Here is a 288,358-nt window from a genome sequence, read left to right as displayed (position 1 = left end):
ACAACACAAGACAAATTCCAAACAAATGTAAGAACAAATAGTATATTTTGGAGTAAATAAAACAAAAAAGAATCAATTTAGAAAAATAGAGTATATTTTTAGAGATCAATTTGAACCCACTATTCTCACATGCTAAAAGGGTAAGTTAGGTAATATAGCTCACCAGTTCTTGATAGCCCTGTTTTAAATTCAATACCTAATTACCTACAGAAAGAGTATGTGATTTTCTGTCAAACAACTTCTCTATGTCTTCGCAGAAGGCAGAAAAGTTACATAGCAATAGCTTGTTTATTACCACTTGTAGGAAGTTCGCTCTGTATACACTATTTCAAAGTAAGGAATAGTATGCACAGAGTCCAAGGGTTCCCCTTAGAGGTAAGATAGTGGCAAAAAGAGATAATACTAATGCTCTATTTTGTGGTAGGGTGGTCGAGCAGTAGGCTTATCAAAGGAGTAGTGTTAAGCATTTGTTGTACACACACAGGCAATAAATGAGGAACACACACTCAAAGACAATTCCAGACCAATGGGTTTTTGTATAGAACAATATCTTTTCTTAGTTTATTTTAAGAACCACAGGTTCAAGATTTACATGTAATACTTTAAATGAAAGGTATTGCAGGTAGGTACTTTAGGAACTTTGAATAATCAAAATTGCATACACAGTTTTCAAATAAATCACATATAGCTATTTTAAAACTAGACAGTGCAATTTTCAACAGTTCCTGGGGGGAGTAAGAGTTAGTTAGCTTTTGCAGGTAAGTAAACCACCTATGGGGTTCAAGATTGGGTCCAACGTAGCCCACCGTTGGGGGTTCAGAGCAACCCCAAAGTTACCACACCAGTAGCTCAGGGCCGGTCAGGTGCAGAGGTCAAAGTGGTGCCCAAAACGCATAGGCTTCAATGGAGAAGGGGGTGCCCCGGTTCCAATCTGCTAGCAGGTAAGTACCCGCGTCTTCGGAGGGCAGACCAGGAGGGTTTTGTAGGGCACCGGGGGGGACACAAGTCAGCACAGAAAGTACACCCTCAGCAGCACGGGGGCGGCCGGGTGCAGTGTGCAAACAAGCGTCGGGTTAGCAATAGAAATCAATGGGAGACCAAGGGGTCTCTTCAGCGATGCAGGCAGGCAAGGGGGGGGGCTCCTCGGGGTAGCCACCACCTGGGCAAGGGAGAGGGCCTCCTGGGGGTCACTCCTGCACTGGAGTTCCGATCTCTCAGGTCCTGGGGGCTGCGGGTGCAGAGTCTTTACCAGGCGTTGGGATCTGGGAAACAGGCAGTCGCGGTCAGGGGGAGCCTCGGGATACCCTCTGCAGGCATCGCTGTGGGGGCTTAGGGGGGGCAACTCTGGCTACTCACAGTCTCGTAGTCGCCGGGGAGTCCTCCCTGAAGTGTTGTTTCTCCACAAGTCGAGCCGGGGGCATCGGGTGCAGAGTAGCAAGTCTCACGCTTCCGGCGGGAAACGAAGTTGTTTTAAAGTTGCTGCTTTGGAAACAAAGTTGCAGTCTTGGGTGAACAGAGCCGCTGTCCCCGGGAGTTCTTGGTCCTTCTAGAGCAGGGCAGTCCTCTGAGGATTCAGAGGTCGCTGGTCCCTGGGGAAATCGTCGCTGGAGCAGTGTCTTTAGAAGTGGGGAGACAGGCCAGTAGTAGATCTGGGGCCAAAGCAGTTGGTGTCTCCGTCTTCTCTGCAGGGTTTTTCAGCTTAGCAGTCCTCTTCTTCTTAGGTTGCAGGAATCTGAGTTCCTAGGTTCTGGGGAGCCCTTAAATACTAAATTTAAGGGCGTGTTTAGGTCTGGGGGGTTAGTAGCCAATGGCTACTAGCCCTGAGGGTGGGTACACCCTCTTTGTGCCCATGCTGAGGACTCCAGGTCATTTCCAAGCAAACAGTCTACTGGGATATTTGAGGAGACCATCACCTGTTTCAGGCCATTGACCCCTCCCCACTCTAAAGTTACCATAGCCATGGATGTACTTTAGTCTGATTGTCAGCGTTGGTGACTGGATAAGTTTGTCCAGCCAGGTATTGACCAGGGGAAACCAGTTTCTCTGTCACCATGGTGACACTGGCACCTGTATCCCTCAGGCCTTCTGCACTTGTCCCATTAATTAAGAGCTGCTGCCTGTATTTTTGCATGTTAGGAGGCCAGGCAGCCAGTGTGGCTAAATCCACCCCACCCTCAGAGACTAATGTAGCTTCAGTGTGACACCTGATTTGCTCTGGGCACACTGTTGATCCCACTTGGAGACTAGCCATTCCAGTGTTAGCTGGAGTGGAATTAGTAGTGGTACTTTTCTTGGGACAGGCCTTGTCTCCAGTTTGGTGTCCAGGCTGATTACAGCTACGACACCAGGCCTTTTTGGGATCAAAGTTTTTACCCTTGTACCCAAAATTGTTTTGTGAAGAGGCTCTGGGCCCACCCTCCTGTGCAGGTTTTTGGGGGCCTGTAGAAGACTCTTTACTATTTTTGTTTTTGGCTGTCTCACCACCTTTCCCCTGGGGAGGTTTTGTGACCCCTTTCTTTTGGTCACCCCCTGTGGAAGTCTTGGTCACCCTAGTCTTGACCCAATGGTCCGCCTTCTTTCCCAATTCTTGGGGAGAAATTGGTCCTAGGTCTACCAGATGCTGATGCAGTTTATCATTTGAACAATTACTTAATAGGTGTTCTTTCACAAATAAATTGTACAGCCCATCATAATCATTTACACCACTGCCTTGAATCCAACCATCCAGTGTTTTCACTGAGTAGTCCACAAAATCAACCCAGGTCTGGCTCGAGGTTTTTTGAGCCCCCCTGAATCTAATTCTATACTCCTCAGTGGAGAATCCAAAGCCCTCAATCAGGGTACCCTTCATGAGGTCATAAGATTCTGCATCTTTTCCAGAGAGTGTGAGGAGTCTATCCCTACACTTTCCAGTGAACATTTCCCAAAGGAGAGCACCCCAGTGAGATCTGTTTACTTTTCTGGTTGCACAAGCCCTCTCAAAAGCTGTGAACCATTTGGTGATGTCATCACCATTTTCATATTTAGTTACAATCCCTTTTGGGATTTTCAACATGTCAGGAGAATCTCTGACCCTATTTATGTTGCTGCCACCATGGATGGGACCAAAACCCATCTCTTGTCTTTCCCTTTCTATGGCTAGGAGCTGTCTCTCCAAAGCCAATCTTTTGGCCATCCTGGCTAACAGGAGGTCATCTTCACTGAGGCTCTCCTCAGTGATAACAGAGGTGCTGGGCCCTCCTGTGAGGGAAGCAGCATCTCTGACTATTATGGTTGGAGTCAGGGATTGAGGGTCCCTGATCTCCCTAATTAGGACTGGAAGGGGGGAATTCTCCTCCAAGTCACTATCTTCCCCCTCTGTGAGGTCATCCTCAGAGGGGTTGGCTTTTTCAAACTCTGCCAGCAGCTCCTGGAGCTGTTGTTTGGAGGGTCTTAAGCCAACTGGGATTTTCTTTATTTTGCAGAGAGACCTTAGCTCCCTCATCTTAAGATGGAGGTAAGGTGTGAGGTCGAGTTCCATCACATTCTCTTCTGCACCAGACATTATGTTTCTAGAAGTTGGAATACTTTTTAAGAATCTAAAACTATTTCTAGAACCTAATTCAAACTTTCACAAAGTTTTAAACTCTAAAAGAAATGCTAACAGGGACTAACACAGGGCCCTAGCAGGACTTTTAAAATTTTAGAAAAATAGCTCAAATTGCAAAAATCAATTTATAATGACAATTTTTGGAATTTAGTCGTGTGATCAGGTATTGGCTGAGTAGTCCAGCAAATGCAAAGTCTTGTACCCCACCGCTGATCCACCAATGTAGGAAGTTGGCTCTGTATGCACTATTTCAAAGTAAGGAATAGTATGCACAGAGCCCAAGGGCTCCCCTTAGAGGTAAGATAGTGGCAAAAAGAGATAATACTAATGCTCTATTTTGTGGTAGGGTGGTCGAGCAGTAGGCTTATCAAAGGAGTAGTGTTAAGCATTTGTTGTACACACACAGGCAATAAATGAGGAACACACACTCAAAGACAATTCCAGGCCAATAGGTTTTTGTATAGAACAAAATCTTTTCTTAGTTTATTTTAAGAACCACAGGTTCAAGGTTTACATGTAATACTTTAAATGAAAGGTATTGCAGGTAGGTACTTTGGGAACTTTGAATAATCAAAATAGCATACACAGTTTTCAAATAAATCACATATAGCTATTTTAAAACTAGACAGTGCAATTTTCAACAGTTCCTGGGGGGAGTAAGAGTTAGTTAGTTTTTGCAGGTAAGTAAACCACCTACGGGGTTCAAGTTTGGGTCCAAGGTAGCCCACCGTTGGGGGTTCAGAGCAACCCCAAAGTTACCACACCAGCAGCTCAGGGCCGGCCAGGTGCAGAGGTCAAAGTGGTGCCCAAAATGCATAGGCTTCAATGGCGAAGGGGGTGCCCCGGTTCCAATCTGCCAGCAGGTAAGTACCCGCTTCTTCGGAGGGCAGACCAAGGGGGGTTTTGTAGGGCACCGGGGGGGGCACAAGTCAGCACAGAAAGTACACCCTCAGCAGCACGGGGGCGGCCGGGTGCAGTGTGCAAACAAGCGTCGGGTTAGCAATAGAAATCAATGGGAGACCAAGGGGTCTCTTCAGCGATGCAGGCAGGCAAGGGGGGGGCTCCTCGGGGTAGCCACCACCGGGGCAAGGGAGAGGGCCTCCTGGGGGTCACTCCTGCACTGTAGTTCCGATCTCTCAGGTCCTGGGGGCTGCGGGTGCAGAGTCTTTACCAGGCGTCGGGATCTGGGAAACAGGCAGTCGCGGTCAGGGGGAGCCTCGGGATTCCCTCTGCAGGCATCGCTGTGGGGGCTCAGGGGGGGCAACTCTGGCTACTCACAGTCTCGTAGTCGCCGGGGAGTCCTCCCTGAAGTGTTGTTTCTCCACAAGTCGAGCCGGGGGCGTCGGGGTCAGAGTAGCAAGTCTCACGCTTCCGGCAGGAAACGCAGTTGTTTTAAAGTTGCTCCTTTGGAAACAAAGTTGCAGTCTTGGGTGAACAGAGCCGCTGTCCCCGGGAGTTCTTGGTCCTTCTAGAGCAGGGCAGTCCTCTGAGGATTCAGAGGTCGCTGGTCCCTGGGGAAAGCGTCACTGGAGCAGTGTCTTTAGAAGTGGGGAGACAGGCCGGTAGAGCTGGGGCCAAAGCAGTTGGTGTCTCCGTCTTCTCTGCAGGGTTTTTCAGCTTAGCAGTCCTCTTCTTCTTAGGTTGCAGGAATCTGAGTTCCTAGGTTCTGGGGAGCCCTTAAATACTAAATTTAAGGGCGTGTTTAGGTCTGGGGGGTTAGTAGCCAATGGCTACTAGCCCTGAGGGTGGGTACACCCTCTTTGTGCCTCCTCCCAAGGGGAGGGGGTCACATTCCTATCCCTATTGGGGGAATCCTCCATCTGCAAGATGGAGGATTTCTAAAAGTCAGAGTCACCTCAGCTCAGGACACCTTAGGGGCTGTCCTGACTGGCCAGTGACTCCTCCTTGTTATTCTCATTATCTCCCCCGGCCTTGCCGCCAAAAGTGGGGCTGTGGCCGGAGGGGGCGGGCAACTCCACTAGCTGGAGTGCCCTGTGGTGCTGTAACAAAGGGGGTGAGCCTTTGAGGCTCACCGCCAGGTGTTACAGTTCCTGCAGGGGGAGGTGTGAAGCACCTCCACCCAGTACAGGCTTTGTTACTAGTCACAGAGTGACAAAGGCTCTCTCCCCATGTGGCCAGCAACATGTCTCGAGTGTGGCAGGCTGCTAAAACCAGTCAGCCTACACGGGTAGTTGGTTAAGGTTTCAGGGGGCACCTCTAACGTGCCCTCTGGGGTGTATGTTACATTAAAATGTACACTGGCATCAGTGTGCATTTATTGTGCTGAGAAGTTTGATACCAAACTTCCCAGTTTTCAGTGTAGCCATTATGGTGCTGTGGAGTTCGTGTTTGACAGACTCCCAGACCATATACTCTTATGGCTACCATGCACTTACAATGTCTAAGGTTTTGCTTATACACTGTAGGGGCACAGTGCTCATGCACTTGTGCCCTCACCTATGGTATAGTGCACCCTGCCTTAGGGCTGTAAGGCCTGCTAGAGGGGTGACTTATCTATACTGCATAGGCAGTGTAAGGTTGGCATGGCACCCTGAGGGGAGTGCCATGTCGACTTACTTGTTTTGTCCTCACCAGCACACACAAGCTGGCAAGCAGTGTGTCTGTGCTGAGTGAGGGGTCCCCAGGGTGGCATAAGACATGCTGCAGCCCTTAGAGACCTTCCCTGGCATCAGGGCCCTTGGTACCAGGGGTACCAGTTACAAGGGACTTACCTGGATGCCAGGGTGTGCCAGTTGTGAAAACAAAAGTACAGGTTAGGGAAAGAACACTGGTGCTGGGGCCTGGTTAGCAGGCCTCAGCACACTTTCAAATCAAAACTTAGCATCAGCAAAGGCAAAAAGTCAGGGGGTAACCATGCCAAGGAGGCATTTCCTTACACCACTAATGGAATATTCCAATTGGGGGAACTCCCTCTTAAGTATGACAAAATAACGGCTGTTTTAGTTTGGTCACCTGAGAAAGTAATGGGTTTACACAGGAAATGCAATTTACACTGATTTAGTAACAATGCAGCCTTTTCGGATCGCAGAAAATTTCTCAAGAGGCACTAACTGAATTACAGGAATTAATTGTGGATATGAATGTGTATAGAACGTATGGCCTGATTTAGAGTTTGCAGCCGCGGCCCATCCTTTAGGGCGGAGGGGCCACGCCCCCCCCTACCTTTTGCCCATCATAAAGAGTGTCTGTCAGGCTGAGCAAAGGTCAGCCTGACAGACACTCTTCATGTTCAGATCAGGCAGCCAGGACCGAGACATGCGCGATTTGCGCTAGCTCCTGGCTGCCTGAGCTGAACTTTGCTGGGCTGAAGCGGTCACATCTCCTATGGGCGTGACCTCCTCAGCTCAGCAAAGGTGCCTCAAGGCTCTTCCACTCGGTGACGAGGTGAAGTGTCACCGAGTGACTTTGACCTGGGCGCTTCAGGTTTAAACCCTGAAGCGCCCAGGGCGAGTGTCAATCAGTGACACCTCGTCACAGAGTGGGGTGGGATCAGCAGTCTCACTGACCCCATCCCACTCTGTGACCAAGTTGGGATTGCTGCCTTCCCTCTCTGGCTGAAGGTAGCAGTCTCAACCCTCCTGGGACCTCCGAGCTGAAGGTAAGTGTGTGTGTGTGTGTTTTTTAAATGAATGTTTGGTGCGTGCGTGCATGTTTGAATGTTGATGAGTGTTGTGAATGGATGTGCGTGCGTGCATGTCTGAATGAATAAGTGTGAGTGTGCTTCCCGCCCGCCCCCTCCCTCCTAAAATTACCGGCCGCCACTGAGAGTTTGGCCGGAAGGGGTTACTCTCACAAACATGACGGATAGCCTGTTAGCCCTACTACAATTCCCTTACATCCTATGGCACTTGTAATATGGTGGATGGGATATCAGTCACGTTTGTGACTGAGTAACCTGTCCCCCAAACTCTAGATCATGCCCTTAGTCTCTTAGCAGGAGTAGCAAAGCCCAAGAATCTATATTTTTAGATTGTGACTGCAATGGCACTTGATCTGCATCTTTGTTTCTTGACAGCTATCTCTTATTTGACTGATATATTGTGTTTCAGTAGAAATGGGGAAGGGGAATGGGATAAGAGAGGAACCAAAGACACTTAATAACCTAACTTTGCTGTGACCTTCATCTGAACTTGGCGGTATGGGCCGCCATGCCAGCGATGGAAGGAAATCCCACCAGCCAGCATGGCGGCCCACACCGCCACATAATGAAGCCATGGAGGGCCGCCAAAGGTGGCCCTCACCCACCGTCAGGATGCCTCCGTCAGGCAGCCTGGTGGTGGATGGCATCATTATCCGACAGGGCAGTGCTGCTGCCCCTCGGATAATGATCCCTTTGCCTCCAGCCTTTTCCTGGCAGGTTTCCCCACCAGGGAAAAGCTGGGGGAAGGGGTGCACCAGGGCATGGGCAGGGGCCCCTGTGCAGTGCCCCATTCGCGCAGGTCACTGCCCGATTTACAGGCAGTGATCTGCGCGACGGGTGCAGCTGAACCCACCTTACAAAGGCATTGACGGCGGCTCCATGTGGAGCCACCGGCAATGTCCCGGCCAGGCATTCCTCTGGGCCGGCGGGCGGAAACAATGTTTCCACCCGCCGGCCCAGAGGAATGTTCATTATACGTGGACAGAAAGTTTATTACCCTTATAAGATACATTTTAATTAAAGTAAAAGGAGTTTGACTCAAAAAATATGAATGGATTCCTATGAATATTTCTTTGTATTCTGGTCAGACTATTGTTGATTCCAAAGATGATTACAAACAATGTCCAAGATGTTTCTTAACAAGTAAGTGGCTGCAAGAAAAATGTATCTCAAAAGCCTAACAAAGATGCTCTGGACCACGAAGGACTTATACTCAGCAACTAAAAAAACAGCAGCCAGCATTCACATGTCTTGTGAGAGTCCTGTGGCTTTGTGGGGCATGTAGTTTCCTTAACTGTACTCTGGTAGTTCGAGTAGTGTGTCTAGTGAAGATGCAAAGCCTCTCTACCCAAATAGCACTAACATTCCACATGCACAGCCAACCTTCTTCCCTCCTCTGAGTGAGTGCATCACCTGGCAGTTTGAAGTATAGCACTTGCGCGCTTGTCAAATGCAAAGAGGTGAATGCAGGCCACAGATCATGACACCACTAAACATTAGACCATCACAACAGCCAGGGGCCGTATTACAGAAAGTGCCTCAGGGGCACAACAGGCAGGCGCACCTGCTTTGTGCATCCCTGGGGCACTTTGGTATTACAGAAGAGGCCCCAACCTCCTATGTCGCCCCTTCTGTAATACTGATAGCGACGGCGCACATGCAGCACCAGCGCTATCTCAAGTGGGCAGTCCCTTCTTTGCCTTGGGGCGTGGACCCATTCAAATGAGGGAATCCATTTGCTCTCTGCCCATGTCATATTATGGATGTGGGCGAAAAAGTAAAGAAGATGTTGGGGGCTCACTGTCAGTGTGCTCCCCATTGGCAGCCCTCTGGGGCTGGGGAGGAATGGGGCTCCATGGACTTCCCCATACATCCCCTTCCAGGTGGGTGCAGTCAGTCACTCACTGCACCAGCCTGCAAAGCGATTTTTAATCCCTCCTCAACGTGCATGCGGGTTGACACCTGCACAGTGAAAGACGGAGGAGCTTTGAAGCAGCCACTCCATATTTCACTTGAATGCACTGCCCCTAGAGAGCAAAAATTTGCGGCTGCCCTGAGGGCAGCCCATTCTCTGTAACAGGCCACACTTTCCCAGCTTGTGCACAGTGCAAACAGGATAAGTACGCTCTTTTTGTAATAAGGACCCAAGTCTCCAAATGACAGAATCTTCTAACAAAACTTTTACCCACAGACCACAGGTTTCCTAAAACTAATTATGATATGATCTTCACAAAAGCAAATGACAGAAGAAACATCAACTCCTTAAGCACCAAAGCAACTAATAAAATATTTCTATAAATTTTAGGTTTCTTGTAAGCAGTGTTTAGTTTGTAAAATAATGTGTGCCAGAGTCCAAAACTGTGTTTATAATCCGGCAGGTGGAGCTGTGTTTATAATCCGGCAGGTGAAGCTGTGTTTATAATCCGGCAGGCGGAGCTCTTAAATGTCAGCAGCCAAATACCAAGGCTCCGCAGTCTTGAATTCACATCAGGCTTCTTTAATCCACTTCTAGACACTGCCTGCCCCTTCATCTCTCTCTTGCTGGTCCCTGTAGGCTCCCTTTGTGACTTTTTCCCATCGTTCTCTCCTCTTTCTTTCTCATTTGTGCGTTTTTCCCCCTCAGTCAATATCTGGTGAGGAAAAATGTGTCAGTCCCCCCGAGTCAGATTGCTGCCCAGTCTATGAGTATCAGTCAATGTCTCTGGATTGTGCTCAACATATTTAAATTTACTTTCTGCGCCACCTCTGTCACTTATCTGTGGCAGTATCATCGTCATCTCCCAAACTTAGTTGCAGTAGCTGTTCGCAAAATTAACTGCTCATTTTGGTGTGAAGGGCCACCCGTCCTGTAAAAGGAGGCCCCACTGTGGAGTTTTCATGGACCATCACTGTTCGCTCCCCCACCACTGTCACTCGAATCTGTCAGTGTCACTCATTGAAAGGAGTCCTTTTCATCACCCTAAAGTCACAGTCCTTGGTAAGACTGATGCTCGGCCTGTGTTGTTCACTTTTCCTGTCTGCATGGCCGGTCCTGAGTCGGATTGGCTGTGAAAGGGCACTGGGCGGAAAGAAAATTTGGTGTTTGTTGAGGGGGCAGTGAGTTTTTGGGGTGTGATGGCAAAAACTAGAAACTGTAAAATCATATTTTGGGGGGTGAAGACAGTATGTGGGAATTTAAGTGAGAAAGCACTTATAGGAAATAACACGATCAAAGCCCTCTCTCAGGCTAAAGGCTTAGGTGCGCTTTATAAGGCCACAGGGAGAAGGGATTTCTCGCTCTTGTTAGAGGTCTATTGAGCTAAGATTCCTGTCTCTTTGCTGTATGGCTTAGAATTGATCGACATATTCAAATGGAGTTTTTTAAAAGTGATGGAAGGTCGTGTTCTTAGAAGCCTAGCTTCAGTGCACACAACCTCCTCTGCAGGGGCCGTAAGGCTAAAATTTGGCCTGAGAAGTGCTTTTGCACAGGAATTTGCAGGGGTGGTGCGTTGGGTTGTGCACCTCGCAAAAAGCGATGAATGTTCCCTAAGGTCATCTATAAAGAAAGAAATCTTGGGTGGTCTAAAAGATAAATCATTAATCCAAAGAAATGTTGTTGTTGCAATTGAGATGTTGCAATTAGATCCCCTTTACTTTTTTTCGTTATCTACACAGCAATTAAAAGCTAGTTTAAAACAAGCTACGTGGTCCCTAAGTTTTAGTTTAGATAGGGAGGCATGTACCAAGAAAAGGGTCTGCCAAAATGTAACAGACTCTTGTATGGTAAATAAAGCGCAACCTTATATCTCCTGAAACTTACCACATGGATTGAGATGTTTTTGGTATCATTTGAGGCATGGTATGCTTCCACTAAATCCTTTGTTGGCTGAGTGGTATGGTACTTCGCCGACTTGCAATTTGTGCCAAAGCGGCACCCAAGACATCAATCATGTTCTCTTTCTATGTCCTGCTGTATTATCATGTTGGCGGAAGTGGTTGAGGCCCATTTGTCTGCAATTGTCTATTCTCTCTGCCCCAATGTTGTTAAATTCTCTCTATGGCCCTCCAAAAGAAATGTTTTGTTATGGAGTTTTTTACTTTTTTAAGTGTTTTTAAAGTTGTAATAAGGATGTACTAATGACGTTTTGGCATAGTAGAAATTGAGGATTCTAGGTGTCCTTATTCGATTCAATAAGTGTTTGTAATCGAGTAAGGCTTAGGCCGCTTCATTTTGCTTCCAGTTACGATAATAATTTTTACCTATTTTTTATGTACCAAAGTTTGGTCATACTGTGAACTTGATAAGATGCCTTATTATTGAACTCACTAGTGTTAGCCGGTAATTGGATAAGGCTTATGCCATTTTACTTTGTTAAGAGGCACAATAGTCACTTTACATATTTTCTATGTGCATTAGTTTGGTCATACTGTGAAATTGGTAAGATGTTTTTGTGAAACGGAGAAGATGAAATTGATAAGATGTCTCCTTTTATTATTGGATATTTTAAAGAGCTTTTTAGGATAAATATTGTGGCTATTTTATTGTACATTACATATGATAATTGCTTTCCTCTCTTGTAACTATATCTCCTTCGTAATTTTTATGTGAACCTTTTTGAAGTTCCGCAAAATAAATAAAAATAAACTTGACTTGTCTTTTGAATAGCGGTATAATCCCAAATTCACTAGGGCCCTGCACTGTATGAAACAATTGATAGGCTTTTTGCCTTATACACCTCCATCATCCATTTTAGGGGCTTTGTGCCTATATTTCAGGCAGACTTTACAAGTGACCTCACAGTCTTCTAAAAATTGGATGTCATAACACATTCCTACTCGCTCTACATGCATTTATCATCAAATAACACCGCTAGATAGGGAAATGTTGTATTTGGTATGATTTTGGAATTATTTACCCAATATGAACTATTTTGTTCGTATTTGCCCCATAAACCATTATATAGGTATTTGATTGATTGGACTCTAAGTCCTTCCTAAGTGCAGTAAATTGATCAAGCAATTTTTGCAGCCCAATAGCAGTCCAAGCAATAAGCACTGCATCGTCATGTACAGTAGCACGAGGATGGGGCAGATGCCAATGCAGAGAAAATACACATTTTACTTAACTAGGTACTCCTACAAACCATTCATATAGGGCATGAACAAGAAAGGTGCCAACACACAACACTGTCAAACTTTCCTATCAATTTTGAACTGTCTTTTTGTCTCACCATTTATGCCATATCTCAGACTTGCAGTTACCTCAGTGAGGAGCTGATTAAGGATGCACACTATGCCTATCATTTTATCCCAAGGTTTTGAGCAATTGACATAGTCAAAAGCTGAACTGAGGTCCATAAAGTCTAGGTAGATGCTCTCAACCTTGACTATTGAATATTTATTATCAATGAGGTAAAGATTTAGGGACAGTTCTACAGTGCTGAGGCCCAGTGGAAGCCATGTTGCAAGTCTGAGAGATTATTATTATCTTGCACCCATACTTCCAGTCGCTCTCGTAAAAACCTGTCCATAACTTTTGCGGCTGAGTTAATAAAAACAAATGGGATGGTAGAGCCTTTGGTTGCCTTTACTTCTCTTTTTGAAAATGGAGATAATCATGGCATGTGACTATGATTTCGAAGGGCTGATCTATCTAAACACATTAAAACATTAGTCTTTAAAGGGGCCCACAGTATGATGTTTTCCTTGAATTGGACTGCAGGAACCTTGTCATCTCCTTGGACTTTGTTTTAGGGCACTTATTTAATGCACCCACCACTTTGGTTAGCTAAACACCAAGCCCTTCAGAAGATCCCATTTCTTTATTGGCTGTGACCATGAGTTGTACACAGTGGCAGCTGGTGACATTTGAAAGTGGTGGGGCGTAAAAGTTGTGGATGAGTGTGATGTTGCGAGCGAAGTGAGCGAAACCAACAGACAAAAGGGGCTTTGGGTGGTTCTCCTCTGGGGAAATTTTGTAAAAAAGTAGCAAATGGTGCATTTTAAAGCACATTTGAGAAGGCAAGAAGGCTATAAAGCAATTGTCAATCTGTTGTCTTCACACATTTAAAAACATTAAAAACTGTCCCACATGCTTAGTACCTCACAGATTTCTTTATTTAATTATCTTTACAAATTGAATCAACTAATAAAATAAAAGGTCTACTTATGTCTGGTTTGTCTGACTAGATACAATGATGAGACAGCACGACATAAGCCTTAAGGTGCATCCTACAAGCCACTGGACGTCTGATCCAGGGACCAGAACCTGAAGAAATGTGATAAAATGGCCCCGATAATGAAATAACGCCATTAGCTCCCCTTGTTGGAACAATACATCATCAAACCAACTGCATCGTTTAGAAAGTTTGTGAGCAATGTAGTGGGTCAACAAAGCCATCATGACCAGCAGCAATGATTTTGCAACACATAGGGGTCTCTTCATGAGCAAGTGAAAGGGAAGTAGTTCAGTTCATTATTAATAACCTCCCTGTAATCCGGCCAACTGACAATATGATAAAGTGGACTACCTTGGGCTAGCAGGAACCCCCAGTGGGCCCTTCACAGCTCAGCAGCTTTGCCAAAATTAAATGTGTGTTTTCTTTGCAGTGCAAATCTTATGCACCTTCAAACAAACGTGGACTGTGCTAGAGAGATTTAAGCCCTCATTATAACTTTGGCCACCAAAGCCGTGGGCGCCACTATACCGCCAGTGCTGGAGGTATTAGTGGCTCCCTATTATGACATTTCTGCTGAGCCAGCGGAGGGAAACAGTGTTTCCATCCGCTGGCCCAGCAGAAAAGTCACATCAACATTGCAGCCGGCTCATAATAGAGCTGGCGGCAATGTTGATGTGCAGCGGGTGCAGCAGCACCCATCGCGCATTTCACTGCCCAAAATACGGGCAGTGAAATGTGCAATGGGGCTGTGCCTGGGGGCCCCTGCACTGCAAGTGCATGGGCTGTGCAGGGGCCCCCATGGGCACCCTGAGTCCCCCTTACCACCAGCCTTTCCATGGCGGTGTTTACCACCATGGACAGGCTGGCGGTTGGGGACTCATAATCCCCAGGGCAGCGCTGCAAGCAGCGGAAGCCTGGCAGTCAAGTGGAGAGGCCAGCGGTATGGCCGTGGCTAATGCACCATGGTCATAATACACTGGGGAACACCGCCAGCCTGTTGGCGGCGTTACCGCCAGGGTACCGCCGGCCACCAGGGTCATAATGAGGCCCTTAATTTCCACTTACATAATGCCATCATTATTTTTAGTTTATTATTGCTGCTAGCACAGTGTGGTGGTGCACATGAGCAATGCTGGTGCTCTCACATTTACAAGGAGCAGTGGACTCCTTATGTTTAGTGTCTAAGACCCCAAGGAGCCAGGAAGGCATTCCATTTTCATACGCAAGATTCTTGCTCAGCTCCTCCAGGTCTGCACACTTTCTTAATTCACAAGAAAGTGCTCATAATGACAAGCTCATATTTTCTTTAATTACAAGCCCTGATGTGTTTAATAGCACAAACTAATCTCCATCTGGACAGCTCGCTCCTTGAAAATCAATGGTTATACTCCAGAGGTGGGTGAGCCAGTAAAAGCTAGAGCCAGACTCAAGCCTGGTTTAGTTTGAGGTCCCATTGAAACCTTAAGCAAATACAAACCACACTTTCAAGTGGCTCAGTGCTTAATTTGTAAATAACAACGTGCCGGTTCCCAAAGCCGTCCTCTGAAGCACGCTGCTGCTGTATTTAAATGTTCGAGCACAGAAAACTGAGGCAGCTTAATCCTGAAGACATCTTAGGCCTCTTCAATCCATTTAAAGCCACTCCCTTCCCCTTCAGCTCATTCTTGCAGCTTTCTACTTTCTCTCTTTGTGACGCTTTTTTTGTTTTCTCTTCCTCCGTCTTTCCCAAATGTGTCTTTTGCTCGCTTTGCCGGCCCTCAAAAATAAGTGCTGGTGCTCAGCACCGGAAACAACAAGCATAAATTAAGCACTGAAGTGGCTTAATCTTCCTGCCACTCTCCGAATACCCAGGATGTGGTGTTATTGCCAGAGCTGCTGACTTTGGAATCGGGACATCAGGTTCGAGTCTCAGCATCAGCTCAGCAATTCTAGATAAATCGCTTGTTCTCCCTATAAAATGAATTTGATCGTTGGTAATGTGACTTGTGTACCTGTAAAGTGTTCCGATACCTTCGGGTCCAGTTTTCGCTGTATGAAACTGCACAAGGCGATAACATTAGAAATACAACTTTATGTCACATATGCAGGCATGAGCATTGGCCTGGCCTTTAAAGGTGCCGGCAGATCTGAAAGGCTAATCAGATGTGGTAAAGCCTGTTGAATGTCAGAAGTCAAATAAAGAGGCACTCCCTTTACCACTGAATGGATAGCACGAATTTATTCCACAAAACACCAATACGGTCTTCAAAATCAGACTTGCCATAGAATTGGAAAGGTGTCTTAATCTAATATCAGAAAAGAGACCAGTAGATGATAAAACATTCACCTAATGTGAAGAAGAGCCTGGTGCTCGACGTGATTAGGTTTCCAACTTGGATACATTTGCTTAGCAGCAGTAGTGAATTTGTGTGTGTTTTTAAGATGCAATGGGGCACTAGTGTGAGCGCTGTGAGGACACAAGTAACTCCACTGTATTGCATTTGCAATTTAGCGAGCGAAAAATTGAGCTAGCAGGCAGTTTGGCACTGATCTTTAGGACTTGCACAAAGCGAAACCAGAAAACCTGGATAAATTGGAGCTTCCCCACTCAAACTGTGTGATCTTATACAAATATGCTATTGCACTCGCCCAGAAAATAAGGCGGCGCCAAAAGCGGCTGCTGCAAACAAAGAGTGCTAGCTGCAGTTCACACGTTTTGCAGTTTATAAATGTTAATAGTGACAGAATATTGTACTCTGTTGAATATTTACATACACTTGCACCCTGAAGCATTTGCCACACACAAACACTGAGAGCACCCCACACAAACAGTCAAACAAGTGGCTGGGTGCTTACCTTGCACGGTCTCAGAGCTAGCGGTTTGTTAGGTTATAGACTTCAGTGGGGGTCTTGGGGAGGGCCCAGTTCTTTGTAAGTCCAGCACAGAGAATGTTGTTATGAAAAAAAGTAATAGCACCAAATACGATGAAGTACTTGCTACTACGCTCCACATATAAGAGGGACACCACGTGGAGGGGAAAATATTAATAAAGTAAACTCTGTCAGGCCTCGCCCTTGTATCAAGTGTCTTCTACTGCCTCAGCTCGTGTGCTATGCACCGGGCCTGGGGACAGTAAAGACTAGCAAGGGATAGAAAATGACAACGAAGCTCCTAAGGTTTTACATGCCTCATTTCTAATTCCTTTTTGTCCTCTGGCTAGGGCCCACTTGTAAGCTATCCAGCAGTCACAGACTTGTTCTTTGCTTCCTTTTTATGGGGTTTATAAGATCGTAGTTGTATTTGGAGCAGTGGAATCGAACCATATAGGTGACCTTGCCTTGCCGCTTCATGAGAGGACAAACTGCAGCCAGCCCCTTAGCATATTTGTAGTACAACCCCTCAGTGGCGGTTTCTACACGAGGGCGTCGGGGCTCCGCCCTCGTAAACATAACAAACAAAAAAAAAAGGTGAAAACAAACTCCCCTAACTCCCAGTCCCTCCCTAAAAGAAATGTACACACCTCTTTCTTGCTTGGGGCTGGGTCACGACGCACGTCATTTTAGACTGGCAGGATCAGGCCAGGCCCTCCCCTGACTGAGTCTATGCTTGCCGGGCGGATAAGCTCACAGCCTGAGGCCTGTGTGGTCATCAGCTCGGCAAAGACATAGCTCAGAGGACCAGTCTCCACCCCCTAATGACGTGGAAATAAACTTAGCCCCGGGCGCTTCAGGTTGAAGCCCTGTAGCGCTAGGGGCTTCACGTCAGTCAGGGTAGTGGAGGATGGTCACCCCACCCTTTCCCAATTTGTCACGGAGTATGGGTGTAGCCCTGTGACAAGTTGGGAAATGGTGGGCGGGGCTTCAGGAAGGCAGCGAAAATCGAGTCTGCGCACTGCGCAGATAATGCACTATTAGCAAACACGAGGTGTTTGCCAGGTGTAGTAAACGCTGTATCAATCCAATTACGATGCAATGGCCCCTTGTCTCTCATGCTCCTGGGACCTAGTTGAAAGGGTTCTTCCCCCCCTCCAGGAAGTAAGAAGAGCCAAGACACAGGAGTGCACCTGGAAAGCAATTGCTTTCCAGCCTGTTTATCTTTCCCAGGTAAGAAGTGAAAACGTCTATCTGACTTCAGATAAAGAGATGGCCGTAGGGAATAGGATGAGGTTGTTGACTTTTTCTGAAAGTTGCTTGAAAAGCGCTTCCTAAATTGCACATTCTAATCGAATCAATATAGATTCTATCATGAGCGTTGTGTAATATAGCTTATATTACCCCACTGACAGTCATTTCATGATCTACGAAAGGGTGAAATACTGTAAGGCGCCAGCAAAGTGTCAGAACTATTACTTACAGGATACGATGTAAATCACTGCAGTAACACCGTAGAATATGTGTGTTGGCATCCGTAATGGGAAGCTAGAGTACTCACTGCCTCGTTTCCTCTATTATGTTGCCTTTACCTATTTTACTCTTCTTTATGTTTGATGTTGTTGCTGCCTACTGTTCTGTTGCCTTCCTTTGTGTGGATGCAGAAAGACAGGCTAGCATAAGGAACGATGTAAGGTAGTCTGTCCCACCGTGCATCTAGCGTGTCCCACTAGCAAAAGGTGTGTAAAGGCCTTCAGTACACTGCATTTTTGCGATCACAAACCCTGTGATTCACAAAATGAAATGCCTGTGTGACATAAGTGAGTTGTGAAGTGGGAATTTTAAGGATAATATGGATCAGTTACGTCATAGTAGGAATGGTTCTGCAGGTTTGTCGGACTGACAGTTCTGTGGGGAGTTTGTGGACGTTTGCTGTGAACAGAGTACTTTAGAATTATCGGGAGAATTCACTTACCGTAATGTTCTATGTCTGCGATTTGAGATTGCAGGAGGCTGGGGGTGCAGTGAATGGGAATGCACAGGGAGGAGGGATTGCAGGACTAAAGCACTGGAGTCGAAGGATACCACAGAAGGCTGATGGTCCAGAGAGGGAGAGCATTGGGAGGAAAGGGAGCACACAAGCAGTGGAAAGATGCCAAAAGATAGCACAGGAGACTTCTGGTACTGCCCAGAGTCTGGGAGAGCGTGGGGATGGAGAGAGCTCACAAGCAATGTGTTAACTGGGGGAGCACAGGCAGCACAAGGGGCTGACTGGCTGGTTACGAGGAGGAGATAAGGGAGAGAACAAAAATAGAAGGGGCTGGCAGGAGGGAGGATAGAGGCTGGGGTTCCAGATGAGCCAGGGCAGAGAGAGATGGGCAGCCATGTCAGGCAAACTGACAGCTATGTGGTTATACCAAATTAGCAGCTACCTACATCAATATCATATGAAATCTCTTTATTGATGTAATAACTACACTTTCACAATTGCTTTATTAACCTTCTTGTCTTCTCAAATATGCTTGAAAAGGCACCATTTGCCCACTCTTTTTTTTCAAAATTTTCTCGAGGGGAGATTCCCCCCAAACCTCACATGACAGTCTGGCTCGCCCACTACGCTCGCTCACCACCGAGCACTCATCACGGACTTTTACGCCCCACCACTTTCAAATGTCACCAGCCGCCACTGCAACCCCTGATGATAACAACAGCTGGGCATCATAATCTAGACAAGCAAAAAACATTAGACGCTGTGTGAAATTATGTTATGGAGTAGTCTGGATTTGTCCACATGGTCCTAGCCCATGTTCCCTCAAAGCTGCGTGTCTGGGGGGGGGGGGCGCGCACTGTGTCGTTTTTTACCACGCATGTGGCTTAAGGAGTACGCAAAACAAAGGAATCTCCTGCTGACAGGAGAAGAGCTCTTGATGAGCTGTTAATGAAGGCAGTGTGAAGCGTGATATTTTTCCTTCTGACTGGATTGTTCAAAGCGTGACTCCCAGGCCCCACCACCATTCTTAGAGGAAAACAAACTAGCTCACTGTTATATTTTCATCTACTGTATATTGTATATTTGTAGTATGGTTTTCATTAGTTAAGATAATGTTATGGTTCATAGTTGTTTTGTTTCCCTTTAAACCCCTGGTAACTGCTCGGAATTTGGAATGTGCTGCAACACATTCCCTTTGGCATCCAAGACACCTGGTTCACTGATGCGGTGCTGCTCAAATAAATCTACTTGACTCTTTCTAAAGTTGTATTTTGCTTTGCCACATTGATGACGAGGATGGGATCAGGAGTGTACTTGTCATTGTCGTAACAGCACAGGAACGGGATAGCTTCTGGACTTTAATTAAAGAACTGCACCGCTCGGCATTATGTAAGTTTGAAATACTTATCAAATATATTAAGCTTGGACCCTCATTTGGAAGCGCATCAATTATCCCACCTGTGTGTGTCGTAATTGCGTTTAATGTGCTGTTTTTGGTGCCTGCATATACAGGATTATCCTGCCTGTAACACACACGATTTGAACACATAGGCCGTGAGCGCCAATGGCAATTGTTAAATTCACTATGGGGACTTGGGGGGAGCACAGGGCTTGCCCGTCTCCCCCCGGGTTTATCGGGCTGTGGTGGAACGTTCCACAGACTCGACTGGGGATAGGTTTTGGGGAGGTTACTGGGTGGTGACGTTGTGGGAGGTATAAAGGACAGGGGCTGGGTGTGGGCGGCCTCTTTGGCCGTTGTCACACCCAGTGGGCGTTTTAGTCTTCGTGCCAGGAGATTATTCTGTGAGTTTTTGTGATTTTAGAGGAGGGCCTTACTGTTTTTTGGGAGGAGTTAGTGTGTTTTTGGTAGCTTTTGTTGTGGGTAACATGGAACCTTATAGGGTAGTTCAGGCGCTTAAGGTGTTACATGATGAGGGTAGAGAGGATCTACTGAGGGAAGGAGTTTTGGAGCAAGCGTGGGTTGGGATTAAACGTCCTAAAAGACTGTCAGCTGAAGGTGTGTCAGCTGCAGTGGCGGCGTGTACTTCGCCAGTTAAGCACAGTAAAACATTTAAGTCAAAAAGCGTGGGGGGAAGGAAAGTGGCGCGCTCACCTCCGAGCGACGATGAGCCGCTTTCTGCGATGCCGTGTCCGGTTGCAGGTGTTGCGGGGAAGCGGTGAGGTGGTTGCCGTTTTCCCCCTAGGCAGGGAGCGTCGTTATCCAGGTGCGTGGCTGCTGGGGGCAGGGGGGCGGCCCCAACAGGTGCGGTGCGCATTCCTGGGCGCATGGGGGCGCGGGCCGTTTTCGCGCATGCACGATCGGCTCGGAAGCTCCAGAGGGCCCTACCGCCTGTAGAAACAGGCGGGGAACGCGAGAGCAGTTCATTAGAGGAAGGAGCCTTGGGAGGTGCGCCCAAAATGGCCGCCCCCTTGGTGTCTGATTGGTCCACGAACCAAGCTTTAGAGAAAAGGCAGTTAGGAACGGCCGGCAAGATGGCCGCGCCCATTTTAATCGAAGAAGATGAGGTGGTAGTTATGTCGGATGAGGAAGAAGGTGAATTGAGGTGTCAGGAAGGGGTTGGGGACCAGCTTTTTGGTGTTTTTGTTGGTAATGGAAGTGAAGGGGTAGGTAGAGTGAGGCAAAGTGTTCCTAGGGTGTTTAGTCCTATGGTACATAAGGTCCAGTCATGGCATTTTGACAATGAAGTGTTTAAGTTGGGTGAGCATGTTGAAATTGTGGACAGTAGTGGGCGTGTATTGAGGGGTAAGGTCTGTGGTGAGACTTCCGGGTCTGGGTCAGGGGACAGGGCAATTGTTCAGCTAGATTTCTTACAAGCAAATTTTGGTGAGGGACCCTCTGGGTGTGACACGCCTCCTGCTTCGGGCGGGCAGGGGGTGAAGGCGGTTTATCAGCCATCTGGGCGGATGGTTGGTGAGCGGAGCATACCGGTGAACGTCCGAGCGCCTTCAGCACACCGGCTGGAAGGGAGGGGGCGATCCGGAGCGGTCCGCCTGACTTCGAGGGATGCAGCTAGTGTTTGCGACGCTCAGCCATCTACTAGCCAGGGCGCTGGGGATGGTTGGGATGATTGGGACGACGATCTGCTTGATTATGATGAAGATTTGGAATTCCAAGTTCCTTCCAAGCAGCGTGATAGAATTCAGAGAGAAGAGCCTGGTGTGGTCCAGGGCGGCCAGGTGCCAGAGCGGTCACATGTAGTGTCGGCAAGCGGCTTTCCAAGAGGTGAGGAAGGGTTGGTGGGTTTTGTGGTACCACAGGGTGGGAGTTTTAGTCGTGGGGCTTCTGGATGTTCAAGGGTAACAAATGTTAAGGGTGATAATGAAATAAGTCGTAAGGTGGATGCTTCAATTCAAGCGAACGTGGTCACAGAGGTCGGTAAGTTGGAGGTAAGCGTTGGGTCTGAAGGGTCATCAAGTAAGGCGGAAGAGGGTGATGGAGCACAGGCGGGGTCTAAGCACATGGGTGGGGAGGACAGTGGGGGAAGCGTCAAGTCTAAAAGGTTACCATATATGGGAGTGTCGATGCCTTTGGGGGCTCATCTCACTCTGAGTTTGAAAGAGAAGATTTGGAAGGGTGAATTTGTGGACGTTTTTAAGTTGCTTCATCGGGAGGTTCAGGCGAAAGAAGGTTCAAAAGAAGGGGAATGGGAACTAGCTAGGAGACCTAGAGTTCCTACTACGATTGAGAACTGGACGTCAGCTTTTTTGATTTATGCCAGCATCTATTGTGAGAAGCATCAGGATTCTTGTGTGGCATTGATGAAGTATATGGATGTAGTGCGTAGGGCTCAAATGGATTTTGGTGGTTTTGGTTGGTTTAGGTATGATGAGGAGTTTAGGGCAAGGAAGGCTATTGACTCTTCTAAGATGTGGGGTGAAATTGATCAGGAATTGTGGATGCAATGGTTGAGGTCGGCGAGGAACGCACCCACAACTCATACGGCGAGTGGGCTACCTGTGCTGTATAAGCCCTTTCAGGTGCGTCCCACCCAATTTGGGGTGGGTTTCGGGCACCGAGGGCAGTTTCAGGCAAATGGGGCATGCTGGTCTTACAACAGTGGCACCTGTAATAGACAGCAGTGCAAGTTCAGGCATGATTGCTCCAACTGTGGGGGAAAGCACCCAGTTTTCCAGTGTCTCAGAGGTTTTCAGTGGACATGGCATGGGCCGCAGGCCAGAGGCGTTGATAGAGGTAGAGGTTCTTCACAACATGTTACGGGAAAAAGGGCCCTACGCCTATTAATTTTGAGACGGTTGCTTACTGGCTACAATTTTATACACTTGAGGAAGAGGCCAAGGTTTTGTTTAGTGGTTTTTTAGAAGGTTTTAGGTTGCGCTACCAGGGCCCGAGGTTGAGAAGATGGGCCAATAATTTGAGGTCAGCGAGGGAGCATCCTGAGGTGGTGAGAATGAAATTGAAGAAGGAGGTGGACTTGGGCAGGATTGTGGGCCCCTTTTTAGCCTGGCCTTTGGCGAATTTGACCATTTCTCCTTTGGGGGTGGTCCCCAAGAAGCAGGCGGGCGAGTTTAGATTGATACATCATTTGTCCTGGCCCGAGGGGCCCTCGGTTAATGATTTCATTGCACGAGAAGATTCAATGGTGCAGTATGCTTCAATAGATGAAGCTATTGCATTGGTTCGGAGGTGTGGTAGGGGCGCGGAGATGGCCAAATCTGATGTGGAGTCGGCGTTCAGGTTATTGCCAGTTCACCCGGATGATTTTTAATTGTTAGGCATGCAATTTGAGGATGCCATTTACGTTGACAGGATGCTGCCCATGGGGTGCTCGGTGTCATGCAGTTTGTTTGAGATGTTTAGCTCATTTTTAGAATGGGTTTTTGTGTTTCTCGGAGGTGCTGGTTTGGTGACCCACTACTTGGATGATTTTTTATTTATGGGTGCCGCCGGGTCGGGTGATTGCGGCATAGCTCTACATGATTTTGAGAGTTTGATGTTAATCTTGGGGGTTCCATTGGCGAGAGATAAAACTGAAGGGCCTGCGACTTGTCTCAGTTTTTTGGGCATCGAATTGGATTCTGAAAAAATGGAAGTGAGGCTGCCTCGAAATAAGGTGCAAAAATGGATTTCTTTGTTAGAGGATGCGATAAGGAGGCCTAAGTTGGAATTGCGGCAGGCGCAATCGTTACTGGGTCATTTAAACTTTGCCTGTAAAGTGGTCAGGGTTGGCAGGGCTTTCTGCCGTAGGCTTGGTTTCGCAATGCGGGGTGCATTTTTGCCGCACCATCATATTCGTCTGCGGGCGGGTATAAAGGAGGATTTGAAGATGTGGATTGAATTTCTGAAGGATTTTAATGGTGTGACGATGCTGGTGGATGACGAGGATTGGTTTTGGCAAATTCAGATTTTTTCCGATGCGTCTGGTGCTCATGGTTTTGGTCTGTTTTGGGATGGTCATTGGGCGGCGGAGGCATGGCCTGTGAGTTGGAAGCGGGCAAATTTTAGCATTGCATTTTTGGAATTATTTCCTTTGGTTGTAGCTTTGGCAGTTTGGGGTAGATTTCTGGCTAACAAAAAAGTGGTTTTCAATGTGGACAACCAGTCTGTAGTACACTTGGTGAATTATCAGAAGGCAAAGGATGTAAAGGTGCTTAAGTTGTTGAGGATATTTTTGCTGAATTGTTTGAAGTTCAACATTTTGTTCAAGGCTCGTCATGTGCCTGGTGTTAAGAATGACATAGCTGATGCGTTATCTCGATTTCAGTGGCAGAGATTCCGTGGTCTGACGCCGGGAGCGGACGTGTTGAAGACGCCTATTCCGCCAGAGTTATGGGCCCTAGGAGATTGAGGATTCTAGAGCTGGTTCAACAGTCGATAGCTCCGTCAACGAGAAGGGCGTATTGGCAAGCTTGGTTGGAGTTTTTGGATTCGGGTGCGGTAAGGCGTTCGGGAGGGGACGACATGCTTTATTTTAGGCAAGAAGATGCAGTGAATTTCGTAATGCAGCAGATTGAGAGTGGGTTTGCGGCAGTTACTATATCGGGTAAGTTATCGGGTGTTTCTTTTTACGGTAAGTATTTTTGGGGGTATGATCCTGTCGACGGGGAGTTATGTCGGAGGATTTTAGCGGGATGGGCTAGTGCGGGGGGGGGTGAGATGCGATTGTAGGCGTCCTATCACACTTAATCTGTTGAGGGCTTTATTGGGGGCTTTGGGGAGCATATGCTTTTCGGATTGGGAGGTAGGTTTATTTTCTCTCTGTATGTCATGGTTGTTTCATGGTGCTTTTCATGTTTCAGAGCTTCTAGGGGTGAAGGGCAAAGAGGGACTTGTTCACAGTAACGTTCAGGTAGGTGATGGGGGTGTGTCTATATGGTTACCTTTTTCCAAAATGGACCAGTTGGGGAGGGGTCAGGAGGTGTTTTTGAAGGCATTTTATTCTAATGATTGCCCGGTGCGCTGCTGGTTTTATTTTGCAGCATTGGGGTCGCATATATCCAGGTTTGTATTCGTTCATCAGGATGGGACACGTTTATTAGCTTCTCAGCTGTTAGCAGTACTGGGGATGGCATTGAGGAGATTGGGGTTGGATCCTGCTAACTTTGGTACACATTCATTTAGGATTGGGGCTGCTACGGAAGCACGGAATCAAGGTAAATCTGATCAGTTGATTAAACAAGTGGGTAGGTGGAGATCGGGCTGTTTTAAGAAGTATGTGCGTTCTTTTAAATAGTGTTTTATTTAGTGTTTTAGATTCTCGCTATTTTATGTCTATGATCCTATCTGCTTTACTTATTTTAATTCTCTTGCTGTTTGCTGTTTTGGTTTCCTTTTAATTTGGTTTTGCAGGTTGTAGAAGCGTCACTTAACATATTTTCTCTTGTAGGTTGTGTCGGGGGTCCTGACAAGGTGTGCGCCGTGTGGATTGTGGGACACTCATTTGTTCGATGGGCGGAGAAGCAAGCAGCATCAAGACATTTTGGGAGGCAACTGGGGTTAGATAGCTCAAGGATAAGGGTTAGTTGGGCAGGGAAGAGCGGAATGAGATGGGGAGAGTTACTATATGTTTTGGCCAAGAAAATGGAAAGGGGTATTTGCCCGGATTTATTGGTTTTGCATTTGGGGGAAAACGATTTGGTAGCTTTGTCAGGCATTGGATTGATAAAGGTCATGAAGATGGATCTATGCCGGATTAAGGAACACATAGTATGGACGTGTTTAATGCCGAGAAGAGTATGGAGGGGTGCTCATTCTTTTAAGGGCATAGAAAAGCAACGGCGTAAAATTAACAGGGAGATGAAAAGTTTTTGCCAAGCTCAAGGTTTTTCTGTTTTGTCTCATGAGGACATTGGGGTTTCTAATGTAGATCTGTTTCGCCAGGATGGGGTACATTTGACGTTTTTGGGTAATGAGCACTATTTACTGGACATGAGGTTGTTGATTGCCGAGTTATTGGGTGAACGTTTGTGGGACAGATAATAATTTGGGGTGGGGCAGGAAAACACCTTCGGGTTTTCCTGTGTGGCCTTTCGGGGGGGAAGGGGTAGTTCAGAAAGAGGAGAGGGTAGGGAATTTGCACTGGTCAAGGGTAATTGGAGAAGGTGAATGTAGGACAGATGGGTTAATGGGTTGGTTGGGTCAAGGTGGGGATGGGACAAAGGGTAGGGCGGTTGGGTCAGTTTAGAGGGAGGGGGAGGGGTTAGGTGATGGTTTTTGTATTAGTGAGGTTTGGGTAGTTTTGTGAGGCTATTAATGCCAAGGTTTTTTATTGCCAGACCTGTTCTATTAAAGCGGCCTTTTACCCCTTACAGTGAGTTTGTGGTCGTTTCATTTTCAGCCCGATGGGGACTTGGGGGGAGCACAGGGCTTGCACGTCTCCCCCCGGGTTTATCGGGCTGTGGTGGAACGTTCCACAGACTCGACTGGGGATTGGTTTTGGGGAGGTTACTGGGGGGTGACGTTGTGGGAGGTATAAAGGACAGGGGCTGGGTGTGGGCGGCCTCTTTGGCCGTTGTCACACCCAGTGGGCGTTTTAGTCTTCGTGCCCTCCCGCCCTCCCTTTAGTTTATTGCATTTTACCTAGGGCTTTTTGATGGGTCTAGTTTTGTTGGTATATTTTTACCATTGGTTTGGGTTTTTTTTTCACTCCTTTTCGGTACGCTTGTTATGGTATTTATGTTTTAACAGGGCAGGTCTAATTGAGTTTGTTTGTTTAGGCGGATAGGTTAATGGGCTGGATGGTACTAGTTAGTTTGGGGTAGAGGTTTGGTGGGGGGGGGGGTTTAATCATGTTATTGCCGCTGATAGTCAGGTCTGGTATGAATTGGGGCCCTATCAGAATGTGCTGTTTAGCCTTTCGGGGGGGAAGGGGTAGTTCAGAAATAGGAGAGGGTAGGGAATTTGCACTGGTCAAGGGTAATTTGAGAAGGTGAATGCAGGACAGATGGGTTAATGGGTTGGTTGGGTCAAGGTGGGGATGGGACAAAGGGTAGGGCGGTTGGGTCAGTTTAAAGGGAGGGGGAGGGGTTAGGTGATGGTTTTTGTATTAGTGAGGGTTGGGTAGTTTTGTGAGGCTATTAATGCCAAGGTTTTTTATTTCCAGACCTGTTATATTAAAGCAGCCTTTTACCCCTTGCAGTGAGTTTGTGGTCGTTTCATTTTCAGCCCGATTGTCCGTGCTCCACTTCTACATGCGCTCCTTAACTTACCTTCTGTTTCCTGTGACTGTCAGCGTGACCATTTCTCGGATGTCAGCGTGAACTCTCCTCTTGCGCCATCACCATCTTTTCATCTGGTGTGCTGGCAACAGCGAACCTCTACATTGTCACGCTGCGTTTCCTCGAAGTTCATTGGCTGGTTATACACACAGCTCATTGGATAGAGCACCCTAGAATCAGTAAGTTGGATGATTCTCTACCTTGAAGAGATTTCTACATAGGAACATCAGGGCTTCTTCTGCAACATGGAGATTTGTGACACCACAGCAGTACTGGTGTACATTGTGGTGATTCTACAAAAACAATGAGGACTTGCACTATTTATTTTGCAGGTTTTATTTTATTAGTTTATTATTTTGTTGTTGTTGCCCTTGAGTTATTTCATCACGTTGTAGCAAATAGTAGGGCTACTACATTTATATTTGTAAACATGCAATTTGATCCTCCAGTTAAATTTCTGCCAACCAAAGGGGAACCAGTAATGCCATGCGTGAGATGGAAAGAGGAATTTGTAAATTATATGAGTGCTATTGAGGGCCAACATATGAGTGCAGAGAGAAAAAAAATGTATTTTGCCACACTGTTTAGGATCATGTTAGAATTCATTTTGAATTGCTTCGTTTCTTTTACACGTGTAAGTTTGAGCTTTTGTTGTCTCTGAACGCACTGTCTATCACATATGTTATCTTATGTATATTTGTGTAGGTAAAATAAGCCTGGTTCCACGCCATGGGCTTGCAGCTGGTTTCTTTCCCTAACTGGGGCACTGTATTCATTATAATTGTGTGTTCAAATAACTAACTGACCTCGGCTGTGGTATTTTGGGGAGGGAAAGGCTGATATCTATACCTTTGAACAACGTAATCCTTTGAAGGGTCTCAAGAATGTGGGGAGTCAGGCAGCTGCAGAAGGGAGGCAAGGACAAGGCTGGGAATGGAACAAGTGTGTGGATACTGATTAACTCCTTAAAAATATCTGTATGACGTATATCATTAGTTACACATTTTATGTATCCTTTGATGTATGAGTATAAATATCACTGTTAAACGCTTTATGTCAGCACACTTTACTTCGGGCCTGGGATGCCAGTGGTAAACCTGTCCTCTTTGCTGCAGCAAAAATAAACAGACCTTTGGTCATTGATTTTTCACTCCGGCTCTCCGTGTCAAAACTCCTTTGTAAATGCATTTGTAAGTATCTGCAAATATGTGCATTTGACAATTTGGCGCCCGAATAGGGACCTTCCAGTGGATATCTTCAGTAGCTCTGTCACGAGACGTGCTGCCAGTGGGGGGACGCCGTTCCGGAGGTGTAGATTCCAGGGGCCCCTGCACAAAGACTTAGTTTCTGAAGCAGCTGCATCTTATCCACCGGGCAGGTTTCCCCCCGTTTTCTCATGATGTCCCAGCGAAGTCCCTGAAACATCGGTGTTTATCTTGACGGATTAGTCTGACACGGGCGGCCGGAGAGAAATCCAGGAAAAAGCAGATAGTCAGGTAAGACTGTTCCTCGCTGGCTATTTGTCTGCTTTAACTTGCATTTGAGAGAATAATTGTTTTTGGATAACTTATCATTTTTGGGAATGATTAGTTCTTGGTAAATTTGCATTTGTACAAGGTACCATTTGACAATTTGTATTACATGTGTTTTTCTTGTTTGAGTAATTTGCCCAGGCCTGGAGCAATTTGTAAGTTGGTAAATATTTGAAAAGGTTTTCTTTGGTGCACATTTGAAAAAGGGTTTTTTTTTTCGGTGCAGGTTGCATTTTGAAATTTGGTGCGTGTTGCATTTTGAAAAAATTAAAAGGTTAGATATGGGAAATAAGAAATGTTGGCAAGGGTTATGTCTTTGTTTTCGCCGAAATCATGTGCCACGTTTAGATAAAAAGCAACCCATTCCAAAAGAGGGAACACCAGGGTGGGACATGTTAAAGGATTATGGTTTAGAGAATAATTTGTATAATAGTATATGGCGCAAATATACTAGACATTGTCCTGACCTCCAGTGGCCGGAGGATGGGTCTTTTGATTTAAAGAAACTAACCTACCTACAGGAATGTTTGTTTCATAAAAAGGCTAGACAACATATGTTTGAAGTATACAGAAAATGGGAAATTGAGGCCACCAAAAGAAAAACGAAGTCAGATAAACTGTTAGAGAAGGAGAACCGGAGAACCATCATGCAGAAAGCCGCCCTGTACCACCATTCCCAAACCCAGAAAAGAATTGAGTCTGAAGATAGAGTCCATAGGGCCCAGGTGGAGGGAAGTTATGTATCAAAGCCAACAGAACCCAAACATGCATTAGAGGAAGATGAGGTAATGCTACAGCTATTAGATAATAGCCCTACTGCACCTCCACCTTACACACCCCCTGCAGTAGCCCAACCTATCATGGGGGCACAGCAACAGCAGCAAGGGCAAGGGCACAATTTGGGAAATCCAGGTGCACCACTACAGCAGCATGTGCCACAGCCACCACAGCCTCTAGCTCAAGCCACCCAAATAGCCCAAGTCCTAATCCCTCCGCCACCTGCCCCACCACTACCAGCCAACACTGCAAGGTTACCAATAATGTCCCCTGCCCCTAATACCCCAAATGGACAACGCCGACGGTGCACAGCCACTCACTCACTTTCACCCATATGGAGCACACATATGAAGTCGATTTCGCCCCCTGGTACCCGCTCCACTATTGGGGATTGGGAAAAACGGGTTATCAAGGATCAGTCAGATAACTGGATGTCACATCTTATTTACACCCACACCGATATTATGGACACAATACAACAGATGTCACATTTTGGACAGCAATTAGCACTGTTGTATATGATTGAAAAATTGGAGAGGGATTGGAAGTCTTGCATTACAGATTCTACCCCTCTCCCTTATGAACAAGAATTAAACCAATTATGGCGGGACAGTAGGGCTTGTATTCTTGATAGTAGCAGCATAAATGAGGGAGTACGCATTTGTGTCATAGCCAGGGAAGATGTTCTAAATAGATATGACAAGGGGTACCCAATGAGGGAAGTGCACCCTGATATGCCCACTGCAGCTGCAGTCGCAGCAGCAGCTGCCGCCGGACAACCAGCTCCCGTGCCGGTGGCCCAATTTGTTCATATACCATGGAAAAGGGAGGAGGTAATGGCTATAAAGAAAGACTTGCCAGACCCTCGAAAGAATCCAGCTGGATTCTATCGGGACCTTAGAACTGCCATTTCCACCACAACCATGACACTCAAAGACATTGACTATTTTTTTGGTGTTTTATTGGGTCCTGAAGTTTGGCATAAAATTAGAAGAGTAGATGATGCACCTACTTTGGGAAATACATGGGGGGGTTTAGAAGCACATGAAGCACAAAGGGCACCAGGAACCCTGCCGCATCAGGATATTTTAGATTTACCTAATCGGATATTGACTAAGTTAGAAACTGTTATACCTCTTCAGACTGTGGATTGGGGAAAGCTTGCCACTTATAAACAGAAAATAGGTGAAGATGTCCCAGATTATTTTACTCGAATTGAACAAGCGTTCATAGATTTTAGCGGTCAAGACCTCGCCACCGTAACAGGTGTCACACTATTTGTAGAACGCTTTGTTAATGGCCTTCTACCTGAAATATCACAAAAATTAAAAGCAACAGAGAGTTCGTGGATGACGAAGGGACAGGCAGAGATTTTGCAGATGGCGCAATACTATGAGAGCAGGTACAAGGAAGAATTAGAAAAGAATGAGAAGTCAGTAAAAGAATTGAAGAAAAAGGTATTATTACAGCAGGCATACCCTCAGCGGGATGCAACCCCTCAGCAAAGGGGTGGCCCACCAAGGGGACGGGGAAGGGGTCGAGGCCGAGGTACATCTGCACCACCCCAAGACCGCCGATTAAATATCAACCAATGTGCCTACTGTAAGCAGGATGGACATTGGCGTGATACTTGCCCATTACTGGAAGGAAGGCAAAGTATGTCACTTCATAGAGGGAACGCGGCAGGTAATGCACGAGGACGAGGAAGAGGTAGAACTGATCAGAATTCGCAGAATGAGAATCAGGTCCCGCGTAACACTAATATTTTTGACAATGCATTTGAACGACAATATTATGCTGATGATTTCTTTTCTGAATCCTACAATTATTAGGACAGCCACAGACAGGGCCAGGGGCGAGTAAGTATTCCTGTAGATCAAAATGGTCCCTACATTGATGTAAAAATCGAAGGAGAGGGCCATAAGTTTCTTCTAGATACTGGTGCCACCAGAACATCTATTGCACATTCTGCAGTCCCCGGGGCTCCCCTGTCTGGGCTTCATACCACATCAATTGGGATTTCTGGAATCCCCGTGGTGAGCCCCATCTCAACACCTATGAGAGTAACTGTAGGCCCATTTACAGTACACACGCCACTCTCTTTAACATCAGGTTGCAATGAAAACTTGTTTGCATTAGATTTGTTAAAGAAATTAAATGCAGTTATTCACTGTTCAATGGATGGTGTCTATGTAACTATGGATAGTGTTTCCCCAACTCGGTGCATGTTCTCACAGGAATACGACTTACCCCCAGAGCTACAGGAAATAGACCCTCGCTTATGGGCCAAAGGCAAGAATGATGTAGGCATTATGGATATCGACCCTATTGTAATAAAAATCAAACCAGGTGCCCGGTTACCTCGTGTTCCTCAATACAAATTACCTAAATCAAGCGAAAAAGGGCTCAAGGCAGTCATATCTGATCTTGTGCATGCAGGTGTCATAAAGGAAATAGTGAGCAGCCCATGTAACAGTCCAATCCTTCCTGTTGTAAAGAAACGAAATGATGCTAATAGATTAGTTGGTGAGCAATCATTTACTGATAACACAGTATATCGATTAGTTATTGATCTCCGAGAAATTAATAAAATAGTAATTCCCCAGTTTCCCGTGGTCCCAGACATGAATAGTCTTTTCACCATGATCCCACCCTCTGCGTGTTTTTTCACCGTAATCGATTTGAAGAATGCTTTCTTTAGCATTCCAATTGCCGAAGAATCTCAATATTTGTTTAGCTTTGCGATTTTTGGTAGATCATTCGCGATGACAAGAATTCCACAGGGCTTTGTTGAGTCCCCGAGCATATATAGTCAATGTCTTAAACGTCAATTAGACCAATTCAATCCACCTACAGGCTCTGCGTTGTTGCAGTACATTGATGATATTTTAATTGCCTCAGATTCCATGACACAATGTAAGACTGATACTGTTGCATTATTACATCATTTAGCACCTCTGGGCCATAAGGTGTCCCTTCCAAAATTGCAGTATTGTAGAGAGGAGGTCACCTATCTAGGACACCTCCTCTCTAAGGAGGGAAGGAGATTACATCCAGACAGAATTAAATTGGTTCATACAATGACTGCACCACGCACCCCTTCTGAAGTCCGAGCATTTTTGGGATTTACATCTTTTTGCAGACAGTGGATTCCAAATTTTTCACTTATAGCAAAACCATTGACTGCTCTGACACTTTCAGATGTGCCCTCTCCTGTACCTTGGACTGACAAATGTGAGGAGGCTTTTCAAGAATTAAAAAAGGCGATGTGCTCTGCTCCTGTATTGGGTAATCCGGATTACAGCAAACCATTTGTTTTATTTGTGCATGAAAAGCATGGCTGTACATTGTCTGTTTTGACACAGGCCCAAGGTGGGAGACAACGCCCTTGTGCATACTTCTCTTCCACCTTGGACACTGTGGCGCAAGCTTTGCCTACTTGTCTTAGAGGAGTGGCTTCTGCAGCAGCTGCGGTGAAACAAAGTGAAGGGTTTGTTGGTGGCAATCCGCTCACTGTGATGGTTCCTCATGCCGTTGATATTTTGTTAAACAAGACACAGACGCAGCACCTCACCAGTGCTCGTCTAACGGGTTACGAATTAACATTGTTCAGTCCAAATATTACTTTGAAGCGGTGCAATGTCTTGAACCCAGCTACGTTACTACCCCTCCCTCAGGACAATGTGGAATTTGATCATAATTGCATTTTTGCCACTGAGGAAGAAACTAAGGGACGGGTAGACTTGACAGACACTCCCCTATCTGACCCACAGGGAGAGCTGTTTGTAGATGGGTCTTGCTTCAAGTTACCAGATGGTACGACCACTGCAGCCTATGCCGTCACCACAGTCAAAACAGTGGTTGAATCTCATAGAATCCCGCAAAATTCGGCACAGGCTGCAGAATTAATTGCCCTCACCAGAGCTTGTGAAATAAGTGAACATCTTAGTGTTAACATCTACACTGATAGCCAATATGCGTTTGGAGTAGCTCATAATTTTGGGCGACTCTGGGCGAATAGAGGCTTTATCACGTCACATGGCACTACCATCCAGCATGGCAACTTGATTGTGACACTTTTGACTGCTCTCAGTCTGCCCCGTCAGGTCGCAATCATTAAGTGTAGTGCCCACAAAAAAATTACTGATGATATAGGACGAGGAAATGCTTTTGCAGATGCTACAGCGAAAGCAACAGCACGAGCACCATTTGACAATGCATATGTTGAGAGTAGCATCAAGGGAGAGCCCCAGTACGAAGTATTAGAAAATACCATGCAGTGTGTGAGAGATATTCAAGCAGAAGCAACAGCAGAGGAAAGGGAACAGTGGGAGAAGAACGGTAGACTAGACAGTGAGGGTTGTTACACAGATGACACAGACAGAAGAAGATGGATGTTACCTAATTGCTATGTACACGCTATGGTTACTATGGCCCACAGTCCTGCACACATCAGTGCCCAAGGCATCAAGACAACTTTGGACCATGTTTGGAGTAATCCTCTGATATCCAAAGCTGCTAATAACCTGGTTAAAAGTTGTATGGTGTGTGCAGTGCACAATGCAGGAAAAGGGACCCCTACGCCCCCTGGCCACTTTGCCCCTCCTGATCTCCCTTTTGAAGCTATACAGATGGATTTTATCCACATGGAACCGTGTAACAAACTGAAATACGTGTTAGTGGTAGTATGCATGTTTTCAAAATGGATAGAGGCCTACCCATTAAAAGACAATGGTGCTCTCTCTACCGCCAAAATATTACTAAAAGAATATTTTCCTAGATACGCCTTGCCACGATTAGTCTGGAGTGACAATGGCAGTCATTTTTCTAATGAGGTAATGGAGAAGGTCTGTACCGCCCTTAACATCAAACATCGATTTCATGCTGCAAATCACCCACAATCAGCGGGCCTTGTAGAAAGGTATAATTACACCTTGAAGAGCAAAATAGCTAAGATTTGTGCTGAGACCAACTTAAAATGGCCAGATGCTTTGCCCCTAGCATTAATGTCCATCAGGATGACTGCCAGTAGCAAGTCACGATTATCCCCCTATGAAGTTGTCATGGGGAGGCCAGCCAATATCTGGGGGGTACCACGACCAAAGAAGCTTTCTGAAGTGCAATATCCTTTGTTTGTAGATTACTGTAAACAATTGACTAAAGATTTGCGTTTGATCCACCAACAGGTCAAGGCCAGCCTACCGACTCCTCTTGAAGGCCCTGGTCACCCTTTTAAGCCAGGGGATTGGCTTATGACAAAGAATTTTCAAAGAACCAACAGTCTTCAGCCCAGGTGGCGGGGGCCAGCCCAGGTACTGCTTGCAACACAGACAGCGGTGAAAGTGGAAGGAAGGAAAAACTGGATACATGCTAGCCACTGTAAGCGTGCACCAATTCCACTACAGAGTACTCTAACAGCAGAATTACCATTGTCTCCTGATTACAGCGAAGTAGGGAGACAGGAAACACCTCCACAGGTTTCAAGTGCTACTTCTGCTCCTGCGGTGACACAGCAGCCCAGTGACGAAGAGTTGCTGTTTGAAGATCAACAAACTCATCGATACAACCTGCGTCCTCGCCCATCCAAATGAACAGAATTTTGAAGGTGCGTAAGGTGGTGACCCCTACGAAAAGCTACATTTACATCACCCTGATAGCTCCTAGCTTGGAATTGCAAACTGAGGTCTCTTCTGAATGGCCAAGGAATCCTTTGCTCAGCAGAATACGGCACGCCTGCCTTTGTGAAATACAGTTCCCCGCTTTCACCGCCACCGGCATTTCCGATGCCATTGATGTACCAGCATTAAAACGAGCTATCCTCACTGTTGTTACGCACACTTTGGGCGACGAGGTTGTAAATGACTGTGATGACTAAAATTCCAGCATGAACACGGGTGACTAGCCTGTGCAACGACACCAGAACATTGGTCAGAACAATTGTCTCAACGAGAACACAAGTATAGTGGGATGCAGCTTGTGCAACGCTATTCAATCAGTGGGTAAATGGAGTTAACAGTTCTGTGACTGGCGAGAAAGAAAAAAAAAAAACCAAGTACCAGTTCTACGGAAGCGGCCAGCCATTAGGGTTGGTGCGGTTTGTAGTCCCAGCGGTAAAAAAAAAAAGAAAGGTGCCCTTTTTCTGTTTAATACCCAAGCACATCACTAATCTGGTTGAAAATTGCTGGCCTCCGCCCTCATTTTGCTGAGACACTGAACGAAACTGACAAACTATACTGAAGACTAACTTTGAAGTATTGCGACTTACTCACTGGGAGTTGAGACTCACCAGGAGTTAAAACTTGAAAAGGAGAAGCTAAGGGACCTAGGATCAAGCCAACCTCTATTGTCCTGGACCAACCAGTGCAGCCTAACTGCTAGAGTGTAAAGCACGGCGGTGCTGAACCCTAGTGGGTGTGAACATTGAAGGAAAAATTTACTTATCTGTATCTATACGTATATGATTATTAGTATAGTGATATCAATATTTTGCATTTACATATTTGGTAATTGTGTGAGTATATTTTTGAACACGCGTAGGCGGTTGAGACGAGTAAAACGGTATCATAGAAAAGTTGTAGGACCAAGGAGAAGAGCACAATAAAATTATGAAGATATATCCATTTGGCAGGACAAATATCCCTCTAGAGAATAGGGAAGAGTGGCCTTATAACTATTTCTACAAAACCATAATGAAGTACCTAGTGACCCTTATGTTAATATGTATAATGTCCAGTGGTGTTGCATCATTGTTGCAAAATCCTACCTTACATCCATTGATAAAGGTTCATGGAAAATTAGCGGAGACATTAAGTCTCACTGACTGTTGGATTTGCCGGCACTTGTCTAGACACCCCGAGGATCCTATAGGCCTTTATGAAGTACCAGTATCACCAAGCGAATATGAAAGAGGGGAAGTGTGTCTTGTACCAAATACCACTTGGAGATGTGACCAACAAGAATATCAATGGTACCCTAGGTGTGCTGTGCTCCCTAATACCCAGGCAGAATACAAGCTCTCCCCGATGCCTGGAGAGAATGCCACACTTAAAATGTTTCCCATATGTTTTGGTACCTATTTTTATGGGCAAAACCCAGAGGCAAAATACATGGGAAAGATCCCTCCTGAACAGTGTGTTTACACTTTGTTATTTGATATAAAAACAGGGAATTGGGATCTTGAAGGAGAGGAGAAAATAGACAGAAATTGGACAGCGTTAATTAATGGGACTCATCAAAATTACACTGTGAATTATTGGAACCTGACTGTGGGAGAAAATGAGATTCTAGTAGATCCAGAAGGATTGTTATATGATCCCTCCAGAGAACAAGATAGAAATGGGAAAAATTCACCTGTAATATTGTCCCGGGTTTTCCTTGGCCCCCTCTGGACGGCTAGATGTTCATATGTTGCACCCTGGGCAAATGTATCATTGCTAAATACAATCTGGGAAGATTACAAATATTGCAATAATTCTGAGCATGACACCCCAGAGGGTGTAGGATTGCCTCGAATAAAATACAGCATTATAAATTCACAAATCCAGGGAGGCATGTACTTCGTATGTGGAAGAACTGCATATAAAGTACTGCCTCTAAACTGGGAAGGGATATGTTCACTGGCATATTTGGCACCCAACATTACTGTGATATCAAATATATCATCTTCCCAGCCCCTTAACATGGGGAGTTTTGCACATAGGTACAAACGAGGGACACCCATACTGGAGGAGCGAAAGAACTGGGTATTTCAAGTATTACATGTTCTTATTCCCGGATTTGGAATTTTCGATTTGCAACTGGCAATGATGAATATGTCAGCTGAATTAGCCATTGCATTTAATGCCACCAGAGAGGCCATAGGAAGTATACAGGTAGAGATAAACTCTGCAGCCCAATTGGCGATACAAAATCGGCTTGCCCTAGACTTGATTACAGTACAACAAGGAGGAGTATGTGTTTTAATCCAACATCAGTACCAGCAAAAGTGCTGTTATTTCGTCAACAAGTCATCAGAGATAGAATTGGATATTGGGAAAATAAAAGAAGCAGTACAGGTATTTGAAAAGGGGGGCCAATATGAAGGAGGCGATTGGAGTTTATCATGGTTATGGTCTTGGTTTGGGGGGTGGGGCTGGTTGTTTAAAGACATACTTTTTATAATAATAGCTATTGTATTAAGTTGTTTATTAGTGCAGTGCTTACCTGCTCTCTGTTCCTGTTTAAAATTGTGTAAACTTCCGCCAGTGAAAATACTAGAAACCAATCGAGCTATGATGCAGAGAGAAGAGATAACTTCCCTAATGGCTATTGACCCCACTGTCCTCACTGCAGATACTGGTTGCTCATACCCATCGGTTGTTTATGTCCCCATGAATGCAAATTTCAATGAAGTGGGAGTAAAATTCAACATATATGAGGAAATTTAGAACTATTCAAACGTTTATTATGTTCAGAAGAAAAAAAACTCAAAAAGGGTCGATTGTTAGAATTCATTTTGAATTGCTTCGTTTCTTTTACACGTGTAAGTTTGAGCTTTTGTTGTCTCTGAACGCACTGTCTATCACATATGTTATCTTATGTATATTTGTGTAGGTAAAATAAGCCTGGTTCCACGCCATGGGCTTGCAGCTGGTTTCTTTCCCTAACTGGGGCACTGTATTCATTATAATTGTGTGTTCAAATAACTAACTGACCTCGGCTGTGGTATTTTGGGGAGGGAAAGGCTGATATCTATACCTTTGAACAACGTAATCCTTTGAAGGGTCTCAAGAATGTGGGGAGTCAGGCAGCTGCAGAAGGGAGGCAAGGACAAGGCTGGGAATGGAACAAGTGTGTGGATACTGATTAACTCCTTAAAAATATCTGTATGACGTATATCATTAGTTACACATTTTATGTATCCTTTGATGTATGAGTATAAATATCACTGTTAAACGCTTTATGTCAGCACACTTTACTTCGGGCCTGGGATGCCAGTGGTAAACCTGTCCTCTTTGCTGCAGCAAAAATAAACAGACCTTTGGTCATTGATTTTTCACTCCGGCTCTCCGTGTCAAAACTCCTTTGTAAATGCATTTGTAAGTATCTGCAAATATGTGCATTTGACAATCAGAGGGGCAAGTTGTGTAGAACTTTACCTCAGGTACAGGAAGAAGACATTGATGTATAACAGTAAGCTCTTTTAAGAATGGAACTTAGATTCAAACCCACCACTAGTATTACATTAAATAGATTTCAATTCTACACCAGGTCACAGAAAGAAAATGAATCTTTTGATGAGTTTATTAGAGCATTAAGGGGACTTTCAAAGACATGTATTTTGGGCTTATGATGGATGTAATGATCATGGATCAGGTCACAGTTCATTTTAAGAACAAAAAAATACAAAAACAGTTCCGGGTAATGGAGATCCCAAACTACATGATGTGATTGCTGTTCAAAAGCTTTAGAGAAATGGATGTCTTCAGTGAACAAAACTACTGTTAGTAATGACGATGTATGCACAGTAAGTAATACTGATGCTAATGTATGCAGTGTGAACAATGCACGTTAAAATACAATAGGGAGTGAAAAAGTGACAGTATGTTATAGATGTGGTAGGACCAACCACATTGTCTCTTTTGCCCAGTGTCTTGCTGAATTTGTAGGATTGCAAAAAATGTGAACGTGTAGGGAACTTTGCCCATGTATGCAAGGATGTAAAGAAGAATACTAATGCTCCTAGAAAAAAAGTGTCTTGTGCAGGAGATGGTGGGGAGCAGGATACTAAATGTGAGTGTGGCTGGAGAGAAGGGTACAGTAAAGGAGTAGTACTGTCCATTAGAAATTTTAGTAGAAATTAGGAAGAAAAATAAATCCAATGTCCACGTATGTGCATTGTGAAAGTTTTAAATGTTAAATTGGAACTTACAGCAGATTCAGGTTCTCCATGGACCATCATCACTAGTAAGTGTTTCCTTGAATAAATCTCAGGAGTATTGGACATACACAATTTAAAGGCATCTGATATAATTGCAGAGAATTCTGAAGTGTCTACCTTTGATATTATTTGATATGTATCAGTTGAATTAGAGTTCAAAGGGAGAATGGCCCAGATCAAACTATATTTTGCTGAGAGAGGCGTTGATGTACTCTATTGGAAAAAAAGATGGAAGGTGTAACTCTTAATCCGAGAAGCAAATAGCCTGTTTGCTGGTAGTGGATAAATGTGATGAGGAAAGTATATGTAGCCAGTTTCCTAAAGTTTTTACAAATATGTGAAAATATGTTCACACATAATTAGAATGATAAAATGGGCTAAACAGGTAAAACAGAAATTGAGAAATGTTCCTATAAACGTCACACAAGAATTAAAAGTGATGTTGGATAACATGGCTAGAGATGGAATCATAGAAGAAATTGAGTCTTCAGAATGGGTATCTCCTAAAGTTTGGGTGTGAAAAAGTGACAAAACTTAGAAACTGTGTGCTGATTTGGGGCAATGAATGCAAATAACATGGTAGATTGTCATCCTTGCCCTAATATTAATGAAGTTGGATATATGCCAGAGGGAGCAACAGTCTTTTCCACATTGGATTTAAGATCTGCGTATCATCAGATAGAATTGAGCAAAGTACAAGCGCTATACTGCTTTTCTTCCGCAGCTGGGGCTGTTTCAGTTTGAGAGGATGCCTTTTGATCTTGCCTCAGCAGTGTCTGTTTTTCAAAGAGCAATGTACCACATATTTAAAGACATGCATTCATTTGTCAAATGTTGCCAGGATGACATTCTCATATATTCCAGGAATCATCAGGAACATTTGGTTCACCTTAGAGAAGAGTGCAAAAAAATGGAAGAATGTGGGTTGACTTTAAAATAAACTAAATGGAAATTTTTCAGAAGTACTGTGGAGTATTTGGGACATACATTGTCCAGTGAAGGGGTGGTACCAAAACGTCTCTTGTGGATGCCATTGTGAAAGCACTTGCACCTGACACAAAGCAGAAATTACTATCTTTTGCAAGAATGTGTGACTATTATAGTAAATGTATTAAGGATTTTGCAACAAACATGGAACCTCTAAGAGCATTGGCATGGAAAGATGCTCTTTTTAATCGAACTGCCAAACAGAAACAAGCATTTTAACAAGTCAAAAGTGACATATTGGAAGCACCCACATTGGAACGTTTGTGTATAGGAAAGAAATGTATATTTACAGTGGATGCCAGTATGTATGGTATGGGTGGTATGGGTGGTGTGTTATCCTGGGAGTGTGGATAAGAAGAATGAACTGTAGCATTTGCTTCGAGGACTCTGAATGACACTGAAAGGAGATATGCTGTAATAGAGAAACAATTACTAATGTACGTTTGGGCGATTGAGTACTTTCGCAACTATGTGTGGGGCTGTTATTTACTTTTGAGAACAGATCACAAACCTCTTGTACATATTTTATCTCCGGGTGTGTTTGGAAGGCTACCCAATGCTCGTATTGCGAAGCTGATGTCAAGATTGCAAGAGTACAATTTTAAAATTGAATATGTACCACAAAGAAACAATTTCACAGCAGACTGTCTGTCCAGATTGCCATGTAGCACGGAGCATTAGAATGAGGTGAAGGAAGAACTGGGCAGGATTGCCACAGTTAACGATGTTGTGAAAGAGGATGTTGAAGGAAATGATGAAGGATTGTGGATAGCGAGTAGAACCAAGGATAAGCTTTGGGAAAAAGTGAAAGAGTATTTTTTAGAAGGGTGGCTGAAGAAAGAGAAATTGAACCCTGACATTTTGGAAAGTATCTGATGAGCTGTAGCTGGAGGGAGAATTGCTGTTTAAGGATGGCAAGTGTGTCCCTCCAGCTAAAACGCAGCAAGTAATTCTTCAGTTAGCCCATAAGCAACATCTGGGTATGTCCTCCAAACATCAGGCCCAGACGTGGGTCCCGGGCTCACTATGCCACTGGATTCAAGCTAACCTGGCTGATGAAGGGTGATACCCTGAAACCGGTCCCTGGATGCTTGTTTCTGGTCCAGGGAGGACCTAGGCTGGCAGTTTGGGCTGGACTGTTCCCATGGAGAACAGGGTCAAGACTGATTTGCATATGGCTGTGTCCAAACTAGGGTGGCATGGTGAATAAAATAATTGATGGATTAACCCCAGATCCGTGATTGTGGGTGAATGTTTGATTGGTTCCGCATTCCGTCCATCATTTGTGTTTGTTTGCTTTTGTCGCCATAAGTGCGCTGGCTATGCCCAGATGTGGGTCCCAAGCTCATTATGCCACTGGATTCAAGGTAGCATGGATGATGAAGGGTGATACCCTGAAACCGTTCCCAGGATGCTTGTTTCCGATCCAGGGAGGACCTGGCCTGGCAGTTCGGATGGACTGTTGTCATGGGGAACAGGGTCAAGACTGATTTGCATATGGCTGTGTCCAAACTGGAGTGGCATGATGAGCAAAAGAATTGATGGATTAAACCCAGATCTGTGACTGGTGGTGAATGTTTGATTGGTTCCGCATTCCGTCCATCATTTGTGTTTGTTTGCTTTTGTCGCCATAAGTGCGCTGGCTATGCCCAGATGTGGGTCCCAAGCTCACTATGCCACTTGATTCAAGCTAGCCTGGCTGAAGGGTGATACCCTGAAACTGGTCAAAATGCTTGTTTCTGGTCCAGGGAGGACCTAGCCTGGCAGTTTGGGCTGGACTGTTCCCATGGGGAACAGGGTTAAGACTGATTTGCATATGGCTGTGTCCAAACTGGGGTGGCATGGTGAGCAAAAGAATGGATGGATTAAACCCACATCTGTGACTGGGGGTGAATGCTTGATTGGTTCTGCATTCCGTCCATCATTTGTGTTTGTTTGCTTTTGGACATTTCAGGGACATTTTATTCATTGCCGCAAGAGGCCCAGTTTGCTTTAGTGCTTGTGGATTGCCATTCAGAGTGGCAAAAGGTCAAGTTTGTTTTGCAGATGACTACTACAGTAGTGATTGAGTTTCTCAAAGAAATATTCATGAGGGAAAGGTACCCAGAAGTCTTAATCACTGATAATGGTGTTCAACTCAAGTCTGAGGAAATGGAAGATTTTCTCAAACACTGCAGGATCCAACATATTATGACAGCTCTATATGAACCCCAGGGAAATGGTCCGGTTGGAAGGTTTAATCATGTGCTGAAGGACTGGGTGTTTGAAGCGTGTACGTTTGGATGCGAATGGAAAAATATATTGAGGGAAAGTTGTGGATGTACCCAGAAACACCCCGTACTGTTGCTGAAGTTAGTCTGTTCAAACTGCTTAAAGGAAGAAATCCTGTGATGAGTTTGTGTCCATGGTGGTTCAGGAAGAGATGGGAAAAAGAAGTGCTTCAGCAGATGTATACCTAGTAGGCAGAAGAGTGGAAAGTAAGCAAAGTAAGATGAAGGAATGGTATGATGCCAAGTGGAAGGTCAAGAAACCAAGTTTCCAAGTGGGGGATTGAGTGAAAATCAGGCTACCAGGGATTGTGGAAAAAGGTTTGCTTAAGTATAGCAAGGTCTCGAAAGTGGTAAAGGTAAATACCAATAGTATGGTTACTCTGGATGGTGAAGTCTGGAACACCAGACATATACTAAAATGCAAAGAACATTGATTGGTGAATTGGATTTGAGGAACAAAGAGCCAAAAGTTGACAAGTCATTATGGCTTGAAGAGAGTACTACTAGGAAACAGTGGGCTGAAGATAACGTGTTGGTACCAAGGGAGGAGGCTGTGCTTTGTGAATCTGTGGCACCTAGAGTTAAGAGAGCAACCAGAATAAGATGTGTTCCTGAGAAGTATAAAGATTTTGCATCATAGTAATTTTTCTTTTCCTTTTCTTAAGGGGAAAATTGTGTTATATTTTCATCTACTGTCTGTTGTATATTTGTTATATAGTTTTCATTTGTTAAGATGGTGTTATGGTTCATTGTTGTTTTGCTTCCATTTAGATCCATGGTAACTGCTGTCTGGTAACTGCTTGAAATGTGGAATGTGCTGGGACACATTTCCTTTGGCTTCCAGGACAGCTGGTCCACTGATGCTGTGCTGCTCAAATCAATCTACTTAACTCTTTCTGGAGTCATAGTTAACTTTACCACACTCACTAGTTTAGAAACTGCAAAAACAGTCAATACGATTTACAGTCCTTACAATTTTGAAAATAAAGAACATGTTTGCACTGCTACTACATTTTTTATGATAAAAGCATACCAAGAAACAGGCTGTTTTCTCTGTGTGCTTACATTGGAAAGATGTTGCGACAGCAAAGGCCTAAACGTTCAAAGAAAATAGTGTTCTGTTCAACTTGATTTAAATTGGAAAGGTAGAGAATAACGAATTGAAAATAACTGCCATAAAATAATCTACTTCTCCGACATGCTGTTCACCACCTTTAGTATGGACATGTCCCTACTTACATTTTTTAAGATAAATTAAATGGACAAACTTTTTCAAGAATGTTGATACATTAATTTTGTCTCCATTTGAAAGCTGCACTCCTGTTCTTTTAAACACATGTGGGATTTGTCCCCATCATTAGTCTTAATAATTAGTTTCTGTCTGGATCTGACAAGAAAGCTGCATGGGTTATTACAAGCACTTTGTGAAAACAAATCTCATAAAACAAAAATACTCGATAGACACAGCAAGACCTGGATTGCTGAATGGGAGCAGAAGTGAATCCGAGTTGTAGTTAAAAAAAATAGACCCCAAAGGGAAAAATATAAAGTGACCAGAATTTGTGCACCACTGAGTTGGGAATAAGCATCTGTAAAATAGCACCGACAAACCCTAGGATGAATGTGTGTTTCACAAATACATGTATGATTCCTTATCTGGTACACATTTTCTCTTGTCAGTGGTCCCAAACATTGGCATACCTGTCTAATGTGCTTTAAATCTGCATTATTCCCACTTAGTAGTGCCATATGCTCATCACACTAGTTTCTCTGTTTCCCCTGCTTCCTACAGAATACCAAACTAGCTGCAGACAGCACAGAGTTATATTTCAGGAAGCCTGCATTTCAGAGTGGCATTGGTCTAGGAACAGGGTTCTGCACAGGATTAGAGTGATGATGCTAAAGGGGTGGTGGGTCCGCGCTGCACAAGTTATGATGCAAGAAGGGGAATGATTTCCAAGTACATCAGAAGACTGAAAATGAGAAGAGGATGGCCTAGCTTCAGCTTGGCTAATTCATAGCATCGCTGGAAAGAAGGTCCTTGAAGGAGTACTAAAGTGCTTCACACCACAACAACTGACAGACATGTGCAGCGCTTCTCCATAAAACACATTAGTAATGTAGATTTTCCTAGTAATCTATGAAGGAAAGTCTTAATTTTATTAAAGACACAGAGGCGAGTATTATGCATTCTTTTCTCACTTTATTAAAATAGCAGCAGTCAAAAATTACAGTTCCCAGAAGGCTTAGCAACAGGCTAGCCAATGGGAACAAAAACGTAGGCATATATCGAACCAATAGTATGACACCAAGGACCATAGAGTACCCCCTTGACTGCAAGCAGCCTTCTTTTCTTGAGTGAGCAGTTCAAACAGAGTCATGAAACAAAGGAAAAAATTGATCCAATAATAGCGAGGATAAAAGATAGAAAGTCTTGACAACAGGAAATAATCCAGGCGTAACTTGGAGGAGACCAAAAGTCTTGAGGGAAAAAGATCCAAGAACTCTGTGGTCCAGAACTGGAAGGAGAGGACGAAGAAAGTCTGGCATCATCCTGATGAAGAAGGCAATGCTAGAGTCGCTGGGAGGGAGAGAAAGATACATGTTAGTAGATATAGCGGTGGGATAATACTTGCCTCCGTGTCCCTACTAAAATTAAGACTTTCCTTCATAGATTACTAGGAAAATCTAAATTTTATGTCAAGACCTGAGGCTCCTATTATGCAAGTTTAAAGCATATCAATTACCAAAGAAGTTGCTGTTTTAACAGGTTTACAATAGAAAGTTCTAAAAACATTAATCATTAGACCAATCGGCCGACCTCAGAATGTCCTCTAAGCTGGAGCCTATTGAAAAAGCTTTAGAAGCCATGGCTCCCCTGGAAGAATGGGCCCCAAAGGTGGAAATATCTATGCCCGCTAAGGACATAACCCATTTGACCCAACGAGCTAACGTAGCCGAAGAGACTGGCTTCTGGGGTTTACGAAATGAAATTAGAAGTTGATGGAAGGAGGACATTCTGAGGTTAAGAGTTCTCTTTTCATATTCCTTTAGACAGAGACCCACACAGAGTTTTGGTTTGTCAGAGAAAAAAGGATAGAAAACTGAATGTTGGTTGGTTTTTGTGCGTTTCGAAATGTGAAATAAAACACCTCTAGGCATAAATTGGCGAGAGGAAACCTCTAAGGATTTAACATCAGACACACGTTTAATGGAGATCAGACACAAAAACATGGTTAGCTTAGCTGAAAGCATTTTTAGAGAAAGATCCGGATTGTCTGGCCATAAAAGGAACAAATTTAAAACTAGAGATACGTCCCGTAAATAAGTGTATTTGGAAGAAGGAGGCTTAGAAAGTTTTACTCCCTTCAAAAGGCGACAGACTAGAGGATGTTTACCGACAGGTTTGCGGTTAATATGTTGATGATGCATGGAGACAGCTGATCTATAGAGATTTATGGTTCTGTAAGACTTACCTGAACTGGCTTCGGCAGCTAAGAAGTTAATGATTAAGTTTATGTCTGTTGAAAAGGGATTGATACATTTTCCCACACACCATCCTGTCCAAAGAGACCAGGCTGATTTATAGGCTTTCTTTGTGCCGGGAGCCCAGGCATTATTAATGAGCTCTGAAGCTTCTGCTGAAATAAGAGTGGTTTGTTGGGACATCCTGAGACCCTCCAAGCTGAAAGAGTTAAGGAATTGTTGAGAATTAGATTGTGGGGAGATCCGGACAGATCAAAATCCGAGACGGGAAAACTGGGAGAAGGAGAGGAAAGTCTGTTGATGATTCGAGAAGAGGAGGAAACCAAACCTGGGACTGCCAGAAGGGAGTTACGATGACCAGAGAGGCTTTCTGTCGTCTGACTTGGGCTAAAACTCTGTTGATTAAAATAAATGGAGGGAAAGCATAGTTGAATGATTGGGACCAATCCTGAAGAAATGCATCTGTTGCCATCGCCAGCGGATCTGGGCACCAACTGAAGAAGAGAGGAAGTTGGGAATCGAGCAGAGAGGCAAAGAGATCTATACGGAAAGGACCCCATTTGTTCAGAAGCACTTGAAAAACAGACAGATGAAGTTTCCAATCGCTGGTATCCTTGAGATGACGGGAGTGCCAATCCGCTATGGAATTCTGGGAACCTGGAAGATACTCTGCAAGAAGTGAAAAATTGTGGGATAGACAGAACTCCCAAAGGCTTTTCGCTAGAAGAGCCAAAGGCTTTGATCTGGTCCCTCCAAGGTGATTTATGTACCGGACTGCAGATACGTTGTCCATACGAAGAAGGATAGAACACTGAGCTACGTTTTTTGTGAAACTTTTGATCGCAAAGGAACCTGCAATCATCTCTATACAGTTTATGTACAATTTGGACTCCTCTGTGGACCATGTACCGCCAGTTGATATTGGTCCACAGCGGGCGCCCCAGCCTGTGAGGCTTGCATCTGATTCTAACACAAGATCGGGCACAGAGGGGAAGATAGTTCTGCTGTTCCAGGCATCCAAATGGTATATCCACCATTGAATCTCTCGTTGAGATTCTGCGTCTAGAGTTATAAGGTCGGAAAAGGCGAGACCTTTGCGAAGGTGTAGGATATTTAGGCGTTGTAAGGCGCAGTAGTGTAGAGGACCTGGAAAAATGGCCTGAATCGAGGAAGAGAGAAGGCCTACCACTCTTGTAAGAGACCTGAGCAAAATTAGATCTTTCTGGAGCATGTGGGAGAGCTCTTCTTTGATCGAAGAAACCTTTGAAGGAGGAAGATGGAGAGTAGCTGTGGTGGAGTCTATTAGAAAACCTAAAAATTCTATTTGTTAAGTAGGAACCACCATGGACTTTTCCGGGTTTATGAGAAAACCGAGATCCGTAAGGAGAGATCTTGTAAGATGAAGGTGTGCATGATGAGAATATCGTCTAGATAAATTATGAGCCTGATACCTAGAGATCTGAGGTGAGCTACAACCGGTTTCAACAGCTTTGTGAAACACCAGGGAGCTGACGAAAGGCCGAAGGGAAGTGAGAAAAACTGATAGGTTTTTGAAAGCCATTGAAATTGTAAAAATTTCCTGTGAGATGGATGAATAGGAATAGTCAAATAGGCATCCTGAAGGTCTAGTCTTACTAGCCAGTCGTTTTGAAGTAAAATGTCTCTGAGATGAACTATAGTTTCCATTTTAAAATGTTGATAGATTACGAATTGGTTGAATGATTTGAGATTGATTACTGGTCTTAGTTTTTTGTTTTTCTTGTGGACAAGGAACAGAGAGCTCATGAATCCCGACGGTTGAGGAATGGAAGGTTGGATAGCGTTTTTCTCTAGGAGAGATTGGAATTCCGTGGTAATGAGGGAAGACATTAGAAGAGAAAATTTTGGAGGAGGAGGGAAAAAGGATTGAAAGGGAAGGGAGTATAGTTCGATGCGATAACCTTGAACTGTGTTTAGAACCCAAGGATCTGAAGTAATTAAACGCCATTTTGAAATGAAATATTTTAGACGCCCTCCCAGGGAAGGCCAGAACACAGGCTTACCTTGGGAATTATTGGCCCTGGAGTAACGTTGTCTAAGGTTGCGGAAACCTCTGGACCTCTGGGGATAGAATTGAGATTTGCAGTCTTGGACGTTGTAGGAAGAATTGAAGGAGCCTCTTGTGCCTTGGTTTCAGTAGGTGCGGCTGGTAAAGCGGCTCCTGCCTCTACCGGCCCGTGCAAAAACACGCAGGTTGAACACCTTCTACAAAGATTGTTGTGCTTTGTCAATAGAGGAGAAAGTCGTAACATAGCAACTAAGGTCCTTAATGAAGGAATCTCCAAAAAGCTTGCTGTCGGCTTGAATTCCGGGATCAAGGGAAGCAAGGTTAGCCAGTTTTGGGTCCAGTTTCAGGAGTAAGCCTTTTCTCCTCTCGTGAATAATAGCTGAATTGGTGTTTCCCAAAAGTCAAAATGCTCTTTGGATCCAGAGAGAGAGATCCGAAGGATTAATTGTTGAATCATCCAGTCTGGCTGTTTCAGCTAGGTCAAATATACGGGCAAGAGGACCCACCATGTCGAGAAGTTTGTCCTGACGAGTTGTCCAGGCTTTGTCAACCCCTTTACGGGGATCTTTACCAAATTTTGTAAAGAAGGTTATTAAAGATTGGTCTATGGAGAGGGTAGCAGTTATGTTGGATGATAAGGAAGGTCTAGGGCACTCGGATTTCAGTTTTGCACAATTTTGTTTTTCCAGAGGAAGACGCAGACGAGACAAAATATATTCCCCACATGAGAAGAAGGTAGCCATTCGGTGGAATTAGGGTGATGGATTAGAGTGGGGTCAAACATAGGGACTCCATCGGAATCCACAATGGCAGCGGAAACATCAGAAAGAGAGACTTTGAGACGTTTAGCAGGAAGAGGAGAGGAGGTCGAAAAACTGTCATCAGGTACATCGGAATGATATAAATCATCCATATCATCATCATCCGTGTCCAATATGTTAGAAATAACAATATTTTTTGGCGCGTCATCAGTGTTTTTTATTTAAATTTACATTTGGAATGAAGAGATTAGGAGGTGTTAGAAATTTTAGAGGTATTCCCCCTCCTTACAAGGAGGCCTGGTAGGAACCAAGTCCTCAATCTGTTGTGAGGGAACCTCACTAGTCATCTCAGCGCCTTTAGAAGAAATTTTCTTTAGAGACAGTTTGTGTTTTCTGCTTTATAGGCCAGAGAATTGGACACCATGTGTTTGACAGTATTTTCAATATTTTTAGACATTTTATCCATAGAAGCTTGTAAAGCTTGCTTAACAGAGGACTGAATAAAAATATTCAAATCTTGTTTAAAGACTTCCTCATCCTTATTCATTTCAGACATCACAGGAGAACTATCTGAATCCATGCAAACAAATGAGCTTGTGAGATGGTCAGGAAACAGTTAAAAATAACCAAGCACTCCAAGCAGAGAAAACGAGCAAAGGAAAACACTCCCCTCAGGGGTGGAGACAGAGGAGCAATGTCCAGTCAGGAAGCGGTAGGCGGAAGAAGGCCGCGCCCACTTGAGGAAACGTCGACAGCAGATGTGTGGATGAGGACGGAATCGGCAGTCGGCGAGCATCCGGGAGATGCGCTCGAAGAAATGAGGGGCCCAAAGGTAATCAAAGCGCTGAAATAAGCCGACCGAGCGAGCGCGAAAGACACGCTCGATACGGATAATAGCTAGCGGTGAGGTGAAGGGATGCGCGTCGGTTGGAAAACAACCGTTAGGGAGAGCGCGAGCGTCGGGGAAGACGCTAGAACTAGTGAACAAACGGGGGGGGCATCAGGGGAAGTTGCCGAAAAAAGGAACCTTGAATGTAATGAAAACAAAGCCAATTAACAGAAGCGCAGAATATACTACATAAAACCATATAGCAACGAATACAATATTGAAGAGAATGGAGTAAGAGTATACTTATCTTGCCTGCGAGCAGCAAGAAAAGAGGGCTGCTTGTAGTCAAGGGGGTACTCTATGGTCCTTGGTGTCATACTATTGATTCAGTATATGCCTACGTTTTTGTTCCCATTGGATAGCCTGTTGCTAAGCCTTTTGGGAACTGTAGTTCTTGACTGCTGCTATTTTAATACAGTGAGAAAAGAATGCATAATAGGAGCCTCCGGTCTTGACATAAAATTCAAAGCACCTATTTCTCACAGTACAATGTAGAAAAACACACATTTATAAAAGACAAGGAACACCAGTATTGATCACACGAGTGGGCAGTCCATTTGATTGACAGTCATTTTACCTTTGTATATGTTTCATTGCAAAGGGTAATGAGGTGTTAACACCACAAAGAGGATCAGAGGCGCACTGAGCCTGCCCTCTGACTTCATTCAAGCAGTCCTTAGAGCACGGCTTGGACTGTAATCACACATGCATTATAATTTCATACTATCTCTTTCTTTCTCTCATCATGCAAGGCAGTTATCATTCTGATGGGATCACACGTGCAACCCCCACATGACTCTCAGCGTTCGGTGCAGAACAGGGTGAAGTAGTCTGCAACTGGGGGGGGGGATAAAACAAATGTGCTGGAGCAGCTAGGAATTCATCAGGAATTCATCAGAAACTGAAAAAAACACCTTCAGTCTACTTTAGATTTTAAGCTGATCATAAGGTAACAAGAAAGGCTTTACAAAACACCCAAACAAATAAAAACAAAAATTGTTGTACCTGCTCCACATATTTACTGTGTGATGCCATGCACTGCTAATCAATTGTTATGAGGTGGGTAGTTCTTCAATTGCTGAGCTGGCAATACACTTTTTTTTTAACTGGGCAGCAGTCTCTCATAATAAATACTGCCTTAGTCCTGTTCTTTTTTCTCTCAACTGTTGTCTTTCCAGGTTTCCCCTTCTGAGGAGTATTTAGTTTTTTGCCCAGCCATGCCTCATAGTTCCAGCTGTCTCAGCTCTCGTTCCCTCACCGTCAATGCTACTTCCCTGGCACTGTTTCTTTCCTTACAATCTCATTTTCTTTGTGCAGCAGCCTCTCACAGTTAAGGCTTTCTTTTTTTTGAGTTCCCTTACTGCCCCCTTACTGCTTATAATATGAAGGACTCCCTATATTTTCATTTACTTAAAAAGGATTACATTATGTCTCTTAATTCCATTTCTCCTGCACCCATCTAAGTCTAACAAGGATGGGTAAAGGGGTGAGAGTGAATTCTTCTTGGCAGCACTCCTCCGTCTCTTACAGGTTGGGCTTTGAAGTGCCCGTTCTGTGTCTAATCCTCCCCAATGAATCTGTCTGGGTGCAAGGTGAGTTGTGAGCATCTGTGAGTACAGGGAGATGGGTGTGTCTGTATAACTGTAGGGTGAGAGTTTTTCCTGTGGGAGTACACATGAACAGTGTCCATGTTTGAGGGTAGGATGAGCAGTATACCTGTTTGAGTGTAGGGTGCAGCTTTTTGGGCAGAGGGTGAGGGGTGTTCCTTTGTGAATCTACAGTCAGTGCAGGGTTAGTGATGTCTCAGTGCATGCTGGTGGAGGTGAGAGTCAGTAGAACCTCGGGGTGACACGATTGGCTCTATAAGTACAGGGTGAGCTCTGTGAGTGTAGGGTCAGCAGTGTGCCTGTGTGAGAATGAGAGATGTTCAGTCTGGACAGAGTGAGCAGAGAGGATTCTGAGTCCAGCTTGAGGCAGGAGTTGGGCGTATGGCAGCGGTGGAGCCTGTGGACAGTGACGAAGAGGAGGCAGAGGATGAGAATGTGGACAACAGAACATCTATCATTCGACAGTACTTCCAGTGACACACAGGTAAGACACTGTAACTTCACCTTCCATTGCAGTTTTGTGTTGTAAATTTCCACTGGCAGGCTGCTGTTCCCACTACTATGGCCACTTACTGTACCCTTTGACATGTCTATTCACAGATATCTGTGCCCTATTCTGGCTCCTGGTGTATTGACTGCAGCACAATACAGGTCATACCTATGTATACATTACTATACAGTCTAATTGTAATGTCTACAGATTGTTAAATTAATACATACTTAAATCATTTGACATACTACATACTTGTTTTTTTTTCAAAGGGTGTTTATTTAATTGCTGAGAAGTAAATGGGGATGTGCAATGGGCATGGGTGATGGTGGAGGAGAGTCCAGGATGGAGTCCATTCTATTTGTATCACAGGTGCATTGTCCAAGGGGGCATAGGAAGTGGAGCAATGGCAGTTCAAGGTGGACAGGGTGACAAAGTGGGAAACTAGGGTGACAATCAGGAGAGTCTTATTTCCTGGCGGGGGTCTTGGCAATGTTCTCTGGCTTCTGCCTGGATTGCAGGGACAGTTTGCGGGGTGGTTCTCCTTTTGCAGGGGTAGGGGTACTGGTGGCCTGTTGTTCCTGTGGCATAGCCTCCTGTCCACTAGCGTCAGTGGAGGTGGAGGGCTGTTCATCGGTGTGGCTATTGTTAGGGGCCCGTTGGTGTGCCACTGCCTCCCTCATGGTGTTGGCCATCTCTGCCAGCACCCCAGCAATGGTGACCAGGGTGGTGTGGATGTCCCCTGGGGTCCTCCCTGATCCCCAGATACTGTTCCTCCTGCAGCCGCTGGGTCCCCTGCAACTTGTACAGTATCTGGCCCATCGTCTCCTGGGAATGGTGGTATGCTCTCAGGATGTTGGTGTGTGCCTTGTGGAGAGTCGGTTCCCTGGGCCTGTCCTCCCCCTGTCGCACAGCAGTCCTCCCAGTTTCCCTGTTTTTCTGTGCGTCTGTCCCCTGAACCATGTTCCCACTGGCCCCAGGTGCCTGATCGTCCTGCGTTTGTGGGGTGTCCTGGGGTCCCTGTAGTGGTGGACACACTGCTGATTGATGTGTCCTGGGGACAGAGGGATGGGCACGCTGGCTGGGTGCTGTGGTGGTGTTTCCTGAGGGGGAGGCTCTGTGATGGTATGGGACTGTGCCTGGGTAACCGACTGTCTGGAGGTCCCTGATGGGCCAGGTTGGTCATCCAGATCCAGGCGAGCAGAGCTGCTGTCATCACTGTGGACCTCTTCAGGGGCAGAGACTGGTTGTTGCTAGCACCTCCTCTTCGGTGACGTTGGGTGTGGGACCTGTGGGGATGTAAATGCAGTGTTATTGTTTCTGCGTGTGACATCTTGTGCATGGGTGTGTTGGCCTCTATGGTTGTGACTGCCCCGTCAGCTTTGCCTTGTGTGAGTAGTTATTTTGTGGGCTAGGTGACTCTCTCTCTATTGTGCATGCTGTGGTGATGGGTGTCCAGGCAGGGCTGTAAGTGGTGTCCATGTATAATTGTTGCATGCAGTGCTGGGTATTGGGATGGGTGGGTTGTGATGGTGGGGTGTATGTGAGGTAGTGAGGTGGTGGGGTGATGGGGGTGAGGGTAGGGGTGGGGGTATGTGTTGGCATGCAGGTAGGGGGGGTGATAGTAATAGAGAATTGAAATACCAGAGTCCAGTCCTCCTCCTACTCCTGCCAGGCCCTCAGGATGCAGTATTGTCAGGACTTGCTCCTCCCATGTTGTTAGTTGTGGGGAGAAGGTGGGGTCCACTGCCAGTCCTCTGTACAGCTATCTGGTGTCTTGCAACCATGGAACGCAACTTCCCCCGTAGGTCGTTCCACCTCTTCCTGTTGTCATCCCTTGTTCTGGGGTGCTGTCCCACGGCATTGACCCTGTCCATGATTCTCCGCCATAGCTCCATCTTCCTTGCAATGGATGTCTGCTGCACCTGTGATCTGAATAGCTGTGGCTCTACCCGGATGATTTCCCCCACCATGACCCTTAGCTCCTCCTCTGAGAACCTGGGGGGTCTTTGTTGTGCCATGGGTGTTGTGTGAGTGGTGTGTGTGAGGTGTGTGTGGGGTGATGTGTTGGGGTGTGTGCTGTGAGGTGCGTGGATGGTGAATGGGTGATGGTTTTCTGTGGCTCTGGTTCTGTGGGTGCTCTTGGTGTCTCTCTCTCTCTCTGTTGGCGATGGTTAGTAGTCGGAAAGGGTTGTGGGTAATGTGTGTGCGTGTTTTACAGTGTTGTGGGTGTGGTGTGTGTATGTGTGTCAGGTGTGTGTATTTTGAATTGTCCAATTTGGTGTTGTTTTGTATGTGTATTTTGAGCGCAGCGGTATGTACTGCCAATGGTTTACTGCGGTTGAATGTCCGCCGTGGCGATTCGTGGGTCATAATGTTGTGGGCGTAGTTCTGTTGGCGTAATGGTGTGGGTTTTGCTACCACCATTTTATCACTGACCTTTGGGCTAGCTGACTTGTGTTTGTGTCTGTATAGTGACGGGTCGTGGTATGTTGGCGGCAGTCGGCATGGGCGTAAGCGGGACTTACCGCCAATGTCATAATGAGGGCCTAAGTGATTTGCCCATGATCACAGGATGTTGCTCCGAGACTCAAACCTAGTTTCCCAGATCCATAGTTGCCAGCTCTGGCCGTAATACCACATCCTCTCCTCCTGTCCCGAACATCCGACTGCAAGGGCTCTTCACACTTTTTAAAAATGTTTCAAAACTATTACTTTGAAGAAGCACCTCTCAGTGCTGTGCCATAATGTGCCATATTAATATCAAAGGTTCCACATGTGAGAGAAATACACTCTTCGAGTATTCTATAAACACTATTACATTTTACTTGATGTGTGATGCATGATCTATTTGCAAACACTTTCAGAGCTTTCTGCGGGCTGTTGGCTTGTCCATCTCTACCCATGGTAACTACAGCTCCCCTTATTTACAGCCTCTGTCTCTGCAGTAAATGGTCTTAGCCAGGCCAATAAAGGTGCAGTTAACGGTGTACCGGACATATGATTCCCAACTGGGTATGGTAGTGTAAGCTAGATGACTAAAAGACATTAACAAAGCCAATAGCTCTTGCACCGCTGAGACATATTGGCTTCGCCAGTGCTTGCTAGGTCGAACCTGCAGGCAGCTTGCATGTGCTGTTGCTAGTCGTGGGTTCTGTTGGTGGGTAGAGAGGCGGCATAGGAGCTTTGTGGATTTGTGCTGTCTCATGCCAGAGTCATGGGATAATCACTTTTCATTTCCTTCTATCAAATTGTTAGACCTGGCAGCTTTTGGCGTGTCTCCCCTGTCTTTTTGCTTGCTGACCTCCTGTTTTTATAAGTTACAGGACTCTGCTTTTGCTGGTTTATTGTCTCTGCGCACTTTACCGCTGCTGATCAGTGCTAAACTGCAAGTGCTCCCTAGGTAAATTATACTGGTTTATCCATAATTGGCATATTTGATTTACTGGTAAGTCCCTAGTAAAGTGTACCAGAGGTGCCAAGGGCCTGTAAATCAAATGCTACTAGTGGGCCTGCAGCACTGATTGTGCCACACACAAAAGAAGCCCTGTAACCATGGCTCCGACCTGCCACTGCAGTGTCTGTACGTGCAGTTTTAAACTGCCAATTCGACCTGGAAAGTGTACCTACTTGCCAGGCCCAAACCTTCCATTTTGGTACATGTAAGGCACCACCAACGTAGGCCCTAGGTAGCCCCACAGGCATGGTGCAGTGTATTTAAAAGGTAGGACATGTACTGGTGTGTTTTACATGCCCTAACAGTGAAATACTTCCAAATTTGGGTTTCACTGTTGCAAGGCCTATCTCCCTCATAGGTTAACATGGGGGCTGCTTTTAAATAACTTTAAAGCGCAAATTCCCTTTGGGGGCAGATAGAAACATGGAGTTTGGGGTCTCTAAACTCACAATTTAAAAAAACATCTTTTAGTGAAGTTGGTTTTTAGATTGAGAGTTTGAAAATGCAACTTTTAGAAAGTAGGCATGTTCTTGCTTAAACCATTCTGTGACTCTGCCTGTTTGTGGATTCCCCGTCTGGATCAGCTTGACAGTTGGGATGTTCACACCTCTCCTCTAGACAGTGACACAAAGGGAGCTGGGGTGTGGCCTGCATATCTTGATGAGCCATCTGACCTGAAGTGGAGGGAGGAGTGGTCACTTACACCTGAAAGTGCTGCACCTGCCCTCACACAGTACAGTCTCCAACCCCCTGGTGTGTGTCTGGGGCCTGGCCTGGACAAGGAAGGATCTTGCAAACACTTGAAACTTTGCTTTGAAGTTTGCCAACTTCAAAGGCAGAACGGGGTATAAGAAGAAGACCCAAAACCCCAGACTTTTAGAATCTTTCTGGAATCAAGAGGAACCTCTGCCCAGGAGAAGAGCTGAAGGAGGGGTACTGTCCCTTTGCTGTGTTACTTTGCTGGACTGGCCTGCAGTTGCAGCTTCTGCCTGAAAAGAGTGCGAAGGGTGAACTTTGCTATGTGTCCTGCTTGAGAAAGTTCTCCAATGGGCTTGGATTAGAGCTTGGCTCCTGTTGGAACTCTCAGGGACACCAAAGACTTCAGTTTCCTCGACCTGCAGCACTGGGAATTGTGTGTTTTGTGCTGTTCAAGAGGCAAAACCAATGCGACTCTGCCAACGATGCCGCTGGCCTGCACCAAGACCTGCCGATGCCACACAGAGCCACACTGCCCCGCTTCGCACCGCGACCCTGATCTCATTGATGCCGTCATTGGACGATTTCACCGAGCCACTGCGAACTGTGGGATACACACTTTGGCATCGCCTGCTCACACCAGAGCCTGGGCATCCCCGACGACGACACACCTGCTGACACTGGCGCCGCTGCCTGCACTGTAGCCTCTGGACACCACTCATGAGGTACATGAAGCACAGTTCCATCCAGCACTGCAGCCCGGTCCGCCGAAGCCAGCATCATCAACTCCGGTTTCGTCACCAGGCATCCTGCCCACACTGTGGCCTGTGGACACCGCTTGTGAGGGTCACGAAGCACTGTCCTGTCCCGCATCGCTGACTTGGGCCTACCGATGACAGCGCTTCAGCAACGACGCTGCCTGCACCGTGACCTGGTGACACCGCACGTTGCACCGCCCTGCTTCACACCGCAGCCCTGGTCTCACCGACACCGCTGGACGCCATCACCGAGCCGCTGCCTGCACTGTGACATGTGGGCACCGCACGTCGCATCGTCCCACTTTGCCCCGCAGCCCCGACGCCATCCACGGCAGAGCTCCTGACTTCATCAGCCCGGAGTTCGATACGCAACGTGTGTGCCTTCAAGGGCCCGACGACCCATGCACCGACTCCGCAACCGACACCGTGAAGCCATCGACGCCGCTCTCTGGAGCTCACTGCGAGGATCACGACACCCTCCAAATCCAAGGTACTGTTTACGGGTCTTCCTGACATCCTAGCTTGCCTGCGACGCCGCAGCCGGCCTGAACTGTTGGTTTTGTTGATCACAACAGCGTGATAGCCCCAGGTGGAGCTATTGACTTCAAGTAACTGTATTTTTGATTAAATCTTGCAGGATACCTATATCTATTACTGTATTGTGGATTTTTATCATATTTGGTCTTGTCTTATCTAGATAAATATTGGCTAATTTGTAGTGTTTTCATTTATTACTGTGTGTTATGTGCAAATGCTTTACACATTGCTTCTGAGATAAGCCTGAATGCTCGTGCCAAGCTACCAAGGGGGTGAGCTGGGGTTATCTGAGCAGGTATTTCCCTTATCCTGACTAGAGTGAGGGTCCCTACTTGGACAGGGTTCAAACCGACTGCCAACTAGAGACCCCATTTTTAACACAAACTAACTGTTTTTTAAATAAAAAAGGGGAAATAAATAATTCTGAAGAAGTAACTTCTAGTCTTGGTGAGGTGTCAGTTAATAATGCCTATCTGAGATTTGGTTGAGAAGCTATGTTCAGTAGTTTTTTCCTGGCAAAATGAAACAATCATTACCAAATCCAATATGCAAAATCTACTGGCTTTGTCAATGTTTCAGCCATTTTGTACAGCAGTCTAAATACAGTGCAGCATGGCTAAAAGTAAAACAAAATGTACTGTGACATGGTCAACACTGGTTGCTTTAAAGCACTTTTTTCATACTTTCAACCATGCTGCACAGCATCCACAAATATGTAAAACATGGCAAAGAAAACATTGAAAACATTGAAAAGCAAAATAGTTGAGCTGTTTGGCTTTTCACTGTTTTTCCAGCCATGTTGAACAGCTGCCTGGCTGCTGAGCAGTATAGTTGAAAGTAATTTAAAAAATCACTATGACACAGCCAATTATTGACTTCAGCACAGCACTTTTTTATTTACACTTTTAGACATGCTGCACTGCATGTAGACTACTGTGCAACATGGCTAAAACATTGACAAAACCAAATGACCTCATACAGGGTTGCCACCTTTTGTCCCTTTGTTATTATTTTAAAGTCTGCCAAGGCCCCAACATGCTATTATTAGGCTTTAAACAAAATCGTAAGTATTCATTTCTAACATGACTTTTCTGCCTTTGTTTGTTTTAATTATTAGTCACGCATTGTAAACATAGCTCTAGAACACATTTAAAAGTGATTTCTGTTTATATTTGCTGTTTGAGGTGTGTACAGATAAGGGCTAAAAATACTGGCTTTAGGGGATTTTGCTTATTTCTGTACGGCCAGGACACTGAAATACAGGTGGTGAAGTAGGAAACCAGGCAGGTGGCAACCCTATTATCCAGGCCTTCCAACTAAAACAGAAATGTCACAGTGTGTGGTACAGGTTGAGCCTTGGATGGTGCGGAGCCTCGTGCTAAGAAGTACCTATGATACTATAAGCAACATGATTGACCTGTAAACCCAAATAAGACCTGGGTAAAATATTGTATCAAACAACGTCTCATAGGGTATCAGTAGTACAATAATTACAGAAAACTTAGGACCAGACATATCAAACATTTTTGTGATGGCAAAAATGCATTTTTGCTTGTATCAAATCCAATTTGCGATTCGGTATCTTGTTACCGAATAGCAAATGGGATTTGTGACTACATACTGATTTGGTATTAGGAAGGGGCGTGCCAAGGGCGTCTCTTCCTAATACTGAATCACACAGGTATGTAGGATTGTTTTGTGACTGTGAATGCGATCGCAAAACAATCACAGTTACCACCAATTTCAAACTGGTGGTAACCCATTCGCAAGGGGGAAGGGGTACCCAGGGGACCCCTTCCCCTTTGTGAATGTATGCGTAAACATGTTTTAAGAGCAGGCTCTTAAAAAATGAAAAAAAAAAACATTTTTTTTCATTTTTAAATGCAGCTAGTTTTCCTTTAAGGAAAACGGGCTGCATTAAAAAAAAAAAAAAAAAAAAAAAAGAGATAGCTTTATTTAAAAGCAATCAAAGACATGGTGGTCTGCTGAGCCCAGCAGGCCACCATCCCTGTCATTGTAGCCATTCGCAATGGGTTGCAAATTGCAACCTACTTCATGAATATTAATGAGATAGGTCCATTTGCGAGCCCTTGCGAATCACTATATGAAACTCCTGGAGTTTCATACATTCCAAAAGCGATTACTTAATTGCGATTTGCAAAAAATCACAATTTGGTAATCGCTATTGGTAAAAATGATACATCTGGCCCTTAATTTCTTACAAGAAACAATATGGCACGGAGATGTCAAGAAATATATATATAATTTGCACAAGGTATAAACAAGATTTCTTTAAAAGCAGCGCAGGACATAAGTCAGAAATGTGTTCTTAATTGCAGAGTGAATACATAGTGCTAGTGAAAAGACAAAAAAGACGGCGCAATCTGAAACACAGAAAAAGAGGTTAAACAGCTATCTGGCAATGTTTAATAGTTCATATGCAAGGAATAAAACAGTTCTTTGATTTTTGTAATTATCACTGCACAGTAAATGTCTGAATATCTGATTTTTGTTATGGTGTTTCGACCTTTATTGACTTGAGGTCATCATCAGGACAAGACAAACACAATAGATAGCGTTACTGCCTGAGAAGTGAACAGAACAAGGTTTCAACCAAGAGTATAAGTAAAACAGACATTTAAAGTGTTGGATTACAGTGCCATATTGTCAGTACCAGGAGAATTACCGGTAAACATGCAGGATATAAACAGAGAAGGCAGGAGGAAATGAATCAGGATGTGAAACTAGCATTAGGTGGCCCATAAACAAAGTGAAAGTATGACAAAGGAAATAAACAGTCACGGTTGGAGACTAGAGGCCTGTTAAAAGCCAAACAAAAAAGCAAGCCAGTAATAAAGGAGACTCGCAGGTCAAGTTCATGATTCCACAGGACAATAATAGGAGCCTCTGGTCTTGACATAAAATGTAGATTTTCCTAGTAACTTATGAAGGAAAGTCTTAATTTCATTAAAGACACGGAGGCGAGTATTATGCAATAGTCTTTTCTTTATTTTAATAGCAGCTCCAGTCAAGATCAACTACAAATCCCATAAGGCAAACAACGAGGAGCCAATGGGAAAATAAAAGTAGTACGTAGTAATGCACCAATCACAGCCGTATCCATGTAATAATACCCATCTTGACTGAAAACAGCCCTCTTTTCTTGTGCGAAACTCAATGAGAAGTAAACAACGGTATAATAACACAACAAATACAAAACGCCAAACAGAGCGATAAAACTTCTTGTAAATAGAACAAAAGTCTCTGGAGGAAGACCAGCAGGTTTTGACGATCTGTCCCTTGACAGTCCTTGAAAGGAAACACCGGAGAGGACACCGTACATAAAGAATCTCTATGAAGAGGTTTGCTGTGCTGAAGTAGAAGCTAAAAGGGAGGGTAACAAAATCACAGAGTTAGAATTTGTAGCGGCGGGATAATACTCGCCTCTGTGTCTTTAATAAAATTAAGACTTTCCTTCATAAGTTACTAGGAAAATCTACATTTTATGACAAGACTGGAGGCTCCTATTATGCAATTTTAAAGCAAATCAATCACATTTAAAGAGGCATGTTGAATTGGTTTACAAATAAAATACTTTAAAGACATTGTCATTAGACCAGTCAGCCGACCTGAGAATATCCTCTAAACGAGAACCGGCCCAAAAAGCTTTGGACGCCATGGCTCCTCTAGCTGAATGCGCTCCGAAAGCAGAGGTAAAGACATAATCCAGTGGACCCAGCGGGCCAAAGTAGGAGAAGACACAGGATTGTAAGGTTTCCTAAAGGAGATTAACAATTGGGTAGGTGAGGAGTTTCTCAGATCAGCTGTCCTTTGTTCATAAACTTTTAAACATTGACCCACAAAGAGTTTGGGATGATGGGGAAAAAGGGGGAAAAAACTGAAGAGAGGTTAGTTTTTGTACGTCTCAACACATTAAACAGAACTCCCGAGGGGGTAAATTAGCGAGCGGTAACATCCAGAGCTCTAACATCAGATAACCGTTTGAAAGACACTAAACATAAGAGCATAGCCAGCATAGATGACAACTGCTTTAAAGATAACAAAGAATTGTCAGGCCAAGAAACAAACAATTTTAGCACTGCATGAACATCCCATAAAGAACTGTATTTAGGTTTTGGCGGATTAGAAAATTTTACTCCCTTTAACAGACGGCAGACCAACAGGTGTTCACCAATAGGCTTTCCTTGAAAGTAATCGTGAGCAGAAGAAATCGCCGACCTATATAAATTAATAGTACGGAAGGACTTACCCTTACTGGCTTCCGCCGCCAGAAAGTTGACCATCAAAGACACATCCGCTGTAAAGGGATCAACTTGTCTTCCCAAACACCAGCAACACCAGAGAGACCAAGCTGATCTATAAGCCTTCTTTGTCCCAGGAGCTGCAGCCCGGTCAATGAAGGTTGCAGCTTCTGCCGAAATAGAAACGCTAGATCGGGATTCCCCGAAATTTTCCAAGCCGATAAGATCAGGGACTCTTGAAGAATTAGACTGTGACGCAGGCCTTGGGGATTGGTGAGAAGGTCTGGAAAGGAGTGTATCAGAATCAGGGTTTCGATTGACAGTTCCAGGAGGGAAGGGAACCACACCTGGGAGTGCCAGTAAGGGACTATGAGGACTATAGAAGCTCGTTGACGTCTGACTTGTGCCAGTACTCTGGGAATCAAGGTAAAAGGAGGAAAGGCGTAATTCAGGGAAGACGACCAATCCTGAGTAAACGCATCGAAGGCTAGAGCAAGAGGGTCCGGATGCCAGCTGAAAAATCGTGGAAGTTGAGCGTTTAGACGTGATGCAAAGAGATCTATATGGAAGGGTCCCCACTTGTGTAGCAGGACGTTGAACACCTGTAGGTTGAGCACCCAGTAGCTGGAATCCCGAAAAAAACAGGAGTACCAGTCCGCTACTACATTGAGGTTGCCCAGAAGATATTTGGCTTGAACAGAGATTTTGTTTTGAAGACAGAACTCCCATAACCCTTTCGCTATTCCGCTAAAGGTTTGGATTTTGTGCCTCCTAGCCGATTGATGTAGCGCACCGATGAAATGTTCACCATTCTGAGCAGAACCGAACAAGAAGTCTTGTCTCTTGCGAGGATCCTGATTGCAAAGGAGCCGGCAAGCATCTCTAAACAGTTTATGTGCAATTTTGACTCCTCTAGAGAACATGAGCCTCCAGTCGAGATTGCACCACACCGGGCTCCCCAACCCGATAGACTTGCATCTGACTCTAATACAAGATCTGGGGCTGATGCAAAGATAGTCCTGCCGTTCCAGGCGTCTAAATGGTCTATCCACCACTGGAGTTCTGCACGTGAATCTTGGTCTAGAGCTATAACATCTGAATAAGCTAGACCCTTTTGGATATGATGAATTTTTAGCCTTCGTAACGCACGATAATGCAGAGGACCCGGAAAGATCGCTTGAATTGAGGAAGAAAGCCGACCCACAATCCTTGCTAAAGATCTGAGGGATATACAAGAACTGTGAAGGATCAGAAGAATTTCGGACTTTATGGATTGATCTTTGATGATGGTAGAAGGAGAGTAGCTGATACGGAATCTACCAAAAAACTTAGAAACTCGATTTGTTGAACCGGATCCAAGGAAGATTTTTCGTAATTTACGATAAAACCCAGATCCTCCAACAGAGTGCAAGCAAGGCGAACCTGAGACAGTAGCAAGCTGCGACTCTGACTCATGATCAAAATGTCGTCTAAGTAAATCACCAGACGGATGCCTCGAGCTCTGAGAAAAGCCGCCACTGGCTTCATTAGTTTCGTGAAGCACTACGGGGTGGATGAAAGTCCGAAGGGAAGAGAAGTGAAACGAAAGTACTGACCTGCCCAGTGGAATTGAAGAAACTTCTGTGAGGTGGGATGAATGGGGACCGAAAGGTAAACATCCTGAAGGTCCAATCTCCTTGTAGTAAAGTATTCCTGAGATGAAGAATGGTCTCCATCTTGAAATGACGATATAGAACAAACTGATTGAACTGTTTCAGATTGATGACTGGACGCATCTTTTTGTTCTTTTTCTGAACTAGAAAACGGAGTTGAGGAAACCTGAAGAATCTAGTGAACAAGGAATAATCGCCTGTTTTTGCAAAAGAGACTGGACTTCTAACTAAATTAAATTTGTCATTTGAAGCGAAAAATTGAGGAGGAGGAAAATTCTCTTGAAAAGGTTCTGAAAAGAGTTCTATAACATAACCTTGTACTGTATTTAAAACCCAAGGATCTCTTGTAAGATCTTCCAATTTTGACAGACATTGAGCAATGCGACCCCCCACCACAGGAGTACAGGTAGTCTCACTTACCAGCTTGTGCAGCATATATGGTGTTACGGCCTCCCTCAGCCCTGAAGCCCCTGCTTCTTTGGGGATAGAATTGAGGCCTGTAGTCTTGAGAGGTGTTATGATAGGGACCGCAGGAACCTTGGTTGGAGTAGGATCGGCCGGCAAAGCGGTTCCTACCTCTGCCGGCCCTGGTGAAAACCCGAGAAGCAAACATCTTTTTTAACGATTGCTGCGCCTTGTCCAACGGGAGAAGGTAGCCACATACTTGCTGAGCTCCATGATGAACGAATCACCAAACAGCAAGCCTTCCGCTTTTACACCCGGATCTGAACCAGCTAGGTTAGCCAGTTTTGGGTCCAGCTTGAGTAGGAGTCCTTTCCTCCGTTCGTGAGTAAGGGAAGAATTAGCATTCCCCAACAGGCAAACGGCACGCTGTGCCCATAGAGAGAGTTCCTCTGGGTCAATGGACACATGTTCCAGCTGACTCCGCCATATCAAATATGTGGATCAAGGGACCCACAATGTCCAAAAGTTTATCTTGGCATGTGGACCAAGCTTTATCCACCCCTTTACGGGGGTCCTTGCCGTATTTAGTAAAAAACGTAAAGAGTGAAGAGTCAATCGCCGGTGTCGCTGTTATTTTTTAAGACAAAGCAGGGCGGGGACACTCTGATTTCAATTTCGCCCGGACCTGTTTATCCAGGGGGTTCGGAGTCTGGCAGTCACGTAGTCCGCCACATGATCTGAGAGGACCCACTCTGTGGAATTTGGGTGTTGAATATCACAAGGGTCAAATATAGGAACCCCTTCTGAATCAAGAATCGTGTTCGACCCTGAAGAATGTTTGGCTTTTTTGTGTGGAGGAGGGGAGAACAACTCTCCAACGTCCTTGTCGGAACTATCCGCATCCGAGTCAGGGTCGTTCATTTCGTCATCTGTGTTCAAAATGTTTTTTATTTTAATAGGGGACGATATGTGTTCAGATTTAGCCATGCATTTTCGTACGGACTTAGCTATTAACCCCTCCTTGTTAGGAGGCCCTTCAGGAACCACGTCCTCCGACATGTGTGAAACACTGTCACTTCCAGTTAGCGTTGCTTTAAAAAATTTTGAAGGGATTTGACGCTTTCTGCTTTCCCCCGCAGAATGGGCCAGCATGGTCTTGGACACAATATTTACCACTGAGTTCTCTAAAAAAAAATTACAGTTTTTGCCAAGAGGCAGCCATAGCCTGATCCACAGAAGTTTGAATAAAATAATTTAAATGCTCATTCAGGACGTCTTCCTCCTCCTCTTGAGATAAGTGTGAATGAGTGCTGTCCATGGTGATGGCTGAAATCAACAAACTTAGTATAGGGCAGGCAAGGGTTAAGCCTCTCTCAAAGAGAGTAAAAAGAGTTGTCCGGCTCCGCCTACGGGCGGGGTTTACTGAAAAATCTGAGCCGGGAGCTCAGAGAGCAAACAGTGAGGAGACCGGTTTCAATTGAACACCACTATGACCGAGGACCGGAGCGCAGCAGGAGACTTCCAGCCTACTAGCCGAGGTATGCGCAAGTGTCTCCTCAACGCGTGAAGGCTAAAAATGCCTACGCGTGCTGAAGAGAGAAAAACGGTCAAAGTGACCATTTACCAAGCGTGCGACGCGAGCTCTGTTACATGAATGCGGCTGACGAGCCGACAACCAGGATATTAAACGTTTGAAACATGCAAACGCGCAGCACATGAATGAAACGCGCTAATACATTAAATACACAAGAAGAAAATAATACTTATCTTGACTGAGGAGCAGCAAGAAAAGAGGGCTGTTTTCAGTCAAGATGGGTATTATTACATGGATACGGCTCTGATTGGTGCATTACTACGTACTACTTTTATTTTCCCATTGGCTGCTCGTTGTTTGCCTTATGGGACTTATAGTTGATCTTGACTGGAGCTGCTATTAAAATAAAGAAAAGACTATTGCATAATAGGAGCCTCCGGTCTTGTCATAAAATTAATCGCTGTTCAATATCAGGAATGACTAATAAACAGGCACATAGATCATCCAACCATTCTGAACATGGTAACGGCGAGCAATACCGGGATGAAAAGGAAGAAATTAGGCACTTTTTGCCACAGCCCACCCCCAAACCCCTTCTCCAAAAAACACAGAAAAACGCTTGCTGAGACTGGAGCTGATGTCAAGGGGTATTTTCACATCACATAACTGACATCGGCAGTTCAAAGCCTCCCAGAACAAACTGGTAACCCACTGTTTAATTGTTTTAATCTCATTTTCTCTGCCACCGTGTGATATCGGCTACTCCCGGGTGGCCGTATTTAGGAAGCCGATATGAGTGTGTCACATGGCGGGACCCTGCGAGTTGACAGGTCTCTCACATAGGCTAGCTAGACCGATTGTCTTTTGTCAATGCTTATTGGCTTCAGCAATCAGAAGTCTGGTCTACTCTCGCGTATGCCTACTATGCTGCCTGGCATCTCTTATGGAGCACAGTAGGATTTAACGCAGGGTGAATCAGTATCCCATTACTCAAGACCGGGATCACCTGCTCCTGGATCTGATCACGCACAGATTATGATCCTGCCAAACTACAGTCCTACTTCTACGTCAAAGGCCGTTTTTTCATTCGAAAAATCTGATCAACTTGTTCCAACATCCTTTTCTGTTCCGCCCATAACAGAAATAATAAACCCCACCCAGAGACAATTGCAGGCGATTGCAAGCTAATAGCAGCCAATAGGCAATGAACGTATTCCCGGCCGCCTCAGTCAATACAGAAAAGAAGGGCAAGCTATGGCTAAGGTTGATATTTATCCCATGCTTCCGAAAACGGCAGCCATTTTTAACTGGTAGAGCTATTCGGCAAAAATGTAAGGGAACGTTATGTGTATTATGTCTCATGTACGTACCCGTTAAATATATTTATTTATCAATTAAATATATTTACATTATATATTATTTTTATATTTCTCCACTAAAATAGCACGGCACTGTATTTAGAATAAAACAATTATGCGGATTTGAGGTCTGCTTTTGTAATAATTGATTTCAAAGAACGACCTCTAAAAGCGCAGAGCTAAGGAACTCATTGGCAGAATAATGCACTTCCGGTCTCAAATACAGTTAGAATGTTTCCTTACCAACATGGCGTCCAATCATGAACGAAAGCAGCCGAGTCCCTTAATAAATGTTATTGTTGACAATTTATTTAGTTTACTAAAGAGAAAATGCTTTCTGGAGACAGCTTAGTTCTCTAATGGACAATTACTTTTCCATTACTTTAATTTAGTAGCCACTCTTTCTCTATATGAGGGCAAGGGCTTGTTTGGGCCTTGTTTTTTGCTAATAATGGCTTCTTTTGAAAATCACTTGTGCTTGTATTAATGACTTGACAGCGGACAACTTGCGGATGCTTTGAGTTTGTATTATGGCGCCTCCTGCTGCCGCGATCGCAGGGAGGCAAATTCTCAAAGGAAGAGGGTGCTCGCAACGGCGTGTACTCAGCTGTAAATACTTGGCACCACTGTCCACGTATTCATTTTTGTCCGCCCAGAAGATCAGGGTGCAAACAGCCTTCAGCAAGACGGGTGAGTATGGAGGGGCGGGGCGGATGAGGAAGGAGGCAGGGCTATAAGTGGATACATTACTGGATTCCTTGGGCAAGATCGCACTGTTTAATGTCGGTAGTTGTCCTCACATATACAGCCTTATAAGAAAAATAACATAAATGTAGATTTGAAGCTCTGCAACAGGCTAGCTCATTGGTACTCGCAAGCATTTCCCCTGGGGCCACAAAACACTGTCTGTGGCATGCCCGAGGGCCGCACTGGTACCAGTAGGCCGAGAGTAGGAGGGTGATAGAAGGTGGGGCGGGGGAGTGGAGGAGGGGGGCATGCAAAGTAAGGTAAAACGCTTGCTAACGCGTCCGTCTATGTTAATTTATACACATCAGGACTCGTTTTAGGCCAATGAATCTTTGGACCCAGTGGTGAGACACCGTAGGATGAGATAACTAATCAATATGTCTATCAATACTTCAATAACATTGTCAACATATATCACCACAATGTATTTCACTTTAGGCATCAATATACCTTCGGTGCAACCATGACCTTTCAGTCATGAATAACCACACCTTAATGGAGTTTTTGTGAATTTTATTCCCTATTAATTATAATCTAATAGCAAATGTATTAATCTCAAAACCAAGAAGCAAATGAACATAATCACAAGACGACAACCATGATAAGCTTTCAATAATGCATAGATCAGAAGCATAAGACAATCAAGTGAATATAAGCAGATCGCGATACATAGAACCTCCTAAAGGTCCTAATTCAGCATAGCACTACGTCAGTCACGTCAGTTTTGTCAGTCGGGATGAATGCCTCATCTAACCTCTAATTAGCATTAGCATGTTGGGCTTCATGCAAAACAATTTAGAACATCAATTTGGAAAAACATCTAATTAAGGTCTCTAAACAAAAACACACAGCAGTTGGTACCTAGAAAGAAAAGGCAAATAAATTAATTTCCATTAGCAATATCTATAATTACCCTCCTCAGAATAGGTCAGCATACAGGATCAGTCTTCGTCTTCAGGACATCAGTTAGATCACCGTCAGTCTATCTAAGTTAAAAGCAAGGGACACTTTCCTCATAAGGGGGAAAGTATAATGGGGCAGTCTATGGGCAAGGATGGTTTTATCTAAGTCTCAAATCACCAAATAGAGTGACAAGAGTTTCTGGACGCAATCGATATCATTCCCTACCTAATGCGCTTTGTCTCTTGTGTCATGGGTTATTATCCCTTTTTCGTAATACATTCCCCCAAAATTCTATTGGACAGTCACTACACCCCACTATCGGTAACCTATCAAATTATACATTAAGTAATGCATTTGTCATTTCATGATATTTCTCTAACTCCTAATTGGTCTTCATAATTGACATTTTTCGTAGGTGGCACATCCGGGGTTACTTCATTTCTTTGGCACACATCAGGTCAAAAGTTCTCTTCTCCACGCTTTACCGTCCTTGGAAGTTTCCATAATTGTTTCGAAGTTCATAATTTTATACTAAAAGCTGTTAGCATGCGGATGAGAAAATCTAGCATTGTTGCAAACAAGTAAAGAAAAGAACAATCGCTGGGTCATGGTCTTTTGCAAGTCAGGACACTGGAGAAACAGAAAATACGCTTTAATATGAGAGTTACACAGCTAGTTCTCGACTCACGCTAACTTAAGATATACGAATTCTAATAAATGCAGTTTTATACGTGTTAACGTTAGGTATAATATGAATGATTATTTCTTACAGTTGACACTAGTTTACACATGTGAACAATTCTCCACGTTTAATATGTTTCAATGAATAATATCGTTAATGCAGTATTTGTTAAAACATAAGCATTGCACGTCTATAATATGTAATATTTAAACTACGCTCTCTCCTAGTCCCTCCTCTGATGACGCTCGTCATCATACAATCTTTTGATCTTAATTTTTCACCTTGCGCATAATACGCATTTCAACATCTTGTCCTTTATGTGAGCTTTCCCATATTTCGTTGAACATTTTCTCTCTTTCACTTTCTTCATTTTGTCGAGCTCTTTTAGACCAATTTCTTTCTACTTTGTCATTAATTTTGCATACCCCCCATAATCCTAATAGACAAATCAAGACAATTAATAGACCCATCATAATTTTTGCAAGTATCCCATTCCAAATGTTGGTAAACCAGCTTCCCACTCGGGCAATTCCTTTCCCAAATTTCTCCCAAACACCAGGTTCTTTTAAATCCTTCAAATCTGTACTATCTCTAGTAAGGTTAGTAAGCATGCTCCTAATTTTCTTACTGTTATCTGGAATAAATGAACAACAATGACGTTCATTAAGCATTTTGCACACACCTCCACTCTTTGCTAAAAGAATGTCTAAAGCAAGCCGATTTTGAAGAGTCATAGCTCTTTCTGCAGCAAGTTCAGTATCCATCAGAAGTATAGCTCCTGTAAAATTTGTCAGCATGTTATCCACAATAGTAGACAACTTTTGAATTTTCATGGAATTTAAGATAACCCCTACTGATGGGATTATAGCTCCAAATATGTCACCAATGACAGCCGCCACTGATTCTCGCTTTTGTCTAGTATTTTGTAATTCAGACGTTTTAGGTATTTGCTTTAAATCATCAATCTGGTATATCTTTGGGAATACTATTCCCAAATAACATGTCCCATACCATCCCTTAGGGAGACGGTAATATGCATTTAACCCATAGATGTAATAGATTCCAGGAATCGCTGGGTCTTGTCCATTTAACATAAAGGTCCATTTACTCTGAAACAAAAACACATGCCTACATTCACTCGTACCCACAAACAAATTGTCTTGATCAGATTTCGGCCTATATATACAGAGTCTACCTACGTGTAATGCATCTATAGCTAACTTGCCTTGTGTTTTAATTGCTGTGTAAGCGTAATCATTTGCATAAGTACGTTTTTCTAAGCCTTTCTCTAACCTTTCTTTCTGTGCTTTGCATCTATAATCTGTGTGATCTAAAAAGCTTTTCTCTACAGGAGACAATAAGCAAGTCAAATTATTGCGATGTGCATAAGCAGTTCCAAATGTAAGTGTTGGCTCTAAGAATCCTCTAACTATTTTAATATCATGCTCTTTAGCTAACTTATTTAAGAATTCAATCACAGGCACAAAAGAAAACACAACATCCAAATTTGAATAGAAGTATTGCACATGCTCTTGATTATAGAATCTTGTTAATAGCAAGCTGCAGCTAATTCCATAAGTAAGAGGGAGGCTATGATAAGTAACTCCCTCCTGCACAGATGAAGGAATTTTAGTACACACATAACAATCTTTTGCATCCATAGTTTCCACATACTCATTTAATAAGCGATAGAAGACATTAGTAGAAAGTTCCCCTTTAGCATTAGTTCCCTCATGCAGATGTCTTGCATCTTGCTCAAATTTCTCCCACGGTGATAGTTTATTAGTAGTAGTAGTTTCAGGTTTTGAAGTTGCATTAATAGTTTCTTTCTCTCTCCATGGCATTCCTACAATCACTCCCACAATCATTATTGCACATACAACACCTATCATAAGTCCTAACCAACCACACACCTTACTTCCTTTGCTACTATAAGCCATGTTTATATAGAATCAGAATAGCAGATCAACAATCAACTTAAGAAGGCAAAAACTCTTTTTGCGTATTTTACAGCGTCTTCATTCACTCTAGGACCCTTTTAGTCAATTCAGGTTAGCAGCTTGTCGCAATCAGGTTTCTTAAAGTCAAATCCGGGTTTAGTGTCACTTTCCGGTAGTTTCTAAAGACTCTTTCTCTTTTCAGCTTTCACTAATTCAATTTTTCCTGTTGATTATTTTTAGGTACCGTAATATTGGCCTGGTACTTCTCGATCAAAGCAGAATGCTAAGAATTCTTGTTGCCATTCAGAGGTTGTAGCATATGCCCATTCAGGACCTGTATATCTTCTGTTTGCTATCCTTTTTCTTTTTAGCCTTCGTTCACCTTGTTGTTCTCCTTCACTCAGATTGTCTACCTGTGAAGTATCACTCTCTTCTACTATCGTCTCGTTTGCTATTTCTCTTATTCTAAGATGTGGTTTGTCTGGCCAATTGTCACCTCTGTGTGTCTTGTTTCGGCGTTTCCCTTCAGTACGTTGGACAGCACCCTCCTCTTGTGATATAGTGTTTTCTCCTGACAGACTTGCAACTGGTTCAGGAGACTCCGATTCGTTTTGGTTTGAATCTACTACTTCTCCTTCTCTCTCGTCTTCCAGTTCTATACTGAATTCGGGCTCTGAATTGTATTTGTCTGCTTCTGGGAGAACCTCTCCTTGCCTTAGTTCTCCTGCTGCCTTGACTGAGATAGGCACTCTGTCACCTCTCTCGAACTCGCTGTTAGCTTGAGGGACAAGGCTGTTCTCAGTAGGCTCTCCTGTAGTCTCAGATCTTTCTTGACTGACTTCTGACTCTGAGACTTCTCCTCCTGAAGTTGCTGTACCGGAAACTTCAAGTTCCTCTTAACAGGACACGTTACCCTTTTTGTGTGACTGGCATGTATCCAGTTGGGAACCCCGGCACACTTGACAGCAGTAGTGGTCGTCAATATTACTTGATATGGTCCCTTCCAACGTGGCTCAAGACACGATTTCCTCCCGTGCTTCTTGACAACCACCCAATCTCCAGCTTGCAGAGAGTGTCCTGGTTCGCCGATTGGTGGTAACGTGTTAGCTTCCACCTGGTGAGAGAAAGAGCGAATCACGTCAGCCAAACCTTTGCAGTAATCCAACACCATATCATCTGTAATATTCACTAGTGCATTTGCAGGTACCGCTGGTAACCTCATTGCTCTGCCCATGAGGATTTCATGGGGGGACAGTCCCGTTTTCTTATCTAGGGTGTTTCTCATAGACATTAGTACTAGAGGTAATGCATCTGGCCACTTCATGTTTGTTGCTGCACACATCTTTGCTATTCTTGATTTTAAGGTGCCATTCATCTGTTCAACTAGTCCTGATGCTTCAGGGCGATAGCTACAATGCAACTTCTGTTCAATGTTGAGTGCGGCACACAGGAGTTTAATCACCTCATTGTCGAAGTGTCTTCCCCTATCTGATTCTATAGAAACCGGAAACCCGAACCTTGGTATTAATTCTCTTAGTAGTAGTTTTGCAACTGTAAGACTGTCATTCCTACGTGTGGGATATGCCTCAATCCAAAGACTGAAAACACACACAATCACCAACACGTACTTCAATCCTCCACAAACAGGCATTTCGATGAAATCCATTTGCATTTTGTTGAATGGACCTCCAGCTCTCCCAGTGTGGCTCAAAGTTACCACAGTTCCTTTTCCAGCGTTCATCTGTTGACAGATGACGCACCTGTGACAAGTAATTTCTGCGGCATGTCTGAATTTTGGATTGAACCAATCAATCTTAAAGGATCTGATCATGGCATCTCTTCCTAAATGTGCCTGCCCATGATGTAATCGGGCAAATTGTGACAAAAGACTATTTGGTAGAACCAATTTTCCCTCTTCTGAAACCCACATATCATCTGCCCTTTGTACACACTGCATTTTCTGCCAGGTACGTTTTTCTTCTTTGCTAGCACGGCTTTGTAATGTCTTTAGTTCATCTAAGGTATCAACCACTCGTAATGCTAGGCTTAAACTCGTGTCATTTTTAGGTTGTGGTAACAATTCCCACTGATCCTTAAATGATATACAGTTCAATGCACAAAATCTTGCAACTTGGTCTGCATAACCATTCCCCATTGATACAAAATCTTGTGATCTGGTGTGAGCACTGCACTTCACCACGGCAACTTCAAGAGGTAACTGAATCGCATGTAACAAATCTCTTATTTGTTCTCCATTTTTCACAGGTGAACCAGAGGAGGTCATGAAACCCCTCTGTGACCAGAGTTGGCCAAAATCATGCACAATTCCAAATCCATATCTGCTGTCAGTATAGATAGTGACTTTCAAATTTACAGCAGCGTGGCAGGCTTTTGTAAGAGCTATTAGTTCTGCCACCTGTGCAGAAAACACCTTCTCGAGCCAGGAGGCTTCGACTATGCCAGTTATGGTGCATACTGCGTAACCGGCTCTCAATGTTCCTGCTGAATCTCTTAAACAGGACCCATCAACAAACATAATACAATCATTTTCTTTTAACTGGGTATCCTGTATGTCTGGGCCAGGTTTGGTACAGAGCTCAGTCACCTCAAGACAGTCATGCTCGAATTCTTCCTCATCTTTGATCTCTGTATTCTCATTGGGAAGTAAAGTTGCCGGGTTCAACACAGTGCATCTCTTTAATGTAACATTTGGTGACCCCAGAATAATCGTCTCATATTTGGTAAGTCGTGCATTTGTCATGTGTTGCGTCTTAGTTCGTGTCAACAGAATTTCGACAGAATGTGGAACCATTACTGTCAGAGGGTATCCCATGACTATGCCTTCACATTGTGAAAGGCTTTGACCAACTGCTGCGACTGCTCGCAAACAACCCGGTAAGGCTGCTGCGACAGGGTCCAAAGTAGCTGAAAAATATGCTACAGGGCGATTTGCATCTCCGTGGACCTGTGTTAAAACAGATAAAGAACAAGCATCACGTTCATGACAGAACAACAGAAAAGGTTTCTCATAATCAGGCATTCCTAATGCTGGAGCCCTGCACAAGCACTCCTTTAACTCTAAAAATGATTCAAGCTCCTCTTTTGTCAAAGTGATTGTATATGGTTCATCCTTGACCTCTTTTCCTGTCAATTTTATTAAGGGTTTTGAAATGATCGAGAAGTTGGGTATCCACTGACGATAGTAGCCCACCATTCCCAGGAACATCCTGACATCTCTTTTTGTTGTTGGGGGATTCATTTGTAAAACAGCTGTTATTCTCTCTTTTGATATTCTTTGGGACCCTTTCTCAATCAAATGTCCCAAATATTTCACTTCTTTTTGACAGTATTGCAACTTCTTAGGTGACACCTTATGTCCATTCTTTCCCAAATGATTCAACAAAGCAATTGTATCATATTTACAGCTGTCTCTGGTTTTAGATGCAATCAGCAAATCATCGATGTACTGCACAAGTGTTGAATTGAAAGGCAGCACAAGAGGTTCCAAATCCTTCTTCAAAATCTGATTGAAGATGGATGGTGACTCAGAAAACCCCTGAGGAATTCTGCACCAACTGTACACCTTATCCAGGAATTTGAAACTGAACAAAAATTGGCTGTCTTCATGAAGAGGTATCGAGAAAAATGCTTGTGATAGGTCTACCACGGTAAACCATTCAGCATCACATGGAACCTGAAACATTATTACTGCTGGATTAGGTACCACAGGGCAGCATTTTATCACAATTTCGTTTATTTTTCTCAAGTCCTGCACAATTCGAACCTTCCCACAGGGCTTCTTCAAACCCATAATAGGAGAGTTACACGGGCTGCTCAAAACCTCTTTCAAAACTCCCTGTCTGAGAAAATCTGCAACTATCTGTGTTACTTCAATGAGGACATCCTGAGTCATGTGGTATTGTGGCACTTGTGGGAACACTGCATTTGGCTTTATCTGCACCTTGACTGACTCTACTCCCTTGATTAATCCAACCTCCTTTCCAGTCAAATCCCACACTTTCTCTGTTACAGACCCTTGCAGGTCAGCAGGTAGATCGATCAAGTTAAACACTGGGAATAGAGTGATTAGAGGGTAATCCTCATTTGTCTCTCCTCCTTCCTCTATTAATTGACCCTCATCGTCACTGTTTGTCTGTACTTCTATTCCACCATTGGAACAGGTAATTGAACATTTGGTCTTACATAATAAATCTCTCCCTAGTAAGGACACTGGACTTGAATCGCATACAACAAATCTATGCAGACCCTGCAAATTTCCAATTTCCACCTGTACTGGGTCAGTAATTGGGTTGGTCAGGTACTGATTTGCCACTCCGACCACTCGTATGGTGCGCCCTGAAAGAGGTAATCTCGGTACTTCTGCACTTCGAACCGTAGAGCGTGTAGCTCCCGTGTCAACTAAAAATGAAACCTTATAGCCCATTACCTTTCCTTCTACATATGGGCCTCTCCGATCTACCTCTAAGGATGCTGCAAGTCTGCACTCTTCACTGTCTGAGCTATCATCTGACCAATCCTCATTCATGTCACTTTCACCTCGTAATGGGAATTGTTGTACAGTGTTGTTTTGATTTGTTACCTGGCCTGTGACCTGCTGAGGAAGCGTCACCTGTTGCTGTCCCATTGGAGCTATGGGTAACTGCATTTGCTGTCTAGGCACCATAGGTATCTGCTGCTGCATTCGTTGCACTGACACTGTTTGGAAACGTGGCATTTGCATCTGCTGCATGGGTTGTACCCCTGGCATTTGCACCAAATTATTCTTAAAATTCGGGTTCTGGTGTCTCATTTTTGGGCCTCGTGAATTTTGTAATGTGCCGACATTAATGCTCTGCTGAACTGCACCATCCTGCACCATATTCAGACAATCCCATTTCCAATGCCCATGCCCCCGCACGCATGACATGGTGACATCCTTTTCATTCCCTGACCATCATTTTGAATAACGACATTATTCATGTCCGAACCACGGTTCACAAACCCTCGACCTCTGCCTCTCGGTTGTGCCTGAAACACACCATTCATTTGCGGTTGTTGCTGTATCATTTGCTGAACACCATTTCCCTGCATTCCAGCTTGTGCAGCCCTTATCTGCATCACCATCACTTTCTCCTTCAACTTTTTCTGCTTCAACTCAATTTAATCGCTACAGTATTTCACGTACTGTAACACTTCATCAATTGGTTTAGCTTGCCAACAAATCAAATGATTCTTAATCATCTGGCTGACCTCCAGTCTCAGCCATTCGACGAACCTAAACACAAGATGGTTCATATCCTTCGGTTCAATAGTCTCAGTACCACTGTAATGTTTGAACGCTTTCAACAATCTCTCATAATACGCATGTATTGACTCTTTAACCTCTTGAGAGGTCCGGTCGATTTTCTGCCAATCGGTCACCTTCGGCGACACTTTTTGCTTCAAAAACTCAATCACTTTGTGATGATATTTCATCACCTCTTCAGAAGGTGCTCCAGTCACCTTATCCCTTGCTGGCTCCTTCGTGGGCCAATCTACCCCTCTTTTGCACTCGAGCCACAAATCTGGCGGAACAGTGATCTCAAACAAAGTATTTAAGTCTTCCCAGAGACACTTCGCAAACTTCACGAACCTATCTGTCTGTTGATACCACTCGATCGGCTTTTCTCTTAACCTAGGATAATCATTCGTAAAGGATAAAATGTCTCCCCTAGACCAAGGCACATGCACTAAGACACCACCAGCTGTTTCTCTCATAGGTAGGATTTTCACAGTGTCTAAATTGGGTGTGGTCGGTGTTTCACTAGACCCTGAGCTATCTCTTTTTCCCTTATCTCTTTTCTTTGCCCATCGGCCTTCCCATTTCTCTAGTGCACCCCAAATTTGTGCACTTTGCAACAGCTCTTTCAAGTGTGTCTTCATGCCTGCTGATCTCATGTGCTCAAAATCTTTAGTGTCAAAATCTAATCTGTAGCTCCTTTTCAAATGTTTAGTGTTTCCAATATTGACATTGTATTTGTCTGCCAAATTCGTTAATCTCTGGTGCACCTTGCCTACCTCTTTGGTAATCTTAGGGCACAAGTACCTCAATTCTGCCTCAGTGTATGATTCCAACATATTCACTCCCATTGTTCCTTCCACCAACTCAGCAGCTTCTGCTCCCAGTCGTACAAGATTCAAGTATTCATCTTGTTTTTCTTTTTCAGGCTCAACTGTGGTCACTGTAGTCTTTTGTGAAGTACAAGTTTTCTCTAACCACTCATTTAACTGTTGTACTGTAAAACCCTGCAGTGAAATGTTCCCTGCATGTATCATTGGAGTGTGAGAGGTATTCGCACTCATAGTTTGGGGAGTCAAGACTCCCAACCCTGCTTGACGCATTGCTTCAAGAGGTGCCCCAATTGGACTAAGGTCCATCAAGGGTCTCGGTTGTTCGTATACCTGTTCTCCCTGGGTCATTAATTGTGGAGTTCTAATAGGCCCTCCTCTTATCGCTTCATGAGTCATAACTCCCTGTTCACACGTCCTTGTTTTCTCCTGTGCGTATAACGGCACCGGGGGAACAACAGTATTAGGTAGCGATATAGCGGCAGATGTCTGACCCGGTCCCAAGCTTCTTGGAGCTTCAACACCATAAGTCTGCTCTAATGTACCTGGTACAGGTTCTATCAGTGGACCCGCTACGGGGTTATACCCAGGTATCAGCTGTGGCGGTTGAGACACTAACTTTGGAGTTGACTCGATCTGTATTAACCTCGGCTTGGTATATATCGGGTCTGGCGGCACCACCAAGTTCGTGGTAGTCTCAAGCACTGGGACATCAGGGTAAATTCTTTTTATCTGCGGTGGAGGCTGTAACTGTATCGGCAAGTCTGTTGCAGTGGGTACACTGACACCATTCTGTATCAAGACTGTATCACTAGTTTGTACCGTATCAGTAACTCCCTTTTCCTTCGTCTGGTTCCCAGGGTCCAAGCTAGTACTTGGAGCACTGTCGCTCACCGCATATGGTGGCGGACGATCATGTAACAATCTATCCATAAACGCCTCATCATCCGAATCATCTTCTTCTTCCCAGGACCTTTTGTTCTCTTTAGTTTTGCCTGAATCTTTGTCGGTTTTGCAAGAAGCTTTCTTTCCCTGTGTCTCTTCTCCCTGTGTTATTGCTGGAAACAACTTTAACCCATCTACTATTCCTCGTCTCCACATTTTGTTCTCATTGTCCCATCTAGCCTCTGCATAGGAGTTTTCTGCTCTTTTCAATCTTCTGTGAAACCTTTCTTGCCTATGTTTAAGAGCCATCAGGTCCCAAATTGCCAAAGCCTCGTATTGTGCCGGTCTCGGAGGTGGTTTCTGTACACTTAACATCCACCTCAAATTTTCGAACACCTTTGGATTGAATGTTCCATGTTCAGGAAACGCTAGACACCCTTCTTTCTCTGTTAATTTGCGCCATTGTTTCATCCATAAACAGGGTGCAACGCCCTTTTCTTCCATAACTGTATAAGCTGGAGTACCCTCAGGTGGTGTAGGTTCCCCATCGGTTGCAACAATATATACATCTACCTTCAAAGCGCTTTTGAATGCCTTGACAAAATTAATTTTTGCAATTCTTTATTTCGTATTTAATCAGAAAACGGCTTAGTTCCCAGGACACTCTTCACCTACCCTTTTCTCAACCTATTGCCTCTCACGGACGGCAGCCAATCCGTGCGCGACCCCTCTCGGCATCTGACCTATCTCAGCGCGGCACCACTGACGTCACACTCACTCACACTGCAGCTGACAAAGTCTTGCTGCTTGTCCACACCTCACTAACTCTTTACAACTCATACAAACTAATGCAAATTATTGCGAGCACTTAAAATGACAACACAAATCTGCCGGTTTACTACAGGAAGGGTAACACATTAGCTTCAGAACTTTACAGAGATTTCACTTGAAGCCTCGGCAGCTACTTTCTCCTTCTCAGTTCCCACATACGCAAGCAGAATTCGACCTGCAAATCCTACTCTCGACTTGTCAATGACTCCTTCTAGTGCACTTTAGAACTTGTCAAATCTCCATCGAAGGTTTCACACATGCATCAAAACTCGAAACTTGACTTGTCAACCACGCCCGATTGACCTATTAAACCGCACAGATTACAACATAAACCACATTTATCATTATACTCCGGAGTCTTAGACCTCAATAGGTCCGTATACAACAACCAACCACGTGGATAATTTTGAGCAATAAGCGCTGCATTCACATGAAGTACGCAGACTTCCCTACTCTCATACTGTGGAGTACGCCCACTCCTTCTAAACAACACTTAATTTGGCCTATACACACGCAAATATTCACAACCACTTGCAAGATGCATAAGATTTAATAAGCGCAAAGACCCTAACCACGCATACTATGGCGCCAAGAACATTCCCAACTCATTTAGGCAGGCTCCGAGATCCCAGGAAAGCCATGGCGAACCTAGCAACTCATCATCTCTCCAAATTGCATTATCATAGAAAAACAAATTAAACAATGAAACTCCGTCCTAGGGCCCCCAAGGGCCAAACCGTCACTCTGCTACCAGAATTGCTAACGTGTCCGTCTATGTTAATTTATACACATCAGGACTCGTTTTAGGCCAATGAATCTTTGGACCCAGTGGTGAGACACCGTAGGACGAGATAACTAATCAATATGTCTATCAATACGTCAATAACATTGTCAACATATATCACCACAATGTATTTCACTTTAGGCATCAATATACCTTTGGCGCAACCATGACCTTTCAGTCATGAATAACCACACCTTAATGGAGTTTTTGTGAATTTTATTCCCTATTAATTACAATCTAATAGCAAATGTATTAATCTCAAAACCAAGAAGCAAATGAACATAATCACAAGACGGCAACCATGATAAGCTTTCAATAATGCAAAGATCAGAAGCATAAGACAATCAAGTGAATATAAGCAGATCGCGATACATAGAACCTCCTAAAGGTCCTAATTCAGCATAGCACTACGTCAGTCACGTCAGTTTTGTCAGTCGGGATGAATGCCTCATCTAACCTCTAATTAGCATTAGCATGTTGGGCTTCATGCAAAACAATTTAGAACATTAATTTGGAAAAACATCTAATTAAGGTCTCTAAAGAAAAACACACAGCAGTTGGTACCTAGAAAGAAAAGGCAAATAAATGAATTTCCATTAGCAATATCTATAATTACCCTCCTCAGAATAGGTCAGCATACAGGATCAGTCTTCGTCTTCAGGACATCAGTTAGATCACCGTCAGTCTATCTAAGTAAAAGGCAAGGGACACTTTCCTCATAAGGGGGAAAGTATAATGGGGCAGTCTATGGGCAAGGATGGTTTTATCTAAGTCTCAAATCACCAAATAGAGTGACAGAGTTTCTGGATGCAATCGATATCATTCCCTACCTAATGCGCTTTGTCTCTTGTGTCATGGGTTATTATCCCTTTTTCGTAATACATTCCCCCAAAATTATATTGGACAGTCACTACACCCCACTATCGGTAACCTATCAAATTATACATTAAGTAATGCATTTGTCATTTCATGATATTTCTCTAACTCCTAATTGGTCTTCATAATTGACGTTTTTCGTAGGTGGCACATCCTGGGTTACTTCATTTCTTTGGCACACATCAGGTCAAAAGTTCTCTTCTCCACGCTTTACCGTCCTTGGAAGTTTCCATAATTGTTTCGAAGTTCATAATTTTATACTAAAAGCTGCTAGCATGCGGATGAGAAAATCTAGCATTGTTGCAAACAAGTAAAGAAAAGAACAATCGCTGGGTCATGGTCTTTTGCAAGTCAGGACACTGGAGAAACAGAAAATACGCTTTAATATGAGAGTTGCACAGCTAGTTCTCGACTCACGTTAACTTAAGATATACGAATTCTAATAAATGCAGTTTTATACGTGTTAACGTTAGGTATAATATGAATGATTATTTCTTACAGTTGACACTAGTTTACACATGTGAACAATTCTCCACGTTTAATATGTTTCAATTAATAATATTGTTAATGCAGTATTTGTTAAAACATAAGCATTGCACGTCTATAATATGTAATATTTAAACTACGCTCTCTCACGCTCATGCACTTAAACACATTTTTTAAGTTTGCTAATAGTTTATCATGTTCTTACATGTCTAGTGCAAGATATCTTTAAAGCTAAATGTGTTCCTAAAGATAAGTTGTCTAGGCCACTTAGATAAAGTATAAATAAAAGTATGCCAATTTCACAGTGCTGCTGTTCACGAGGGGGGCGCAATTAAAGGTCGTGAGGGTCGCACTTTGATTTTATGTCAAGAACGGAGGCTCCTATTATGCTTCTCTTACTTGCTTTAATTTTAACAGCAGCAGTCAAGAAAACTACAACTCCCAAAAAAGGCTTACAACACGGAAGCCAATGGGAGAGAAAAACATAATAACGAATACACCAATCAGAAACCATGGATGGTATGTCTAAACCAAGCTTGACTGCGACCAGCCCTCTTTCTTGCTGCTCGCAGTCAAGATAAGTCACGTTCTTTCTTAGCTTATATATATTTATATTTACGGTGCCTGTTTTTGTCATATTTGTGTTACAGCATTTCCATATTTGCATTGCGTTTCAGTTTAGCGTTGTTATTACTGTATTGCTGGCAGCGCGCTGTTTTACCCGGGTCTCGGGACCCTGTTTTGGTTTAGCGCGCTCACGCGTGGCTGAGGCAGCTTATCCCGAACGTTCTAACGGACGCGCTCTACTGAAGACGCGTCCGTTGAACGGTTTTACTCTATTGGGGCTCGGCGCCTACCTTCTGGACGGCCGTTCTTCCTTGCGGTGTGCCGGCTGAGCTTTTTTTGCCTCCCTGGGCGTGTTTATTCCCTCCTTCAGCCTTCTGTATATTTTTAACCCCTTCCAGTCAGGTTTTTCGTTTCCCTTGTTCCCTATTACCCTATCATGGAAGGGCAAGACACCTTTTCTGAATTAGCTAATAATAATGAAATTGGAGCCTTTATTAATGAGGCTGTAACCAAGGCTATGTCAGCCACGATGAGAAAAATGTCAAAGAACATTGAAAATTCAGTACAGAATATGGTTTTCAAATCCTTTTTGGCCCATTCTGCGGGGGATAGCAGAAAGAGAAAAAACAAGGATTTGGTAATGCAAAAAGATGGCGCTTTGATTGGTGAAGTTTCTTCACCCTTGACTGAGGATGATATGCCTCCCAGGCCTCCTGCTCAGGAGGGGAATGCTAATAACGTTTCTGGAAAACATAAGTCCAAAGTAAAAAACACTCCTTCAGCGCCAAAACAAGTTATAATCACACATATTTCAGATACCGATGATGATATCGGTGACATGAATGATGATGACGATGATTCTGATGTTTGGGGCTCGCTCTCACAAGTCTCCCCCCCCCGAAAAAAACTAAATTAGAAAATTCGAACCCTTTTTCCACAAAAATCATTTTAGATTCAGAGGGTAATCCCATGTTCGATCCATCCTATCTCCACCACCCTAACTCTACGGAGTGGTCTCCTGCGGGTCATGTGGGACAATATATAGCTTCCAGGTTAAGGCTTCCCCTGGACAAGCAAACGAGAGCTAAGTTAAGGTCAGAATGCCCCAGACCCTCTCTCTCTTCCAACATCACTACTACCCCAGTAATTGATGCATCACTCTTGACTTTCTTTTCTAAATTTAGCAAGGACCCCCGGAAAGGGGTTGATAAGGCCTGGTCCAATTGCCAGGATAAGCTCCTTGATCTGGTGGGTCCCCTAGCTCGTATTTTGGATCTGGCAGAATCAGCCAAATCAGACAATGTGGACATCGATCCTTCAGAACTCTCCCTATGGACTCAGAGAGCATTCTGTTTATTGGGCAACGCTAATGCTGCCATTACCCACGAGAGAAGGAAGGGTCTGTTACTCAAATTAGATCCTAAATTGTCTAATCTAGCGTCCATGGATCCTGGTATGAAAGCCGATGGTCGTCTTTTTGGGGACTCGTTTATTAAGGACTTGGGAAAGTTTGTCGCAACTTTTTCCTCTATCGACAAGGCCCAGCAAAACATCAAAAAAGTGTTTAATCAACGGGTTTTCGGCAGGGCCGGTACAGGCAGGAGCCGCTCTACTGGCCGCTTCACCCATCCACAAGGATTCAGAGGCTCCTCATTCTCATATTCCAACTATGGATATCAATCCTACAAACCCCAGTTCTACCTTCAAAGAGGCAGAGGATACAGGGGCCGTGGACAACGCAGATTCAGATCCAACAAGACCCAATGTAAGCCTTACCTCTGGCCCTTCTCCAATTGGGGGCAGACTAAAATTTTTCATTCAGAACTGGCACTCTTTAACCACCGATCCATGGGTTCTGAATACGATTCAGGGATACCAAATAGAGTTTTATTCACAGCCTCACCAAGTCTATTTTCCCCCTCCACCAGTTTTCTCGACGGAAATGTCTCTTCTCATTTCAGAAGAGGTAAAGTCTCTCCTTTCCAAAAACGCCATTCAAATCTCTTCTCCAGATCCCTCAGGTTTCCTCAGTTCATTATTCCTGGTGCAAAAGAAAAACAAAAAGTTCAGGCCAGTCATAAACTTAAAGTATTTCAACCAGTTTGTCGTTTACCAACATTTCAAAATGGAAACAATCCTCCATTTACGGGATATTCTCCTCCCATTGGACTTCATGGTACGATTAGATCTTCAGGATGCGTACCTTTCAGTTCCCATTCACTGGGATCATCGCAAGTACCTTCAATTTCAGTGGCTTGGTCGAACGTACCAGTTTTCTTCCCTTCCGTTCGTTCTCTCGTCAGCACCCTGGTGCTTCACAAAACTAATTAAACCAATAACGGCGCACCTCAGATCTTTGGGCATCAGGTTACTGATTTATCTCGACGATATCCTTATTTTACATCAGAATCGCAAGACTCTTCTTTCCCATCTACAATTGACTTGTTCTCTTCTCTCCCAACTGGAGTTTCAAGTCAACGAAGAGAAATCAAGTATGGTTCCCTCTCAAAGAATCCAGTTTTTGGGGTTCGAAATAGATAATTCTTCCTCCACCCTTCATCTTCCCCTTCAAAAAGTGAACTCCATCAAATCAGAGATTCGGAGAATGCTTCGGAAAACTCAGATCTCTCTAAGATCCCTAGCCAGGATTGTAGGCCTCTTGTCCTCTTCAATTCAAGCCATATTTCCCGGCCCTTTACATTATCGGGCTCTTCAAAGATTGAAAATCCGTCATCTCAGAAAAGGTCTAGCATATTCAGATATGGTCTTTCTAGATCAAGAATCCTGTCTAGAACTCCAATGGTGGATAGACCATTTAGATGCCTGGAATGGCAGAACTATCTTTCCGTCAGCCCCAGATCTTGTGTTAGAGTCCGATGCAAGCCTGACGGGCTGGGGCGCCCGCTGTGGACCAATCTCGACTGGCGGTACATGGTCGTTAAAGGAGTCCAGATTGCACATCAACTATTTAGAGATGCTTGCAGGCTCCTTTGCAATAAAGAGTCTGGCAAAAGGCAGAGTTCAGTGTACCATCCTCCTCCGTATGGACAATGTTTCAGCTGTCAGATACATAAATCATCTAGGAGGGACCAGATCAAAGCCGTTAGCAGACCTGGCAACAAGTCTGTGGGAATATTGTTTAAACAACGAAATATCGCTCACAGCGGAATATCTCCCCGGTTCCCTCAATCAGACAGCGGACTGGCATTCTTGCTTCCTCAGGGACTACAGCGATTGGAAACTTCACCCTTCAGCGTTTCAATCTATCCTACACAAGTGGGGCCCCTTCAGTATAGACCTCTTTGCCTCCCGCCTCAACGCCTAACTTCCTCTCTTTTTCAGCTGGCGTCCAGATCCTTCAGCTTTGGATTCCGATGCGTTCCTTCAGGATTGGTCCCAATCAACCAACTACGCTTTTCCTCCTTTTCTTATGATCACCAGAGTGCTGGCCCAAGTCAGGCGTTAGGAAGCGACTCTGGTCCTAGTGGTACCTTTTTGGCAATCTCAAATTTGGTTCCCCCCTCTTCTGGAACTGGCAATCTATTTTCCCATCCTTCTCCCCTCTTTTCCTTTCCTTTTGCTGGATCCCTTTGGGAATCCCCATCCGTTGGTGCTCAACAAGACACTCACCCTTTCAGGTTGGAAGGTTTCAGGAATGCCCCATCTACCATCCCAATTTCGGAAGAGGCTACCGACTTCATCAATAAGGCCTGGGCCCCCGGCACCAAGAAAGCATATTCTTCCGCCTGGTCTCTTTGGGCTAACTGGTGTATGGGAAGCGACCTCAATCCCATTTCAGCAGATTTAAATTATGTAATCAACTTTCTTGCGGCGCAAGCTAGTGCAGGTAAGTCTTACAGGACAATTAATTTATATAGATCGGCTATTTCCATGCATCACTCCCATGTCAACGGGAAACCGATTGGTGAACACCCTCTACTTTGTCGGCTGTTGAAGGGAGTAAGATTTTCAATTCCCCCATTACCTAAATATTCAAAGTTATGGGATGTCAATTTGGTCCTGAATTTGTTTTTGTCTTGGCAGGACAATGCTGACTTGTCTTTGAAAATGCTTTCAGCAAAACTCACTATGTTACTTTGTTTAGTTTCTATTAAGCGACTGTCTGATGTTAGAGCACTTGATGTTACTTCCCAACAGTTTGCCCCCACAGGGGTCTTATTTTCTATTAACAAACGTACAAAAACTAACTTACGTACAGTTTTTTTATCCATATTTTCCAGATCAACCTAAGCTCTGTGTAGGACAATGTCTCAAATGTTACGAAGAACGTACAGCTGATCTCAGAAAGTCCTCTGTTTCCCAACTATTAATTTCCTTCCAAAAACCTCACAATCCCGTATCTGCAGCAACTCTTGCCAGATGGGTTCGATGGGTGATGTCCCTTGCGGGTATTGATACCTCCACTTTTGGAGCTCACTCGGTTAGAGTGCTATGGCCTCCAAGGCCTTCTGGGTTGGATTCAGGTTAGAGGACATTCTGAGATCTGCTGATTGGTCCAATGATAATGTGTTTAGGACATTCTATTGTAAACCAGTTCATACTGCTACATTAATAGTGATTAATATGCTTTAAAGTAGCATAATAGGAGCCTCCGTTCTTGACATAAAATGCAGATTTTCCTAGTAGTCTATGACGGAAAGTCTTAATTTTATTAAAGACACGGAGGCGAGTATTATCCCGCCTCAACAAGGAGATATTTCAGATTTATCTTGTTTGTTCCCTCCCTTGCAGTTACCTCCACTCCAGCTCAACCTTCTACATGATCAGAAGATGATTTTGACAAACACCAACATATCGGCTGGTCGGTCGGACTCCTTCCGAAGCACTTTCTCTTCTCCCTACAGGACACCGGCTTCGCTACAGTTTTGTCTAGCATTGATACAGGACTTTTGTTCTCTGACTTTAGCAATTGCTATAATCTTTGCCATTTTTCCACTGTTTTCTCGTAACTCCTAGCCTTCTCGCATCAAGAAAGAGGGCTGGTCGCAATCAAGCTTGGTTTAGACATACCATCCATGGTTTCTGATTGGTGTATTCGTTATGACGTTTTTCTCTCCCATTGGCTTCCGTGTTGTAAGCCTTTTTTGGGAGTTGTAGTTTTCTTTACTGCTGCTGTTAAAATTAAAGCAAGTAAGAGAAGCATAATACTCGCCCGTGTCTTTAATAAAATTAAGACTTTCCGTCATAGACTACTAGGAAAATCTACATTATCCCTGCTAGCTGGAATGTGCATTTCCTCGTGACTCTGGAATTTCACGAAGGGTCTGCAGAGAGTCATCGTGTCCAGTGACATTTAGTTAGATTCAGTACAAAACCATCGTAGGTCTATACAGTGAAACATTTGAAATAATTTATCAATTTCATTTTGATTGACAAACTAGCTTACTTTTGACAACAGGCACAATTATTCATCAGCACTAGAATTATAACTAGTCCGAGACACATCTCTAAGCTACAGCCACTGGAGTTATGCAGCATGGAGGACCAGGTTAGTCTGCTGGTTGATTAAAATGTGCTGCAACAAAACCCAAATCGCAGCCTATAAACACGCAATAAGAAACACTCAGAGTCACAGGCTTTTTGCTTTAGGTGTGTTGCACAGAAGGGTTGTCAGGCATGTTACAGAACATAGCAAAGTAAATGAGGGGCGACCATTGATGTGAATACTTTCCAATGGAGATTCTAAGTCAGAACATACCTGCACGGGTCGTCGGACTCCTGTTGCAAGCAATTGCCAAGGCAATGGCACTCCTGCAAGATAGGATGGACAAGCTAGTGGACCAGCTGGCAAATGCCCCAGGCATTCTGGAGGACTCAAGGGCCGGTACCAGTGCCTCAACCGGCTCTTCTTCCTCCAAGCCACTTAAGCGTGACACAGGACACCTGGAAGGATTCAACAAATTGCAGGAAGCCTTCCATAACAGTGCGGGAGCGCTAAAAAACACACCCTACCAGGAGGACGTATTGCCAAGAGAGTGGTGCAGCACAGCTGCCCTGGATGTGGATCCCGACCTTGGATCCCACCCCTTGTTTTGGTGGGGGGGGGGTGATTCCGATCAGGAGGCTCGTCGGATGAGGGACGAGATTCGGGCCGACCTTGGCGCCCATCTGCGACCACCTCAGCCTTCGAGGAGGGGGGAGTTAGAGGACGCAGATATGTTTGATCCCGAAGATATTTATCACCACAGGTCTTTGGAGTGGGTTCCAGATCCCAAAGTGGCGACATATGTGGCCAAAGCGATCCGACACCCCTTTGTCAAGGAGGTGAGAGCCTGCTTATGTGCGGAGTGCCCTAGACTTGTCCTGGAGGGCAAAGTGGCGTCCATCCCCTCTAAAGATCCTAAACTCTGTATATTTTTTGCCAAATACATGCACAACCCAAAGAAGGGGATCAGTCACTCCTGGCGAGCGTGCAAGGACAAACTCCTGGGCGTCCTGGGTCCCTTGACAAAAATTATTGAACTGGCAGAAGCCTCCAGACAGTCTGGCTCGCCTATGCCAATGGACATAGTCTCAGGGTGGGCACAGCGGACGGTTTGCCTTCTTGGAAATGCCAATTGTGCCATCTCCTCGGAGAGGGGCCGTTCTCTCCTAATAAAGATCAACCCCAAATTTGGGGAACTATCCAACTCAGAGGCTGGTGCGATTGTACAAAGCAACCTGTTCGTGGTCCCTTTTGTAAAGGAACTCATGAAGTTTGTGGCAACCTTTTTGGCGCTTGATAATGCGCAATCCTCTATGAAAAAGATTTTCCTGTGGAAGGTTTTCTATGGGGCCGGAAGAGGCGGGGTTGCTCCTCCAGCCGCTCCTTCCAGACCGGCCCCTCTAGAGCTCAGGTCCACAACAGCAACAGCTGGAATGATGGAAGGCAAGGAGCCTTCTTTCCCAACCAAGGTGGTAGTAGAAACATATCCTACTGATCTGCAAGAGCAAACACCCCAGGAGGACCTAGTGGTAAGCACTACCCTTTATTTCCCCTCGAAATCTTTGAGGGAGACTGTTTACGAAAAACTGGGGACAGATTACATCCGATCTTTGGGTGATGGAGACAATCAGAGAGTTCCACATAGAATTCTATGGCACCAAGATTCAACTGGTAAGGCCACCACCTATTCAATTCAACCTACAGTATTCACAGCTGATTGAGACAGAAATACAGCAGCTCCTGTCTAGGGAAGCCCTTATCCAAATCAATCTACACCTGAGGAGTTTCTTCAGCAACCTGTTCCTCGTAGAAAAGAAGGACAAGGGCTTCCGTCCGGTTATAAACTTCAGGGAGTTCAACGAGTGGTTAGTCTATCGCCACTTCAAGATGGAGGGTAACCACCTCCTCTGAGACCTCTTGCTCCAGGGAGACTGGTTGGTTCGCCTGGATCTTAAGGATGCTTATTTAACAGTTCCTGTCTTTCCGCCACATCATTGCTTATTGCAATTCCAGTGGCAGGACCAGGTGTACGAGTTCTAGTGTCTACCATTTGACCTGTCGTCAGCACCTTGGTGTTTCACGAAGTTGCTGAAACCGGTCGTGGGGACGCTAAGGACTCAGGCCATCTGGATGATAATTTACCTAGACGATATCCTCCTGATGGACCAATCACACACGCAGTTGCTGAACCACTTGATCACGACTATTGCCTTACTTTAGGACCTCATGTTTGTCATCAATAGGGACAAGTCAATGCTGACTCCTTCCCAAACCACAGTCTTCCTGGGATTCCTAATAGATACTGTACCAGCTACGTTAAAACTACCAGAATCCAAGATCAAGAAGGACTTTCAAAAGTGATCAGGAAAGACAGGATCTCCCTCAGACAGATAGCCAGGATTGTGGGACTGTTATCCTTTTCGATACAAGCTATCTTCCCAGTTCCGCTGCATTACAGGGCTCTACAAGGACTGAAAGTGTCCCATTTCAGGAAGGGCCTCACATACTCAGAGCTGGTGGAACTATCGCCAGAGGCCAGATCAGTGGATAGACCATATGGAAGCATGGAAAGGAGAGCGATCATTGGTTCTCTCCCGGACATGGTAATAGAGGCTGATGCCAGCAGACTGGGGAGCCCGCTGTAGACAGATCTCCATGGGGTATCAATGGACACAGGAGGAGTTAAACCTTCACATCAACTGCTTGGAACTCCTAGCGGATTTGTTTGAGATTCAGTCCCTAACGTAGGACAAGGTATCCTGTTAAGGATGGATGACACTTCGGCGGTTCAATATATCAACAGACTGGGAGGCACCCAATCCAGAGCCTTGGTGGTGTTGGCCAAGGATTTTTGGCACTATTGCTTGCAGAAGCAGATCTCTGTGACAGCGGAGGATCTTCCGGGAGTACAGAACAGAATGGCGGATTGGAATTCCCGTTACCTCAGGGACTCCAGTGATTGGCAACCGGATCCTTCAATTTTCCAGTCTCTGGTGGATCAGTGGGACCCTGTAGCGTGGACCTGTTTGCATCCAGACTGAATGCACAGCTCCCCCGGTACTTCAGTTGGAGACCGGATCTGGGACCAGAAGCAGTGGATGCCTTCCTGCAAGACTGGACGATGGGCCAGGGATACGCCTTGCTTCCGTTTCTCCTGATTCTCAGGGTGGCAGCTCAGGTCAGGAGACAGAGAACATCTCTAGTACTGATTACCCTGATTTGGAAATCACAAGTGTGGTTCCCTACTTTTCTCGAGCTTTCCTGGATGGCGCCTTTAAAATTACCAGCTTCCGGTGGGATCTTGCGGGGCGCATACACCCATTGGTGACACAGGGACATCTCAGCCTCATGGCATGGAGGATTTCTGTGGACGATGGCAAGACGTCAAGCTTTCAGAGGACGCAAACTCCCCCATCAGACAATCTTGGGCACCGGGCACGACTAAGAGATATAAATCAACTTGGAATCGATGGGCCCGTTGGTGTTTAGAGAGGAAAGTGGATCCCATGGGGGCACCCGTCACTCTCATAGTCAATTTCCTGGTGGAACTGTACAATTCTGGATTGCCATATTACACGATCAACTCCTTCAGATCGGCAATTTCAGCAGGACACCTACCAATCAACAACTTGCCAATCGGGAAAAATCCCTGGGTGCGTAAAGTTCTGAAAGGGGTCAGATTATCTAGACCTCCAGAATCCAGTTATTGAGGATTATGGGATGTCAATAAGGTACTCAACCTCCTTTCCGCATGGCAGGACAATCAATTCCTACCTAGGAAAGAAATCTCAGCGAAACTGGCCATGTTGTTGTGTCTTATATCCTGCAAAAGGGTCTTGGATGTCCGAGCCCTGGACATTACGGCAAGGGCCTTCACCCTGTAAGGGGTTACATCTATAGTTTCCAGACGGACCAAGATTAATTCCAGGTCAGTATCTTATCCTAGCTTTGATTCTCACCCTAAGCTGTGTGTTGTAAAATTCCCTAAAACGTATTTGAAATGACAGAGGAGTTAAGGCCTCCGTTGGAGAGACAATTGCTGATCACCATTAAGAAACAGCACAGGGCAGGCGTTATTCGACTATTGCCAGGGGGTACGATTGATTATGATTGAAGCGGGCATAGCTATCCATCTCTTTGGCTCTCATTCGACATACATGGTAGTATGGTGGTAGACTGGAAGATTGGTCATCAGAGTCTACCTTTACAAAATGCTATTTTAAGCCTATGCATGAGGCTGTGACGTTGGTGGTAAGTAAGCTTTGCACCTGCATAATCCTCGCCTCCAGTCCTGACATAGAATGAGAAATTTCCTAGCTAGCGTGAAGAAAAGCTTCAATTCTATTAAGAACACAGAGGCGAGGATTATCACACAGGAGCCACCATTTCAACAGCCAAATGTTTTTATGACCCAACATTTTCTCAATAGTTTAGCAAATCCTGTATATTTTAATGAATTATAAGTGTAGAATGAAATGCCCAAATCCCAGCACTAAATATATCCTTCAGAAAATGTCCTGAACATCAGCCCAAGAGGCATCCACCACTCTTGCAGACTGACCTTCAATTCTTTCAGGGAGAGAAACAGCCTCTGAATAGGAAATCAAGGAAATGGTGGCTTTACTCCATCTGCAGATTGTCAAAGATGATGCTTTCTAACCTGGACATGTCAAGATGTAACACAACTCTTTTTTCTACATCCAACAAATTAAGCATTTCTCCTCGGAATGGAGAGAGCGAGATCTGTTAATATCACTTTATGAAAATAAAAAAGGAAATGCTAGACAAAAAGCTGTATCATGTCTGATTGACTGTGCCACCACACATTTTTAGAGCTGATGTAGCAGCTATTAGAAAGGGTATTTTCATTGGCAAGAACTTCAGATCCATAGAATATAAGCATTCAAACAGATTGGCCTTAATGCTTAAGGTTTGTTCTAAGAAGGAGAGGAGACATGGAAGGAACAACAGGTCTGGCTAATGAGAAAGCTTTAAACTGCAGACTAACAATTTTCCATTCTCCAACAATCCCCAGGGTTCACGAAAAGCTGTGATTGCAGCCCATTTGGTTCTCAGGTTGGACTGAGACAGGTGAATTCAAACCCATCTTTAAACTATGGTACAGGGGGTGAAGAACCATCCCAACCGGAAGGGTAGGGAGATCTTTTTGTTCAGAAAGAGATGAGGGGATATTATCTCCCTGGGAACATATGACAAACAAAAGAGTATCCCTCTGCCTAGTGAGAAATAATAGGGTGATGTGTGTGCACCACAAGTAAACAACTTCCCAGTGAGCCATGGGTAAAAGAAAAAGGTAATTTTTTTTTATATGCAATCTTCACCCATAGTAGCATACTTAATCATCAGGTTCACCCTGACTCCTAAAGGTGAGGGTGGGCTCAACTGTATTCTAAGGTATTTGTGTATTAGTAGTTGGGGGAAGTTAAATGGAAATAGAAACTCCTTATCCACTCCCAGGGTATCCCTTCATTAGTGGAGTGGATGGGAAATTATTAAAATAAACTATAGAAGGGGTGATAGGGGAGCAATGGTCCTATGAACCTTATAGCGTCAAATCTATAAGAGTTATAGGACCATTGAGCCTTGTATTTATAAAAAAAGATAACCTTTTTCCCAATTCTCAGTGAAGTCGTGGTGTGTTCTCTCTCTCTCTCTCTCTCTCTCTCTCTCTCTCTCTCTCTCTCTCTCTCTCTCTCTCTCTCTCTCTCACCTCTCACCTCTCACCCATTATGCAGAGGGATACTCCCTTGTTTGTCAAATTAATCCCAGAAGATTTGCAAAATAGAAGGGAAAGGACAGTTCACAGAGGAGACAATAAGCGGAACACGATTTTTTGAAAGGAGGCTGTGGTATAATATTGTTTTATATTGCTGCCCTTGTAAGCAAATGCTACAGTGTCCCACAGAGGGTTAGTAAGCACTCTATAAATATTGCAATACAATAAAATATGGTTTTCTCTATAGTCTTTTTGTGATTTAGGGCCCAGAACCACGAAGAAGTGAGGTTTGCGCCAGGGATGGGCCTGCGGGGCCCGAGACAATTAATCCTGGGTCCTCCGGGCACATGAGGTCATCCTAACCTCAGAGGTAGAGGCAGACGGAGGTCGGCGAGCGGACCCATAGAGCAATCAGATGGCCTGTGAGCCCAGAGGAGAGGACGACATGGCCCTGAGGCGAGCCTGCTAAATACACCCAGGTGTATGCTGGTCCTGCGAGTGGTGTCTGACCAAGACGCTAAAGAGGTGGGTTGCCTTGCTTCAGCTTGGAGAGGGCTAGAGGGGCCACTTGACTAGCAGTGGGAAATCCACGAGAGAGCAAAAGACGGTTCATACATAGGACTGGCCTTCACAAGCCTCTGCATTGACACCCATGATGATAGTTGTTAGGGGTGCCCAAACTTCCCAACAAACAAAACGTGATAAATACACTCATCCCAGGGACATGGCCGGAGACATGTCGTGGGGGAGACGAGAAAGTCTGAATTGATGCCTCCCCAAAACGGCAAGACTCCCACCCCAAATAGATTATGGAGCCAATGCAAGGGGTCCAAGGCTTCTGGGAAGTGAAGACGGACTTGGCCAAGGCAGAGGTCACATTTATTAGGGGAGACCTCTGAAGCATGGGTGAGAAGGTAAACGAGGCTGAAGAGTCCATCACCGCCCTCAAGACCCCATGTAAGGAAGTGGACTGATGTGAACAAAAGCAGAGGCAACAGAATTAACGTTGGAGGACTTTGAGGGCCACTCTAGGAGAAATAACATCAATGTGGTGAGGGTCCCGGAGAGAGCAACAGACCCAAGTGCTGACCTCTTATTAGAAGACCTGATCCTCAACTCGCTTGAGACAAAAGGTCTGTCCAAATTTTTCTCCATTGTGCATGGACACAGGGTTCTGGGTCCTCTGCCAAGACCGGGCACGTCACAACACACCATCATTACAGAGATCGAAATGTTATCCTCCAGATGGCACGCCGCGCCCACTCCTCAAGTACGATAATGCAATTTTTGGCTTCTATCCAGACTGTACCCTCGGGGTCCAGTGACTCCCTCACATCTTCGAAGAAGTTGAGGGAACATTAAGAAGCCGGTAGCTGAAATTATGTTTCAAGCCAAGCTGCGAGTGGTAGTGGAAGGTAAAACTTGGTACTTTGGGTACCCGGAGGAGGCCTGGACTTGGCTGGAGGCTGGTGCATGGAAAGAGAAATCGGAATCGCTAACACCAACACCACCCTGACAGAACGGACGCAGAGCAGATAGTTGCGGCAGGACAGGAGGGACGGCCCCAGAGGTTGCCGTCAAGAACAGGTCGCAGGACAGCATACAGAGAGAGCTACAGAATGATAGAATCAACAACACTGGCTAAGACCAGCGCCCACCACCAAAACTGTGAGATCCAAGCAGACATCAGACAGTAAGGACACAAGCATATGGAACATGATTGTGAAGCTGTTCAGGTAAAGGTTAGGAAAGTTTCTGAGTCCAGAGATGAACAACAGTTTACAGGAGGAGATTTGGTGGGTTTAGGACACTGGAGGAAGGGGCCTGGCTGCGGCTACTTATCCCCATGGTTCAAAACTCTTGTTGGGGCGAGAGGTGCTCTGCAATGTTGGTGGGGGGCAGTTCAAAGCCTGGGGTGCAGGGAGGGGGGATATACAAGAGGGATGTTTTGTTTTAGGTTGGTTGCTTTTATGATTTTTAGTTGATATTAATGTACTGTCCGTTCACTCTAAGCAACAGGGCTGTCTCCACCAACCCACTCAGTCCCAGTGACTAGAATGGAAATCCCAGGAGCCCTTGCTGACTTAGCCCCGGTGTACTAATGGTGGGAGGGGCTCCGTGAGGATAATGTCCTGCAACATGAACGGGCTCAGGAATACAATTAAGAGGAGGACAGTGATGCCATATATCAGGTGCCAGTCTCCAGGTCCTATTACAAGAGACCCACGTAAAGGGCAACAATTATCGAGCTCTTGACTGGTGGGCATACAGGATGGTGGCCCATGCAGGCTACATGTTGGGCTTGAGAGGAGTGGGTATCGTACTACAGCGGTCGAGTACCTGATGTGACCCGCAAAGACTATATGTGACCGTATCGGGGATTTGGGAGGGTCTAACGCTTAACATATGTTCTGTATACATCCTACCACGCCTAAGTACCGCTGCATTCCTGTACCTGAGCACCCTACTGCACCAGATACCTGATGCAGTACTCTTCCTTGGGGGAGACTTCAACCTGGCAATTAGCGAGGAGCGAGACCGCTGGCCCCCCAGACGAGTGGTTTCAACTCAGAACCCACTTTCTAACTTTTCCATGGCACTTGGACTGGTGGGTGGATGGCAAACACACAACCCCAGTGAACCACATTACACTTTACATGTGAGCCTGTATCGATTAGACTATCTCATTACACATCACCAGCAGGTTCCATACTACTCGCAGGTTGCCCACCTGGCGAGGGGGATAACAGACCACTCCTCACTATGGGTAGTCCTCTGCGTGTGCCAGGAGACCGGAAGAGGGATTTGCCCATTTAATCCCTGGTACCTTCAGTAACACTTGATCCAGACGGTTTTGAGATGCACAATGGAGCATTACTTTAAAGAGAATGTGCCCTAAGTTGACTTGGCACAGGCGCTCTGGGAGGCATACAAAACCGTGATCAGAGGCTAGGTGACTTCCATCATTTTGGGGTTTAAGAAAGAGAGAAGGGCCAAGATGGAGGAGCTAGAGAGGGATATTATGTCCCAGGAGAGCCTCTTCCGGTCAGTGGAAGGGCCGAAGGTGAGACCCACCTTGGCCTTGAAACAGGGACTAAAAGGATCTGGCAGTGGATGCTGTTAGGGTGCTGCACCGAGCCACTCAGAATCACCTTTATAAAGTGGCAAATGAAACAAGCAAGCTGCTGACATTGCTCGACAAAAGAGAGCAGTCCTGGTGCTTGGTAATGGAAGATAGGACATGCAAGGGATCACTAGTAAGGGAGAGACCTTGCATAGCAGAAGCATTTGCTGACTACTATGCACCACTGTACTCTCTGGAAGTACATACCACCACTGAATATGCCAGAGAATTTCTCAGAGATATAAGCATGCCACGCTTATCCGAGACAGATCAGGAATTCTTGGAGTTGGAGGAGCTCACAAGGGCTATCAGAGAGCGGCACTCTGGTAAGATCATGGGTCCAAATGGAATTCGCAGCTATAAAATTTTGTCTCCAAGCTGAACCCTCACCTGCTAAACATGTACAAATAAAGTGAGCAGCGGGGCTCTCTGTTGGGTGACCAGAGACTGGCCACCAGAGTAGTCATACTTAAAGAGGGAAAGTCCCCTGAAGACTGCGCCTCGGCCGATCATGCTCCTGAATGCTGAGGATAAAACCCTGGCCAAAGTGCTAGCAATGCACCTGCTCACGGTGATACAATCTATGGTCAACCCGGACCAGTTGGGATTCATGCCCCACTGAAACACAGCCCTTCATGGTGTGTTGGGACAAAGGGCCACCCTGCATGACCAGGCCATTGTCCTGTCCCTTGATAAAATGGCATTTGATACAGTAGAGTGGGACTTCGATGTACTGGGCTTCGGCCCACATCTCATGCAATGGGTACAGCTACTCTACTGTGGTCCACTGGCACAGGTCAAAGTCAGTGGTAGGCATTCCTGGGAACTGGAACTACAGAGGGGTACCAGAATGCGCTGCCCACTGTCCCCACCAATTTCTGCATTGACCCTGGAGGCTCTTGCGGCATAGATCTGTTAGGATCTATTGGTCAGGGGCCTACAATGGGAGGGGCAGTGGGAAGATAGTGTCTCTTTATGCAGATGTCATGCTGCTCTACATGAAGGACCCAAAGTTTACTATAGATATATGCCATCCAAATACCTCACATGAGATCCCCACAATATACTTTAAGACAGTTGAGAGGGAGGTGCGGACATTACTGTGGAATGGGAGGCCAACACGCATTCCCCTACACGAGCTCACAAGGGAATGGTATGATTGGAGCTTCGCATTGCCAGATGTCCAGAAGTACTTCTGGGCTGTGCAACTGAGTACTATTAATGGCTGGGTTTTCCTCCCACAGCCGGAACCGCAAGGACAGACTTGCATTACATCCACGGGGATACCTACACGCCCTATATGGAGAGAATAGACGTGGTGACTGGCCAAACCACATGCCGATTGTATTACACCTTTGGAAAATCATCCGGTCAGCCCTGGGGTGGGAAAATGGTGGGCACACTGCGAAAACTGCCAGGGTTCAACAACTGGAACCTCCTAGGGATCACCAGGAAGGGGGATGTGTGGTCTCAAGGTGATATAATCCACTGGACTGATATGCAACAAGAGTACCAACTAGTGCCCGCCAATGCCGCCAAGACATACAAATACATGCAACTTCCCCATGCGCTCAGGTCGGTGTTGCCCAAGGGTCCTGACCTTCCTGAATCCTTCCCACTAGACAGACTACTAGATGACTTCATGTTCCAAAAGGCTACCTTGCTGACCTATAAAAAATTGATAACCCACATGCCGGATTCCTTAAAAGGGGTCAGAGAGCAATGAGAGCGAGAGTTGGGGGTTGGAAGACAGTGTATGGGAGGAGGACCTTGAATCCCCCAGAGAGGTAGCCATACATTGCAGATTTAGGCTGGTCAGCTGATAATCTTACATCACTCCTACAATGCCTGCACAGCAGTGGTAAAGATGAGGAGGGCCATGAACGTGTGCTGTCTGCGGGGAGGGTGGCCGGAACAGCACAATTTTCCACATCCTATGGGAATGCCCGCCAATACAGGAGTTATGGTCTCCAGTAGTGAACTGCATGGGAGAAGTGAGTGGAGGGAGCACGACTTACTCTGCTAAGTGGTGTGTGCTAAATGTAGGAGGAAAGACAAACACCGGCTGCTCGCAACGGATGTGGAGGACATTGGCCCTGGCAGTGGCAAAGAGAAGCATGGGGCACTGAACGGTCCCCAGAACTTAAAGCCTGGAAACGTGACATGTATTGGTGTATGATGGCAGAGAGGATTGTTTATGAAAGTAGCGGCTGTCCCTAAAAATAGGGTAACATTTGGAAAGATTTTAATGCCTTTAAAGGCCAACTGTTTGATGAATTGGACAATTCTGGTGATGGGGAGTCACATACAGAGACAGTTATGACGGTAATAAATAATGAAAATTTGGGCACATAGGGATGGAGTGAAAGGGGCAGAGTTTGGGAGATAGTGATTACTAAAATTGTGAAAGTTTCCACAGTGCTAAGTAAAGAATCACATATACTTTCCAAGATGTCTATAAAAAAAATATGTTCAAAAAATACTGTGGGAAATCAGGTTATTTCTAACACATCATATAAATAGCTTGTAAATGTACAGTACAAATACTTCAGAATATATCAGGAATTGGGAAAGCATATTTTTTGTAATTTAGAGGTGTGTTGGAAGCAAAGATTGTATTAGGATCAAACAAAATAAATCAGAATACTTTACTTGGTGATGCAGATCATCAATATTTGCAGACACCTGATATGCAAACATTATTGTTTGTACGCTATATAGTTTTATCATTGAAAATGCATATCAGTGGGAAGCTTTTTGGCAATTTTAATTGAAAATGTGCTGACTGCAAATGAAAATATGCTACCACTTTATGCTTTAGAAACATATTAAAAGTGTGCGTTTGTAAACATGCACTTAGAAACATTTCTGCCCTGCCCAGATGACAATGCTGTTAGTGAACTAAGGGGCAATTTATGGGTCATGTGTACCATGAGTGGAGAAATGTGGCACAATGGTTAGAGCGGCAGACCCTGATGCAGAGATCTGGCCCGGGACCAGGGTTCAATTCCCACCACGGTGGATCTTGGGCTCAATTCCCTTGGACCAGATAATTCTCTCGCCTCAGTGCCTAATCTAATTAATGGTTCCCACTCTGTAACTCTGGGCAGTAGCTTGCTTAATCTTCACAATGGCCCTGACAGCGCTTGGATACCTGGCTTCACCCTGGGGGTTGCCCAGGAGTGGGCACCTCACAGGGAAAAGCCAGGAGGGGTTCCACAGCAGTATGTGTGCAGCGCCTTGAGACCCTAACTGGTGAGTAGCGCGCTATACAAGTGTGAAGTTTACATTTATGTATAGGGGCTATATCTGTATTAAGATGGAGCAAAGGGTTAGACAATCAAACAAAAGAGTTTTTTGTACAGCAGATATGCTGAGCTTGTATATTTGAAGGTGATATAATAAAGAAAAAGGTGGCTCAGTGAAATCAAATATTTGTACAGGTTCACATAATTTGAGACCAGTTTAGGGTCAAGAGCATTGCAGTTAGATTTTGTAGATTATATATCACTGGACCTACATGTCTGAGTAAATTTTTGTGATTTGTCGAGGCCTGAGTGCAATATATAAACAGTCAGATAAAACCAAAACCTAAACATGAAATTCAATTGCAGACAAACTGTTCCATTGTCTTGGTGATTAAGAAAGCAGGAATTAGCTAGTTGTAGAGCTACAGGAAAAGGTGCCCGCTTTGTGGCTGTAGAAGAGCTAGCTTCATTGCAGAAGAGTCGAGCAGAGACAAAAGGGCAGTTATCTGAACTGAAAATGTTAATCTTTGATACTGAACCTTTTTTGCTGCTGACCCTCTGCAGTTACACTGCGGAATTATTCAGCCATCAGAACAGTGATTGCTAAGAAGAGGCTTGCTTAGGCCACAGGAATGACCAAAGGCCCTAATAGGAAGCCAATAATTTACAGGGAATCAGCCCTTATGTGATTGTCCACTCACCCCAGGCAAATCAGTAGGGATTCCTCCTTCCTGATAGGAGCACAACCCACAAATCCAAAACATGAGTAGTCTTCCAGTGTTAGACTGGTGGAAACCTTATGATTGTGTGTATGCAGTGGTCTATATTTGTTCTTCCTCCAGTGTCTTAAAGCATGATGTTTTCTAAACATGGCAAGGTATTCCATTCATAAAGTCTGGATAAGTCCATCTTAGAATGCAGGTACACGTAACAAGCTTATTTCATAGCACTACCTAGGGCTTCTGTGTAAAACAATTTGGAGTTTATTTTGATCAAAAAAAGGTTTATAATTAATGACACTGTGTTTAAACTACACTTCAGAGCATTTGTAACAGATCTGGATCAACTTCACCCCCTTTTCTCCTTGCCCATTCCATCCTAAAGAGTGCTATGTAATTGCAGACTCCAATTGTTAAACATGTGTATTGTAGCATTAGGCCATCCAGTCTATAACCCCTAGAGCAACCATTGAATCCATGGCCACCTAACATCCAGGATTTTCCATCCTACTGAGATCCTTTAGTGCACCCAGCACAGGCGTCCGGGTAAAGGGCCAAAGTTTAATGGTGCTGACTGGGCATGTTAGGGTCTTGAAAGGGCCTAGGGGGGGAAAATAGTGTTTCTTTCTGTCCAGACCACCAGGTAAACAGCTACTCACCACTAAACGGGATAACTGCTATTAGGCTCTCCAATTTCCACAGAGAGAACACAGTGACCTTTAGGACAGCAACCCCTGATTCAGACACCAACACTCTCTACATCTAACCACAAAATGGAGGAGAGTATCTTTTGTCTGACGATACTCCTGGTCTCAAAAACCTATGTAATCTGTGTCACCATATACTATATACCAGTTCACTACCCGAGCCCTCATCTTCAATGAGATATGCATACAGTGCGTGAAATATCCTGTTTAATCTTGCTAGCAACTGGAGGGCACAAATGCAGGTTATACCAGCCCACTTAACTAACCTATCAATACTGACCAGATAAGTCTGCCACACACTGCTGGCTTCTGATATAGCCCACCTTAAACCCAACGCAGTGACAAAAGGATGTTTATAACCTAGTGCAATTTGGCAAATACCCTTTATTGACAATCTTACAAAGGAGAACTGTAAAGTAGTTTATTTTGGAAGATCTCACTCCCCTCACTCACTCCCTTTCAAAATCTTCTAATACCACTTTTATTTACTGCCCATTCTTCCACTCACTTGCATTTCACTCATAAAAGGACTGAGGACCGGCCTTATTTTAGAATGAATAGTGTTCTGATTGTTATTTTTTCAAGTCATATTTTGAATATTTCTGAAATCCGTATAAAGCAAATAACAAATTTGTTGTATCAATACAACCACCACTGTTTGTAAAACATTTGAAACAATTGTCCCACAAGTACCTTTGAGCAAAACAACAGTTGAAAAGGCCTCCTCAACAATCAAAGTAGGGGCTAGGTTCTGCAAGAGGAAACCCTTTCTCAGCATTGTATTGCCGCCTAAATGCCCTTGTAATTCTAATGCTCTGTCACATTATAATAATCCACAATTTTTTGTAGTTGTTTTTTAAACCGTATTCCATTTTAGGTGCTCAGGAAAAACACAGTTGATGTGGGGGTAGTAGCGGCAGGGTGGAAAGAGATCTTTGGCCTTGCCTTTTGCTAGCTCCTCCTTAATCCTCCATACAGGTGCTTGGAGGGGTATGGGTCTGAATAGCTCTTCTCTTCCCTGCACCAGCCTGGAGTTTGGCAGGTGGGGAAGGAAATCTTTTCACTTCCAGTGCCCTTTTCTCTGCTGTTTGAGGTCAAGCTGGAGTGGGACATGGGTTTATGTGCTGGGTGGATTTCCAAACAAATCAAAACATTGCAAAGCGGGGGTAGTACGTTTATCATCTGTTTCCATTGAATATTGTTCCTGGTCATGTGTTCCCTACCACCCTTCCTTCCGTCACTAGTGACATCAGCTAGAAGAGTGAGCATTCCAGGTTGGCACACGAAATGGAAGGCTTCCTTATAAATCCCTCTCGATTGGTTGCTCACCCACCTACTTCCCCTACTCCCCATGATTGAGAAGATCCTTTTCTCCTTCTATCATGGTGCAACAAACAAAACAGAGAGTTGCAGATTCAAGGAGCCATTTGTGGAGAAAGGTCCCTTGGATAAATGGGCATAAGGAGCTATTGATCTGAGGTGCAGGATAGACATGGGAGAGAGGAAGTTTAGATGTGAGGGCTTTCAGGGTTGCCTAAGGAAGAACAGAGGTCAGAATGCAGTGGAATATTAATGCTACAGAAGAGAGTGGAATTTATTGTTCAGATATGGGTGCATGAGGTCAAAGCCAGAGAGCAAAGGTCAGTCAAATGGAAATGAGACCAAAGATGCAGGAAAGAGGTGGCTCAAAGGCAAAAGACAGGCGATGTAAGGCACAGAAGAGCGTAGGATGAAAGGCAAAAATTAGATCAGCTCCATAGAGGTAGAAACAGTGGTGTTAGAAAGGTATAAGGAAATGGAAAGAGTGAAGAGACAAGAGATCCATCCTGAATATCCCAAAGTTGCTTCAGTGGACCAGAACTGAGAGAGGTGAAAAATATAATTGTGTGTGTGAAACAGGGTATGACAAAGAGTGAGACTCATGAGGGACAGAGCACGAAAACAATGTAGATATACACACCCAAAAAAATGGATTCCCACTCACTCAGTCAGTCAGTCAAGAGAACTTTATTTCAGCTACAAGAGCCATAAAAGCACATAGCAGCAATAAATAAATACACAAGGTTATATAAAATGTGTACAGTACATGTGATTAGATACAAATAATGAAATTAATGCACTCCCAGAGTGAATTGATACATTCTTGCTAATACATATAAAAGTTTGACAATCCAACTTCCCCCAAGCAACTTGGCAACAGCAATCACTAACATCGGGCAAGTGTCTGATCTGAGAATTTGGAGGGCTGTGTCGGACCTGCGAACTCCCAGCAGTCTGCAAGCCGGGGGCAGCCATTTCCTACGAGAGGCAGCGTATGCAGGGCAGAAAACTAGGACATGAAGGAGGTTTTCAGTGGGTGCTTTGCAAGCTGGGCAGATGGTTGTTTCTTCATGTGACCAGCGACTGGTAAGTAATCTTCGCTCCGCAGACCTCGCACTCGCCACCGTCCCCCGCATCCACCGAAAGACATCCGGCGGCAGATCCTTCTCCTACCTCGCCGCCAAGACATGGAACACTCTCCCAACCAACCTACGACAGACCCAGGACCTACTCACCTTCAGAGGACTCCTCAAGACCTGGCCCTTCGACCAGTAGCAGCTTAACTCCCCCCCCCTCCCACCCCTCAGCGCCTTGAAACCCTAACGGGTATGTAGTGCGCTCTATAAATATATTGATTGATTGATTAGTGGCAAGGTGCCAATGTAGAACTGGAAGTACAACTTCTCTCTCCAGAAAGCCTCATATTTGCACGTCTCTTTTAGGTTGGCAAAATCTCATGATAGTGTAGAGTGAAGTGCAACCCTCAGATCTTCAGAGTCTACCTAATGCTAATACAATGTTTTGAGGTCGCTTTTTGAAGGAAAGGAGGTAGTAGGTGGAGAATCCCAGAATCCTCTAAGCCCAAGCGAATAAAGTTGCCCCTTGATGTGTCTGAGCCAGGGGATACTATGAGAATGGTCAGCTTCTAAAATGACCTGAAAGCTACAGTAAAGGAGGCAAGCTCTGGGGTAGTCCAAAGGCGCCCCCAGTACAGAAGGGGACGTAGGCGGGCTTTGTGGCCAATGCGTTTCATGCCTAGGTCCTTAAAAAGGAGGAAGAGTGGAGTACTTTGGCGGGAGGGACACGAGATTTCTTAGGAAATTATTTTCAGAAATCGTTATTTCTTGGGCTTTGGCATAGCCCCACAGTTCAGCCTCGTAAAGGGCTGAGCGCACAGCCTTGGCTTCATATATCTGGACTGCAGGGCGTATTGGTTTGGTATGCAAGAGTTTAAAATCCTTTATTAAAACCCCCGTTGTTTGCTTTAGTTTTAGTGCTTGCTTTGCAATATGTGATTTCCAAGACATTTTTTCAGTTAACATTATGCCCAGGTAACTAAATGTGCCCACCTTTTCAAGTGGGGTACCCTCAAGAATAAACGTCCCTCTAAATGATTTGTGGGGATTGAGCGTCATAAGTTTAGTTTTAGAAGCATTGATTTCAAGTCCCCGTATGGAACAAAATTCCTCAAAGCACGTGAGGAGTTTCCGTAATCCGCTTGGGGTCTTGCATATCAGGAGTGTATCATCTGCAAAGAGCAAAGCCGGGAATCCCACTCACTTTTTGGCAGGATTTTGCAAGAATTACATAAAAACCAGAACAGTTGTGAGACTCGTTGACTTCTCAGTCCCCTTAATGGTTATCTGTTGCTAAACTAGAACTGACACAAAAGAAGAAAGGGGGAATGGGAGGAATAGAATCAGGCCCACACTGAAGCTGGAGGACAGGCTCACTGTTACGAGTTCTACTCACTGGCAATATTGGACAGGTGACAAAGAGTGGGATAGATCTCACTGAAAGATGTTAAACCACATCTACTGTTTGAGGTCTGACCATTGTCAGAAGTTGGAAAAATACCCCTTTTCACTGAAAAAGGAAAACCAGGCCTGGAAGGTTTGTGTAAAGATCCACTGGGAGCAAGCCATACGGGAGAGAGCAGAGAACAACAAGGACAAGGTAAAATAGCAAAGGGAACACAGTGTCCAAAGGAGCAGCAAAAACAACAAATGTGCACAACACAGGAAGACCTGTGTGAACTGGGCGAATAGCGAGAAAAAACACTAGCCCATAGTGTTGTGAGGCAATGCGCAACTGAACCAACTATGCTTATATACTGATGCTGCAGATACACGATCTAAAGAGATAATCACATGGGAGGGTACCCAGTCAAAAAGTCTTCCTAATTGAGAAAAATCCCTATGTTTGGAATGTAAACTATCGCCTACTTTTAAGTGGCATGCTTCTTAAGGATTCCTCCTCAAATTGCTCCCCAAAGGTAAGCAGTGTGGGCTACAGCAGGGGAGGCACGTTTGATGCATTGCCTTGGAGTGTGAAACCTAAAACCTGTGTGAGCAGTCTCGATGGGTGGGAATTACAGAGTGCTCTGAAAACAATGTGGGGATGAAAACTACCTTCAGGTGGGCATCACTCTAAATTTCATTGGGTGTACCCAAAGGATGGGCTAAAATTAAGAGGGTGAAATGCCAACCCAGTAACACAACATGTTTCTGCCATCTAGAGTACCTTATAAATAGGCATATTAGCATTCTTCAGGAGCAGATTTGTAAAAGCACTCAGTCATTGAATAAAGAAGTACATGTGTAATGAAAAAAAAAATGACCGCTCGTATTCCACAGTCAGTGGGGCTGTAAGTACTAATGTTGGCACATACATAAGTTTGCTGGTAAGCCTCAGCCCAGATTCCCTAAGGCAGGTAAAACACAGGGCTGCATGAGCTTTCCGTCCCATTAAGAGATGCTGCCTAGATGAGGCCTTTTAGTTGGACAGCAGATTTGCAGAGTTCTGTTCCTACACATTTAATTGCCCAGGTGTACCATCCATCTCCACTGCTTAGTGGTTTTCTGTTGTATATGGGTTTGACAGACAGCACAAAAAGTATATTTTTGGGCAGCTGTTTGTGCGAAGTCACAGCAGTTGACACCAATAGTGATTACATTATACTGTGAGGCCACAATGCTTCAGAGAAGGGAGAGTCCTGCAGGAAGTGGAAAGTTGTGTCATTATCAAGGCGAAGGAGGGTGATAGAAGACACAGGCCATTTTTTTTATTTGTGCTTTTCACATGACATCTGTGAAGGGGGTGATCTAGTAAGAGAGAGGGACCGAGCTATATAAAACCTAAACATTGAAATATAGACGGATAGGTATCAGTAATTAGGTGGTTTTTCCCTTGATGGGCTTGTTCTCATCTAGGATGTCACTTGGAAATATCAATTTAATAATTACCCATCTGCATTTTTTTGTTTCATATGACCACCCCATTAGCACCACTTGCATTCACTGCTGCACTAGGGTGTGAGGTCATGGGGAAGCCATGGATGCCAGTGACAACCCTTGGGCTTCTAACAGCTCAGTTCCTACCTGTCCTCTTCAGCCATTCTCCAACCTCAACCCCACCAAATAACACATTTGCCACTCCCTCCACCAAAAATCCAAATATATAAAAAAAACAAATATTTGGCATCCTGCCACCCTCCCCCATCACCTGTTGAAACCACTTACCCAACTGTGTCCAAATATGTTTGGAACGGGTGAGGCAAAGCAATAACTGTCCTTGCACCCCCCCATCATTTTCAATAGTATCTCCTGCTCTCTTGCCAAATATAAAAAATGATTACTGTGAGAAAGTAGCCTCTTTCTATCATGGTTACCCCCACATTTGGCCTGTTTGTGAGTGTGTGTCAGTAAGTTTTTACCATCTTACTGGAAACCTGCTAGCCAGGACCCCGGTGCTCATAGTGAAAACCCTATTTGTCAGTGTGTTTTGCCTGTCTCACTGCGATCCTGCTAGCAAGGACCCCAGTGCTTATAGTTTGTGGCCTAATGTTTGTGTTGTCAGTAGTGTTTAACTGTGTCACTGAGGCTCTGCTAACCAGAACCTCAGTGCTTATGCTCTCTCTGCTTCCAAATTAGTCACTATAGGTTAGTGACTGCAATTACCAATTACAATTGGCACACTGGACCTCCCTTATAAGTCCCTAGTATATGGTACCTAGGTACCCAGGGCATTGGGGTTCCAGGTGATCCTTATGGGCTGCAGCACTTCTTTTGCCACCCATAAGGTGCTCAGACAAACCCTTTCACAGGACTGCCATTGCAGCCCGCTTGAAATAGTGCACACACTATTTTACAGCCATTTTCACTGCACTTAAGTAACTTAAAAGTCACCTATATGTCTAACCTTCATTTACTGAAGGCTAGGTGCAAAGTTACTAAGTGTGAGGGCACCCTTGCACTAGCAAAGGTGCCCCCACGCTGTCCAGGGCCAAATCCCCGTACTTCGTGAGTCCGGGGACGCCATTACCCATGTGCACTACATATGGGTTAATACCTATATGTAGCTTCACAATGCTAACTCCTTATATGGCCATGTAAGGTGTCTAAGATCATGGAAGTGTCCCCCCCCCATTCCAAATCTGGTATTGGGGAGCCAATTCCATGCATCCTGGGGGCTCCACCATGGACCCCCAGTACTGCCAAACCAGCTCCCTGAGGCTTGCACTGCAGCTACAGCTGCTGCCACCTCACAGACAGGGTTCTGCCCTCCTGGGGTCTGAGCAGCTCAGTCCCAGGAAGGCACAATAAATAATTTCCTTTGGGAGGAGGGTGTTACACCCTCTCCCTTTGGAAATATGTGTTACAGGCTTGGTAGGGGTAGCCTTCCAGAGCCTCTGGAAATGCTTTGAAGGGCACAGATGGTGCCCTCCTTGCATAAGCCAGTCTACACTGGTTCAGGGACCCCCAGTCCCTGCTCTGGCTTGAAACTGGACAAAGGAAAGGGGAGTGACCACTCCTCTGTCCATCACCACACCAGGGGTGGTGCCCAGAGCTCCTCCAGTGTGTCCCAGACTTCCGCCATCTTGTTTTCCAAGGTGGGGGGGGGGCACTCTGGAGGCCTCTGAGTGGCCAGTGCCAGCAGGTGACATCAGAGTGTCACGACTCACGTGCTGCTTGCGCCTGGAATTTGCAGATCTGGTGGCGTGAATCTTCAATGTTCGGCTTTGGCCCAAAAAGGGGCGACTCTTTCTGGTAGCCACGGTGCTGTAGGCAATGGAGACACCAAGAACAGACCGTGCCCTTCAGAAAGTAGCGCCAGAGGGAAAAACCCCTTCCAAAGGGGAAAAACCTCCAAACAGGAAAAGTCCTGGAGAAAAACAAGAACAACAAACAGGAATCCAAAAGGAGCAAAAATCAGAAAATACAGAATGCTGAGTCCAAAACCAAAAGGCAAGGAAATCAGGAGCGAAGACACCAACTGAGCAGAAAGTGTTGCAGCGCAAGGAAAGAGGAAAAACACAGCCCTTATATACCAACAAACAGGAAGTGACCCACAGGAAGTAAAAGGACACCATCTTAGATAGGGAAACAATATATAGAACAGAATAGTAGAGGAACCATAGAGAATAGGGAACAAGGAATGCTGGGAAAGCACAGGAATCTGGGAAGGAGGAAAAGACATAAAGAAAGGCACACAACAGACTGCAAACAGAAGAAAGGACAAAGAAACGAAGAAAAACAGGTAAGAGGGTTCAGAGACCCCTGGGACAGTGAAAGGCAGAAGGAAGAACGAGGCCCCAAGCAAATCTGGGGCCTCGAAACGCGCAGGAGAGGCTGGGGGCGCGCCGCGTCTTAATAACGCGGTGCGCGGCCCGAGCCGAACGCCCGGCCGAAGTCGAGCTCTCGGCTCGCGCCGCACCGCGCGGCGCGACACAGAGACCCCTCCTGATAGGTTAGGTTAGGTAGCCAATCCCCCTCTCAGGGCTATTTAGGGTCTCTCCTGTGGGTTTCTCGTCAGATTCTGCTTGCAAGTTTCCATCCGGAATCCTCTGCAACTACTGCTTCATCCTCTGACCTCGGATTAACAGCAGACTGCTCCAGGAACCACTGTAACAGCAACAAAGTATCCAGAAGGGCTACTTCAACTCCGCAACTTCAGCTCCAGCCAGCAACTGCAACAGTTTCCATGGTGTGCACGCTCTGGGGACTCTCTGTCTTCACCCTGCACCAGAAGGACCAAAGAAATCTCCTGTGGAGCGACGGAGTCACTTCCCTGCTCTAGCAGGCACCTTCTAAGAAGACAACCTGTTCTCTTGGGCTCCTCTCCTGGCGACGAACGTGCTCCTTGGAACACAGGTGGTGGACCCCATCGACGCAGACTGTCCTAAGGTCCTGCTGTCCAAATTTGGAGGAGGTAAGGGCTTGCCTTCCCTGTTTGCGACAGTACCCCTGTGCACTGCGTTATATTCACCTCCTGAGGCCTCTGTGCACTATGTGTAAGAATCCTTCGTGCACAGCCTGGCCCAGGTCCCCAGCATTCTATCCTGCGGCGCTCAACTCGCTGAGTTGTTCTCCGGTGGCGTGGGACCTTCCTTTGTAGTGCTGCAGCAACCGCAATTTGCACCTCCTTTGTCCCCGTGTCCTGGGACCTCCATGGGTGCTGCCTGGTCATCTGTGGGTTCCCTCCAGGGCCGGGATCCCCCTCTGCCTCCTCAGTCCAAGTTGAGACCCCCAGGTCCCTCCTGGGTCCAGGCAGCGCTATTTTGACGCAGTCCACGACATTGCCTGAACCAAGGCTTGTTGGATGAATCCAGCGCTGCATCTCGCCTGGGACATCCTTTGTATCACACAGGAACCCGCAGCCAACTTCTTCCAACCGGAGAATCCTCTTTTCCACCATCTTCTAGGTTGGCAGGGGCTCCTGTCCTTCCTGAAATCTTCTGCGACTTCTAGACTTGGCCTCCTCTCTTTATAGGTCTTCAGATCCAGGAATCCACCATTTGTTGCTTGCAGTCTTGCTTGGTTCTTGCAATAACTCTAATCACGACTTGTAGAGTGTCTGAAGGAAGTTTACTTCTACTTTCCTGGGCTCTGGGGTGGGGTATTTTACTCACCTTTGTAGTTTTCTGACACTCCCAGCAATCCTCTACTCACTACACATTTCTAGGGTGGAATTCGTGACTCGCATTCCACTTTCTTAGTATATGGTTTGTGTTGCCCCTAGACCTATTTCTTTGCTTTCTATGGTATTTCCTATTGTTTGCACTATCCTATGACTATTTACTTACCTTATTTTGGTGTCTAGTGTATATATTGTGTATAATACTTACCTCTAGAATGAGTATTGCCTCTAAGATATTTTTGGCCTTGTGTCACTAAAATAAAGTACCTTTATTTTTGGTAACACTGAGTATTGTCTTTTATTGTGGATAAGTACTATGTAACTATGGTGATATTGCAGGAGCTTTGCATGTCTCCTAGTTCAGCCTAAGCTGCTCTGCTACAGCTACCTCTATCAGCCTAAGCTGCTAGAACCATACTACATTTCACTAATAAGGGATAACTGGACCTGGTATAAGGTGTAAGTACCCAAGGTACCCACTACAAACCAGGCCAGCCTCCTACACTTACCGGGCATCCTGCTGCGCTCCTCCATTACCATTGATAGTCCCATTTCCTCATCCTTTAAAATTGAATACTTGGTACTTTTCGCTCTCCTTCTGAGCTATCTCTCCTCTTCTCTACCCAGATATTGTGTTTTCTGCTCTCAGTGGGTGACAGATAGTATGTGCTGTAGTGACATCAACTCTGTGTGCCTGACAAGACGTCTCCTATCAGGACGAGGCTCCAAGTGGGGGAAGCAAAGACACCACAACATCAGGAAGATCTTTTTTGTTGTTGTTTTTCAGAAAGGAATTATGAAAAGTGCAGTATGGCAATTATATGGAGCATTCCAAATTACTCAACCATACATCGCACACATACATATGTTAGAAGATAGGCATCTGAATTCGAGAGCAAGATCCACAAGAGCCCATGCTTGTCCATGCGTGGCAGAGGGTGGCCAAGGGTGGCCAAATCTTCTATATGTACTACAAGGAAAATTAGTATGATTTAATGCTACCAATAGTATCTGACACCTGTCAGATTAAGTGTGACCTGATACTGATACTCAGAGCTGAGAGGTGGCATGCTTTTTCGTGACTGAGTGAAACTGTCATTTCGCTAGTTTCCTTGGGCTGGTTGGTGTGAGAGAGAGCGGATGGAGGCCTGTGTGAGGTGAGACAAATGTGAGACCAAGGAAGCGAGAGGTACCACATGAGATCATAACAGAGCAAAACAACTGTAAGTACCAACAATGAGACTATTTTCCAGAAATATGTTCTGGGTGACATCAAAGATAAGAGCAGAGCTCAAGTTGTATATGTCCCTCAGAACACAGAAGTGGAATGTATCCTCTTGTAAGTACCAGCTTGCAATTTTGTTGTGTAGAGCTTTCCTCAAAAGTGTTCAGCTGGAACTACGCATGACAAATCTCAGGCTTTTTCTCTGGATCATGGGATAGGTTGGGTTATTGTGAGGTGTCTGTGATTATTAATGTTATTCCTCCTCACTGCCCCAGGCAGCTTTAGGCTGTTGCTTTCAGTACACAGCCTTGTCTCTTAGTTTCATTACCTCCCCAGTGTTGGCTGTTGTCAACGGCTGGTTTTTATTTTTAAAAACAATTATTTATTGCTTTTTTAAACATGATGTGTACACCAGTATTTGTTGATCCAGTGAGTATTAAGATACGTGGTACAGTCTGTATCCTGCCAATGTGTGACAGGCTTTCACACAGGTCTTGTAGCATAAATACATTGTCAGCCTTTTGCATGTGAAGAATAGTTAAGTTAGTCACCCCAGACTTTGACATTTCTCTGGCCATCCCCCTGATTTACATTTAGGAAATGTGAAAAATAAACGCTTACTGAAAATACGAAATGTGAAAACATTGCACAATATCAATCATCAGTAGAGGCTACACCGCTGTTCACAAGCAAAAAGCAGATTAGGCCAAACCCTCAAACTGACACAAGCAAGGTGAAAGGTTCATTCAAGGATGTAGCGGAGTAAGAAACACAAAAGGGTCATCTGTTAAATGCCAACTCATGTCTAACCACCTGCAGGTATTTACAACATTATCACACGAGTCCCTGGCACACTCTTAGTGCCTATAAACAGATCGTGGACTGATTAAATACTGGGCACATAATTGAATTAGCCTAAAGCACACAGATGCGTGATTTACAGTGGGTGCATGGAACAAACCAAATTCCAAACGCTCAGGAGTCTTGGACCCACAATGCTTTCAACACTCTTCAAATAAATAACATTTACAAAAGAGCACGTACCCATTCATAGATCAAAGAATGCTCGGTCATAAACCTTTGTCAAATGTATAATGAAGAGCGAGTAATGTCTTAACCTAGTAATTCAGGGCTATGGGGTCACATGGTTTCAAGTGTTTTCCCATGTTCATCGGTAAACTTGCAAGTTATCAATTGTTAATCATGTGTAGTAAAGTATTGTACTGATTTGATATATAAAAGCGTGCCTGTGAACTGGCATTTTAGAAAAACCGTAAGGCCGGTCATGCAGAGCTGAGGTGCAGTCTGCAGTGTTTTTCTTCCTGTTGCAACAGTTAGTAAATACTGTCTTTGTTACTGCCAAGAAGAGTCTACGTGGTCATTTCTGAGTCAAGAGAGCATATTTGTTCCCCCCGCCACAGTTTATATACAAATCGCTCGGCTGTGACACAGAAGTCCATTCCCTGAGTCCATTCAATCATTGGTGAAGTTAATGTGGATCTCAATTGTCATGCTATATCTCTCTTGCCTATGAGGAAATACATGGCCACCAGCAATCTAGGATTTCATCTGCCTCCCCACTCATTCATCAAGCTCAATATCACCATTTTGGGGTTTGGCTCTGTCTGCCTGTGTACTAACTGCTGGCTTTTAAAACTGTTCCAGGTGGATGGAGGCATAACTAGCACTGATAGTAAAAAGTCATCCGCTTGCAGGTACCCACCTGTCTCTTTATCCTGACTTATTAGGAATCACCACCATAAAAGGGATGGTGGCCTGCTCTGGTCAGCAGACGACTATGTCTGTGATTTGCTTTTAATAACTTTTTTTATGCAGACTGTTTTCCTTAAAGGAAAGCAGGATGTGTTTAAAAAATAAAATAGTATTGATGTTAGTGGTAAAGTAATAATGTTTTGAGACCGGAATAAGGTCGCAAGACATTAATACATACTGCGATTCGATATATGGAAGGGATGCCCTAAACAAGCTCCTTCAAAATACAGTATCCCGAATGCACATTTTGCCTTTTGTACATAAAAAAAAGCTTTTCTGCTGTCACAAACGGCCAGATTCTGCGAATCGGGCCATTTATGAATTAAAAAAACCTTTGTACATCTGGTCTTAAATCTGTTAACTAATAAATGGGTTTACCTATTTAATCAATCAATCAATCAAAACATTTGTAGAGCGCGCTACTCACCTGCTAGGGTCTCAGGGCGCTGGGGGGGAGGGTGTAGGAAGGATCTGCTACTGCTCGAATAGCCAGGTCTTGAGGCGTTTCCTCAAGACACTTGGAGGCCTAGCCTGCTGCCTGTGGCTTCTAGTTCCTGCTTGTTCCAGACTGATCCTGTGACACCGCAGCTGCCTGGGGTTTTCCAGCCAGGTTTTCCCTCCCACCGTTCCTCCCACCAACAGAAGCCCAGCCAACCCCGGGACCTACTTAATGCAGGCTGCAGCATGACCATGCAGCGTACGCGCCCGCTGGGCGTGCCGCTGGCTCACCAAAGGCAAGCCCATCCACACCCAGCGCCACAACCCCTTGCTCTCCCTCCCCCCGAAGATACACTATCGCCAAGCTCTACACCCTTGATGCCACAATAAACACTGCCACTTCGCTGACCCAGGTTCCACGTTAGGACCTTGCACCCACTGCCACTTCACCTGCCACCGCACACACACCAGCCCCACCCTGAACACACCACAGACACGACCTGAACAAAAACACCAACTTGCATGTGCTCTTCACAACACACGCTCACTATGCAAGAATTCCACTGAATTATGGGACCTCATTGCCACCCTCACTCCGAAATCGTCTTCCTCATTGAGACCTGGCTCAACCCACACCCACCCCAGGCATTGCCATAGCAGTCCTCGATGGATATAAAATCACTCACCTGGACCGCACCAACAAGCCAGGAGGAACAGCCATCATCCACAAAGAGAACATACAGTGCACCACCACCACCCCCCACGGAACATCTCAACTTTATGCCCCATGCGAACGACAAAACAACCATCAGAGGCACCCTTTCATGATGACCTCCATGCTCACGCTTCAGCTTCTTCAACACCGTTGCAGACTTTTTTGTGCCCCAAGCCTTAGATTCCAAAGACTACATTTTCCTCAGCGACCTGAATTTCCACATCGACCCCAACAACACTGCACACCTCCTCAACGGTATGAGCAGCCACAGATTGACCCAGATCGTCCACAACCCTACACACACTGCAGGACACACGCTGGACCCCATTTTCACCTCCAGCAACTGCAACAAATACAGCCATGTCATAGAACTCACATGGACTGATCACTCCATTGTCCACTTCAGCATCTCCAGGCACTGCACCTCCACCCCCTAGACGACTAGCGCCCCCCACCTTAGGTGGAACAAAATCTCACACCTCCAACCCCACTGCTGTCACCAACCTTGAACAAGGAGTGAAGAACTTAAACTCCTGGATCACCAATTGCACCAATAGCATTGTCCCCATTCAGAGCAACATTCTGAGAAAATCCTCCAAAAAGGCCAGCTGGTACACCCAAGAATTCTGAACAGCGATATGAGACAGCAAACAGCTGGAGAGGAGATGGCACTCCAGCAAGGACACCTCTGACAGAGCAGCCTTCAAGACCGCCCTCAACCTCTACCACTGCCTGCTGAGAACAACAAAGAAGAAAGCCCTTGCCAGATGCATCTAAACCAGTGTCAACAACACCAAGGAACTCTCGAACCCGGCAGACAGTGAAAACAACATCACTCCCTCACAGGAGCTGTGCGACAACCTTCCCCACTTCTTCCACGACAAGATCGCAACCATATAAAGAAACTTCAAACCCCAACCCACACATATGGCCTTCCTCGACAGATACGCCACCATCATAACCAATAAGAACCCCACACTGACCACCTGGAACATCCTCTCCACCCAGGACATCACCTCCACTATGAAATCCATCCACCTGGGAGCTCCCACATACCCATGCCCACACCACATCTTCAACCTTGGAAACCATAGGATTGGCCAGCTACTCACCAACCTGCTCAACACCACTGTCACCACCGCAAAATTTCCTGATGCCTGGAAGCACGTCAAAGTCAGCCCAACACTCAAAAAATCCTCCGCCAACACCTGCTAACCCAAAAACTACCAGCCAATCTCCCTCCTCCCATTCCCCTGGAAAAGATCATCAACAAGCAAAACATGACATGCCTGGAGCAAAACCAGCTACTTGACACCTCCTAATCTGGCTTCAGCAGCAGTCACAGCACCGAAACTGTCCGGATCGCAGCCAACTACTACATCCAAACCCTCCTCGATAGAGAAACAGCAGCTTTGATCCTCCTTGACCTCTCAGCAGCCTTCCACACCGTATCCCACCACCTGCTGATCAGAAGACTCCACCACATCAGCATCCAAAGGGACGTGCTCAGATGGATCACCTCTCTCACCGGAAGAACCCAGAGGATCCACCTTTCACCTCCGAACCCAAGGAGATCACCATGTGGTGTCCCCCAGGGCTCAGCCCTCAGCCCCACACTTAACATATTAATGACCCCGCTGGCCAACATGGTCAGATCCCACAGTCTCAAAATAACTTATGCAGCCAACACCCAACTCATCCTCTCGCTTACCCACTACCCCTTCACCACCAGAACCAACTTCCAGAGATGCATGGCAAGCGTCGCTGACTGAATGAAGAACAACTGCCTGCAGCCGGACACAGACAAAAGGGAAGTACTGCTCTGCCAACAGCAGCAACACATGGAACGACTGCTGGTGGCCATCAAACCTAGGATCCAGCACACACTCCATCTGACCACGCCAGAAACCTCTGTATCATCATTGACAACAAACTCACTATGAAATCACAGATCAATGCTATCTCCTCTGCCTGCTTCCTCAAGTGGCTACCCCTACACACGAGACACACCATGACCCAGGGCCTTATTACCAGCTGAATGGACTACGGCAACACCTCTATGCGGGAATCTCCTCACACCTCCTACAGAGACTTCAGACCATACAGAACGCTGCAGCCAGACTAATCTCGACCTTTTCCGAGGAACCCACATCACACCCTACCTCAGGCGACTACAATGGCTCCCTGTACAGAAGAGAAGCCAATTCAAGCTGCTGACCCACGCACACAAGGCTCTATATAACCAAGGACCCACGTACATTAACCACCACCTGAACTTCCACCAACCATTGAGAAGACTACACTCTGCCTTCCTTTCACTTGCCCATACTCCCTGCATCTACTGAAGCAGAAGTGGAGGACACTCCTCTCACATTACAGCAAAAACCTGGAATAGCCTCCCCACGGACCTCTGAACCATCACCTCACTTCCGGAATTCCGAATGGTGCTCAAGATCTGGCTGTTAGAATAAGCCTCTGGGACCTGCAAGCGCCTGGATACCCTGTCGAGTGATTATCTGCGCTTTATGAATCCTGATTGATTGATTGATTGACCATTTGTGGATAATTCTCATTGAAATTCGGTCCTCATGAACAGGGTGGGTTAAATGTAATCATTTCTTCAGGTCAGCTGTAGGCTCCATGCTTCCCTCACAATATGGCTAGTGAGAAATGGCAAGCATTCATGAAAGAATGGACTACAACCCCTGTTTAAAAAAAAAGTGATCAAAACTGCACGATTTTAACCAATACTGTGAACATTAATTCAACGTAGGAACATTTCTACTTGCACATTTTTTACTCTTTTAACTCTAGTACAAATACTTGAAAATATTTCTGAGACAACTACAGCTTTTTTAGGTATTTATTAAAAGCAACACCAATGAAAAGAATGTAATCAGTTGATTAGTAAATTGATATAAAACTTGTGATTAGAACATTGATTTATTGTTGTGATACAAATGCCCAAAAGCCAAGATGGTCCCACATAGTTGCTAAACAATATAAGGTAAGTATTTTGCCCTGGCCCAACCAAGAAGAGAGGTAGTAAGAAAATAAATTCAGGGAATGGATACAGGGTTTAGTATGAACAATATATGGAAGCTTGTGTTCAAGGGTGGGGGCCGGGGTGACAGAAGTATATGCAAAAGCTGAGAGTCCCAATGTCCTGACACCTACTGTATATGAATTGGTTCTGCAAACTCAATCCTTTGTAGACATGTTATTGTTCAGGAGTGGGACTACAAAGCATTAGGAACATTTGTTTCCTGCAAAAATGTATTTTGCTTTGATTCTGATTGTCACAAGGAGTGCGCTTAATAACCAGGGTTCATGATCGGTGAAGAGGTCACAACCTGGGTGCTGACAGTGATTTTAAAGTCTCAGTTGACTCCTAGGTTTAGGTTTATGACAGTTGGTATTGTGGTCATCCGACTCTCTAGGGTTGAGGTGGCAGAGTTTGAATGGAAGGGGGTTCCTAGACATATGACAGAGCTGGCTGCTGCTTTTTTGTTTATCAGTTCCAGAAGCAGTCAAGTTGAAAAGCTTCAGGGTTTAATTATTTATACCATATGAGTGTATATTTGGGTGTAGTTACATGATTGGAGCATAACAGAAATTTGGACACCACATCACGTGAAGACCATTTAAGCAGTAAATATAAATGTTGTGTTTATTTTCTATGAGTTAATTAGACATGCTCAATTAAATATTTCTTATTTGTTTTTAGAATTTCATACGTCTTCTTTACTGCCGCGGCATGACATTGGAAAAGGAGACTATTTTTCTCTTGAGGGGAAAAAATTATTCTTTGACACTCATGCCTTAGTTCGTCATCTGGAGATGAAAGGTAACGTTTGTCTGAAACTTCAAATTAAGAGATATAGTGAAACAACACTTTTTTTGTTCCCTCAGGACACTGAGTATGACGTGTGATTTATTAGGTGAATTGTTTCAGATATGATGCACAATTCATTACATTTTGGTTACACATTCAAAATTAAATTAAAAGTTAATATATAATGTCATGGTGTCCCTCTTTTAAACTATGTTTTGTCTTGCACTGTGTTTCATTTTCATCTGTTATTGGAATACAAGAGCTGGTGGAGAGTTATCACATACTCCCTTAATCAAAAGCCTCCAGCTAAAAAACAGTAATAGGCTGGAAGTGTTTTTTTTTTTTTTTGTTGACCTGTAACCTAGACCCTCTCATCGCACTCCCTGAAATGCAGAAGAACAACATGTTACTGCACGTGTCTAGACCTTCAACGTACACAAACATATAATTAGAGAGAGGCCTTGTTTTCTGGCAGAGATATTAAAAAAAACCTGGTTAGTTTGTTGGATTTAAATGGCGGGAAGCTTTGATCATCTAAAGCTGTTTAGTAAAGTTTGTAAATTCAGAACATAAAGATTTTTCTGTAGAAACTCCACTAAACTACTTAGTTTATAGTTTAAATCTATTTATTGTTTTAAGACGGGCTTATATAACATACATCCACCTACAACCACAGGCTGATGGGGATTAACGAACAGTACTTAATAACTTGTCATGAGGTAAGGGAGAGGGGGTTGGTAGGGGAAGAATAGGGAGAATGGGAAGCAGGGATAAGGGAAACCATCAACAATCCCTCATTGCTATTCTTAGGATTCAGCTAGAAAGTTGGACAGTGGGGGTCCTCAGGGAATTGTCTCAGTATTAAAGGGGTAGGATGCGCTGCTTGAGTAAAGCCCAGGAGATAAGCTGGGCATGTGAGGTCTTGGAATTCATCAGATAGGAAGCGTATACAATCTCCTCAGCCTTCCTCAAAGTGAGGCAACATACGGGTCGCAGTGGCTGTAAGCTTTTCCATTCCCAGAAGTATTAGGCAATGTTAAGCATAATTTCTGTACCCATTGCACTACAGGCAGATGTACGGGTCCTGTGGCCCTCCTCAATATAAAATCATCAGTGAGGCCTTGTAGTTTATTAAGAGTAGACAGGGGGTCTGAAGTGGGCAAGTGTGTATAACATACACCAATTTGGGAAGCAGTGTAATTTTAATTGCTGACAGCTGTCCCAGTCATGAGAGCATATGTCTCCTCCAGGAAGAAAGATCAGACCTAGTGGTATCAAGTAGCTTCTTATAGTTGCTGTCAACAGTGCGGCTTATAGTTGGAAGTATCCAAAAGCCCAGGTATGTCACTCCTTGGGTTGGCTAGGTGAAGGGGAAAAGGCTCTCTAAGTGTGCTTGGTCAGCCTTGAGTAAGGTAAGATTTAACAATGTTGGATTTCGCGAGGTTGATCTTAAAACCAGAGGCATGTCTGAATGCCTCCAACTCTCTCATTAGTGGAGGTAAAGAAGAAAAGGTATCCATATGTATAATCATCCCATCATCGACATAAAAGGCCAGTTTATGTTCCCTGCCTCCCATCCGTAAGCCCCCAGTGTTGGTTTTAAGGTGTATCCGCTCAGCAAAAGGTTCCATGTAGAGGACAAATAGCAAAGGGGATAGTGGACAGCCCTGGTGAGTACCCCTAGTGACGGCAAAGGGCCAGGACCGTAGGCCATTAACACAGACTGCAGCTCTTGGATGTTTATAACTAGACCACAACAATATGCAAAACCTCAGGCCTAAGCCCATTCCAGAGAGAACCAATTGGAGATACGGCCAATGCACCCTGTCAAACGCTTTCTTCGCGTGTACTGATAGGAGGACTGCGGGAGTGTGAGACTGGTGAGCCTTATCAATAAGATGACACAATCGTTTAGTGTTGTCACTACAATTGCACTCTGGTATGAACCCATCTAATACACTCGTCAAGATCTTGGCATCTGTGTTTAAGAGTGAAATAGGTCAGTATGAAGAACAATAAACAGGATCTTTGCCCGGTTTTGGGATGACTGTAATGTTTGCCTAATGCATTGTGTCAGTGTACCAGTGGTGCTAAAGGAGTTGTACAGTCTAGTGAAAATAGGTGCTAGGGTGGGAGTAAAGATTTATAATAGTCCACTGTGAACCCGTCGGGACCCGCAGCTTTACTTGGGGTCGTCCGATGTATGGCCTGCAGAACTAAACTACTTAGTTTAGACAAATTGAACAATTGATTGTGTAAATATAATAGATAAGGATGAAGGTATGTTGGATTTATTTTACTATCACTCTTTATTTTTTTCCAGATATGTCATTTGCAAACCTTTGGATTCTTTTGTTCTTTGCCTAATTATATTTTCATACTAAAAGTATTCTGGTGTAAAATAATTAAACAGCTTTTTTCAATTAAATGTACCATATGCTTCTTAATGAATGCAAAGGGTTAGTTGTACCAAAACCAACCTTTTAGGCTTAAGCTTCACATTTATCATACAATATTCATTCTGGCTGGATGTTTACATGCCTGATATTAACCTACTCATAATATCACTTGGAAAGATTGTAGCTAATCCAAGGTTTCATATGTTAATGTATTCTAGTTTTTTAAAATGAATCCCTTTGTCTCCAGTGTGAATCCTTTTATCAGCAAGAGTGGAATGATCAACAGAACAGCTCAGTTACATCAACTGCAATCCATGCATTACGGTCCAATAGGACAAATGAACGGCATAGCTCAGCAATTATGGGAAGACAGATTAAATAGCCTGTGCCTCAAAAAACTATTGCATGGCACCTTTGTTTAAACACAAGCCGACGCAATCACTGCTTAATGCACTGCTCTTCCATGCATGGAGCAACAAACTACTACCATCTTAGATCCAAAAACGCTGCATTCTTTTTCATTCACTATGTCTAAAGAGTGGTCCATGCATGGATGGGGTGGGAAACCTGCAATGCTTTCAAAGTCCATCCTGTCCGTGCTCCTGTACTCGAGGACCAAGCATTAGAGGCCCACCAGTAGCCTTCAAACACTATAAACATGAAATGGTATTCTCTAGTAAAAATATTGGTCCAGATTAGCCCGTCTTCGTCACAGATCATTATCTCCATGCCATTATGGGTTTAAGTTGGGCAGAAGTTGTTCTGAATTATCCATTCGGCATTATGCATGGCATTATCCTTGTGAGATATAGTTGCCAAGATTGTTACCTCCAAAAAAGACCCGGGTTTCTGGTGCTCCTGTTGCTCCTGGGCAGGGGACTGCTGTCATCTTTTGCCTGCATCTGGGCTACCAGAGAAACTTTCCACTTTTACACCTCTGTTCAAGGATGGCATACTTGCATGTGTCACAATGCTGACCGTGAACTGTAGCATCCTTCTAGCTGTGTGCCCCGTCCGTAAAAGCTTTTAACTTTGGCACCACAGTCCCAGCTTCGATGGGGACTGCTGGTAGCTCTCCCTCTGAGGGAACCAGCCACACCTCTACCTCCTTGAGAAAGTTGGCTTTACCAAATCCTTCTCAATTAAAATGGTGGTTCTCTTATCAGGAGATAGGTGCTGAAGAATCTCCAATTCCTGAGACTGTGCTACTCATTCCGCCTACTGAGGAAATGGCTTGTTGACAGCCACAATACAAGACACCACAAATGAAAAGCCTGGAAGGATCAAGAGGATGTTTAATAATAGTCAGCATATGATAGCGTGTATGGTTGGCTGTGCTCTGAACAACATGGCTATAATGTATGTCTTTAATGCATCATAATAAACAAAGAGAAACAGACATTACATGTGATTACTGCTATCACAAGAACCATATCTAAACTTTCAGTGTGACACAGGAAGAAAACCCCTTTGCTTGGGTGCACTCCTGTACCATCTGCACAAGGGAAAGAACAGATGTGCTGGGGGACAAACGGGCTGGGGAAGTGGTGGAGACAAGGCTATCCAAGAATGGAGTACATGGAGCCGTAACATTACTGTGGGAGGGAGATTAAGGATGGAGGAGTGAACATGGAGTCTGGCACCTTCTGATGCTTGAGAGGCTTTTTTTCGATTGACAGTCTGCAGAGACAAGTTATGTAGCTGATGGGAGGAGGGAGTATTGAGTTGTTTGCTTGTTTCTGCAACGAGACGGAGGATAAAGTTGGAGACTATGTTCGTTAACTGTGTACATCCTAGAAATCTAAAAAGAGATACATAATTATACAGTTTGACATAATACTGTGATCTGTAAAATACAACATGAAATGAATATACTAACCTACAAAAAACTATAATTTTGGCCTTGTGTGCTTGCATGTCTGCAGCCTCCTCATCCACTCAGCCCACGGCATCATCCAGTTCAGCCTTCAGCGGTGCAATTTCTAGTTAACTCTGCTCAAAGTTATAGTGTTCAGGACCTTAGGTGGGCTCTTGTAACTTTCAGGGAACATCCCTATTTTTTTTATTGTACTTTGACTGAACTTAGATCACCACTTAGGCTGACTGACCAAGTTTTTACTACAACCTAAGTCTAGGCCTTCCATAACAGTTGACAGAGACATTTTTCCCCGCCAACCCACTCTCTCATAAACCTGGACTAAGACAGTAGGGAGGATTCGGTGGGTGGCAAGTTACCCAGTTTATGTAATATGAACACAATATTGGACTATCCCATCATTTTGCTAATGTTTGATATGCAGCCATGTAGAATGGGTTTCTGCTACAATCTGGTCAATGACTTTTATTGTTAATTATTCTGCTGAAGGATGTCTTGAAGTGGCCTCAAGGTCATGTCAGAAGCGTTACTTTTATAATGTTATTGCCAAAAGGATAGGCAAATAGTTCAGGGCTCATACAGATGAAGCACTGTGTTTACTCCCACCAGAACTGCTTTTTGTGGGGTTGTGCAAGCTATGTGTAATGAGTAAATGCCAGCTTCTTCATCTGTTGAGCCACAAAAAAAGTCCCTGCATTAGATTGAAGGCGCTCTCCCATGACTCCTCTCTGCACTGGGACCAAAGCCACCTTTATGCTTTGTTGATGAGAGTGTGGGCTTCAGATGTAGATAGTTTTCAAAACGTTCTGGGAAGAATTGCAGCACAATCTTCTACAAATGCATGGTAGATGTCAGATAATAAAAAAAGGTGTTCTCTTGACCTGAATATGGCCACCAGAAGCTTGTGATGGATAAACCTAGTGTTATGTCTCCTTCCCCCTCAACTGACGTTTAGGAGTGAATGTTAGACCTTTTCTTTAATGGCAAGGTCTGTGCATGGGATTGGAATGTCTCCTCCATGGTGTATAATTTGGTTCGGAAATCACAGAAGAGGGACTGGGAGATTAGTGGTCCAGTGTACAGTCTCCCCAATGACATATAGCAAATACAAAAGTACACTGTTCCAAAGGGAAGAGAGAGAAGTAAGGAGAACCTTATTCTACAGGAGTCAGAGCCCTCAAGCATCACATTGGATGTCTGGTGTCATCATTGGGAAAAACTCCTCGCTAGGCCGGCGCTGCAATGCCTAACGGGCTCCGAGAGGGGAGCTCTTAACCGTATTGCAGATGGAATTAAGTTAGAGTACTCACGCAATAATGGAGAGAAAAATGTGTTAAAATTGGTTATCCACCTACTTCTTATAATCATGAATTTTAATCAGTTGTGATAAGATGGAGACCAAGGTTAAAAACAGGTAGAGAGGCAAGGGGTGAGTGGTGATGCTCACGTCCTCTCAACATTTGAACAAGAGGAACTGACTAGTTGTTGTCCTACTTGATAGAAGGTCTACATGTTTCGCGTCTATTGGCCCAAAAGGGTCCACTGACGCTTCATCAGGACCAAGGGTAACATAAACTTCTCCAACAAAAATTAATAATATACCCTGCTCGGGAAAAGGATAATGGGACAGTCACTTACTTTAGTGCGTCTGTTATGTCAAAAAAAGGTCGCCCTACAAATAAAATTAATCATGAAAATTACTAAAACAAATGTGAATTGTATAGTACAACAAAGTGAGCCAAGTGATATGGTGCACCACTCGTGTCAAAACTATTTTACAAGAATTCAGCTTACCATCCCCGGTATTAGGAGAAGGCTCCTTGGGATCGCTAGTCAGAAACTGGAACTGACGTTCTAAATACTGGTAGTCATAAACAACAAGAGTTATGGCAAAATAGCTAAACATAAGTTCAATAGATAAGTCTACACAGGGTTCAACCATAGGCATCAAATGTATCCATCAACAACAACAATGATAAGTTCATAATTCAACTGTCAATATGTATTGCTATATCTCTGCAAAAGACAACAGTCGATATGAGAAACTGAATATGTGAATAGTTTCCTTTAGTTAAACGTCATGGGAGGGCAAGTGAAGTATCCTAGGCTGCCGTGTTAATAATAAAATTAGTAAGTAATGTTCGACACTTCTAAGCGTCTCGCAACCTCGATTTAACGAGCGTTTAAAAATTCGGTGCGAGAACACGTTCTTTTTCCAATGTATAATGAAAGGTCAACAAGGAATGTGGTGAGTCAGCTATGACCGCTATAAAGTGCAATGGCCGCTTGTGATATAACATAGAAGAGACCTATGCGAAGACCTTCCTTTTCTGATAATGAAAATCAATAGGGAATGAATGCCGTAATCAACTGACACCGCTGAATAGCGTCATCGCTATGTGTAATAGACAGTTTTTGCTGGCAGAAAGAAAACGAGGAGTCTACTCCCGGAAGTCCGTCGTTCGTAGGTTTATTAACCTAACCTCTCGACCGCGTCCCGAAAAACAGTGGATGCCGTCCAAGCGGCACTTATCTAGCGTCGCGAGTCGGCGCGCGTCTCCCGAGGGTAAAGAACAGAGAAAACAGACTTGTCGGTGTTAACAGTGTAAACACTATAAAAGGACTAACTTCCACACTCTTGGGGGAATAGAATAGTCCGGATAAGAGAGTATAGAGGACTATGTTATAATTATTTTCATTCAGCAAAAAAATGTAATGTCAGAAATTGATTAACCACTGCTACGGTAAATACATTTGAATAATCTTCCAAAAAATCAAATAGAAAAGATAATAGCGAGCCTGACAAACTATCGGACACCCTCATTTATTAGTTGAAAAAATAAAGAACTGATTCCTGACGCTACTAATTACAGCGAGAGTACGTTTCCAAGTTCTCTTCAATCAGGTAGGGAATGCACCAAAGAATACTAAGGAGACTGCTGTGCAGCGAGAGCTGGTGTCCGTCTGACAGCCATCTTCCAAAATGTGAGGGGACATAACCTGGAGTCTGACCTTGCAATAAGAAGCTGAACATCTGACCTGAAACACCTGAAGCAAAATTGCTGTTAAGAGAACCTGCCAACCCTACAAAGGTGTGACTGCCTTGAAGTGCCAGAGTAGATTGACTCCTGTGGCTGTGTTTATCCACCAACCACAGGAAGACAGAGAAGAGTAATCTTTGTGCCCTGAGGCATGTAGGCTGCAGACTCCATGTGGACAGATCATGGAGGAATCACAGACAGCGATCATCGCCTTGATCCCAAGAAGCTTGTGCCCAGGGTGAAATGCGTGACCATCAAAAGGTACAGTGTGAGACCTACCCAGACTTGCCAATGGCATAGAAAAGAGAGAGAGAGAGAAAAAAAAAAAAGCGAGGCGGGGCAGAATGCAAGGTACAGGAAACCAGTTCAAGAATTGTGCTGTGAAGTATGACATATAAGCGTGTAGATTAAAGTACTTTTCTTTTATCAAAGAAAAGCACTGTGTTCATTCATTTTTTTTAACTGCTGGGTGATGTTGAGAGTTGATTTTGTACATCCCAAATTACCTCCCTGAGAAGTTTCCAATTACTGACCATCGCTACCCCCTACAATAACGTACTGAACAGGTTGTGCTTGGTTAGTTTGCAGAGCCATTGTAGGATAGACCCAGGGGCAACGGAGGCAAACAACCTTAACCCCACAGTTAAGACCTGGTAGCCTCTGCTTGCCCGTGGCCCCGAACAGGGTCTGGCAGTCTTCTTCTTTTCCATCCTTCATAGATCAGATCCTTCACTAGTGTATGAACTGGTGTTGGTGGAAAACTTCTTAATCTCATCAAAGTTTCCTGAATTCCTTCCAGGGTTCAGCCCCACTCCAATGTAGGCAGGAACACAGCTTTCATTTTCATATAGGACAGGTCCCCAAGTGACCAGATAGTGAAGAATGTGAAGTTCTCTAGAGGATCTGTGAATTCTTTTTTTTCTCTGCAACTACTAAGGAGGAGGTTAAGGAGGCAGCAGGGTGGGGAAATCAAGGAATGCTGGAAGAATCTACTCATCCTTCAATACCTGAAGGCAAAAGACCCATTCCTCTTGGGTTCTACTGATAACGTGACAGAGGCTCAGACTTCATTTCGCATCTGTTCAACTATCTGACTAATTTATAAATCAGCCTGCCTGAGGTCCAGAAAACTCTTGGTGCTGAGGATTATAGATCTGATGCTTCAAGCAGAATTCAGTCTGGACTGCTTTTGCCAGATACGATGGGGTGGGGAGCTGGCAGAGTGGGTGGGGAGGTGTGGGGACAGCATAAGCACTATCATGGAAACTCTCCTCTTCAGTCTTTCCCCTTTTAAAGAGTCCTTCAAGATGGTGACTGCAGCATTCATTTTGTCTTGGTTTCAGCAGTGAAATAGGATTGGGCATATAAATAAACAGGTGCATAGTTCAACATCACCCTCTGGCAGATACCCAAGAAGTATGCTTGGTGGGAGTGGGATTACAAATATTACATGATGCTGCTTTATGGCCTGACTTTGATCCCCTTTTCATCACCAAGGTTATAGCAATGGTGGTGGTGAAGGTGATCTCTTTGCTATAAGGAGATTCACAGTTACCACATCTACATGATTAGTTTGTGAGGGCCCAGAAGATTCGATAATTTCCCCGAATCAACTGATATATTTGCTTTTCTATCCAGACCTCTCTTGTGAATGTGGCAGAGTCCGCGTGGTACTAAATCAGAACCTCACTTTTATTAAGAATGTTCTGTACAATGTGAAGAAAACATAACTTCCATCACCTTAAGATTGCTACTTTTTTGCTAACATTCCAAACACATACGGGCATACTCTCTTCACACCTTTATCACTTTGCAGAGCTGCACTTGATGGGGTCCTTTGTTTAATAGTCCATTTGGTGCAGTAGATAAAGAACAGCTACTACAAGGACACAAGATAGGCCATTAGGACCCGGGTGGGCAGCCCGCTATCCCACCAGATGAGCAGTCTCCCTCAGCTTTGTTCCCCTGCTAGAGACGTACCTGCCATATTATAGGATGCTGGCTTGCTTGGCGCGGATCTCTGCCTTAAGTGCAACAGCCACTTGGTCAGTTGCACTACAGGCTGAACAGTATGCCGAATGGGCACCAGGTTTGTTTGGCCCTTCTCTGTGTATTTGAGGTGTTTGTTTCAGAAAATCATAATTTACAGAGAGCGAGGCAGCTTTCTGCCTCAAAGCTGCACTTTAGACGGCTATCTTGAGTCACAGTATTGTTCTCTAGTCATAGTCAAAGGTTTTCAGGACATAGGATTCTTTTATGTCTTCTTAGCTACCTTAGAACGATTGCAAATCCCGGGTTAAAAGTTTACTTTGGAAAAGAATCGTCACCTAAGTGTTTTGGAGTTGAATTATATTTTCGTAGCATTCAGAGGCTTCCTCTATTTAATTAAATGCAATTCATTCTAGTCTACACTGACCACACAACAGTATCTTCTCTGTTGGTGAATGATAGCTATATGCCTTGCTCTTAAGGCCTTCCTCTAAAACCTATTCACAATTTGTGAAAGAGCCACTTCATTCTGGAAAATCCCATGGGGTAAGAAAGGTCTGTTTTTATCCTGTTGAATTTCATTATTCTCCTTTCTTCGTCTCCCTTCGAGTTTGTGGCACATATCTGTTCAATATATTTTGCCTCCAAAATTGCAACAATATTGTATTACTCAAATCCCCTCTCCATTCCAAGAAAAGGTTATTTCGAAGTGGTGTCCATGCATACCACTTGCATAGGTCTCTTCCTTAACAACTTCACAGTCTTTTTGCCCATTCAAGGACTTTGGTTTGTTTGTAGTATACAATCATAGGTAATCTGGGATGCAAGAGAGAGGCAGTCTTGTGTATCAGAGAGAGTACTTTATCTCCAGTCCAGTCAGTCATGTTTTCCTATGATGTCATATGTGTCTGCCCAGTTGTGTTACTTGTCTGTTTGGGTTTGATCTGACTTAGTAGCTATTTGCTCTTGCCTTGATTTTTGACCCCCATGCCTTGTTAACCCCAGGGGCAAGTCATCAGTCATCTGGTGCTTCTTCATTTGGGTGTTTTACATATGTCATTGGTACAAAAACATTAGCACCCCAGAGCCTCAGTGGACTTGGGGTGGCAGTAACGGAATACTGGGAAATATCAAAGAAGCATTGTTCAAGTGGCAGTTGCAGTGACCTGACACCCTGGCCACCGTATCTCCATGTGCTGTACCTCATAAGAGTCAAATAGTTATTAAAATATGTAGATGCAATTTTTCAGGACCTCTCGTAGCATCAACTATGAAGATTCAACACCACCCCTTAGCTCTGTTTATTCAAGCCCCCTCAAGAAGCTTATACCGTGGTGCAGCACCATGTAAAAATAAAGCTGAATCTGTAGGATTGAAACTTGATGAATTAAGTTTTACACTGTATGCATTGTTGTGAAGACACCAAAGGAAAGAGATTTGTCCCTTCTGATTATGTGAATCTGCATCACACATTGAGAGATTGTCATCACACAATGGTTTGTTCACTTTTGCTTTTTGTTATGGTTTACTTAGGGTTCACTACTCAACAGTCCGAGATCCTTGAATCTGCATTAATGAAGATCATTAATCACAACATGGATGGTGCTTACAAGGACATGGTCACAAAACTGCAACAGGTAACTGACATGGTAGTGGCAGACATGACAAATATGTAGATGAAATTGTAACGTATAATGCAGACCTCCTTTCAGGATTGTGGGGTGCTGCTTTACAGCCTGTGCATAGACTGTTATTCTACGTAATAGACACATGTTGCAGAATGAAAGATTCACGGTAACCATCAGTTTCCTGTTTTTTATGTAATAGATTTACTTATTACCCTACCACTCTTACTATAGTGTTATCACAGCAACACAGACTGTAATGTTACACTATTTGGATATGAATAGCGACAGTCCCCATTATTATGGCATTGTAGCAAATTTTCCATATTAGTGCGGGCCTGGAAGTTTATCAATAGTTTGATAGTGTCCTTTGTTGGTATTTTTATATGGTTAGAATAGAGTTGAGTTTGTACAGTGTTAATAATATTCACAACGGTGTGCGTCAATCAGTTTAGAAATAATGTAAATTTGCTGTAGGAAGATCTTTGTGGTATTTTATGTGTATGGGTTGATGTGCTGAAATGTCTAATGTATTTCTGCACGTTTCTAGAGGGCAATTTTTATCGTGCATGGCAGTGCTGTAATTTTGGCACCGCTGTTTAAAGGTTTTTTTTTTGTTTTTTTTTCTGCACCTGATGACAAGTGGGTTGGGTCTGAATTATTTGTAGATAGGAATGGAACAATGGTGTGTGTTGCAGTAGTTTTAGTTATAGAGTGGTCAGTCATTTTTTTTTAGGGTCGAGCCTGCGTCGCATGCGCTTGCGCATGCATTTCACTAAGCGAGACGCTTTAGGAATTAAAAAGGGCTCGGAGCCCCGTCCACGTCACGTCAGTGGCTTTCATTGGTTCGTGGGCTTGCCTGTTAAAATCTGCTTGATTTCATTAGTGGCAGGCACGCCTACGTCATGCCTTTTTCAGTGGTTAGCCCTTCTCGAGCGCATCGACCAAGTACAGAAAACATACGAGGCTCGCTGTTTTCCCTCCGGTTCGTGGACTACTTTTTCTCTATTTTCGCAGCGCGATCTTGATGGGCAGAAGTCAAGCGCTTTGCATAATATCGACCCTGTTATACAGTTAATTGCACTTTTTCCGGTTACTTACATAATTGCACTTTTGCCGATAGGTTTCATTATGAGTGAAAAGTCCGGTTAGGAGTTTACAACGCTATTAGCTCTAACATGAGCAAACGCGAGACCCGTTGCATTGCAAATGCTTGTTTTTAGATTGAGTGGTGTTATGTGGCATTTTCTAATGTTCTAAGGGTCAGTAGTTAGCCTTGGTTGTTCTGTGGGAGGAAAACGCAAAGTGCGGAAATGCAGCCTTCACAGTCAGACATACAGTTTAGGGGTGTGCAAAATTCGATACATTTGCATTCTCATATTTATCCAAAATTGTGGCACATTTATATGTAATTACTAGAAATGCAAATCTGTCTGCGCTATATTTTAGCATGAAATGCATCCTGAAGTCAATGTTTGGCGCTAGCATGCACTAAACAAGAGTACTGCGAACAGCCACACACATTCTGTTGTTCCTGTGTGTTTGCAGTAATTACCATGAATTGCACAATTTGCAGTAATTTTTAACCCCAAACTATGCATACTTACGCAAAATGGCAAAGGGGTGTCATTTTGAAAATTTCACGTAAAAGGAATTTCCTGAAATTTTGCAGATTATGTCACCATAATTTAAATTTTGCCCAGACCTAATGCAGATCTTACAGCATAGGCTTAATGCCTTAATACAAAATAACTGAATATTAAGATATTGGATACTCGGCTTTTGTTCTTGGTTTTATTAATGGTAAGAAAACCAAGCATACAAGAACAATTTGCAGATGTTTCCTATGGGAGCGGCATTGGTATAGCATCTTCAACCTTTAATAAGGCACTGAAGGGCTTTCTTGATCTGAGTGCCAATAATGTACAAATTAATATGCTTCTATTTAATCAGAGAAAAGGATAAGAAGACCGATAGATTGGGGGTTGTGCATTTCTGTGTGTCTGTGTGTTTGTGTTTTTTTCTCTCTGTCTTTCTGGCCTGTCCTAGGATTTGGGCCTGTCAGTGGATGAAGGTTAAATGTAGACTATCAGAGGGATACTAGGCCCTGGTGGAGGCAAGGGGAGTAAAAGGCAAAGCTCCCAAGCCACCCCACCACCTAGATACTTCTCTTTGAAGCTGGAGAAGGAGGAATCAGAGAGTTGGAGCTGAAGTTTATGGAACACTTCCCTTCATTTCCCTAGGTGTACTGGCTTCTGGGAGGGCCGAGGTGTCATTATTCAAGGATAATTGCTCCTCAGGATGCTAACAGCCGTTCTATGGCCTTCAAGAGGATTAAGATGACTTGTGTTAGACTACCAGAATGTAGGACCTCGCCCAGTGTGATGGCTGTGGTAGTTGAGCAGAAACTAATCAAAGGTAAACTCCACGTCCTAGGGAACTGTTGGTTTCAGTGTGATGTGTAAATGAGTCATGCCTGAGGAGACACATTTTTTTTAAAGAAAAGCAGGACTGGATGGCAGAAGTGAGTGTTGCGGGAGAAATCGTGTTGATACTGAAAATTAAACCTAAGAGTTAATGTAAAGCATGACTAGAGAGCCAAAGTTATCATAGCAAGGGATCTTACACTAGAAAGATTCATAACATTCTGGTCGTAGATAAGCACATTTTCCTTCCACCTCTTGCAGGATATCTGCGTGGTTGGTGGACAGTCTCGCAGACAGCCGAGGAAGCTTGGTTTTCTATTTCTCCACCACACAGACCAATTTACCTTTCACTGTACACGTCATAGGCAATGACACAGCATATTCAAACATGCTGTCACCAAGCTTTATTGTGGAATAGATTTTTCGAAGTTTTAAATGAGACTGTCAAGGTGGGATGTTGTTGTTTTTAAGGTCGTTCAAAATATTTATTTGCACAGGCAAATAGTATTTAAGATTGACCAGGTATTGCTCTTTTCAAGAAAACATTTATTCTGTTGCTGAGCTGTTCCAGACTTTTGTTAAAGACTCAAAGGTTGTGCACAGCCTCTTAAAGTGACCACTCACAGCAGCAACAAAACAAGTTATGTGGAACGTTGTAAGTACTACTCCTTAAACACAGAGTACACATAGTCCTCTTTCTTCCTTATACTGCTGCAAACAAATAACTAGCAAAAACACATCCTAGTTTGATTTGAATGCAAATCCTCCATCCTTATAGCTTCTAATTCTTCTAATGCTCACTCCCCAACATTTCTCCTGACACAGCCACGAAAATTACACAGCAAACAAAAGTTATTACACAAATGAGGGAGGGTTGAAGTAAGGGTGGGATGATAGTATTTTCTGTGTCTTTAATACAAATCCAGATTTTCTCTTCACCAGAGACCATCATTTTAGGACAAAGTGCAGTTGCTAACTTAACACATGGTCCCACCTTGCCACCATAGAACTGAAGCGCTATCAACTAGTTCAAAATAAAATTACCTCAACACAAAAAAAAGTGACCATGTATACATAAAATATCATGCAAGCTTCCAATCAAATTCCTTAAAAGCTGAAATTCCCCTAAATGAATATGCTTCAAACACACCTACATCGGTAGCAGTTCTCAAAACGTAATTCACCAATCTAGATAAAGTGAGTGAAGACACTAATCTGTTGTGTTCTAAAAGAAATCAAAAGCTGTGAAAAAACCATTGATCTGAAATCTAATTAATGTCTGTTTCTCCTAATTCTTGAGACCGTGAACCACACACGGATTTGTGTTCTTTGGAAACGTAGGGTAGAAAACGTTGGTCGACAAAGTCTACATTCTCTTAGATAAATAAAAATGAACACCTTCTTGTTGGAAGACTCTTTTAGAAACATCCAGTGCTCATATATCCGATGCCTTCGTAAAGGAAACCAAAACACAATAACACTTTTAACTTAAAAGGCGGGTTACTGAAAGGAAGAACCTTGTTACCCTCACAGAACTTGAGAAGCTGAAGTACCTGGCTCACATCCAATAATGAAGTGTACTTGGTGAAAGGTAGTTAGGATAATCGAACATTCATAAGTAGCCTCTTCACCAGCATTTGTTACCATCTCAACTATATGAGCTGAAGTGGGATCAGTGTTTCTTGAAATGCCTGGCATCTTCTAAGTTACTCTAAATGCATAATCTTGTGTAACTTCCAGAAGGGACCTATAGATAACTCCTGGAATCGAGGAGAAGAAATGGAAAGTCTATGGACTCTTTCATCCAATTGGAAACCATGCCTTTGTCCCCTGTTGGAAAACCTGCAACAACGTCCATTAAATAATTGAAAATGGAGAAAATGTACACAGCACCAGATTTTACCAATTCTGTTGAAATTACTCCAATGTCAAAGCTTCTGTGTGCCAACTGTTAACACTGGGTGTTTAATCTGCTCATAAAAAGATCCATTCTAAATATACCCCACTTACTCTGAATGCTCAGAAACACTTCCTAGTCCAAACTCCAGTTGCTCAAATTCTAAGCATTTCTGTAAAACCAGTCTGCCACACCATTCATTGAGCCCAGAATATGCTGCACTCGCAGCTTTATTCCCTTCTTCAAATAAAAAATCACAAAAGTCTTTCATAGTCTTCGACAGACCACTGACCGAGGTCTCCCCTTTTGTTTTTTAATATCTCACCACAAACACATGACCATTTCTCAACGTCACACGACAATTCGCCTTCTGTTTGCCAAGTATTTATATGAAAAGGAATCCTCCAGTAACTCTAGACAGTTGGTATGTAAGCCTAAACCATTGTTCCAGTATCAACTTTTGACACCACTTCGCATCTACTCCTTCTAAACTGGATTGTATGATGGAAATATGCATGCCTAGACCATGCATGCCTTAACAACATGGTCTCAACTACGACTGCATTTTTACCACGAATGCCTTTACACCGAATTTCATTGTAAAAGCATTTTTGGTAAAGGAACATGTGTGGTAAATCCCCCCCCGGCCCTGCCCCCTAACACCCAATACATTACCCTGAATCTACCCCACCCCAGCCCTTAAAGCTGCCCCTTCTATCCCTGCCCTGAGCCCTAAACCTCCTGCCCTAAGCCCTAAAAGTAACCCCGCCCTTGAAAGAACCCCGACCCCCTGCCCTGAACCCTAAAACTGACCCTGCCTTGCCCTAAAAACTACCCAGACCCCCCCACGTCCTGAGGTCTAAAACCCAGTGACCTATCACACAGAGAGATCAGAGTTCAACCCTCCACACTTCTTACCGTATTAGGTGATCAGCGTAGTTCTTTTCCCATAGTTTGTTGGACAGTCTTTTTGGCATGTTGAGTGTAGTCTGCTAGGTTGGAGCAGTTCCATCTCAGTTGCAGGAACTGGCCTACAGGTAGATTCTCTTTCAGGGCTCGTGGATGGAAACTCTCAAACTGGAGTAAGTTGTTCCTGTCTGTTGGTTTGTAATAAACTTGTTTCTCTAAGACCCCGTTTTTTTTCTTGAATATTAAGAATATACCCCTATGGCTATGGTAAGCCGTAGTATGGATTGAGGGCATTTAGCCATTCCGTGAACACCAATGCCTCACTCTGTGTTCCCGACCATGTGAGTAGTACGTCATCCATGTAATGCTTCCACACGCTGATGTGTTTCAGGAACGGATTAGAGGGGTGACGTCAGTATACCCACTTTTACCGTCAATTTATGTTTTAACCTTACCAATAGACACCACAATTAAAGGTGTATCAACACTGGTTGTCTTTTAGGTATTCTATCTAAGAACTCCCTCTGGATTCATTTCATTGCGAGGTTGAGTCCGCCCTGGTGGCATTGTCCTACAAGGGTGGGAACAGGTGGCCTATGATGAAACATGACACCATTATGTGTCTGAGACCACCTGTTCCATAATGAGGAATTCCTAACACAGGTCCCAACATTATGGTTTTTAAGAAGAACCCCAGATAATACTGACAGGATCACAACCAAATTGTTTGCCACTAACAGATTTATCGTATTTCCTCCACACCCTTTGTGTGTACTGTCTAAAACCCTGTCACTGTCCTTAAAACTACCCCGACCCAACCCTGCCCTTAAAACTACCCCCACCCAACCCTGCCCTTAAAACTACCCCCACCCACCATGAGGCCTAAAACCCAGTCACTACCCTTAAAACTACCCCAACACCCCCCCTCACCACCACCCCTGGATTCCTAAAACAGATTTAATCCTGCCCTTAAAACTACCCTGACCTCTTAAACCTCCTCCCACCCCTTAAAACTACCACCCCCTCAGAAATCCAGCCCCAGCCACTCTTACCTCTCCTATTCCTTCCCGCTAGACCACTCTCTGTTCCTTCCTATTCCACCCAGACAGCTACACTGCTCTCTCTACCTTAACCACACACATGCATGGTCCAGGCAAATGCATGGTTAAGGCAGAGTTGTGGTTGAGACAAGAGTTGTTGCGATTGTGGGGAAATGGCATGCGTGGCTCTGCCCGTGTTGTTAAGACTTTGATTACCAAATCTGGATCTTCTCTCAAAATTGCTCTGCTGTTCCAAGCCTGCCCATTCTTTAACCACTTATGCAAGTCTTCTCTCACTTTCTGAGTTTCAACTGCCAACTGAAAATACTTTACCCGCGCCCACGCATGCACATTTTCAAATCTCTGTAACATTTGGTAATAAAAGGGTTCTGAAAATATTGCTTTTATTGTTGATTTGGGCAACCCTATCACACTCTAACATCCTTAAAGACATTTGATTCTGTGTTAATTTTAGAATTTTAGAATAGAAAGGTATGCTTCCTTCAGATCTAAACATGTCAACTAAACATTCCTTTGCAACAGTTCAATGAGATGATTAATCACATCCAATATGAAGTAAAATGCTACCCATTTGTTTAGTCTCTTTAAATTGATCACCGGAGTTGTGCCTTTTTCCTTCTTTTCTGGTACACAAATATTGCTGATAGCCCCCCAATGTCTTTTTTTCTACCTGACCTATAATACCTTTTACCATTAGGACTCCCTTTTTCTGTTCTATGCAAATCCTTTCCTGTTTGTTGAAAGATAGCACCCGAGGGACTCTTGCCTAAACTGGTTCCACCACAAAATGTATCCTGAACCACTGCCCAGTGCCAAACACCCACGGATCTTGAATTATTGTTTACATTATCCAATAAAGTTAGCACATTTTCACCTAGCCTTAACGAAATAGAAGAACAGTCTTGCCCTAAACAAACTTGAAGATCCTCTTGCACGTCTCTGTACTCTTGAGTACCTTCCTCAAAGTTTATGTCTCTGAGGGACAAACCCTGATATCTAATTTGCAGATTCACTTAATTGCATGTTATAAAAGGGTTTACAGCATGAACAAATTAAGTTAAGTTATAGGGTTCTCTTGTCCTGGGAATTACCCGTGCCTTCTCTCTCATTAAAAATGTTATTTATGTCAGGCTGAGCTTTTGTTGGAAAAAATGCCCCAATATATTTAGACATTTCCTCAATGAAATTGTCCCCATTTAGTCTACTCAGAGCTGTTGGACCTCCCTCTTTATTGGCCAACTCTGCCACTATTCTTTCCCATCCATTCCATTGACAAAGTGGCATTTGCCCTACATAGTAGATAAATCGTATATTAAGCTAGTTGATGCAACTTATCTGCATCAATCTGTCATTGATTAACATACCCCTCTCTGCCAATGGGACTGTTATATCCAAACTTAATCCTGCCAAGTTCTAATGCTTTCATTTAGACCTTTACCAGTGTCCCTTCCCCCTCTTCCAGTAAACATTGGAACGTTGGCATCCAACTCTGGAATTGCACGAGTTTTATTCAGAAGCAGTTATCATGGACACTCCAACCCCAACCTAATTATCACCTTAGTATTTCTATTCTTAACCCAAATTCCACAGACTGAATTGGACACCACTCTGGAGACAAGGATGTTTTATCAATAAAGAGATAGTGTTACCTAGAGAATTGAACAATGCTTTCTTTTATTTCTCTTACCAGATAAAATCACTTTCTTAAAATCTGAATCCAAGTCAGACTCCTAAATCAAACACTGAACAGCTAACTTTTATCTCTGCACTTCCAGAGGACACCTCACAATAAACCTTAGTATGTCTTCTCATGTTCAAAACCTTTCTTGAATTGCTCCCTTTTGGGCATTTTCTTCTGCCCCCATGAGTATCCCAATTTCTTCCCTTTCCCATATCTTCACATGTCTTCATTGCTCCTTCATTGACATTTGCACTCCTTTGATGCTTCTTTCCAATCAGAGTCTCCACCAAATCTTTTGTTGTCTTCCTCGACACCAGCTGCTCCTCTCACTCACAAACCTGCTGCTGACCAAAACCTTTCATCCTCTGAACATTATCCCAGTTCTACACTACTTATATTTGTCCCTTAAAAAATGCGTCCGGTCTTCCAAATTCCCTTTTCAACCATTACCAATTGCCCTTTCACTTGACTGCCCTATTTACTCTTCTTGAGCCCTTGTGTCTAAGTCCTCCTCATTGATTTCCTCGGCCATTCTGTCAAGCCTACTCTTTTGACCTCACTACTTGATTATTTGAATTAATTAAGATTAAAAGAGCCATCTAAAATCCTCTTAACCCCTATGACTGTTGTATGATCAGCTGACACGTGTCACATTTACCATATTGTAGACCCATAATCCCCATGTAGAGACATTCAAATGCCTATCCAGTTAAAAAAGGCTTGCCTTTCCAAAGCCTTTAAAATGGACATCACATGTATACAGTCCTCCAACATCTTTCCTCCTGCTCGTGCTACCCTCAAGAAGGGTAATCTCCAACCTGCAAGACTCAGGCCTGCATTTGTCATCCAGCCTCCTCAGTAACACTAATGGTAGATAGAAAATAATGGATTAATTAAATTAGCTCCTCCTAACAACTCTCCTAACGGACAAAACCCCACACAATTTTTATACTTTCACAGTCACCTAATAAACTGCCATTAAGTAAAAATGTGCTCGAAATAAATAGTAATAACGTAGTAAATCACTGCTTTCGTAGCTTTCCGTAGTAGCTTGCACTCATGTTTTGACCAGCGACGTTTCACATGTATGCTGCACTTATCCGCAGATGAGAAACATCAATAATACAAGGAAGATAACTCCTTTTAAGGAGTGGTATATTATACAGTTCCACATTCTTCATTTTGTTGCCGTTGTAAGTGGCCATTAAAAGACTGACTTCCCTGCCTTACCGTAAAAGTAGAATAGAATATTACCCTAACTCATAATGTGACTGCACTGGAACCTGCTGTATGGCAAGACCACTTTTAAGTCCTTCATGGTCCTGGGCATCATTTTGAATAGGAAAATCAAATGAACCTCATCTCTGCTGCTATATGATGTCGATCTAAAGAAGGTCTTAAAACGTTCTTTTACTTTTCCATGTTGGTTTCTCATTTATTTATTGAGCACACTTACATATGCATAAATCTACACACATGCATGCACATACAGATGAATGCATATGAGGCTCTTAATAGTTTCTCCTCATGTTCCATACCCTCCTCCTCTCAGCTGTTGAGGTGATCATGTACCCAACCTACACAATTTCACTCTGGTTCTTGCAGTGTCACACTTTGGTGGGTTAGCACCCGTACTGCCAACGCTACTGCTCGTACTGTTCTTGGCCCAGTGTTCAAGCATGTTGTGTGACTGATAGAGCAGGGCCTACAGCATGGCCAGCTGCTCCTTGTGACCTAGGTGTATTGAGAATGGAAGCATATGGCCTTGTGGCAAGCCCCATTGGCTGACAGTGGTTTTTGGATGCTGTTATGAGAAGTGGCATTGGTTTGTCACTTAGCTTGGCTTCACCATTGGGAGCTACTCTGAGAATATTAGTGAGCTACCGAGAACTCCAGAGCTGCTTGTTGTAGCCGCTGTTCTAAAAATGTTTTGTTAGTATCTAAGCAGTTAGGCTACTAAAATGAATCTGTGATTGATTAGATGATTGTTGAATTTTATTACAAGACCGGAGGCTCATATTATGCAGTCTTTTCTTGCTTTAATTTTAAACAGCAGCCAAGAAGAAAACTATATTTCCCAATAAAACAAACTACAAAGTGACATCACAAAGGAACATCCAATAGGACGTCGAATACCTCTACTACTATCTTAACTGCGAGCAACAAGTCCTCTTTTCTTGCTGCTCGCAGTCAAGTATCACCATTGTTTTTTCCTTATGCTACGAAAACGTTTATTATTGAGTGTTCTTTACTGTTAAAGCGTTAATATTACAAGCGCTTAGTATTTCATTTATCTTACCAGTAACGTTGTTTTTCCTCACTGCCTACGCGTCTGCCAACGGTCATTTTTTTGCCGTTTTTCTATTCGCGCTAGTACGCACGCGCGCTTCCTGCGTCCTCAGCGCTTCATTTCCCTGCCTTCGGCCGTCATTTCGAGCGTATTTTCGCTCGTTCAAAGCGGCCTCCGGATTCTTCAAATTCCAAACTCTCACGGATAGAGTTTTTCCTACGCGGAGACTGCCCGTCTCTAACACCGCCCCGTTTCTGGGCTCCAGCCCCTGTTAGCCACTCCTCCTCTATCAGCTCAGGTTTTTTAACCATTTCTGTACCTTCCTGAACTAGATAGTTCAACTAGTTTTTATAAACTGTAGTACACCTTATTTATTTTTCTACCCCATATTATTTTATTGTTTTCTGTCATAATGACTGAGGAAGAAGATTCTCAAGTATTTCAGGAGAATTTAAAATCTTTCATTAAGGATTCTGTTCAGCAGGCTGTTGCGGTTTCTATGTCAGACGTAACCAAGAATTTGGAAGCCTCCTTTTCTAAAATTATGTCCACCTCTAGTATGCCTTCTAACAAAGGCAAGAAACGTGCGGCCACCCTTCCAGTGCCTTCCAAAGGCGTTTCTGCTGGTCCTTCCACCCGAGAGGTATCCAAATCGGGTTCCTCTTTTTCCCCAATTCGTATTACCCAATTGAGAGACACCGATGAAGATGATGACGATGACTCCCCAAGTCATACTGATGATATGGACGGATCTGTGGATCCATATTCTTTTGGGCCTCTGGAGAAAAGGCGCAAAATTTATCCTAATGACGGTGGTGACGTTCACCCTGTGTCTCATATTTTGGTGGACCATTCGGGCGAGCCCATGTTTGATCCTTCCCTAATGGTTCATCCAAATTCAAAAGAGTGGTATCCTTCTGACCATGTTGCAGATTATGTTTCCTTCTTTTTACGCCATCCTCTAGATAAGACTACCCGAAATAAGCTCAAGTCGGAATGTCCCCGTCCTTCCTTGCCTGACAATATCACTTCTACCCCAATAATTGACCTTAATATGCTTATGTTTTTTACCAAATTTGGTAAAGACCCTAAAAAAGGTGTCGATGTTGCCAGGACAAACTTTTGGATTTGGTGGGTCCTCTCACCAGGATCTTTGACTTGGTTGAAGAGGCCAAAATGGACAACACTCCTATAGACCCGGAGGATCTTTCTAACTGGGCGCAACGCGCTATTTGTATGTTGGGTAATGCCAATACCCAATTGTCCATCGAGAGAAGGAAAAGCCTCCTGTTGAAGATTGACCCCAAACTGGCTTCCTTAGCCTCTAAGGACGACGGCCCGTCAGCCAAGGGCCAATTATTTGGGGACTCCTTTATCAAGGAGCTTGGCAAATACGTGTCCACCTTTGCCTCCCTTGATAAAGCACAACTATCTATGAAAAAGATTTTCCCTTCTCTGGTTTTTGCCAGGGCCGGCAAAGGCAGGAGTTGCTTTGCCGGCTGTTCCCTCAGAGGCCAATATGCTAACAGAGACTCCTATAATCAACAAACCCAGCTTGATACCTACTCAGGCTACAAACCAAGATTCTACCCCCGTCGCTCAAGAGTTTATCGTCAAAGGGGCTACGCAAACAAAGGAGAACAAACCTCCGGTAAGTGTTTCCAGTTCTGGCCTTCCTCCAGTAGGAGGCAGACTGGCTCTATTTCTCACTTCATGGCTTTCTCTCACGTCAGACCCCTGGATAATTCAATCCATTCAGGGTTACCTCTTAGAGTTTTACCAACCCCCACATCAATCCCGTTTTCCTCTCCCCCTTGTTTTTTCTCACGATCAAAGCAACCTTCTGCACTACGAAATCCAGTCTCTCCTCGCCAAGCACTCCATAGAACCTGTCCTATTCGACTCGTCAGGTTTTCTCAGCACCATTTTTCTCGTCCAGACGAAAAATCAGAAATTTCGTTTAGTTCTAAACCTAAAGAACTTCAACAATTTTGTGGTTTATCGGCACTTCAAGATGGAGACTATCCTCCACCTCAGGGATATTTTGCTTCAAAACGACTGGTTAGTCAGATTGGACCTTCAGGATGCTTACCTCACGGTACCAATTCATCCCTCTCACAGGAAATTCCTTCAGTTTCAGTGGCAAAACTCTTTCTACCAATTCAGAGTTCTTCCTTTTGGTCTTTCTTCCGCTCCTTGGTGTTTCACCAAGATTCTCAAACCCGTTGCGGCCTTCTCCGCTCTCACGGAGTTCGCCTGATTCCCTATTTAGACGATTTTCTGTTGATGGCACAGGACAAACGTCTTCTCCTCGACCATCTACAATTTTGTCAAAATCTTCTTCTCAACTTGGGATTCCTTATCAACTTTCAGAAGTCGGCTCTCATTCCAACCCAGAATTTAGAGTTTCTCGGTTTCCTTATAGACACTACTCGTTTAGTTCTCCAGCTTCCTCAACACAAAGTGTCCCTAATCAAGAAAGAAATCCGTCAATCCTTATCCCTTCCTCACATCTCCCTCAGATCTTTGGCTCGTCTAGTAGGTCTCCTTGCTTCCTCTATCCAAGCCATCTTTCCAGGTCCTTTACACTATCGTGCCCTTCAACGACTCAAGATCAACCATCTTCACAAAGGTCTCGCCTACTCAGATCCTTTGGTCCTAGATTCCGAATCCAAAGAAGAGCTTCAATGGTGGCTGATTCATCTAGACGCCTGGAATGGCAGAACTATCTTCTCTGCCGCCCCAGATCTTGTATTAGAATCCGATGCAAGTCGGACCGGTTGGGGCGCAAGATGTGGTCAGTTCTCGACTGGAGGCGCATGGTCTCTGAAGAAGTCCTTCTTGCACATAAACAGTTTAGAGATGCTTGCAGCCTCCTTTGCCATCCATACCTTTACAAAAGACAAGGTTAAGCTGTACCATTCTTCTCAGGATGGACAACTTGTCCGCCGTCAGATATATCAACCATCTGGGCGGTACCAAGTCCAAAATTCTCTCCACCCTGGCGAAACATCTTTGGTAGTATTGTCTACCCCGGCAAATCTCAGTCAAGGCGGTTTATCTGCCAGGCAAGCTCAATACAGTAGCGGACTGGTATTCCAGACATCTCCACAACTCCAGCGACTGGCAATTGCATCCTTCAGTAGTCAATCATCTTATTTCCATCTTTGGTGAAATGTCCATAGACCTTTTTGCTTCTCGCCTCAACTCTCACCTTCCCTCCTTTTTCAGTTGGAGACCGGATCCTCAAGCCCTTGCCACGGATGCTTTCCTTCAGACTTGGCCATCATCCCTTCTTTACGCTTTTCCTCCCTTCCTGCTCATTCCTCGAGTTCTGGCACAGGCATGCAAACAACGGTCTACTCTAATTCTCATAACCCCATTCTGGCAGGCTCAGCCTTGATATCCAACTTTATTGGAGTTGGCGATCAACCTTCCCGTTTGGCTTCCTCACTTCCCCAACCTCCTCTTAGATCCCCAAGGCCATCAACATCACTTAATTCTCAACAATTCCTTGTTCCTCATTGCTTGGAAGATTTCAGGTCGTCCTGGAGATCCCCAGGAATTTCGGAAGATGCTATCAAACTCATCCAACAAGCCAGGGCCCCTGGTACCTCCAAGGCCTACAAATCCGCATGGGCCCTTTGGAGCAGCTGGTGTATGGACAGGAATTCAGATCCCTTTTCAGCTGATGTAGTGTTGGTGGTCAATTTCCTTGCTTCTCTAGCCTCCCAAGGTAAGGCTTACCGTACTATTAATATTTACAGATCTGCCATCTCCGCTGAACATAGAAGAGTCAATGGCAGGCCTATTGGTGAACATCCTCTCATCTGCCAACTGTTAAAGGGAGTAAGATGTGTCCTTCCTCCATCTCCTAAATATAATGTTATGTGGGACGTTAATCTGGTATTCACATTTTTTACAGCCTGGCCGGATAATTATTTACTCTGTCTCAAGCAACTTTCTGCTAAACTAACTATGCTTTTGTGCCTAGTCTCTCTTAAGCGTGTTTCAGATGTTAAGGCCTTAGATGTTTCTTCCTTTTTCTTCTTTCCCCTTGGTGTTTCTTTTCAGGTCAAAAGGTGTACTAAAACTAATTTAGCTTGTGTTAATTATCCGTTTTTTCCTTCTCAACCCAAATTGTGTGTGGGAAATTGTTTGAAAAGCTATGTGGCTCGTACTGCAGATTTGAGATCATCCTCTGCCTCCCAATTGCTCATTTCCTTTCAGAAACCCCATAATCCCGTTTCTTCTCCTACACTAGCTCATTGGGTCAAATGGATCATGTCCCTGGCTGGGATCGATGTGGAATTTTTTGGTTCCCCATTCTGCCAGAGGTGCTATGGCCTCTCGCACCTTTTGGGCGGGTTCCTCTTTACAGGATATTCTCAAGTCTGCAGATTGGTCTAATGAAAGTATTTTAGAACTTTTAATTGTAAACCAATTTCTCATGTTTCAGATTCTGTTATTGCTATGCTTTAAACATGCATAATATGAGCCTCCGGTCTTGTAATAAAATTGAGATTTTCCTAGCCTTGGTGTCTGAAAGGCTAGATTTTATTAAAAACACGGAGGCGAGTATTATCCCACCACTGTTGTTAACCCTCCCTGTTATTTTGTTTCAGTGCCAACTCCCTCTTCCAGCGTTGGCTCTTCATAATCTGCATGACCAACTCCTACCAATATTGGATTCTCTCCTCAACGTTCATCCTTCCATGACTCCGGTCTACACTCACCATCTTCGGAATTGCTTGGTGGACTTTGTGACATTGGTTTCTATTTTTTATGTCATTTTGTTGGTTACTACTCCTCTTTAGTTCTATTCGCATCAAGAAAAGAGGACTTGTTGCTCGCAGTTAAGATAGTAGTAGAGGTATTCGATATCCTATTGGATGTTCCTTTGTGATGTCACTTTGTAGTTTGTTTTATTGGGAAATTTAGTTTTCTTCTTGGCTGCTGTTTAAAATTAAAGCAAGAAAAGACTGCATAATACTCGCCCCGTGTCTTTAATAAAATCTAGCCTTTCAGACACCAAGGCTAGGAAAATCTCAATTTGATAGTAACGTGGTTAGTGTTATCAAGAGCTTTGATCATTCATCCTTGATCATTCATCTAAAAAAAAAAAACAGTACAAATGTGTGAGGTAAAAACGATAAAGGAAGTGAAAAATGTACTTTATTTTGGTACGTGGTGTGGAAGTGTACGTGCCCTATCTAGAGAGGCATTATCTTGAACTTAGACTCAGAATCGCTATGTTATTGTGAAAGTTTCACTCTTCCTCTCAACAAGAACAAGCATGGGCAAAGCCAGTAGGTCTCGCCTGTGAAAACTATTGGCTTGGGCAGTGATTTTTAACTATGCTGTACAGCAGCATGGCTAAAATATATTTATTTTAAATAGCTCTATGACACTGCAAGGGCTAATGGGCCATTTTATGTTAAAAAAAAAAAAAACAGGGTAGTGGGTTGACGGGGAGGTAATGCTGAGGAGGGAGAGCGGGAGAGAAGGATGCAAGTGGGACAATAGGACATACGGAAGCACGTGGGCACTGAAGGATTGGTGGGAGGGGCCAGCAAGCTGACAAGGAATGGTGGTTGGGAGGGTATGAGGCAGCAAGCTGACAACAGAGGGTGGGCCAAAGGGGTTGTGGAACCAAGCTGACAAAAGGGGGTGGCAACGCAAAAACAACTAGGCGATGGATGGAATGCTTGAATTAATCTCAGCCACTGGCAATCACGCAGGATGCATCCCAATCCATAATTTCTTTTTACCCACCATGCAATCTCAGTTTGGACCCAGCCATATGCAAATTATTCTTGACCCTGCTCCTCATGGGAACAGTCTAGCCCCAACTGCAAGGCCAAGTCCTGGAACTGGAACGCAAGCAACATGGGACTGAGGGGAACTACTTTGTGTGCATTATGCTTTTTGTGAAAGAGCAGAATGCCGCCACTCACAGTGAGGTGCGCCAATAGCTGAAGTATACTGACGATCTGCCCCATGATGTTTGCTGTAGTGTCACATAAGAATGGATGAGGAGGACTGGCTGAAAGGACCTATAAATATAGAAGACCTACACATTTAGTTATATCTAAAGGTCCTGCCTAATGGCAGACATAAAATAATAAACAGTGGCCCAGAGTTTTTCATAGAAGCCTGTCACCTGCCGCTGAATGCCACGGTTGGCAAATATCAAGGCTGCCTTCATCTACCCTACATGCATGTCACATTATCTCACTCTTTCAGGGGTTTTTTCACCCTCAGTTACTTCTTTTGCTACTGCTTTCCTATCATTCTCATTCTCCTTTCTCTCGTTCCTACCTTTCTCTCGCTTGCTCAGTGTCAAAATCTGAAGATGGAAATTAATCCTGATCCCAGAAAATGAGTGCTGGTGCCCTTCAACTGCAACCCCATGCATGAACCAGGCTTGCGTAGAAGGTGTTCAGGAAGTGAACGAGCCCCCTCCACCAATGTCAGAAGCCAGAAAAGACTGTGTTTTTGTGAAAATAGAGGCATAGTTATTACACCGGTCTGTGGTCCAAGAGAGTGTTGGGTGGTATACTCTGGAGTTATGATTCTTCAGAAACAAGTATTTAAAATTCTGAATTTGTGGTCCTACACTCAGATATCCATGGTAGTGCAGACTTTTCAGAAGCTGGAGAGAGATGGTCTGGCAAGTGACCGAGAGAAGTGGGCAATGTAATAATGTGAGCACGCAGTGGTGAGGCAGATAGAGACATGCACACCAGAGCTGAAGATAGCCCTACAACACTGTGGCTGTTTTTTAAAAATTGTTACAGATGATGTGGAGAACCATGGGAGACCCAACTCATCTCCGTTTTAGAGGAAAAGGGATTTTTCTTTAATCATATACCCAGTTTATTAGAGGTATAAAGGGGACTAATGCTCAGCCCAGCACAGACACACCCTTCTGAGCTATTTATGGATGTATTTTCTTTGCATCTTTATTCCTACTTGAGTCTAGCCTATGGGCTTAATGGACTGACGTCCAGTCCACTGGAGGACTCCCATGAAAGTGTTATATGTTCATGGACGCTTCCCGATTCTATCCAGGTACATATTCTTTCTTACATGATCTGTGTTGAAATTTTGGAGTTCAAAATACTACCTAGTAATTTTATTCTTTCTGTAGGAAGTTCACCAATGAAGACAATTTGTGGCACCATCAGGAGCAGTTCCTGCAAGCCAGTGCTACACTGTGATCAGTGCAGGGTTATATAGGGAGTACCCGATTGACCCCTTCTGGACCTGAGTATGTAAATATGTAAAAAACACAAAAACAAAGGAGCGCTCTATAGAGATACATTTATTATATGTTTTAATGCCACAATAGCAGAGTAAGTCACTAATGTGAATCCATTACTATTCTGTATTTAATAGTCCAATTATTGCTTTAGTAATGAATTCCCAATAATGACTGACTTCGCTATTGTGGCATAAAATATATTTATTCCTGTAAATAACTCCTTTGTTTCCTGCATATTTTACTTTCTGGTCACGGTCAGCTTAGCTTAAACAGGTGTGCCACTACACGGTTACAATCAAGGTTTTAGCAACTGTTAATTACGTATTCTTGAAAAATCACCAAACAGCATTGTGCTGCAACTTTCTGAAGTCGATAAAATAAATAGCACATAGTTGGACAGTAACCAGAAGCCCAGTTGAAAGCACCAAGAGACAATTTGTCTTCTTTGGTGAGTTGTTGAACTGTTTAATAATAATAAATTGACCCTAATAATAATTAAGTTCTGTATAACTATGCAAGCGAAAGTACAGAGTCCAACTTCATAACTTTGAATGTGCTGGTGCTACCAAAACATAAGGGTGTTAAACCTTACCCCACTCAATGACACTCATTTTATTCATTGCAGAATAATGAAAGACTGTGTGGACCGTTCTAGATTTACATTAGCAACTACTGCATCAAGCCCATATCTCTCCAGTTGATGCATAATCCCATTATTTCACCCACCCACCAGATCCTGCTTATGAATAAATCCTTGTTTGTGAAATGTTGATCAATCAGTCGATCAATCAGTTTTTATAAAGCGCAACTACTCTCCCGTGAGGGTCTCAAGGCATTGGTGGAGGGTCTGGGCCTCATTTGAAGAGCCGTGTCTTGAGGTTCTTCCTGAAGATGGTGAGTGATGGGCTCTGTCTGTGGTGCGTGGGTAGATTGTTCCAGCTCTTAGCTGCGAGATAGGCGAAAGTTATTTTTCCGGCGGTGGTTTTCCGGATGTGTGGAATGGTGGCTAGTGCCTGCTGGGCGGAATCGGAGGGGTTTGAATAGAGGAGCCAATAGAGGAGTCTCTGGAGTTGGGAGCTGTGTTCCTGGTGGGGGAGGTTCAGGACGAGTCTGGTGGCGGCATTTTGGATGAGTTGTAGTTTCCAGATGTTCTTTGTTGTGATGCCGGCGTAGAGTGCGTTGTTGTAGTCGAGCTTGCTTGTAACTAGGGCATGGGTGACCGTCTTGTGGCAGTCATCCGGGATCCATTTGAAGATTTTGCGAAGTTGGGTGAGGGTGTGCCAGCAGGAAGAGGTGACTGCATTTACCTGTCCGGTCATTGATAGGGAGAAGTCGAGGATAATTCCCAGGCTGCGGGTGTGGTCTGTCGGAGCTGGTTGGATGCTGAGTGATGTGGGCCACCAGAAGTCATCCCTGGCTGAAGTAGATTTTCTGAAGATGATGAGCTCAGTTTTGTCTGAGTTGAGCTTGAGGCAGCTCTCCCTCATCCAGGCGGCGACGGCTTTCATTCCGGTGTGAAAGTTCCTCTTGACTTTGTCCGGGTCCTCAGTGAGGGAGATGACGAGTTGTGTGTTATTGGCGTATGACACGATGTTCATTCCGTGGCCTCTGACGATGGCTGCAAGCGGGGCCATTTAGATTTTGAAGAGCGTTGAGCTCAGGGAGGATCCCTAAGGGACTCCACAGCTGACTTCTGTTGGTTTGAATATAAAGGGTGGGAGACTGACTCTATGTTCTTCCAGTGAGGAAGGAGTGAATCCATTGCAAGGCTTTTCCGTGGATTCCTACGTCGTGGAGTCTGGTGCATATTGTGCTGTGGGAGACCATGTTGAAGGCTGCTGAGAGCACAAGGAGTATGGGTGCTGTGGTGTGGCCTCGGTCGAGGAGTCTGTGGATGTCATCAGTGGCAGCAAGAAGAGCTAACTCTGTGCTATGGCTGCTGTGGAAGCCAGACTGCGAGGTATTCTGAAAGTTGTTGTCTTCGATGAATTGTTGCAGCTGGGAGTTTATGGCTTTTTCCAGGACTTTGCCAGGGTAGGGTGGTAGCGAGATGGGCCTGAAATTCTTTAGCTCTGATGTGTCGGCTGTGGGTGTCTTCAGGAGAGGGCAGACTTCAGCATGTTTCCAATCATCGGGGAAGGTGACTGTTTTGATAGAGCAGTTCAGTGTCTTGCAGAGTTCGGGGACGATGGATGCAGTGGCTCTGTTGTAGAAGTGGGGAAGACAGGGGTCTGTGGGGGCGGGAATGCTGTTCATGATGATTTCAGTCTCTTCTGTGGTGAGAGTGGACCAGCTATGGGTAGTTTGGGTGGGTTCTGGTGGGCTGGGTCGGTCGTAGGTTCTAATGCTGGGTGGGTTCTGTGGGAGTAAGCTGTCATAGATGTCTTTAATCTTGCGGTGGAAGAAGGTGGCCAGTCTGTCGCAGAAGTCTTGCGATGGGGGGATGTTGGTGGCTTCGGAGGGAGGATTGGCGAATTCATTGATTTCTGTGAAGAGTTCGCTTGTGTTGTGCGGGGAGGTGTTGATGCATTCCTGGAGGGCGGCTTTTTTGCGTTCTTGATGCGTTGGTGATAGGTGGCAGTGGCGGCTCTGAAGGAGGTGAGGTCTTCACTGGTTTTGCTGTATCTCCATTTCTTATCTAGGCGCCTGCAAATGCGCTTGGATTGTTGGTGTTCGGTGGTGAACCAGCTAGCTCTTTTTGGGATTCGCTTGACCGAAGTTGAGCGGAGGGAGGCTAATGAGTTGGCGCATATGGTGATCCAGGCATTGAGGTTGCGTGCTGCGGTGTTGGCATCGTCAGTGGGGTGGGGGTGATTTGACAAGGATCGTGGTGAGTTGCTCATCTGTAATTTCGTTCCATTTCCTGTGGGGGGCCCTGGGGACACGGAGGTGGCTGTTGGGTGCGGTGATGGAGAATTGTGGGCAGTGATGGTCAATCCAGTCCAGGATGGAGATATTGTTGATGGTAATCCAGTTGCTTGAGGTGAAAATGAGGTCTAGCTATGTCTGTGGGTGCAGTGATTAGTTGTTGGAGTCTGAGGGTGACGAGATTGTCGAGTAGGGAAATGGTGTTTTGGTTGTTGCTGTCCGCAAAGTGGAAATTCAAGTCGCCGAGGTGGAGGTAGTCGGTGGACGCCAGGGTGTGGGGAGTGGCAATGTCTACAATGGCATTGATGAAGACGGAGGCCTGGAGGTCTGTAGAGCAGGGTGCCGCGGAGGGAGGAGTTGTGAGTGGTGTGGATGAGGAAGTGAAGGTGTTCCATTGTGGTGCAGTGTTCCTCCATGTTGGCCATGATGCGGAGTGAGGACTTGTGTACGATGGCTAATCCTCCACCCGGACTGAAGGGCCGATCCTTCCTGAGGATGTTGTATCCGTCTTGATGAGTGACTTGGAGGACTAGCGCCCATATAATGAGGCATGCCTAAGTGTAGGTCATTCAGTACCCATGTGTGAATATTAAAAATGCTTGCTGTATCTACATTTGCCTTCAGAACCTGCACCTAGAAGATTTGTTCTTGGTCTAAACATGAGTTAGAGAGAAATGCGGCTACTTATTGGCAAACGTGGTCCAGGAATTCAACAGACTGATGCAAAACCATCCAGATGAAATAGAGGGTTGGCCATCATCGGCAGCCATCTATCTGTTACCAACATACCTTTTACTTGCAGTGATAAATTTACATTTTTGGCTAAATAACATACACATACTGGATACATAGCCAGCTGTATTGACTGGATACAATTTTCTCAATGGGATTGGCATACACCCTACCAGCATAATGTCTATGGCCTGGGCGACACAAATACAGCCTCCAGACAAAAGGAAAATATAATATCCTCTGATATGAGAGATGCTAATCTCTTGCAGTGTGATAATGTGAGATTTATTGCAGTCTTTTATATGGGTGCTGATGTTTTAACAGATCAACTCCTTTAAAGATTGGCATCCTTGAGTCCAGGAAGCACCTGTCTACAACTATCTTCCAACATCATTTGACAGTGTATCGCAAAAACTTAACTCCTCGGGCATTCCTCCAAATTTATTAAAAGCCATCATTACCCTTTGCTCTACATCAGGTTAAAGAGAAGAGTCAGCGCCGGATGGACTATTACAGGCACAATGTGGACAAACAAAGGCCTGAAGCAAGGCTGCATACTGGCACAACTTTTATTTAGTCTGTACCTGGCTGACCTCCCAGGCCACTTGGCATCAGTGAGGGCATTACCACCTAAAACGGCCAGTCTCAAAATTCTATCACTTCAGTATGTAGATGACATGGTCCTTTTGGCCCAAACGCCGATTGGCCTCCAGAGGCTCTTTAATGCGCTCACTGTCTACTGCAACGCCAGTCATTTAAAAAAGAACGTAATGAAACAAAAAGTAATGATAATCTCCTACAAATTGGTAAAATGGGGAACATAGTTCATCGACGGGAAGGTCATTGAGGTGGTGAACACCTACAAATATGTGGGGGTTTGGCTGGACCAGAGAGGCCGCTTGGCAGCACACATAAATGCCCAAAAGGAGGCAGCAGACTCCATAGAATGGGCTTTTAGTAAAGTGCAATAATCAATAAAGAATCCAAATCAGTTTCCTCTTCCAAAGGTAATAGGATGCAAATTCATCCCCGCCATTGCCTACGGAGCATTGACATTCAGAGATAAAATGGCCAGTTGGTTGGACACAGCGCAGGTATTTTGCTACCAAAGAATATTTTTGCTCCCAAGTTACACATCACATGCTGAAATCCGTCAACAGTTTGGGTTAGTCTCGCAGCATTGAATTTTAAAAGCCAAGTTCTTAGCCTATAGCCTGAAAGCAAAGCAGGCGAAGGACCACACGTTAAAAAACACTATCTGGGAACTGATAAGTTACCCGACAACAAATTGGAACAAGTACCTAATACACGCCCTTAAGGCCCTGGAAGCACGTACAATCTGAACAAGCAGCCTGCCGGTACCCATGGTGGCTAAACTGCTGATTAAACAAGCTAGGCTAATATATGCGGATCTTAATGCACAAGCTGTGAGCAAACTGTGTCACAGAGGGTTGGCCCCTACATTGTAAGAGAGAGGGACCCTCCCATCCTATCTTTCTCTGCCTCTCAACTTGACTACAAAACGTCAGCTAATGGGCTTGTGCTTTGGATTAGTTCCTTTGGAGTCCTACTGCCCTGGTATGGCCAAAGAAGCCTAGATGACACTGGCAGACAATGTCGCCTCTGCACGAAGGGAGAGGAATCACTGACCCAGGTACTCTATCTGTGATAAGCTGCTCCCTCTAAGAAAGTTCGGATTTCAACCGGTCTGGCGCATTTTAAATGTCCGGACTAGCTCGACGCCATCAAAGCGTGCCTGAGAGGTGCATCCGCACAGCTAGCTGCCCGCGTTGTGAAATTCATGAAAGCCGCAGTTGCTTTACTTTGCCCCTTGTCAGGCCCCCGAGACTGCCTCAGTGCCAAATCACACCCTCTCACAATGATTAACTTATCAGTGCTCTAAAGGCTCGCTAACTAATACCCCCGTCCATCCCCTCGCCCCCAAAATCTGGCCTATCAATATTAACTGAAGCGGGACAAGGGGGAGCCTTTTAGTTTGTGGAGGAACAGCCGGTCACTATTAAGGTCCTCAACGCAATTGATTTTGAGGCATCTCTCTTTTTATTACGTTCTCAGTCAATGTTTTACATATATGCTTTATATTTATTTACTTATTTGTGTAGGTTCTCACCTGTTCAGGCCCCCCTGATTGTAATGATTTTAATTATTCGTGCAATAAAGTATTATCTGTTTGTCTGTCTGACTGTCTATCTGTCATCTATCTCCCAGCAACATGGACTACAATGACAATGTGCAATTTTTGAGACCTAAACATATTTTTGATTTTAGCCTATGTTTTTGTTTTTATTTTAGATTGATGAAGGGCACGCAGCATCGCTAAAAATACATGTTTGCAAAAACTATAACAAAACAAGTCTTGATAAAGTCAAAAGATTGGCAGCTCATAATTGCTCATATTGTTTAGAAATATGTGAATTGCTTTACATTCTGAGCACAGATGGGGAATAAACACAAAAACCAAGAATTGCAACTTAAGAGTATGTTTTTGGCAAAAGGTATATGAGTATACACTCCTTTCCCTAGGTAATGATACTCAACGCTTAAATACTACAGCTTTTTTTATTTGATATTTGCACAATTATGTCAAACAGAAAGAACCCTTTCCACCGACAGATCATTCTCCTATTCTTTATTTATTGTCTTCTAAATATGTGCTAACAGTGGAATCCCTGCAGCTATCAGTGTAGTGAGACCGTCATTACAGTTTCAGCTATGAATGTTTACCCAGTCTTCTTGTGGTTTCTTACACCTCACCCGCTGTGCCATTCAAAATAAATGGCCTGGTTGTGACTTAAAAGGTAACGCTTCCACTGGCACATTGCAATTCTTTAAGACAAATTCTTTACGTAAATCTTTATTTTTCCTCTAAAATCGAAATAGTCCTGCATAATGAAGATTTTTGCATCATTGACTTCACTACTAACAGTAACATTTAGAATTTGAATGTTCTGCAGACAAACACGCACATTATTTGGAAACATACCTTAGAGGAACAGTAGGCACTTAAGAATTTGGGATGTTTAACAGTGAGAGTTCTTTTGGCATCCTACAAAATCTCCTTGGATAATGTCCTAGAAATCTCGTAGAGTTGCGAGTGCTGATGTTAGATGGAGAAGATGCTGTGCACAATGGAAGAGCTGCCTGACTTTACGCAAAAATCTGTAGCTCTTCCGGCCACCCAGGCTTTCTTTTACTAAATTCAGGGGCATGGGGTGAAGCCCCGGGGTCAAAATCAAACCTGAACGCGCAACAGAGGCGAACCTGTAGGACTGGGTTGTGTATGCAGAGCAAGGGACCCCACTATTCACGATGGCCCTGCTTGGCCCATTGACTTTGTATGTTACTGAAGCATGTTCAGTGAGGGTTTTCACATTTTTTCCCCGTTTGGTTTGGAATTAGTATACTGCCGATGAAATACTCTTTGATTACCTTAGATTAAATTCATATATGCTATCTTCAGCTAAATTTTGACATGTTTAACTGCTTTGATTGAAGATTGTAACTTTTCTACTTTGCCAACCAACCTTTCTGGGTTGCAGAATTACTCCTTTCTGTCGTTACTGTCGGGCAAAATCTGTTTCACTGGTAATGCATTGTTAATGAATTTGTGATTTCAACCTCAGTTCAAGAAAAAGGAGCTTTTAGTTTGCACAAAGTTAGCGCAGTGCAAATACTGCCCTTATCTAATCCCGCTACTAATGTTGACGGGGTGTTAAGTTTCACTGGGGCAAGAACAGCATCAAGTTGCTCAGAAAAAGTTCAAGGATGTTTGCTTTGAAGAGGCCAATGCTAGTGGTTGAGGGGTATTAGGATTTAGTGGGGGTGTTTGGTGCAAGAGACGGGATTGTTATGTTTTGTTGATCAAAATGCTACTGCCAAGTCAGTTACTTCATATTGCTTGAGTTAGTTGCATAGGTGGTGTATCAAACAGCCAATGTGGTAGCTTTTTGCTATTTATGTATTAATTATTATAGTGTTTTTCCAAAGCACTATACAGTATGAAAATGATGCAGTAGAGTAGATAGGAAATAAACTAAATGACAATTTCAGGTTTCAGGATAGCTTAATGATGCCAAAAGAGGTTATTTTTTAAAATGTCTTAAATATTGGTAAAGTCCATCCACACCTGATATTACAAAGTAGCTACTTTTACACAGAACACAAATAACAAGTGAACGATAATGAAAAGCAACACATAGGGGCCATTGAACAGAGAAAAACAACAAATAAGCACAATGTAGTGATCAAGTAGTGTAAAAAGCGAGGAACACATTTGAGGTGGGACCAAAGAACACACCTTGGACAAGTAAATAAAATAAACCGTAAATGAGAATGAAAATGAAGACAACGAATATGAAAAAATAATGAGATGTATGTTTGTGAAATGTAATGGAAAAGAGAAGAGTCACACACGATTTTAAATTATCTGTATTGTGAAATAAATTTAAGTAAGACAAATATAAATAGAAGAACAATTCTAAAGGCAAGAAAGGGTCTTGTTTTAAACAAGTAATTTCACAGGAAAATGAAATAAACATCCTGATTCTGAGGCAACGTGATGAGACTCAAACGCCCAGGTTGAAGGCAGAGAAAGAAAAAGAGAACTTGACAGGTAGGAGAAAGGTTAGGGGAGGAGTAGGGCTAAAGATGAATTAAGGAATTCAAAATCAGTTTTTAGGATTGAGTTTAAAAAAGTAGAACGATATCCATGCCTTAGTGGTAGAGAAAAAGACAGAGACACGAGCCTGGAAAAAGGAAGATAAAGAAGAAAAAATCAAAAATATTTGTGAATTATCTGCTTTGAGGAGACATTTGAATTCAAAAATAAAAATAATGGAAGGTAACAGAACAGTATAAAGAGGAAAAATAGGGCCCAAAAACAGATTCTTGTGGTACACCAAAGTGAGCAGGATAAGATGCTGAACCACAACCCTTTCAAGATACTGAAGATATGTGATCACATGAGTAAGAGAAGTATACAAAAAGTGATTGATAGAATGCTTGAACTAATCTCAGCCATGGGTAATTACTCGGGCTGCATCCCAATCCATCATTATTTTGCACACCTTGTCACCTCAGTTTGGACACTGCTATATTCCAGTTGTACTGCGGTTAAGGGAGGACCTGGCTTGGCAGTTAGGGTTAGGCTGTTCTCAAGAGGAGCAGGGTCAAGGCTGAGATGCATGTGGCTGGGTCCAAACTGAGGTGACATGGTGGGCAAAAAACTATGGATTGCGATGCGGCCCGATCAATTACCAGTAGCTGAGATTAATTCTATTATTCCACCCATTACCTTGTCATTGGTGCAGTTGATGCCCTCATTGCGACGGGTATGCACGGGCGTGGGTCCTGTGCTCACTGTGCCACCGGAATCAAGCTATACCTGGATGATGAGCCCTTAACCGGGTGAAACCAGTCCTAGGTTGCCTGTATTCCGGTTCAGGGAGGGCCTGGTGTGGCAGTTCAGGCTAGACAGTTCCCATGAGGAGCAGGATCAAAGCTGATTTGCATATGGCTGCTTCCAAACTGAGGTGGCATGATTGGTGAAAAACTCTTCTTGCACCAGTCATCTCACTACTGAGATGAATGGTGCAAGAAGTGAATTCAGAAGAACAGTATGATCCAAGGGACTAAGCAATGCAGACAGGTCTAATTGAATGTAAATAAAGGACAGTCTGTTATGACGAACATCGTATAGAAAAATAAAAACAGAATAGCCTGGGGAAAATCTAAATTGCACACAGGAAAATATATCATTAGAAAGGAGAAAAGAGAACAGTTGAGAGAAACCAAACTTTCAAGAAATCTAGCAAGGGGGTTTGGATGGAAATTAGATAAGTCAGTGGCACCCAATTAAGGTTTTTTAAGCATTGCATGGCAGGACCTTAACCGATTCATAGGAAACAGTGCAAATTCTCGACGAGACTGAAGCATTAAAAAGGAGAATAAGATGAAAAGAAGAGGAAATCCACATTTCTCCATTGAAGAGTGTACGAGGTCGGACAGGAGGCACTGTAGGTTTGTATCTGTCCAAGACAATTATTAAGCTAGTTTTAAAAGTATGATTCAAGCCTACCAGGTAAGGTATAGAAGCGGGAGGCAAATAAGGAAAAGTAGAAACATTGAGTAAGAGTGCGTTTCTTCGGGTTAGCCCATAGTTGGTGATTGCAGTGAAGTGTGGGTATCAAAAACTCGGTAATGAAGGATTTTGTTACAGATAGATTGGGCAGTCCTTCTCCAGAAAGACGCAGTGACCTCCCTGGGGGTGAAGTGTCATATTCAAATGTCTACGTGGTCTTCAGTCTACGTGGGTAGATCGCCTGATATTTGTACTGTTGATGGGTGTCTGTTGCTTGTAATGTGATGAGGCAACGCAGAGAATGTTGAACTAGACCTTCGGTTTTAGAGAGATTAAATTGAATGTGGAGAAACAACCGTATTGGCGATACATGTTTTGGAAGTGATACGGCATATAGAGTAGAAACATAGTGGGCTAATTGTCTAAGGATAAAACAGCAGATGACCTTGTTACTTAACAGTGGTTTTTACATCATTATGGACCTCCATATATGCCCAAGGTAGACTAATTCATAGAATATGGCACCTTTTGGAAACAACGCAATAAGTGATTTCACTATTAAGTACTGCCCTTGTGGAACTTCAGTATTCTAGGTTGTACACTGATCTTCAGTAAAGTAACATTGTGATCTTACATTGGTGGTAAATGTCTTGCAGTTTAACAATATTGGTTATGAGTACTGGCAGTACTCACTGTGAGTAGCTTGGGCATGAATTTTAGCCCTCTGGCCCTTCGCCTGCCCAAACAAGGAGTCCCTCTGTGTTTGGCGTTTCACTGGAGACACCCATGAAAATTTGACATGCACCTTTGAACTAATTACTTGGAGCTTTGTCACCTTTTCTGGTCGAGTCCATAAAATAGCACTGTTGCAACACATTAATGAAGGAAGCTGAGGGCCTCATTACGAGTGCCACATTGTGCACTGCGATAATTATCAGACATTTAAAATCCAACACCTATTACTAGTTTTGCCCGCCTATTGGGGCTTAACATGCAGATTTTGGTGCATACCACTCCAGAATTCACAGGTTCTGTATTTTGCTGCATACCGCACCTCAATTCCCATGTCCAGTATTTTTCTGCTTACTGCACCAAACTTTGCATGTCCTGTATTTTGCAGGTCCATTTACCCTGATAACTTTGCCAGATTTGACCTGCTGAAATTTATCCAGCAGATGCAGATCTTATCCCCAATTTATAATTCCAATATGTGCGGTAACAGAAGTTGCTGCAGCTATTGGAATTGTACAGGGTATTTCTGAGGGGGTCCATAATTGTCTAAATTATAGAAGTTAATACGCAGGGTTAGTAACTTTTTCTGAAGTAGAACAATGAAAAGATAAAGCAATGAAAGTTACTGCTCACCTAGAGCTTAAAGGAGACCAGGCAAATTGGAGGAATATGACCAAAGGTTGCGTTGTTAGAGCTGCTGCAAAATACCAATTTTTGATATGAGAAGTATTATTAGAAAGTTGGAACTTTGTGACAACCAATTGAAGGTGATGTGTAAATTCTACAGATTAACCTGAATGAAATTCTCGTACAGTCACATCTACGATGCCAGCCTTGCAGATGTTAAATGATGCCAGTGCAGAGTCCTACTTAGTTAATGGCAGTTGGTTCTGGTCTACCAGATATACAGGTATCGTGGAACAGGGTTGTAGGTCTGCTTGTCAATGCCTGGGCCCATATGCTGACATTTCCTCTTCCGTAATAAATTCAAGGTCTGGATTTGTTCTGGTATTTCTGTCGCAAGTGCGGAAATTGCAATCCTACTCATGTGTAACGCCATACCTGAATCTGGTCTGTGACACAGAGAGTTGTTTGCTGTTCAAGATGAAAACTCCCCACTGGCGAATAAACATAGGCCTGTGTTGACATTTACGATGAAGACGGCCACCAAGAATTGAGATGCATGCATTGTAGAAATCAAGTATTTTCATGATCATTCACTTATCACACAACCTCCTTCCAGCCTTTTATCAGTCCAATGTATTTTACTCCAAGTGGAGGCAAATGCATTTTTATTAAAGAATTCATTGAAAATGAGTTGATTTTGTTTTCTTGTAATCTAAAGCTCGAAGTTCTACTATATCCAGACCAGAGTGAGACCTGGATTCCCACGAGGCCCTAGAGACATGTGTTCTGCCCACTCGCCAGTATGATGTGGTGTGATATCATTATCAGAGTGATGCCTCTCCTTACAGGCACTGAATAGAGTGCCAGCATGCCACCACTGGAGGACTGAGGGGGAGACGTGGAGGTGTTTCTACGTGTCATCACACTACTTTAACACCACCAAATTCTTAATGTAAACCTGCTGCCTCCGAAAATATACCATTGCGATATACAACACTTGTAACAGATGATTCTAGCAATCTAATAAATGAAATCTTTATTTATCTGTCAGATGGTAGAAGGGGCCGAGTCCTGCCTGAACCAGTAGCACCACCGGCGGTTGTGCAAACGTGGAAGGCAACTGTGTCTAACTGTATGGAATGTCAACAATAGTGTAGTGTTTGTGAACAGTTCTGTTAACTATGCTATGCTTGATCTTATTTGCAATAATGGATTTCTGTTTAATGCAGTAACGAGGAGGAAAGGTGTGGTAAATCTCTCTTTTGCCTCCATACTGCCCTCATATACTGTAAACACAAGTAATCAGAGCTGTAATATAAAGTTACAGGTAGGTGAGACTACTTTTTGTTTTTTTACAACTACTCTTGAGGACCAGAGAACGAGTTGCATTCCCGCCCAAATGTCATGATCTACAAATAAACATATACCACCCCTCCCACCGACTCTCCCACCCCCTAATAATGTACATGTGTCTTTGAAGTGAACTGGCCTCTTTTCTCTCGCTCTAGGAGATCACTCTTCAACAAGTAATGTCCCACATAGCTTCGGTGAAAAAGGATATGATCATTTTGGAGAAAAGCGAGTTTTCTGCTCTGCGAACCCAAAACGAGGTAAGGTTAAGTCCTTCGATCTTTAATTTCCATTTAGTCTTAGCAGTAATCGCCTGACCTGGATAATATGCATTTTGAGATTGTGACCTTCCGCATGTTGTAATTAAATTAGAAAGTATATGCATTCTTTCATCACTGTACAAAGAAGACATAATGGTCATTAGAACTTTCTCTGGGTGTAGGCAAATGAGATTCAGATTCAGTAGGCAGGTTGCACAAGCACAACATCCTGGCAGATTGACCTAGACTCCAGGTGCAGCAAGATAGAAGGCCATCAGGAACAGGTCATTAGCAAAGAAATATAACATTCTTCAGTGCTTAATTTGTAAAAAGATATGTTCCAGGGCCCTTCTCAGGAGGCCACTGCATCTTTCACCACCCATTGTCCCCACCAGTGCTGCCATCGACAATACCAACACAACTACTAACCATCATACTCCTACAAGTGTGACAATTCAAACTATTCCAGCCACTTACAGGTATAAGAGTGGTATCGGCGGCAGGTACTGTTCATTTTCAATGTATATCGAATGACTAAAGAACTCTTGTTGTGCTCATCTCAAAATTAGACAACAGCTCCATCATATGGCAACCTACTGTCATTAGGGTAGGTGGTGAGAATGAAGTTCCAGTCCCGAGCACTGGAAACCACTTGCTCGAATTAAGCCCTGACATTATTATTGTTTTGTTTCGCCAAATCAAGCACACACTTTCCTGAGAAACCAATGAAGTGGCAGAAGTGGGCAGTTTCCATTCTTACTTTAATGGCCCTCAGTGTGTTGCTAATGATTGGGAATGCTGCATGGTTAATTAGTGGTCCTTACATTTCCAATGTCAGTGTGCCAGAAATATCTACTTTCCATCCCATTTCATAGATGTCAGTTATAGTCTCAGCCTGTGCAGGCACATGGGCTAAGGTCTGGACACATTGAGCAAAAGACGGTGTTGGACTTGCAGACCAGCCTCTCAGCGAACGCTTTTGTGGTGCACTCCATCAGTGACCAAAGACTGTATGTGGAGATGTCCAAGCTTGTGCAAATCCTCATTTGAAAACTGAAGCAGGTGTGCCATTAATAACTTTAACAGTCATAAAGACTGTCTTGCTAGTGATGAATGTTGCAACATTTTCTATTTTTGGCTCGACTTTAAAGCTTGCTCGGCAGCCACACCCACACCCTGTTGTAAATGTTTGATTACTCACCACACCGTTTGTGGTGTGATTGCATTCTCTGGACTTGTTACCTAAAGTCTCTATGTAATGTGCAGCTTCATTGGGCCAGGTGTCTCCGATGCAGAGCCTTGCATGAGTCACCTGGGAAACGCAGCGCCTCAGATCCACACCTTCATAGGGGAGACGCTGCACTCCTCCCATTAGTTCATTTCTGTGTGAGGGCTCAAGGGAGGAGTGCAAGTCAGTTGTAGGAATCATCTGGAAGGCTGCATTCCACGCAGCGAACCTCTCGAATGGAATCCACTGCCCTGGCCAGTTTGTAACACAACCTGTAGCACTCGTTTAATCTGACTGGAGAATAATTTGCTTTGCAAAGTTTTTAATTTAATATCACACGTGGTTTTTATGAAGTAGCATTTTGGCTTAATGGTAATAAAAGTACCTTGTGACTGAAGACGCCCTGGCTTCCCTTAGTCGACCAGTTGTGATATCTTGGCCCGCTCTCTGACGATCCTGGATTGCTGCATCTGTAGGTCCTGAGGCAATGTAGCAATGCAATATAGCTGCGCTAAAGATTATATGGGTGTGTGTGTGTACCTTTACCATGGAGACTGAACAAGAAAATGAAAACTTCACTGACTGTGCGTCACCAGGCTCCTGCTTTTCAGCCTACCAACGTTCTTTTAAAGATACTCCATCATTATTTTCTCTCTGCTTACCTGAGGGGATTTTCTTATATTTCATATTATATGATTTTATTTCTTAATTTCTCTGTGGGACGGGCCTGCTTGTCCGCTACGACCGCATGGCTCAAAACGACTTTGTTCATTTTTCAGTTTTCTAAAGGAACTCTTATTGAAAAAGGTGCAAACACAACCTCTCCGCTCTCTTGCTAAACCTTTTGGGACATATTTTTTATGTTTCTATTTGAATCTGAGGTAAAAACGTTGTAGAAAAAAAATTTCTATCTAACCCATTCTGACAATTGTGTTTCCACAAAAACTTCAAGGAGAACTTCATTTACAAGGTAAATAATATCAACCTGGCAAATGGCATTTATTTTTAATCTTGTTTATGCTTTATCATGGTCCTTCTCCCGCTCATCATTTTCATCCCTTTGTCCTCATACCTGCCTTTCCTGTTTTATTTTTATTTTATGTTTTTATTAATGTTGTTTGACGGTATCTGGTTTCTGTACCTGTGCAAGGAAAAACCACATGCTGGACAGGCCTTCTGAACCTGTCAAAGGATGATCCTTTTGGCTTTCCCACAGGTGCTGTGCTGTTCATCCTTCCCTTCTAGAGAAGAGCATGGCAGCCTCGTAAGAGGTAATTGGATCTTCCAACCAGCAATGGAACCTTCGCAAGGAGCCCGTGTAAAATAAAGTGACCCAAATGTTGTCATTGATCTTTGGACAAAAAGAATGACCAAACATCCAAATGTTGTAGCTGGCAAGCTCTAGTAGTCAACCCATCCTTGGCAAGTAGGTTACACCCTGAGGCTGAACATTTTTAGGATGTTGATACAGGTTCTCTGAAAAGTATCGTTTTCTGTTCAAAACGTTGTTTATTTCCATAACAAATTTAAAAAGAAATATTTTGATAGGCTCCTCCAAACGTATAACCTACGGAGATCCGTCATCTTTGAATGTTATTTTTATGCCTTTCGTAAATAATCCCTTTGTGAGCCTTTGAAATGCCGCATTTTAGTGGCAGCTAAATCTGCTTGCCAGGTTGCTGAGTTTTAGAGGTTTTCTGCAACAGAAACATATCCCCATCTGAATCAAGTAATGTTCCTTTTGACTTTTTTGCCAATCCATGATCAGGTCTGAAAATGATACACGCATGTGGGCATCTGGAGTGACATTAATTTCTACTTGGACAACAATATTTTTTTAGCCTCAGAAGGATTGGTGGTCCTATTCGTAGGACGGTGGCTTACAATGTCATTTATCGCCTAATGAATGGTAGCCAAGGGGGGAGCTTGTATTTTGGAGTGTTTTTTTTTTTTTCTAAGTCGGGTGTTCTCCTATCCAAGCATTCATACTTATGCTGTTACAACCCAGGAGGTATCAGAGACTTTCCTTCTGTTGACGTAATCTGTAGAGTAGCCAACCACCGTGGCACTTTTCAAAGCTTTCTGGTAGCCAAACAGATGAACACATTTGGTTGTAGCATTTTTAATATTTAACATTGTCTACTTAGCCTTTCGGCCCTCATAAACGAAAAATGACACACCAATGCATCTCAGTTGCTGACAGAAATGCATAGCATTTAAAATTCCTTTCCTTGTTAATTTACCGGTATTATCACTTTACAATATCACTTAAAAACTTCGCCTGCTATTAGTATCACATGATTTTCAAAAGTGAACACATTTATTGTTATTGATGTCTCTCAGGTGCCATTTTTACTAAAATAAAGTACAACTGCATCCTTCTAACTCATTTTTTTTTTTTTTTTTTAAGAAATAGCTTAAATTGCCAGTTACATTGAGGTCACAATTGCACAATATCCTGCGTGCCACAATGCCTTGTCAATGCTTTTGGCATTTTTTTTCCAACGGTTGGCCCAGTCTTATTTTCATGAGCCAGCTACAAGATATAGGTAGGATTCAGTGTAGACAGAAATTAAATCGGAGTGTCTGGATGATTCTTTGGAAAAACAGCAAGTGTGTGGATTTTTACAACCTACATCCATATGATCAGTGGTAGAGGAATGCATATTAAACAAAAATCTGCCTTCTTATTTGGCTGCAGTCACGCTATTTACATCCAAAATTTGAAATAGAATTTAATAAGCTGCTTCATAATATTACAGATGAATACAGAATGACCCTCCTTTAGTTCACTCATGCACAAAGCAGCAATTTAGGCCTTAGTGTGTATAATCGCTATAGCTAAAGTTTCAGTATTCCTTTATTAGGCTTAGAATCAAGTAATGGGATGGTTAGCTAACAATGAATTGATTCGATCGTTGTGTGACTTACACAGTCAGACTTGACCACTTCCTCTCACGTTTGGCTTAGGATAGTTTTGAAATCTGTTAGAGAACAACCGTAGAGAGCCCAAGGGTCACACTACCCTTATACTCTTGTCAGAAATGCTAACGGAACATCACCATATGATATGTTGAATTTATTGAGACCTATCATAGCACTTAAGGTACTAGTTTTTGTTAGACCTGGCATCTTTTGGCGTGCTTCCCCTGTCTTTTTGCCCTCTGACCTCCTGTTTTTATGGTATGCTGGACTCTTTTTGCTGGTTTATTGTCTCTGTACACTTTACCACTGCTGATCAGTGCTAAAGTGCAAGTGCTCTCAATGTAAATTGTATTGGTAATTGGTTTATCCCTAATTGGCATATTTGATTTACTCATAAGTCCCTAGTAAAGTGCATTATGCGTGCTCAGGGACTGTAAATCAAATACTACTAGTGGGCTTGCAGCACCGATTGTGCAACCTACATGAGCAGTCCTGTGAATGTGTCTCAGACCTGCCACCGCAGTGTCTGTGTATGCAGTTTTGAACTGACAATTTGTCCTGACAAGTGTACCCACGTGCCAGGCCCAAACCTTCCCTTTTTGTACCTGTAAGGCACCCCCAAGGAAGGCCCTAAGTAGCCCATAGGCAGGGTGCAGTGTATGTTAAAGTTAGGACATGTGTTTTACATGTCCTGACAGTGAAATACTGCCAAATTCGTTTTTCACTGTTGCAAGGCTTATCTCTCTCATAGGTTAACATAATATATTTTATGTGCAGTTTCCCATTGGGAGCAGATAGAGATTTGGAGTTTGGGGTCTCAGACCTCAAAATTTAAAAATACATCTTTTGGGAAAGTTGTTTTTTAGATTGTCAGTTTGAAAATGTCACTTTTAGAAAGTGGGCATTTTCTTGCTTAACCATTCTGTGCCTCTGCCTGCTTGAGTATTCCACGTCTGGGTCAGACTGACAGTTGGGCTGTTGTGAATTCCCTCTAGACAGTAACACAAAGGGAGCTGGGGTGTAGCCTGCATATCCTTATGAGTCTCTTGGGCTAGAGTGAGGAGGGAGGAGCTGACACTTACACCTGAAAGGGCTGTGTCTGTCCTAACACAATGCAGTCTCTGACTCCCCAGAGTGTGTCTGGGGCCAGGCCTGGACAAGCCAAGATCGTGTGAACAACAGAGACTCTCCTTGAAGTTTGCCTACTTCAGAGGCAGAAAGGGGTATAAGTAGTGGACACAAAACTCCAGACTTTTAGAACACTTCTGGATCAAGAGGATCCTCTGCCAAGGAGAAGAGCTGGAGGAGGAGTACTGCCCCTTTGATGTGTGTGCTTTGCTGGGCTGGCCTGCAGTTGCTCCTTCTGCCTTTAAGAGGGCAAAGACTGGACTTTGCAGTGTATCCTGCTTGTGAAGTTTCCGCAAGGGCTTTGAGTAGAGTTTGCCTCCTGTTGGAAGTCTCAGGGATATTAAAGACTTCAGCTTCATCTGCCTACAGCACTGGAAACAGTGTGTTTTGTGCTGCAACAAAAAAGAACCCACAGAGATGCCGTCAACGACGCCACTGACTGTACCATGACCTGACGCGCCACTTGATGTCATTACTGAGCCGCTGCTTGCACCGTGACATGTGGGCCCGCACTTCGCATCACCTTGCTCACACTGCAGCCTTGGCATCCCGATTGACGATGCTCCACGCTGACACCGACGCCGCTGCCTGCACCGTGGGCTGTGGACACTGCTTGTGAGGTATACAAAGCACTGTCATGTCCCGCACCGCAACCCCGGATTACCGATGCCAGAGCCATCGACTCCAGCATCGTCAACAGACGCCCCTGTCTGCACTGCGACCAGTGGGAAAGGCACAGAGCCTGCGCTGCATCGCTGCCTACTGACGACAACGCTTCAGCAACAACAACGGCGCCGCCTGCACTGTGGCCTGGAGACACTGCACGTCGAACCGCCCTGTCCCGCTTTACACTGCAGCCCTGGTCTTACCGATGCTGCCGGACGCTGTCACCGAGCCGCTGCCTACACCATGAGCTGCAGGCACCGCACGTCGCATTGTCCCACTTTGCACCGCAGTCCCAACACCATCCACAGCAGCGCTCCTTATTTTGTGATCAGCTTGGAGTTCGATCTGCAACGTGTGTGACTTCAAGGGCCCGATGACCCCCGCTCTGACCTCCAGAACCGATGCCTGAGACGCCGAACTCCGGATCTCATTGCGAGTACCACAACGCTCTACATTTCCAAGGTACTGTGTGCTGGTCTTTCCGACACCGTAGCTGGCCTACGATGTCGCAGCCAGCCTGAACTGTTGGATTTGTTGTTCACAACACCGTGATAGCCCCAGATGGAGCTATCGACTTCAAGGAACTGTATTTTTAATTAAATTCTTGCAAAATTCATATGTTTATTACTGTATGTTTAATTTTTCTTGTTTTGGTCTTGTTTTACCTAGATAAATATTGCTATTTTTCTAAAACTGGTGTGGTGTCCTTTTGCAGTGTTTTCACTGTATTACTGTGTGTTATGTGCAACTGCTTTACACATTGCTTCTGAGATAAGCCTGTTTGCTCATGCCAGGCTACCAAGGGGGTGAGCAGGAGTTATCTGAGCTGGATATCTCCCTTATCCCGACTACAGTGAGGGTCCCTACTTGGACAGGGTGCAAACCAACTGACCCCATTTCTTACAGTCTTCATCATGTCTTGATGCTCATCTCGTGATAGGTTCTTGCTACACTGACTTTCCAAATATTTAAAATGTATGTATTTATCATATTTATAATTGGAACTACATGAAGAGGTGGACCACTTGAATCTTCTTACATTCTTTCGAAAAGCATTAACCTGTGTTATAAATAGATGTTGATCAACAATCTTTTTTATTTACAAAACTTGGTTAGGTAGTCATCTAATGATGTAATTCAGTTTCTGTTTGTACATTTGCTGAAGGACTGTTGGCATAAACCAAAATGTTGAAAGGAGTTCCCTTTGCTTTCAGTTTTAAATATCTTGCCTGATGGTAAGTGAGATAAAAATAATGAAAACAACAGGGGTGCCAGTACACAGTGCTGTTGTACCCTTCCGTCACTAAATTCTAAATGTCTCCTGATGGATATTTCAGAGTCTAGAAGTTGTGTTTGTTGGTAAAATTGAGATTTTCTTAGCCTCAGTGAAAGAAAGTATTGATTTTATTAAACACACGGAGGCGAGTATTATGCTATCTTCTCTTGCTTTAATTCCAATAGCAGCCAAGAAAAACTACAACTCCCAGCAAACCTGGCTGGGAAACTACCCAATACATGTCATAAAGAAACAATCAATCAGGATAACAGGTGAATATAAACATCTTGACTGAGAGCAACAAGTCCTCTTTTCTTGCAGAGCAGTTAATCCACTCTGAATAAAGGAACAATCAAAAGTAAAATAATGCATGATAACAGAAGCGAAAACAAAGCTTCAAAACGATATATGATATTAAAAGTCTTTTCATCAAAGTCTGGATGAAGCATGGAGTGCTGGAAGTCTTGAAGTAAAGAACTCTTCTGCACAAAGGTAGGTAGGCCAGTCGGAACATCGGGTTGTGGTGGAAGAAAACCTCTAAGACGTCTGGTTGGTAGAGGTAGATGGACCTGATGAAACAAAGGGAGGGTAAAAGGAGAAAAAAGTGGTGGGATAATACTCGCCTCCGTGTGTTTAATAAAATCAAGACTTTCTTTCACTGAGGCTAAGAAAATCTCCATTTTATTACAAACACGGAGGCTCCTATTATGCTAGTTCAAAGCATAGAAATTAATGAGCTGGCAACATGAGAGACAGGCTTGCAATAGAACGTTCTAAAAGTTGAGACATTTGACCAATCTGCTGATTTGAGAATGTCAACCAAACTCAATCCTGCCCAAAAAGCTTTGGAAGCCATAGCTCCTCTAGTGGAATGAGCCCCAAAGGTAAAGATGTCAATACCAGCTAGTTTCATAATCCATTTTACCCAACGGGCTAAGGTAGTGGACGAGACAGGATTGTGAGGGGACCTGAAGGAGACGAGGAGTTGAGTTTCGGAAGGCCTTCTCAAATCTTTTGTTCTTGATATGTACTCTCTCCAACAACTACCCACGCATAATTCAGCATGACCACGGAAATACGGATAAAAAACTGACATTAGGTTAGTCTTTGTCCTTCTTCGAACCTGAAAGAAAACACCTGCATGAGTATATTGTACAGAAGTTACATCCAAAGCTCTAACGTCAGAAATACGTTTGAGGGAAACCAGACAGAGGAGAATGGTAAGTTTGGCAGACAGGAATTTCAAGGATAGGAGAGAATTAGGTTGTTGAGACAAAAGGAACTGTAAAATCACATTGACATCCCACATAGAATTATACTTAGGTAAAGGAGGTTTGGCAAAACGTACTCCCTTTAACAGTCAGCAGATCAGAGGATGTTCACCAATTGGCTTGTTATTGATTCGAAAATGTTCAGCGGAAATCGCGGACCTGTACATATTCACCGTTCTGTATGCTTTACCCTGGGCTACCAAGGAGGCTAAGAAATTAACGATAAGAACTACATCCGCTGAAAAGGGATCAGCACCCCTGACCAGACACCAATTATGCCAGGCTGACCAGGCTGATTTGTACGCCTTGGTTGTGCCGGGAGCCCAGGCCTGACGGATGAAGCTAGCAGCTTCTTGCGAAATTCCTGGGGTTCTCCAGGAAGACCCGAAACCATCCATGTGACTAGGTGAAGGGAGTGATTGAGTACCAATTTGTGAGGTTGACCCTTGGGATTCAACAAAAGAGAGGGAAAGAGAGGAAGGAGAAGAGGAAGGTCTATCAGTAATTCGAGAACTGAAGGGAACCAGGGTTGTCCCTGCCAAAAGGGGGTGATTAGTAAAATTCTGGTGGATTGGCGGCGGATCTGAGCCAGGACTCTGGAGATCATAATAAAGGGAGGGAAAGCGTAATTCGTTTGGTTGGACCAGTCCTGTTAAAAAGCGTTGAAAGCCAACGCTTGAGGATCCAGTCGCCAACTGTAGAATTGAGGAAGCTGAGAATTCAAACGAGAGGCAAAGAGGTCGATGGAGAAGGGACCGAATCTGGAAGAAAGGTGATTGAAGACAGAAGGGTGAAACTGCCAATCGCTGGAGTCTTGAAGATATGTGGAGCACCAATCTGCCATTGTGTTCAAGTTTCCCGGAAGATACTCCACTCGCAGAGAAATTTGATTCTGAAGGCAAAATTCCCACAGACTTTTTGCTAACTCGGCGAGAGGTTTTGACCGCGTACCTCCTAGATGATTTATATATCGAACCGCGAGAGGTTGTCCATCCGGAGGAGAATAGAACAACTTACCTTGTCTTTTGCGAAGGTTTGGATCGCAAAGGAACCTGCAAGAATCTCTAAACAATTTATATGCAGAGATGACTCCTCTCTTGACCATAGACATCCAGTCAAGAACTGAGCGCATCTCACGCCCCAACCAGTCCGACGTGCATCGGATTCTAAGACAAGATCTGGTGCTGTAGAGAAAATTGCCCGGCCATTCCATGCGTCTAGGTGATCGAGCCACCATTGAAGTTCGACCCGAGAATCGTGATCTTTGGACACTAAATCTTCGTATCCGAAACCTTCACGAAGGTGTCGAATTTTTAACCTCTGGAGCGCTCGGTAATGAAGAGGGCCTGAAAATATGGCCTGAATTGACGAGGCAAGGAGACCGATTATAAGAGCTAAACCTTTGATCGTAAGTTGTGATTTGTTCAGAACCAACACTATTTCCTTCTTTATATGGGAAATCTTTTGAGGTGGAAGGTGAAGCGTAGCTTTGACAGAATCTATAAGAAACCCCAGAAACTCCATCTGACGAGATGGAATAAGACTGGATTTTTCTCAGTTGATGAGAAAACCTAGGTCCTGAAGAAGAGAAACAAATTTGTCTAAGTGTTCCATCAGGATGGATCTGTCCTGGTGTAAGATGAGAAAATCATCTAGGTAGACCATGATCCTGACACCCTGAGCTCTCATGTGTGTCACCGCTGGTTTTAGTACCTTGGTGAAACACCATGGGGCTGAAGAAAGACCTAAAGGAAGGCACGTGATGCGAAAATATTGGTCCTTCCATTGAAATTGAAGACATTTCCTGAAGGACTGATGAATTGGGATGGAAAGATAAGCATCCTGCAGATCTAAACGAACCATCCAGTCGTTTTCCAATAACGAGTCCCGAAGATGGAAAATAGTTTCCATCTTGAAGTGATGATAAACCACAAAACTGTTGAAAGACTTTAGGTTTATAACTCGACGAAATTTCTTGTTCTTTTTCTGAACCAGAAATAGAGGACTGGTAAAGCCCGAGGGATGAGGGGAGAATGGTTCTATTGCTTGTTTGAGGATGAGGGAGTGAATCTCTTGAGAGAGCAATTTGTCTTGTTCTTTTGAAAACATTAAGGGCTTTGGAAGACACTGTTGGATTGGAGCGGAATAGAGTTCTATACAATAACCTGAAACGGTCTGCATTACCCATGGATCTGTTGTTAACATCTGCCAATTTGTTAGAAACAAGGTTGTCCGTCCCCCCACCAACAATGGACCAGAAGTAAAAACTCTTACCTGAGTTTTGCGAGCCTCTGGATCTGAAGCCACGTCTGAAGGAACGATTTCTCTGGGGGCAGAATTGTGGCTTGAACTCCTGTTGATAGGAAGTGGAGCCTCTGGTCTGATTGACCGCACCCCTGTGGGTGTATCGGTCTGCAAAGCGGCTCCTGCCTTTGCCGGCTCTTCCAAAAACACGCAAGTGAAAACATTTTTGCATTGATGACTGTGCTTTGTCAATAGACGTAAAAGTGGCCACGTACTTACTAAGCTCCTTGATAAAGGAGTCCCCAAAAGGAAGTCCATTGGCCTCAGGTTCCATCTCCTTGGAGGCGAGATTGTTTAATTTTGGATCAATCTTTAACAAAAGACTCTTCCGTCTTTCTTGTGCTATTGAGGCCTTTGTATTGCCAAGGAGGCAAATCGCCCTTTGGGCCCAATTGGAGAGTATAACCGGGCCAACTTTTTGCCCTCCATCCTGGCTTCCTCAGCCAAATCTAGAATTCTCGTAAGAGGACCCGATAGATCCAACAGTCTGTCCTGGCAATTGGTCCAGGCCCTGTCTATCCCTTTCTTTGGGACTTTCCCAAACTTTGTAAAAAACATCAACATATTTGGGTCAATAACGGGAGTGGTGGTTAGGTTGAGTGTTTTCTGGCTTTTTCAATGGGGAGGCCAAATACCTGTTCTAGAGTTGTGACTACTGACCAGCATGATTGAATAAAAGGACATTCCCAAACAGTGTGCATGAATGTGCCTTTACTAGAACCAAATCTCAGATATTTTGTGTCTGTTCCCTTACCCATTTTCCACGGCTTTCGTGTTCTATAATATATTCTATAAAAGTATTCAAATTGTATGAGGCATAGCCGTGCTGATATTGCTGCACAATCCCCAAAAGAGAGTCGAAGGAAAATGTCCCAAGTACTTTCTCCTAGCAAAATACATATGTCACAAAAAGGTACCCGGGATTGCGAGTTGTGTATATACTCCAGTTTGCTACAGTCACTTGAATTGTTCAAATATAAATTGAAGAAGTCGCCGCACCCACAGCTTAATGTGGCATGCTTCATTATTGATGTCTCCCCCACACCATGAGACAATGCTATTGTAGCGGACTCCACCCTAAAGGGAGTTCTTGAGATTTTTTAAATCAGGACAGTAGCAGGGGTCCAGGTGTAACATAACACTATCCAAGAGTGAACAGAAAAGTTTCTGTTTATTTGTGGGTACCCTTGATGTGATTCAAAGCAGTGAAAAATGTGTATGTGGTGAGAAAACAGCGATTCATCTAACCCTAAATAAATGCCCACATGTTTCGACTTGTAATGAAGCCTGTCTAGGTCAACAGTCGTCTTCATGGCTCACAGTCACCCATATACTACATTAATGCCATGCAATTGAATGAGATATGTCTCTTATATCCTAATTGGTCATCTTTCCCTGGTACCTCCAGGTGACAATAGAAACAAAAATAACTACCTCTGCACATGAAGGGGGTAAGTTTCTGAATGCTATTTAAAAATAAGCATTTGCAATGCAATAGGTCTTGCATTTATTTAAGTTGGAGCTATTGGCATTGTAAATTTATAACATTACTTCTCTTGCCACATTAATTGGCCAACCTTGCCACATATTTTGGTCCTTTCTGCCACATAATTCCAGTGGCCCTGCATATAACTAAAGGGCTAGTAGGCCTACTGGAATATTTTTTCAAACGAGGCCTTTAAAACACAAACTACTTCCAGGTGCAAAACAAAAGTTCCAGCAATAATAGAGCATACAAATACAATGAATGGTGGGATGGGTTATTATTTTGGGGTCCCCAATGTGGGGACCAGGAGAAGGTCTAGAGCACTTTGTGGTGAACACGTTTTGAAGGTGATCCTATTGTCCTAGGACCACCATAGGTTGAGTTATGAGCAAAAATGTTTTGTAAAAGGAATGCCTTGCAAAGCATTATGGTGCAAGTTTCTGAGTGCCGCAAATATTGTAGTATGTTGACTATAATGCTCAAAACAACCCCTAGGGTACACCACAATAAAAATAGCATTTCTAAGAAACATAGGCCCTCATTCTGACCCTGGCGGTCTTTGACCGCCAGGGCGGAGGACCGCGGGAGCACCGCCGACAAGCCGGCGGTGCTTCAATGGGGATTCCGACCGCGGCGGTAAAGCCGCGGTCGGACCGGCACCACTGGCGGGGTCCCGCCAGTGTACCGCGGCCCCATTGAATCCTCCGCGGCGGCGCAGCTTGCTGCACCGCCGCGGGGATTCTGACCCCCCCTACCGCCATCCAGATCCCGGCGGTCGGACCGCCGAGATCCGGATGGCGGTAGGGGGGGTCGCGGGGCCCCTGGGGGCCCCTGCAGTGCCCATGCCACTGGCATGGGCATTGCAGGGGCCCCCGTAAGAGGTCCCCTAAATGTATTTCACTGTCTGCTGCGCAGACAGTGAAATACGCGACGGGTGCAACTGCACCCGTCGCACAGCTTCCACTCCGCCGGCTCGATTCCGAGCCGGCTTCATCGTGGAAGCCTCTTTCCCGCTGGGCTGGCTGGCGGTCTGAAGGAGACCGCCCGCCAGCCCAGCGGGAAAGTCAGAATTACCGCCACGGTCTTTCGACCGCGGAACGGTAACCTGACGGCGGGACTTTGGCGGGCGGCCTCCGCCGCCCGCCAAGGTCAGAATGAGGGCCATAGTCATGTAACCATATAGTTAGCCCCTGGATGGTATAACCATATGAAAACAGAGTGGCAGCCAATAGCATTACAAGCATATATATAGCTCCTAGAGGGTGTAGTGCATTACACATTTGCAGGGCTGGCAGTCCTACTGCAACAATATTACAAGTATATCGGCAATCGTGCAATGATCCATGTAACAGGGTCAGTCTGCAAGGCGGTAACAACGTAAACAAGCATTTGCAATGCAACGGGTCACGCGTTTGCTCATTTTAGAGCTGATAGCGTTGAAACTCCTAACCCGACTTTTCACCTATCGGGCAAAAGTGCATTTATATACGTAACCGAAAAAGTGCAATTAACTATGTAAGGCGCTCGACTTCTGCCAAGTGAGATCACGCTCGTAAATTAGAGAAAAAGAAGTCCACGAGCCGGACAGAAAACAGCGAGCCTCACATGTTTTCTGTACTTGGTCGCTGCGCTCGAGGAGGGCTAGCCACCGGAAAAGGCATGAGGTATGCATGCCTTCAACTAATGAAAGCAAGCAGATTTTATTAGGCAAGCCCACGAACCAATAAAAAACACTGACGTGATGTTGACAGGGCTCCGAGCCCTTTTCTAAACACTAAAGAGTCTCGCTGCGATACGCATGCGTGAGTGCATGCAACGCAGGCTCGACCCTAAAAAGCATTTACCAATGACATCAAGGGATTTTTGAAAGGCAAGTCAGCGAACAAGTAAAAGTAATGGGCGTTGTTAAAAGCCCACAGAATACTTACAACAGGTCTAAGAGTGCTTGTGTGCTTGACCTAAAAAGGGGGTTTCATGACATAATATTCAGGATTCAAACATCATCAATTATAATAATTATTCAACAATAACTTCTCTCAAGATGTCCTCATCTCACTCATGAACACCGCTAATCAGTTGACAGCAGTGCATCTTTTCTGTGTAAAAACAGGAAAATAAAATGGTGAAAGGACATTCAGGTGTAGAAGAACATTACTGTTAGAGAACTTACCGTACTTATGGATACTCTTGTGCCTAATGGACAGGATAGGGGATGCCTCCTCTGTAGTCACACACTGATTACATTTAAAAGAGTGTTTAAAAAAATAAAATAATAATAATAGTGTCTGATGTGCGTGCCTAAATGAAGTGATGGAACACTTTCTGATATGGTAATCATAAGGAGTTATTATGATAAAAATCAGTTGATGCCCAATACTAAGAGGTCATAATCTTAAGTACGACAGCAGCTATTAACTAGGAGCGGCATTTCAGATTGTCACCATGCAGAAGAGCTCAGGCAGTAAGCTTAAAATTAAACTCTTTTTCACCTACATCCGGTTCAAATTGTTCCCTGAGTTTTAGAAGGTAGTATGGGTAGGTGTTTACAAGGGTTCTACATTACATGAAACACCTTTTATGTGTATTTTTGCCATTGTAAGTTTGGACTCCGAAGTATTAAAATCTGGTACTGGGTTCAGTTTGTCCCCGTTACCCTCTAGAGAGTGTCTCAGCTGTAAATCACGAAAGAACTGTGATTTATGTAATGCAGATTTTTCCATCACCTGCTCGAAAGACATCAAGGGGTTGGACACCCACAAATCCTTGATCATGGATATGTCAGCACAGTCTCAAGTCAGTGACAGTCCTACAAGCCAGGTTCTCTGCTAAAGTGAGGTCTCCTGTGTCAGGCATCTATGCCTCACCATTTTTTGAATATGCAGCTCCTTTTTCCCAGGTGGACATGGGGATTTTACAGAGGACTTTGAACATGATTGTCACGTCCACTGGGAGTCTGTATACTTCTTCAAAGCTGGCCGTATATGCTTACACTTTCTCTTATTCAGCCTTATTCTGGCCACCCGATTTTAAAGTCTTTGTAAACCTATCAGTGAGCTTCTTTTGGAGCCCAGGGCGGGTATGATAAACTTGCAACAGTAGAGGTGTGCTATCACAAGGCTTTTGTTAACACTTCCTGATAATTGGTCTGAGGAATTGGTGGATTTTCTGGAGGATGGGGAGTTGCAATTTCATCCACTTGACCACCGATTTGGCGTGGAGAACTTGAACTTAACAGTGAGTTCCTTTGGACTAATACAGAAGTCAAGTAGTGTAGTAAATGCTGAATAGATGCAGATACTTGCAGTCTCCCTTCCTCCACAGTAAAAGACTAGGTGGATGTCCAGACTCTAGATGAGATAGATCACAAATATTTTTAGCCAATAAAGAAATAATAAAATTTGAAGTCCTCTGCAGGGTCGTAATCTCATCTACTTCCCTCTCACTTCTCTGCTGTCCACCCGTCCCAGAAGAAGGAGTTCTTACACCAAAATGTGTATTCCTAAGCCCAGTGGGGTAACGAACCTTGAGGGGGGCACCCTGCAAAGCACATGGAGTGGGCCCCTCTGGCCAGTACACGGTGCGTGAGTATGTGCTGCAGATGGGGCCCCCTGGTGCTCGCCCCGCACCATGGGGGCTGCAAGGGCTATTGTTACGCCACTGCCTAAGCTACTATCTTTTGTTTTTAGTATTCAAGCATTCTATGGCCCGTTCGTAGTCTTTTTTCAGTCCAGTGGCTTACTTATTTTCCACTGGGCTCTGTTAGAGCAGATTCTGGGTTCCGGAGTGTAGGGAGGATTTGTACTCTTACGCTTGCCTTGGCCAAGACAAAGGGGGCTTTTCAACAAAAAAATCTATGAAAACCTCAGAAGGAGTTTGTCTTTGAACCCTTCTCACCTTGCCCAAAGTAATAAGCAGATGCTAATTGCCCTGCTTCTCTGTGGCTCACGTTATGCGGGCCACTGACCTCATTTCTGACTGGCTACTCAAAGGGACAACTTATGAATCAACCCTCACTCTACGCTAAGAGTGAAGGAGGGGTAGGAGATTATAATGGCACTCCTCCCTGGGTTCAGCCCATCTGCCCCTTCTATAAACACTACATAGACATCAAGGAAAGACTGGGATAACAATAGTCCCCATCAAATTAGACGTCGTGCCAGCCATCATGCAAGTGGGAAACGCCCTTTTTAACCAATAAGGGAAGCTCTGTTGTTAAATTCTTTCCTCTGCCCTCTAGCTTGTTCTGCCATAGCAAAAATTATGTCCTCGCTCACTGGTGCTGGTGCAGCATGTGATGCACCACTAGGCCAGGGTGAAATACCTGTTATACTGGTGTAATCTTGCATAATTTTGGTGATTTCCCATTTTGCATGTCACGCAAAATTCCTGAAATGATGCTATTACACAATGTTGCGTAATAAACACACCATTTCTTGCAGAAATTATAGTACAAGTGCATGGGAACAACGCTAACGACCAGACCACAAGAAGCTTGCTCTGTCATGTTCGAAGATGCATCTCACTTTAAAATATAGCACCAACTGCCAGTTTGGCACGTCGCATAAAAATATGTATACTTTTGCATAATGTTTCTGATTTGTTTTTTATAACGCATATTAGAACATTGGAAGTTGGCAGCTCCATTGAAAACAATGGAGTGCTGCGGGCTTTTACTGGCAGGTAAAAGCCCGCAGCGCCAACATTCCAATGGGCTTTGTTCACAGCAGCAGCTGTGAACAAAGCCTCACGGAGCCCGAGGGGATTCTAATCCCCTCGGGCTCCGTGAGCAATTAGTTTTTTTTAAGAGAACATTCTGCCCTGAGTGGCAGAATGTTCTAATAGCCTTAGAACCCGCCATAGCGGGCTCTACCGGCTATTAAAGGCCCTTTCCCTTGTTAAATGCCCTCGCCTTCGGCTCGGGCATTTAACTCGGGAGCGGGCCTTTAATAGCCGGTAGAGCCCGCTACGGCGGGTTCTAAGGCTATATGGAAATTTGCACACCCTTACACATCACCTGCTGACACTGTAAGTAATTTGTACACAGGGTAACAAAACTGATGCCCAAGCTTGTAGAGAAGATCAACATGCAGGTAGAGCTTAAGCTTCTCTCTTAATAATGCTTCTTAAAACTCTTTTTCTTATGTTCACATAAAGTGGGGCGACAGCTACACTCTCAAACCAGACCTAAAACTACTCTGACATTAAAGACACACTTCAGTCGAAGTAAGGCCTCTGACTGTCATTCTGCATCTGTCATTTCTAACTGTTTTCTCTTTAGTGGTTGTTATTTTATGTGTTTTCTCTAAAGTGCTCTCTTTTTTGTTCTTGTTTATAGAAAGTTAAAATGGAACTAATGCAACTGAAAAAGCAATTAACTGTAAGTTGCCACCTTAGATCTATGTTTTTTTGTTTTTCGTTAATATAAACATGTGAATAATGATCACATTGAGCACACAACTGTATGGTTTCTTCGAGAGAATTGAATGACAAAGTGACTTTGGCAGACATAGTGAAGATCATGTGATTTATACTTTTTTGACTACTTCCAAATTTATCACTGCTAATTTGGTGACAATTTATGATGGATTGATGGATTCTTTCTTGTGTATCTAATTGTACGTCATCAATAATGATGTGATTGTAAAATCCACCTGGCAATTATGTTAAACTGATGCAATTTTTATTTGTTTATAAGGCTTGTGATCCTGAAATGTCTTCAAAACTTATTTTATGTGGTACACATCTAATTAATATACCTGTTCTAAAAACAAAACATGAACAATGCACCATGTGTCTGTAAATGAATTATCTCTGTAATCTGGTAATGCCCGTTGTTTTGTATTTAGTAACCAAGCCACGGCTATACATTTTAAACAAAGTATTGCTGCGATGCCAGGGGCTTTACAGCCGAGTTGAAAGTGAGATGGATTGGCTTCTCAATTATTGACCAAACGTTTGGACCAAAAGGATAAATACTCTAACAAGAGGAATGGGCTCCTCTATCTAAATATAACATTTATTACCGTGGGGATTTTGAAATTTTAACTTCTGCTTCTTTTTTTCGCTGTGTGACACTCTTTCTGAAGCATCTCATACCACCTGATATAATCGAGGTTGGTAGTAGGCAGTGCTTTAATTTGTAAAACCTAGTATTGTTGTTAGAAGGGGCACTCCCAATTTTTATTTACTCAATATTCAAAGGCCCTTTTTTAGGCTGCCTATGCGGCTGTCCTCCCAGAACCAATCCTCAGGATTGCAAGACCAAACCATATTCTGAGGTTTTTGGTACAAAGGTAGTGGGTGCTGTCTGATCCAATTTTGTGTTTCCCTCAGGTTACTAAACAACATATCATTCCAGCTCTTTGATGATTCTGAGTCCATTGATCAGGATCTTTTTCTGAATGTAACTTCTGGAGGCTGTGAGTCATTGTAGGACACTATTACTTTCCCAAAAGGGAATATCAGCTATTTTCAAAGTGAAATTTTTCAATTAATTCTTATGTGTTCTCCAGGATGTTCCATAAGCTGCCCCTGATGGCTTTAATTGTTTGGAAGACAAATTAAGAAGTCTATTGTAGGATGGGGGTACGCCTTCTGTTGCACTGACCACTCATACATGGCGGTCTATATTGTGCTGACCAGATCTGCAGACTGAACCAATAAACTACATTCTTTAAAATGATCCTTCCTGTCAGTTTAGAAGCCTACACCAAGTGGCCTAAAGGTTTCTCAGAGTTGTGGATGCAATCTTAGCACTTTACACTCTCTCACAAGCTTTTCTTGGGCTGGGACCGCACAATAAAAAGCACAAGTGTTGCACGTTCAGCCCTCCCTGACTTGCCATGAACAGAAGAACATGCACCATAGCTTATTAGCACATGAACATTGCATCCAGTTTCTGGTTAAAATGACCAGAGGCCATGATCTATTGGTTCTTTGGCAGTGCCCGCTGCATGTAGCTGAAGGATAGGGGGCAATGAATATCATGAAAAAACAAGAAAAATGCAGGGAAAATCTGTGCCAACGGGAAGTGTTGGCTCTTTAATTATGTCTAAAAATAACACCTCTTATTAAAACAAAACAAAAATTTGTCTAAAAAAAATCCTCCATTAAAGTGGTGCTGTGGTTGCAAACCGAAACCTTCCATTCATCTGGAAACACGCAGATATCAACCCGCTCCTAAAGAAACCCTCCGCTGACCCAAGGGAGATGAAAAATTATAGACCCATCTCTCTGCTCCCCTTCCCAGCCAAGGTAACAAAAAAGACCATCAACATGCAACTGATGAAGTTCCTCGAGTCAAACCACATCCTACACCCCTCACTCTCCGGTTTCAGAAGCAACACCACCGAGACAGCCCTCCTTGCAGACACCAACGACATCCACGTCCTACTGGACCACAGAAACCAGGCCGCCCTCATCCTCCTCGGGCTTTTCTTCTGCGTTTGATACAGTCTCCCACTCCCACTCCACCCTATGGACCAGACTCCATGACGCCGGCATCCTCGGCAGGCCACTGGAATGGATTTTATCTTTCCTGACCGTAAGAACCCAGAGTGCCACTGTACACTTGGGCACCCATAAAAACCTGCTGCAGAATGCCCCAGGGATCCTCACTACTCTCGACCCTCTTCAATATCTAGATGGTCCGCTCACCAAAATCTTCAGACAGCACAGGCTAAACATTGTCTCCTATGCCGACGATACCCAGCTGATCCTCCCTACACCAACGACCTATCAACATCCAAGAGTAACTTCCACAACGGATTGAGTGCAATCACTGCCCAGATGGAAGCCAGCTGCCTCAAGCTCAACTCGGACAAGACAGCAGCCCTAGGAAACGCCCCACCGACCATGCACGCAACCTGGGCATCCTTCTAGACTCCATGCTTTCCATGACCTGTCAAGTCAATGCCGTCTCATCAGCCTGCTTCCACAGCCTGCATCTCATTCGGAAGATCTTGAAGTGGATCCCCAGCGAGACTAGAGGGATGGTCACCCACGGTCTGGTCAGCAGCAGATTTGACTAGGGCAACACACACTACCCCGGCATCACAAAGAAGCTACAAGCAAGGCTACAGAGAATCCAGAACGCTGCAGCCAGACTCCACTTTATCATTACTGGAACCTAGGGACCCCCACTGACTCATTATTGGAATCGGGGGACCCCCTGCTGAGTCATTACTGGAAGCTGGGAACCCAGACCTATACACTGTTGATGGTTTGATCTGCAAAACAATACGCAAAATATGCAGAAACAAGCATTCCATTGTATTTAATTTTCAAATGAATAAAATAAAATTATGTTTAATAGGACTGTTCGAGCTTTTCTAAATTCGATTGAAGCCGCATGTTGTCCATGCTATGTTCTGTTTGATGTACCTGCATGGCTCCCACAAATCAGTTTGAGGATGCTAATTAAATTTGTAGCCTCCAATTTCAAATTCCTTGACATTTAAAGTAAGTTTAAAATTTTTCAATGGTACATTTAGCCACCTTATCTATATATTCGTTATTGATCTGTTCATTTTTTAAGCAGTCACGGATCCACAGGTGTCCCCAGACCACAGGTTGGGAACCACTGGTATAATACAATAAATGCTGCTGCATGACTGTTGGAAATGGCCTGTCCACAGGGTCATCCCCAAACGTTTTGCCTGCACCCTCCTCTTTTTCTAACCTCTTTTTGTTGGCTTTAGGACTCTGAGCACTTTACCACTGCTGACCAGTGCTAAAGTGCCTGTGCTTCTCCCCTAAACACAGTAACATTAGTGACTACACAATTGGCATATTTAATTTACTTATATGTCCCTTCTAAAGTGGTATACTCTATACCCAGGGGCTGTAAGTTAAATGCTACCAGTGACCCTGCAGCACTGATTTACCACCCAATGTAGTAGCCCTTAAACATGTCTCAGGTGTGCCATTGCAGAGCTTTTGTGTGCAGTTTCATTGCCGCTTAGACTTGCCATTTAAACTCCCCTTTCATTATATATAGATTACCCCTGAGGTAGGTCCTAGGATGCCCATAAGGAAGGGTGCTGTGTAATTCAAAAGCAGGACATGTGCTTTTGAGTTTTACATGTCCTGGCAGTGAAAAACTCTCAAATGTCATTTGACCTACGCCTCTCATAGGCCAGCATTGGAAATTCCTTAATATACCTTTAAGCTGTAATTTCTGATCAGAAAGCAGTCATGTTTCATCTCTTTGGAATAGTAATGTTAAATCCTCTTTACTGCTAAAGTCGGATTTAACATTACTATTTAAGAAATGCCACTTTTATAGTGTGTATTTCTCTGCTCTTAAAGCTCTGTGCACCTTGCAGCCTGTCTCCAATACATGTCTGGGGTATGTGAAAGCTACACGTTGTGCATTCCTGCTAGACAGCCACAAAGACAGGAAGGGTGGATATGACGGAGAACTCATCTGCATTAATTTGCATTCTGATGAGCTTTCCTGGACATGAAGGGTGGAGGTGAGCTGACACACTTAAGTAGGGAAGTGCCTATCCCACACAAAGGGCCGATTACCCTCTGTTGATAATCTAGAGCTGGGATGATATTAGGACCTGTGCACTTCAAGGAGCTGCATTGAAGTCACCCCCACTTCAAAGGCACATTTGTGTACAGTTACTGGGACTCTGACCCCACCAAGACAGTGCACTGCTGGACCTGGGAAGAACTCTACTGGATGAAGGACAACTGTGCTACAAGGATTTGCCACTGCTTGATTGAATGCTCTGAGGAACTGCTTTGATGTGCTACTCCTGCTGCCAGCTGATCTCTGCCCTGCTGAGGACAAGGACTGGACCCATCTCACTTGAAACCAGACTGACTCCAAGGGCTTGCCTCCTGTTTTCTGACATCTCAGGGATCCAAAAGACTTCTTCCAACTCACCTACTACAGCTCCTGCATTCCTCTTCAATCAGCTCCTGACTCCCAAGAGGCGCCTCTCTAGTCCTGGGCCCCTGAAGTGGTCTTTCTGCTCTCTTTTCTCTTCACGAATAGCCCCTTTGCACTGGAACCATGCTGCTCACACAAAGGTTCAATGCTAGCGGGTGCAACTTCATCTCTTCATGCAGCAGCATCACCGTCCGTCCATGACGCCTGGCGGCTCTTCATGTCCACAAACGGACTCTTGGCACCAAAGTGAGAAGGGTAGACTTTCAGCTGGACTTATTGCAAATTTGAACGGCACACGTCAAAACCCAGTAAGCATTAGTAATCCATGTTACATTAATTGTTCAATGATTCACAATTATAAAAGTTTCCAAAAATTAAATCATAATCTTCTTTATTCTTCTCGAAAGTTCTTTTATCCAAAATTGCTCCAGCTCCAGTTCCAGTCCCAGTGAGTTTCAGCGGGACTTACCTGGAACTGTATCAGACCCGCGCTCAACACAGTAGGCTTGACTTTGTGAATTTGACCAAGTACATCACAATCAATTAGCCGCGTCTGGCATGTTTGCCATCTAAGCACTATTTTATACTTCATATTTAAAATAATCAGATCTCAAGTTCTACTGATTGGATTTTTGTCATTTTGGTCTTATTTTACTCAGATTGGATTTTTGACATTTTTGACTTATTTTACTCAGATAAATATTCTCTATTTATCTAAACCATGTGGAGTCATTTTGTGCTGTTTTCATTGCGATACTGTGTGTGTGTTGCACATATAATTTACACATTTCCACTTAAGTTAAGCCTGCCTGCTCTGTGGCAGGCTACCAGACCGTGAGCACAGGTTAAGTTAAAGTGTTTAAAGTGTATATCTGATTTACCCTGACTAAGATTGTGGTTCCTGCTTGTACACGGTGCATACTGTGGCACCAGAAACCCAATTTCTAACATGACGTTCATGGAGAGGAATGATGGTTCCTAATAAACAATTATATTAAAATATGGAGTACTTATATTGTTTACTCACCTATTCATTTGTATGGCATTCTTCCCACTTCTGAAGGTTTACATTTATGACAATCTCAAAATAAAATAAATGCCACTCGAAGCTGGGGCAATCCTTCCCCCATTCCTATAGGAAGCCAATGACCCCTTTGATCTTTGTAGGTTGTAATCTGAAAAGTGTATACCTTCCAGATATTTCAGATGACGTGGTGAGAATTGTGGAAGAACTCCTGTGACCTCATTGCCTCATTCACCTATTTTATTGTTGATAAAGTGCTAGGCTCCACTTTTTCATGCACAGAGCACGATCATTATGACACTACTGATAATCGCAGAACCATTCTCATTCTCTTGGATGGTCAAGGATGAGCAGATATGAACTATTTTAAAATACTACTGTTAGAAATGGGGTCTCTGGCTGGCAGTCAGTTTGCACTCTGTCCAAGCAGGGACCCTCACTCTAGTCAGGGCAAGGGAGATACACACTTAGGATAACCCCTTGGTTCCTTGGCACAAGCATTCAGGCTCATCTCAGATACAATGTGCAAAGTATATGTACAAACACATACAGTAACACAGTGAAAACACCACAAAAGTACTCAACATCAGTTTAAAAACATAGACAATATTTAGCTGATTAAAACAAGACCAGAACAACAAACATCCAATATACACAAGCAAAGTTATGAATTTTCAAACGTTAAACTTGGATATAGCTCTCTGAAACACAAATGCTTCAATTTGGTGTTATCGCGGCATCGTGACGGAGTCAATCCCAACAATCTAACGTCGGTGGTGCCAGTCACGGAGTCACATGGACCCCCAGGTACAGTACCTTGTGAAAGTGAGGAAACAAGCCAGTGCACAGAGTCAGGGAAGCGAGGCGTCGCTGGATCTGGTGTGGCATTTGTTCCGGTGCTGCAAAGCAGTGCAGCAGAGGCGTTGGTGTGAGGCATCTGGTCCTTGCTGCAGAGCAGTGGAGATGAGGCAGCGTCAATGCTAGGCGCTGTTCCTTATGTTTCCGGCGGGGTCGATGTCCTGCGAGTCAAGACGCAGTGGGGTGACCTCAAAGGGTTGCACTTACACCGCGGGCCTGCTGGTGCCGCAGCGGAGTCCGGTGTCACAAACATCTGTGATACAGCACTCTGGACTCACAGTCGGGGGATGTCAGCAGCTGCTGTGATGTCAGGCCTGTGATGTCGGTCGGAGTTGTCACACTCCAGCGGGGACCACAGCTTCAGTTGCAGGCGATGTCATGGGGGTCAGGCAGTGGCATCAGTCCGGGCATCGCCCGAAGTTTGTGCACTTGGTTTTCCACCAGCTTTCACTCCCAAAGGCCCAGAAACTTAAGAAGGCACTACCTGGTGAGTTAGAGTCAACAGCAAGTGAACCCAGAGGCTGACAGGTGTAGTCTTTGCTGTCCCTGAGACTTCTTAACAGGAGCCAAGCTCAGTCCAAGCCCTCGGAGAAACTTCACAAGCAGGATACACAGCAAAGTCCAGTCTTTGCCCTCCTTAAGGCAGAAGCAGCAACTGCAGGCGAACCCAGCAAAGCACACACAACAAAGGAGCAGTACTCCTATTCCAGCTCTTCATCTCTTCTCCTTGGCAGAAGTTCCTCCTGATTCAGAATTGTTCTAAAAGTTTGGGGTTTTGGGTCCACTACTTACACTCATTTCTGCCTTTGAAGTAGGTAAACTTCAAAGGAAAGTCTCTGTTGTTGACAAGATCCTGCCTTGCCCAGGTCTGGCCTCAGACACACACCAGGAGTTGGAGACTGCATTGTGTGAGGACAGGCACAGTCCTTTCAGGTGTAGGTGTCAGCTCCTCCCTTTCCACTCGAGCCCAGGAGCCTCATCAGGATATGCAGGACACTCCCCTGCTCCCTTTGTGTCACTGTCTAGGGCGAATTCACAAACAGCCCAACTGTCAGTCTGATCCAGACGTGGATTCCACGCAGAGGCACAGAATGGTTAAGAAAGAAAATGCCCACTTTCTAAAAGTGGCAATTTTAAACTGACAAACTAAAAACCAACTTTACCAAAAGATGTGTTTTTAAAGTGTGAGTTCAGTGACCCCAAACTTCACATCTCTATTTGCTCCCAATGGGAAACTGCACTTAAAAGATATTTAAAGGGTGTCCCCACAATAACCTATGAGGGAGATAGGCCGAGCAATAACGAAAACCGAATGTGAGAGTATTTTGCTATCAGGACATGTAAAACATACCAGTACATAGCCTACCTTTTAAATACACTGCACCCTGCCCAGTGTCTACCTTAGGGTTGCCTTATATGTAGTGAAGGGAAAGGTTTGGGCCTGGCAAGTGGGTACACTTTTAAAACTACACATACCCACACTCACTCATGCACGCTCTCAACCCTCCCCCCAAACACATGGCAGGTCTTAGCCATGTTTACAGGGCTACTCTTGTGGGTGGCACAATCAGTGTGCTGGAGGCCAAGTAGTAGCAGCCCTGGGTACCTCTATTCACTAGGGACTTACTAGTAAATCAAATATGACAATCATGGAAAAGCCAGTTACAAATACAGTTGGCACAAAGAGCACTTGCACTTTAGCACTGATCATCAGTGGTAAAGTGCCCAGAGTACCAAAACCAGCAAAAACGAAGTTGAGCACACAGTCAAAAATGCAGGAAGCAGAGGCAAAAAGACTGGGGAAACCATGCCAAGGATGCCAGGTCTAACAACTACATGCAAAGCCTCAGTGCCCACTGAATACCAGGAAATAACCATTACTGATGACAATACTCATTTCAAATATACAGCCTACCCAGGAGTGATTTTACGCCAAACGTTCTGCTGCCAACATGGAGGAAGCACGTTTGGTGAAAATGCCTTGCTGTAGAAGTGGTGAAGTGACAGTACGGAGGGTGAGGTGCTGAGAGGCAACAGAGATGATTCCACTGCCACCATAAAAAATGAACCCCTCTGCCTTTTAATGAATATCACACAAGTAGCTGATGTCCCTTTTTTACTGAATTAAGTATTACTAACATCATGTATCTTTTCTTCTTCTGGGACAGACCTCGGCTGTACTGCTCATATATGTCATATCTTTCCGTTTGCCAATAAGGGTTTCCCTATGAACATTCGACATACATAAGAAACCTGATTTAGGTGCTGATTGTAATTTTTCGCCATTGGGGTAAATCACAAACATATCTTTCCTGAAGAGATTCTTGGTCATGACAGAATGAGCATCATGTTTGCATACTCCAGTAGGAGACCGTGTCGGCTGCCACAGAACGGGGTGGCAGGCGGGGAATAAAAAAAAAACCCACAAAAACACTTACCTGGTCAGGTTGGAAGACACATTGGTCTCCTCCGTCTTCCTGTCCGTCTGGAAGCACACAGGCTTCCAGACTCCCCTCAGCCAATCACAACACTGCTATCACCCGCATGACAGCAGCACTGTGATTGGTGGGAGCGGTCTGCTTCGGCGCTTACAGAGGGAGTGTCACCCTGTGCACTTTTTTCCTCCTGACTCTGAAATACAGCCAAATGGAGAAATGCAAAGTGCACATGTCTGTTTATCTGGCCCAACACGGCCGACCAAGCAGATATGCGCACTTAAGGTGCACATGCCACCACTCCTCCCACTAACCCCAACCCCCCCACCCCAAACCCTGCACCTCCTAGCCACCACCCCCCACCATCCTGGCTCAGCAAAAAACAAAATGATAATAACAATCCGTTATTATCATTTTCTTTTTCTTCTGCTGAAAGCAGCCAGGTGACGCTCCTCCGCCTTAGTGGATGAGCCGCCCTGGTAGTAAGCAATTATAGAATAGCCTATTATATCAGTGTCCCTGAGCACATAGGAGATAAAGGTCCTGCTTTATTGCCACTGCTTCTTAAGGCTAGCCATTTTTATTAAAGAGTCCCTTTCCATTAGAAGGAGTATTTTTTTAATCAAAAAATACCTTGGATTTACTTATGACAAGACTCTTTAGGAGGCATGCTGGACAATGATGCTAACTAAACCTTCACACTTTTCTTTCACTCAAAACGATCCCAAAATTGTATAATGACACCATAGACGCTTTGTAGAGCAAATGGGACCTACTGGACATGCTACAGTTTTTCCAGCATGTGACCTGCAAGAATAACCAGTGATCTTGCATCTATTAGTGCTAATTTCCGTCTGTTTAGTTTGTGCCGTAATAAAGTTTTTTTTCTCAACAATAAATGTACGTGCCTGCAGTTGGTACTTTCCTACATGCAATTATATAACTTTAGATGCCATTGAGTTCTATTGGTATCATGAGTTCTGTCAATGAATCAGCACAAAAAGTACAATTACACTGAGTGTGTGGTTTTGTGTTTTTTTTTTTGTTATATGGCCCAAAACCCTCTCACTGATATTGTTTCCAATAGTTCATTCTGCACAAGGCACATCTGTTAAAGTCCTCTAGGTGTAACCGCAGGCCTCACGGCACTACTGGTCCAAATGCCTTTGTATATCTGTGAGGGGTTCAGCATTTGTGAATTTTATAGGTCATGTTTTGCTGTGCAGCACGTTTATTAAAGGGTGCAGACTCTCAAGGCTGGTAGGTACCACCTTTGTGAGTGAAATACACTTCTGTGGTGATCCAGTACTGTGGAGTAAACATTGTGTTGTTGCAGGTTTGTGGAAGGTAGTAGTTCTTACTTCTCTTTTTATTTTGTAGGATGAAATTGTCAAGGTTCGAGCAGAAAACAACTTAGATTTCAACTTGCAGAAGAGCAGAGTAAAAGAAATGGTAGAACTTTGTTTTCTCTTATAAAAAATAAATGGAAATAGTGACTATCTTTTAAAAAATGTTTTTACTTTTTTTTATTTTTTTTGAGTACTTATGCTCCACCTCACCAAACCCGCGGAACGTGTTGCGCAGGTAAGTTATTCATGGAGCTGGCAGCCATTCAGTCCATTGCATTTAAATAGTCAATTTCTTTAGCCTTATCTAATGGTACAGATCTAATGTATGCAGATGCATAACTTGAAACTGTATAACTTGAAAATATATTTTTATGCAGTATCTGGACACAAGTTGTCCAATGTGCGTAGGTGATCTCATGGGTAACCCTTGCGAAGTGGTCCCTTTTCCCTACATTTTTGCCTTGCCTTTCTCTTAGAGGTTGGCAGGTGCCTCATATTACAAACAGAAAAATCCATTCCATTGATAACATCTTCAGACTCTCTCAGAGGATGTTGAGGTCAGTGGCATCTTTTGGTCATGTAGTACCAAATTGTAAACCCTGGGACAATGAGTTTCACGGGTACATGGCCTATACTCGGGATTGGACTTTGCTCCAAGAAAAATATTGATTGGTTAATTCATTTTTACTGTTGTCAAAAAATGGAAATGTTTGCCTGTTTCTGTAAGACTTGAAGAGAAGACAAAGTGAGATATGGTGATCTCCATGAGAAGCCTTTTTATCATCTTCAATTTGTTTTTTGAGATATCCAGAACAATGGAACTGATCTCCCCCTTTGCTGCCTGCCTGTTGTCTTGCACAACAACAACAACCCTCTCATGGTGTTCACTGCTGGCTGTACTTTATCTGTATGGGGAGAGTTAACATCCCGGTTGCACAAGTGCACAAATTTACCATTAATTAATGGAGAATTTGGTGAGTCATTCGGAGTCCTAGAGATTCCTTTCACCTGTTCAACATGAGCGTATATAATTTCAGGGAGATGTCATTTTGTCCAAAATTGGTGTTCCCTTACGTTACACTACGCAAACCCCATCAGTGACATTGATTTCTTACATTAACTTAGTTTAGTATCAGTAGCAATTGCATAACTTGCTGAAGTTCGGAGAAGACCTACTTGCAAGTCATATTTGTTAGATTGCCGGATTCAGGCTCATATGCTGTGCTCATCCCATTCAGCACGTGTAACAATAAAGTATGAGGTAGTAATTACTCTGTGCCTAAGTTATCTACCTAAGGCCAACTATCTACTTATACCATATTTTTGTGAGTGCAGTCAGCAAAAGAAATGTTTGATGTAAAAATAAAAAATTAAATAAACCCATGGGGTTGACTTTGCTCTAAAATTGTTAAATCATTTTCTGAGATAAAGGGAGACATGAAAGAAGGCTAGAACAGGGTAGCCTTTTCCATTTCAGCTGGTTCTCTTACCTTCTGTCCACAGTCATTATTGTCTTTAAGAACTTCCTCTCTCACTGCTATGCAAACACTTCCACCTTGCCCACTGGGGCTATTGCATGGAGTTTCTCCTCCTCTCCTACTAGAGCTCTAGAAAGGGGGTTATCAAAGCATTTTGAAACGTCTGTGAACCAAAATGAAAAACCCTTTCAAAATCCGTTTTCATAGCTAAACAGCCCTTTCTCCGGTTTCTTCTGGATGGTACCATTGCATGAAACCAAAGTGAAGAAAGGAGCTTAAATGAAACCAGGCCTTCTGCCTTCCTGGCTAACAGCACAGCAGCAACACATGAAAAACACTTTGTGCATTGCATTCCTGTTGCCGTCATTGTGCCGCTTGTTTTCTGCTTGTTTTCCACTTTGAATGGTCTCCAGTCAATCACAGCATGGTCAGATATTTGGCCAGTAGGGAATTTGATCATCTGATAACCTGCTTTTGAAGAACTCCACCATCCCTCCTCCTACATCCAGCAGTTGGGGGTGTTTATCATCATTCTCTCCTACAGAGCCAATGTCACTCAGATCCATATTGAGCTCTTATTAAAATTTCTATAAGTAGATATCTTCTCATTGTACATTGTCCTCTGCAAAGTGGAGACTTTCTTGAGCAAGACATTCACAATCTTTTGTTCAGTGTTAGACATTTTGTACACCGTTTTCTTCTCCCTCCATCATCTGGAAATTTCCACCTCAGTGCGGTGTAAACATGCAGTGGTTGGGCTCCTCTAAAAAGCACCCTGGACATCCCATACTTGTACTTCTCAAGCAATGCTAGTGGGAATGTAGCAACCTGATTGCTGTCACCAAGGGAGCAGTCAGAAGATTAACAAGCATTTGCAGTGCAATAGGTCTCACATTTTGCTTGAGTTAGAGTTACATTGGCATTGTAAATTCATAACTGGACTTTTCTTGCCACATAAATTGGTCACCCTACCTCATATTTTCATCTTTTCCTGCCATATAAATCCAGTGACCCTGCATATAACTAAAGCACTTCCATTCACCTTCTTCCACTATCAGCAGCAAAAAATGAAAATGTTGCCATTTACCATCCTAATTTAAATCTGCCATGCTGATTCCATTAGACTACCACTTTCACCACCCCACCATCAGAGTTGCTGGCTGGCTAACAGAATTCCCCCCAAAAAGACCCAAGACAGCCACAGAGGAGAAATAAACTAGAAGGGTCACCCCAACATATCAAGAGTATTCAAACAATCATAGTATAATAAGGGTGTTAATTTGGCCCGAATTATGGACATAATTGTAATCAGAAGAGATTATTAAACATATACAATTATCATTTAAACTTTTATCAGAAATAAACTAGAAAGCGCCATATCAGAAATATCATTTGTAAGAAACAGGGTCAAGTAACCATATTGTTAGCCCGTAGAGGTCATAACCCCATGAAAAACAAAACAGGAGAAAGTAGTGCAATCTAACCATATACTTAGCACCTAAAGAGGGATTTTAGAGCTGGCAGGCCTACTGCAATGATATTACAAACAAGGCAGTTAAAGAAAAACTTTTACCTATAAAACAAAAGTTCTAACCATTAAAAAGCTTAAAAGACATTGAATAGTGGCAGGGGGTATTATTTTGGAGTCCTCACTAACATAGTGTGGAGACCCAGAGATTAAGGAGCCACAAAGAGCACATTGTGGTCAGTATTTTGAATATGGCCCCATTGTCCTAGGACCACCAAAGGCTGAGTTGTGAGCAAAAACATTTTGTAAAAGTAATGCCCTGCTAAGCATTATGGAGCATGTTTCCATACCACGAATATTTGAATATGTTGATATGATTGTAATGCTTAGAACAGCCCCTAGAGGACACCACAATGAAAATATAATTTGTAAGAAACATTGTCTAGTAACTATATAGTTAGCCACTAGAAGGCATAACCACACAAACAGAAAAAACCAATAGATAATTCAAAGTAAGCATATATGTAGCCCCTGGAGAGCATAGCACATTACAAATTTTCAGGAGTAGCAGACCTATAGCAATGATATTACAAACAAGGCCCTTAAAACACAGGCTATTTCCAGTTGGAAAACAAAGGTTCCAGCCATGAGAATGCTTAAAAAGACACTGAATGGTGGGAGGGGTTATTATTTTGGGGTCCCTACTAACCTAGTGTGGGGACCCAAAGATGACGTGGACAGAAAGAACGGGTTGTGCTGAATGTTTTGATGGTGGCCCCATTGTCCTAGGACCACAACAGGCTGCGTTATGGGCAAAAATGTTGTAAAAAATAATGCTTGCAAAGCACTATGGGTCAAGTTTTCCCAAGTGCAGTGAATATTGTAGTACCGGTTCTCCCACTGTGCCAGGAGAGACCTTTTCGCTTTGAGGATTTCTGTTTTTTGTAAAGCATTTACCAATTTCAAGTGTTTTAAGGGGAGAGCCACAAGAAATGACTCTGATTAGTTAACTGGGAACAATATGACCATTGCTTCAATGCCACCAGTCGAGTTCACGCTGTTGTGCCTGTTTGTGCAGTGAGCGTCATGGCCACCATGCAGCAAGAAGGGGAGAGACAAAAAAACATAGTTAGCCCAAGATGAAGTATATCAGCAGTCGTACAATAATCCATGTAACTGAAGGTGGGACAAACGTAAAGCAATCACCAATTACATCAAGTGATTTTTGAAAGGCAAGCCCACGAACAAGTGAAAGTGATGGGCGTGAGGTGGTCATGGTTAAAAGCCCACAATACTTACAACAGGTCAAAGGGCTTGCGCACTCGACCTAAAAACCAGCCACTTGAAACTAAATCACAATGTGCATGGAGAACAAGCAAACCCAACCTTCATTAGAAGAGTTCATTTCACCCTTTCATCCTTGTTCCATCCATCTATCCATCCACTCACCCTTACAAACATTTAGGCCATGCATCTGTACATCCCTTCACCTTTAAATCCACCTTCCCATTTCCCTATTCAACCACGCCTCTTTCCATCCATCCTTTCTTATATTCTTCCATCCTTTAGCCCATCCAAATATTCATGCATCTTTCATCCATTCTTTCACCCGTCCGTTCTTCCACATTTCTGGTTCTGTCCAAACTTTATTCCTTTCACCTTTGTGATCCTTTCATTCTTCCAACAAACCTTTCACCCTTCCATTTATCCATCCTTTCACTTTCCACCTATTGTTCACCTCTTCACTTCTTCCCTTTCACATTTTCTTTCTTTTTGTCACCCTTCCTTCTTCTGTTCTTTTTCCCCATCTACCAAATGTATTTTTAAATCCTTATGTTTTCTTTACCTTTCTCTCTCTCTCATGCTTATTGTTTTTCTGTTTGTTCCTCCCCGTATATTTTGCATATTTTAATAGTTTCTCTTTCTCTGGTTCATTCATTACGCATGGTGGTCTACGGCCCACAAACATATTTCATGGTGTTCTCTAACAGAACATTTTATCTGCAGAGATTTAATGAAAAGAGGTCCACAAATGCACTATTGTCTATGTGGAACCCAATCCACCATCATACCGAGCCCAGTCGTAGTTCCCGCTTAAGCTGCTAGTGAGGGGGAGGGGTCCCTGTGCCACTGGCTTGACTCAGAATCCTGAAATCCACCCCTGCTTCGTTTTCTCCTACACTCGTACCTTAACTGGCTGCTAAGCAACATAATTTCAAGTATATACATTGTAATCAGACCCATCTGAAAAGAACCATTTGTTTCCAGATTTTCACTATACCTTAACTTATACTGACACATGATAGGTCCCTAGGCCCTAGAGTCTAATGTATCTGTTCTCCCTTCTCTTTTGCAGAAAGCACATCGCCCACCCTCTGCATATGTTGACATATTTTTGCAATCCCTTGGGGTCAATCTGATTATCTCTCTCACCTTGTTATAAGCCTTTTCCTCCTCCTGCGTTATTCCACACATTCAGCCCTATCTCAAATGCAGTACCTCTGTGTAAAGATTTTCTTCTAAATCACGTTCACATCTGCACAGGTGTGCCCAGTGTTTGATAGTTTTGTTTTAACAATTCCTGGGCGGATTGTTTTTTTTGTTCTATGTCGCAGAATGATGATTTCTGAAATGTATTATATTTCTGGAATACCAGCTTTCCCTACTGCTCAGAAATGCTTTCAAATTTAGCCCAGTGCAACCTAAATTAGCATACACTTTTTAGCCAAGAAGCTTCTGTGAACAAAGTAGGGTGTCTCCTTTTGCAGCCCCATTTTAAACAGGATTATGGTGTCTGTTCTTTCAGTTATTGCGAATGTGGATCTTTATTGGGATAGTCCCTCCAAAAGTTGTCATGTGACCATGAGAAAGCCCTTATATTCGATTATATGACGGAACACCGAATTAAAAACAACTACTAACCTTAACAACGAGGTCGGAACACCGACCTCGTCCTTACTACTAATGATTTTACCACGAATGCCTTAACAACGATATTTCGTTGTAAAGGCATTCCTGATAAAATCATTAGCAATAGGCACCATTCACCCTACATCCCTCACCCTCACCCCACCCCCCAAACCCCACCCCAAAACCTACAACCCCCTAACCCCCACCCCCTCCCCAAAACCAAAAACGCCCCACCCCCCCAACCCCACCCCAAAACCTAAAACCCCCTGACCCCCCACCCCCTCCCCAAAACCAAAAACACCCCACCACCCCAACCCCACCCCAAAACCTAAACCCACCACTTACCTTCGCCAACTCCCTTCTTTGTACCTTAACCACGCATGTTCGTTGTTCAGAACATACGTAGTTAAGGCACAAAAATACGAAGTCATGGTTAAAAAAAGCGTTGTTACGCTTTCGTTAACCACGACTTTCGTAATAAAAAAGTCGTAAAAAAGGATGTTTCCCCTTATATTCACTTGTTGGTATCCATTTGTATATGTGGGCATTTTCCTATGACCAGATGTAGAAATGGGTGTTAGTTGGTGGATGTTGTATTTTGAGCACATTTCTATGGAGACGAAGGCCAATTATTGGAAATTTGATTAGTACTCACTCTTGTTTAAAATCGCACCTGCCTGCCTGTGGAACATGATGGTGTTGTACCATGTGCACTACTATCCTGCTGTCAGCCTTATGGCCATACCTCCAGCGACAAATGCAGGGTACACCTTTGTTGCCATGGTGTCCTTCTGCATTTTTGGACCTCTACCTTTGGGCATTGCAGTTTCACATTTACCTCAAACTTCTCCTTGGGATGCGTCTTAAAGGCCACTTGTGGCTTTGTGGTATCAACCTATGTGTGGTGTGGTACCAAACGATGCTAGATCTGCTTTGAGATGCCCTGCTGTAGTTTGAGCTTTCATCCTGCATCTAGTCTGTTGACATTAATGACGAAGAACTCCTACTCTTAGTTCCTCATGAAAACAGCTTAAGAAAGTCCAACATTGCTTTTGAGAAGTTTGTCTTGGTCTTCAATGTGCTGAGAGGCAAACATTCAGAAATCTATGCAGTCTTCAAGGTACATTTGCGGTTTGCAAATCCCTCAACATACTCAAGATACAGCTACTACTACACTTTATTTTTCATATGCGTCTCTGCTGTAATCTTCAACTACTGTACATTCTGCAGACACAGACCTAGTGGAAATGAGAATTTGCATGTGTTTTCTCCCTTTTCAAACCAACATTGAAAAATGTTGCCCATACATATAAACCACTATCCATACCACGCCACAAAATAAGTGATAGTGAGTACTGTTGGCCACATGTTATTACACCACTTGTCATGTGTCATAGGATAGGAAATGTGTTGCAAATGTTAGTGAACTGCATCACAACAAACTTTCTACTTTACACTGGCCATTCATAGGCAGGCACAAATTCTCTTGCCTCCCCAAACCTACTCTCATGACTGCATAAAATCTGTCTACTTGGTGGATTTTACTTAGTCCCAAATGTCGTCTGCTCCAGCAGTTATCACAGATCCTCATTCTGTGAGTCTGATTTGGTCTGTCTTTATCATTCATCTGCGAGCGACTCTTTTTGCATACCTAGCAATCAGTTACGTGCACATAAGGTTTTGTGAATTGGGTCCCCAAATCATCAGCAGGTCAGATGTTGTGCTGTTCCTGATGAACCAACAGCTCTTCAGAAGGCCTACAGTAAGCTAAGAACTTTTATTTATTTTAAAGGTTTGAGGTAAACAGTGCACTATGATTTATCCTTCTTCAGCCATTGGCTTCTTAAACAGAAGACTATTCGGCCTTTTGCTTGAGGTATTGTCTCTCAATCACATCTTAGATCAGCCCATAGAAGTATTTTAGTCTCACTTGCTTTCTCTTGGCAGTTTAGGTGTATTCTTCCACCTCCTTTGTGATTCATAGTGAACTATTGTAAATCTGAAATGAATGAGCAATCATATTCAGTATATATATTTTTTTAAATACAGTCACTCATCACACATGCAATACTTATTTGCTCCTCTCCTCTGCTGCTGAGAGGATACATGCTATCTCTATGCCCTGCGGCCCTGCTTTAATCCCTCCCTGTCTGACTCCTCCGCTCCTGTGCTGCCCAGATACTGCTCTCAAAGGGAGTATCACCACATAGAGGAAAAAGCGCAATTGCACACTTGAGAAGATATTACCCTTCTGCATTTATAGACTTATGTAGGATCGTAATTCACTAAAGTGTCCAGGAGTATATAAGGAAACCTAGGACTCAGGCAGGCTTTCAGGTCTATTTTTGAAAACCTTTAGGAATTGCATTGATTTGGAAATCTGCACCCATACAAGGTCATAAACCTGCAGGTGCATATTTCCAAAGTTTTGTTTGTGAATCAGCCCACTAACATTTTGCAAGAGCCAATCCCAAAGCTCCTTTTGTAAATGCATCTTATTAGGGTGGCAGGGAGAAGGTTAACCCCTTGTATTGGCTAGCCTCTAACTGGAGAGCTGCTTTCATAGACTTGGGTGCTAACTACCTGAGATCCACTATATGTAGTCCATGCACTAGCTGCCTACTCACTTACAGCTAAGGATATCCGTGCAGTTTTCTCTCCTACATTCTGTGCAACATACATCTTATAAACATACTCACTTTGTTTCATTCATCCTGCAATGGTACCGTATATCTTTGTCGGAGTAACAAACACACTATGCCTGTAAAGCGCAATGTGCTCTGAATTGGTTGTGCATTAACTTGGTTAGCAACACTCAAAAGTTCTAAAATAAGTATAAACATTGTGTACCCACAGTATTCCAACTTCTGGAAATAAGAGACTACATTATTTAAAAAAAAAATCATAACGTTTGATTAGAAGGTATAACACATACCTAATAACTTAGTGAATATTCATTGAGACAATGGAGACCTTACAGCCCTTGTTACTTGGAAGCAGTAGTAACATTGTATGCAACTGGAGGCCTTTGCTGCAGTTTGTTACGGGTTTTGAAACTTCCTGTCTGTATCAGAGCTGTCTTCTTTGTCACTAAATATCCCCTGTTTTGTGTCCTCTTTTTCTGCAGAACCAATCGACACCTCATTGCGTTTGTTGCTGATAGAAATAAGATATGGTTATTCAGAAGGGATACAACCACACCAACTTGTGGGGGACAAGAAAGCGGCCAGTTGAAGTCTATAAAAATAACTTCTATTTTATATAGTGCTTCAAACCACACTGTTTCTCGGCTCTGCAAACAAAAGGACGTTACCATTATCCATTGTAATGATACTCAGTTTACCGGTCTCCGAACGTTGGAGGGATTATTTGCTCTTTTAGGGATACAAGGTTTTGAGCTGTAGATTAGCACACACTTCAGAAGTGATTGTTCAACTCGCAACACCTGGTTGCCTTCTCCTGTTGATGTTTTATGGGCTGCCCAAGCAGGCAACACAGATGTTTTTTAGGCAGAAGAATGTGGCACTATCCCCTTATGAGTCTGCTACCTAAGGACTGTACCAGAAGACCATTCAGTCTCTGGGTAGAGACCATTAACATGGAGGGGTTTTCCCACCAAACCAATACCTACATATGACCTCTAAAAACAAAAAAGGGTTCAGTGAAGATGACAGACCTTGATTTGGCCTATAGGCATCCCAGGGAATCTATTTGATTGGAGATTACAAAAGCTATCAGAGAACCTTTTTAGATCCATCTCTTGTGCAGAATCTTTGTAGTACGCAACTCGCACCTTGCTACATTTAGTTACTGGTTCTTGTGCAACTAATTGTCTCCCCTGCTTGTTCAGTGTACATGTCTCTTATTCCAACTTCTCCTTCAATTATTATTTGCATTTGTTTTAGTATTAATGGTCAGTCTAATAAAGTAACAATTGTCAATCTTCTATTACAAAATCTCTCAGACAATTATTTTTGATTTTGGCAGGATAATGCATCAACATATTATTTTAAAAAAAAAATCATTCCAGCCCACTTACCAAAGCTTTTACTTTTGTGTTGTAACTACCCATTTATTTTATTATATTGCAATTGCATTTTATAAAGTGCTTACTACCCTGACGAGGCACTGAGGCACATTGTGGCGAGTAGCACGCTACTCTGGATCCCAAGATCAGTGGTTAATACAGTGGTTATTAGTTATTGTTGATTAGTGTGATCCTGGGTGGGAGTCATGCACATGGAAGGTGTGATGAGTAGACTAGATATTGTTTCATTACAAGGAATGCTTACACAGAGGGAGATGGTGTGTGATTTATGAGGAGATGTATGGCCAACTTGCAGAATTATTGTAGAGTGTAAATATGCATCAGAGTACAATGTATAAGGGACCATAGGTCATTTAGAAGATGGATTGTAAGGAGAGGGAAAGAGAGAGAGAGCAATGTATAGATGTAATTTAAGGTCAGTTGTCTTGCAGGGTTAGTAACACTTAAGCATTGAATTTCCAGTCGTGAACGGTTTGATCATGCACTGTCTGCCCTGCATGGCATTTGTGATATTCTGCATAGAACAGTGTCCTCTGCAGGCTACAACACATCTTTTTTCACTTTTGCCTCAAATAGAAGCACAATAGGAGTCCATCTAAGGACTGAGGATCACCAACTTCCAGGGACCAAGGGCAGGACTGGTGGCATCCTTCATTTAATACTTATTGTTGCTTCTATTTGAACTTTCTCCTATTGAGCTGGATATTACTTCCCGATTTTCTGTTTTCTCTCAGTGTGCACATGAAGTCGAGCATCATGGTTCCTTTGTTTTCAAGGTACCTTTGATTTTTAAAAATTTCAAAAGTTTTCATTTGTCTCTCAGAACATTTCCTATTTTACTGTATCTACCATGCACCATCCATTTTAAAGCTTATTTTTGTTAACAAGGGAAATATGTATATGTCCTTTAGTCTGATACAAAGGTGACAAAATTAGACTTGAAAACAGTATTTTGCTTTGGGTCACTCATAAATTGCTCAGAAGAGATTTCATGGATCTTAGGGTTATGTAATACAGACTTGCTGCGTACCAGAGGTACCAATCGTAGCAAAGGCTCAGGAGAAAACATAACACATAGAAGCAGGGGCATAGCTTAAAGGCAGGTGTATAGAGTGGAACACCCCCAAATAATCCACTGTCCGGTCACGGAATATCAGTAGAGTCATTTCTTACTACTGGTCCTTTCGCTTGTAACAGCAAGTTACTGCTTCTCCTGACTGGGCCCTGGAGGAGGGAAGAAGGTTCTGAGGCACAGACAAAGGTTCAGAACGCAGATCCGAATTAAAAGTCTGCTTGTTGCTGCGCCCCTGTCAGGGCTCAGATGTGGGCTCATGCACTTGGGACCCAGAGCTCCCGAAGCTGAAGTCTGGTCTTCAGGCATTGAAATTAGGATCTGAATATCAGTGAGTTCATCTGGCATTCTCGTTTCCCAGCTTCCTTCACTTTCACTAAGTTCAGGTCCGGGCAGCAGTCCAACGCCTGATCGCCGAAGGCTGACCCATGTGTCTCTACAGTGTGACAGTGGCCTAGGGGCCCTTGTCTGTGGTATTCCAAATCTGAGAATCGCAGCACAAACAGGTACAACTTTGCTCACAGTTTATTAATATACAAATTAGTACCTCTTAGTACTTCTTTTAGTGCTTCATGCACTGTAAAATAATAAATGCTCATATCTGTCAACTTAGCTGAATTTTATGGTATTTGCCATTATTTTACTTCTATTCACCTGCCTCGCAAACAAACTACCTCCCTAGGCTTTAGTGCGGTCACCCACTTTCAAACCTACCGTATTTTCCGGCATATAAAATGACTTTTTAACCCCTGAAAATCTCCTCAAAAGTCGGGGGTCGTCTTATACGCCGGTATACGGCGTGCTGAAACTTCAGGGACAGGTGCCCTGTAGCTGAGCCACCGTACGCTGCATTTTGGAAATCAATTCCAAGCGTACAATGGGTTCCGCGTCCCACAAGATTCAGTTACTTGTGGACACGGAGCTGATCGGTCTTACCGTGTGCCGAAATCCTCGCTGGCAGTTGTCTGGGCAGGCGCGTGTGCGTGCCCCAGGCTATTCCAAGCGCGCGATTACGGTACCATAGAAACGACATTCGTTTTCTCTTTCTTTCTTCTCGCGCATGGCCCGTATTAGGAGATTAGCATATAGTAAGGGCCATTTTGGATTGGGATATGACAATATTATTAAAAAATATATATTTTGACCGCATTTAACTTTGGTTGTACTGCAGTTTCAACAATCTTACATGTAATATTCATTCTCCGTGATTGGCTGGTTGTTGTATACTGGGATTGGTGATTCTGAGGGAAGGCAGTCTATCTGGTGAGCAGATACATGTGGTGGTGAATACAGTACAGCACAGCACAGCAGTACCAGTATCTGTACCGGTTCATACAGTACAGTATACAAATGGCTAACAGTCAAGACCCCATCATGGCTCCACCAGCAAGAAGAAAGAAATATGAAGCCGGTTTCAAACTTAAAGTTGTAAACTTTGCCATGGAACATAATAACTGTGCTGCTGCAAGACAATATGGAGTAACAGAAAAGATGGTTCGGGACTGGAAAGCAAATGAAAAAGCATTAAGGAGTATGCCAAGGGGTAAGTGTGCATTAAGAAGAGGCACCCCACATTGGCCAGAACTCGAAAAACATGTAGCAGATATGGTGAATGAGCATCGCCAAAGCGGTTATATAGTGACACGAAATCAAATACGTTTGTTTGCCCTTCAGTGGGCCAAATCTAACCCAGATCACAGCAACAGATTTAAGGCCACTGTATCCTGGTGTACTAGATTCTTCGAAAGGCATAATCTGGTACTGAGGCAAAAGACGAAAATTGCACAAACATTACCTGCAGATCTTGATGCCAAAGTAAATAGTTTCCATCGATATGTAATACAACAGCGCAATAAACATGGCTATGCGTTAAGTAGTATCGGAAATATGGATGAAACTCCAATGAATTTTGATATGGTTGGAAATAAAACTGTCCATCCAAAAGGTGAAAAAACAATTTTAATTAAAACAGGACATGAGAAGTCCAGTTTTACAGTGATACTAGCATGCACAGCTGATGGTGCCAAACTGAGACCAATGATTATTTTTAAAAGAAAAACAATGCCGAAACTCAAGTTTCCTGATGGTTGTTTTGTACATGTACATGAAAAAGGCTGGATGGATGAAGAAGGGGTAAAGCTATGGCTTGATAATGTATGGAGCAGGCGACCAGGTGGACTTACTCAAAAACGTAGTCTACTGGTGTGGGATATGTTCAGGGCTCATTTAACTCCCAGCACCAAGCAAAGGCTGGCAAGAATAAATACAGATGCGGCAGTTATTCCTGCAGGATTGACATCGTTGGTACAGCCACTGGATGTGTGCCTAAACAAGCCATTTAAAGATCGCATTCGAGAACAGTGGAATGAGTGGATGGTTAGCGGCGAAAAGTCATCCACAAAAGGAGGAAACATGCGTGCTCCACAGTTGGATGTTTTGTGCAAGTTTGTCATAAAAGCCTGGAATTATATTGATGCAGAAACAGTAATCAAGTCTTTCAAGAAGTGTGGCATATCAAATTCATTAGATGGTATGGAGGGCGACTACTTGTGGCAAGATGAAGAGAAAGCCGAAGCTGAGACCACACCATCTGATACAGAATTAGATCCATACGATGACTGCCTTACAAATGTACCACAAGATGTAATTGATTTACTTATGATATCAGATGACGAACAGGAGGATTTTGAAGGCTTTTAAAGAGAAACTGTCACGCCAGCAAATCCTGTAAAAATAGCTTGGAGTTATGATGGGCGTTGCTGACTCGCCAGGGACTTGCCCGGCACTTGCTCTCTCTCTCTATTGTTTGTTATCTTCCTCCTATCATCATCAGTTCCAGTTTGGTTGACAGCTTAGAAAACAAACAGCATGGCAGTTCCCATGGGTTTATTGTCTTATCCTTCCTTTCAGCTTTAGAGTGAATTAGGAAAAGTTTAATCCACTTGCACTGTTTTATGTTTACATGTTTGATGACAAACAGCCTTATGTTTATAAGTGACAGTTTTCCTACTACGTACCTGCATGTCATAAGCATTTGAATTAAAATTACCATATTAAAATCAAATCTGATGTTTTTTAATTTTTATTTGGTGTGCGTTGGAAGAGGGGTAGTCTTATACGGTGAGTATAGCCCAAACCCTATATTTTAACAGGAAAAGTAGGGGGCCGTCTTATACGCCCAGTCGTCTTATACGCTGGAAAATACGGTATATTGCCTTCCAAAAACGTGTTCATTCTCCATTCATTTAATGGACTTGCACTCTTAAATGCCTAACATCGGCAGTATATTTGAATCAAGTGGTTGACAGGTATGCTACACAATGTCCAGATAACTTGGGTTATGTGATGAAATTGCTTGCTGGTGTCCCAGTTATATGTGTAATCTTAAAAGTGGAAAGCTCATGTTAACTTTTTTTATTTTCAGCGCCACAATACAATAGACCTCTTTTTGAGAGGTTTCACTGCTTTTTCATCAACAATGTAACTTCTCTGACTTTAAAGTCTTTACTATTCAAGTCCAGGGTATTACCGTTAATAAATAAAAATGTTTTCAGTTCAAAAACATCAGAAATTACTAGAAACACTCCCAAATATGTTGCCACCCAGCAGCAGGCCTTTACTCGCAGAGGCAGATCACCTTTCAGTTGCTGATTGCTGTATTTTAGTTTTAAAATTATTAATGAGGTGAAACCATTGCCCATATAGAGTTAATATTTGTAAAAGTGACCAAATAGTGAAGTAAATCTGCTTCAAAATGTGCTGCATTATGTCACATAATTTGCCATTTCTTGCTGCTTAATTTACTCAACCCTGCTGCATAATTTGATTTTCCCATTCCCTATAATTCCAGTGGCCCTCGGCATGACACTTAAGTGCACATAAGCTAACCCCCCAGTCATTATGCAGTATCAAGATTCTTGTTTGTATGTGCTGCCCAATTACAGTCCTTTATGTATGTGACCTGCGAGGTCACTGGCCCCTGTCCACAGCTCAGCATGTTTTTTTGCACCAACCCACACACCATAGACTTAGACTCTCATCAGAAGATTTCCAGAATTTGGTGTGTGAATTCCAGAAGGCTGGAACCTCTGATTACCACTGTTTTCCTACACCATATTCTAACAGTCATACGTTTTCTCACTGGAAAGGGGAATAATTAAACAGACCCGGAAATACTGGGTCAATTGACATGACGTTTTCTACATTCTTGGGATAAAATTGCTGAAATGTTTCACTTGGTCAGAGCAGAAAGAGTGTGAGGAGTTGTGTGTCAGGAGTTTGAAAGTGATAGGTTTGTTGCCCGGGAGCCAGTGTAGGTCTTTTGGGTGGGCAAAGATGTGGCTGAGGTGGGGGATGTCCAGAATGAGTCTGGCTGCAGCTTTCTGTGTTCTCTGGAGTTTTGTTTGGAGTTTGTTGTTAATGCCAGCATAGTGTTTGGTGCCATAGTCGAGTTTGCTGCTGACAAGTGCATGGGTGACTGTTCTTCTTGTGTTGATGGGGATCCACTTGAAACTTTTCCGGAGCAGGCAGAGTGTGTGGAAGCACACAGATGAGACTGCAGTGTCTTTGCGGGCCATAGACAGCAAGAACTCGAGAATGGTGCTGAGGTTGCATGCGTGGTTGGTGAGAGAGGGGGCAGTGGGCCTCCAGGACTTGTCCCAGGCGGTAGGGGTGGGGCCCAGGATGAGGATCTCTGTCTTATACAAGTTGTGCTTTAGACTGCTGACTTTCAGTTAGTTTGTGACTGCCTTCATTCTGTTGTGAAAGTTGCTCTTGGCTGTTGATGGCTCATTTGTGAGGGAAAGAATTAGCTGTGTGTCAGCATATGAGAAGATGTTGAGCCTGTGGTGTCTGACGATCTCTGCGAGCGGGGTAATGTAGACATTGAAGAGGGTGGGGCTCAGAGGAGCCCTAGGGGACTCCGCAGCTGGTTTCCATTGGTTTCGAGATGAAAGGTGGGAGCCTGACTCGCTGGGTTCAGCTAATGAGGAAGGAGTAGATCCACTCTAAGGCACTGCCGCAGATGTTGGCGTTTTGTAGTCTGGTGCATAAGGTGGTGCAGGAGACGGTGTCAAATGCAGCAGAGAGATCAAGGAGGATGATGGGCAGCTGTTTCGCCGTGGTCCAATAGGGTGCGGATGTCATCCGTGTCTGCTAGGAGTGTGGTTTGGGAGTTGTGGTTGCTCCTGAAACCGGATAGAGAGGGATCTAGGATGTGGTTTCTCTCAATGAACTCAGTGAGCTGTGTGTTGATCACTTTTTCGATTACCTTGGCTGGGAAAGGGAGCAGTGAGATTGGTCTGTAGTTTTTCTGCTCCGTCGGGTCTGCGGAGGGCTTCTTCATTAGGGGGTTTATCTCCACATGTTTGCAGTCACCCGGGAAGGTGGCAGTCTCAATGGAGCAGTTGATGGTATGGCATAGTTTGGGGCAAAGGTGGCACTGGCTCGGTTGAAGATGTGGTGGGGGCATAGGTCCGAAGTTTCCCCGGAGAGGATAGAATGCATAAGCTTCAGGGTGTCTTCTGGGGTGAGGAGGGACCAGTGGTTCAGGGTCAGTGCGGGGTTGGAGCCGAGGTGGTGCTGGTTCTTGGCTTGTGAATCCTACATAGATGTCCTGGATTTTTCAGTGAAAGAAGGCGGCAGGGTTGTTGGAGAGGTTTTGGGAGGGTGGATGTCTGTGGTGTCCGTGCCAGGTTTTTAAATATTTCTTTGACTGTGGTGAAGAGTTCCTTGCTGTTGTGTGCATTGGCGTTGATGCGCTCCTGAATGTTTTTGAAGGCTTTGTGCTCTTGCTGCGTCTCCAGTTTCTATTGAGTGGTCTGCAGGTGCACTTTGATTCTTGGAGGTTGGGGAGAACCAGCTGGGTTTCCTGTGGTGTTGATTGACAGCGGGTTTCCTTGGGGGCGGCTAGAGTGTTGGTGCAGTCGGCGATCCATTGGTGGAGGTTGTAGCCCGAGACATTGGCGTCCATGGTATCCGGTGGTGTGGAGTGGCGGAGTACGGCGATGAGTTGTGCTTTGGTGACCTTGCTCCAGTTTCTGCCTGGGGGCTGCGGTAGGTGTGGTGAAGTTCGGTGGTCTTGGTGAAGTAAAATGGACGCATTGGTGGTCGGTGGAGTGGAGTTCAGAGGTGTTTGAGAAGGAGACGTTTCCGGTGGAGAAGATAGGGTCGAGGGTGTGTCCTGCTGAGTGTGTGGAGAGGTTGGCCTGTTGTTTGAGCCCAAGGGTGGCTAGGTTCTCCATGATGAATGAGGTGTTCGGGTTGCTGTGGTTGTTGAGGTGAAAGTTGAGGTCGCCGAGGAGGATGTAATTCATTGAGGTGAGGGCATGGGGAGCGATGAGGTCGGCCATGACTTTGCCAAAATGTGTGTGGAGTCTGGGGGTCTGTAGATGAGGGTACAGCGGAGGGTGGTGTTCAGATTGGTCTCAATTTGAAAGTGTAGGTCTTCGGCGACGGGGGTGTTGAAGCAGTTAAAGTGACAGTGAAGCCAAATGCAGTTTTCCCCAAAACACCACAGTATCACATGACTACAGAAGTGATTGAAGGAATTACCCCAGTAATTGCAGATTTTGTTGAGCTTGGTGTATTAAAAGAAGTGATGGACAGCCAATGTAATTCACCGATTATGGGATTGCAAAAGCCAAGTGGGAAATATCGCATAGTTCAGGATTTGAGAAAAGTGAACAAAATTGTAGTATCCTGTTGTCCTGTAGTGCCAAACCAGCAGTGATTTTACTTCAGATTCTGTGTGAAAAAGAGTGGTTTTCGGTGTTTGATTTGTCACAAACATTTTTCTCAGTGCCATTGCATGAGGTTAGTCAGTTTTCATTCCGATTCGGCAACGTGTGTATTCATGGTGTTGCACTACACAGGGGTTTTCAGAATCAGTCTATTTTCAATCAGATCCTGAAGAAGAATTTAGAGGCTTTGAACTTTTCATTTCAGTCTGCTTTAGTGTGGTACATTGATGACCTGATGGTTGCGTCCAACACACGTGAAGCTTGCAGGCAAGATACCATAGTGTTGTTCAATCATTAGGTTGAAAACAGACACAAGGTTTCCCCTGCTAAGTTACAGGATTGCCAGAAAGAAGTGAGGTATTTGGGTCACCAAATTGAGAAAGGTGCAGGAAAAGTGCCCTGAGAAAGAGTTACAAGAATTATGCAAATGAGCCCCCCAGTTACACAGAGAGATGTCAAAATGTTTTTGGACATGGTGAGCTATTGTCACCAATGGATCCCAAATTTTTCAGTAATTTCCAAACTGATGCAGATGTTGACACATAAAAAGTCACAGTTCTAGTCCCCTTTAATGAACAGTGCTTGAAAGCTTTCACTGAGTTGAAAGAGAGTTTGTGCAGAGCTCCAGATTTGGGAATGCCTGATTACATGAAAGGGTTCTGCATTGTTTTGTCATGAATGTGATGGTTGTGCGCTTTCTGTTTTGTTGCAGTCACATGTAGGAACAAATAGGCCAGTGGCATATTTTTCCGCCACACTGGATCCTGTTGCTGCTGCTTTGCTCGGCTGTTTGAAAGCCAGGGCTTCTGCTCGTATGAGTATGTCCCACACTCAGTCGAAGTTCTTCTCACCGGGTCCAAGACCCAATATTTGACCAATGCCTGTCTCACCCGTTATGAGTTATTGATCCTTAGATCTGCAAATATAACAGTCAGTAGGTGTGCGGTCCTAAACTCCGCCACATTAATGCCTGTAAATGCTGATGAATCAAATCACGTAAATGAAATTGTACCTGACTGCCTTGATGTCACTGAAAATTGCACCAAACCCAGACCTGATATTCAGGATACTCCTTTAGAGAAGAATGACCAAATTGTTTTTGTTGATGGCTCCTGTTTAAGAGACAGTGAAGGTACTCTGAGAGCAGGTTATGCAGTTTGCACCCTCTCAGGAGTGGTCGAAGCCTCAGGGTCTTCAAGGAGTCGTTTCTACCCAAGTAGCCGAATTAGTTGCTCTTACAAGAGCATGCTACGTATCAGAGCAGCTCAAAGTAACAATATTCACAGATAGTCAATATGGATTTGGTGTGGTCCACGATTTCGGGCAGTTATGGCACCAGAGAGGTTTCATGACCTAGTCTGGATCATCTATTCAAATGGTTAAAGACTTTATGATTTGTTAAATGCTTTACAGTTACCTGTGAAGATTGCTGTTGTCAATTGTGTAGCCCACCAGAAGTCTAATGACTATGGAACGTTGGACAATGCCTATGCTGATCAAATTGGCAGATATTGTGCACTTCATTGCGTCACCTTTATGAAGTAATGAAAGTGACACCAGTGAGACAAATCAAAGTATCTTGATGTTAGTGGTTGATACCTGGGATTAAATTAAAAGATTGCAGGAAGGAGCAACAGAGTAAGAATACAGAGGTTGGATAAAAGCAGGTTGTGCTCAAAGAGAGGGAGTTGATGTCGGGATTTCAAATGAAGGGAAGATTCTGTTACCAGATTGTTTGTTGAACTCCATGGCTAGTTATTATCTTGGTCAGGTTCATCTCAGCACAGACGCAATGATTTGCACATTCAAACAGGCATGGTACAACCCGAGGTTTAGACTGGTTGACTGAGCGGTTTGTCACAGATGTGTTACATGCCAACAAATGAATACAGGGAAATGTACAGTGGTTAATTTGAGCCACATAGGTAGATGGGGAGGTCCATTTAACAGAATGCGACGTGATTTAATTGAAATGCCTGTCTGTAACGGATAGAAGTACGTATTGGTCATTGTGTGTGTGCTTTCTAGATGGGTGGAGACTTATCCAACACATAGGAATGCTAGTCTTGCTGTAGTCAAGCTGCTGCTCAGGAAAATGATACCACTGTATGGATTCCTGACTTCTTTTATCAGATCAAGGAACTCATTTTAGTAATGAGATCTTAAAGTTGTTGTGTGTAGCCCTGAACACTGAGCAAAACTATTGAACTGCAGTTACAGACCAGAGGCATCTGGATTGGTAGAGCAAATTAATGGAACACTGAAAGCTCAATTGGCAAAGGTTTGTGCCTCAACAGTGTTGAAATGGCCTGATGCATTACCACTTGTCCCGATGAGCATACGTAGCACCCCTGACAGGAAGGCAGGACTGTCTCCCCACGAACTCCTGTTGGGTCATGCAATGAGGCTACCAGCAGTGCCTGCAAATGCACATGTGAACATAACTGATGACTTAGTGCTGGATTATTGCAAAGGTCTGGCTGATGTGGTTCGCTCTTTGTCTCATCTGGTTGAAGTAGCAACAGTTTAAATGACCCAGGAACAGTGTCACAGCTTGAAAGCTGGTGACTGGGTTGTGGGGAAGAAGCATTTCAGGTTATCTTTGTGACGACAACAGCTGTGAAGAGTGCTGGTCTTCCAACCTAGATACACCCAAGCCACACATGCAGAGTTCTGTGTCCTCTTTAAAACAAAGAGTCGTATCCCACAAGAGCAAATGCTGATTAAGAAGGGGTTCAGCTTGACCAAGCTGTGAGGACAGAACCAGTGACTGAAGTAGAAGACATGCAACACAACAACTTTAAGATCTCATTACTAAAATGAGTTCCTTGATCTGATAAAAGAAGTCAGGAATCCATACAGTGGTATCATTTTATCTGCAAGCAGTCTGCATGCAGATAAAGGTGCAGACAAGGATGTAAGCAGCCTGCAGTAAGACAAAAGTGCAGGAGAGCAGAGTCAAATCAACTGATTCCTGCCAGTACAGCAAACGTTGTGGATGCAGTTGCAGCAGTAAACAAATTGTGAAAGGAGACCAATGGGCCTGCAAATGCACATGGACTGGTTGTTCATAAACTCCCATCAATAATGGAAGCAGTTGAAGAGTCAAATCAGAGTGAAGATGAAGCTATAAAGAGAGCGAAAAGGAAGAGTACCAAGTCGCAGATACTCTCCACCTGAATGGATCTATTTTGTCACAAATGAATGGAAGAATTAGTTTATGGCCTTTTGTTTTTACTGTGAGAATTCACTTAAACATTCTGGAACTTGAAATTGCATTTGAACTGAGCTTTGAAATAACCTTGCCAATTGATCAACAAAGACATAACACTCTGGAAGTAATTATTAGCAATCATCAGACTGTGTCCTATTGAAAACGAACATTGAACTATTTTTGAGGGCTTTAGTTGAATCTTGAAGAACTTTCTTGAAGATCGAGAACAGCTGTAAATAGTGTAAAGATTATGAAGTTGCATTGTTTTTTTATTTTTGCTAGCTTTGCTTTGATATTGTTTTCCCTTTCTCCTGTGATACAACAGAAGCCATGAATCCTGGACAGGGTAAACACAGTAGTTGTAAATATGTGTGTATTGATGATAACAGTATGTATGTATGTGGGAATTTTATTGATTGCAGGAATGAATGATTCAATGAAAGGAGAGGTGCAAAGTACATCTACTCCAGTGCTGAGAATGACAACATCCGAGCAAGATATGTTTTACATAGATGAGGGATTGCTTAATTTAGATGACACAAAGGGAGATTCGTCTTCCAACGCATAATATAGTTTGCTGTATGAGTATGTGGACACAATGAATGTGTGTGATTTTTTTATGTGTGTACACAAATGCCTTCATCAGTACAAGAAGGAATCACTAATCTCAGTTTACCACTAACTTATGGAATCAGTTGCAGTCTGATATTTACACGTTGGTATAAGCAGGAGTACATTCAGTATTTTTACTCTAATTACAACGTAGTCTTCTCTTTTTTCCCTTTAATCAGCATTTGAGCAGCATTGCAAATCCTAGGAATATAGACATTGTAGGAAGTTTCTTTGAGCCTACACTTATCTTTGACACAGTATAAGCACACCAGAATAACCGGACGTATTCTCACACAGGTAGAAAAGGAGTTCATTAATCAGGTAGATAATAGAAGAAAAGCAGTGACAGAAAGGGTAGATAAGAGTGTAGCTAGTAAGAAAAAAACAGTTCACATCACTCCTGATACACAGGGACACTTAGCATTAGATTGACAACATGTAGGTAAGATTTGCATATATAACCCACAATCAAAGGCTGACAGTAAGTTTGTAGGAACAGACAAGACCCTGCTGTACCTGGAGTCTATTACATCTGTGATAATAACGCTTATTACAACCTGCTGAAGGGCTGGTATGGTACATGGTATTTGGGAGTGGTTTCCCCAAAATTTACCAAGTGGGCAACATTGAAAATTCTGCTGGGATTAAGGAACCTAAAATGAGATTTAAAAGAGAAGCAAGTGGTTCAGAGATTACAGGAGATATATTTGAAGCATTTATTCCATCGGTGGGTGTGATCTTAAATGGCACAAAGATAAGGAAGTTATCAACGATTGTAGATAAGTTGTCAACTGATTTTTCAGGTGCAATGCTCTTAACGGACACAGAAAGTGTTGCTAGGTCTATGATTCTTTAGAATTGCTTTGCGTTAGGCATTCTTTTAGCAAAAGAGGGCAGAGTCTGTCAAGTTTTGAAATCACAGCACTGCTGCACTTATATCCCAAATAACAGCAAGGAGGTAAGGAGATACTTATATAATTTGACAAGTTAGAGAAATGACTTAAATGACCTAAAGGAGACAAATGCCTGGGAGACAATAGGTAAAGGATTCTCTAAGGTAGGATCTTGGTTTGGAAACTTGGCAAATGGGCTTGTGAGAATGAGCCAGAAACCTTTATTGATTTTGACAGTGTGCATAATTTGTGCACTTGGATTTTACAAAGCTCACAATTTCTGGAAAAAACAAAGATCAAAGAATAAACAAAGGAGGGAAGAAATGGAGAATATGAGAAACAGATATTATCAGACGATGAAAAGAATTGACAGTTATCGCAAACCTAAATCTATGTGTTATCAAACCACAAGGTTTTGACTTGTCTCACTGTAAATGAGAATAGTTATTTTGTGATGGCATAGATTGCCGTAAGAGGAGGGACTGAGAGAATCAAGTTTTATTAATATGTTAGTGGCATAGAAGTAGCATATGACAGCTAATAAATCTGCAGTTTCAAAAGTTTAACAGAGAAAATAACGTAGAAATTAAAATGTGTACGTTTAAATAGTGGTGGACATTTGTGCCTTTCACTTGTATTTTGACACCACGTTTAACATGAAAACATTGTGCATTCATAAATGAGTCTTATTAATAAACATTAACCTGAAAGTATTACTTTTATAGTAGAAAAAGTAGAAATAAATTATAAGTATTATAAGAATATGAATTAAACACACATAGTGAATTAAATGGATTTCATTTATATGAATTACGCGTGTAGAAAATAAATACAGGGTTAAAATAGCTTTAACATAACATGAATGACTTTTTTTTATAAACTAATTTGCTTTGAATACTTGATTTGAATTGTAAGGAGCACAATAGGTTTATTAATGTAGTAAATGTATTAACATGCATTTAGGTTTCCTAACTTGACTATGCCGGAGACTCATTTTGCAAGCAGCAATGGAAAATCACTTGTTTATTCTGTTCCCTCTGACCTGAATTTTTTGCCTAGACTGTTAATGTGAATGTTGAAAGTCCTATTGTATTGTAGGCAAGAGACATGTTTTAGATGCAACATTGTTATAGTATTTGTTCTAGCTGCTGAACAGAACAGGAAATCTACAAATCCCTTGTGAAAGAATATTAGTTTAGTTTATTGTGTGTCAGGAGAAAGGAACTGTAAGTAACAAATTGTTAGAAAATGTAATATTTTGGCACAATTGTATGAAGTCATGCAGATGACAACTCCCTTTTGCTGAGAAGATTCTTAAAAGTATCAGAAATTGGTGGTGCCATCTGCAGTGATTGGATGCTGAATCTGATGTCTGAAATGTACCCACCTAACGAACCAATGAAATAATTGTGTGTATTTTATTTAGTGAAGAACTTGAACTGAAGTCAGTCTTCTCCCTTGCCTTGGTGCTGTTTAGAACTCTGCCGGAGTTTGCCTTCTCTCTTTTAAGTCTGCTCTCTCACACTCCTATTCTCTAAAATCCCCTGATGAGTTCTCTCATCATAGTCTTAACTGCCTTATTCTGTTGTGTGTTTCAACTAAATCTGAACTGCTGATCTGTCCTATGTGCAGCTCGTGTTCTGCACTGTCCTGATGCTGCTATCAACTGACGCCGGAAGATGGTGACCGCTCTGTCTTGATTAATCAATGCTGTCCCATGGGAAGAGTTATAACTAAATGTGGTTTCTCGTTTGCCTTACTAGTTAGTTGTTTACACCAGCATATTTTTTTAATAAGTTATTCTAGCTAGATGTTTTTTCAAACTATTTTTGCCTTTCTTTTCTCTTTTGCCCGCATGTGTTAGCCCGTTCCCACACATACATGTCCAGATTCTTGTTAGTGGAAAGAACGGCCCAGTTCTGAAATGAATTTAATGTGAAAACTGTATTTTGATGATTCGCTGATATCACCATCAACTGCTTCGAATTCCAATAGTAATGCACTTACTGTGTTGTTGCTAATCTATATTATTCTTTTGGAGGGTCTAACAGTTTTGATGATTAGTAGATTGAATCTTTTCAGATGTTTCCGTCAGCCTATGATTTTCATGTTTGTTTATAACTTCATTTTGCACACCATTTACATGACATTGATTTTGGGATTATAATGAAGCTTTGAAACTTTATTGGGTTTGGAGTTTGATTTAGTGTTGAATTGTTTATGGTGTCTAAAATGGTTTATGGTATAATGTCATTCATTTGTGGTTGAATGATTCTGACTGCTGCACTCTTCGCCAAGTCGGAAGATTCAGTCGACCTCCATAGGTGAGAATAGTGATGGTGTCTCAACTGCACGCTGGTGGTTGTTTAAACCCAGAACAGGAGGGTAAAAACTCCTTTCTGGGGCCCAAGGTGGCGCTTCAGCAAATGCAAGGACATATAGAAGAATAAAGACAGAACGCAGACAATGAGTAGAAAAAGGAAAAAGAGATGCATGCCAGGAAGGGAGTACATGCTGCTCCAGTAGGGGACTAGTAGAGTGATGGAAACAGAGGGTCACTCTTTAGTGTTGCACCACTCTTGCATGTCCTCCCTGTAAATGGCAAGGAGTTCTCAACTAGATACCCCAGTCCGGAGAACAGAGAAATGCTACTAGGCACAGGAAATTTGTATAAAAGCAGTTGATAAGTGAGAATCAACGTGTTACACATTAAAGAGACATGGATGTATTAATATGCTAAACCATAAATGATGTTTTAGTTCATTTGAATACAAATCGCACTACAATTGTTGTTTTCCCCTATTGGAATTTGCCCTAAAATATCCTTTCTGATTCTAGTATGCTGATAGCGAAAAAAAGTTGCTGGAAGCGAGAACAGAAATCATAGCATTGGTAAGAATTTTTGTTTATGTTGTCAAATGTGTATGTAAATCACTGTGTTGGGTAAATGTATTAAGCATGTAAACATGCTGAACAATTGACGCCTATGTGTAGCTTAACATTTTTGACAGGCAGACCATCAGTTCTGTAGTAAGGTAAATAATACGCAAATTTAATTTTTTAACATTTTGTTGACTAGCTTATCTCAACCATTAAAAATCTGATTAGAACGTTCATTTTTTCTTCCTCATTTTATTGTTGTCATTTGGATAATAGTCACTTAGTTGATACATGGTGGGTCAGAATTATCAAGCAAATACCATTGGTATGGTAAGAATTTGAGCCAATTGAAATAATTAGGGAGATCTGATTCACAAAGTTAACTTAAACTTTGGAGTAAGTTTACACTTTGGAGTAAGTTTACTACTTCCAGTATTCACAAATTCAAATGGTAAACTTACTATAAGAGTGTAAGCGACAAGTCTCCACCAGTATAGTAAAGCAGTTGGCTTACTCATTGGTGGGTGGTTGACGTCCATCTCTGAGCCTCTCCCTGGCCCTCCTTAAACCTCTCTCACTCCTCCCTAATCCCTTCCCCTTTAGGAGTAAGTCTGCCCCTTTTCCCACCCCACTTGTCTGTGTCCCTCCCACATTTACTACTAAAAGCCTGTACTATGTTTGAGGAAACCTTGCATCGGGTGGAAAAATCCGCACACATAAGTATAGGAAAAAAACACACATTTTGTAGTAGTTCGAAACGTAGTACAAAGTGCACTTTGGGAATCATGCCCAGGGTTGTTAGTAGTCCAACACAGTAGTCTCGATGTGGGTGTGTCATCTTTCAAAGAACTTCATTCCTTGACTGAGAAGCAGTAGTGGGTATGGTGGTCCTTTGTGGAAGATGGGATGATAATGGAGGCTTGCTGCCAGTCTATTGAGGGGGTTGATGGTAAAGCCTTTCAGTAGCACAGCATTTCACCAAAGAAATGCTAACGATGCAAATGATCCTACATATGGTGCAGAAGTGAAACTGGCCAGTTGTTTGGTGCCCATCATTTTACAGTGGGTCATCGTGTATTTGGGTTTGAATGCTAATTTACATGAACAGGCCAATAATATCTTGCACTAATTGAATGATTTTCCCTTCTCAAGCATGCTCAGCAAGATCGAGCATTGACTCAAATCAACAGGAAGATCGACACGGAAGTAGCTGGGATGAAAACCATGCAGGAATCCCATAAACTAGATACTATAAAATATTTAGCAGGTAAAACCAGTATTATTGTGTGTGTAAGAGCATGTGTGTTGAAAGCACTTGTTAATATTCCTGCAAGGGATTATTATTGATGTGGCACGTTTAACAGTAGCTTTCTTTTTATTTTCCTTTGTTGGTAAATTCCTCATATATGTTTTTTAAACCTGGAACAAAATTGACCCATGACGTACATAGTTTAATTATAGAAGAAGCACCGTGCTGGTCAGCTGGGTGAAGTATAGAGCATACTGGTGCTTTATTGTGGGGGGCTATACAGCCTTTAAGAGAGTTCATTGTGTTAGTTCACCTGCAGCCGATCTCCTGTGTCTAAGGATTAAGCTTCATTTTCTTGTTTGGTTGTCTTCGTTGTTCATCCTTCCGAAGTCTTTAAAGTGAGTACATTACAGTTTTATAAAAGTAACACCAATTTTCAGCTTCTGAAGTCTAGTTTGTGGTGTGTGTTCTACAAATGATCACTGCAAGTAAAAAGCGTTTACGTTCACAAGAAACTGTTATTACATGACAGCATTTGTAATTATGGGTTTGGTGGATTTAGGCCGTAGAAGTTAAATCATGCTTATTTATAGAAGACAATGTTCATTTACAATTTTAGTGGAGTTGAAAGGGTGGGAAATAAAGACTCCTCATGGAACAATTCACAAGTAAATGCTGGGGATGGGCCTTTATTTGCAGGCTTTCTTTTCTTGGCCTGTCACTTGTTGAGATGTAATTGTATGTCCTTTAAAGTGTTTCAAAATCCCTGCCTGGATTTTACAGGGCATTTCTTTACTCTGTATTCTCTGCCTTCTTATTTGTTGAGCTTAATGTACCAGCTCCATGCCACAGATGCCAACGACTCATTCCCTAGCCACATATTGATATTTTTTGTAACGATTTATGTCTTTTCAATTTTATGGACTATTTATTTCCCCACAGTAGTCTTTTGTTCTTCTCTTGTTTTAGTTTCAAGTGTGTTTTCTTTTTATATTGCGCACGATTGTTCCCCTGCAAGTGATTACTATGTGCTATTTGTTTTGTACTTTAGACTCTCTTCAACACTTCCATTTCTTGGTTATTGTACAGCCAAGTTGTTTCAGATTATGGGGGTCATTCCGACCCCGGCGGGCGGTGGGCGCCGCCCGCCGGGCGGAAACCGCCCAAACACCGCCCCGCGGTCAAATGACCGCGGGGACCATTCTAACTTTCCCGCTGGGCCGGCGGGCGATCTTCAAAAGATCGCCCGCCGGCCCAGCGGGAAAGCCCCAGCAAAGATGAAGCCGGCTCCGAATGGAGCCGGCGGATTTGCTGGGGTGCGACGGGTGCAGTTGCACCCGTCGCGATTTTCAGTGTCTGCCAAGCAGACACTGAAAATCTTAATGGGGCCCTGTTAGGGGGCCCCTGCACTGCCCATGCCAGTGGCATGGGCAGTGCAGGGGCCCCCAGGGGCCCCACGACACCCGTTCCCGCCAGCCTCTTCCTGGCGGTGTAAACCACCAGGAACAGGCTGGCAGGAAGGGGGTCGGAATCCCCATGGCGGCGCTGCATGCAGCGCCGCCATGGAGGATTCCCCCAGCCGGGGGAAATCCGTCGGGAAACCGCCGGACCCGGCTGGGCGACCGCGGCTTCACAGCCGCGGTCGGAATACCTGATGTAGCACCGCCAGCCTGTTGGTGGTGCTACCTCCGGCCTCCACCCTGGCGGTCGTAATGAGGCCCTATATCCTTAATTTGAGAAAATATATATTTGTCTTGTTTGCCCAGAACTGTCATTGCCGCCAGGGCAGCCTTTGTCGGTATCTTCTGTGACATGCACTGCCTTGACTGCATGTTTGCTGTACTCTTATTTTGTCCCTGCAACCCTGTTGTTGTCCTCCTCCCCCGTCAACCCACTGAATGTGCCATTGTGCTTGTGAGAAATTCTCATCACTCTTTCCTAATGCTGAAATCTTTGTATGATTTGGAAGCTGAAAATATGTTTTAGCCAGGTTTGTTATTTTTGGACGAATTATCATTTTGTAGTTGCTTGTTGGTGTATTAAAATCAGTTCACTTTATCCATTCCGAACTACCTGTGAAGTAGCAAGAGTTTTTTCCAAATGTTTTCAGAAGCCTATGTAGAAACACCAACTACCTGGAGAGTTTAGTTTAGTACCGGGAAGATGCAATATTGTTGTAATGACACTGATGTATACATTTTTTATATATATATATATATATATATATATATATATATATATATATATATATTCCAAAGCGAGCTACAAGGAGAAAGCACTCCTCTCCTAGCAATGCAAGTGCCCACACCAGCCGTAGCTCCATCTGTCTGTAATGTCTCAAAGCAGTTCGATCCTCCAACAATCCTTGTGTCGAAAAGAGATGCGTCACACCAGCTTGTGGAACTCAAGTTCTTTAATTGCTTCATAAACAAATAACGAGTTTTGGCAACAAGGCCTTTGTCAAGTGAATGTTACATGCCCCACATACCATAGAAAATGAAATTCATAGACATAAACAACATATCGTCATTCACCCCGTCCTCCCGGTGCATCGCCCAACATCCAAATCGTATTGACATTTCATAAGCAAAATCATGTTTCTATCCTGAGCAAATATCCAAATGCAAATAAAAAATATCAGGTGCATTTAGTAATAGAATCCATAATATGAAGGGCACAGAAAATATGCTACATATCCCTTTGCAATACTGTAATTACTGCAAATGCATATCAGGCCTTTATTAGCAGCTTCTCATATAAAGCAAGTGTAATTCATTATTAATCACTATCTAAGAGACAATCTATCATAGGCTCAAGCAAAAAATGAATAGCAATTAAAACCCTAATTAAATGTAAAATAATGACTATGCAATTGAGCCTGCAAAACAAATCCCCATTGCTTTGAATCATCTCTCTGCTTGGACAAGGTAACTTATGTATATACACTAATGATATGTGCAAATTATCATAGGATTTATCAAAATTATTTTATAGAGTCAGGAAAACACCTGTGTCATCACCTCTTCGTGCGTCTAAAAATGAACCCAATCCTTACATAATCAGAAATGTGACTAGTGTAATATGAAAATAATATATAATAATAATATGTGTGTGTTCTATGGCATGTGTAGCTGCAGATACACATGCTATGCATTATTCCACCATCTAGTGTTGGGCTCGGAGTGTTACAAGTTGTTTTTCTTCAAAGAAGTCTTTTCGGAGTCACAGGATCGAGTGACTCCCCCTCTCGGTCATTCTGCGCATGGGCATCGACTCCACTGTTAGATTGTTTTCTTTCTGCTGTCGGGTTCGGACGTGTTTCCTCTCGCTCTGAGATTTCGAATTGGAAACTTTAGAAAACTCCCTTAATCGTCGGTATTGTTTCGATCGCGTTTCCACCTAGCCTCGAACCGATAGTACAATCGAAAACTAAATTTCGCCCTTCTGGGCGCGTGCGCCCAACTCGGGCATGGACTCTGGCCTGTTCGGGCCTACCGCGTTGAAACCTTATGGATCGGACTCCATTTCAATTTTGTCCCTGATGCCATGCAAAATTTTCATACACAGGCCAACACCTTGTCTGTAATCTGTGTCTTTCTCCCAATCACAAAGAAAAGGATTGCGAGGCCTGTCGATCGTTTCGATCCAAGAATACCCTGCTTGATCGGAGAGCCAGAAGATTGGAAATGGCTTTGAAGAGTACAGAACATCTCGACACCATGAAGGAAGAACAGACGCAGACGGCGGTTTCTTTCAGAGACACCTACTCCAAAGAAGAATCAGAAGAAGATAGGCCTATTACTGCTGGTCAGCACGTGAGTACGCCTGCCCCTACGCCCACTTATAAAAAAGTCCTACAAGGCCTTGGGTACACCACTGCCAGAGAGCAATGGTTCAACCCGAAAAAAGACTCTTGTCGACCGACCTTCGGGTTCAGCGTCGAAAAGGCCACTCCTCCGTCGGTATCCGAGTCAAGTAAATCCATAAAAAGTTCAACTTCCGACTAAAGCAAGCGTCCTCCCTCCTCGGAGTCTAAGCCTCGACGCCCTGCTTCGGAGCCAAAACAACCGGCTGTATTTTCCGGCCTGAAATAAACGACAATCTTTGGAGCCGAAAAATACTTCTTATTCAGAAGAGCAAGGACTTTCGAGCCATCTTAAACAGAGCTCAAAATCACTGGATGAACAGTCTTCTAGACCTTCTGAGGACACTGAGATCCAACCTATCCTTGAGATCATGGATGAAAAACAATCAAGAATTCACATCCATAAAGAGACTGGCAGAATAATTACTGCACCTCCTCTACAGACCAAGAGAAAGTTGGCCATTCAAGAACATTTAGATACTGCTCCACCACCAGCAAAGATTTATAAACAGAAGGAGAAGCCATAACCTATCCATACTTCTCCCCCTCATTCACCACAACTTTCTTTTTCGTCACCACCCACTAGCCCACCACCTTTGCCTTCACCAACTCATTCCCAATATTCTCATGGTGATACGGTTGATCCTTGGGATCTCTACGATCCAGATCCGATTCCTGACAATGACCCATACTTATACCCTTCTAAGACTTCTCCACCAGAAGACACTACTGCACACATGCAGGTTATTTCCATGGCAGCAGCATACCACGGGGTGCTTATGCATACTGAACCCCTAGAAGAGGATTTTCTCTTTAACACATTATCCTCCACGCACTCAAAATATCAATGCCATCCAATGCTACCTGGCATGATTAAACATGCAGATCAAATATTCAGTGAGCCAGTCAAAGCTAGAATTATAACACCACGCGTTGATAAAAAAATATAAAGTTGCTCCTACAGACTATTACCCACCAAGTTTCTCTAGACTCAGTGGTAGGGAGTGCTGCTAGAAAGAGGGCTAATACCCAGTTGTCAGGGGATGCTTCTCCACCTGACAAGGAAAGTAGAAACTCTGATGCTGCTGGCAAGAGGGTAGCGACACAGGCTGCCAACCAATGGCGAATTTCAAACTCGCAAGCCTTGTAGCAAGGGTGATAGAGCCCACTAGGACTAGATGCAGGAATTCCTACAATACCTCCTTAAGGAACACCAAAAAAGGGCACAAAAGATTGTGAAAGAAGGTCGGGCCATAAGCAACAGGCAAATACGGTCTGCCCTTGATGCTGCAGAAACAGCAGCTAGAAGCGTGAATACTACCATCACTATATGCAGACACGCATGGCTACGTTCCTCTGGTTTTAAACCAGAAATACAGCAGGCAGTGCTGAATATGCCTTTTAATAAAAAAGCAACACGGCCATAGAAAGTCTGAGAAAAGACTCAGACACTTGCAAAGCAATGGGAGCCTTATACACAACACCCTATGGAGGCTCCTTTCGCAGACAACAATTCAGAGGAGGATTCAAGCCACAATCCACAGAGGCTTCTACCTCCCAGGCAAAACAAGGGCAACAGCAACAGCAGTACCAAAGCGGGGGACTTAAAGGGTCTGTTTTGCTTTCACTAATGACCGAGCCGAAAACAATCTCTGGAATGCACTTCTTAGTTTGAAGAAGACATTTATTATTATTTCACCATGAGGTTCCTGAGAGAGGAGATTAGTAGGTTGGAGGCACATGTTCAAAAATAGTCACAGCAATGAAAGGAAAATATATCAAAGTGATTCTCAATTGCAATGTACACAGCAAGTATATGTGATTATATTATAGCATAACTGTCAAAGCAAAGAATAAAAGTCAAAATTCATCACTGTAGGGCTTATCACTGCTTGTCATCTTTCTCATGCCAACAAGTTTATGACTCCTGTTCAACTGCGAGAAAGAGATTTTCCACCCTTACCGGACAGGTCAGGCAGCTGACGTCCACGCCTGACTGAAGTCTCGGAAAATTCCCCTTGCTTCTGCCCAGGGACACCTTTTATAGATTGAATAATGAAAAAGCCTGCTGAAAGGCCCTTCCCTCTAATAGTCAAAACATGCTGGCTACTGTAGGTCAGAGTTGGAAGAAAAAAGCGTTGAAAGTTGGCCAAGTTTTCAAGGCTGTCTTTCCCAAGGCTGCACTACAGAAAAACACAAAATATGCGCTTCCTTATCATGCTAGTGTTCCGTGAGAGAATCTATGAAAAACACAAGCTTGGTTTACCATGTGGAAAAACACAGCTCATCTGCAGTGTCTCAACTGCAATGTCTAATGCCACGATAAAGCAAATAGGCAGCTAAACTGAATACAAAATGTTTAATGCTGCGTTAAAGCCAATAGGCAGCTAAACTGAATACAGAATGTAATGTCTAATGCCACGTTAAAGCCAATAGGCAGCTAAACCAAATACAAAATGTAATGTGCTACAGGTGAACATTGAACAACTAATATGCACAGAGGTGGAACACAAAGTCAGTAGTCAAACATACTTAATGACATTACAGGTTCTTATAGAGGCCAATACTTTAGATCTAGGGGCAAGTTCCAGACTTCAAAGCAAGCCACTACCCCATCTAAACAGTGATTTATTTACCACCCCTCAACCCCACACATCTCCTGTGGGGGGCAGACTGCAGCAATTACACTCCCAATGGAAAATATTACCACAGATCAATGGGTATTGTCAATTATCTGCAATGGATATTGCCTAGAATTGATTTCTACCACTCCCACCCCACCAAACATTCCTCCACGTTATCACAAACTGTCCCCAGAACTCAATGTTCTGTTACAACAAGAAGTACAACTAAAACAGTCAATAGAATTGGTCCCACATTCTCAACAAGGAACAGGAGTATACTCCCTATACTTTCTCATTCCCAAAACGGATGGCACTCTCAGGCCCATCCTGGATCTCAGATCACTAAATCTATATATCCTGTCAGAACACTTTCATATGGTAACTCTACAGGACATCATTCCACTATTACAAAAACAAGATTACATGACTTCATTAGACCTCAAAGATGTGTATTTCCATATATCTATCCATCTAGCTCACAGAAAATACTTAAGGTTTGTGATAGCAGGAAACCATTATCAATTCAGAGTTCTACCATTCAGCATAGCAACAGCCCCAAGGGTATTCACAAAATGTCTAGCGGTAGTAGCAGCCTACCTAAGAAGACAACACATACATGTCTTTCCATATCTAGACGATTGGCTAATAAAATCAAGCAATTTTATACAATATCAAAAACACACTCCATACACAATAGAGACCCTACATACACTAGGGTGCACTCTCAATTACCAAAAATCCAATTTTCAACCAGCACAGGTGCAGCCTTACCTAGGTGCTATTCTCAATACGCAAAAAGCCTTAGCCTATCCGAATACACAAAGAGTACAAACTTTTCAAAATGTCATACCACAAATGCAGCCAAATCAACAATACACTGTAAGATTTGTCATGAAACTATTAGGAATTATGACATCCTGCATAGCAATAGTATGGCATGCAAGACTAAACATGAGGACACTACAACAGTGCCCCTCACAGCAATGGTCTCAAGCACAGGGTCAGTTGCAAGTTCTAGTATTGTTAGACAGCCAAACGCACAAGTCCCTTCAATGGTGGAATCTCAGCAATTTAATGAAGGGGTGGTCATTTCAAGACCCTGTGCCTCAGACCACAATAACAACAGATGCATCAATGACAGGAGCTCATCTCAACAACCTTACTATTCAAGGGGAATGGGATTCAAAACAGCTAAATTATCACATAAACCATTTAGAATTATTAGCTGTGTTCTTTGCCCTAAAAGCATTTCAGCCGCTTCTCAAACACAAGACTGTCTTGATAAAAACAGACAATATGACGACCATGTATTACCTAAAGAAACAAAGCGGGACACATTCATCTCAACTGTCCCTTCTAGCCCAAACAATATGGAAATGGGCAAATCACAATCAAATTCATCTACTGGCAGAATACATCCCAGGAATACACAATCAGCTAGCGGATCTCCTAAGCAGAACACACCAACAGATACACGGATGGGAAATTCACACTCAAGTACTTCATCAGTACTTTCAAAAGTGGGGGACACCAGAAATAGACCTATTCGCAACAAGCAAACGCAAAATTCCAAAACTTCTCATCCAGACACCCACACCCTCTGTCCAAGGGCAATGCTCTATAGATCAACAGGTCGGGGATATTTGCTTACGCTTTTCCCCCTTTCCCACTACTTCCATTTCTGGTCAACAAACTGCATCAGACTTCTGTCACCATGATACTCATAGTCCTAACGTGGGCAAGACAACATTGGTACACAACACTCCTAGACCTGTCAGTAGGAGCTCACTACAAACTTTTAAACACACTGGATTTGTTAACACAAAACAAAGGACAAATCAGACATCCAAATCCCAGTGCTCTCAACTTAGCGATTTGGTTCCTGAAGTCATAGAAATTGGATACTTACAACTTCCATTAGAATGCATGGAAGTTCTCAAACAAGCATGCAAGCCTACAACTAGGCAATGCTATGCTAACAAATGGAAAAGATTTGTTTATTACTGTCAATCTAAAAATACTGACCCAGTTACAGCATCAATACAAGATATTGTATGCTACCTACTTCATTTACCGAAATCAAATTTAGCTTTCTGATCTAATAAAATTCATCTTACTGCCAAATCAGCATATTTACAGATGTACAACATACCTCAGTCTTTAGAGTCCCAGTTATAAAAGCCTTCATGGAAGGACTAAAACGTATTATTCCACCCAGAACACCACTTGTTCCTGCTTGGAATCTCAATATTGTACTGACGAGATTAATGGGCTCACCTTTTGAACCCATGCATTCCTGTGAGATTCAATTCTTAACCTGGAAAGTTGCTTTCCTAGTAGCTATTACTTCATTACGTAGAGTTAGTGAAACACAAGCATTCGCTCTTGAAGAACCTTTTTTCCAAGTACACAAATATAAAGTTGTATTTAGAGCCAATCCAAAATTTCTCCCAAAGGTGCTATCACCTTTTCACATAAACCAAACAGTGGAATTGCCAGTCTTCTTCCCACAACCAGATTCAATTTCAATTGCAGAAAGAGCCCTTCACACTCTTGACCTTAAAAGAGCTCTTATGTACTATGTGGATAGAACCAAGGAATTCAGAAAAACAAAGCAGCTTTTTATTGCTTTTCAACAACCACATAAAGGGAATCCTATCTCGAAACAAGGATTAGCAAGATGGATTGTTAGATGTACACAAACATATTACATCTAGGCAAAAAGACAACTTTTAATCGCACCTAAAGCACATTCCACTAGGAAAAAAAGGTGCATCTATGGCATTTTTAGGAAACATACCAATGGCAGACATATGTAAAGCTTCCACATGGTCTAAACCACATACATTTACAAAACATTACTGTGTAGATGTATTTTCAAAGCAACAGGCCAATGTTGGTCAAGCTGTCTTAAGAACATTATTTCAAACAACTCCAATTCCTACAGGCTAGCCACTGCATTTCTTGCGGAGAGTAACTGCTTTGTAGTCTATGCATAGCATGTGTATCTGCAGCTACACATGCCATCAAACGGAAAATGTCACTTACCCAGTGTACATCTGTTCGTGGCATGTAGTGCTGCAGATTCACATGCACTCTCCCTCCTCCCCAGAAGCCTGTAGTTGTTGTAGTTTATATATTTTGTACATATGTATATACATTTACTTTTGCATGGACATCTATTTTTACTTACTATTTATATACAACATTTATATTACTGCACTCTATCACTCCTTCATACACCCTTTTGCGGGAAAACAATCTAACAACGGAGTTGATGCCCATCCGCAGTATGACCGAGAGGAGGAGTCACTAGATCCCTTGACTCCGAAAAGACTTCTTCAAAGAAAAACAACTTGTAACACTCCGAGCCCAACACTAGATGGCGGAATAATGCGTAGCATGTGAATCTACAGCACTACATGCCACAAACAGATGTACACTGGGTAAGTGACATTTTCCATAAATATACATAAGTGTGTACATATATATTTGGTTTAAGTTCCTTAATTAAGAGTTCATGTCACGGTTAGAAGGTGCCAAGTACTCCTGGGGTTATCCTCAATACCTTGATATTAACCAGTTTATCCACAAAGGATTAATAAAAATGCCATAATTACAATACAATATCCTTTATATAGTGATAAAAAGAGTGAATAAAATCTTTAGAATAGAGATTTATTTTCCTTTTTTGTTGATGTCTTGCATATTAATATGAAGATTTAAGTAGTTACCAGCTTGGTAGCAGTCCAGCTGTGGGCATGCTAAGGGAGATAACAGTAAGAAAAAGTATACCTTGTCACTCTCTGCATCTATCTAAAGCATTTTGTAGACCTCAAGAAATTATTTATAGGTTTACAAGTGAAAATTAAAGTGTCCTGTGGGTACAAGGTGCCCACTCAGCATCTTCAGCTGCCAGTATCCCTTGCATTAGGACCATTCCATTAGCTTTAATGGCTTTTTGACCTAAGGATTTAGAACTGGACTGGAGATTGCTAAGACCGACAAGTAACTGCCACCCTGGGCCTGACTGGTCCCTGTGACCGGCTCCTGATAGGACCTGGCACATCTAAGAGTACCTATATAGTTGATTCCAAGTTGCTTGTTGTGGTTACCTTAAGCCAGTATTGCAGCAGATTGCAAAGATTTATGTCATCCAGTGAAAAGCAGTGATTTATTGTGTCTTTAAAAATTCATATTTCTGCAATCCTCCGGTAGATTTTTGTCTTTCAAGTCTCTATATAAATATCAAAATACAACCAGTTTTTATAAAACGGTATTGGATTTTTTTGCTTCTTTTCATCTTATTTTACTGTTTTGGTACTTCTTAATGCTTTACACCTGTTGCTTTGGCTGACTGCTCTGTTCCACAGGTATCCTGGACTGTGCTAAGGTTTTACAAACAAACCTGAATGGACCTGATAAGGATTTGTCATTATTGCACGGTGAAGTCGCACATCCACACCATATAATAATCTGCATTTCTCATTCTGTGGAACCCACTGCAAGCGTTGCAGATCTCTAGCTAGTCTGCACATTGTCTCAAAGTTCAAACTCGTTTTTAACCTTTGGTTCCTGAATCACCACATTGTTTCTATTTTTGGTGCTGCTATACACGCCGTTTGGTAACTACACATTGTCCATCATCTTCTACCTATTGTGAGATTTTAGTTCATTCACAATGGTTTGTCGGTTTGTCTCCTTGTCTGTGGGGATGTAGCCACCTTCTTGGAATGGATCTATGGGCAAAGAATAGTGAGTAAGTAATGAAATTGAGGACATTACATAGATCCTTTATAGTGGGTCAGATGTTTGGGTGTATAGGAGAGATAACAGAGGTACCCTCTGAAGCTTACTTAGGTTGTTTTTCCTCCCTGCCCTCCTAGCCCATTATTCACTGGAGGCCTGCCTCCCACAGGTTAACTGGTAGCTGTGTGGGACATCTTCACTTTCTTTTATACCTTTTTTTTTGGGTCCCAGGAGGCTGGCAGCTGCACCCTAGACCTTGGCTCGACCAGTCTGAGTAGAATACGCAAAAAGGGCAGACCTGTCCAAAACCAGTCTTAAAGGTGACTGTTGGTCTACACAACTACTTTCTGTAACTTTAGTATAAAGGAAGAGTAGATATTTTTAGCCAGTATACCAAGACTTCTCTACTGGAATGCGGGCCACACCAGTGGCTACTGAGGAACTTTTTATTGCGCCAGGGTTGGTGTATTAACTGCCAATCCCCCTTGCCAAGCTCAGGACCAGAACCTCATAAACTATGACAGCCTGTCAGGATATGCTTCCATGGATCCTTTCTTGAATGGAGGAGCTGACTGACTGATCAGGAAAAGCATGGAATGTGTCATTTACAAGAGGAAGGTTCTGCTCTCAAGGAGGACAACATAGGAGCTTACAAGCTGAGCAAATTGTGATGGCCGTTATAGCCGTGGGAGTACCTTGAAAATGTTTGACATCAAGGGGCATTCCTGAAGAGCCCCAAAGTGTTAGAAGGCAATCCCACTACTAGAAGCTAGTGCCCAGTAATGAAAGGCATAGGCGGCTGTTACACCGGACTGAGCTGCACTTAGACAAATCCAACCAATTAGAAAAGCACAAAAGACATCACCTGCCTCACCATCGCAACCAGGTTGGCTCCTAGATTTTTTTGGGTTGGAGAGGAGTTGTCTGATGCTGAAGAAGAATCCAAGGAGAAGGACTCTGTCTAGTTCATGCGGTGCAACATCAGCAAAGGTGCTCAACTGTCTGTAATGATGCTGCCTATGTTTCTTTGACTAAGTGTACACCTGAGCATCCACCACAGATGGCAAACAACATCAGCTTTACAAGTGAGAAGAAGCAGGCAAGTCCTTCTTAAAAGTCGTTGCAAGATGCACACCACCTTGAGCAGTGAGGTTGCCAGTCAACAACAAACTTCCAGGCCTGCGTGAGCTAAAACTTAGGACAGAAAAGTACTGTGACATTGTGACCACGAAGGAGGAAAGAATGATCATATAATTTCAAGGTTTGAAAACAATAGCTCTTCAGCTAGAAGGGTTGACTTAGCCACAAGAGTTGCCCCAGGGATGGCCCCCATAAGGTTTCTCGCCAAGGACCAGTGAGCATCCTGAAAAAGTTTATAAAATCAGGAATTGCTACTAAAGCTGACATTTCAAAGTGAGGAAACAATTTACTTCTGTAATGTGTTTTGGGGGGAATCTCTTTAGCTTATCAATTTCTCCGAGCACCAGACTGGATCCAGACAATTTTCATAGTAACTTCTACCATCCCCTGGCAGGTAGTACTATTGAATTCTGCAGCAACCCTGCTCTGCCTAATGAACTGATAGCTTGTACCTGTATAGAGATACCACCCCTGCACAATAACATAATTTTACTTTTGAGCTCTGAGGGCTTAGATTGCTTGTGACAAATTTGAAGAATGACAATGTGCAAAATCTAACTTCTGACCACTGAAAGTGTACTTCTCATAATAGGGAGGATGGAGGGCAGTGAGAATGCGAGGCAGTGAGAAAACTTCAATTATAGTATGTAAAAAAAAAAAAGAATGTTACTAGTGATAAGTAACTTGTTCTTCTGAGAAATACTTCTTACTGCTGATTTCTCACCTTTTGAATGGATACCAAAACAGTACCTCCCAAAAGGTGGAGCATCTGAGGGCTGGACTTTTATTAGGTAATCCTGTAGGACCAAGTGGGCAAAATGGCCTGCCTTGTTGAGGCAGTAATGCCTGGTGATGGTGCACATGGAGGCCCACATAGCAACCTTGGCAGGTGTCCAACACCTGAACACCTTCCACCAACGCAGTCATAACAGCATTGGCCCTGGTGGAATGGGTCTCAATGCCCTCAGAAGGCTCCTTTTTACCAATGGCATAGCATGCCTTTAATGCACAGGATGATCCACCTCGACAAGGCTCGTTTCTAAACTCTTTCTCAGAAGAAATGGCAAAGGGCTGTTTTGTGTTCAATCGGTGAAGCAGAGTGAAATAAGCAGAGAGATTGTTAGACTGTCCAACAACAAAGGGCCATAACGCTTTCGGCAAAATGGAAGTGTGATTTTGCAGCACCAGTTTATCAGGGGGAAAAAGGTGGTTACGGAGGTTGCACTGACAGTGCTCGGAGCTCCCTGAAATAACACATAGAAGTAACTGCCGTGAGAAATACCTTCTTATTGGTCATTATTTCGGGGATAAATATACATAGGACTTCGAGGCATGTAGATTATAAACGTAAGGACCAAATTAAAGTATAATGAAGGGTACTGGTAGGACTTGTATATGAGACACTTCAATAAAACTCATCACCTGGTGATCTGAATAACTAAGATTGATCACGCAAAAGTAGAGAGGCCAAAAGGGCTGACAAACAACCTTAACAGTGCCCACCTCAGACTTACATTACCGGAAATTCGAACAAAGAACAAAACTTTTTTACAATTTGGCCTGCAAATGGTTAACCAGACAGACTCCACACTATGAAGGGAAACTTTTGCGTAGACTGCAGGACAGATTTCGGCTTGTTGATGGAAAACTCCTGGGGTGACAGAAGGGTAACTATTGTTGGTAGGTGATTTATAACTGAGTGTGGGGAAGCTGCCTTCAGCTGCCAGTCATTGAGGTACAGGAATACATATACCCTCAACTTCTGAAGATAGACCATGACTACCACCATCACCTTAATAAGCACCTATGTTGCAGAGGTGAGACCGAAGGAAACACCTATGGAATGCAGGACTGATACATGAAAGTACACATTCTGCAAGTCCAAGGATACTTTCAGTCCCCTGTATCCAAGGTTGAAAGTAACTGGGCGAAAGTCAACATCTTGAACCAGTCCTTCCACAAGAAGCTGTTAAGAAGGTGATGGTTCAGAATCAGCTAGACTCCTCCATAATTTTTGGCAACCAAAAAAGAACTGAGTTAGCACCTCCTATCTTAGGCTGCATTAGCCATTCATGACCAACTTCCTGCACAAATATGGTGTGGAAAAAAGTGTAGTGTAGGATGCAGCCTGAGTATTTGCCAGTGGTTGAGATTAATTCAAGCATTCTATCCATAACGTTTTGTATTCTTCAGTGCAATGTCCTACGTGTAATGGTGTGTCCATATATTGGTCCAGTGCTCACTGTACCTCTGTAACCAAGCTAAACCCTACTGACAAGGCCCAAATATGCTGATACTGATATAGGGGTGGTTTGTGTTCTGCTTCATTTGAGGCCTGGCACTTCAGGCTTGAAGTATTCCTATTGGAGCAAGATCAAGGCTTATTTATATATGGCTGATTACTGTCTGAGTTTCTATGGTGGGCAAACAATCAATGGTCTACAATGTGTCTCTCTGTATTTACCAGTACCTGAGATTAATTCAAGTATTGCATCCATCACTTTTTTTGTATTTCTAAGTCCACAAAATGGAGGTGTGTTTTGCTGAAGACTCAATAAAAAGAGTGTGTATCCTTTTTGAAAGATCTGCAGCACAAGTCATGCATGACCATGGGATGGGAATACAAGCAACTTAGCCCAAGTGGCAGGAGGGGAGGTGGAAGAAGAGGATTGCTGTGCCTGGCAGTGTCCATGCCCTCTGCCACTACTGTGTCCTCCTAAGCTGCAAACGGCCTGATTTAAGCTGTCTTAGGGTTGCTAAGCCTACCTTCGGGTTACATCCTTGAGTGTATCCAATGAATTTTCATTTTTGCTTATGGAAATGGCGAACCAAGGGGAGCACAGGTAAATAAAGCATGTGCAAAAGCATGCCTGCCTTTAAAAATGTTTCAGAGCAGAATCTGCCTTCTCGCAAAAAGCCTGAAACTGTCAAACTGCATCTAAGGGATGCCTGCATGTAAGTGAAAAATCCTGTGGTGCACATCCAGGTATGATGCCTGATCAAAACCACGTAGTGTGACTCGCAGTCCGTTATGTCCGGGCTGGCCCTCAAGACATATTGTGGCGCATCTTGTTCATCTTGAATGGTCTAAGCAAGCTGTTCCTGAATAAATCATGGAAGTTTGGCACAATCCTGCTGGCCAATCCCAAAGTGCAGGTGTGTGCAATGTCGTAATAGGCAGACAGCATTCAAAGATCTCAAGGCCAAGTTAGCGAAACAGAAGCCCCTATTCCTGAAGGTATCAATAAGTTTTGATTCTCTTACTGGCAGCAGAAGCTTGAACTACCAAGCTCTCTAGAGTTGGGTGCTAAGTCAAAAAAGCCAGATCTTCAGGTTCTGGCCTTTTATATCTGGCTACTTGGCGACTTAAATGAGTTGAACACGACTTAGACCAAATCGTCTTAAGGTTTCCATCAGGACTTCTTTAAAAGCCGGTAAGTGCTCTGAAGTAGCAAGCACAGGCTACAAGATTACTGTCAGTAGGTTTGCCTTAGTGTCTATAGTAATTGACTGCATGAGCTACACAGGACCTTTAAAGGATACCATGTCACCAATACAGAAGGCTGGAACAATAACCTCTTAGCATTGGTCTAAAAAAATATAAGGAAGATGCATGCGCAACATCATGAGATCACGATTTAGTAGTGTGCATACCTATCACGAAAATTCACCAAAGAGAAAGAAGTATAAAATAAGTGAATGTTTTAACTAAGCCTCCCCCTTTGATTTACAGCTTACCAACTGATGAGAACACACAGTATGGGCTATAAGCATGACATGCAAGTTTGAATGCGATTTAATTTATAGTAATCAAAAATAGTGCAGGATTCACAAAAATGAAAACCTTTATTAGGCAACATTAAAAAGCATTTGTTTTTCTAGATGGTCCTGAAGAAAGCTATTTGGTTGCAAGGCATTAAATGATAAAACATGACTGTTGCTGATGTACGAGCTTGTAATCACTCCATATACGTTGAACCACCTGTTTTTAATCTTGCCAAAGGATCCATAAAGGAATAAGGTACTAGAACATTATGGATTCCTAAAGGCAATTTTATTCCCAGATCCCCCCGCCCCCCCAAAAGAAAACACAGACCAACACTACCTGCTAGTCGTCTCGCAATCTGAATTCCACAGCAACCACAGCACAGAAATCACTCTCATCGCAGCAACTGACGACGTCCCGACCATTATGGACAAATGGGAAACTGTAGCACTCATACTACTTGACCTCTCCACAGCTTTTGTCACTGCCTCCCACCGGCCCTTCCGGAGTATATGGATCTGCCGTGTGATGGCTGGTCTCTTTTCTCTCAAACAGGACTTAGCGAGTGAGGCTCCTGTCCTATACTTCTGAACCCTAGAAAGTCATCTGCAGAGTCCCTCAAGGATCATTGCTGGGCTCTATCCTCTTTAACAACTACATAGTGCCACTCGCCCACATTGTAAGAACCCATGGAGTCAACATTGTCTCCTACGCAGATGACACCCAGTGCATCCTCTCTCCCACAAACAACAACCACAACACCAGGACCAAATTCACCACTTTCATATCAAGCGTGGCAAACTGGATGAAACAGAACGGCCTAAAACATAGGAAAAAACAGAAGTCCTGATCTTCGGGAACAAGATCTTTCCATGGGACTCCCCTGATAGCAAACAGACCTGGGACCCATGACCACCCCCACTGACCACCCCAAAAACCTCAGCATCATCTTGGACGACAGACTCATGATGGTCAAACAAGTAAACTCCATCACCTCCTCCTGCTTCTTCATCCAACGTATGCTCCGCAAAATATGCCTGTGGCTCCCCACTGACACCAGATGCATGGTCACCCAGGCCCTCATCACCATCAGGCTAGACTACAGCAACGCAGTCTCCTTTGGCATTACGAATCAATTCCTACAAAGAGTCCAGACTATCCAGAACGCTGCGAGACTCATCCTCTACATCCCCGGCAGTGCACACATCATGTTCCACCTCAGAGAGCTACAATGACTACCACTACAGAAGCGATGCCAATTCAAACTGCTCACCCATGCATACAAAGCCCTCCACAACATTGGACCTGCCTACCTCAACCACTGCATCAACTTCCACCATCCCACCAGGTAACTGCACTCAGCCACAGTCCACCTCACGCAATCACCCCGCATCCACAGGAGCAAATCAGGAGGACGCTCCTCCTACATTGCCTCCAAATCCTGAACGACCTTCCACACCACATCAGGACCTCCCCATCCCTACTCAAGTTATGCACAAAAAACTGGAGACTTGGCTGTTCAAATGGGAGCCCAATCTGCCTTCCCATCAACTCCAGCACCAGGATCCCCCTCAGGTGATAAGCATGCTAAACAAATCCTCATACCATAACAAAACAAACGTGCCCTGTTAATTATTAACATTGAGCTCACCCAGGTACATAAAGTACCCTAGGTCAGGACCCGATGATGAAGCATGGCACTAACTAACCTTCGTGGGTGAGGGTCTTTCCAACTAAATAGGGATCCCCCCACTAGATTAATAAAGGAGGCTTTTGAGAAGACTATAAATGTGTTCCCTCTCTGGGTTTTGAGATATAAATAGGAAGTGGAGTGAACTCAAGCTTAACCTTTTTCCCCTCCCCCTTTTTGAAATTGGTGTTGGTCCAACATTTCAGCTGCTGTGCGGATGTCTGCCCTGAAAGAGGTACTCACTTAAATAGGGGCCTGTGGGAAGTTCAGCTCTGTCCCTGGGGAAGTATCTAAACCACTGGCATTCTGTAGATCTAAATAGAGGTCGGCATCAGTCTAATGAGGGAGAAGACAATTGCCACCTCCTTCTCATGCCGAATATTTTGGAGCCTTTTGGATCATGTTGGAATCTGATCCAGCTGAAGATCTGAACCTAAGCATCTGAATCGGACCCAGTGTGGGCTGCTGGAGCCAGTTCCATCGTGGTCTGAACTGACATAGCCTCTGCTACAGGAGTAGAGGCATAGACCTGCACCGACACGGGGCCCAGCAAGGACAGTCAACACCAGGGTCTTACCTGCTGGCATAAGGGTGACTCAGGGCTGCTTTAGAGGGGGTTGTTATCACCCTGAAGAGATGCAGCATTGTCTCCCTACAGGCCTCTATCTGATGCAGGGCCGATAACAGCCTAGGGAACTAAGTCTGTGCCAGCACCATCCTTTTAACAAGATTGGAGTCAGACAATAGCAGCAGAGTCAGGACTTGGAGGCCGGACTACACAAATTCTTGTTGGAGTGAGAGTGGCAAGAGTGGGGCAAGACCAGCTTGGACGTCTTGCACTTGTGGCATGACTTGTTCCTCTACTTCATCTTTGACTAACTAGAAGACAGTGACCTGGTGTTGGACCCAGGACTTTGAGCAAGAGTCGGACCACAACGTGGAGCATGATCTACCTTGCTTTTTTGTGTTCAGCGACATATAGCTGTGACTTCCACCCATTGATCACCTTTGGGCGCACCAGGGACCATTTGCTGCATGACTTTGAGTCAGGCCCAGATCCCGAAATCCCCTTGCAGACGTTGTGTGGATCTGTGACCAAATCTACATCATGCAGTAGTTGCACAGTTTAAACTGTGGTTTCTGGGGTAACATTTTCCTCGCAAACTGCCTTTTGGTGGAAAACACAATTTTGTCATTGGTGAAAACCAACAAAGTTCAGAGCAGCACTCCTGATCTGCGTCAAAGGACACAGAAAAGAAGGAATGACTTAATGGTGAAGGGGTGGCGCTTATATTCAGTTCTGCGCCGTCACTCCGGAGGTGGAGCAAGGTCAAAGCGGAATCTGATACCACGATCTCCCAGTGTGTGGGAACAATTGTTTTGAAAACATTTTGGCTCAAGTCTGGTGTGTGGTGAAAATCAAAAGGTGAGGAATCTGCAGAAGTATCCATCAGAATGTGGAATTACATTGGAAATGGGGGGCAGTGTTCCCGATTGCACAGGCAATTACCCATTTTTCAGCTGTAAAAACAAAAGTTCCAGCCGTAAGAGAGCTTACAAAGACATTGAAGGGTGGGAGAGGTTACTATTCCACCTCCCAACCTAGTGTGGGGACCCAGAGATGGCCTAGACTGAAAGAGTGTGCCGTGCTGAACATTTTGATGGAGATCCTGTTGTGCTAAGACCACCACAGGCTTAGATATGGGCAAAAGTATTTTGAAAAAGAAAAGCCCTCAAATCATTATTGGGCGAGTTTCCCCAAGTGCAGTGAATATGTTAATATCGGCTCTCCCGCTGTGCTGGGAGAGCTGCGTTGAGGATTTCTATGTTTTTTACTGTTGTAACTGCTCCAGTTTGTATATTTGCAACTGCTAAACTTGTGGTAGTCATGTAAAGTGCTCCTTAGATCGAGTTTGCGCCATATGAAACTTCACATACTCATATAGAGAGCTTCTCCAATTGAGTTTGCGCTCTATGAACCTTTTTCAACGCAATATGAAATACATTTAAAAGTAATAAAAAAGAAACTGTGGCATTCCCAAAAAAAGGAAGAGAAAGAAACAACATACGGCCATGCAGCGCTAAGCGGTGAGGCAAAAAAATAAATAGTGTGCCCCACTAAGGTATTTTGCCAATCGTGCAATAATACATTTTCCGTCAGGGCTCTTATTACTTCCAAGTGGAAAAATGTTGCTGCAGGTGTTGTACGTTTTGAAACCCAGCGGTATTTGTATAGCTGCATATAAATATATGTTTCACCTAGTTCATTTCAAGTCTGAAGGTAATTTCCCTTGGTAGTATTTATTTACTCACGCTGCCTGCAGTAGCAGACAGTCGACTCAGTGGCAGGATTTCTGCCCACTGTGGGCGAATCATAGCCAATTTGTGCTTTCCAGTCAGCAGTAATTATTAAACAACAAGGGTCACCGAGGCTTCCTCTGTTAGCCCTGTCCAGTGTTGGGTGAATCCTAGCCAATCTCTGATTTCCAGTCGGCGGTAATTCCTAAATAACGAGGGCCATAGACTACGTCTGTTTACTTGCTACCAGTTACCAACGCTGTCAACCCCCGCATTTGCCCCTGCTCAGACTTTCCATTCTGATTACCATTTCCGCGTGTGTCATAGGGCCATTTCCTGTTTTCCCGCCGGAGTTAGTTGCATGCTGAGGTGACTATACATCTGCCCGTAAACGTGTTTTTACACACTCGCTGCTAGGGAGATAAAACAGCAAAGAATCCCCTTTATTGTAAACCATGCTGCCTGCTGCTCCATCACAAAGGCGAGACCTGAGTGGATGAGGAGGGGCGGTTGTGTCCCTCGAGCCTCACACTTCCGGGACAGAGCAGCGCTGTGTCTGAAGAAAAATGTGTGCATGTGGCTGATAAATGCTCGACCTCATACGCTCTGGTACAGGCGTAGCCATGTGTGCCTCATCCTCGGTGCCTGCCACCTCCCAATAATTTAATAATCTGCCCTGGACACGCAGTGGGGGCTGGTAGGGTTAGCCTGCTGGAAGAGAGTCAGTTCTTTACTTGTCCTTGCCCCTTGGCATTTTGTTAGATACATGCATGTGTTCTTTAGAGTTGACGAATAGTTCACAATGGAGACATTTCACGACATCTAAATGGCGCTGGATAAGCTCCGAGTTCAATTTGCCTAAAATATAATTTGCTTGAATCTCCCCAAGAATATCAGAAAAGATGGCAATCTTTTGGAGAGTGAAACATTACTGACTGGCCTTTATTCATGTTATTTTAACCTTTGGGTTTATAAAGCTGTGTGAGTTTTGTTTGGTTACCCAAGAGAGCTTGAAATTAGCATGAGAAATTTAAAAAACGTAGCAGAAAATAAAAGCTTTTATTTATTTTCTTTTGGGCGGGAATTGAATAATCTACAGACCGCCATAGGAGGGGGAAGGGCGTTTTTTTCCGGACAGGTCTGCAGCATAATAGAACACGAGACTTCAAAAAATGCCTATCTAATACAATATATAACCTAAACCCCCCATCTCTTAAATCTTCCCCCAAAATCCCTAAGAAATCACATATAACCAACTACTACATTTTCCTTTCTCACATCTAGCCATTCTTGGCCTGACCCTCACTATAAGCATTAAATTTAGTTATTAGGTGCTCATAGCCAATTTTATACATCCTTCACTCTCCTTTTCTCCTCTGTCAGCACGTTCTGCAGACTTATTTTGACCTGCAGAACCATCTTCCGGTTGAAGAGCCACCACCTGTGTGTGGTGGCCCGTCAGAGATTGCAGTGCCGGTCTGGCGAGGAGTTAGCCCGATGATGATGCCTAGCATCCTATAGTGATGCTTGAGAGCACTCCTACAATACCTTTTTTCAGTCTTTTTCTCGTCCTCTTTGATAATATTCTTTCTTGGAACAGTGTACACATTTATTATAGGTTCATGTATAGGGAGTAAGTACACTGGACCAGATCAATCTCCCAGTCCTCCTCGTTTAGTTAGTTAATTCCTTGCCACAGCCACATCCCACATCTCAGAGGAATCAGCAACCTCTCCAAGATATCAACACCTTAACCTTCTCCACACGTCTACCCCAGCCTCTCACCTGCTACCAACCCCTAAAGCCCGAATGATGAACAACCCTGCTCGTAACTCACCCCTCCTCAACACCCTCACCAATGCTACAAACAATAACGGACTGCATTGGTCCTTCTATGGCGAAAAAAAACAAATAGCCTCATATAAAGAAAAAACTCTTAAGTGGCTAATCAAAAGCCCCCTAATACAACCCTCATTATTCAGGTAGATTCTTTCATCTCTTTATGATAAACAATATCCAAAGACACAACAAACGACACCCAACACGCTTCATGGAAAATCCTCTTTCTCAAGGCCAAAAATATACATTGGAATAGAAGTTTTTTAATATGTTTTAATGGCCCAATCTTCAAAGAGATAAATCCACATCTGAATTATAATTCTCTCCCACTTAAAAGGTATTGGAGTAATAAAATCCTTGTTCTTCCGTTCGGATGCTGGCTGTCATTTGCTGCATCATTGGATACTTTGTCCCATCAAGCAATTAAATAATGTAACAGAATTTTACAATAAGGAACTTTTTTGAATATTATAAGCGAATTTGGCATGACTACTGCTTTCAGATTAATTTAGATCTTCGTTAGACCACCAATAGAAAACTATGGACTTTGGAATGCACCATTGGTGTTAGGTGAAGGCGCCAGGCTATTGAGTCTGTTTAGTGTGGAGTGTGATGTGACAACGTCCCCACTATCTTCACATCAAAAGTGGTCAGGTGGATAGGAGGAAAAATTGCTGGTCTACGCAGACTGTCCAGCATCAGGAGTCAGTCAAAGAATGTAAACTTCTGACCACCCACCACTAATAACCTACACTAAGTCACACCCTCCCAGTAACCTGACCTGTCCCCACATCCAGAGTTCAGTGGCCTGTGCCACTATTTTCTTTTTTTATTTGCGTGTAAGGACCCTAGCAGCAGTATTAATTACAGCTCTAAGTGAGACTAGTCTATTTTTTATAGGGAAATAGTCAAGCTCAGAAGTTACCATAGCCTCGACTGCAGTCTTCGAATCCTGGAAAGAGACAAAGTACTTGTGTCCAGATAGACCGGTAATTCATTGTATCTGAAATTCTTGAAACGCGAACTCATTCTCTGTTGGGTTCAGTTGACAGTAAGTTAAATACCTAGAAATTATTTGAAGTTTGGTTTGGGTAGCAGATTTGGGTGAACAGCTCTTGTACCCCTTGTAATGTTGCATCAATGAATCTTGAATGATTGTTGTTTGCTATGGTGTGGTAACATTGAGCAAAAGTATCTGTTTGGGCGGGGTGTAGTGATGTGCCAGTTTCTGTATATAGACAAGGCTTTGTCCTAGCACAATGCACAGGATTTTGAATCTGATCCCTGTGTTGACATGGAATGAGTGAGACTGTGCATCGGGGGAGAGTTTGATGTGATATCACTTGAGAAGGTTATGGCTAAGTCTGGCCGTGGAGTCTGGCAGTAAGCCAGAGGTGTTTTTGGAGTGCACATTACACAGTGTTACAGACCTAAAACGTAAGTGCTGCACTTCAAATGCACATTAGAAATACACAGTTGGATTGCATCAAGCTAACCACAGAATTAAAGAAGAGGTGCTGAATCCCCTTTATTAATTTAACTGTTGAAATAATCTTTATTTTGAGCCCTTTTCAGTGTCCTCTCTAGACTTCTGTAACAGAAATGCCTAACATCGAAACGGAATGCCCCTATATCTGCATGTTTCATTTATGTCTCGAAAGTGGTTGCCACCTGACCAGTGTTTCACTGGGCTGGCTGGTATTTCCATGTCATGTCAAGTGAAGAAGTCCACAAAAACCTTAAAATCAGGTATTGTTTAGAGCCTGAATTGCTGTGAAGAATATAGGAGATTTTACAGTTACTGTTATTTGAGTATTGGCCACTGGCCTTTTGTCCAATCCTAACGCACACTCAAATGGTTCATATGTTTGGATGCGGAAGTTAGAAACCTTAGCCCATGCACATTTGAGACCCCCTTCTTCGGGATTCCATTGATTACCCATGTTTTCAATTATTTTTTAGACTGACATTACAAAAGGACCTCTCACCATACCTGCATATAGTTACAGTCTGCCTCTTTCTTTGGGAGTGGCACCTTGTATGTCGCCTTTCAAGTAATGGTACACGTTTTCTTCTGCTGCAGGAAGTGTCTATGTTGCAGGTTTTGTTTTTTCCTTTTATCTGAATTAACTTTTCTCAGTATTATTGAAGGCCTGTGATGCATTGGATAGCTTGTGCAAAATACGTTTGACTGTGTTGCCTCTCTTGCCTGCATGCTAGAATTCACAAGGGTCCTTCTGGGTTGTGCTGTTTGGCAGTGAAAACTAAGGACTAGCATTCATTCCTGAAGAACATCCATAGAGCAGTGATACCCAACTGGGCCCAGGGTATTCACTTCCATGTCAGATTTCCAATAAGTAAATGACTTAGATTCAATGAATCTCGTGTAGATACTCTGAAAATCCTGCATTATTGTCTACCTCCTGGGCCTTCGTTGGATACAGCATCTTGGTTTTTGGCACGCTGTTGCTGACTGTTCTGGCTATTGGTTGAAGTTGACTTTATGTTCTTCGACCCTCAGTTATTCTGAATCCAGCACGTTCGCATTTTAGGAAATTCTACTAAATCCATTTGTGCTTAAGAAAGTATAGGGATCCCTATCCCAAGCATTTTGGCCTTTTTCCTCTGCTTTCAATATACCTTGGAGTGGAGGGACCATCATCGGTGTCCTTTGCCACCTAAAGGATCAAGAGACTTGTACTCCCAGCTGAAAAACTTGCTATACGAGTATGACGAGAAACAATATATTACAGGCATTCCATCCAAACCTTTGAGACCCTGCTCCTCCACAGATCTCTCGCAACAAATTTAGAGTCTTAGTCACAGCACTTTTTTCTCATCTGCGTGCACAGACATGAAAGCATCTTTTGCACATGATCAGATTAACAAATTGAATTTTCTCCAGCACAGAATGTGTTCCTTCTGTACAAATTACTCAGTAGTTACACATGGTGGTAAAGCAAAAATGTGTGATTTTTGGACATGGGCAGTTGTGTGGCAGGCGAGGATCTGTGCACATCAGCAGCTAACATTTAGAGTGTGCTGTCTACAGATCTGGGTCAGGCATTGCCCTCTTTTCCTTTTGGGAGTCCTTAAGTTGCAGTTGCGAGAGAATACACAGTAAAGGCAGTGGACAAACACAACCCCATCCTGCGCGTCAGATCATACAACACCAGTGCCTATGTTAATCATGATGGTGGTATGAAGGACTTCAGTTCTGCTCCTTAACTTGGTGATGGAAAGTAATTGATCTACATCTGTTGGAGAGTTGGTAATCTACTGACACACACAAGCTCCGTTCTCTCCATCCGTGTGGTCCATATGAGCTGTTGAGCACAAAAGCCCCTGGTGTGCCCTCCTTTCTTGGAACGCCAGCCTGAAAAAGTTAGCACAGAAATTGTCTTGCTGTCCTGACCCTTCTGTTTGCACACAGACTCCTTCATTCATCTGTGCCTGCGTTTAGAGAAATTGAACTTGCACATTTGAAAGGAACTCTGTGCTCCCAGCAAGTGTGCATTCTTTGACAATTGTCTCCTTTATTTCGAAGTCCTGCACCTCTTCTACAAAGGCAAAGCTTCCTCAAGAGGAAAATAAGTGAATTTAGTGTCTCTCTTAGAAGTTAGGTGAGTCTGCCTCGCAGCTGAGGTAGAGTTTGGAGTGGGCTAATTGTTCTTGGAGAGTGAAAGTGCCGGCTGTTGCGCTAAGGAGTTTTTCTCTGTTGAAAATGACTGGACACTAGAGCACCACAGAGCTTGCTTTGTTTTCACAAATGTGACTAATGTCAGAATAAGAATTTGTGGAGAGTGTTAAAGCATTTATTTGCATCTCAGTCAATTCAGGATAAGCAAATTATTATTTTTCAGGAGGCAGCCCCTTAAGAGACGCTTTTTTGGAAGTCCATCTCCAGAATCCAAAAGCTTCACAGCCAAGGAGAGCTCTCTGGGGTACTATGTTGCCAACCGGATCCACGCCTAGCAGAAATTATGAGCTACTATAGATGGATGTGTGAAAACAGATGCTCTGCTTTCCCTTCAGCCATCTCTGAAAGATTAGCTCATGAATGCCACCTTAATTAATGGCCTGTAAACATAGACAGGGTATGACAGGGCTGATCCACTCCTTGGGACCTTGATTTAGGAAACATGATTGCTGGTGTTTTGTTGTTGGACAATCAATTTACCCCATATGCTGTGCACCCAGATGGGACAGACCATGTTACAGGAGAGGTTAGCGACCAGACAAGCTACCCAGAGAAAAGTACTTTTGTGCTGAGTCAGAAACGTCAACAATAATAATTACGCGGAAATCCGCAAAGTGAGTAAAAATCTCTGTCGTGCTACGCAGTGTTCTGCGAGCAGCAGAATGCGTTAAGTCACGCCGTTTGCACTGATTTTTAGCACCAGGAGTTTGTTCTGCGCTGAAATATCAGAATGAATGGCACCATGCGCAAGAGGGCCCTGCTCTTTTCTACAGCTCGAGTAGCTTTTCTACTCGAGCAGCAGATTCCTCAACACAAACAGAAGGTTTCTCAGCGCAAGCGGTAGTGTCCGCCCGCGTTGAGACATCTCGCTGGGAGATGGTCTGGAGCAAGATTTTTCTTGCTCGCCAACTTATTGTTGGCGAACGGGGAAAAAACCTCTGCTGTGCTGAGTTTTTCTGAACTCCACGCTCTAAACAGAGGGCAGAGTGGGAAAAACTCTGCGAGCGGAGTGGAGTTCACCGCCAAGCCCTAATAATCCATCAGTAGGAATGTCTGTTTTCTCCTGTATGCCTCTCAAGCTAATTTCTCCTGTATGTCTCCCAGGCTAGACGTGTGATAACAAGAGTGAGATGGAAAGGAAATGGAGAAAGCACCAGGAATCTCAAAATTGATGTAGAAGTAAGAGTGTGCCCAACAGTATGAAAAGGACGAAGTCAGAAGAGCTGATGCAGGGAGTTCACTGTTAGGGCAAGATACAGTTGAGAACTTCAGGAAGGCAAGATAATGGAGGGATAACACAGAAGTCGGGGGGGGGGATGAAATTCACTTAATTTGCTTTTTGTAATTGTGCAAAATTTCAGCAAAATTAGACAAATGTGTATGTAATTACTCAAAATGCAAATCTGTCATTTAGCTTTATATTTTAGCATGAAATACATTCTCATGTAAATTTTTGACGCAAGAACGCATTTCGCACAAAATAAAAGTGCAAAAAAACTTAGCACAGCTGCTCACATTTTGTTGCTCTTGTGCGTTCATTGTAAACTTTTACAGCAAATGGCATGCTTGCTGTAAATGTATACCACAAATGATGCATGAATATGTGGAGTAGCATAATGGTATAATTTCAGGAATTTTGCATAACAAGCATTATGCAGAATTCCCCAAATTATGCAAATTATGCTGGTGTAATTCAAATTTCGCCAAGACTACACAGAAAAGAGAGTGTTGGCAAGTGACAGGTTTGAGACCCGTACTGGGATTTTATGTTGTTTTTTTTTCTTTCCTAGATATACGAGTTACATTTGCACTGTTTGTCAGATAAGGTTAATAGAATGATATGGCCCCGCTAAGGCATACATTTCTCTCATTGTCATAGCACATTATCATTGCCTGCTCATAGGACAGCTCCTGTAAGTAGTGTTGCTTATGACAAGACAGTGGACTGCTTGTTTGAGGACTGAATATTGAGGATTTCCTGTCCTAGTTGCTAGGATTGCCACCTATGGTCTAGTAGGTGTACTCTATGTTCATGTTACTCAGTGAGTTGCGGGGCAGAACTAGCTATTTACGTCTGTGTTAGGTTATAGTCATGAATATGCTGGCAGGCACACAGCGTGATGTGGTTAACAGGGTGGGAAGGGTGGCTAGTACAAGAAGAAACAAATATTTAATTTGCAGAATGTAACATTCAGGTGTGAGGGTTGTCAGAGAAGCAGTTTTTTTGGGGTGGGTCAATTATTTGAATGAAATTTGAATTGTGCTGGATAATGGGTAACCTTAAAATTTTGACTTGAAATGTGAGTAGTTTAAGATAGATGATTAAGAGCTTGTTGATAGTCTCCTTGTAGCCATGTAATATGCATGTAGCACTGAAACACAAAATGTATTTTTGAACCCACGAAGGAGCAAATTAGTATATTCTAATGTCAAACAGCACAATGGGTGTATTGGTTTAGATGGATCCATCGTAATGTTATAGATGATGCAAGCTCTCTACACTCTCGATTATGGACGGCTATCAGATCTGGCAAACTGGGCTTCAAGGTCCCTCTGAGCCCTAGGTGTTGCATTTCCTCAAGATGATCTACATGCAGGTTGTAGTCTGCTGAGCCTTGACCTTTATTGTACTTCTTATCCAGTGCAGGAGGTAGCAGCAGGATTTCTACCTTAGCTCAAAGGCCTTGAATTTTCTTATTGCTAGTCGAATTACAGCCTTGCTTCTGAGCTCCTTTCTAATCGCCAAAACATTGAGGGTGGTGGAAATACTGTCATTGTTGGTTTAGTGCTTTAAATATTACACAGGCAAGTTTGAATTGTATTTTGACTTTAAGGAGCAGCAAGTGGATATCTCACAGAACCATGGGTCAGGAGTTGTGTCATTGAAATTATTCAGTGTCTTGCCGCCAATTGAATGATGGGTTTTAGTGAAGCTGGTGTTGTTCTCGGCCGGCAAGTCTGTATTTCCATGGACTATTTGGAAAATAACCAATGTGTGAAATGTAAGCTAGAAGTCTAAGGGTTGCTGAAAAGTCTTCCTCTTTTTAGGGAATGTAGAATAAACCACGTAGATCTGAAATGGTGTTTGATGTTGGCATTTGTTGAGTTTCAAGCCAGAAATACTTAGATTTGATTCCTTAGAGGGGATGAATCAACAGCTTCTATCTCATTAAGCCATGCAGGACATATTTAGATTTGTTCTGATAAGAAAATGTGATTCATTTAATATTTTAAGAATTAAGCCAGAGGAAGTTAGTTGTCATACTGTTTTGGAAATCTTTCAAGCAGATGTGTAAGGTGATGTCTTGCACTGGGGACGTTTCCTTTTAAATGTGTGTCAAAAGCAAGTTTTCTTTTCATGACACCACACTTTTAAACAAAAGAAAGTCTATATTACGACCTTGCAGAATTCCTTATGTAATTTATTTCATGATCAAGGCCTATGTTCTCATCTTGATCATTTATTATAAATCGCTCAGAAAAGAGTTAAACCATGAGCGATGGTGCAAAGTGAATCCAATTTGATCCAATGAGGGTGTGCTGTGTTGATTGAACAAGAGTAAAACATGGAGCTCTTCCAGTGGGCTCACAGATTGGTGTCAGTGGGGGGAAATTCACAGGGCAGGCCAGAAAAAGGCAGCATGTTGCAGGACGCCTCAGCCTTCCTTGCATTTGATGGTCTTCATTCCAAAAATGCTACCCGGCACAATCCATAAAGTGTGGTCTAAGAACGCTTTGGTGGTATCGCTTAGCTGACTTTCCAGCTGCTGAAGAGAAATTGTATGATTTTCTTCCCTGAGAAGCAGGAATTGTGCAGTCAATAGCATGTTCACCGTGGCATTTCTCTTTCTTATATGGTAATAAACATCTTCAATTCAAAAAGTGTTAAGTGTATAATATGACATTTTAAATTAAGTCTGAGTCTATTGCTCAGCTATAACCACATCTTTTCTAATAAATGTTTGGTTGAAATGTTGCCAATATAAATAATAATAAATGTTACTTATAACTTATTTTGTGGATTCTTTCTTTGTTTCCTTGTTTTAGAATGTATTGAAGTTGCTATAGGATACAACTCCTGTTTATCATAAAAGCACACGTCATTTTCATTTTATTTTTACTTACGAATATTTAGAATACTATCACATCTAGTTGGCACAGTGGGAGGGAGTGGGTGCTGCATGAGATTCCCTTTCACGATGCTTGGACTTCAGCTTCGCCAGCCTTGCTCTGTTTGCCAGATGATGTTATTGCTGTTGAGGTGCTTTATTCACTATGTTCAAATTGTGAAGCTACCTTATCCTAAAACTGTTGGAAAACCTACTATTTTATATCCAAAGGGGGTTATTTTTGGTGCACACATAAGGCATCTATTTTTACATTGTTATATTTTTTATTCAATTTTGTCTGTGCCTGGCCTTGTTTAATCTCAAGGCTCTTATTAGTAATGATCGTTAGAATGCCATCTCTGCTTGCTGTTAGAATTGATAACTTCTTTATTTGTAATAAGGTATTTTAGCGGCATGTATGTGTTCCCTCCTATTTGATTGACCCAGTTTAAGGAGTCTTGATGAAGACTAGTCAATAGACTAGTATCCTCGAAGTTGCTCATTTTAAATAATGTGTTTCACTGCAATTTATTTGAAAATAACAAAGGTCACTTGAAGGATTTTCTCGCTTATCCTGAGTAGATTGTTTGCCATTGTCATTTGGTTGAGTTACTTGTAGGCTTCTGTTTTCAGCTTAATCAGGATGATAGTCTCCCTGTGTTTTTGACAGATCTTATGCCCTCAGAAGTTAAATAATCTTGCACGAGCTGAATATATTGGGTCTAACTGTTCTACCGGGAGAGGGCCAGTAGCCAATGAGAAAGGTTCAGCAACAGGTGGTGGTAGTTTTCGGGCAGGTTTTGCAAAAGGCAGTGCCATTTACTAATGCAAGTCCATATAGTTTGTGCACTGTTGATACTTTGTAGTACAGCTTTGCTAACCACAATTACACCTGAGGGCTTGCAACTCATGATCAGATTCAAGGTAGTTTGTGCATTTTCCAAGTTTCGCTTCTGGGAGCTGCAACCTGGTTTACATTCCAAACTTAGGGCCCGATTATGACTTCGGTGATCATAACGCCAGTCTGCTGCTGTAGCGGTTGAGAAAACGCCACCAAGCTGGCAGCATCTTGACTTGCTGCATTATGAGTTTCCCATGGGTTTGGTGGTGTGTCAGCGGCGTAGTCATAGTGGCGGCATGCTTCGGCTCTAGAAAAGAGTCAGAAACCAATGCCGGCCATACTGCGTGCCTCTCGCCAGTCGGGCGCACTGTTTCCTTGCATCATGTTTTGCAAGTGAAACAGTACGCGCACTGACCTTATGACATCAGAAGCCAGTTCATGGGCACCAGCTATTCACCCAAGAGCCAGTTATTTGTCTCATTACATGCCTTTGCGGCGACTCTCGCCGAAGAGGTCTGTGGAAAGGCATGTTGTGATTAGCCAGGCAGGAAAAATGCCAGGACCGCCTTCATTAACTACCTTTGCCTCTCCAGCATGTGGCGCGGCAGCTTTGATATTGGCGGTGGCGGCGGTATGGAGGTGGTGTTCCCGCGCACACCCTAATCAGGCGGTTGGACCGCCAGGTTTGTGGGGAGTCGGACCGCCGAGTATGCAGGCGGTCGGACTGCAGAAAAGCATCAGTGGTTCCCTTACCGCTGAAGTCATAATCGGTCCCTCAGTCTAAAATAATGCTACTTCTGACTCACTTATGTGGGATTTAGTAGAACAATTACACATAGTTATATCATTTAATTTATTGTATTTCTGGCTGGGATTCCTCCATCCCATACTGGATGCAAGTCATTGAAGATGGTGTGGACATAAACAAAAATACAAAATGAATGGGCCAGACTGTACGTACCTAGGCCCGTATTTATACTTTTTTTGCGCCGCATTTGCGTCGTTTTTTGATGCAAAAATGGCGCAAACTTGCAAAATACCATTGTATTTTGTAGGTTTGCGCCGTTTTGCGTCAAAAAGCGGCGCAAATGCGGCGCTAAAAAAAAGTATAAATACGGGCCCTATTATGTTCTGTGCTTAAATATGATTACCTGTGGAGGTATTGCCATATTTTCCAGCCTGTCAGGTGCATGCTTATGTGCTTGCTTGTTCTTTGAAGGTTGGAACGAAAGATGAAGAGAATGATAACTGGTGACGTCTGGGTTGGTTTTTAACTATATATAGGATAAACACATTAAACTGTTAATACTAGGTTTTAATGGAGAGGACCATCTCCAATAGGGCTGCATGTTGCTCCCTCCATAGTAATTGTAGGTACATCGAACAAATGTAAGGCAAGTGTAGCCAACCACATAAGTTTCCGATGAGCAATTTTAAATGATTCTTCGCTCTTCTAGATATATGATCAGAACAATGAGTGTTTAAGTGCTCACACCACAAACAGAGCTGCCTCTACAAGCTTGAATATTAAATGTTATTTACCTAATAGGCACTCGTTTTATCAACCTGTGCATGAGATGCTGATTCAGATCTCTTGGAAGTCAAAACATTAGCCTATAGCCCTGTGCAGGTGGCCTATGCAAAAGGCCATCTTGCCAGCTTGTGAAATGGTACATGTCTTGCTATGCACTTGCTGCTTCTTTTCCTACAATACGTGTACTGAAGTGATTTTCGCCCATCATTTCTTATGGTTTTGCATCCATTACTATTGACGTCCTTTTCCCAATCCCAGACCGGACCCCTTACACGGAGGTAACTTAAATGACACTTCTCATTTGGGTTGATCACTCTTTGAATTTTGATCTCTAGGCAGATGTTTTTCTGAGGCATTAATACAGACACAGAATTGCAATGTCATGAAGTTTTCTGTTATAGCTGTAAAATGTAATTTTCTTTATGATGTTTTGTTTCCCCCCTGTAGGTTCTGTATTCACATGCCTTACCATCGTTTTGGGATTTTACCGTCTATGGATGTGAAAAAAACATATTTCCCTATTCAATGGACCTCATACTGTCGTGCCTTACCATAACCACAGAGAGAACATTTGCTGCATGAGATGAATGTATCTGTGATGATTCTTCACAATATACCCATATGAATATATTTTCTATTTATTCGTGGTGCCTTTGAAATACGACCATTGAATGCAACAACAAAGGGCACTGAACATTCCTTTTATCAGTTTACTTATTAAATGCCTGTTTTATTAGGAGATGCACAAACAGTCGAAATACAATTTAGGCAGCCTGTCATGTAATTTTTTCACGATTTATTCCAATTTTTGTTTAATTATTTTCTTTGTGCTGCTCTAATTTGTTTACGTTGCCGTCCATGTCCATATGACTATTTGTTCTGTATGATAAGGAAGCCTCCAGTGGTAAGAACCCAGCCAGTATGTTTCATTTATCATATTCATGTGCATTTTGTATCCACTTGCCTCACGTGCCTGACAGATATCCTCCTAATCTTCTTCAGATCAATTGATGTAGGTCAGACAGTGGAAGTTGAACATTTCCTACCGATGTGTTTCTCATTAGAATGGGTTCATATTGGCTACACGAAATGTGCAGTTGTCTCTTTTTTTACCAACTTCTTGACACCTTTAAAGAAAAATGTTCTTCACAAGTTGTAGAAGTTTAAAAAATAGTGGGTGTGAAATTTCGAAAAATGCTTTTGGAGGAAAATTCCTTTTCATAATTTTTTTTTGCCCAAATTGGACGGTCTACAAAAGTAGAAATGCAGAGTAAGTTATATGTCCTAGCACATCTTAGTTAAAATTGGTGAAGTGGATATTTTTACGCCATTGTGGTAAGTTAACTGCTGCTTTATGAAAAGTTAACATTTCTATACTTATTTGCTTTTAGCACTAAAATAATTGTACATGATAATCACTGAAGCAACGTATAACGTATGCTTACTGCTATATAAACATAAATGAATGTAAATTTGTCAACAGACACATTTAATAGAAACAAATGTATACAAATATGTGCATTGAATCGTGCGCATACAAAACGATGTTAAGAATGTTATCCTGTCAACCCTGTAGAAAGGCCAGTCTTTCTTGCAACACCCAAATGTTAAAGGCTTTTCTGTACTCCTCAATACTTTAGAAAATCTCCAAATAGCTCAGATAAAATGTAAAGTTTTGGAGGTAGTCATTTATTAACAGCATCAGAACTATTAACTGATATTTTCTGTTTTTCTACATACCTTTCAATATTATAATTGGCCATTTCTTATACCATTCCTAGGATGGTGATACTACTCCCTTGTAAAAAAACAAATGGTCTTAAAAATTAATTTACAATATGAAATCAGAGCTTTGTAGTAACACATATTATGTACATTTAAATTGTATGCATAAGTGTGACACAAAATGAATGCTATGATTCTTTATTAGGGAATCTCATTTTCCTTAATTTCTGAAAAAGTCACACTAATAAAACAATACAACGAATTGCTTACTTGTTTTGTGGTGATTATTGAATTAGGTCTTGTTTCTGTTTTTTTAAAAGAAAATAACTTGTTTTTATCTTGCAGAGAAGGATAAATTAGTATTTAAAAATTGGCACAATAACCACTGGTTGACTTGAAAGCCATAGAAAGTCAATCTAGGGTAATAAAGAGAACGGCAGCCAGTGTGTTCACTGCATTACTGGTAGCTTTCAGTAGTACGATTAACTAACTGTCATGCCATGCTTTTTTTTAAGGATGGTCATTAATTGGTGTAGCGCGCGTTATTTAACAGTACATTTTCAGATCCGCGATCTCTTCAGCAACTGCCTATAGTATAGAATCTTGGATTCACATTCACCTGTGCTTGAGTGGCCAAATCAATTAAGTTGTCAAGAAAACCTACTTTCATATCGACCATAAACCTCACCCACTACTTTGGTACACACAGAAGACATAAGCTGTCCAAGCCTGTGGCAATATTCTACATCAGTGGTTCTTAAACTTTTGACTTCTGTGGACTCCAACTGAATCATTATTGGAATCTGTAGAGTCAAACAGAGACATTACTGGAAGCCGGGGACCACTAAACAATACACAGAAATACAGAAACAAACCTTCATCAAACAAATACACAAATGATGAAAAAAGTTGCTCAAATTTTCAAACAAATATAAAAAAAACTAAATTGTAATTTTATTAGGCAGGTTAGAGCTTTTGTAAATTCAATTGAGGCAATACTATATTCTGTTTAAAGCACCTGCAATGCTCCCGCTAATCAATCTCACGATACAGATTTAAATTTTAGCCTCCAATTTATTTATTTTTCACATAGACACATTTTTAAATTTTCAGCTGAACATTTTGATACTTTACTTATATGCACTTTATTACTCTGTTAATAATAATTTTCTTAGCAGTCACGGACCCCCTCAGTAGACTTCGCGGACCCCCAGGGGAAACCAGACAGCAGATTAAGAACCTCTGTTCTACATGCATGATCATAATTTCCTCTGCTGTGGCCTGTCCAAAACTGTTGTGGCCAAACTGTTGATTAGGCAAAATCAAGCAGCTAGACTAATCTGAAAGCCAAACCACACATCCAATCTTCCTACAGAGCTCTTCACTGGTTTCCCATCAAAAAGGGATTGAAGTCTAACGTGCTTAATGTGGTTCCTACAGCTATTCACAACACTGGTTGTACTTACTCTCAAAACATGTTCTACAGACAATGGTATGTTATGTTAGTAGAACTTGATACAACGCAGTGACTCACTCCGAAGTGGTATTTTGGTTCTCCCCAGAGGCAGGACAAGGCAACCAGTCAAAATAACCAGGTCTTCAGATGTTCTTTTTGAAATGTTTGAAGTCAGAACAAGATAGAATATGGAGGGGAAGCTTATTACAGTAATGAGGGACAAGGTATGAAAAGGACCAGCTGCCATATTTCGATGTGCGAATAGGGCAGAGACACAATAGCAGTTTACCATTTTATGTAACGTTCTGCAAGGGCAGTAGTAAATGAGTTTCTCCCATAGGTAAACCTGTCCCATGCTAACCACAGATTTATAAGTGAGACAAAGAAGTTTGTACAAGGATTGTTTACTTACTGGAAGCTAGTGAATATTTTGCACGTAGGGACAGATGGGAAGCCTGGAGGAAGCTTACTGACCAGGCATGCGGCCGTATTTTGCACAACCTGCAATTTAGAGACAAGTGACTCATTGGCTGCTACCATTAAGGCATTCCTGTAGTTGATATGACTCATTATAAGAGCTTGAATAAATAAGAGTTCACCTAGACCTTGCCGGGAGCCACTGAAACACTTCTCTAAGCAGCCTCATGGTGCCGAAGCAGGCACCACAAATAGTGTTAACCTAATCCCTCATAGACAGGTTCTTGTCAATAAGAATACCAAGATTTTTAGATGCTCTTCTGGGGCAAGAGGCTGAGCCTAACTCAGAAGGCCACCACTCTACTTACCAGTAGGCTTGAGCCTTTCCAAACAGCAAAATCTCAAGCTTGTCTCCACTGAGCTGTATTGAGTTCAGAGTCATCCATATGGCGATTTTCCTCATACAGTGAGTAAACCTGTTTTTGACATTTTCCAGGTTATGCCAAAAAGGGATGATTAACTGGGTATCATCTGCATAGTTTGCAATGCAGTCCATAAATGAATACTACTTTTATACCTTCAGTACGGACTTCTCATAGTGTGTCGTTGATGCATTTCGGCCTGTCAAATCCTAGCCTCTTATGGATGAATCAACCACAAAAACAGCCTGTGGCAAAACCATGAAGCACAGTCACCATCCGTACCGTTAATGTCACATTGTTCACTGGGCCGGAACATTCCTGATTCAATTAGATCATCGTTTACTTCTGAAGCTTACACAGTGCCCAACCCTACATTCACTGACACGAGAATGATCTCTCTGGAGGATTAATTTCCGACCAACTATCTTGCCCTCTGTTCTGTAAACACCACCTGCCTCTTGGTGCTACACCCATGGTCTATGGGACATGGTCAGTTGGATCTTACCTGCGGTCCCAGACAACTTATGAGCATCTTTAGCAGAAAGGCAGGGATATGGCTACATTGGTTACCTGGTCTGTCTTGGATACAACCAAGTGCTTGGGTCAGGCAATTATGCTTAAGTGCCACACTTGAATGAAGCCCACAGGATTTCTTAATGGATACCATATGATGCTTCTTGCCTCTTTGGTGAGAAGGTGGACTCTGTCCTTGAACAGTTTAAAGAGAGTTGTGCCACAGCTTGTTCATTGGGTCTCTCCACACTTGCCAGAAAGGCTCCCCAACAATTTTGTCCCTTTAATGGATACGCCAGAGGTTTGGCTTATGGATTATGCCAGACCCCACTACCAGTGCAACAAGCCCCTCAAGTCCTTTTGGACTATGGCTTCCAGAGACAGTGCAGGGCATCAAGGACAGCGCACAACTCAGTCCCCTCCCCATTCGGCAAGAACCTCAAAACCACTTTAGTGTGTCCTATGCAGCTCACAGTCACCCTGTAAGAGGGCTGATCTGCCACTTTCTTCAGGGTGGCAAAACATCACTTCTGACTGATGGGTCCTTCAAATTATCCAACAGGGCTATGCCCTTTAATTTCCTTTTGCCCAGCCACAGCTTCCATCACCATCAGATTGGCTGCTGGAGAACCACTTGTCCATTTTGCAGCAGGAAGTGCAGGTTGTTTTGACCAAGGAGGCCCTAGAGAGGTTTGCGGCTACTGAATTAGGACTGGGTGTTATTCCTGCTACTTCCTTGTGCCGAAGAAGGACGGGGGCCTCTGCCTTATTTTAGATCTTTGCCCTCTAAGTGCCTCAGTCCCTCTCAGTGCCTTCCTGTGACAGGACAAATTCAAGATGCTCATACTGGCCCAGGCTCTATATACCTGGAATCCCCGACACTGGATGATAGCTTTGGACCTGCAGGATACGTATTGCCATATTCCTACATTAGAGGCACACCGGTGCTGTGTTTCATAGTAGGCCAGGAGCATTTTCAGTTTTTGGCCTCACCAGTGCCATTCAGGTGTTCATAAAAGTGATAGTGGTGGTCATAGGACACCTTCAGAGGTTGGGGCGACATATGTGGTCTCTGCAATAGTATCTGAAGTTCTAATGAGAGCACCACCAGGGAAACCTATCAGATTGCATTCAGGTTTCAGAGGAGACTGCAAAAGATCTGCAGTGGTAACTGATCGACTGCGGTTGGACCAACGGTAGACCTCTCTCCTCATCCAACCTAGAGCTCATGGTGGTAGCTGATGCAACAATGCTGGGTTGGGAGGGCCATCTGAGAGAGGTGGAGAACTGAGGACTCTGGATTTTGGTGGAAACCCAGCTCCCCATCAGTCTTTTGCGTTGTGGACGATTCACTTGGCATTGATGCCTTACTGCCAACCATCAAGGGGAGGCTGGTTTAGGTTCTTATGGACAACACTACCACCATGTGGTAGTGCAACAAACAGAGTGGGGTGGGGTCTTGGATCATGTGCCAGGAGGTTCTTTGCCTCAGGAAATGGTTGAGTTGTCATGGCACCTCCGTGATCGTGAACCACTTGGTAGGATCTTTCAATTCTGGGCCAGACAAACTCAGCTGCTGATGCCTAGCAGACCATGAATGGCAATTACATCCAGAGGTGATGCAACATATTTTCCAGCAGTGGGTACAACCTTGGCTCAGTCTCTTCACCACTGCCAAGAATGCACACTGTCAACAATTGTACACGCTGGAATTCCCAAGAAGGCTTTCTCTCTCAAACACATTCCTCTTAAAAAAATACCTCACCTTGTGAATAGATACAAAAGGAGTGTTTCCCAAGGTGTTGGATCAGTTGCATCAATATGTCCATCTTGACAGATCTGGCTGTCTAGGCAAGTAGTGCTTTGTGAATGTGTGCACTGAAGCCCACATAGCAGCCTGCCAAATGTCCAGCAATCTGCAGTTTATCAGTCCATCAGAAGAACAACTTAAGTAACTTTGGTAATGCTCTTCTTGGTGGATAATGTAACTGCACATTCCTCTCTGCCCTGCTCTGAGGTATGGACTCCTTTCTTCCATTTAAAAAGCCCCCAATCTAGAGATCTGCACACTGATCATACCAATTTGATGATGGGCTCTGTGTCTGAGGGCACAAGCTGAAAGAAACGGACGTCAGTGGTGATAGGTAAGGTTTATATCTGGCTCAGTTTGTCACTTCCGGAGCAGAGAAAAGTCTGTGCTGACCCACATATTGCCACCTGTCCGTGCGAAGGAGAATTGTTTAGAGTTTTCCGGATCCAGTCTGACGCCTGAGGAATAGTCACCTGTTGAGGAAACTGCGGTTACGTAGAGTGTTGTGTAGCTTTTTTAGTTATAGCTCCATGCACGTTATTTTAACACACTAGACCGCTGTGAACATTAAACTAGATATATTTTATTCAGCTTCGTCTTATTATTGTTACAATAACCATTTTTACGGTCTTGTTTTATTTTCCGTTCATCTAACAGTTTTTGCCTAGGCCAGCACTCTGTTCTCAAACAAGACATTCTTGATCACTCTGTGCTTCTTCCAAGGCTACAGCACGGTACATTGCCGGTGAACATGGTAGAAGTTTATTCTCCAACATTCGTAGAAAATACACATCCTTACATAGGGACATTTTCTCAGAACATCAGTTGTGTTGTTATAAAAACACTTCCTTGTCCCTTACACGTTAGAGGGAGATTCCAGCCAGTGAACCACAACTGTATGCTGATTGCTGAATGCTTTGCTACAGATGCTAACGCAGACCGCAGATCTTTCCTCAGGTATGGGGGTTGATGTCTTCCAGGGGAACCTGAAGGGCAGAATTAGAGCTTAACATGCTGTGCTCGATCAGAACCTAGGTAGGGATTAGTCCATCGATTATAGTGACAATATGATAGCGTTGTTTTTATGCTTCACTCTTCTCGTCACAATTTTAATACTGTCATGTTGTGTCATCCTGGTTATTGCAGCTCACGCTTTGCTATCTAAGATGCAGTTGTTTTATTAAATTCATTATTAAAACATCTACTGCTTCTGTTTGTCATTTATATATGAGACTGGATTGTAAATGAGAGACGGATGAGACCTGAGTGACCACGACTTCCCTGAGAAGCCAAGTATGTCATGCGCTCGGCTGCCCAGTCATCACTATCCTTGGGTAGAGATGAGGCACTGCTAGTTAGCCGGAGCAGAACCCAGATTCGAGCGACAGATGTCACCCACAGTGGGTTAGACTTAGGGGGTTATTCCAACTTTGGAGGAGGTGGTAATCCGTCCCAAATGTGACGGATTTACCACCAGCCGTATTACGAGTTCCATAGGATATAATGGACTCGTAATACGGCTGGTGGTATATCCGTTACTTTACCGTCACTTTTGGGACGGATTACCACTTCCTCCAAAGTTGGAATAACCCCCTTAGTCTTCCACACCGCAGGCGATTCTGCCGCTCAAATCCAGTAGTCTCATTAGAATAATGGGAGCCTACGTGATATGGCCCTGCCAACGTTTAGTCAGGCTCTAATTTTCGGGTCCTCCGGAGTATCTCTGTCTCATTATATACAATGACACCTCAATACCGTATACGGAGACGTCCGTGGTACTGAGGATTTCCACCCCAGCTACATAGGTTATCCTATTTGTAGCTGGAGGTCATTCAAGCTTAAACTTTAAAAGGAAACCCCTATTTGGTGTGCCTACTCTGAACTTATAGTCTGTCTATAATGGTGAATCCACAGCAGATACAAGTAGCAGTTAATATGAGACAACCTCTGACTGCACATTCATTAGCAAATGGCCTAACGCCCCAGGGTGGTCCAGTCACATTCGTGGTGGATGCTGATGCAGCCTATAGAACAGAACTTTTGTATTCTTGGGTCACATTTCCAGCAGTTGATGGGTACACAAATACATTTCATCATTATACACTTGCAAATGCACCTGGACAATACAGAGCATACGCATATTTAGAAGTACCTTTATCTTATCAAGAACATAATAATTGGCTTGATGGCGCCCTACCCCACACAATTTTACCAGTAACGTTAGGTCCTCTAAGTAACGATGGTCCTACCTGGCCTTTATTGGCCACCTATACACCACATCCTGCAGTTGCATATTTAGCGGTAGCTGAGGTTCGTCGTTTATATACAGAATTAACAGCAATGTATAGGCGATTAGTACAATTCGTAATGCAGACATTAAATACAAACCCAGCACGTGCTGCTCCAGCACATCCACATGCAGAAACACCAGGTATAAACCCTTCAACTGTACATTTGATCATGGGAAAAGTACCTGCCAAACGGGAGGAAACTCAGTTTTGGTTAGCATAAAAAATTAATACGCTGGAGGCAGTATTTCCCAATATGGGACCTCAGGATAAGCATAGAATATTAACGATGTGCTTGCCTTTTGGGATGGGCCCTACAGTAGATAACTGTAATACCTGCGGCACTGTATTTGCCGTGCTCTATACAACCGCACACCAACACTTGCCAATTTACCAGAAGTTTTGAAGCAAATTCAAGATGAATACGGGGCTGCCCCGGCCCTAGATTTGGGGATGCATTTGATGGGCAATTTTGCCACAGTATCCTCAATCATTTTAAGTAACCTTAAAGGGGAAGCGGTCGCACTTGCAGTTCCGCGACAGGATCAGGAACGCGAGCTGCCTAAGATAATTGCAGAGACCTATTCTAGCATTGGTCGAGACAGTTTAGGGGCCAGATCATCTAAACCACAATTTCAGGGCAAATCGAACAAAGATTTTCCCAAGCAAGCACCTGAGGGTACTAAGAAACGCTGGGATAAAAAACAACAAACTCCTAAAAAAGAGAGGGGAGAATCTCTGCGTACGGAGACCCCGCAGAACAGATATAATCTCAGAAATCGAGATAATATAAAAATGCCTGATAGATATCAATATATTGATACACGCCAATCTTGTTCCTTTCAGGACTCATTGGAAAAAAGAAATGAGAGATGTGAGCAGTCAGAGTGAAGAACAGAGTACATGAAACCGAGACAGGAATCACATCGCTCATCGGAGGTTTCTGTAAAAAATGAAGAGAAACCCACCCAACAAAAACCCCAATGCAAAAAGAAAAAAGTTGCAGCAGTCGCAGTCCGACATGCCCTTCAGGAAGAGGGTCCTCTTGAAGAACAAGAAGTGGGCTCTAGCATTGCTAGACAGCGCGGCAGAGGTCACAATAGTTCGCTGGAGTCTTCTAGAGCATCTGGAGGAGAAGGCAACTGATGACTTTCTACAAGTAGAAACTGCGGACATGCATGTCACCACACCTGATAGGGTGTATAAAGTAACGCTACAGTTAGAAGGAGACATTGAGCGCATAATAGACGCAATCTTTTGGGATCACGTGGTAAACATATATGATGGTTTGTTGGCCGAACATGATTGGCCACCTGAATTTGTCCGTAGTTGCCCTTATGGGGAAGATGTGATTAAGACTTCCTTCTCGCCCCTCGTTCCAGAGGAACACGCTGAATCCTATGCCATTGATTAGGCTTTGGCACAGGCACCTGCATTAAACCGAAATCACCTAGGATGGGATAGAGAATCCCCCTACCATGTAATTTTTTTTTTTTTTTTTTTTTTTTTTTTTTGTCCTCATAAAAGCCCGTTCTTCCCAAACGAGGGTCATCAACCTGACCCCCCTCACAAAAGAGGAGGCACACATATCCTCACCTCTCCCGGTCTTATCCACATCTGTACGCTTATAAACCAGCATATGATGTTATCCAGGCCAGCCGAATACATCACTTGAAATACGAGGTTGGCCTACTAGAAGGAGGGCAAATAATCATTGGACCAAAGAAAGGAAAAAATCACACTGTTCAACATTTTCCCAAATTTCCCAACAATCCTTCCTTTTTTCAGGGGGGCCAAGGGCATCAAAACGACAATAATAATTAACAGAATCAACCAATCGGAAACAGAAGGAGGGGAAGAGGAGATCCATTGAAAACAAATTTGTCTCCTAGCTAGTAAAATCAACAAAAACATCATATCCCTCTGGGATTTAAGTAATTTAAGCCCCTCCGGAGCTACCCCGAAGATCACTAAAATGGGAGTTACCTCTATATCAGGATTTATCATATACTTAAGGATAGCACCTATATTAGACCAAAAACCTCCAAGCCTGCTACATTTCCAAAACATATGAGTGTCATTCGCTTTAGGCTCCCCTCGACGTGGACAGCTTTTAACTGACTTCCCCAGCCCTGATAGCCCTTGAGGGGACCAATAAGCTCTGTATAAGGTAAACAAATGATTATTCTTTAGGGGGGGTGGCCTAACAACCGACCAAAGCGTGGAACAATATGTTTCCCATATCTCAGCCAAATCCAAGGAAGGGAAGACCTCGCCCCATCTCCTCTCCACTAAAAGAAGACTTACCTCAGAGGCTTCCCTTAATGCCTGATACCAAACCGCAATTTCCTTGGGAACCGAGACCTGAATTAATTTCTCTTCCCAGGCATTCCCCCAAACCCCCTGATCCTTAAGATTTGCTGCCCAACTAGCTAGATGCAGATACTTAAATTTCGAAGACCTATGTTCGGTTATTCCCTCAAACCTCTCCCAGACCACCATGTTTGAATCCTCCATCAACTGTCCCCAGTAACTCACCCCCCTTAATGGAAGTGATAATTTATCCAACAAACATTCTGGGGTGCCAGGGGAATCGCACACCGGAGCCAAGGATGCTTGTCTAACCCACCACCACACCCTGGCAGCGTCCCTGAGGATCTTCAACCGTATCTTTTCAAAATATTTAGGGTGGCCAAACTTATATAAAAAGTACCTACCAGCCTCGAACAGCTCCAGAGTCATTCCAGACCAAAAGATCGCATATTCTGATCTATCACATAGCAAAATCCAGACATTCTTCAGATGGAAGGCTAAATAATACTTAGAAAAGTCTGGGGCTGCAATACCACCTTTCCCCTTTGTCCTACATAGTTTCTGCCAGGCAATCCTAACCCCCTTAGAAGCCCACACAAATGAAATTAAATCTCCCTGCAGTTTTTTAAACCAACTTTTCATAAATTCCAACGGAATTGCATTAAACACAAAGGTAAACTTTGGAAGGATAATCATTTTAAGAATATTTACCCTCCCAAGAAAAGATAATGGGAGGCCCGCCCATATTCTAAGCAATCTGCGAATCTCTATATACACTAAATCAAAATTTGTCTTGGCTATTTCACAGAGGGTGGCGGTAACTTGTATCCCTAAATATCTGATTTGTTGTTTAACCAAGGGACTATTGAACATGGTATTCCAACAAATAATTTCTGTTTTATCCGAGTTTACCAAATAGCCTCACACTTTGCCAAAATCCTTTAAACATTGTACAATTCCAGGAAAAACCCCAGTCAGTTCATCTGTATAAATCATTAAATCGTCTGCTTATAACGCAACCTTTTTCATCCAACCTTGACATTGAAACGGGGGGATCTGACTGTCAGCCCTAATTTTTGCGGTTAACGGTTCAATGTACAAATCAAAAAGAAGAGGGGACAGTGAGCAACCCTGGCGTGTTCCTCTTCCGATTTTAAATTTTTGGGACATTCTATCATTAACCAGAATGCTGGCAACCGGGGCTCTGTAGATAGCCTCAACTGCACTGATAAATCTTGAACCCAGTTTACACTTCTCCATAACATTAAAAAAAAAAAAAAAAAAATTACCCTATCAAATGCTTTAGCAGCATCAAAAGTTAGAACCGTCAGCGGAACTCTGCTTAAAGCAGCCAAATCTATTGCGCCTAACAAGTCATGAGTCAGCTCGTGCAGTTGTCGTTCTTTGATAAAGCCTTTTTGACCTTCATGGATCAACTTCCTCATTAACCATTGGAGTCTCTTAGACAGAACATATGTATACAGTTTATAATCTGAGTTCAACAAGGAAATTGGTCTATATGAACTACACAATTCCGGATCTTTCCCAGGCTTTAAAAGAAGACTTATCACTGCATCATTCCAGGAAGTAGGCATGTCTACCCCTTCCTGTAAAAGAAAGTTAAACAACTCTACCAAGACGACCTCATCACAAAGTGCACAGTATAGCTCATTAGGGAGCCCATCGGGACCCGAGGCCTTCCCTTTTTTCAAGACTTGAATTGCTGCCCTGACCTCTCCAGTATCTATACTCCTAGAGAACTGTAGCCTTTCAACATCCGTTAACTGAGGGAGATACACCCCCTCTAAGTAACCCTTAACCAGTGCTTCCGAACAGGTCAGGTCTTCAGTGTAGAGGTCCTGAAAGAAAGTCACAAAAGCCTCTTCTGTTCCAACAGAATCTGTACATAATGTACCAGTTGCCTCTGATTTAATAGATGTAATATCATTTTTAGAGTGATCCGTCTTGGTTTACCAGGCTAAAAGTTTACCACAGCCTTCCCCATATTCATAATTAGCAAACCGGCTGCTATCCCAGCTCTTTCTGCTTTTCCCCTCCAGAAACAAAGCTAAATCTATTTTAGCCGAGTCTAATTGGACATCCAATAAATCTGACTGATTTCTCTCGCCTGTATAATTAAAGATAACTTCCTGCAAGGATGCCACCCGAGATTCAAGTTGCTCTAGCTGATTCTTTTCTTCTCTATATTTGAAAGTAGCTAGACCCACCAACCTCCCTCTAATAAATGCTTTATATGCATCCCACAAAGTCTGCAAGGTAGTGGAACCATAATTAAATTCAAAAAATTATTTTGTATCTTTCCTCAATCCCTCAACAATCGTCTGGTCCAAAAAAAGGGTACGATTAACTATCGATCTGTAGGATAAGGGTTGAATTTGGAAATAAATATGCATTCTTACTGCTGCATGGTCCGACAAATGAAACGGGGCATGCTCAACAAACCTCACTGAGTCCCTCAGGTTGTTCTGCACAAGGAAAAAATCTATCCTAGATCGGTGGCCGTACTTTTTGTTGTTAAACGTAAATCTAGGGCCCACCCTGCCTTTCTGGTGCCAAATGTCAATCAAGCTCAGGTCCAACATCGCTTGTTTTATCCACATACGAGTTTTAGGGAGGTTGACCGTCAACCTTGACTTTGACTTATCCAACCGGGGATCTAATAAGATATTGAAATCCCCGCCCATAATGATCGGATATTTTGCCTCCAGCAAATGGTTATACAGTTCTTGAAAAGGGATAGGATCATCCACATTAGGCCCAAAATAACCCACTACCGTGAACCACATACCTTTCAACTCTACCTCCATAATCAGACGCCTGCCCTTAGAATCTCTTATAATCTTTGCTTCTCTTGCCTTTAAAGATTTCTTTATAACAATTGCCACACCTTTCACTGTATAAGGTTGATTTGTGCTTGCACTCAAGCCAACCCAGCCCAAATGTTTAATACTTTCCTTCCACTCACTTTGCTTTAGGTGTGTCTCTTGTAAAATAATCACTTCAGCATCCGCCCCCTTCAAGTATTCGAAAATCTTTCTCCTCCTCCCTTTAACCCTTAGACCATTAACTTTCCATGAAACAAACTTCAAACGAACACCCTCCTTGTTAACCATTATCCAAAAGAAAAAACCAAGACCAGGATACAAATAAACCCAAACCGGTAACTGCCCCTTCAATAATATTCTTGAGGACCTTCACACATTTAACATTTACCCACTCCACCCCTAACCCCTTACCCCCCAAAATAATGGAAAAAAGAACCCATCAACCGACCACAAACACACCCTCCACATACCCTCCCATGGGAACCCTCCCAACTCCTTTAACGGGATGAATATTACAACCCATACGAGCTCAATATGGTTCAGGTCGGCTAATATCCAAAAACAAAGTTACACAGTTATGGTGACTTTTTCATCTTCTCAATCGGAGACTGAACCTCAGTCAGATCCCTGATATTGTACATTGTGTTACTCCACATAATTTTTAGAAATGCTGGAAATCTCTTCTGCACTGAGGCACCCAGAGATCTGAGTTCTTGCATACATTTTCCCAGCTCCCTCTGCCTGTCTAGAGTCACTTTGGAGACATCTGACTGTATCCGAAAAGACCATTCTCCCATGGTAAAGCTGCCTATCTTGAGAGACTCAGGCATAATCTTCTCCTTAATGGAATATGTACCAAAATTGATAAGGATCTTCCTAGGGACCTTTCTATCAGGCTTCCTTCTGAAAGGGCCTCGATGAAGTCTCTGTATACCCTCCTCCAAGTTTATATGCGGCATCGACGGAAGAAACCTCCTAAGCAAACTTATTGCATAGCCCCTGATATCCTTGCCCTCCACACCTTCAGGAACATTCAGTACTCTGATGGTATTCCTCCCCAGATTATTCTCTAATGATTCCAACTTTTCTTGAAACACTTTTTCCTTACGAACCAATTGCGCAATACCCTGAGAATTGGCGGGCACCCGTGTCTCCTGCTCCGCGACCACAGTCTCGATCCTTCTAATTCTCTCGGATAACATGTTCAATTTAGTTTCCAGGGCTGAGCAGGACTCCCTGATTTTCTCTTGGTTATGCTCCGAAACCTCAAACTTTCCCCTAATCTCGTTTGTTAATGATACCAAGAGGTTTTGAAGCACTGCATCCTGTGATTGTGATGCTGGCTCTGTCTCTAATACTACGGCTGACTGAGGGGTAGGTGCGTCTGCAGATTTAGCTGAAACGGCCACTACATTACTGCTGTTTCTGTTTCTCCCCACCTCCGGGGGGGGGGGGCGAGGGTTTGGGAGGGCAGCATATCTGCACCTCCCAGAAGGTTCCTCGAAAAAGGTGCTAAGGGGGAGGTTGTCATACCACCCTCTAACAACTTGGCTTGAGCCCAAGTAGCCTTGCTTAGAATGGGGTTAAAGCCTGATTTAATATTCTGCTTTTTCCGAAGTTTAATCTCTGGCTGCCTTTTTACTAAGTTGTCCCCTTTTTAGGGTCGAGCCTGCATCGCATGCGCTTGCGCATGCATTTCGCTAAGCAAGACGCTTTAGTAATTAAAAAGGGTTCGGAGCCCTGTCCAAGTCACGTCAGTGTTTGTCATTGGCTTGTGGGCTTGCCTGTTAGAATCAGCTTGATTCCATTAGTGGAAGGCATGCATACGTCATGCCTTTTCCGATGGATAGCCCTCCTCGAGCACATCAACCAAGTACAGAAAACATGCGAGGCTCGCTGTTTTCTGTCCAGCTCGTGGACTACTTTTTCTCTATTTTCTCAGCGCGATCTCACTTGGCAGAATTCGAGCGCTTTACATAATATCGACCCTGTTACACAGTTAATTGCACTTTTTTCAGTTAGGACATAAATGCACTTTTGCCGATAGGTTTCATTACCAGTGAAAAGTCGGGTTAGGAGTTAACAACGCTATCAGCTCTAACACGAGCAAACGCGAGACCCGTTGCATTGCAAATGCTTGTTTTTCATTTGCCGTCTGCTTTCCGTGACCTTTCCTGCTGCTCCCTCTGACCCCCCCCCGTGGGGGGACCTGAGAATGATCCTGCAAAAGCCTCCTCGCCCCCCCTTCATTATGTTGCTGCTGAAGTAATGCCAATGGAGGGCTTCTAAGAGTTGGCCGAGCCCTTCGCTTAACCGGCGTCATGCACCCACAGCTCATACCGTGGATAAGATGAAATAGCCGGAATATAGCAAAATTAAGTCAGAGTAGAGCCATCAAGAAAACCATCAAGAGGAAAAAAGAAAAAATATATATATGTCCTCTTGTTCTCTGAACACCTCACAGGTTACTCTGAAAGTTTTGCTTTCCCTTTTTCCCCTTTTTTTCTTTCCTTCCTTCTCCGCTTCTCCTCTTCTCCCTCTATTTTCCTCCAAAACAAAGCTGAGGGAAAGAAATGCCCTCCGAAGATAAAAAAAAGCGCACTCAAGCTGCCAAAACAAGCTGGCAGCGTCTCCTTCAGCCTTTGGTTGCTTCCGTCCGCATTGCCGTGTAATCAGAGCAGCACCCTGCGGTCCTAAGTTCCGACCGCTTCGTTTACTCCCCCGCTTCCGTTTCACTTCACATAGCCGCGAGGGGAAAGGGGCACAGAAGAAATGGGCGCAGACCGGCACCTCCGCGCTGCCGCCACCCTTGCGCGCTGACCGGAGTTCAGGTGAGCTCGCAGCTTCACGCGGCCGCCATGTTCCCCGTGTGTCTGTGCCCCCCCCACCATGTAATTCCAGTCAAAAACGAACCTCGACCTCAACCGCAGTATGCAATAAAACATGAACCAAAAGCACCTGTGAGAGAGATACTCACGCAATTAGAGTACCAAGGCGTAATTGAACCCTGTGTCTCCCCAATGAATAATCCATTATTCCCAGTAGCTAAACCAGACCATTCATATAGAATAGTCTCAGACTACAAACACTTAAACAGTCATACACACTTATGCTATACAAAACTCACATAGCACTAATGAACAATATAGTGCGTAAAAAATACTAAACAACGCTGGACATTTCCAATGGTTTTTTCTGCCAGAATATAGCGCCTGAGAGTAGAGACTTAACAAGTTTCAGCGCACTAGGCTCCCAGAAAAAAAATTCTGTTGTTTACCTCAGGGGTATAAGAACAGTCCAGGACTGTTCGCAGCTTGTGTGACAGCAATTTTGCACGAGATTGATCCCGAAGCATTGTCCTATGTAGATGATATCTATCTTACAGATGATGAATTGCTACAACATTTAAGACGGGTAGCCCGCATTTTTGTAGTATTTGCTGAATTTGGTTACAAATTCAATTTAAAAAAAACAAAAATTGCCTTCCTCAGCGTCCTGTTTTTGGGATATGAGCTATCAAGTGAAGGAAAGAGCTTAGCGCCACAATTCTTAGAGAAATGCGCACAGTTACAGCCACCAAATACGATTTAAAAAAAACTCCAATCTCTATTGGGTTTCCTAAATTTTGGCAGAATTTACATTCCAGATTATGCTACACGCATAAAACCTTTAGATGATCTGATACGTCACGATTTTTCAAGTAAATTCTGGACAATTGAACATACACACATTCTTCGAGATTTGCAAACAGACATGCTTGCAGCACAACACTTACACACGAGGGACAACAAAACACATTTGGTCATCAGAGTAATAGCTGGTGCCATCGGTTTCACCTATGTGACATTTAATGAAGGTGAGACAGTCCCGATTGCATACAAATCACACTTATATTCAGTGGCAGAACAGCGCTTTGCTCCCACTGAGAAAATTCTCACTGCTGTACAGATGGCTGTCATTAAAGAACGACCTCTTGCCCAAGGAAAACGCATTATTGTTGTTTCTCCGCTCCCAGCCCTAGAGGCTGTTACAAAAGCCAGCGTTCCAAACCAAAAGCATTACATCCACGTTGGATACAATGGGCTACATCTTTGACAGCCACTGATGTAGACTACATTTTTGACCCAAAGTTACAAACTCAAGAATTTTTGCAGTATGAAATAGAATACCCAGTTCCAGCAAATACATTGCCTATTGACCAATATCATAGTCATGTACACCGATGGCTCAGCACAACCTGCAATAGGCACAAACCACCAATATTCTGCTGCTTGCGCTGTCGTAAGCGTCTATATGGAGGGTGATAAATTTTGTCCCCTACATACATTTACTCATATCCTAGGGGATTGCACAGCACAGCTAGCAGAGCTAAAGGCTCTGGTGATGGCACTGGAACACACGGATCATGCACAGCCTACGCTGATTGTTTGTGATTCATATTATTGTGCCCAGTCTTTCAATGAATATCTGCAGTATTGGCACCAGAATTGGTTCAGAGATTCCAAAGGAAACACCATTAAACACAGACTTCTGAGGGGGAAAGTAGCAGATCTGAAAGAGACGCTACCAAATGTCCATGTTGTACACACACTTGGATACCAGCGCGTTGGGATACACGTTGCTGGAAACACATTGGCTGATGAAGCCGCAAAGTCAGCAGTGGCTGTGGCCGCTGTAGCTGCAGTAACACGTTCAAGTACGAAACCAGACACAGACATATGGGCTGCTGTGAAAGCTACGGCTGATGGTACGCCCTCTCCTAAAACATTTCTGGCTAAATATTCCTACTGAATGGGAGATCACCTGAACGCTGAAGTTAGAATACCAGGTGTAGGTGTGAGAGATATTCCCAATAAAGACATAAGACCAGGGTTGATTAAAGCAGCGCATGAAGGGGTGGCATCTGCCCATGCTGGTGTGGCGGGCACAATTTCGATCTTGCAAGCCCGTCATTGATGGCCAGGCCTCTATAAAGAGACTAAGCAGTATGTCCTTTGTTGTGACATCTGCCAACAAATCAAAGTTTCTACTGCCAAACGCCCGCCGCAGACACCCCTCTTGATTTCGAACAAACCATTACAATGTGTGTACTTGGACCACTGCGGTCCCCTGACACCGGATAGTGCATACAAGTATATATTAGTCGCTGTTGACTCATGTTCCAGATTTTTATGAGTGTGGCCACAACGCTCAGCTGACGATCGGACTGTTATTAAAGATTTGCGAGTCTTTATCGGTACATATGCGGTTGCGGTTTTCCATTCGGACCAGGGCCCTGTTTTCGCCTCAAGGGCATTCAGGGACGCCATGGTTTCGTCGGGGGTCCAACTCCAGTACTCGTCTCCATTGCACCCCAAGGGAAATAGTGTTGTGGATCGATTAAACCATGATTTAAAGCAATCCTAAACAGCCAGAGTCTTAGGTACGGGTCGTAGTTGGCTTAACCACCTATCTGGAGTCCAGAGAGCACTTAATAATCTGCCTAGAAGGTCCCTGGGGGTCGTACTTCGTATGAGTGCCTGTTCAGAACACAAATGTATGTTCCTGATCTTGATGGTCCTGGCATGGAGGCAGCAGAAAAACCTTTTGACATAAATGAATGTGTCACTGTTTTACAGTAATTGCAAAAGTTCTGTGACGATAATTCTTCTATCAGTGCTGCCTCCACAGGAATTAAGGATGTGCCTGTAACACCTACCGGCTGGATTCCCAGAGCTGGGGCTCTTGTCCGTGAAAAAGTCACTGTGAAAAAAGAATTTGGCCCTTCCTATCGAACACAAGTCCCAGTATTGGGATTACACGGTACCAGAACTGTAATTCTACCACCGTTGGCAGGTGCCAAAGAAAATCGTTTTGTCTCCATCGACAATGTCAAACCACACCATGTGGCCGATCCTGCACAGCAGACCAAGAGGAACATCCAGTAGTACCCAAATCCCGCTCACTACTGATCAAGAAGTCTCTCTACAGGTCATTTATACCAACAATGTCACCTCTCCGAGCTTGGGGAGGGTGGAAGATGATCTTGGATTAGTTCCATTAACATCGGACAATACAGAAACAATTGACCGAGTTGACTCAACCCCAACACAGACGGATGGTGCTATTTATTGTGTACCACCACGGGAAACACCAGCTCCACCACTGACCACTGCTCCAGCCTTTGCACGTACTGCTTCTGGATATTTTGCCAACTTCAATGATGACGTCTCAGACTCATTCGTCTCTTCAACACCTGAATTGCCAAACACACGTAAGGCAACGAATTGGCTTAAAAAAACATATTTAATTTTTTTCTTTGAACTATCTATGGTTCTCTTTGACTGTCTTAGCTTTCCTACTTTGGATTGGTTTAGTTATCACCTTTTTCTTGTTAATAGATGGTCATTTTCTTCCTGAAAAATCAACAGTTGGATTGGTGGAGGAGGTCTTAAAAATCACATTTTTCATCACACAAGGTGCGAAGAGACTTATCATTTGTGAACATTTCCGCAGTACCAATTCCTGATGGGATTGTTTGGGACTAAGTAATATTTGATATATATGGTCCCACAGAAGTAATTCAAATACCATTTGTGTTCAAACTATCAATGAACGATATTATAATACCAGGCACTGTTTCTGATGATTGGGATGTGAAAACAGTTGATTCTATGTTGACTGAATTTCAGTATTACACTGTGTTTGAAAAAAAAGACGTTTATCAATCGAAAGAGAAATATGGTGATATGTTTTGCTATAATTATTATGGGCACCATTTCATACATAGAGCGAGCACCCCCAAAACTGTTTTTAATTATACACAATGGGAACATTGTCTGACTCCACCATTAGGAAGTTCTAAAACATATTCTGAAAAGTTTACATATTTTTCTGGGCACAGTGTGAAAAATGCTGAGTCTTACTATTTCAAAGTACCACCTACTAAAGATATACATATGCTATTGAAGAATACCAAATTTATATATTCGGAATCCTTTGTTTCCCGGTTGTCTATACAAGGCTATGAATATTGGTTGAAATCGATTGATCTGAAGAGTGTATGGGGAACTGGACATTGGCAAATTAGGGGAAAAGAAGCTTTATTTAGAGCATGCCTTATACCTGTACAAATTATATTCTTAAATGAAACAGTACAACAAACACGATGTTTAGGCTTAGCTAAAATTAAGGAATTAAAAATGCCCAGTATACCCGCCCCTGCAAAGTTTTATAAATGGCAAAAATATACAAATGCAACTGAAGATCAGCTTGACGAATGGGTCCAGAATGGTACATTTAATGTTTCACTGACACGTCCTGGCGAGTGGTTATTGTGGCCAGTAGATACCAATGTGTGTCATCAGCGTTTTATCAACTCCTCAAGAGGTTTTAGAACTAGTAGGACGAACCCTCACTATATATCATCCGAACATGCGGGTATAGTCACGACATATAGTGTAGGGAAACTATGTCAGCAATGGTTAAGAACTTCCTCACTAGATGCGGTTACAGAACACCTCAGTCTCCTGTCCAATAACACTGACTTACAGGACTTCCTGTTAGAAACTTGCAAACACCGTAGGAAGTGTTTCTTATAAGAAGTATGTAATTAAATTTGGAAGCTTTCCTAACAAGAAGCAGCAGCCCGGTTAAGGCAAATAGACCAGGAAATTCTGAAAAAGGCATTAGCTGTTGTAGATAATGGGATTAATACATTGTCCGACCAGATATACACCTTAAATAGCATAGTTTCTTCTGCTATAGACATTGTACAAACAGATATGTCTTCTTTATATCATGGACAAAGTCAGCTAAGGTCCATTATGCAGTTGGGTTGGACACTTCAAACATTGAAGGCGGGTTGCGTTCCCTGGCAGCTTGTCAGTGCGAGAGAGATATTTTCTTCCTTTAATTTAACGCAACAACAACAACTAATGGCTAAGAAGGAAGCAACTTATGTCATGCTTAATATTAAGAAATTAGAAAAGTTGCCTTTTACTGTGGCTGAAATACCATCTGCTGAGTGGTTAAAACACTGGGTTATCAATCTGCCTACTTCTACACTTCAATTCACCTCCTGTTTAAAACACATTCCGTTAGGCAGATATGAAAGGCTGGGAGATAGCTACATCCACGAGTTGTGGGAGCTTCCCTTCTCGTACAAATGTTTCAGTGGCATGAAAGAAGTCTTTCTTAACGGTAGTGAATGCGAGACTTCAGTCAGCCATTCAATGGTTTGTAAACAGCTGTCCTTGCATGGGGCGTGTAACGCTTCTGCAGCGAACTTAGCTTGTCATCTGATGGGAGTTCCAGTCCCCTTGATTAGACCTACGTTCTGGGTGCTTTCAAACGTCAGCTACGTCCTCCTCAATGGTGAAGAGTGTTATGGTATAGTTTACGTTGTTTCGGTCTCTAAGGTCGTTACATGCTGCGGGAACGTACTCTTTCCCCCCACTAAAATTAAAGAGGTAGCTGACATTTGGCCTCACGTCGCTACTTCAAATGTGGATTTTGACAAGTTGAGCAGACTCAAGGCTTTATTGTTTCAGAAGCATGTGGCCCTTATATCTGCATGCGAGACCTACGCACTTCAGGTGGCAAGGTCATCAGCAGAAATACAGTCCCTTTTAAATACAAACTTTCCGAGACACTTTCGTGAACTCGTGGGACAAATATTTAATGCGTCCAGTACAACTGGAATCGCAAATTTTTTCAAAGCTGTTGGTTCTGGTTTCATTCACACCTTCTCCTCCGTATTCGGTTTGATACCATCAGCAATCCACTCAATCTTTTCTAGTATTTTCGGGGGATTTCTAATAACTTTGGCTTTATTAGCTGGCGTTTTGCTGCTGCTATTTTTTATGCGCAATGGCTGCCCCGCCACAACAAGGAGGAATGAAAGCGCTCCCATCAGCGCAGCTGTGTCGTGAACGCATGATGCAGTATTTTGGAGCAACACTCCTGGAGCAATTGGAGTATGGCTGGTCTTTGTCATTCAGACCGGTCTTGCATTGTGTGCAGTCCGTATTTCGGTGCCTCTGTTGCTCTTTCGAACATGACCTGGAAGTTTGTCTTTCGACGCAGCGCTTGCCTACATTGGACGCTGATCTGTGGATGTTCTCGCTGAGGGTTCATTACCAGACATGCGCATTGAGGTTGCGTTTGCTACGAGAAGCTACTTATGAGAGTTACCCTTCTTGGAGAATGTAGCTCATGACTCGTCACTGGGCACACCACAGAATGCCGCCTTGGCTGAGGCTGAGGGTATGGAACACAACTGCTCCTTGATCCTTCTTGGCGATGACTTTCCAACTTTAACATCTGCCAAAGTGGAAGATCTCCTGTCCTCTATGGTCCCGGAATCAATTGGAACTTTTCAAAATTGACTTTGCCTTTTGACATTCGGTATAATACCACATGCTCATATTTTAAATTGTCACGTTAGATTCGCATGCGTCCTTTCAACTTGTCATCATTGACATTGCTTCTATATATATATATCTTAGGTTGAGCTTTTTAGCAGTGATTTTATATATCTTTGGCTTGGAACCACTTTCAACCGACAAGGGGAGGGTGTTGTGTAGCCATTTTAGTTATAGCTCCATGCACGTTATTTTAACACACTAGGCCGCTGTGCACTTTAACCTAGATATATTTTATTCAGCTTCGTCTTATTATTGTTACAATAACCATTTTTACGGTCTTGTTCTATTTTCCGTTTATCTAACTATTTTTGCTTAGGCCAGCACTCTGTTCTCAAACAAGACATTCTTGATCACTCTGTGCTTCTTCCAAGGCTACAGCACGGTACATTGCCGATGAACGTGGTAGAAGTTTAGTCTCCAACATTCGTGGAAAATACACATCCTTACGTAGGGACATTTTCTCAGAACATCAGTTGTGTTGTTATAAAAACACTTCCTTGTCCCTTACACGTTAGAGGGAGATTCCAGCCAGTGAACCACAACTGTATGCTCATTGCTGAATGCTTTGCTACAGATGCTAACGCAGACCGCAGGCCTTTGCTCAGGTATGGGGTGTGATGTCTTCCCAGGGGAACCTGAAGGGCATAATTATAGCTTAATATGCTGTGCTCGATCAGCACCTAGGTAGGGATTAGTCCATCGATTGTAGTGACAATATGATAGCGTTGTTTTTATGCTTCACTCTTCTCGTCACAATTTTAATACTGTCATGTTGTGTCATCCTGGTTATTTCAGCTCGTGCTTTGCTATCTAAGATGCAGTCGTTTTTATTAAATTCATTATTGAAACATCTACTGCTTCTGTTTGTAATTTATATATGAGACTGATGAGACCTGAGTGACCACGACTTCCCTGAGAAGCCAAGTATGTCATGCGCTCGGCTGCCCAGTTGTCACTATCTATGGGTAGGGATGAGGCACTGCTAGTTAGCCAGAGCAAAACCCGGATTGGAGCGACAGATGTCACCCACAGTGGGTTAGACTTAGGGGGTCATTCTGACCTCGGCCGTAAAAGGCGCTTACCGCCGGTCAGAAGACCGCCATAACACCGCCGCGGTCGCGGTAAACCGCCACGGTCATTCTGACCCGCAACTGGCAAACCGCCAAAAACCCGACATCAACAAAATTCCGCCACAGCAACGGCCAGCGAAAAACTGGCGATGACCAAACCTCCACCGTCACGCCAACAGAAATACGCCCATGCCATTCCGACCCACAAATCCCCGCAGCGGTCTTTCAACCGCGGTATTCCATTGGCGGTACACACCGCCGCAGTCAAAATACACACACCTTTACAAAACACTACCACATTGGACAATTCAAAATACACACACCTGAGACACATACACACACCACTCCCACACACCCAATACAATATAAAACACACACCCACATCACCCACAAACCCTTACGACCACAATTGCGACTTAAGGACAGAGAGAGACAGCACAGAATAGAGTACACCATCACACAGAGGCAAATCACAACATCACCCACACAGTATCCACGGACAAAACACCATACACCACCACACTCACCACACTCTACAACACATACACCACCCCTCACCTCATCCACACCACCCCATGGCACCCCAAAGACACCCCAGGTTCTCTGACGCAGAACTCAGGGTCATGGTGGAGGAAATAGTTCGGGTAGAGCCCCAGCTCTTCGGGACACAGGTGCAGCACACCACCATTGCCAGGAAGGTGGAGCTATGGCAAAGAATAGTGGACAGGGTCAACGCTGTGGGACAGCATCCACGAAATCGGGACGACATCAGGAAGCGGTGGAACGACCTACGGGGGAATGTGCGTTCCATGGTATCAAGGCACAACATCGCGGTGCAGAAGACTGCGGCGGACCCCCACCTACTCCCCCAGAATTCACAGCATAGGAGGAGGAAGTCTTGCACATCCTGCATCCTGAGGGGCTCGCAGGAGTAGGCGGAGGAATGGACTCTGGTAAGTCAAGTCTTCACTACTTCATTCCCCCCACCCCACCTGCATGCCAAATCATACCCCCACCCTCACCCCCACCCCCATCACACCAACTCCTTGCAAATGTCTCACCATCACAACCCACCCATCCCAAAACCTAGCCCTGCATGCGTCCTCAAAGCATGGACACCCATCACCAAAGCATGCCCACTGCACATACCCATCTCCCCCACAAGCCACCGTCACAAAAGCCCCCACAAGGGAATGCCAGCACTGGGGTACACGGCCACCCACCCATTACACAAAATGGCACACACAGAAGCAATAACCATACTCTTATACCCCTGCAGGACCTGAATGCCACCACACCGCCCAGGAGGGTCCGGAGATGTCCATCCCACCCCCAGAAGAGGCTCCCAGTGATGACAGCAGCTCTGTCTCCCTGGACCCAGATGACCAGCCCGGCCCATCGGGGACCTCGGGACAGTCGGTTCCCCACAGGCTACAGCAGACCTAACCCCCTCTGGGAACACCAGCACAGCTCCCACCCAGCGGGCCCATGCCTCTGTCTCCAGGACACGTCAATCAGCGGTGTGTCCACCACTACAGGGCACCCAGGTTGACCCACCACCCCAACAACAACAGGGACCTGGGGGCAGTGGTAGTGGGCACACGGTCCAGGGGACAGAGGCCCAGGGGAACTGGGAGGGCTGCTGTGCGACAGGGTGGGGACAGGCCCAGGGAACCGACTCTCCAAGAGGCCCTCTCCTCCATCATGGGAGCATACCACCACTCCCAGGAGACGATGGCTACGGTACTGGCCAGGTTCCAGGAGATCCAGGTACTGCAGGAGGAACAGTACATGGGGTGCAGAGAGGAACTGAGAAACATTAGTTCCGCAATGGGGACCATCGTCGTGGCCCTTAACCAGATAGTCACCACATTGCGGGACCATGTGGCACCACAAAGGGCCCCTGTCACTAGCATGGACCCAGACCAGGCTACCACCTCCGCCGGCGCTAGTGGACAGGAGGCCCCCACACAACGACAGGCCACCAGAACCCCACCTCCTGCAGAAAAAGAACCACCCCGCAAGCGGTACCTGAGATCTCAGAAGAAGACAGAGTAGGATGCCAAGACCCCCGCCAGCAAACGATACCCCCTGATGTCATCCCACTGTCCCACATTGTCACCCTGTCCAAACTTAAACTGCCCCTGCTCCATCCTTCCACAGGCATATGGACAATGCACCTGTGAGACTGAAAACTGGACTCTGCCATGGACATTACTCCACCATCACCCATCACCGTTTTACAATCATGTCCCTAAATATAGCACTTTAATAAAATCACTTATTGCACTTAAAAAATATGGAGTCTGCTTGTATTTTGAACAAATGTATTAGACATAACGGTGCCAAAATGTTCAGTTACATTGTGATGACAACATACCACTGTCACACAGCTGTAGTCCATGGGCAAACAAAGCAGAGGTCACGCAGTGGGGCCCACAGCTCTGAAAACGGAAGGGAAAGTCACAACTCAGTTAACAGGAATTGGGGGGAAACACATACAGTAGAGAGGCAGGAGACTTTAAGTAAATGTAAAATGGCGGGGTTGATTCGTACCTGTGTGCTACTGAAAATACTGTTGTATCACTGTGTCCCTGTTGTCTGTGTCGTCCCCGTCGTCTTCCTCCTCTTCACTCTCCACAGGCTCCACAGCTGCTACAACACCACCATCTGGACCATCCTCCTGCAGGAAAGGCACCTGGCGTCGCAAAGCCAGGTTGTGAAGCATACAGCAGGCCACGATGATATGGCACACCTTCTTTGGTGAGTACATTAGGGATCCACCTGTCATATGGAGGCACCTAAATCTGGCATTCAGGAGGCCGAAGGTCCACTCGATCACCCTCCTAGTACGCCCATGGGCCTCATTGTACCGTTCCTCTGCCCTTGTCCTGGGATTCCTCACTGGGGTCAGTAGCCATGACAGGTTAGGGTAACCAGAGTCACCAATTAGCCACACACGGTGTCTCTGTAGCTGTTCCATCACATAAGGGATGCTGCTATTTCGCATGATGTACGCGTCATGCACTGACCCAGGGAACTTGGCATTTACATGGGAGATGTACTGGTCAGCCAAACAGACCACCTGGACATTCATCGAATGATAACTTTTTCTGTTCCTGTACACCTGCTCACTTTCACTGGGGGGAACCAAAGCCACATGGGTCCCATCAATGGCACCAATGATGTTGGGGATATGGCCAAGGGCATAGAAATCACCCTTCACTGTAGCCAAATCGCCCACCTCAGGGAAAACAATGTAGCTCCGCATGTATTTCATCAGGGCAGACAACACTCTGGACAAAACCTTAGAAAACATAGGCTGAGACATCCCTGATGATATGGCCACTGTTGTTTGGAATGATCCACTTGCCAAAAAATGGAGTACTGACAGAACCTGCACCAGAGGGGGAATCCCTCTGGGTTGGCGAATGGGGGACATCAGGTCTGGCTCCAGCTGGGCACACAGTTCCTGTATAGTGGCTCGGTCAAGTCTGTATGTCAGTATGACATGTCTTTCTTCGATTGTCGACAGGTCCACCAGCGGTCTGTACACGGGAACATTCCGCCATCTCCTCGCAAGTCCCAGCGGACGGTGCCTAGGAAGGACAACATGGAGCACAGAGTCAAGCAACCCACAGGTACGTAACCACAGCTTGCACAGAACACGATTCGCTATGCATTGAATGGCTTGTATGAGTGGCAATGCAAGGCCTAGGCCTGTGTGACGCAGTAGAAATTAAGCCATGTGGGCCCTTGAAATGGCGGCTGCCTGACCTGTGAAGTGTGACAATGGGATGTGAGGTCAATGCGCTGGCGTGGCACACCATGGCGGTAGGCGGTCGAAGACCGCGGCGCAAAGCAGCATTGGTTAGCATTGAACCCTATGGGTCTCAGGAGCCAATGACGACGTGCGCCGGCGGTCGCGGTACGCACCCCCGCGGGCGTGACCGCCATTTTCTATCTGCTTAATCACTCGAGACCTGATCATCCACAGGAGAGGACCTATACTGCAAGTGCTGCTGTGACCTCGGTCTGGAAGATACAATGGCTGCTGCGACTGGGGAAAGGGCCCCTGCCTTCACATCTGAGGAATTGGAGAAACTTGTTGATGGGGTCCTCCCCCAGTATGCGCTACTCTACGGTCCTCCAGACCAACAGGTAAGTACACTGGGACCATGCTTTGTGGGCAATGCCTGTGTTGAGTGGGGTGGATGAAAGATGGTGGGGAGGGGAGCGAATGAGGCATGCATCGCACGACAGATGAGAGCATGTGCCATATGGCAAGGTTGGGGAGGGGGGGCCACTCACATCGACCATGCAGAAAATGATGATATTTATTTTCCCACCCTGTCCATGTCACATAGGTCAGCGCCCATCAGAAGATCGACATTTGGCGTGCCATCTCCAAGGACGTCCGGACCCTGGGGGTCCACAACAGACGGGGCACCCACTGCCGCAAGAGGTGGGAGGACATCCGCCGCGGGAGCAGGAAGACCGCAGAGGCTCTGCTGGGGATGGCCTCCCAACGTAGGAGGGGTGGCTCCCGTCAATTGACCCCCCTGATGTCCCGGATCCTGGCGGTGGCCTACCCCGATTTGGATGGGCGCGTGAGGACATCACAGCAGACACAAGGGGGTGAGTACCAGCACATTCTGCTATGTTAGCGCACAGTGGAGGTGTCTGGGTGGGGGAGGAGGGCTGTGGGTATCTCTAGGCCAGGGCGATTTCTGTAGGCTAGGCCCCTCCATAAGGCATGGCCCTGTGCCCCCGCCCCCCACCTCTGTAGGGTGCTAAGTACAGCTATCCATGGCCCTGGGTCACCTATGTGTGCAGTTGTCGTCCATAGGCTTGTAGGCCAAGTCACAATAATTGAGTAGTGTACACCGAGTGCGCGGCGTAGTGCAGGGGGCTTCTGTGTCTGTCCTCTACGCCAACGGTGTCGCCAATGCATGCACTCAACATGTCATTTTTTCTCCCCCCCCCCTTTTTTTTGGTCTTCCTGTTCATGTGTGCATTAGCATCATCAGGCGGAGGAGAAGTGGCATCGGAGCATGAGGGAGCTGCATCTCACATGGCCCCGGAGTGCCATGCAACCGACTCCGAGTTCACCAGTGAGACGGAGGGCGAGGGGAGCTCCACAACAGGGACCTGTGGAGACATCAGCGACACAGACACGTCCTCGGAAGGGAGCTCCCTTGTGGTGGCGGCAACATCCGTGCCCACCGCTACAACAGGTACAGCCGCCACCCAGCGCACCAGCTCTGCCCTCCAAGCAGCCCCTCAGCATTCGCCCCGTGCCCGCTCGGCCAGGAAGGCGGGCATCTCCTTCGCCCCATGCACCTCAGGCCCTGCCCCAGTTACCCCTGCTGCCCTCAGTGAGGAGATCATTGACCTCTTCCAGACGATCATTGTTGGGCAGTCTACCCTTTTGAATGCCATCCAGGGTGTAGAAAGGGAGGTGCACCGGAGCAATGCATACCTGGAGGGCATTCATTCGGGTCAGGCTGCCCATCAGCGATCGTTCAACGCTCTGGCCTCAGCACTGACGGCAGCCATTGTCCCTGTCTCCTGCCTCCCCCCTCCAATTTCCTCATCCCAGTCCCACTCCCCTGTTCCTCTGCCTATCCCAGCCACACCTACAGACCAGCCTGCACACACATCAACACCCAAGGGCAGCTCATCCAGACATAAGCACCACAGATCACACACGCATTCACACATGCAACATCCACATGCAGACATGCCAACAGCCACTGCCTCCTCTGTTTCCCCCTCCTCCTCGTCTCCCTCCTCCCTCCCTGTGACGTCTCCACTCACACCTGCATGCACACCACCATCAGCCAGTACGTCCATCACCAGCACACCCACCAGAGCACTCCGCACACTTGCAGTCACCACCCCCACTGCCATTTACACGTCCCCTGTGTCCTCTCCCAGTGTGTCTGTCACCCCCTCTTCCAAACCACACAAACGCAGGCAGCCACCCACCCAACAGCCATCCACCTCACGACAGCCTCCGTCACAAGCACCTGCACCCAAAGACACCACACTTGACTCTCCTACAACCACATCCTCTTCCTCCACTCCCATACCCACTGCACCTACTCTTCCCACTGCTCCTAAAAAGTTTTTCCTCTCCAAAATTAACCTCTTTGCATCACCTGACCCACCCCCTCCATCTCGTAAGAGTCCAAACAGCACCTCAGCCACCACAAGCCCTGCACCTACAAGGACCATAGTCCAGGGCTATTGGGTCCACCAGCTTCTAGGGCAGCAACATCGGCCAGCAGCAAGGGGACAGCCAGCCCACCCCCTGGGAAAAAAACTAAAAAAGGGAGGGGCCGGCGCGAGAGGCCAGAGACGGCAGCCCCCAAAGGCACTGCCCTGGCACCGTCACCTGGCACATCCACAAAGGGAGGCAAGGGCCCCAGAGAATCGGCGAAGGAGGGCAAGGGCAGCAGGGCGGACAAGTCCGGCAGCAGGCGAGCTGCCCAGGAGGGCCCCACCAGCCCCATTTCGGGTGTGAAGGAGGACACCCACGGGCCCAGGACTCCAGCACAGGAGGGCCCCGCAAGCGAAAGGTCAGATGGCGACTGAGCGGAAAATATTGGCCCGATCTGGTTCCCTGGGAACACATGTCAAGCACCGCTGAACAGGGCCCCGCCGTGACAAGCACCGCTGAACAGGGCCCCGCCGTGACAAGCACCCCTGAACAGGGCCCCGCCGTGACAAGCACCGCTGAACAGGACCCCGCCGTGACAAGCACCGCTGAACAGGGCCCTTCAAGACAAGCACCGCTGAACAGGGCCCTTCCTGTCAAGCACCGCTCCACTGGGCCCTTCATCTCAAGCACCGCTCCACTGGGCCTTTCATCTCAAGCACCGCTCCGCTGGGCCCTTCATCTCAAGCACCGCTCCGCTGGGCCCTTCATCTCAAGCACCGCTCCGCTGGGCCCTTCCTGTCAAGCACCGCTCCGCTGGGCCCTTCATCTCAAGCACCGCTCCGCTGGGCCCTTCCTGTCAAGCACCGCTCCGCTGGGCCCTTCATCTCAAGCACCGCTCCGCTGGGCCCTTCCTGCCAAGCACCGCTCCACTGGGCCCTTCATCTCAAGCACTGCTCCGCTGGGCCCTTCATCTCAAGCACCGCTCCGCTGGGCCCTTCCTGTCAAGCACCACTCCGCTGGGCCCTTCATCTCAAGCACCGCTCCGCTGGGCCCTTCCTGTCAAGCACCGCTCCGCTGGGCCCTTCATCTCAAGCACCGCTCCGCTGGGCACCGCCGTCTCTGAACTGCTCCGCTGGGCCCTTCCTGTCAAGCACCGCTCCGCTGGGCCCTTCCTGTCAAGCACCGCTCCGCTGGGCCCTTCCTATCAAGCACCACTCCGCTGGGCCCTTCCTGTCAAGCACCGCTCCGCTGGGCCCTTCCTGTCAAGCACCGCTCCGCTGGGCCCTTCATCTCAAGCATCGATCCGCTGGGCCCTTCCTGTCAAGCACCGCTCCGCTGGGCCCTTCATCTCAAGCACTGCTCCGCTGGGCCCTTCATCTCAAGCACCGCTCCGCTGGGCCCTTCATCTCAAGCACCGCTCCGCTGGGCCCTTCATCTCAAGCACCGCTCCGCTGGGCCCTTCCTGTCAAGCACCGCTCCACTGGGCCCTTCATCTCAAGCACCGCTCCGCTGGGCCCTTCATCTCAAGCACCGCTCCGCTGGGCCCTTCATCTCAAGCACCGCTCTGCTGGGCACCGCCATCTCTGAACTGCTCCGCTGGGCCCTTCCTGTCAAGCACCGCTCCGCTGGGCCCTTCATCTCAAGCACCGCTCCGCTGGGCCCTTCATCTCAAGCACCGCTGGCCCATTGGCAGGGCCGGATCTGTGTCGGCCAGGGCTTCACGAAGCACTCTGGGCACCATGCCTCCTCCAGAACCAGTGGAGTCTGTAATCCACTTGATGGACTGTGGCTTTGCACTCCCCAGGATGGATCAGTGGGCAAGCCACCCACTGTAGAGACTTGAGAGACTGTGGCTTTGCACTCCCCAGGATGGTACAGTGGGCAACCCACCCACTGTAGAGACTTGTGAGACTGTGGCTTTGCACTCCCCAGGATGGTACAGTGGGCATGGAGGCCCCTCGTGGATTTGGCGTCGTGGACTCAACTGGCTGAGGTGCCCCCCCTTCCCTTCCCCCTGAGGTGCCTGTAGTTTTACTATCTGATGCCCCTGCAGTGTTCTCTCCAATGGAATCGGGTCTCGTGTGTGGGCTTTGCCCATGTGTTTAGGCCCATTGGCCCACGAACAATGGATGATAGCCAATATGGGCCGGACTTTTGACCTATGTATATATTGTTCATGATGTAATATATTTTATTTATATATTTCATATTTCACTTAACTTCAATTATGCTATAATATACTTCATTTTTAATGATCATTTTATTTTGGCTTTGCATTCTTCCGGGGGGTTTGGGGGGTGTCACTCTGACTTGTTGCTCTGCATTGATGTGTGTGTTGTAGTGGGTGAGGGTGGGGGTGGGTGGGTGGCGTATGTGTGTCCCCGTAATTTTTTGCCTCCCCCCTCCCCTGTGTCGTAGGTGCAGTACTCACCGTTGTCTTCTGCGCCGGCGTTCGTGCTCCTGGTAGAGGAGCAGGTAGACAATAGCTGGTAGGATGTGTAGTTCTGGTTCCATGCTGTCCAGATTCCTCGTGGAGTGTGTAGAGGTGAGCGTTTTCCCGTTCATAGTCTGTTTCCGCCGTGTTTTTATCGGCGGGGCTCCCGCCCCGGAAAAGGTGGCGGATTGGTGAGTTGTGATAGGGTGGGCGGTACATTGTCTGCCGCCTGTCTGTTGGCGGTGACCGCCGCGCTGCTTGTCTGTACCGCTGTGGCGGTCGGAGTGTTAAAGTGGCGGGCTGTGTTGGCGGTTCCCGCCAGGGTCGGAATTCCATTTTTTGGGCCGCCTGCCTGTTTGCGGGTTGGCCGCCGCTTTTACACCGACCGCCAGGGTTGGAATGACCCCCTTAGTCTCCCACACCGCAGGCGATTCTGCTGCTCAAAATCCAGTAGTCTCATTAGAATATTGAGAGCCTACGCGACAAGGGTATGTGCCAGAAAGAGCATTACCAAAGGTAAGTAACTTGTTCAAGTACTTGTCATCGGTGTACTTGTTGAAAAAAATTTAAACTTTTAGAAGGCATAGTTTCTTTGTGATTATCAGTGCAATTTGCTTGTGAAAATACATACGTGTGTCATGAAAATCAGATGCCAGGTGCTACAGACATAAAATCCCTAATGCTGACAACAGACAGCTTTTAATTGATTGTAAAGAGATTGATAAACTGGGGTGCACTGCGGATAGCCTTAAAAAAATAAACTGGTCAGAACTGGAGGTTGTTTTTATTACTTTAGTTGGCATTTGAGGGGATGCCAATGCATGAAAAGCTGTTGTTTTATTGAATTTTGCCAATGTCCCTGGATATGTTGAAATTTTCTTAAGAATTGAGTACAGCAAAGAGTGACTGTTTGGATGACTATGACCTGGCTCAACAGTGGAACTTTGGTTGACATTTTTATTGCCAACAGTAAAACATGATGTGTGTGAAATTGCAGGTCTAAAGAAACAGAAGACAAACTATAAACCAGTTAGGTTAAAGCCAAAAGAATCCTTGAAATAACAGCATGCTACATGATGTATACTGTAGCTAAAGGACTAGCACAGAATGTGAATTATTTCATCATACTTGTTAGCATGAGCTGAAAAAAACTGGAAGGTAGTAGTAGAGCACTCCTAACACGTGAATGCTAAGCTGACATATGAAATAGAAATAACATTTTGCGTCACAAGAGTCAATCAAAAGATGAAATTGATGAACAGATATGGGAAAGGTTGATTTTCAGATATCCATGCGCACATTTTTTGCACGCGTGCACACACACACACACACACACACACACAAGTGTGATGTATACAGTAACATACTACAAGCACTAGCGCAAGCTTAGAAGGATCATGCCTTGAATATGAATAACAGTGTCTGTCACTTGTCTCATTTGTTGGGTGTTGGTAGATTTCCAGTGCTCCTACAGAAGGGGGAAGAGGCTTTACCATTTGGGCAGGGCACACCCTCCTCACGGGCATGGATGACTATAATGTGAAACCAAACTTTATAGATAGGATTGTTGTACCTGACGCACTCAACGGTTCATTACAAAGGCATATGGAGGTGTGCTACCTCTTCATTCTTGAATAGGGATGTATGGATAAATCGATTTGTTTGATGTTGGCTCATAGGCATCTCCCTACGCATATTTTAGTTAGCTTCTGACAGACATTGTAAGCAACTAGTCATGTTAAATCTCAATCGAATGTGTAAGGAAATGCCTCCTTGGCATGGTTGCCCCCTGACTTTTTGCCTTTGCTGATGCTATGTTTACAATTGAAAGTGTGCTGAGGCCTGCTAACCAGGCCCCAGCACCAGTGTTCTTTCCCTAACCTGTACTTTTGTATCCACAATTGGCAGACCCTGGCATCCAGATAAGTCCCTTGTAACTGGTACTTCTAGTACCAAGGGCCCTGATGCCAAGGAAGGTCTCTAAGGGCTGCAGCATGTCTTATGCCACCCTGGAGACCTCTCACTCAGCACAGACACACTGCTTGCCAGCTTGTGTGTGCTAGTGAGGACAAAACGAGTAAGTCGACATGGCACTCCCCTCAGGGTGCCATGCCAGCCTCTCACTGCCTATGCAGCATAGGTAAGACACCCCTCTAGCAGGCCTTACAGCCCTAAGGCAGGGTGCACTATACCATAGGTGAGGGTACCAGTGCATGAGCATGGTACCCCTACAGTGTCTAAACAAAACCTTAGACATTGTAAGTGCAGGGTAGCCATAAGAGTATATGGTCTGGGAGTCTGTCAAACACGAACTCCACAGCACCATAATGGCTACACTGAAAACTGGGAAGTTTGGTATCAAACTTCTCAGCACAATAAATGCACACTGATGCCAGTGTACATTTTATTGTAAAATACACCACAGAGGGCACCTTAGAGGTGCCCCCTGAAACTTAACCGACTGTCTGTGTAGGCTGACTAGTTCTAGCAGCCTGCCACAAACCGAGACATGTTGCTGGCCCCATGGGGAGAGTGCCTTTGTCACTCTGAGGCCAGTAACAAAGCCTGCACTGGGTGGAGATGCTAACACCTCCCCCAGGCAGGAATTGTCACACCTGGCGGTGAGCCTCAAAGGCTCACCTCCTTTGTGCCAACCCAGCAGGACACTCCAGCTAGTGGAGTTGCCCGCCCCCTCCGGCCAGGCCCCACTTTTGGCGGCAAGGCCGGAGAAAATAATGAGAAAAACAAGGAGGAGTCACTGGCCAGTCAGGACAGCCCCTAAGGTGTCCCGAGCTGAAGTGACTCTAACTTTTAGAAATCCTCCATCTTGCAGATGGAGGATCCCCCCAATAGGGTTAGGATTGTGACCCCCTCCCCTTGGGAGGAGGCACAAAGAGGGTGTACCCACCCTCAGGGCTAGTAGCCATTGGCTACTAACCCCCCAGACCTAAACACGCCCTTAAATTTAGTATTTAAGGGCTACCCTGAACCCTAGAAAATCAGATTCCTGCAACTACAAGAAGAAGGACTGCCTAGCTGAAAACCCCTGCAGAGGAAGACCAGAAGACGACTACTGCCTTGGCTCCAGAAACTCACCGGCCTGTCTCCTGCCTTCCAAAGATCCTGCTCCAGCGACGCCTTCCAAAGGGACCAGCGACCTCGACATCCTCTGAGGACTGCCCCTGCTTCGAAAAGACAAGAAACTCCAGAGGACAGCGGACCTGCTCCAAGAAAGGCTGCAACTTTGTTTCCAGCAGCCTTGAAAGAACCCTGCAAGCTCCCCGCAAGAAGCGTGAGACTTGCAACACTGCACCCGGCGACCCCGACTCGGCTGGTGGAGATCCAACACCTCAGGAGGGACCCCAGGACTACTCTGATACTGTGAGTACCAAAACCTGTCCCCCCCTGAGCCCCCACAGCGCCGCCTGCAGAGGGAATCCCGAGGCTTCCCCTGACCGCGACTCTTTGAATCCAAAGTCCCGACGCCTGGGAGAGACCCTGCACCCGCAGCCCCCAGGACCTGAAGGACCGGACTTTCGTTGGAGAAGTGACCCCCAGGAGTCCCTCTCCCTTGCCCAAGTGGAGGTTTCCCCGAGGAACCCCCCCCTTGCCTGCCTGCAGCGCTGAAGAGATCCCGAGATCTCCCATAGACTAACATTGCGAACCCGACGCCTGTTTCTACACTGCACCCGGCCGCCCCCCGCGCCGCTGAGGGTGAAATTTCTGTGTGGACTTGTGTCCCCCCCGGTGCCCTACAAAACCCCCCTGGTCTGCCCTCCGAAGACGCGGGTACTTACCTGCAAGCAGACCGGAACCGGGGCACCCCCTTCTCTCCATTCTAGCCTATGCGTTTTGGGCACCACTTTGAACTCTGCACCTGACCGGCCCTGAGCTGCTGGTGTGGTGACTTTGGGGTTGCTCTGAACCCCCAACGGTGGGCTACCTTGGACCAAGAACTGAACCCTGTAAGTGTCTTACTTACCTGGTAAAACTAACAAAAACTTACCTCCCCCAGGAACTGTGAAAATTGCACTGTGTCCACTTTTAAAATAGCTATTTGTCAATAACTTGTAAAGTATACATGCAATTTTTATGATTTAAAGTTCCTAAAGTACTTACCTGCAATACCTTTCATATGAGATATTACATGTAGAATTTGAACCTGTGGTTCTTAAAATAAACTAAGAAAAGATATTTTTCTATAACAAAACCTATTGGCTGGATTTGTCTCTGAGTGTGTGTACCTCATTTATTGTCTATGTGTATGTACAACAAATGCTTAACACTACTCCTTGGATAAGCCTACTGCTCGACCACACTACCACAAAATAGAGCATTAGTATTATCTATTTTTACCACTATTTTACCTCTAAGGGGAACCCTTGGACTCTGTGCATGCTATTCCTTACTTTGAAATAGCACATACAGAGCCAACTTCCTACATTGGTGGATCAGCGGTGGGGTACAAGACTTTGCATTTGCTGGACTACTCAGCCAATACCTGATCACACGACAAATTCCAAAATTGTCATTAGAAATTCATTTTTGCAATTTGAAATTTTTCTAAATTCTTAAAAGTCCTGCTAGGGCCTTGTGTGTTAAGTCCCTGTTTAGCATTGTCTTTTAGAGCTTAAAAGTTTGTTAAAAGTTTGAAATTAGATTCTAGAAACAGTTTTAGATTCTTTAAAAAGTCTTCCAACTCTTAGCAAAATAATGTCTGATACAGAGATGAATGTGGTGGAACTCGACACCACACCTTACCTCCATCTTAAGATGAGGGAGCTAAGGTCTCTCTGTAATATCAAAAAAATAACCATTGGCTCCAGACCTACCAAAATTCAGCTCCAGGAGCTGTTGGCAGAGTTTGAAAAAGCCAACCCCTCTGATGATGACCTCACAGAGGAAGAAATTAGTGACTTGGAGGCCAATGTCCCTCCTCCAGTCCTAAATAGGGAGAACAGGACCCCTCAAGTCCTGTCTCCAACTGTGTTAGTCAGAAATAGTGAGTCCCTCACAGGAGGGTCCCACATTTCTGAAATCACTGAGGATGCTCTCAGTGAAGATGACCTCCTGTTAGCCAGGATGGCCAAAAGATTGGCTTTAGAGAGACAGCTCCTAGCCATAGAAAGGGAAAGACAAGAGATGGGCCTAGGACCCATCAATGGTGGCAGCAATATAAATAGGGTCAGAGATTCTCCTGACATGTTAAAAATCCCCAAAGGGATTGTGACAAAATTTGAAGATGGTGATGACATCACCAAGTGGTTCACAGCTTTTGAGAGGGCTTGTGTAACCAGAAAAGTGAACAGATCTCACTGGGGTGCTCTCCTTTGGGAAATGTTCACTGGAAAGTGTAGGGATAGACTCCTCACACTCTCTGGAAAAGATGCAGAATCTTATGACCTCATGAAGGGTACCCTGATTGAGGGCTTTGGATTCTCCACTGAGGAGTACAGGATTAGGTTCAGGGGGGCTCAAAAATCCTCGAGCCAGACCTGGGTTGACTTTGTTGACTACTCAGTGAAAACACTAGATGGTTGGATTCAAGGCAGTGGTGTAAGTAATTATGATGGGCTGTACAATTTATTTGTGAAAGAACACCTGTTAAGTAATTGTTTCAATGATAAACTGCATCAGCATCTGGTAGACCTAGGACCAATTTCTCCCCAAGAATTGGGAAAGAAGGCGGACCATTGGGTCAAGACAAGGGTGTCCAAGACTTCAACAGGGGGTGACCAAAAGAAAGGGGTCACAAAGACTCCCCAGGGGAAGGGTGATGAGACAACCAAAACTAAAAATAGTAAAGAGTCTTCTACAGGCCCCCAAAAACCTGCACAGGAGGGTGGGCCCAGAGCCTCTTCACAAAACAATGGGTACAAGGGTAAAAACTTTGATCCCAAAAAGGCCTGGTGTCATAGCTGTAAACAGCATGGACACCAAACTGGAGACAAGGCCTGTCCCAAGAAAGGTTCCACTCCAAACTCCCATCCAGGTAACACTGGTATGGCTAGTCTCCAAGTGGGATCAACAGTGTGCCCAGAGCAAATCAGGGTCCACACTGAAGCTACTCTAGTTTCTGAGGGTGGGGTGGATTTAGCCACACTAGCTGTCTGGCCGCCTAACATGCAAAAATACAGACAGCAACTCTTAATTAATGGGACTAGAATAGAGGGCCTGAGGGATACAGGTGCCAGTGTCACCATGGTGACAGAGAAACTGGTTTCCCCTGGCCAATACCTGACTGGAAAAACTTACACAGTCACCAACGCTGACAATCAGAGAAAAGTACATCCCATGGCAATGGTTACTTTAGAATGGGGAGGGGTCAATGGCCTGAAACAGGTGGTGGTCTCCTCAAATATCCCAGTGGACTGTCTGCTTGGAAATGACCTGGAGTCCTCAGCATGGGCTGAGGTAGAACTAAAAACCCATGCAGCAATGCTGGGTATCCCTGAACTGGTGTGTGTGAAAACAAGAGCACAGTGCAAGGCACAGGGTGAACAAGTAGAGCTGGAGTCTGGAAGAATGGCCCAGCCTACCAAGAGAACAGGAAAGTCAGTTGGGAAACCAACTGCAACACAGCAAAAGAAAGGGAACCTCTCTTCTCAGGAAGAAGTTCTGCCCTCTGAGGGAACTGAGCCTTTGGAGCTTGAACCTTACCAGGTTGAGCTCTTGGGCCCAGGGGGACCCTCAAGGGAGGAGCTGTGTAAGGGACAAGAAACCTGTCCCTCTCTTGAAGGCCTTAGGCAGCAAGCTGCTGAAGAGTCCAAAGGCAAGAAAAATGGTACACATAGGGTCTATTGGGAAGATGGACTCCTGTACACTGAGGCCAGAGACCCCAAACCTGGTGCCACTAGGAGGGTGGTAGTGCCTCAGCTGTTCAGGAAGTTCATCCTAACCTTGGCCCATGACATTCCCCTTGCTGGACATTTGGGACAAACCAAGACGTGGGAGAGGTTAGTCAACCACTTCTACTGGCCCAATATGTCCAACATGGTTAAGGAGTTTTGCCTCTCCTGCCCCACCTGTCAAGCCAGTGGTAAGACAGGTGGGCATCCAAAGGCCCCCCTCATTCCACTTCCAGTGGTGGGGGTTCCCTTTGAAAGAGTGGGTGTGGACATAGTTGGTCCACTAGAACCTCCCACAGCCTCAGGAAATATGTATATCCTGGTAGTAGTGGATCATGCTACCAGGTATCCTGAAGCTATTCCCCTTAGGTCGACTACTGCCCCTGCAGTAGCCAAGGCCCTCATTGGTATCTTTACCAGAGTGGGTTTCCCTAAGGAGGTGGTGTCTGACAGAGGTACCAACTTCATGTCAGCATACCTAAAGCACATGTGGAATGAGTGTGGGGTGACTTATAAATTCACTACACCATACCATCCACAAACTAATGGCTTAGTTGAGAGATTCAACAAGACATTAAAGGGCATGATCATGGGGCTCCCAGAAAAACTCAAAAGGAGATGGGATGTCCTCTTGCCATGTCTGCTTTTCGCTTACAGAGAGGTGCCACAGAAGGGAGTAGGATTCTCACCCTTTGAACTTCTGTTTGGTCATCCTGTAAGAGGACCACTTGCTCTTGTTAAAGAAGGCTGGGAGAGACCTCTCCATGAGCCTAAACAAGACATAGTGGACTATGTACTTGGCCTTCGCTCTAGAATGGCAGAGTACATGGAAAAGGCAACCAAAAACCTTGAGGCCAGCCAACAGCTCCAGAAGTTTTGGTATGACCAAAAGGCTGCACTGGTTGAGTTCCAACCAGGGCAGAAAGTCTGGGTTCTGGAGCCTGTGGCTCCCAGGGCACTCCAGGACAAATGGAGTGGCCCTTACCCAGTACTAGAAAGGAAGAGTCAGGTCACCTACCTGGTGGACCTGGGCACAAGCAGGAGCCCCAAGAGGGTGATCCATGTGAACCGCCTTAAGCTCTTCCATGACAGGGCTGATGTGAATCTGTTGATGGTAACAGATGAGGATCAGGAGGCAGAGAGTGAACCTCTCCCTGATCTTCTGTCATCAGACCCAAAAGATGGCACAGTAGATGGAGTGATCTACTCAGACACCCTCTCTGGCCAACAGCAAGCTGATTGTAGGAGAGTCCTACAGCAGTTTCCTGAACTCTTCTCCTTAACCCCTGGTCAGACACACCTGTGTACCCATGATGTGGACACAGGAGACAGCATGCCTGTCAAGAACAAAATCTTTAGACAATCTGACCATGTTAAGGAAAGCATCAAGGTGGAAGTCCACAAGATGCTGGAATTGGGAGTAATTGAGCGCTCTGACAGCCCCTGGGCTAGCCCAGTGGTCTTAGTCCCCAAACCTCACACCAAAGATGGAAAGAAAGAGATGAGGTTTTGTGTGGACTACAGAGGGCTCAATTCTGTCACCAAGACAGATGCTCATCCAATTCCAAGAGCTGATGAGCTCATAGACAAATTAGGTGCTGCCAAATTCCTAAGTACCTTTGACTTGACAGCAGGGTACTGGCAAATAAAAATGGCACCTGGAGCAAAAGAGAAAACAGCATTCTCCACACCTGATGGGCATTATCAGTTTACTGTTATGCCCTTTGGTTTAAAGAATGCCCCTGCCACCTTCCAAAGGTTGGTGAATCAAGTCCTTGCTGGCTTGGAGTCCTTTAGCACAGCTTATCTTGATGATATTGCTGTCTTTAGCTCCACCTGGCAGGATCACCTGGTCCACCTGAAGAAGGTTTTGAAGGCTCTGCAATCTGCAGGCCTCTCTATCAAGGCATCCAAATGCCAGATAGGGCAGGGAACTGTGGTTTACTTGGGACACCTTGTAGGTGGAGGCCAAGTTCAGCCACTCCAACCCAAGATCCAGACTATTCTGGACTGGGTAGCTCCAAAAACCCAGACTCAAGTCAGGGCATTCCTTGGCTTGACTGGGTATTACAGGAGGTTTGTGAAGGGATATGGATCCATTGTGACAGCCCTCACTGAACTCACCTCCAAGAAAATGCCCAAGAAAGTGAACTGGACTGTGGAATGCCAACAGGCCTTTGACACCCTGAAACAGGCAATGTGCTCAGCACCAGTTCTCAAAGCTCCAGATTATTCTAAGCAGTTCATTGTGCAGACTGATGCCTCTGAACATGGGATAGGGGCAGTTTTGTCCCAAACAAATGATGATGGCCTTGACCAGCCTGTTGCTTTCATTAGCAGGAGGTTACTCCCCAGGGAGCAGCGTTGGAGTGCCATTGAGAGGGAGGCCTTTGCTGTGGTTTGGTCCCTGAAGAAGCTGAGACCATACATCTTTGGGACTCACTTCCTAGTTCAAACTGACCACAGACCTCTCAAATGGCTGATGCAAATGAAAGGTGAAAATCCTAAACTGTTGAGGTGGTCCATCTCCCTACAGGGAATGGACTTCATAGTGGAACACAGACCTGGGACTGCCCATGCCAATGCAGATGGCCTTTCCAGGTTCTTCCACTTAGAAAATGAAGACTCTCTTGGGAAAGGTTAGTCTCATCCTCTTTCGTTTGGGGGGGGGTTGTGTAAGGAAATGCCTCCTTGGTATGGTTGCCCCCTGACTTTTTGCCTTTGCTGATGCTATGTTTACAATTGAAAGTGTGCTGAGGCCTGCTAACCAGGCCCCAGCACCAGTGTTCTTTCCCTAACCTGTACTTTTGTATCCACAATTGGCAGACCCTGGCATCCAGATAAGTCCCTTGTAACTGGTACTTCTAGTACCAAAGGCCCTGATGCCAAGGAAGGTCTCTAAGGGCTGCATCATGTCTTATGCCACCCTGGAGACCTCTCACTCAGCACAGACACACTGCTTGCCAGCTTGTGTGTGCTAGTGAGGACAAAACGAGTAAGTCGACATGGCACTCCCCTCAGTGTGCCATGCCAGCCTCTCACTGCCTATGCAGCATAGGTAAGACACCCCTCTAGCAGGCCTTACAGCCCTAAGGCAGGGTGCACTATACCATAGGTGAGGGTACCAGTGCATGAGCATGGTACCCCTACAGTGTCTAAACAAAACCTTAGACATTGTAAGTGCAGGGTAGCCATAAGAGTATATGGTCTGGGAGTCTGTCAAACACGAACTCCACAGCACCATAATGGCTACACTGAAAACTGGGAAGTTTGGTATCAAACTTCTCAGCACAATAAATGCACACTGATGCCAGTGTACATTTTATTGTAAAATACACCACAGAGGGCACCTTAGAGGTGCCCCCTGAAACTTAACCGACTGTCTGTGTAGGCTGACTAGTTCTAGCAGCCTGCCACAAACCGAGACATGTTGCTGGCCCCATGGGGAGAGTGCCTTTGTCACTCTGAGGCCAGTAACAAAGCCTGCACTGGGTGGAGATGCTAACACCTCCCCCAGGCAGGAATTGTCACACCTGGCGGTGAGCCTCAAAGGCTCACCTCCTTTGTGCCAACCCAGCAGGACACTCCAGCTAGTGGAGTTGCCCGCCCCCTCCGGCCAGGCCCCACTTTTGGCGGCAAGGCCGGAGAAAATAATGAGAAAAACAAGGAGGAGTCACTGGCCAGTCAGGACAGCCCCTAAGGTGTCCCGAGCTGAAGTGACTCTAACTTTTAGAAATCCTCCATCTTGCAGATGGAGGATCCCCCCAATAGGGTTAGGATTGTGACCCCCTCCCCTTGGGAGGAGGCACAAAGAGGGTGTACCCACCCTCAGGGCTA

At 44.1% G+C, this 288,358-nt stretch overlaps 1 protein-coding gene and 1 long non-coding RNA gene across 3 annotated transcripts; both read left to right on the top strand.

The window, feature by feature from the left end:
- The first annotated feature begins 27,598 nt into the window (after window positions 1-27,598).
- LOC138268481 (uncharacterized) lies at window positions 27,599-38,297 on the top strand. The gene is made up of 2 exons (XR_011200016.1): window positions 27,599-28,441; window positions 34,441-38,297. It is a non-coding gene; the product is annotated as an uncharacterized lncRNA (long non-coding RNA).
- A 28,535-nt stretch (window positions 38,298-66,832) lies between these two features.
- MCUR1 (mitochondrial calcium uniporter regulator 1) lies at window positions 66,833-246,793 on the top strand. Of its 2 annotated transcripts, XM_069218167.1 has the most exons (9): window positions 66,833-67,059; window positions 116,996-117,115; window positions 127,942-128,045; window positions 158,132-158,233; window positions 175,853-175,894; window positions 186,119-186,190; window positions 211,361-211,414; window positions 212,555-212,669; window positions 245,254-246,793. In XM_069218167.1, exons 1-9 carry the CDS (start codon window positions 66,900-66,902, stop codon window positions 245,307-245,309), a joined length of 825 nt encoding a protein of 274 aa, XP_069074268.1. In that variant the 5' UTR covers window positions 66,833-66,899; the 3' UTR covers window positions 245,310-246,793. The 2 variants fall into 2 exon arrangements, with proteins under 2 accessions (XP_069074268.1, XP_069074279.1); XM_069218178.1 differs by lacking the exon at window positions 158,132-158,233.
- The last annotated feature ends 41,565 nt before the right edge of the window (window positions 246,794-288,358 follow it).

This window comes from Pleurodeles waltl, chromosome 2_1 (genome assembly GCF_031143425.1).
Source record: "Pleurodeles waltl isolate 20211129_DDA chromosome 2_1, aPleWal1.hap1.20221129, whole genome shotgun sequence".
Lineage (NCBI taxonomy): Eukaryota > Metazoa > Chordata > Amphibia > Caudata > Salamandridae > Pleurodeles > Pleurodeles waltl.
The sequence above is the reverse complement of the archived record's forward strand: the minus strand, read 5'-3'. Positions and strand labels throughout refer to the sequence as shown.

Excerpts from the sequence above, each read along its gene's own strand:
- MCUR1 (XM_069218167.1), top strand. The coding sequence starts at position 66,900 with ATGGCGCCTCCTGCTGCCGCGATCGCAGGGAGGCAAATTCTCAAAGGA. Across the intron at positions 67,060-116,995 it reads AACAGCCTTCAGCAAGACGG|AATTTCATACGTCTTCTTTA; the intron begins GTGAGTATGGAG and ends ATTTGTTTTTAG. Across the intron at positions 175,895-186,118 it reads AACTGAAAAAGCAATTAACT|GATGAAATTGTCAAGGTTCG; the intron begins GTAAGTTGCCAC and ends TTTATTTTGTAG.